We start from the raw sequence: 288,358 nt of genomic DNA on the forward strand, positions 1-288,358 counted from the left end.
TAATTTTGGTACATGGTGACAGATAGCAGTCCAGTTTCATTCTTTTGCACGTGGCTATCCAATTCTCCCAGCACCATTTATTGAAGAGGCTGTCTTTCCTCCATTGCATGTTTTCTGCTTCTTTGTCAAAAATTATCTGTCCATATTTATGTGGTTTTATTTAATAGAATCGGATTCTCAATTCTATTCCATTGGTCTATGCGTCTGTTATTCTGCAAATACCATGCTGTTTTGATTATTGTAGCCCTGTAGTACAAGCTAAAGTCAGGGAGTGTGATACTGCCAGTATAGTTCTTTTTTCTTAAGATTGCTTTGGCTATTTGGGGTCTTTTTTGGTTCCATACAAATCTGATGATTTTTTGTTCTATTTCTTTAAAAAATGCCATTGGGATTTTGATGGGGATTGCATTAAATTTGTATATTGCTTTGGGTAATATGGCTATTTTGACTGTTGATTCTTCCAATCCATGAGCACAGAATGTGTTTCCATTTCTTTATGTCTTCTTCAGTTTCTTTTAAAAATGTCTTATAGTTTTCAGCATATAGGTCCTTCACATCCTTGGTTAAGTTTATTCCTAGGTATTTTATTCTTTTTGCTGCAATTGCAAAAGGAATTGTTTTTTGCATTTCTTTTTCTGAGATTTCATTGTTAATATATAGGAATGCAATGGACTTTTGTACGTTGATTTTGTAGCCAGCAATTTTACTGTATTCGTTGATTACAATTTTTAATAGCTTTTTGGTGGAGTGTTTAGGGTTTTCTATCTGTAGCATCATGTCATCTACAAAGAGTGACAATTTAACTTCTTCATTCCCAATTTGGATGCCTTTTATTTCTTTCTTTTGCCTGATTGCTCTGGCGAGGACTTCCATCACTATGTTGAAAAGCAAAGGTGATGGGGGACAGCCCTGTCGTGTTCCTGAACGTAGAGCAAAGGGCTTCAGTTGTTCACCATTAATTATGAGATTAGCTGCGGGGTTGTCATATATGGCCCTTATTATGTTAAGGTATTTTCTTCTATACCTATTTTATTAAGTGTTTTAATCATAAATGGATGTGATATCTTGTCAAATGCTTTTTTTGCATCAATTGATATAATCATATGATTTTTGCCCTTTATTTTGTTTATGTGATGTATCACATTGATGAATTTGTGGATGTTGAACCATCCTTGTGCCCCAGGGATGAACCCCACTTGGTCGTGATGAATAATCTTTTTAATGCATTGTTGTATTCGATGTGTTAGAATATTTTTTAGGATTTTTGCTTCTGTATTCATCAGAGATATTGTTCTGTAGTTTTCTTTTTTTGTGTTGTCCTTACCAGGTTTTGGTATCAGGGTAATGTTGGCCTCATAAAATGAGTTAGGGAGTACTGTCTTTTCTTCAATTTTTTTGGAAGAGTTTGAGCAGGATTGGTATTAGATCCTCTTTGAAGGTTTTGTAGAATTCACTAGTGAAGACATCTGGTCCCGGACTTTTGTTTTTGGGAAGGTTTTGGATGACTGATTGAATATTATTACTGGTGATTGGTCTGTTTAGATTTTCCAGTTCTTCATGGTTCAGTCTAGGAATATATGTTTCTAAGGACTTGTCCATTTTTTCTAGGTTGTTGAATTCGGTGGCATATAGTCCTTCATAGTATTCTTGGATGATCCACTATATTTCTGTGGTATCCGTGATAACTTCCCCTTTTTCATTTCTGATTTTGTTAGTGTCTTCTGTCTTTTTATCTTAGTGAGTCTAGCCAAGGGTTTGTCAATTTTGTTAATCTTTTCAAAGAACCAGCTCTTTGTCACATTAATTTTTTCTATTGTCTTTTTGTTCTCTATTTCATTTAGTTCTGCTCTGATTTTTGTTATTTCCTGTCTTCTGCTGACCTTGGGTTTCATTTGTTCTTCTTTTTCTAGTTCTGTAACATGAAGTTATTTATTTGGGATTTTTCTTGTTTTTTGAGATAGGCCTGTAATGATATAAATTTCCCTCTTAAAACTGCTTTCGCTGCATCCCAAAAATTTTGGTAGGATGTATTTTCATTGTCATTTGTTTCTATGTATCTTTTGATCTCTCCTCTAATTTCTTCTTTGACCCAGTCGTTCTTTAAAAGTATGTTGTTTAATCTCCATGTATTTGTGTTTTTTCCTGCTTTCTTTTGGCAGGAAATTGATATCTAGTTTCAAAGCCTTGTGATCAGAGAATATGCTTGGTATGATTTCAATCTTCTTAAATTTGCTGAGGCTGATTTTATATCCCAATATATGGTTTATCCTTGAGAATGTTCTATGTACAGTAGAAAAAAATGTATAGTCTGATGTTTTAGGATGAAATGCTCTATATATGTCAGTTATGTCCGTTTCATCTAAAGTGTCATTTAGGGCTGCTATTTTGTTATTTATTTTCTGTTTGGATGATCTGTCCATAGCCGTCAATGATGTATTTAAGTCCCCTAGTATAATTGTGTTTTGGTCAATTTCTCCCTTTAGTTCTGTTAGTAGTTGCTTGGTATATTTCGGTGCTCCCTGAGTGGGGGCATACATATTGATCACTGTTATGTCTTCTTATTTTATAGTCCCCTTTACCATTATGAAATGTTCATTTTTGTCTCTTGTTACCTTTTTCACACTGATGTCTGTTTCATCTGATATCAGTGTGGCTATACCTGATTTTCTCTGGATACCATTTGCTTGGAGTGTCAATTTCCATCCTTTCACTTTGAGTCTATGCTTGTCCTTGTAGCTGAGATGTGTCTCTTGGAGACAGCATATGGTCAGGTTTAGTTTTTTGATCCAATCTGCTACTCTGTGACTTTTTATTGGTGAGTTCAGTCCATTTACATTTAGGGTGAGTATTGATATGTGAGGATTTCCTGTCATTCTATCTTTAGTTTTCTGGTAAGGCTGTGTCTACATTGTTTCTTTGCCTTTTTGTTGTTGTCTATTATTTCTGTGTGGTGGTATTCTATGATGTTTTCCTCTGTTTCTTCTTTTATTACAGTATATATTTCAGTTCTGGATGTTTTTTGAGTGGTTACCCTTAAGTTTATATGAAAGAAAGATTGATATTTAGAGTATTCTATTTTCTTCAGCACGCTTACTTTCTCCATTCTCATATTCCAGTTCAGGCCTTTACTCTCCCCCTTTTTATGTTTTGGTTGTCACAAATTGTCCCTGTTGATGGTGGTAGAGTAGCCTCCTTTAGTATTTCTTGTAGTGCAGGTCATGTGTTAGAAAATTCCGTCAGCTTCTGTATGTCTGGAAAGGTCTTTATTCCTCCTTCATATCAAAAGGATATCTTTGATAGATATATTATTCTTGGCTCATAATTTGTCTCTTTCAATAGTTTGAATATTTGGTTCCACTCCCCCTTGGCTTGTAGAGTTTCTGCTGAAAAATCTGATGATAATCTAATGGGCTTTCCTTGTAGGTTACCATCTTCTTTTCCCTGGCTGCCTTGAGGATTCTTTCTTTGTCGTTGACTTTTGACAGCTTCACTACAGTGTGCCTTGTAGAAGGCCTGTTGGGATTGAGGTATTCTATTTGCTTCTTGGATTCGAGGATCCAGTTCTGTCCACAAGTTTGGGAAGTTCTCATCGACAATTTGTTTGAATATATCCTCTGTTCCCTTCTCTCTTTCTTCTCCTTCTGGTATGCCCATTATTCTTATATTGCTCTTTCTGATGGAGTCAGAAAGCTCTTGTAGAGTTCTTTCATTTCTTTTAAGTCTTAAGTCTCTTTCTTCTTCCATCCGTGTCATTTCCAGGTTTCTATCTTCGATGTCACGGATTCTATCCTCCATCTAGTCAACTCTACTACCTAAACTGGCTATTTCATTCTTAATTTCTTCTATTGAGTTCTTAATCTCCAGAAATTCTATTTGGTTCTTTTTTAAAATTTCAATCTCTTTCGTAAAATGCTCATGTTGTTCTTTGATTATGTTTCTGAGTTCATTAAACTGCCTTTCTGTGTTTTCTTGCATCTCGTTGAGTTTTTTAAGAACTGCAATCTTGAATTCTCTGTCATTTAAGTCACATATTGCCATATCTTTAAGTTCCTTTTCTGGAGACTTTTCACTTTCTTTCTGAACTGTCTTGTTGCCTTGGTTATTCATGGCAATTACTGCTTTACTATTTCTTTTCCTAGACATCTACAGGAGTGGCTTCTGCAACAGGTTAATAGGAAGAGGTTTTTCTTTTGTTTTCCAGTAATTGTTGGTAGAATGTTTTATTTTCTCTCCGACTGCAGCTTCTTTTTCTCTCTCACACGGTAGTGCTATGTTTTCTCTGCACTATTCCAGCTTCTCACACAATGGGGGGATTCCCTGGGATACGGGTTTCTCCTCTGTTAATAGTTTGCCTGGGTCACAGGGTGCAGTGTCCGTGTGGGTATGCGGAGAGCTTTTGAAGTTCCAAAGCTCTTCCTGCACCATTCAGAGCCCATATGTTTCAGCAGTTCTGTTTGCTCCTGCAGGGATCTGACCAGATAGGTGGGGCCAGGGGCGGGGTGAGTTGTGAGAGGTGGCCCAGAGCAATGGCGGCGACCACCACCACAGCTCCCTCCCCTTTTCCAGAACTAGTTGGGCTGCAAATCTGTGTCTGTGGTCCACAGTTCTCAGAACAGCAAATACTCTGTTCTTTTGATCTAACACTGCTACTGTTCCGCTTCTAGCACTGGGCAGGTGGGGGCGGCCTGAACTCTGGGAGGGTAGGGAGGGGACGGCTAGTCTCAGTGCCTAAGGCTTCCGTTCTCTGCTCAGCAGTGAGGGCTTAAATCCCCGTTTTCAGCCTTCTTCCCTCAGTCTTTCCTCCGAGGTCTCTGCCATGAGCGTTGGGTTCAGCTGTGTTATATTCTGTCCCCTCAGCCCTGTGGGCCATAAACAAAGCCCTAGCAGTCTGAGTTCTTCCCTCTCCCGCAGCTGCAGTAGTTCCAGGATGCTGAGAGCTCGGAGCACTGAGCTAGGTCTGCATTCTGCGCCCACGTGCCTCTGTCTCCACACTTCTCCCTTCCCTCCTCCCCCGCTCACGTGATTCGCACAGCTTTAGGTGAATTCAGTAGTGGGCCTGTTCGTCTTGACTGTCTGCTGTGCAGCGAGTCCTTTGTGGAGTTATAGTTGTTCGATTAGTTGTAAATTCCAGAGGAGATTTACAGAGGCTCACCTCACGCCGCTATTTTGATCAATCATCTTGACCACACGATTTTTGTTTCATTTGTTTATGTGGTGTATCAAGTTAATTGACTCGTGGATATTGAACCAACCTTGCATACCAGGAATGAATCCCACTTTGTTGTGGTGTATGATTTTTTTAAATGTATTGCTGAATTTGGTTTGCTAATATTTTGTTGAGGATTTTTGTATCTATGTTCATTAGAGATATTGGCCTATCGTTTTCTTTGTTTGTAATGTCTTTGTCAGGTTTTGGAATCAGGGTAATAGTGGCCTTGTAAAGTGAGCTTTCCCTGCTCTTGAATTTTTTGGAATAGTTTGATGAGGATAGATGTTAATTCTTTTTTCAATGTTTGGGAAAATTCACCTGTGAAGCTATCTGGTCAAGGACTTTTGTTTGTTGGGAGCTTGTTGACTACTGATTCAATTTCATTGGTAGTAATCAGTCTGTTCAGATTTTCTGTTGTTCTTGATTCAGCCTTAGAAGATTGTATGCTTCTAGGAATTTATCCATTTCTTTTAGATTGTCTAGTTTATTGGCATATAGTTGCTCATAGTATTTACTTGTATTTCTGTGGTATCTTCTGTCACTTCTCTTTCATTTCAGTATTTTATTTATTTGACTCCTCTTCTTTTTTTCTTGATGAGTCTGTTTAAAGGTTTTTCAATTTTGTGTATTTAAAAAAAAACCACTAAAACAACAGATCTTGGTTTCATTGATCTTTTATATTGTTTTTTAGCCTCTATTTCATTTATTTCCACTCTGATCTTTATTATTTCCCTCTTTTTACTCACTTTAGGCTTTATTTCCATTATTTTTTCCAGTTCCTTTAGGTGTGAAGTTAAACTGTTTATTTGAAATTTTTCTTGTTTCTTGAGGAAGGCCTGCATTTCTATAAATATCCCTCTAAGGGCTGCTTTTGCTATGTCCCATAGATTTTGTCATTTTGTTTTCATATTCGTTTGTCTGAAGGTACCTTTTGATTTCTTCCTTGATCTCATTTTTGACCCCCTCATTGCTTAGTAACATGTTATTTAGCCTCCAAGTGTTTGTGTGTTTTTCACTTTTTTTCTTTCTTGCAGTTGATTTCTGGTTTCATACCATTGTGGTCAGAGAAGACATTTGATATGATTTCAATCTTCTTAAAATATATTGAGACTTGTTTTGTGGCCTAATATGTGGTCTATCTTGGAAAATGTTCTGTGTGCACTGGAATAGAATGTATATTCTGCTACATTGAGGTGAAATGCTCTAAAAATATCAATTAAATACATCAGATGTTGTGTGTCATTTAAGACCACTGTTTCCTTGTTGATTTTCTGTCTGGAAGATGTGGCCATTGGTTTCCATGGGGTGTTAAAATCCCCTATTTTGATTGTGTTATTGTTGATCTCTGCCTTTATGTCACTCAATATTTATTTTTTATATATATGTTCTTCTATGTTGGGTACATATATGTTTAGTAGGGTTGTGTTCTTTTGTTGGATTGGCTCCTTTATCGTTATGTAATGTCCTTTTTTTGTCTCTTTGTTTTAGTCTATTTCCTCTGGTATAAGTATTGCTACCCCAGATTTTTTCTCATTTCCATTTGTATGAAATATGTTTTTCATTCCTTTACTTTCAGCCTATGGGTGTCTTTCAATTTGAGGTGGGTCTTTTGTAGACAGCATATGCATGGGTCTTGTTTTCTTATCTATTCAGCTACCCTATGTCTTTTTTTTTTTTTTTAAAGATTTTATTAGGGAAGGGGAACAGGACTTTACTGGGGAATAGTGTGTACTTCCAGGGCTTTTTTCTAAGTCAAGTTGTTGTCCTTTCAATCTTAGTTGTGGAGGGTGCTGTTCAGCTTCAAGTTGTTGTCCTTTCAGTCTTAGTTGTGGAGGGCACAGCTCAGCTCTGGGTCTAGTTGCTGTTGCTAGATGCAGGGGGCATAGCCCACCATCCCTTGGTGGGAGTTGACCGTCAACCTTGTGGTTGAGAGGACATGCTCCAACCAACTGAGCCATCTGGAAGCTCAGTGGCAGCTCAGCTCAAGGTGCCATGTTCAATCTCTGTTGGAGGGGGTGCTGCCCACCATCCCTTGCGAGACTCGAGGAATCAAACTGGCAACCTTGTGGTTGAGATCCTGCGCTCCAGCCAACTGAGCCATCCGGGAGCTCAGCAGCAGCTCAGCTCAAGGTGCCATGTTCAATCTTAGTTGCAAGGGGCAGAGCCCACCATCCCTTGCGGGACCCGTGGAGTTGAATCGATAACCTTGTGGTTGAGAGCCCACTGGCCAATGTGGGAATTGAACCGGCAGCCTTCGGAGTTAGGAGCATGGAGCTCCAACCGCCTGAGCCACCGGGTCGGCCACCCTATGTCTTTTGATTGGAGCATTTAATCTACTTACATTTAAGTAATTATTGATAGGTACGTACTTATTGTCATTTTATTCATATTTTTTATCGTTTTTTTTTTTCTCTCCTCTTCTTAAAGAAGTCCTTTTAACATTTATTGTAATACTGGCTTGTTGGTAATGAATTCCTTTAGCTTTTTGCTGTCTGGGAGGCTCTATATCTCTCCTTCAATTTTAAATGATAGCTTTGCTGGGTAGTGTAATCTTGGTTGTAGGCCCCTGTGTTTCATTACTTTGAATATTTCCTACCACTCTCTTCTGGCTTGCAAAGTTTCTGTTGAGAAATCAGCTGATAGTCTCATGGGAGCTCCCTTGTAAGTAACTAGTTGTCTCTCTCTGGTTGCTTTTAGGATTCTCTCTTTGTCTTTAACCTTTGCCGTTTTAATTATAATGTGTCTTGGCATGGGTCTGTTTTGGTTCATTGTGTTTGGTGCTCTCTGTATTTCCTGGATTTTTATGTTTATTTCCTTCACCAGGCTAGGGAAGTTTTCAGTCATTATATTTTCAAATAGGTTTTTGATTTCAAATAGGTTTCCTCTCTTCTCCTTCTGGTACTCCTATGATGCAAATGTTGTTATACTTGATGTCGTCCCAAATGTTCCTTCAAGTATTGTCATTTTCGTCATTTTTTAAAAATTCTTTTGTTGTTGTTGTTGTTGTTCTGAGTGGGTGTTTTCTGCTATCTTGTCTTCTAAATCACTGATTTGATCCTCTGCTTTATCTAATCTGCTGTTGCTTCCTTCTACTGTATTCTTCATTTCAGTTATTGTATTCTTTAGTTCTGACTGGTTCTTTTTTATGACTTCTATGTCCTTCTTTATGCTTACTATCTCTTTGTTGAAGTTCTCACTAAGTTCCTTAAGCATCTGTATAATTAATGTTTTGAGCTCTGTTTCTGGTAGGTTGGTTGCATTCATTTCATTTAGTTCTTTTTCTGGAGGTTTCTCCTGTGCTTTTATTTAGGACCTTTTTTTTTGGTTTCCTGTCTGGCTGCCTCTGTGTGTTTGCTTCTATGTATTAGGTAGACCTCTGCCTTTACTGGGTGGCCTTATGTAGTATGTGTCCTGTGAGGTTTAGTGGCTTAGTCTTCCTAGTCACCTGTGTGTGTGTTCCAGGAGTGTCCCTTTTGTGTGTTATGTGTATTCTCCTGATGTAGTTGAGCCTTAATTGCTTTTGGCATGTCAGTGGGTGGGATTGATTTGCAGGCTGACTGGCTGTGCAGATTCACTACTCCTACAGAGCTGCTGTGTGGGGGGCTGAACCCTCAGAGGGAGATTCACTCCATCAGGCTCTTGTGCCTGTTGAGCCCATGCATTTGGCACTCTATAGGCATAAGAGCCTTGTACCTGTTCGTGGGGCTTCTTGTGGGACTAACCAGGTAGTGCTCTGGTGTGATCCTAAGCTGGCCTCTGTGTGTGTGTGTGTGTGTGTGTGTGTGTGTGTGTGTGTGTGCAATGCAGCAACTACCTGGGCAGGGCAGGGTTCCAGGGAATTATGGGCTGTGGTTTTTACAAATTTAATGCAGATTCGGTTCTTGTACCAGTGCTGTTCCTGTGACCACTCAGGCAAAATGCCCTGAGAACACTGCAGCCAGCCACGAATCACCTCAGGCCCTTAGATTCCTCAAGAGCTGCCCAAGAGAAGCTGTAACACTGGTCATGGTTGACTTCCTACCACCAAAATTTCTCTAGGCTGCCATGGGCCATCCACTGCTGTAAAAGACTTCTGTAGCTTATGGGGCAGTACTGGCCACATAGTTCCCTGGGAAGTGCAGTGCTAGCTGGGTGAGGTGGGACATAGGGTGTCACCAAGGTGGTAAACATGCACAGATTTTACCGGACCAATGCAGTCTTAGATTTGTCCCTTTGGGGAAGGTTCAATATAGAAAAGATGGCACCCTTCTGTAGACTACATGTGAAGCATGCTCCACGTAGGGACAATGGTGGTTGTCCCTTCAGCCCTCAGCCTGAATCCATATAACTCAGTCTTTCCCCTTATGTCTCTGGCACTGCTTGAGTTGCTGCTTCTCCACTGGAGCCCAGGTGAGTGTTTACAAGTGAATGAATCTATGCACGGGCCCTTTCAAAGGACGTCTACATTTCCAACTGCCCCCTGTGTCACTGTGTCACAGAGTCTTCACTGCTTTTCACTGCCAGAAATTGTGGTGACTCTTCTTCTTGGCCTCGGACCTCTGGGCTGGGGAGCCTGATGTGGAGCTGTGACCCCTCTCTCTTCAGAAGGGACCTATGCCACAAAGGTGTCCTTTCTGGTGTTCAACCACTACTGGTGGGTTTGGAGTCAGCCCATTTAATGTCTCCGCCCCTCCTACCAGTCTCAATGTGATCTTTTCTTTATATCCTTAGTTATATGGGTTCTGTTCAGCTAGTCTTCAGATGATTCTTGAGGTTGATTGTTCTGTAATTTAGTTGTAAGTTGGATATGATCCTGGCAGACAGCAGGCATAGCATTTACCTAATTCACCATCTTCCATTTATGATCTTGTGTTAGTGTTTTAAAACAAGCTGCAAGTTGTGTCTATGTGATTAATGTGAAAGGAAAAATTTAGCCAAATAGGCTTTTAACACACATATATTATTTACAGAAATTAGAACACATTTCATTTTTGTCTAATATTTTTTACCTTAAAGTAATTTTAAGAAAAACTGATCTTTGTTTCTCCTTTGCCATACTAAATCTACCTTATTAAAAAATTATGACTTTTAAAAGATGTGACACTCTTAGTCAAAATGAAATGAAATAAATGAAATAAGTAAAATAAAATTCAATAGCACCCAACCTTTCTTTTCCTATTAAACATCGTCTGTGGTGAAGGCCTCCTGGAATGAATCTGAACAGACCAGTTCTGTGGGATGGAGGCAATTGCACTTAACCATTTTTGGCCTCTGTTTCCTCTCTTACAAAACTAGCACAATAGAGAAATAATCTCTATGGTCTTTCTCCCATGTCTCCCTCCAGCTCTAAACCCTCTATTTTGCTTTTCTCTGCTATGCACACAAAACTACCTAACATTCTCTTGGGTACAATACTTTCTGTGTGCAGCTGCATTTTCAAATAGTATTCAAGAGAAAGTAAACTCTGAGGCAGCAGATCCAGCATTTTCAAATTTTAAGTCTCAACCAAGAAGAAAATAATTCATCCAGAGAAAGATATAAATTCCACTTGACTAAATCTGAGCACTTTCCACACACCTCCATTAGGGAAGGGGTTGACATTACAAAGATTTTCCACATCTCTAATGGTTGCGGTTAATTCTTGACTGAACAGCATTTTGACTTGCACTTCAGAGTTCCCTCAACATCTCCATCTATGTCCATGCATAGCTCTCTAAATACAGAAGCTATGCCATCTGTTTCAAATATAATTTCAGTCCTTGATGTTTTGGGATAAATTTCATGAAGTGTATTGTACACACACACATTTAATTGAACAAACAAGAAAGATTTCCAGTTTAAAAAAGCTTCCTAAATGACAAGAAATGTCCAATTTCCATTCAAATGGTTACTCCAGGGCTTTAATATGTGTGAATTCATTGAACAGAGGCTGCTGATATATTTTGAAGCAGATGGCTTGATTCTGTGAAGAAAAAAAAAAATTAAGTGGATTTACTATCTATCTTTTTTTTTTTTTTTTGGTTTTGGCAAAAGACTGACATAATAAAGATGTGTGTATTACTGAGAATGCTTTTTAATAATGATTCTACCTTATGTTTCCCCCCAAGAATATGGTTAACGGACTAGGAAAATCTATTTAGAGAGTTTATGTTTATCCATAATGACCAGCTTAGGAAAAACAAAACAAAACAAAAAAGAAACCCACTAACAAAATTGCTGAAATACAAAAGGAAAATAATACCCTGCAACTTTCCAAAAGGAATCCAATAGGGAAGGAATGTTGAAGTTTATTTATTTCTCCTGATAAAAAGTTGTGAAGTCAAGAAATTAAAGATTTTGCAGCAAGGAGAAGGAATTTCATGTCTCATGAGAATATCTTTAGAGGAATATGTTCAGTTGGTATTACAGATGTGGTACTTCTGAAGTCTAAGGCACTTCGTATATTTAATACCAGCAATTTTGAAGGCAAGTCATTGGAATGATTCTCAGTCACTATTGCTATGTACAAATTTATACTTATGTTAGCATGTGTCAAAATTATGTCAAAAATTCCATGATTTAAAGGTCTTTTCTAGTCTTGTCTATTATATGGTACATTATAGTTTACCCCCCAGATTTACTCTTCTTCCATTTGTAGTTTGCAGAATTGCCTGAGCTCTTGGTTAGTTCCTGATTAGTTAAAACCAAACATTTGTCTCATCCCTCTTGGAAAAGACGGTTCAGCAACCTAAGCCTAAGCCAACAAACCCATTGCTTCCTTTGGCATCAATTATTGGTTTTGGGATGAGCATATGACTTAAGTTGTCCCAATCAGTCAAAAAGAAAAAGCATTTCTTTGATAGCTTGGAAAAAGCATTTCTTTGATTGCTTTCTCTCTTCCGGTGGACATGGGCAGGGAAGCATGTAGCCTTTATTGCTACTGACAACTTCCTGGAAACATAAGGAGATCTGACTTTAGGATAAAGTGAATGATGTGATTAGCAGAGTGAAAAGTAGAAAGAATCTGCATCTCTGATGATATAATTGAGCCTTTGGGTTCACTGCCCTGAACTCTATTATGCCCCTGGACTTGTTAGCCAATGCTCATTCTTAGTCAGGTTTTTTGATACTTGCAGCTAAAAGCACCCCAAAATATACACCTGATGATGTAGCTAAAGGGGAGGCTGTATCACGTTCAATCATGTATGTCCATGAGACATTCTCCCAGTCATGGATGGTGGACACTATCTCCCTGCTCTGACACTACTCTGTTGGTTTTGATAGTCAAGACATTAGGTGGAGGACAACAATACTACAAAAATGACGTAATTAAGGTGGGTGTTGGAGTTACCATGTAGTAGAGTCTAAAACTTCCATGTATTCTGTGACTGACTGAAGGTAGTGATTTCTTCATTAAGCCAGTGGCTCAAAGTACAGTCCCCCCAAAATCCTGATTTCTGGTGTTCTCCCAAAATGCTTAGAAATTATCACTCCTTTCCTTACAAGAAAAACACTGAACAAATTGAAAATCAACTTTTTTCAGACCCATCAGAGAATTGAGGTGACAGGAAAACTGCCTCCTAAAAAACAAGAAAGACAGGCAAATGTAGGGAGTCATAGCTTAGGAAGAGCACAACGACTGGAGCCAGTAATGGGTAGAAACTTACATGGTAATTCACAAATTGATAGAGGTTGAGTGTGGACAAGTTTAAAAGTTAAAAACTCCTAGGGACCCAGTCTTAGGGGGAGCCCTCACGTTTTTATGAAATTTACCTTTAGGAACCCTACCAAGTTCTCACAGTGAAGATCAGAGAAAAATTCCATATGCTTTGGGCAGGGCAAAAGTAGTCATTTTGAAAGAAGTCCAGGTCTTCACCATAGCAAAGGCCTACCCTCAGAGACAACAACTTCACCAGGGCCTCCTCTAACATGGAAGAGGGCATTTAGACAACTGGGCGCCCTGTAGCCTTTCTGCCTCACCTAAGGGGAGAAAAGAAACACTTCTGAAAGTCACACCTCAGGGACTCAGGCCCATTAAAAGCAATGGAGATTTAATTTAAGATTATAGAATGCTTATCATATACCTTCACACCACATCAATAGGGCTCCTATATGCTAACAGTGAATTACAACTGAGAGCTCAAAAACACAGACTCTACCTATCAAGGAGTTTCTAGGGAAACTCAAAGAAAATGGGAGACAAAAACAATGTCACTCGAGGAAACTAAACCTCTGACACCTACAGCAACACAGCTTAATTCCCAGTCAGATAAACATAAAACCTCACACTAAAGGCCCATTTACCTCAGTTCACATTGTCCAATACATCACGTTCAGCTGTCAACAAAAAAATTACAAGGTGTTCCAAGAAAAAGTCTGAAGAGTCAAAGCAAGCATTGGCAATAGACTTAACAATGTTTTGATTTATCTGTCTGTCATCTCAGGGTCAGCAGCGTGGGTATCACTAGGGAAACTACTAGAAATGTAAATTCTTGGATTCTACCTCAAACCTATTGAATCAGAAACTCTGGGGCTGGGCGTGGTGGGGGCAACAGTCTGTACTTTAACAAACCCCCAGGTAATCATGTTTGAAGATTACTACATTAAGCACATCAAGCAGATGTGAAATATGTAAACTCTTGTGTTTCCTTAGGTGTCTCAAGACTAGAATACTTTAATTATAGTAACAAGGTGATTTAAAATGTGAAGAACCCACTAAGACATTGTTTATGATTTTGATTTTAGTTTTGTCAAGCTATATTATTGCTAATGAATTGTTTTGGATGATAGCATGTGGTCTAGAGTTACACCGGTTGTGTGTGTGTGTGTGTGTGTGTGAGTGTGTGTGTGTGTGTGTGTGTGTGAGAGAGAGAAAGAGAGAGAGAGAGAGAGAGAGAGAGAGAGAGAGAGAGAGAGAGAGAGAGAGATATTTATCACCTGATGTGAGAACCTTATCACCAGTGGAAAACCAGGCAGAGGGTGTTTAAGTCAGGATGGAGGGTGGGTGTAGGACTTTAGGGAATTTCTCAGAGCAGGATTGTCAGGCCCTGTGACCCCAGAGATTTTACCTATGGTAATTTTTATGAAGTGGGTTTCTAAAAGGGAGAGGGTGTTAACATGGATCCTTCTAAAGGCAGACTGTGTTTTCATCTCACTGTTGGCTAATTCAGTGCTCAGCTGCCCTTTGGCCTGGTTATAGTTCTGTAGTCCCCTGAGAGTCAGCTGTTCAGCCTAATTGTGATTGCTTTGAACTTCCCCGAGACTCTGATGTCAAAGGTTTCCTTTTAGGTTTTTGATCACAGATTTCTGTGTTAGGTTGTCCTTTATGTGCCTGCAGCATATCACTGCATCCCCGTGCACACACTGGGAGCCTCTCTCCTTCTGGTGCCACCTGTTAGGTGATAATAAATTTTTTTTTTTCTATCTAGCCTGAGAAGAATCATAGGCTGCTATTATTTGCAGAGTTCCTAATTTTACATTGGAGATAGCTGAAGCATGGGGAGGGATGGTACTTTCCTGCATGCATTCATTAGTTCAGAAATACCTATTGAACACCTACTATGTGCTGGCACTGTTTAATAATGGCAAAAACAAGATTAGAATAAAGGAATCATAACTCCTATGCCAGTGTTCTTGTCACTATCCTGTTTCTTAAGAGACATTTGAATAAAACAAAAGAAACTAAATAAAAAGTAATGAAATAAAATAAATAAGAAAAAGAAAAAAAATAACAGAGAAAAAATGTCATTTGGGAGCTAGGTGCCTTCTAGATGACTGACTAAGCACACACATTTTCTTTTCTGTCCCCAAAATTCTATAGGGATGACTGAATATGTATAAAAATAAGCAAAACAATGCAACAGCTCTAGGAAATATAAAGGGTGATACTAGTAGAAGCAACAGATTTCTGGAAGATGTAAAGCAGATGGGATTGGATCAATGGAGTAACTAAATAGTATTATAAATGCAGTTAATATAAATGAGAGAGACTAGTAATGGAGAAAGTGGGGTGTTTTTTTTTTGGGAACAGAACTACTTTGGAAAAACCGCAAGATCATCATCGTTAGGAGATGGGGCAGGAATCACCTGTTGAACACTTAATAGGAAGACCAATTAAACTAGGAAATTCCAAGTACCTGGAAAAAGCATACCCACCCAGCTCCAGCTGGGCTGGCATGAACAGTTTGAGAACTAATAAAGAGGTAGGTGGATTCTGCCATTGGGGATGAGCAGGGGAGGTTTTAAGTGAGTACTGGAGCTAAAGAGAAGTTGGGTGGTGCTCCCATGTAGTATCCAGATAGCAAGCTCTCACCTACCCTAACAGTGAGGTATCTCTGATGACAGATTGTAGCTCATTCACCATCGTCATGGCTTCTATCATTTGCAATCACACTCACTATCAAGGGAACTGTGACTTTCACATTGGACACTATTAATCATCCTAAACCCTCACTTGTAAGTGAGCAATCAAGAATCTACAGATATTTAAGGAAAAATTACAGCATAAAAATGAGTTACTGAACTGAACACATCAAAGTAATTCTTGAGAGAACTGAATTACTGGTGAAATATAGAAAAGATTATTAAAATAACTTAATTAGTATCTTCAGAGAGATTCAGAGGTGACATGCATATAGCTAGATAGAACAGTCTGCTAAGAAAAACATAAAAGAGAGAATTTATAGAAATTGGAAAATCCTTACATGATTGTTGAAATAAATATAACAGGGAAACTGATGAAGTAGAATGTAAAGTTCTTAATTCCCCAAAGCTTCTTCATATATGTGGATAAGGCCAGTCACTCTGGAGCTAAGTTTTATTCAGAAAAGGGCCACCCGAATGGACACAATTAAACCACTCTCCAGGTGAGACAGGATAATATGAACTTTGGCTGAAAAAAGCTGCCTTTCATCTGACTTTGGAATGCTGAATTGATTACTGGAGAAGAATGTTTGTGTAGCACAGGAGGGATTACCAAGAGGAAAGGTTAACTCTTTTCCTTTTGAAGTTCAATGTTGTTAGCACCTCTATGACTGACCAGGTCTTTTAAAAGTCCAGTGGCATAAAGGACACCAAGTTTCCCTGGCAGGAACTCATCATGGGAGAAGGTAGAATCTGGACAGGTAAGTAAGGGTCAACATTAAGGTGAAAATTAACTTGGAGAGGATTGGATATGGGATATGACGCAGCCAAGAGCAGAAATACCTGTGAACCGAACCATCTTGGCAAATTGGTTATGGTAGCAAACAATGATTAAGCTTGAGTGTGAGCTGAAAGCCCTACATTCTTTTAGTTTAAGTCTTGGGCATCAGTGAATCTTGCACAGGGACCTGTACCTATTCAGGCATAACTGAAATGATGGACAAGATACAAGAATAGTTTTCAAAAATGTCCCTGTGTGTCAGGGACAGAAGAATAGTATTAGCAGATTCATCATACTCAAGTTTTCTCTAGCAGCTTGTTGACAAAAGAACTAATACCTTAGACTGGAGCAAACTCTTTGGATTCTTGTGAGAGAGAAGGACTACCTCAAGAAAGGGTTAGTTAGGTGTCAGCTAAAGAGCAATTGAAAAATACTAATGATGTGACTAAATTCATACTCCCCGCCTGTTGAAGTAAATCACACTATCTAAAAATATCAATTGAAAAACTGAATAGTAGAATACCTGTGGTCAAAAACCAAATCAGTTCTATGGAATATCAAGCCAAAATTTTTCTTAGAAAAAAAGATGAAAACTGTGAGAGAAACTTGGAAGAAAGGATGTCATTCAGGATATGAGGTATACATATTCAGAAGGCATGTAAGATGTTCAGAAATCTCAATATCTACTTCATAAAAACACCTATAAGGAGAAACTGGAGAAAATGGAAGGAATGATATAATCAAAGTAAAAACAGAAGAATACTTTCTTCCAAGCCGAGAAAAGATAGTAGGCTTTTGATTGAAAAACAAACAAAAAATGTAAAGTAAAAAGTGTTAGCAAGGATGTGGAGAAATTGGAACACTTGTGCACTGCAGATGGGAATGTAAAATGATGGAATAGCTGTGAAAAATGGTATCACAACTCCTCAAAAAATTAAATATAGAATTACCATATGATTCAGCGATTTCACTTCTGGGTACATACCCCAAATCAAGGAAAGCAAGAAATTGAATGGATATTTGTACACCCATGTTCATAACATTATTCATAGTAACCAAAAGGTAGACAACCCAAATGCCCACTGATGAATAAATGGATAAACAAAATGTGGCACATATATACAATGGAATATTATTCAGCCTTAAAAAGAAGGACATTTTGACATATTCTATAACATGGATGAACCTTGAAGACGTTATACTAAGTGAAATAAGTCAGTCATAGAAGGACAATGCTGTATATTCCCCTTATAAGAGATATATAGAGTCGTCAAATTCATAGAGACAGAAATAAGAATGGTGGTTTTGGGGGCTGGGGAAAGAGAGTAGTGGGGAGTTAAATGTTAATGGGTACAGAGTTTCAGTTGGGGAAGATGAAAACGTTCTGGATATCGAAAATGGTGATGGCTGTACAAAGCAGCACAAAGGAGCATTATGATGATGGGATTAAAAATTTGGGTCTGCGTTTGAGTCTTAATGACACCACTTATCAGGTCAGTGCTTTGGGTAAGTCACTTAACCTCTCTGTACCTCAGTTTCCTCATCTGTAAAATATGGATAATAATAGTAACTACTTCATGGGATTGTTTTGAGAACTTTATTATTAATGAGAATAGCATGTAGAAATAATACAACTCTATGGTCTACTTTGGAGAACCTATCAAAATTTAAAATGCGCTTAATCTTTGATCTAGCAATTCCACTTTCCAACAGAGTCAACACTTAATAAAAACTAGTTGTCTAGTTAAAAAACAAAAACAAAAAGAACATAGAATACAGAACAACATTGCAAAAAGGAATCCAAGACTATCAGGGTGAAATTTATGGGCTACTAAGAGAAACACAAAATATTATAATTTTCTAGTGAGAAAAAAAGAGGTTTCCTACGAAGGTAGGAAAATTAGAATGATATTAGATTTTTTTTATGACACTTATTTCTGGAAAATATGAAGTGATACCTATAAAATCCTGACAGATTTAAATCTTGGATTCTCTATGAGGCAAGATATTTTTCAGATGTGAGGGCAAAATAAAGACAATTTTAAACATAGGATTTGTTCTTGAAAAAATAAATTACTATACAATATTCTCTAGTGAAATGAAAAAGGAAATGAAGAAAAAGAGGGATATGAAGGATGAGTAAAGTAACCAATATGACATCAGTAAGTCTGAATGGTCATGAACTATTCACTTAAACTAGATGTGAGTTTAATACAATTGTTAGGAAAGAGTCCCTAAAATAGAAGAAGCATAGAAGCATAAGGAGGGTTATTCTAAGCATTAATAAATCATTTGGGAGATTTCTGGTAATAAACAGTTACTATGTATAAGCACACATCTAAAAATTGATATATGTTAGGAATATAAGCCAAGGGAAGCTATTATAAATTAAACTGAAAAGGGAAAATGGGTTGTATAATAAAACAGGTAGTAATCAAAACCCCAAGAATATATAGTGAGACAATATACTATTATTAGTAGCTAATCTTATTTGAGGACTTATTACATGTCAGATATTGTGCCAGTTGGGTACTATTATTGTCTCCCTTTATAGACAAAGACAGAGAGATTAAGCAATTTACCCAAAGTTATCAGCTAGCAAGGGACAAAGCTGGGCAATCTCACTATAGCCATGCTCTTAATCACTACCCTAAATATTATGTCCTTATTGGAATATAAATTGTTCAAAAATGACTTCATAATAGAGAAAACCCTACACTGATTTATATAGTTTACAGTCACTTTTCCAACGTGCGTCAGATGTGTTTCTTATAGCCTGTATCCCCTGGAGTAACAGTAATCTATTGCCACACATTTCTGTGAAATAACCTGCCTCATATGTGGCAACATGGATGAACCTTGAGGACATTATGTTAAGTGAAGTAAGCCAGTCACAAAAAGAAAAATATTACATGATTCCATTTATATGAAGTCTCTAAAATAGTCAAATTAATAGAATCAAAGAATGAAATGGTGGTTGCCAGGGACTGGGAGGAGGTACAAATGGGGAGTTACTAATCAACAAGCATAAAGTTTTAATGAAACAAAATGATTACTATCTAGAGATCTACCACACAACATTGTAGCTTTGGTCAACAGTAATATACATTGCACACTTAAAAATTTGTTAAGAAGGTAGATCTCATGTTAAGTGTTTTTACCACAATTAAAAAAAACAAAACAAAAAACAAAGTAAAACAAAAAACAAACACGCCTAATGGCTTGAAACAATTATCATTTGTTCTCATGGATGTGTGGGCCACCGGAGGGCTTGTCCCAGCTGGGTGGGTTGGCTCAGTTCCTTGTGTCTTTTATCCTCTTCTTGGGACAACAGGCTAAGCTGAACATGTCCTTTTCACTTTAGGGCAGAGGCACTAGAGAGCAAGCCCAAACATTCAGGTGCTTTGGAAGCCTTTCGTCCCCTCACACCTGTAAACATTCCATTGACCAACCCACATGGCCATAAGAGCTACAAGAAAGTTGTATGGCAAAGGACGTGAATACAGGGCGGGGTAATGAATCAAGGCCATTAATGCTACAAAATATCACCAATCTACTTGCTACTTGGGGGGAAACAATCATAAAAATAAAACACACATGAGCATTTGCAAGATAATGGGCTTGTTGAGAACAGTGTAGATGTTATAACCACACTAGTATTCCTAAGGCCCCGGAAGAGTGTCTGTCACATACTGTGCACTTAAAAGTGTTGGATGAAATAATAAATAATTATTCATTCATTCAAAGACAGACTTCCTTAACCAGAGGATCCTTTCAGGTTGGGATGCTGGGGTCCTCCTTCCAGTTTAGTGCAGCATCTAAGGTCAGGCAGGGCAGGCAAAGAGTTAAAGTATCTAAGGCAAATACAGGTAAATCTGCATCTATATTTGCCTTAGATAGTATAAATATACATCGCCTATCCTCAATTAGTAAAAATTAAAATGATGAATGTGTAATTGTGAGTGGGATGTACTTTTTCTGATTCTAAGTGGGGGTTTGGGAAGAAGTTTTTCAAGTAGTGGAAAGACTGCTTGAAGGAAATTGGCTTTTTGCCCTACGTCTGTCATTAATGAAAGATAAAACCTTGAACAATTTCCTTAACTCCTCTGAGTGACAATTTTCTTATCATTAAAATTGGGCTGGAGGATCTCTAAGATCCTTTACAACCCTAAGGATTTAAGAAAGAACTTTTGAAAACTAGAAATATGACAACAGTATAGATAAGAATTCATTTGAAATGCATTTTGTAAAATTAGAAGCAGCAGCTGATTTATAAGAAGCAATACCATGTTCTCTAAAATGATTAATTATAATTGAGCAGTTACTATTGATATAAGGATGCATAGATCTCTTGAATAAAATTGCAAAGCTCATTCCAAATTGGTATTCTTTTTCAAACGAAAAGGAACAGCAAGGTGCTTTAGAGTTTTAAAAATCAGTACTAAAGAAATTATGAATAGAAAAAAATTGAAGATTGTAAAGCTTACACTAGGTTATAAGTCACTGACTAGTCTCTGATTCAAAGTGACATACTAAAGTAAGAAAGTAAGAAATATCATAGTTGCCCTGCACTAAGATGTATCCTTTCTAGTGGCCAATAATTCCTGTATAATATTATGGCAGAACACAGTTACCATTTGTTCTATCAACTCTAAATCTATGGCTGTGTTCCAAACATCTCCACTTTCCTCTAAGAAGCAGTTACAAATCCACAATCCACTAATATATATAAATATACATTATAGATTAGGTTTATATATACAAAATGACTCACTTCAACTAGGAGTAGTAATATATCACATCTTTATTATTTTGCCAATTAGTCATTGAAGCAAAAATATGTCCCTATTAGCTGGAATCCAGCATCTCCTACTTGAGTGCTTCTCCTTTGCTACTATCCCAAGTTGTTCAGTTGTTTTTTTCTCAGATCAGAGGCTGTCAATCACATTTCCAAGATAATTGCAAATTTACATTGGTCCTCTACTTATTCTCATTACCATTTGGAGTCACTATGGAAGATTGGTCTTGTGCAGATCCACAGATGTTCATCCCTTGGTGGTGATTCCTTTCTAAGTCCCTACATTGTCTTCCCTACATACTGGGGTTCAATGTGTAGATTGCCCGGTATTTCCTGGAGTCACATGAATTGGATTTAAATTTTGCATTTGCTTCTTTTTAGCTGTGTGACTTAAGCCAACTTATCTAACTTTCTGAGCTTCAGGGTCCTCGTCTATAAAATAGAGATAATAATAGAATTTATCACAGAGAGTTGTGAAAATTAAATGAGAGCACATAGCAAGAGGAGTACCTGGCATCTACAAGATTTGTAGAAGATGCTGCTGCTATCATTATGACTATGATTACTGCTATTCGTAACATAGTAATCATTTCCAAAAGTGTAGCAATACTGTGAGGGTGCTGTGATGCAGAGTTTAGTGTTTCCGTTATTTTCCTCTCGGAGGGAATCTGGGCTGTCAGTATGAATTAGTCTGCCTTTACCCCAAAGCTCTGCATGTGAAAGCAGTTGACCTTCTGGTTGAATGTGTCTCTCAGAAAAATGGGCGAAGCTTATGAACAGGCAATTCATGAAAGAGTATATTTGAATGGCCAACACACATAATCTCACTAGTCCTGAGGAAAACACAAATTAAGGTAAAAAAACGAGATAACATTCTATACCAAACAGATCTACAAAAATAAATTTCTGATAATATCAGTCTGTGGGGGCATGGAGCAAAGGTGAGCTTCATGTGTTTTGGGTGAGAGGGTAAATCTCTACAACCACTTTGGTTCATATGGTCTCTACGAAGTAGGGAATGGACAAAGAAACTGATTTATTTATAAAATAGAACACTGCACAGTATTAAAATGAACAAAATGTGTGTATGGGGTGTGTGTGTGTGTGTGTGTGTGAACATGGATACATCTGAAAAACATAATATAGAGTAAAAAAATGTTGCTAAAGAATAAATAATGTATCCCATTCATGTACATTTCATAAAACACAAATATACACAGTCATGTAATAAAATATTGAAACATTCAGGCTAAAAATATATTCCAACTTTAAGATGTTAGCTACTTATGGAGAATGAGGAGAGTGGACAAGATAGAGAGAGGGGTTATGGCTCTCTATATAACATTTTATTTTCTTCAAAACATTTTAGGACAACATGGTAACGTGCTAACATCTGTTGCCTATGTGTGATGGGTTTATATGTATCTATGAAATCATTTTTTCTTCCTTTCTATACCCAGAATATTTAATAATATGACAAAACACAGAGAAAATTAGAAAGAAAATAATAGCTCATTTAGCCTTTGGGATAATTAGAAAACATTTGGGAAAGAATAAACTTAGATTTCTACCTTATGTCTTATACAAAATAAAATTCCCTATGGGTTAAATTTTAAATGAAGAGAAAATAGACCAGAAGATAATGTAGGTGATTATTTGTCTGTTTTTAGGTAGAGAAAATTATCTGTAAGTATTTATACAAAATAAATATAGACAAAAGAAATTTAAACAAAAAGAAAAGATGAATAGATTTTTCTGCAAAATTTTTTAAATCTCCTTTATGCCCCCAAAGTCTAAACAAAATGTGATATATAATAAACTAAGTTAATATTTGTAACATGTAAAGGATTTGTAGGAACAAAGATATAAAATCCTCTCAGGAGAAAAATATGATAATGACACGGACAATTTGCAAAAGAATTAATACCGATGAACAACATGCAAAAATGATCCACAACACATTTATCAATTTATTGCCTCTTAGCTCTAAATTCACCTTTCAGTACCTGCTTTGTAATAACGGACCAGGTTATCAACACATTTCTCTTTTACGGTGAGCATAATGTTCAACTTTGTCAGTAGGACAAAATGTTGCTGGAGGGACAGTACTAGAGTAAGAGATTTTCTCTTATTGGGTCTGTTGTGTTGTGTTTGTTTTTCTTGCTAGTGCTGCATGATTGGTCATCTGTACAGTAGTGTGGGGACATCCAGTGGTACTGTGTCCCAGATGCATGTCCACATTGCACACTCCCTCAGCGATCTGGCTGTTTCAGCCTAGACTTGGTGACTACATTCCTGTGATCCTCCCTAATTAGACACTACAGAGGTCAAAGTTGAGCCTGCAGAAGTATTCAGACCCCCTCTGAATGCCGGGCCACCAGTCTTGGCTCACCAGTATCCTGGAGGGTTGTTTCTGATGGCTTTCCCAGAGCAGACACCACACACTCCTGACCTGTGCCCACAATGGTGCTTTGACACTCCCTCTCATAACTTCCTGCCCACCAGCCTTGGCTTACCTGTGTACTAGAGGACTGTTTCTTGCTTGGTAGGTGGCTAAGGACCAGCTCTGGCCTCAGTAACCCAATAAACTGCTCTGTGAATTTTTAATGGATACAAGAAATTTTACATTTCATGGCAAAGAATTTAACATGGTTTACTATTCTTTGACTTTTATAATCATTCCCAGATAGTGCGATCCATACCTGTCATATAACAGAAAGAAAGGACTTGATTCTACACGTTTTAGTAATTTTAACTTAGGACATTTTTAGAACCAAGATTTAATACATTATAATGAGAAAACATAAATGATACAGGTAATCTTCACTTGAAGTCCTCCTTACTCACTTGTAATCTAACTGTAATAAGCAGATATTGACTGCAGCTGATATCAACAATCAAGATTTATTGATCTGAGCTAAATATGACCTAAAATGATGTCAAGGTCAATACATGCTCAAGAAACATTGATCTTGCATGAAGGCTAAAAGGTCATCAATATCTCTATTATTGCGCTCTGTGTATTATAAAACTTTCATTTCTAAAATGTAGCTTTCAGGAAATATGTATTTCATTCTAAAAGGGACTAAAAAGACTATTCAGAACCTGTTATAATTATGGACATAAAGACGATAGTGCAGTTCAGTGGAACTTCACCTAGTCTTTCTTAAAACCACTTCTCCAGCTTATTTGTATTTCGGACTGAATTTTTGGGTGGGCTGTGATTGGAGCTAGGGTGGTGTTGTCATCAGTCATAAAAAGGCTGAAGGAAGAAGTGCAAAGGAAATCAATGGTTTCAAGAATAAAGATAGCAGAAGAACGAGGAAGAGAACAGAGTTGAGAGGCATTGGATTCTCACTTTTAATAACACTTCCCTATTCTGCATAACTCTGTTGTGTATGGTTCTACTGTAGTTAGCAGGATAATGTCACAAAGTGGAAATCAGAAGCAGAAACAACAGATGTCACCAAAACAAATTCCTATTTTTTATAACAGAGAGGAAATTAATGCACATGAACTAAAATAAGATTTTGGTAGCTAGTGCAAATTATCCTTTTTTAAAACCATAGGCTTACATTAAAACAGGACTGACTACTGGTTAGAGATGAGCAAGAACCATCAGCACAAAATCAGCAGAAAAAATTTATTGGAACTTTATTACTTCTACTGAACTCCTGTTGAACCTACTTAGAATTTCTAGTTTCAAATATTGGAAAATATGCTTTGTTTGATCAGCAGGCTGATCTTTCCAAAATGGGTTCCCTAAAGACATGCTAATGAGATACTTTACAGTGATCTAGTCTATGTGGCAGTAATTAGAAAATCATTAATTCTTTCAACAGGTTAATATTACAATAATTGTGGACATTAATGGGTAATCTATATCTATAGTGGTATCACTGAATAAGGAAGAAGCTTATGGGGATTGTTAAAAATATATCAATAACTTAAAATTCAATGAGAAAATATATAATCCCAGGAGAATAAAAAAGTACTTTTACATTTTTTTCATAAAAGAAATACAAATTCCAACACACGTATTGAAAATTTTACTTCAGCAATAATCAAAGAAATACTAATTAGCATCAACAATGTGATTTTAAAGGAATCTTCCAAATTTTAAGAATACAAAATTACCTAGTATTGGTAAAAATTTGTAGAAATGGGTTTTTTCATACAATAGTTAAGTGGAATATTTATCAAACCTAAGAACAAAACAAAACTACTGACCATGAAATTTTAGCTCCAGGAATGTGTCCTAAGTAAATAACAAGAGATATATAATAGAATTTTAAGTACAAGATGGTTTACTGAGGCATTATTTAAAAGAATAAAGTTAAGTGATCTAAATCTGCAACAATTGGGAGAGGCAGTCTGCCATGGGCCCTCCACGTTCTTGCAAGGTGTACAAGATTGCAAGCCTTATATATGTCTTGCAATATTGAGCAATTTTTGTAGCTAGTCACTTAGGCAATTAAGTAGGTCAAGGTGACGGTAGCTGACTACCATGTAACAGCACCTATCTCTAGAGGAGGGAAACTGGCTTATTTGCTGCTGGCTACAATGATTGCTGCTTGTCAAAAAGTCCTGGACCTTTGGCCCTGGATTCCTCTCCTGTAACACAAACTTCTCTGTGTGTGCAGGTGTCAGCTGGAACCATGACACACCTTTATGGGACGTAGGGGCAAGGGGAACCAGTGCAAATATGCTGATGCTCCTTTTGTGTGCTGTGCAGTGAGTGATAGTCTTTTTCTCTAACCTAGGAGTTCTGTGTCTTCTGCCAGCATCCATGAAACAGCAACAAGTTAATTTGTTAGCTTACAAGTGGGGTAAACTATCATGCCCTTCCTGGTTCTTGACACAATAGGGATTTCGTTAGCAAATTCTGATATGTGCATACGATAGCGTACTGTTTTAGTCAGCTCACGCTGCTGTGACACAATACCATAGATTGGAAAGTCCAAGATCAAGGTGCTAGAGATTCAGTGTCTTGTGAGGACCCTCTTCCTGGTAGGTAGACTGCTGTCTTCTTATTGTATGCTCATGTGGAGGAGAGAGAGAGAGGGCTCTGGTGTCTTCATCTTATAAGCATACTAATCCTATGGGATCTCCACCCTTCTGATGTCATCTAAAGCTAATTACTCCCAACAGTCCCACCATCAAGTATCATCACACTGGGATTTAGGTCTTCAACACATAAATTTGGGGAGGAAACATTCAGTCCATAGCAGAACTAAGCTGCCATTGAAAGTTAACTTCTCAAAAAAAAAATGATCGATATATGAAAATGCTTATGACATTGATTAGAGAAAAAAGTAAATTACAGAACAGTAAAGTTTAATATATATTTAAAAAAAGTGTATACATGCTCAAAAAATCCCAGAAGTTTATGTATGAAAAGATGAATCTCAGATCATCTTAAAAATGATTTAATCATTTCTTAGTTCAGTGGTTCTCAAACTGGAGCATCTATGAGAATCAGGAGAGGGCTGTTAAAATACAGCGGCTCAATGTTACCCCCACAGATTCTGATTCAACGGGTCTGACGGGGCCCAAATATCTGCATTTCTAGCAAGTTCCTAGGTGACGTTGCTGCTTTCGGTCAGGGAACCACACTTTGAAAACCACTATCTTAGTCCATGTGCCAGTTTAGTGCAGTAAGTATGAGCATGGATGCTGGAGCCACTTCCTTGGGTTTATATTGAATTGTGCCACTCCGAGTTGTGTGACTTTAAGCAACTTTTAAAATCCTCTGTGCCTCATTTTCTCATCTGGAAAATGGGAATAAAAATAGTAGTTAACACAGAGTATTAAACTATGAAAATCTTAGCACGATACCTACAATGCATAAGTATTCTTATTATGTTTTAGCTTGCTCAGAAATTTGACGTATGTTAACACCAAGAATTTTACAACTGGCTCTACCAAGTTCTTTGTGTTACAGTTGTATACCACTGTAGAGAAAAGAGGATGAGATTCTAGAAACATGCAAACTGTACATGCTGTCATGTACTAGCTTTAGTTTCCTCATCTATAAAATGGGGCAATAATTTCCCTCCTGCATTGTTTTTGGAAGGATTGAATGCAATCCCCTATTGCCTGGCAAGTAATCTCAGTCAATATTAATCCTCTTCTTTTGCACAGTACTTTTGACTAAGCATGACTCCTAATTAATAAAAATTAATGACTGCTTATTAAATTTCTCTTACTGTTTTAGGCTTCAGGAATGTATCATTTCACAGGACCTAAAAGGCCCTACTCTGTTGAGACTTATATTATATTGGGGGAAATTTTAGAGTTAGAGCTAGAAAGATGGAGTGTAGCAATGAAAAAGCAGTATGAGGGGTGAGAAAGTTTGATTTTTCCGGCTATTCTGCAACTAATTTAATGTTGAGCAAATCATTTATCTGTGCCTCATTAGTAAAATAAGAAGGTTGGGCAATATATTTCTAAGATCTTTTAAACTCTAACCTTCCTTCAATCTAAAACTTCTAATGCTTTATAAATTGGGTGTTGAAAACTGAAATGCCTTTGTGGAACAGCCTGGTAATTGAAATGTGTAAAACGCCTGGCCAGTTATAGAAAGTGGGGGAGACATGGCAATTTGGAGAGGTCATCATACCTAAAGACAATTACAATAAAATTGTTTTAAAAACATTTAGCTTGTCAAGTAAAATATATTGGTAGGCTGGATTCTGCAACACTCGGTCTAAGTATTGGTCCTGATATTAACCATTAAGGGCATTATATTTCTCCATGCTTCAGTTTTCCTATTTGCACAGTAGGTTCAACAGATGTTTTTTTTTTCTTTCTTTTTTTCCCTAGCTCTCAGAATAGTCTAAGTGAGAATTAGGAAAACTCAAGATTCACTTATTTAGGTCCCAACATCTTGTAGAGCATTTGGGTCATTTAAAAAGAAGACAGATATATTAAACAAAAGGGAAATTACTAATAAAGCTAGCATTGTACAGTAATAAGTGAAAAGATAAGGTTGGTATACAGATAAAATGTACATATCAAAAACTATCTGTAATATAATATAAGCAGGAAAACAAGAAATTGCATTTTACTCTTAAAATATATTGCCTAAAATGAAAGCAAATCACAGTTATTTATAATATTTTAAGTAGACAGTAGGCTAAAGAATACAATCATAATTTCTGCATGTCCATTATGTTAGAAGCTGGAGGATAAAGGGGTAAAAAGAAGGAGGGATAGGACCAAGGTAGCAGTGATGAGGAGGAAGTGAGATTTCTTTTCTTTTTTTTAACCATAACAAAAAATTAAAAATTTTAATTATAGCAAATTAAGAACTTTTTCCTTTAAAAAGTGAAAAGACAAACTATAAGCTGGAAAAAGATATTTGCAGCATATAAAACCTAGAAAGAGTTAATATCACATCAATACAGTATAAGGAGCTCCTATGAATTTATAAAAAATGACAACGCAATAGAAAATTGGCCAAAGACGTTAATAGAGATTTCACAGGAGAAAAAATATATGGCCAATAAACATAAAAATTTAGGTTCAACAAATGTTAATCTTAAAAAGAGCTTAAGGACTTTTAAGGTATTCGTCTTCTAAATGTTTTTCTGTTCGAATCAGAGGAAGGAATGATATTCTGCTTTTAAATATGAAAATGAGTTCGTTCTATAAAATTGAATATACTAGGACTGTTACAAACTACTCAATGGTTTGTACTACTCTTTTCAATGTAAACTGAAATCATAGAAAATGTTGAGCAACAACATATCATCTCTAGGCAAAGAATTTAAAAACTCTGACAACAAAGAGTCAGCTTATCCCCGGTGGGTTGAGATGTGAAGTGGAGTGTTTCCCACTTGCGCTGCAAGTCGCTGATAGTTGAGAAGCATATTAATCATGTTGTCTCTGGGAAATAATAAAGAATGGAAGTGTGTTACATGTATATAGAGATTATGATACTGAATTTATTAAAGAAAGAATACTCTTTGGAAGAATTACTGCAAATGGCAGGGTTCATAAAATAAAAATCTTCCCTCTTATTAAAAAAGAAGCATTGTTCTGACAATTTTATTTTCCTGGACTTATGATTTTGGAAAACGAAAACAGAGATAAAAAGATTTCCTTGCATACTTGCTGTGATTTAACTGAGAATGGTCAGGTTTTCACTAACCAAAGTGATTGGAGAGTGAGAATTTCAGATGCATTTTAGATGTACAAAATATAGGTTACTCAGGAGAAAAAATTCTCCTGGAAGATACTTACAGGGAAGAAGGTTTCAAACTTCCCAAAGCAATGCTATTTGGCATCATATTGTGGTTTATTAAGAATAATATTTTTCCCATTAAAATGTTAAAATTTTAGGAACATAATAAAAATCATTATTATTTTAAACAGTTGAATTTGACTCCGGTTAGGAAGTGGATTCATTCTTATTTTTTTATAATAATTTTTTAACTTTTCAATTACAGATGACATTCAATATAGTGTTAGTTTTAGGTGTATGACATAGTGATTAGACATTCATATAACTTTTGAAGTGATCGCCCTGATAAATCTAGTACTTATCTGATACCATATATAGTTGTTACAATATTATTGACTATATTCCTTATGCTATATTTTACATCCACATGACAACTTTGTAACTACCAATTTGTATTTCTTAATTCTTTCCCCCTTTTCACCCAGCTCCCCAGCCCCAATCCCATCTGGCAACCCTCAAAATGTTCTCTGCATCTATGAGTTTGTTTCTGTTTTGTTTGTTCTTTTATTTCGTTCTTTATATTCCACATATAGGTGAAATCATATGGCATTTGTTTTTCTCTGTCTGACTTACTTCACTCAGCAAAATACCCTTTAGTTCCATCCATGTTTTTGCAGTGGCAAGATTTCATTCCTTGTTATGGCTGAGTAATATTCCATTGTATTGATAAACCACCTCTTCTTTATCCACTTGCCCATTGATGAACACCCAGGTTACCTTATATCTTTGCTATTTTAAATAATGCTGTAATAAACATATGGATGCACATGTCCCTTCCAAGCAATGTTTGGAGTTTCTTTGGATAAATACCTAGAAGTGGTGTTACTGGGTCCTTCTCTGTCTCTTGTTTTAGCTTTTGCTGTAAAGTCTGTTTTATCTGGTGTAAGCATTGCTACCCCAGCTTTTTTTTGCCTTCCCCATTTTCATGCAGTATTGTTTTCTAACCCTTTACTTTCAGTCTCTATGTGTATTTTGATCTGAAATAAGTCTATTGTAGGTAGCATATGTAAAGGTCTTCTTTTCTTATCCATTCAGCCACCCTGTGTCTTCTGATTGGAGCATTTAATTTATTTACATGTAAAGTAATTGTTGATAGATGTGTAATTATTACCATTTTATTATTCGTATTTTTGATCTTTGTTTTTTCTTCTTTTTAAAGTTCCTTTAACATTTCTTGTAATACTGGTTTTGTGGTGATAAGCTCCTTTGCCTTTTTCTTGTTTGAGAAGCTTTTTATCTGTCCTTCGTTCTAAATGGTAGCCTTGCTGGGTAGAGTAATTTTGGTTGTAGGTTCTTGCTTTTCATCACTCCTGGCCTGCAAAGTTTCTGTTGAGAAATTAGCTGACAGTCTTATGGGAACTCCCTTGTGGGTAACTGCTTTTCTCTTGCTGCTTTTTTTTTTTTTAATGTAAGAGAACATAACAAGTTTATTGATATAGTTTCAAATTTGACATTGCAACTACTTTTTTTAAAAATTAGTTTCAGGTATACAAAACAATGTAATAGTTAGACATTTACACCCCTCACAAAGTGATAATCCCTCCCCCAATCTACTACCCCTCTGACATCGTATACAGCTGTTACAATTCCATCGACTCTATTCTTTATGCTGTACTCCACATCCCGTGACTAGATTATATATATATATATATATATTTGACATTAAATATTATTCAGCTTTAGCTTCAGGTGTGCAGCGCAGTGGTTAGGCATCTACACCATCCATGAAGTGGTCTCCCTAATAAGACAAGTGTTCATCTGACACCCTATAAAATCTCTACAACATTATAGATTATATTCCCCAAACTGTCTTTCATATCCCCGTGGCAATATTATGGCGACCAATTTGTGCTTTCTAATCCTCTCACCTTCTCCCTTATCCCCACCCCCCACCCATCTAGCAACCCTCAGTTTTTTCTCTATATCTCTGAGACTATTTCTCTTTAGTTTGTTCATTTATTGTAGTCTTTAGATTCCACTTATAAGTGACATCATATGGTATTTGTCTTCCCCCACCTGACTTATTTCACTTAGTTTTATGTTTTAGGTTTTAATTATGGTGTGTCTTGGTGTGGGCCTCTTTGGGTTCATCTTGTTTGGGACTCTCTGTGCTTCCTGAGCTTGCATGTCTATTTCCTTCCCCAGATTAGGGAAGTTTCTCATCATTATTTCTTCAAATAGCTTTTCAATTCCTTGCTCTCTCTCTTCTCTTTTTAGTAACCCTATCATGCGAATGTTGGCACATTTGATGTTTTTCCAGAGGCCCCTTAAACGTCCCTCATTTTTAGGATTCTTTTTTTTTTGCTGTTCTGGTTGAGTGTTTTCTGCTGCCTTATCTTCTAAATACTAATTCAATCCTCTGTTTCATCTAACCTAGTGTTGATTCCCTCTAATGTATTCTTGATTTCAGTTATTGTATTCTTTATTTCTGACTAGTTTTTTTTATATTTTCTATATTTTTATGTTTCCTATCTACTTGTTGAAGTTCTCTCTGAGATCATTGAGTATCCTTATAACCAGTGTTTTGAACCTGCATCTGGTAGATTTTTATTTTGTCTTTATTTTGTTTAGTTGTTTTTCTGGAGCTTTGTTCTGTTCTTTTATTTGGAATATGTATTTTTGTCTCCCTATTTTGGCTGCCTTCCTGTGTTTGTTTCTATATGTTAGGTAGGGCAGCTATGTCTCCCAGGGTTAATAGGGTGGCCTTATGTAGTAAGTATCCTGTGGGGCCCAGTCTCCCTGGTCACCTGGCTATTGCAAGCGTGCCCCTTGTGAGGGTTGTGTGTGCCATCCTTTTGTAACTGAGACTTGGTTGCTGTATGCATGTCAATGGAAATGATTGGACTCCAGGTTGACTGATTGTGAGAACTGGCTGTGATTACAGTGTAGGAGTTGTTGTGCAGCTGTTGTATTGTCCTGACCTGCAAAACAGGAGTTGTTTAGCATGGCTCTGATGCCTGCCCAGTGTGCCCTTTGGGTGTGCTGTCCCCGGAGGTGGCCAGGTGTTGCTGACCAAACCTGACCACTTGGCATGCCAGCCCCAGGGCCTCTGGGAGGGGCTCTGTAGCAGGCCAAGTTCAGCTGTAGCTCCTGCCTTACTAGAAGACACCTGGAATGAGCCACAAAGCAATCTGCAGATGGCCGCCACCTGTGCTGGGCTTGGAGGTACCTTGAGAGGCTAAACTTCAAATTGAGGTTGGTGGGCTCCTTATGAAGTGGTATGTGGCACACCGAGGCCAGCTGCTGCTTGTTTGGGGTTTGTGAACCTTTGAGAGATTTTAGGAAAGTCCAAAATATGAATAAAGACAGGCCATTTGTATGGAAAATCCACTGGTAGAGGGTTGGGCGATCCTACAATTTGGGTGGGGCAGGGTCTCAGGGAATCACAAAGGCGGGACCAATGGTGTTAGCCAGGTTGATGGAGCCAGGTTGATGGAGCCAGGCAGATATAGCTCCTGCCTGAGTCTGTATACTGGGGAAGAGGTAGGGGGACTCAACAAAGAACAATGGCTCTGCCATTGGCTCTGCCAGCAGGTCTGTCTGGGAGAAAGCTGCCCTTCCAGCAATCATTGCAAAGCCAGATGATTCAGTTCCTCCTGGTATGTCCCTGGTACCTTTCGGGCTGCTGCCCCAGTGCTGGAGCTCAGAGCCAGTAAGTCCATGAATAGGCCTTTTAAGAGGAATGCCTGGGACTCCAACTTACCTCTGTCTCACTCAGCCACAATCTCTGCTAGTTTTCACAGCCAGAAGTTGTGGGGACTTCTTTTCTTGGCACTGGAATCCTGGGGCCAGGAGCCTGGTGTGGGGCTGGGACCTCTCATTCCTTGGGGGGAAACCTCCACAGCCAAAACATCCTTACCAATTTTTGACCTCCCCATGTGGGTGTGGGATCAGCCTGTTTCGCATCTTTGCCTCTCCTACCAGTCCTGACATGGTTTCTTTTTTTTTTTTTTTTCTTTTTTTTTCTTTTTTTTCTTTTTTTTAAATTTATTTTTAATTTATTGGAGTGACAATTGTTAGTATAATTACATAGATTTCAGGTGTGCAATTCTGTATCACATCATCCATAAGTCACACTGTGTGTTCACCACCCAGAGTCAGCTCCCCTTCCATCACCATACATTTGATCCCCCTCACCCTCATCCCCCCCCCCAACCCCCTTACGCTCTGGTAACCACCAAATTACGTTCCCCAGATTAATTTTCAAACCCCGTGGCCATCCTGTGGTCACCGACTGCCCTCTAATCCCCTCACCCTCCCCCCCACCCCCCACCCCTCCCACCCATCTAGCAACCCTCAGTTTTTCCTCATTGTCTCCCAAACTGTTTCTGATTAGTTCATTCACTTATTCTTTTCTTTAGAATCCGCAAATAAGTGAGATCATATGGTACTTATCTTTCTCTGTCTGGTTTCTTTTGTATGGCCTTAGATTTAAGGGTTCGGTTCAGTCAGACTGTGGGGATAGAGACCCAAAAAGCAGTTTCCAGGCTCTCGGCCTCACATAGAAAGGTGCTGGCTCAGGTAGTAAATGGCCATCGACTGCGATCAAATGGCCATCAGCTGTGGTTAGTTGGCCGTCAGCTGTAACCAGTGAGCCATTGGGCACTAATATAACTGCCGTGGCTAGGTTAGCAAGAAACGGGGGAGCTAGCAAGAAGATGGTGGCTGAGCCTGCAAGCGGTGCAGTGAGGGTTGAGAATTGTGTTGCTCCTGTTTCCTGTTTCTCCAACCCAGCCGCCAGCGAGAGTATAGAGATATGACTCCCCTACTTATGGCTCCGTGGGTGTTCCTTTTTGGCCTAGCCATATCCTGCGTTTTTGTGTGGGGAGTGGGACCAGAGACCCTGCAGGCCGCCCTGTGTGACACAGACTTTAGGGGATTCTCAATCAAGTGAATTCATTCTTAATAAAAGTCTCTTAATTTTGAGGTTTTTTATTAAACATATATTTTTAAAGGTGCAAAAACAATTTTAATTCTGAGCATCGAATATTTTGGCTTAGTTTAGAGCATACTTCTGTTAATTAACAAAAATCCAGTTGAGTAAACTTAAAGATGAAGTTGGCTTTATTCAATGATTCATGAATCAGGCAACATCTCGTCTAGCAATAAAAAGTAGCTCCATTGAGCTGCCGAAAAGGAAAGATTTTTAAAGGTAGACAGGGTGTGGAATCAGGGAATTATTAGCAAAGAATGCATTACTTTAGGCAAGGTTGCCATCTTAAGGCGGCAGTTCCTATCGGTTACCTTGTAGTACTGAGCAGGAAGTTCAAGGTTAGCTGGTTAAAGGGGAAGGATATCCTGGGGAAGGATAAAACTGTAATTAGGTAGGTATTAAGGCTTGGTTTGCTAAAGTGGGGCCTAACACAAGTAACTCCACTTTGGGCGTGTTGTCTCCTTTTAAACAATTCCTCCCTTTTTATCAGACTCTCAGTTTAACTGAGAGATATTATCAAAATTTAAGGCATTAATGCCACTGTCAGCTACCATGCTGTAGTTCTCACAGTTTTTTTGAAATTTTGTTGATCCTTTGTGTAGTATTCACAGGTAATGACTTTTTTGTTTAATCTCTGTGGTTTTCACAGACCACAGTTTCTCAGTCTTTAAATTAGTTGTCTTTTTCATTCCTTTTCTGATGTTTCAGTCTTAGAGAAATCATTTGCTTCATGGTTAGAGGCTGTGAAGATTCATTTAAAGCCTTTGAGAAAACGCAATGCAACACGGAGATTATTATGGTTATTATAAGCAGGATTGGAGGGTAGTTTGGAGCCATGGTTCCTAAGACCAAAACCAATGAAAATTAAATAAGGCAACGATAGATTCTGTGGAAGGAGTCACTATTTTAAACCAAACCAGTGGCTTGTTCAGTGATGTTACGTAACTGAATTTTAACTTACCCAGCTGTGTTAATCCAGATACAGCCATACCATAGGTGTAGGCCATATAATAGACATTTCCTTGCTCAGCTAAAAGATAATCGAGAGCTTTTCTAATATTAAAAACAACTTTGGTCAGAGAGTATAAGGACTTTTGTTGGCCACTATTGTCTTAGCAATGAATTCTGCAATATCTTCAAGAGTTAGGACATGTTTCTGATCATATTCTCTTTTACATTTGCTCCTAACCAGATAAGTAAGGACCTGCCAAAGAAAGTGAATCCTGAGTCATGAATGCTTCTTGTTAGGTCCTTTTTAACCCAACGATGTAAATCCAGGGGTGTCGACCAATGAGATGTCTTAGTTTGTTTTTTGGAAAGTCAGGGGCACAGTTAGATAACCTAAAGGGCGTTGCCCGGCTGTATGATACTATCTAGGCATTTGTAGGTCCAAGAAGAATGATAAACACCACAAATAATGACAAACCCTGCCAGGGTACAAACTATTCTCCTTAAGGTGGTACCACTAATGGATTCATAAGGATTGCTGTGTTTACCCATTCAAACCAGGTGTCAGTTAAGGTTTTAATGCAGACAGGAAGAAAATCTCCTAGCCTGAAATAAAGAGTTGTTTTAAATACTTTGCAAAGATGGGTGCTGCTGGTGAGATCTCTTAGGGTTTAGGGTCAGGTCTGATTTAAATACTCATGATAACGTGGGATGTAGCACACTAAGATTCACATAAGCATGTGTGTCTAATTGGGTATGTATAGCTATAAGAAAAGACAGAGGAAAACAAGGCACAGGTTTTTCTGGTCATAAAAGTAGAACTCAGTAACAGTATTCCAAGGGGAGAGAGTTGATTGTGGTTTGCAGCGACATTGGAAATAGGAGAGAAATTGATAACAGGGAGGACTAGGAGTTTTTTAGCATCCTAGATAGATCGGAATCTTTAACCACAAATCCAGCAACTGAAAGTTTACACCTCTATCTTTCCAGGCCAATGCCAGAGTAAAGGAAAGAAAGAGAAGAAAGGGTTTCTTGTTTTGTTGAAGTAGGGAAGTCTTGATCTGTTGTCTTTGGTAGAGGCAATCTACCTTAATGTCAGCTGCTTCTCTTCCTTGTCAATTTTGCTTGGAGGACTCCAGCATCTGGACAGGACCAGATATTAGGTGGAGCTTTCTTTAGCTGTGAGAGGTTTATCCAAGGCTCAATGCTCTCTAGTTTTGCAGCAGTATCAGTAACACTAGGTAAGGTCCTTTCCAAGGGGGATTAAGAGCTGTTTTTCCCTGATGATGTTTCCAGAATATCCAATCACCAGGCTCCTGACCATGACCAACAGGATCCTTTGAATTTGGATCTGGAGAACTTCTTTAACATGTCGGTGATGGGCTTTAGCATAAGACATTAAAGACTTACAATAGCTGGTCATATTATCATGAGGTAACAAAGGATCAGCAAAAAGTTGTGTACAACTAGACATTGACTATCTCATATGGAGTGAGTTTGTTTCCCAAAGGGAGTACTGCAAAGAGTTAGCACGGTCAGAGGCAACACCTAGGCCAAGGGGGGCCAGTAGTTTCAGCAAGTTTAGAAATTTCAAGTTTGGAGATACCATTAGTTTTCTCATCCCTGCCTAATGGCTGAGGGTAGTAGGGACAGTAATATGTAATTCCAAGAGGTTTGCAAGGCATTCATTAAGACTTGTATAATTGACCAATTAAGTGGGTGCCTCAATCACTGGAAATTTTGGAAGGCATACCCTAAGTGGGAGACATGTTTTCTAACGGTCTTTGCCATTGTAAGGGCATCAGCCTTGCAGCAGGGGAAGGCTTTCACTCATCCGGAAAGCATACATACAATAACAAGAACTTACTGAGTATCCAATCTAGGTGGCAGTTGAATGAAGTCCAGTTATAGGTTTTCAAAGTGTCCAGAGAGTTTTTCCAGGATTTTGGATTTGACACATCAGATTTTGATGGTAAACTATTTTTGCAATTTTATAGAAGTCTCCCCACCAATGTTTATTTCTAATGTGAGTCATCTTAAATGCGCAATGGTGGGTAAAGGAATGTACCAACCAAAAAATGAGGTTTACCAGGCTGTGTAGGGTTTCCCATTGCTTTGACTGTTTATGAATTTGCAATCATTACTTTTCCATCTTAATTTCTCCGATTTGGGAGCAGACTGTTGCCAATGTTGCAAAGATATCAGGATGGCAAAAGTCTGGCAACAAAAGGTTATTTTTTTTTTGTAGACGCATAATGGACTCTACCATTGCGCCCAAACTCTAGAGTTTCTGTTGCTGCTGACTTTGCATGAAAGTCAGCTAGGGCATTTCCTTGATAATCAGGTTCAGAGATAGACCCACATAAATATATCCAACTGGTCTTTGACAAAGGAGCATAGGCAATACAATAGAACAAAGATAGTTTCTTCAACAAACGGTACTGGACATCCACATGCAAAAGTATGAATCTAGACACAGAATTTATGTCCTTCACAAAAATTAACTCAAAATGAATCACAGGTCTAAATGTAAAACAAAACTATAGGAAATAGCATAGGAGAAAACCTAGATGACCGTGGGTATTGCAATGATCTTTTAGATACAACACCAAGGCACAATCCATGAAAAGGGAGAAAAATGGATGAAAATAAAAAATAAACAATCATTATACACAGACTCTGTTTTATTTATCATACTTACAATATCTTATAATTCACAACAACCCCTAAATATAAGAGAAGACCGAAGTGTAAACAGGTGAAATGATTGCACAATTTCAACGGGTAGGAAGTAGAAGGGATTTTTACTCTTGTTGATCTGATGTCAAATCCCTTATTTTTTAAATTTTTTTAATTCAAAAAAATTTTTTTATTGGGGAATATTGGGGAACAGTGTGTTTTTCCAGGACCCATCAGCTCCATGTCAAGTTGTTTTCAATCTACTTGTGGAGGGTGCATCTCAGCTCCAGGTCAAGTTGTTGTTTTCAATCTAGTTGTGGAGGGCCCAGCTCACTGGCCCATATGGGAATCGAACCGGTGACCTTGGTGTTATGAGCACTGTGCTCTAACCACTGAGCAAACCGGCTGCCCATCGGTGGCTCAGCTCCAAACTCAAGTCGTTGTTTCTTATTGGCCCATGTGGGAATCGAATCAACGACCCTGGTGTCATGAGCACTGCGCTCCAACCACAGAACCAACTGGCCGCTCACAAATGCCTCCCTTTTAGCACTGTATCATTGTGCTCCTTTATGAAATGAAAACGGTGACTGTGGCTGGCTAAAGAGATTGGTTTTGGCAGAGCTAGGAGTTGTAAGTCAGGGGTCGTGTAGATATCTCTCCAGAACATACAAGCCACACTGAAAAAGAAAGCCAACCTTTGAAATCTGCAATGTCCAACTTGTGTCAAATGAGGACTTTCTGACCCTAATTTCCCTTGCCTTTCTGTGATCCAACATTAGAAGGGCGAGATTCAGTGCAGGGAAGCAGGATAAGGAAGTTGAGCAAAGTGGGAATATAGAGATGAAGTCTACAACTTAACTAAGCACCTGAAGTGGCCCTTAGTTGGAGGGAGTGAAAAGTTTGACTCAGATGATGGACAGCAAGTTATGTCATTATATTAGACAGGACTTTTTTGTTGCCTAAATGTTACTAAGAAACTGTAGGTTTTAGCAAAGCTATCATCTAGGGGTGGAGAAGATCAAGTTGAGAGGTCAGTGTGGGAACAATTAGGTTTATTGTATTATCTCTGAGTTTAGCTCACTCAATAAACTGATACAGTCCCATTATTTCTCCTTATGGAAATCTGAACATTAAAATATACCTTTCAGAGATTCAGAGATTTAATGTAGTGTAGATGATCATTTAAATTATTTCATAATGAAGGGGAAAAAAATCTAAGATTCCAGCCTCCTTAAGTTCTAGAAGTCCCTAATTCCTAAGCCATACTCTTTTGTGTATTCGTAACTATTCAGAATGTTTCACTTTGGTGGGATCTCCTTTGACTGGTTGCTCCCTCTGCCATACCCTTTATTTTGTGTTCCCTATTATCTGCTCCCTGACTTTCTGGGGGATTGAGTAAATCTACAAGTTGTAAGAGTAAATTTAGAGAGTTGAGGTCAAATATTTCTCTTTTCCTTAAATATCAGGAGTTTATAAAAATACGTTTGATGATATTTTCAACTTTTTTCTTTGTATTGCTTTCATAACTAAAGTCTGGATAAGACATTGATTGCTTTTCTCTAAAATGGCATTGACCAACAGAATTTGTGCTGTCATGGAAATGTTCTATATATTTGTGCTGTTTGATATGGTCACCATTTGCCATATGGCTTCGGAGCACTAAAATATGGCTTTTGTGGCTGAGGAACTAAGTGTTTAATTTCATTTTAAATTAAACTAAATTTAATTTAAGTGTAAATAGCTACATGTGGCTAAGTGGCTACCATATTGGATAGCACAGCTCTAGAAAATACATTTTTAAAATTGAATAAACCTCTGGCATTCACAGAACCCCTTGTGGACTTCTCATTTTATTGTACTTACTCATTTCATTTTAAAGAAATTACAGAGAGGAAACTTCTTTTATTCTTAAAGGTAAACAGATAAGCAAGCTTCAGCATAGGGAAGAACTGCTTTGGTAAAAGCTCAATATTTCAGGCCAAAGTGTCCATTTGTCTTCAGTAATGTCTGGCTTGGAAATGTTGCTGCTGTTAGCACTAAACGCAGCCTCCATTTCCATGCCTCAGAGATGGTATTGATGAACATTAGCAGGGTGTGTGGTTCACGGAGTGTCAGGAAAGCAGCCACATGCATTGTGGTTTGTGCTTACTGTCCTGCCTCAGACCCCTGCAGAATCTTTGAGTATCCTTATAAAGTCTCTTATCTGTTCTAAGAGAGGAACAGATGCATCTTTCCATATAGTGCAATCAGCAAAGTTCAGAAGATGTAAGGACAGACTATATTCATATTTCTTTCACAGCACCGAGTACATTGGTGGTACTTAAAAAAGCCTTCTCAACAGCTAGCATTGCTCTCTCTCTCTGTATTTTAATTGGTTTCTATTTTTGCTGTTTGAGATCAGGAACTATTAAGTTTCCATGTGAGTGAATTTCTTTCATTGTTTATAATTCTTTTTAATGCAGTGCCTTAAGGTATACTAGTATTTCTGTTTTAAAACCCGATTTTCAGAAATTTCCATCTTTATGAAGACAACAGTTTTTATTTTCTTCTTACTCCTTTGAAAACAAGACAATGATTTCAAATTAAAATAAAATTTTTGGCTCACAATATTGTCTTTCTTTCAGAAGTAATATGCATCTTGTCGAGTGGATAGGAGGAGCATGAGAAAAAAATGTCTGTATACACACATAACTTATTATATATATTGCGCATACACCCCCCCACACACACCCACGTAGAAATCAAATCTGCCCAGTAAATAAGAGCAGCAGCCCCATTAGAATGCACTTGTATGTTTATATGAATGTGTAAATATGTAATATAGACTTGTCGTTTTACTTCATAGATGACATAAAATTGGGCAAAACTCTTTAGATGACAGAGAACTGAACCTCACTAAATTTTATTGTCTTAGTATATATTTTCTTAGAGCTCATATATTTAAATTACCTATATAATACCCAAGTCTCCTTGACAATAGGTGTGATTGGTTGTTTTTAAACCACTGCTTGGATGTTTCCAGTAATAGGGAGCTTACTACTTCACCAGGTAGCCCATTCTATTGTCAGCTAGCTATTGTTTTTCAATATGAGTTGTGTCTACCCCCCTTTAGGCAATGGTTTTTTAGATCTGACACAAAAGCATAAGCAACAAAAGAAAAAATATATATAAACTGGACCTCATCAAAATTAAAATCTTTGTACTTAGAAGGACACCATCAAGAAAATGGACAACCCACAGACTGAGATAAATACATTAGGAAATCATATATCTGATAAGATACTTGTATTCTTAATGTGTGAAAAACTCAAGAAATAAAAAGACAATCTAATTAAAAAATGGCCAAAGGATTTGAAAAGTCATTTCTCCAAAGGTGTACAAATGGCCAATAATCATATAAAAATATATTCAGTATCATTAGTCATTAGAGACATGTAAATAAAAAACCACAGTGAGATAGTACTTCACACCTAATAGGATAGCTAAAATAAAAAAGACAGACAATAACAAATGGTATCTAGAATGTGGAGAAATTGGAACCCTTATTTACTGCTGGTGGTATGGTCAAATGGTGCAACCACTTTGGAAAACAGTTTGGCAGTTCCTTGAAATGTTAAACATAGAGTTAACATATTGCCCAGCAATTCCACTTCTAGGTATATATTCCAAATAAATTTAAACACATGTCCACACATAAACTCATACATGTATGTTCATAGCGGCATCATATATAATACCAAAAACAACCCAAACAGCTATCAGTCAACCAATGAATGGATAAATAAAATGTGGTATAGCCATACAATGGATATTATTTGACAGTGAAAATGAATGAAGTTCTGAAACATGTTATAACATGGATGAAAGTTGAAAATATTATGCTCAGTGAAAGATATCAGCCATAAAAGACCACATATTGTAATATTCCATTTATATGAAATATCTAGAATAGGCAACTCTATAGAGACAGAAAGTAGATTAGTGGTTGCCAGATGGGGAAGGGAAAAATGGGGAGTGGTTGCTGATGGGTACAGAATTTTGTTTGGGATAATGAAAATGTTTTAAAATTACATAGTGATGATGGCTGTACACCTCTGTGAATATAATATAAACCACTTTAGATTTCCACAGACTGGGAAAAAATATTTGCAACACATTTATGTGGCAAAAGACTTATATCCAAGCTATAATAAACACTTGTTACTTTAAAAGGAATACATAACAAACATAGCAAAACTTGGCAAAATATTTGAATATACACTTCACAAAATAGAGATACAAATGGCCAATAAACATATAAAGAGATTCTGGGCATAATTAGTCACTAGATAATGCAAATTAAAACTACAATGAGCTATAACTATGTACTTCAAACAATAAAAGGATTTTTTATGTGTTGGCAAAGATGTAGAGCAATTGGAAGTTGCATTCATTGCTTGTAGCAATATAAAAATGTATTATTTCAGAAAATATTTTGTCAGATTCTTATAAAATGAAACATATACTTAACATATGACCCAGAAATCCCACTCCTAGGTATTTAAGAGAGAAAAAAGAAAACATTTGTCTACACAAAGATCTGTACAAGAATGATCACATCAGCTTGAATCATAATAACACCAAACCAAAAACATCCAAATGTCAACAGGTAAATGGCTGAACAAATCATGGTATAGTCACACAACCGAATAGTACTCAGCAACAAAAGAACAGACTAATGATACGTGCGACAATATAAATGAATCTCAAAAAGTCATGCTGGGTAAAAGATACAAAAGAGTATATACTGTATAATTCCATTTATATTAAATTTTAAAACAGACAAAACTAATTTGTAATGCTGATAGCAGGTCAGTATTTTCCTGGGGCCCAGGTGTTGACTACAGAGGGTTAATCGCAAATAGTTTAGGATGATGAAAGTGTTCTGTATCTTCCTTGTTGCTGTGGTAGTTACCTGACTGTACACATATGTCAAAATTTATTATCAATACAATTAAAATGGGTGGATTTTATCATATTTAAATTATACTTCAGTAAAGTTTATTAAAAAGAAGATCAAATGTTTCATTTTTTACAGAAAGAACTTTGATTCCATGACTTGGATGAAATTATTAAACCATTATTGGAGTTAATTGATTTTCTGCTTGTAGCATATGATAACACTAATATATAACTGGCATCACTTAACTATTTACAAAGATTATAATTAATGGAGCCTACCCACTAAACAGCTATTATTTCACATTTCATAGGTTTACAAAAATAAGTGACATTAACTTATAAGCATAATCATTTGATCTTAATGAAAAGTTATGCTTGATAAAGTTGTGCATGTTAAATTATTGTCTTTGAGCAATTTTTCTTAAAATAGCTATTAACTTTTGAAGTGGATGCTGATAGTTCTTCAGCAGAGTCTGACATCTGGTTTTTAAGGAGCCCATGAAATCACCATGGCTCCAAATGTAGATAGTAAACACTGACATACACATTACAAATAATATGTGCATCATCAATTTTCTTGAGAAACAGAACTTAAAAACTCATTTTTAAAAAATAAACATGCACTTAGGCCTTTCAAGCTCATTATCAATGAAAGAGTTTATTGAAAAACAAACTAGAAAGCATAACCAAACAACAAAACAAATAGGTATGCAATAAACTTCCAAGCCATTGTGGTTGCAGTGTTCTGACTGCTCTTTATACAGAGGAACAGCCTCTGTTTCCCACACAAATTTCGTATACACCTAGCCTATAAATTCCCACATTTCCCATAAACCCTGCTATATGGCAATGTGACAGCTTCTCACATTTCTCCTGGTGAAATCCAGGGCCTGCTTTAGGGCTGTGTGACACATATATTTGCGTAGGGCCCTGCTCTCAGAAGGACCCCATGCTTGTTAAAATTTCCGTTGTTGTCCTTTTGAAATTCTTAATTAATTTTGTCTTTGAAATTGTATTTTGTAAGTGAGGTCTGAGGGGATAATGAAGCATGTGCTTGAGTACATTTCCATATGTGGCAGAAAATTCTGGTATAGTTTTCTTCCTAATTATGACTGCTGGTAGTTTTTATTTCCATAGATCGAGGCATAGTTCAGGGGGTATTTTAAAATGCTGGTATTGCTGGTTTTCCTAGATTCTTAAGGGTTCTCATTATTTTGGGGGTATAGCTGTTCTAAGGATTACAAAGCAGTTTTATATTTTGTATGCCACCTGTCATTCACTCTATGTTGGAAACAAACTGGCCACTTTTTCAGGGAATTATTTATCTGCTCCTAGACATTCATTTTTTATCAACATTGATATTTTAAATTATAAAAGCAGCACTCATTTTCTTTAAAAAAAAGGATACAGAAATATATGAAACATAAAAATTGAAGTCATACTTTTAACTTTCTTTACCTCTTAATATGCTTCCAAGAGGGATCCACAATTACTGGTCAGTATCTATCCTTTTGCAATTCCTCTCTGTGTGCATGTCTCATCTTGTCCCATAACTTGCTTTTTCACTCTCAACAACATATTGCAGCTGTCCTTCTATATATATATATATATACTGTATTTTTATAAATATATTATAATTTTTAAAACCAACCATAAATTACTTATTTCATAATTTTCAAAATTTAAATAAGCTGCAATGAACAAACTTTTTAAAAACATCTACCATTTATAATAAACTTTAAGGACATAAAATGACATGACATGAAATGGATACAGTTTATTATGAATTGGTAACGATTTTACAATAACCATCCACCCTACCTGTGCATCCTTCTAAGAATAACATCTACTAGCTGAAAATTACCGCTTTAGGCTAATCCACTAGTTCTGAAAACAGAGGTTCTGCTGCAATTGTTCTTAAAACTAAGAATGATAATGATAGTGACAATAATGAGCTTACTTTGATTGTTGCAAATGCACGTCATTAAAAGCTGGCTTCTGTGTTCCTCTTTCTTGAATTAGTGCCTCAGGACAAAAGATCAGAAACGCCCCTGCAGAGTTGCCCTAACAATGTTCAATGAGCAGTAGAAAAAGCTGTTTTCTGCACTGAAGGCTTCACCACTTTTACTGAGAAGTAAGATCATAAGGATTGCATCCTGAAAGGGATTTTTCATTATGACTCCTGTACAACCTCAGATTCTGCACACATTGAAACTCTCATTAAGGTTGCCATTGTGATGTATGCCTGTACGGAGAGGATTGACTGATATTTTGATCAACAAGAGTTGACTATTTGGATTTTGACTTTTGTGATGGTGTTGCTTTAACATTCAGTACAGTACAGTAGTCCCTCCTTGTCCACAGTTTCACTTTCCATGGTTTCAGTTACCCACAGTCAGTCATGGTCTGAAAATATTAAATGGAAAATTCCAGAAATAAACAATTCATAAGTTTTAAATTTCATGCCACTCTTGGTAGTGTGATGAAATATCACGTTGTCCCATTCTGTTGGGAAGTGAATCATCTCTTTGTCCAACATATCCACACTGTATATGCTACTCACCCATTAGTCACTTTGTAGCTGTCTAGGTTATCTGATATGTTATGGGAGAGAGGCAGAGAGAGAGAGAGAGAGAGAGAGAGAGAGCTAGAGAGACATGGGTGGGGGGGGATTGAGATCACATTCACATAACTTTTATCATAGTATATTGTTATGATTGTTCTATTTTATTATTAGTTGTTGCTAACCTCTTGCAGGAAATAATTTATAGATTAAACTTTATCATAGGAATGTATATATAGAAAAATATAGTACATATCTATATCTATCTTGACATGTATAGATATATATCAATATAGATAGACATACATACGATTCAGTACTACCTGTGATTTCAGGCATCCAATGCGGGTCTTGGAATGTATCCCCTGTGAATAAGGGGGGACTGCTACATCTTTCAGATGCAACCTACCATCACTCATTTGTAGATGGCAGGTCTATCTGGTAGACCTGGCTTAGTGCTTCCTTTCACCACTGCCCTGCCTTCCCTCTCCCCATTCTGGGTTGAGCCATGATCTCTAGCCCTACTTTGCATCAAGGGGTCCAAGAAGACTTTTGTTTCGTGTGGGCACTTGGTATGCTTTCTCTGTCATTAGTTTGAAATCTCAATAACTTTGCAGTGTTCTCTCCCTTCCCTACACATCAATCTGGTATTGCTTTCAATTCTGCTGAAAATTCTCTTCTGACTTTTTCCTTTTTTTTCTCTCGAGTCTACTCTTTGAACTGTTAATCAGTATCACGTTAAAAAAAAAGAAGACTTCAGTAAGGAGAGACTTTATTGCAAGAGGGAGGGAAGGGAGTACTGCAATAGGAGAAGGGAAAGCATTGCCGTAGGGAGAATGCTTGGGCTATTAGCTCTACAAGCATCTCAAGGATTAGTCAATCATGAAAGGGCTTTTGCTGTTAGAGGAAGGAGTAAACAAGGTTAGAAAGAACCAGGTTGGGAAAACAGAATGAGTGAGAGTGGCCATGAAAAGATAGTAGATCAGAGGATGTTTGACCCTGAGGTTAGTGTATTCTCAGGAGGGGCCATTAAGAAGGGGTTCTGTGCTGCTTCAGGCTAAGGGTGAATCAAAAGCCAGTGACCTGGAGGAAGGAAATTTAACCTATATTTGGTTAACAAGCATTTTTGTTCTGACTTACCAGTGGGGACGAAACAGTCAGCTAATCATTTATGAGGCAAATAATGGGAATTAGGAGGTCTGTCTCTAACCTTCTCGTAGGTAGACAAGAGGAGCATCGAGGAGTCTGATCTAAGTCATAAGGGGAAGGGTATTTCTTTGCAATAAGACATTTTCTGGAACACAAAATGTGGAAGAATTTCTTTAAATGTTGCTGTTTTCCAGGATCACAGGGTTCAGGTAAAACTCAGCATTGTCATAAGTTTCCTCATTTCTTTCTCCCTTGTCTGGTTTCTTTCCAGAAATGTGCTTTCTAACTCACTCATGCCTGTTATTTTAGATTCAATGGGTTTTTTTCTATCTCTCTCAGCTTTTGTCTTATGCAATTTTTTTTTACCTTTGACATTTTGTTGCTATTATTGAAAAAAATATTTTCCCTTATAAAAGTAAATAAAAATCTGAAAAAAATACAGAAAACTGTAGTAAAAATAAAAATACTACTTTACTTCATATCTCTAAATATGTTCCCTTCTCTAAATTAAACCACATTTGTCTAAGAACACGGAAGAATAAAACTAAACTATGAAAAATGATCTTATATTGTAATATCGTTCTGTAATGTTAAACATTTTCATTAAGCAAAACATGCATTGATTGGCTCTCTGAACTCCATTGGTAACTCTAAGTGAAGGTACAGCTGTACCCAGGTGCTCTATGAGGTTATCAGGACTTTGCCTCCTTCCATATTTAGGCTCTGCTTTCCTTTGCATTGGCTTCATTTTATCAAATGGTGAAAAAGATGGCTACCAGCAGTCCAAACCTGCATTCTTCTGGATGAAAACTTCTAGATATTTTTCCTCAGTTAAATTCTGGGCTTTGACCTCATTGTTCCCAACCGAGCAATGTTTTGATCCCTGAACTAGATGATATTAATCTGACTGTCCAGGTCTCTTCTCAAGAGCTGGGGAGTGAGCTGAGCTCCACTGGAGCCCTCTCAACCAAGAATTCGAGGTGGGGTGGGGGTGGTGGGGGAGGCTCTCCAAAGGAAATGGAGAGCAAACAAGTGGGAATAGGAAGGACAAGATGATAATCCTTTTTTGTATATGATTAAGTGAAAGCTTTAAGTACATACCTTTTTTTGGAAAATGAGTAATTGTTATATAAAAATGCAATACATGCAGATGATACAAGTGGTATTTAAGGAGTTGTAGTGAAAAATGACTGACCCTGCTCGTTTACTCCCTTACTTTAGATTCACTCTCTAGAGACAACATTTTTTACTCCTTTACTTATTTACTCTGTAATTTACTCCCATCTTTAATAATATGCTAACATAGCATTTCTTTATTTATCAATCCAGTGTCTATTAATTCCGTGGGAGAACCACACAGTCCTCTGTCCTGCTCATATGATGCACTGCTTTTTGTCAAATTGAAAAATAGTATTATAAAAATAGTATAATAAAAATATTATTACAATTATATAAATATTTTAATTGAAAAAAACAAAATTATAACATTTCTTTTCCTATGGGTATTTCCCAGCACTGGAGTTACCAATGACCTTTTAACCTTTCATTCTTTTCCTTTCTTCATAGACTCACTATGAAGCCTTTGTTTCTTTCCAATCCTCATTATATCTGATATTTCATCTCAACCACATTTTCCATGATCCTGGAGTCCTCTCCTACTCTTTTCCAAGCTGAATCGTTGAACTCTATACATGCTGCACAACTGCCAGCTAGGCAGTTCTAGTCTTTATCTTTTCTGGATTATATCCACCACATCCTGGTCTTTCTTGGTTTACTTTCTCCTTTTACAGAAGGAACATTTTAAGTAAATTCCTAAGGAAAGTTGGGTGGGAGGTACATGTTTTGAGTATGAAAATGTTTTCATTCTGCACTTTTATGTAATTAATACTTTGGATAGATGTAGAGGTCTAAGCTACAAATCATTTTTCCTTATAACTTTGAAGGCATTGCTTCAAAGCAAAGGCTTTCTAGAATTTCCTGTTACTGTTGAAAATACTGCTATAATTTTCTTGCTGATTCTTTGTTGATGTTCTGTTTTTCCTCTAAAATCTTCTTTTTATTTTTCGTATTCTAATATTTCACTTACATTTGCCTAGGTTTGAGTCCATTTTTTCATCTATTTGTAGGGCCCTTGATAGGTCCTTCAGTTCTAAAATACTGTTTCTGTAACAACTTCCTCTCTCTTTTTAAATCTCTCACTGAAAATCTTGTTGTTTGGATATTAAGTTTCTTGGATTTAACCTCTGTGTCTATAATCAGTAAATCTAGTATCTTTTTTTTTTTTTTAATTTATTTTTAATTTATTGGGGTGACAATTGTTAGTAGAATTACATAGATTTCAGTTGTGCAATTCTGTATCACATCATCCATAAATCACACTGTGTGTTCACCACCCAGAGTCAGCTCCCCTTCCATCACCATACATTTGATCCCCCTCACCCTCATCCCCCACCCCCCAACCCCCTTACGCTCTGGTAACCACCAAATTACGTTCCCCAGATTAATTTTCAAACCCCGTGGCCATCCTGTGGTCACCGACTGCCCTCCAATCCTCTCACCCTCCCCCCCCCCCCCCCCCCCCCCCCGCCCATCTAGCAACCCTCAGTTTTTCCTCATTGTCTCCCAAACTGTTTCTGATTAGTTCATTCACTTATTCTTTTCTTTAGAATCCGCAAATAAGTGAGATCATATGGTACTTATCTTTCTCTGTCTGATTTATTTCACTTAACATAATGTTCTCTAGATCCATCCAGTAAATCTAGTATCTTATATCTCCTTTTCTTTTTGTATGATTTTAGTGAGATTTCATAAATTTTATTGTCACCTGATTTATGAATTTATAATTTTGGGGATGTTAATTTTTATTTCCAATAAGTAATATAACTTTTTCTTTTTCTTTTTTTTTGTTTTTGTTTTTTATGAGTTTCAGGTGTACAAAACAATGTAATAGTTAGACATTTATCATTTATATCTCTCACGCAGTAATAGTCCCCCTCCCCCACTCTGCTACCCCTCTGACATTGCATACAGCCATTATATTTTCACTGTCTTTATTCTTAATGCTGTACTCCACTTCTTGTAACCATATATATATATATATATATATATATATAATTATAGTTGACATTCATTATTGTTCAGCTTTAGCTTCAGGTGTACAGTGCAGTGATCAGGCATCTACATCATCCCTGAGCTTGTCTCCCTAATGAGACAAGTATCCATCGGATACCCTACAAAATCTTTACAACATTATTGATTACATTCCAAATTGACTTTTGTATCCCTTTGGCAATTTCGTAGTCACCAATTGTGCTTTCTAATCCCCTCACCTTCTCCCTTATCCCCACCCCGCCTCCCATCTAGCAACCCTCAGTTTTTCCTCTATATCTCTGAGACTGTTTCTGATTAGTTCATTCATTTATTCTTTCCTTTAGATTCCACATATAAGTGAGATCATATCGTATTTGTCTTTCTCTGTCTGACTTATTTCACTTAGTATAATGTTTTCTAGGTCCATCCATATTGTTGCAAATAGTAAGATTTAATTCTTCTGTATGGCTGCGTAATACTCCATTGTATAAATGTACCACAGTTTCTTAATCTAGTCATCTACTGATGGGCATTTCGGTTGTTTCCATGTCTTGGCTATTGTGTATAGTGCTGCAATAAACATAGGAGTGCATAAAGTTTTTTGAATTAGAGTTTTGGATTTCTCTGGATAGATACTTAGGAGTGGAATTGCTGGATCATAAGGTAGTTCCATTTTCAGATTTTTGAGATACCTCCATACTGTTTTCCACAGTGGCTGCACCAATCTGCAATGCCACCAACAGTGCACAAGGGTTCCCTTTTCTCCACATCCACACCAACACTTGTTTGTTGATTTATTGATGATAGCCATTTTGACAGGAGTGAGGTGGTATCTCATTGTGGTTTTTATTTGCATTTCTCTAATGATTAGTGAGGTTGAGCATGTTTTCATATGTCTGTTTGCCATCTGTATATCCTCTTTAGAAAAATGTCTCTTCATGTCCTCTGCCCATTTTTTAATTAGGTTGTTTATTGTTTTGGAGTTGAGTTGAATGAGTTTTTTATAAATTTGTGATATTAACCCCTGATCGGATATATCATTGGCAAATACCTTCTCCCATTCAGTAGGATCCCTTTTTGTTTTATTGATGGTTTCCTTTGTTGTGAAGAAATTTTTAGTTTGATGTAATCCCACATGTTTATTTTTTCTCTTACTTCCCTTGCTCAAGGAGATATATCAGTAAAAATCTTACTCTGGGAATGTCTATAAAGTTTCTTCCTATATTTTCTTCTGGGAATTTTATGGTTTCAGATCTTACATTTAAGTCTTTAAGCCATTTTGAATTTATTCTTGTATATTGTATAAGGAGGTGGTCAAGCTTCATTTTTTTGCATGTGTCTGTCCAGGTTTCCCAGCACCATTTATTGAATAGACTGTCTTTACCCCACCGTAAATTCTTGCTTCCATTGTCATAGGTTACATGACCATATAGGCATGGATTTATTTCTGGGCTCTCTATTCTGTTCCATTGACCAATGTGTCTATTTTTATGCCAATACCAGGCTGTTTTGATTACTATAGCCTTGTAGTATAATTTGATGTCAGGTATCATTATACCTCCCACTATGTTCTTATTTCTCAAGATTGCCGAGGCTATCTGGGGTCTTTTATAGTTCGATATAAATTTTAGGATTATATGTTCTATTTTTGTGAAAAATGTACTTGGTAGTTTGATAGGAATTGCGTTGAATCTGTATATTCCTTAGGCAGTATGGACATTTTAACTATATTAATTCTTCCTTTCCGTGAGCATGTTATGTGTTTCCATTTATTTGTATCTTCTTTAATTTCTCTCTTCAGTATCTTGTAATTTTCTGAGTATAGATCTTTTACTTCTTTGGTTAAATTTATTCCCAGGTATTTTATGATCTTTGAAGCAATTGTAAATGGGATTGTTTTCTTAATTTCTCCTTCTGATTGATATATACAAATGCAACTGATTTCTGAATATTAATTTTGTATCCTGCTACTTTACTAAATTAATTTATCAGTTCTAATAGTTTTTTGGTTTAGTCTTTATGGTTCTATCTATATAGTATCATGTCATCTGCATATAATGACAATTTTACTTCCTCCTTACCAATTTGGATGCCTTTTGTTTCTTTTTATGGTAAAGAGGAAGTAAAATTGTCATTATATGCAGATGACATGATTGCTGTGGCTAGAACTTCCAGAACTATGTTGAATAGAAGTGGAGAAAGTGGGCAAACTTGCCTTGTTCCTGATCTTAAGGGGAATGGTTTTAGCTTTTCCCTTTTGAGTATGATGTTAGCTTTGGGTTTATCATATATGGCCTTTATTATGTTGAGATATGGTCCCTCTATTCCCACTTTCTTTTCTTTTTTTTTTTCTGATGAGTCTGGCTAAAGGTTTGTCGATTTTGTTTATCTTCTCTAAAAATCAGCTCTTGGATTCATTGATCTTTTGTATTGTTTTCTTGGTCTCGATTTTTCATTTATTTCTGCTCTGATCTTTTTTAGCTCCTTCCTTGTACTCCCTTTGGGCTTATTGTGCTGTTCTTTTTCCAGATCCCTTAAGTGTGAAGATAAACTGTTGATTAGTGATTTTTCTTGTTTCTTTAGGTAGGCCTGCAATGCTATGAATTTCCTTCTTAGGACTGCTTTCATGGCGTCCCATAGATTTTGGGTTGTCGTGTTCTCATTTTCGTTTGTCTCGGGATATCTTTTGGTTTCTTCCTTGATCTCATGGTTGACCCATTCATTATTTAGTAACATGTTACTCAACCTCCATGAATTGGTGTGTCTTCCAGTTTTTTTTCCTGTAGTTCATATCTAATTTCATAGCACTGTGGTCAGAGAAGACAATTGGTATGATTTCAATTTTCTTAAATTTATCAAGACGTGTTTTATGGCCTAACATATGGTCTATCTTGGAAAATGTTCCATGTGCACTTGAGAAGAGTGTGTTCTGCAGCTTTGGGGTAAAATGTTCTGAAAATATTGATTAAATCCAACTGGTCCAATGTGTCACTTAAGGCTGTTGTTTCCATATTGATTTTCTGTCTGGAAGACCTGTCCCTTGTTGTCAGAGGTGTGTTGAAGTCCCTTACTATATAGTGTTACTGTTGATCTCTTTCTTTATGTCAGTCAATATCTGTTTTATATATTTAGGTGCTCCTATGTTGGGTGCATAGATGTCGACTAGGGTTATGTCCTCTGTCAGATTGATCCCTTTATTATTATGTAGTGCCCATCTTTGTCTTTTAATATTTTCTTCATTTTAAAGTCTGTTTTGTCAGATATAAGTATTGTAACTCCAGCTTTTCTCTCATTTCCATTTGCATGAAATATCTTACTCCAGCCCTTCACTTTCAGCCTTTGTGTGTCTTTTGATCTGAGGTGAGTCTCTTGTATATAGCAAATGCAAGGGTCTTGCTTTCTTATCCACTCAGCTACCCTATGTCTTTTGATTGGAGTATTTAATCCATTTACATTTAAAGTGATTACTGATAGATAAATAGTTATTGCCATTTTTTTTTGTAGGTAGATTGTTTTCATTTTTCTTCTGCTTTCAGAAGCCCTTTTAATATTTCCTGCAGTGCTGGCTTGGTGGTAATGAATATTACCACCAAGAATATTAGAATATTAGCTTATTCTTTTCTGGGAAGCTCTTTATCTCTCCTTCAATTTTAAATGATAGTCTTGCTGGATAAAGCAATCTAGGTTGTAGGACTTTGTTTTTCATCACTTTGAATACCTCCTGCCACTCCCTTCTGGCTGCAAACTTTCTGTATAAAAGTCATTTGATAGTCTCATAGTAGTTCGCTTGTATGTCTGTCTCTTGCTGCTTTCAGGATTCTCTCTTTGTCTTTAACCTTTTCCATTTTAATTATAATGTGTCTTGGTGTGGACCTGTTTGGGTTTATCCTGGTTAGAACTCTCTGCATTTCCTGGGTTTGTATGTCGGTTTCCTTTACCAGGTTAGGGAAGTTGTCGGACATTATTACTTCAAATATGTTCTCGATCCCTTGTTCCCTCTCTTCACCTTCTGGTATTCCTATGATGCACATGTTGTTGTGCTTGATGTTATCCCAGAGGTCTCTTAAACCATTTTCATTGTTTTTTATTCTTTTTGTTGTTGTTCTTCCGTTTGGGTGATCTCTGCCAACTTGCTTTCTAAGTTGCCTATTCGATCCTCTGCTTAATCTAACCTGCTTGTAATTCCTGTAAGTTTGTTCTTTATTTCAGTTATTGTATTCTTTAGTTCTAACTGGTTTTTCATTATGATTTCTCTGTCGTTCTTTATGTTGTCACTAAGCTCCTTAAATATTCTTATCATTAGTGTTCTGAACTCTGTCTCTGATAGGTTGGTTACCTCTATTTCATTTTGTTCCAATTCTGGAGGTTTCTTCTGTTCTTTTATTTGGGACCTGTTTCTTTGTTTCCCCATTCTGGCTGACTCTCTGTGTTTGCTTCTATGTATTAGGTAGATCCCCTAGGTTTCTTGGTTTTTGCTGGGTTATCTCATGTAGTATGTGTCCTTTATATTTGACTTGCACCACTTCCCTATTCTCCTGTGCGTGTGCTCCAAAGGTGACCCTTGTGTTGTGTATATTGTCCTGTTAAAGTTGAGCTTTAATTGCTTTTGGCTTGTCAGTAGGTGGGATTGACTCCTAGGCTGACTAGTGGTGACACTTGGCTCTGCCCACAGTGGTTGATATGAGTGAGGGTTGACCGCATATATGAGGCTTGGCCCCTATAGGCTCTTGTTCCTGTAGAAAATTCCCTCTGTGTTTGTCACTTGTAGGTCAAACCCAATAATACTATGGTTTGGTCTGGAATTGGCCTCTGGGTTTGTTGAATCTTGTGCCTCTTGGGCTGGGCCCTTCAACTAATCCTCTTAGGAGTCTCAGCTCTTCTGTGTGATGAGCAGAGGGTCCTTTGATGAGTTATAGATTTTCAATTTGTGGTAAGTTCTGGGGGAAAACTTAAGAAGACTATCTCGCTGCTGCCATTCCCGGTATAACTTTTCCTTAACATTCATGTTTATGATTGCCTTATCTGTGTAAAGTTAACAATATTTTTTTAAAAATTATATATTTATTTATTTTGTTCTTCTTTGTTCCCTGAATTAACTCCTTTTCTGTTTTTGGAATCAATTTTCTCTGTTGGTTTATTTCTGTCTCTTTCTTTTACAAAGCAGGTTTTCCTCGAAAGCTGGGTAACTTATGACTGTCTGTTCAAATTTACAAATGAAACAATAAAAAGCTGATACTAGTCCACTGTAGGTTGATTTGATTTTCCACCGGTGTCTTCATTTCAGAGGACTGAATGGCAATCTGGCTGTTATTCTGTGGGACTCTGCACATGCTAGTATGTCTCTGGAGCTTTTCAATTTCTTTAGAGAGGAATCTTTAGGTTCATTACCTGGGAGAAATTTATTTAGCTGGTGAGGTTTGACCATTGGGTGTGAAGTAAATCTTTTATTTATACACACTTTCAATTTATCTCCAGTTTTCAGCCTCATTTCTTACCTTTGCCTTCCGAAGTACTTGACATTTCTGAGTAGCGAGCCTCTTGGGATTCTGTAGGGAAAGTGGTTTTCCCTCATCCATGTGTCCTCCTGCAAGCACCCCAAGCTATGCTCTCTGTCCCCCTTCCTCAGTTATACCCCTCCACCCACTCCTCATGTTCTAGAGGTTTCTTGGAATCTATTTTCTATTGAGGCTCCTTTCCTAACCACATTCTTTTAATAGATATGTATACCTTTTAAAACCCTATACCTTTATTTACTGTGGTCTTGGGATAGAAAGAAGATAATGGTGGTCAATCTTGAATTAGATATGTCCTGCTGTAATTCTAAACGTGAAAATTTATTTTTTCAAAGCTTTGTCCTTGGGCATAAACTATCTACCTGGTCTAGTTGAAAACCTGATCTTCACAATGCTCTTTAAATATATTTATTTAGGAACTCACAGCAAAAAATTACAAATGAAAGTTATCATTATTGATTCATTTTATTTAAAAATATGTAAATGTACACTTTATATTTAACATTGATATCATTTCACATTTTGTATGAATAATCCCTAAATTTACAACATTCTGGAGCCTGAGATATTTTACTGCTCATGTTCTCATTGTAATGTTCTCCTTATGTAAGGTGCAATGTACTCACAGTGAGATGTCTTCAACTGGGGCAAGTTCTTACTGTACTCTTTAAGTTATGGGATTTGAACATATTATTCAACATCATTTAGCTTCAGTTTCCTGGAGAGGTTGGGTTGAAAAAGTCATTTAAAAAGTCCTTTTATGACTAGAATTTCATATTTCTCTAACTCTAAATAAGACAGAAGATTTAGCCTGCATTTTGCAGACCAGTCAAATGCCAAGAATTGTGCTAATGTCTGGCACACAATGGGTGTTCACTAAATTTTTCTGAATGAAAACATGTGGAATTTATATTCACTCATGCAATCAATCAATGAACAAGCATTTACAGCAGTGACTGGACAGAGCCTGAGGATATGTCCTCATGAAGCATATACTCTACTGGGAGAAGACAGGTAATAAAAAAGTAAGAAAATGTGTATTCAAATAATTGTGATAGGTCCTGTAAGGGGACTATTTAGTAGAAAGAAAATCTTGGCAGATGGTTGTGCTAGTTGAGATTGAATGCTCGGAAAAAGCATCTCTTATGTAGTGATATCTGAGCTGTGATGTGAAGGAGAAAAGCTGAGAAACAATGATCCAAATAGAGGAAACAGTGGAAAGGCCTTGAGGCAGAAACATTTAGAGTGCTGAGAAATGGAATGGAGACTTTGGGAGTTTATGATGAAGGAGACGTTGGAAAGGTGTCCTCCTGCCCAGGAGACAGAGTATGAAAATCTAAGCCAAAGTAAGAGTTTTTAGATTTTGCTGCAGATTTTAATGTGACTCATTAAAAGAATTTTAAGGTGTGCAATGATATGAACTGATTATACTAAAAGAAATTATAACCTTCCATCTACTATATCAAGCATGGACCTGACCACTCTATTTACATTACAACTTACTCTCATATAGCATTTCCCAATGCCTTTGTTTGCTTAATTTTTCTCCTAGTACTCATCACCATCTTTCATTATATATATATATATATATATATATGTATGCTTTTTGTTTATTGTGTGCTGTTCCACCAGAATGAAGTTCTGTAATGATTGAGATTTTTGTCATTTTTGTACATATTCTCAGCAGATGGAAATGTCCCTAGCACACACTATACTTTTAATACATATTACTGAATTAAGTAATAGATTTTTTTTGGTGGGGAGGAATAGAGCTTAAGTAATGCAATCAGATCAGATAGGAAGCTACAATAATAACCTATGTGGGATATATATAGTGTTTTAGCCAAGAGTGGTGAGAATGGAGATGGAGAGAAGAGGAAAAATTCAAATTTTATTTTGAAGGTATAATTGATGGTATTTGCTTCTGGGTTGAATGGGGAGAAAGTGGGAAATTTGAGGATTCATGAATGGCTTCCTAGCTTTTTAACTAGCCAACTATATCGGATTATGTTATTTTCTGAAATGGGAAAGTTAATGGGAGAATTATGTTTTGGAGGAGAAGTGAGTTGGGATCAAGATGCTCATTCAAGAGCCAAGTGGAAATATCAAGTGCACAACTGGCTTGGTACTCAGATGAATACCAAGTACTCTGTCTGGTACTCAGATGGGAGGCCTTTGGGAGGTATAAATTTGTTAGTTATCAGCATAAAGATTGCATAACAAGCTATAGATGTTGATGAGATTACATAGAATAAGAGTATAGACTAAAAAAGATAGAAGGCTCAGGACCAACAAATGAGTCACTAATATTTAGTGGCAAGGCCATTAAAAGAAGTGGAGAAGGCTGCTTGCATATAGTGAGGCTGGACAGAACTATGTCATGGAAGGAGAGCAAGGAAGGTGAGTCAGAAAGGTATGAACAGCTTTGTTGAATGCACCCGAGAGGCAATAAGATGAGGACACAGAAGCTTCTGTGGGTTCTTTACAAGAGCAAGTGAATTGTAGTGCCTGAAATGAAAGACAGATTACAAATGGTTGAAAGTGAATCAGAAATGAGGAAGGATAAAACTTTCATTGTGAATAGAAGCAAGAAATACAGAAATAGGTAAAGGGGGATAGTATACTAATCCAGGAAAGAGGGATTGGCACGGGAGTACATTCTTCAGCTGATAGTGGAAGATGGGGAAGGTGCTATGGGGAAATAAAATAATTGTTTTGAAGAGGTGAAATTTTATATGTCCCAGTGATCAGGGCTATCTAAGTGCATTATTTTTTAAACATCTGCAACTTTAACGGTTCCAGTGTCAGAAGGGTGACTTGTTTCCACATGCCAAATTAACTTAGATAATTATCTGAATCTCAGGCATATGGTTTACTGTCACAATGGAGCTTTGCCTAGAATCTTGGCTCTTCTTGGCACTTGCCACATGACTCTCCTAGGCTGTATTATTCATCTACTGAATGGGAACCATAAAACTCTCTATGTGGGTTTGTTGTGCACATGAAGTGAAATAATGCCTGTATGGGCTGACTTACATTATTTGTGTCTGTATCAAAAGATAAAATGGACATATGCTGAAATACCTCTGAGAGTACCAGTTGGTCACAGTGCAGCTATCATATTGTGCCCTAAAACAGTGCTAGATAATAAATGCCTTGAAGGAAGAAATTACATTTTACCCATCTTTGTATTCTCAGTACCCAGCAGTGTACTTAGCTCAGAGCTGATGATTAGTCTGTTGAATTACATGTAAAAAACAAAACAGAAAAAAAAAGAAAGAAAAGAAACATAAACAAAATTCTTGCAAATTGTGAGCAAGATGGAATTAGGTATGACATTTATTCTGGCTTTGTAATTCTGCCCTTGACTCAATGGGATGTGAAATGGTTTCCTTACAAAGGATCCATTTGGTACTTGAATTAAAAGAGCTGTTTAGGAACACCAATGTATCTTTCATATCTGCCTGAAGTTACACGACTGTGTTTTAGCTTCCAATTTCCTTAACTGTTTCATTATTATTCATGTATGACTATACTGAATAATGTGTTGTAATTTTACCTATTATCATATTTTGATATCAGCATTTCATTTCAGTGCTGAAAGTTTGTTACAAAAGGCTTTCAGGTTTGGTCCCTACATGCTTCAGTCATTTATTACATGTTCTAAAGGAGTCTGCTGTTTTTATGAGGATTCCTTGATGCCCAGGCATTAAAACTATCATGGAGCTCTAGCGAACATGACCCAAAAAAGAACTTTCATTGACTCAAATTGTTGAAATTTGGTCTGAAAAATGTTGTAAGATTTTAGTCTAGGTGTGTGACTCTGACTCTCCTTTCTGTACCTGTTGTGTTATCTTCATAGTTTCTCCTATTTAAAGATATGGAGTAATTTAAGAATACAAAATGGAAGTTTCAACAGATATACTTTCCTCAGTCTGTAGGGACAGGTTTGTACTTTCATTGTATCCTGAACAAGGAGATAAATAGACCTCTATCAACAAATTAGACTTTAGATTAGATTACTTTAGAATTTAAGAGAAAGTGTGTTTCAATTGAAATTAATGAGATGAGATATTTAAGTTGACCATTTATCTTCTGCCCATTGAAATATTTCCGTTTCTAATAAAAGCAGGTTTAAAAATGCAATATTCTCCACTGTTGGTGGGATTGCAAATTGCAGCCACTATGGAAAACAGTATGGAGATTCTTCAAAAAATTGAAAATGGAACTACCTTATGAACCAGCAATTCCACTCCTGGGTATCTATCCAAAGAAATCCAAAACACTAATTTGAAATAAAAATGTATGCAACCCTGTTTATTGCAGCACTATTCACAATAGCCAAGATATGGAAACAAGCCAAATGCCCATTGATAGATGATTGGATAAAGGAACTGTAGTACATTTATACAATAGAGTATTACTCAGTCATAAAGAGAATGAAATCGTACCATTTGCAATGACATGGATAGACCTAGAGAATATTATGATAAGTGAAATAAATCAGATGAAAGACAAAAACCATATGATCTCACTTATATGTGGAATCTAAAGAACAGGATAAATGAACAAACAAAACAGAAATAAACTCGGAGATATAGGGCAAATCTGACGGTTGCTAGAAGGGAGGGGGGTGGAGATGGGGGGAAGGTGAGAAGATTAGAAAGTACCAATTAGTAGCCATAATATAGCCATGGGGATATGAAATACAGTTTGGGGAATATAATCAATAACGTAAGGATTATGTAGGGTGCCAGAGGGGCACTGGACTTATCAGCTGGATCACTTCATAGACTGTGTAGATGCCTGGCCACTGTGCTATACACTTGAAGCTGAAATTGAACAATATTGAATGCAATGTATATATGTATGTAATATATATATATACACACACACACACACACATATGTATACACATATACACATATATATATTTACATGGGATGTGGAGTACAACACAGAGAATATAGTCAATGGAATTGTAACAGCTATGTTTGATGTCAGATATTGGGGGAGTAGGTTATCACTTTGTGAGAGGTAGAAATGTCTAACTATTACATTGTTTTGTACCTGAAACTGAAAAAAAAAAAAAAAAGAAAATATTGCCAATTGACTAGAGTCATCCTCTTGTCTTTAGAGAAGCTTGCTTTTTCAATGTACAGTGGCAAAAGTGGGACAGGGAAGAAGTTTGATAGGAAAAAAAATTGATTAATTTGAATTATGGTGTTGGAGGAGATCTCCCTGGACACCCTGGACTGCCAGAAAGACAAACAAATGGGTCTTAGAGAAAATTAAATCTGAAACACCACTGGAGGCAAAAATGACAAAATGGAAGCTGTCCTACTTTGGGCACATCATGAGAAGGCAAAATCCTTTGGAAAAGACAATAATGCTGGAAAAAAAAAGAAGGCAGCAGGAAGAAGTGAAGACGGAGATGGATTGACTCCAAAAATAAGCCATAGGCATGAGTCTACTGTTGCTGAGCAGGGCTGCTGAGGACAGGACATCGTGAATGTCACTCATTCATAAATTCTCCAGGAGTCGGAGTCCACTCAACGGCATGTAACACACACTCTTTCTTATTAAATTTCAGTTATATCCTACTTGATGGTCTTTACTGTTAGACTATAAGCTCTTTCAGGTTGATGCCCATTAATCATATGGCTCATCATTCATTACGTCATAAAAATGGCTATATGAGATGAGTCTCTTGAAACTTCCCCTGAAATTTACAACAAATTGAACAGCTATAATTCCACAAAGGACTCCCTGCGCAGCAGACAGCCAAGACTAAAAGATGAACAATTGAAATCATCTAAAGGTGGGCAAATTGGGTGAGTGAGGAAGAAGGGGAGGGGGAAGTGTGGAGATACGGGCTGGATTGCAGGCTGGGTCGCCGGATGCAGAGCGCAGATGGAGCTCCCAGCTCCCCATATTCCAGAGTTACTGCAGTTCAGGGAGAGAGAAGAATTCAGACTGCTCGTGCTCTGCTTATGGCCCACAGTCCTGCCTGAGGGAATCAGCCATATAACACAGCTGAACCCAATGCTCATGGCAGAGACCTCGGAGCAAAGACTGAGGAAAGAAGGGTGAAAACCATGGTTTAAGCCCTCACTGCCAAGCAGAGGATGGAAGGCTTACGCGCGGAGTCTAGCTGCCTCCTTCTCACCCTCCCAGTGCCAGAAGTGGAAACATAGCAGTGTCCAATCAAAAGAACAGAATATTTGCAGTTCTGAGAACTGCGGACCACAGCCACGGACTCGCAGCCCAACTAGTTTTGGCAAAGGGGAGGGAGCCTAAGGTGGAGGTCTGGCTGTGCTGGTGGTTGCTACCTTTGCTCTGGGTGATCTCTCACAACCCACCCTGCCCATTTCCCCACCTATCTGGATGGATCCCTGCAAAAGTAAACAGAGCCGCTGAAACACACGCTCTGAAACTGGTGCAGGAAGAGCTTTGGAACTTCAGAAGCTCTCTACATCCCGCCACGGAGGTGGTGCCTTGTGACCCAGGTGGCCTGTTTACAGAGGAGAAGCCCACCTTCCCGGGAATCTCCCCATTGTTTGAGAAGCCAGAATAGTGCAGAGAAAATATAACACAACAGCATGAGAAAGAATAAAAGGCTGTAATCAGAGAGAAAAGAAAACATTCTACCAACACCTACTGGAAAACGAAACAAAGACCTCTTTCTATCAACCTGTTGCACAACTGACTCCTGTAGGTGAATAGGAAGAGAAATAATAATTCATTAATCTCCATGAATAATTAAGGTAACAAGGCAGCTCAGAAATAAAATGAAAAGTCTCCAGAAAATGAACTTACAGACATGGAAATATGTGACTTAAATGACAGAGAATTCAAGATTGCAATTCTTAAAACAATCAACGAGATGCAAGAAAACACAGACAGGCAGTTTAATGAAGTCAGAAACAAAATCAAAGAAAAACATGAACATTTTACCAAAGAGATTGAAATTTTGAAAAAGAACCAAATAGAATTTCTGGAGATTAAGAACTCAATAAAGGAAATGAAAAATGAAATAGCCAGCTTAGGTAATAGAGTTGACCACATGGAGGAAAGAATCAGTGACATCAAAGATAGAAATCTGGAAATGACACGGATGGAAGAAGAGAGAGAGAGAGACTTGAGAGTTAAAAGAAATGAAAGAACTCCACAAGAACTTTCTGACTCCATCAGAAAGAGCAATATAAGAATAATGGGCATACCAAAAGGAGAAGAAAGGGAGAAGGGAACAGAGAGTATATTCAAACAAATAGTCGATGAGAACTTTCCAAACTTGTGGAAAGAACTGGATCCTCGAATCCAAGAAGCAAATAGAACACCTAATTACCTCAGTCCCAACAGGCCTTCTCCAAGGCACATTGTATTGAAGCTGTCTAAAATTAATGACAAAGAAAGCATCCTCAAGGCAGCCAGGGAAAAGAGGACGGTAACCTATATAAAAAAAGCCCATAGATTATCATCTGATTTTTCAGCAGAAACCCTATAAGTCAGGAGGGAGTGGAATCAAATATTCAAACTATTGGAAGAGAGAAATTATGAGCCAAGAATAATATATCCAGCAAAGATATCCTTTAGATATGAAGGAGGAATAAAGACATTTCCAGACATACAGAAGCTGAGGGAATTTTCTAACACATGACCTGCACTACAAGAAATACTGAAGGAGGCTATTCGACTTGAAAAAAAAAAGCAAAAGAATACAAAACCATGAGTAGTATTATGAACAGACAGAAGCAGGAAATGGCAACTCCTACACCAAATAGGACACAATACAATTAAACGTAACATACAGGGGAATAAAATGGGTATAAAAGGGAAATACCTTAACATAGTAAAGGCCATATATGACAAACCCTCAGCTAATATCATAATTAATGGTGAGAAACTGAAGTCCTTTGCTCTATGTTCAGGAACATGACAGGGCTGTCCCCTATCACCTCTGCTTTTCAACATAGTATTGGAAGTTGTTGTCACACAGCAGCCTAGCTGTCTGTCCCTTCCATCCTTTCCTTAGGAAAGAGGGTTGTGGATAGTCTCCCTTTGGGGTTGAGTTTATAAGTCTCTTCTCTTGGTCCCAGTATGCTGGGTCTGCAGTCAAAGACGAGTAAGTTTCCTCAAGGGAGGGATGACTTAAGCCAGACGGGACCCCGGGGACCGCCATGAGTTTGCCTTAAGACTAAGAGGAATACCCCTCCTCCAATGCTTTCTGGGAAGCTGCTGATGCATGCTTCAAATGTCCAGCACCCTGTTGTGCAAGGAACGTTAATTGAGCAAAACCATCTCGCTCTCTGCTTAGCTCATGGGAAAATTGCATTGAGAGACCTTCTCCCCCAGGGGTTGTACTTACCACACCTTGGTCATACAGGAACAGCATGCACAGGTTGCTTTGGGACAAAATGATTGGGTATTGGCTATAATTATGTTAGTGGTGTTAGAGGTTTGCAAACCCTGCCCAGAATTACGTAATGCCTATTGTAAAAAATCAATAAATACCCACAACGACCCAATTCGGGGCTCCAGTCTCTTGTGGCTGTGAGTCCCTTGGTCCTCTGTGGTTTCCTTGCAAACTTGTGTCTGTGTCTTTATTTCTCTTAATAAAACTCAGCCCTCGCCGCCTCCCTTGCCTTTTTCCACTGCTTGTGTTGTGCAGGTCACAACAAGAAGTCCTAGCCAGAGCAATCAGGCAAGAAAAAGAAATAAAATGTATCCAAATTTGGAATGAAGAAGTTAAATTGTCACTCTTTGCAGATGATATGATGCTATATATAGAAAACACTAAAGACTTCACCAAAAAGTTATTAGAAACAATAAACGAATACAGTAAAGTTGTTGGCTACAAAAATCAATGAAGAAAAGTCCTTTGCATTCCTATATACTAACAATGAAATCACAGAAAAAGAAATTAAAAAAAAAATTCCATTTTTGATTGCAACAAAAACAATAAAATATCTAGGAATAAACTTAACCAAGGATGTGAAAGACATACTGAAAACTATAAGACATTTTTAGAAGAAATTGAAGAAGACACAACCAAATGAAAAGACATTCTGTGTTCATGGATTGGAAGAATCAACATAGTTTTAAAATGGCTATATTACCCAAAGCAATATGCAGATTTAATGAAATCCCCATCAAAATCCCAATGGCATTTTAAAAAGAAAATAGTACAAAAAATCATCAGATTTGTATGGAACCACAAAAAATCCTGAATAGCTAAAGCAATACTAAGAAAAAAGAACAATGCTGGAGGTATCACATTCCCTGATTTTAGCTTATACTACAGGGCAACAATAATCAAAACAGTATGGTATTGGCAGAAAAACAAACACGTAGACCAATGGAATAGAATTGAGAACCCAGAAATAAACCCACATAAATATGTACAGATAATTTTCGACAAAAAAGCCAAAAACATGTAATGGAGAAAAAAACACCTCTTCAATAAATCGTGCTGGGAGAATTGGAAAGCCATGTGCAAAAGAATAAAACTAGACTGCTATCTGTCACCGTGTACCAAAATTAACTCAAAGTGAATAAAAAACCTAAACATAAAGACCTGAAACAATAGGCATAGAAGAAAACATAGGTACTAAATTTATGGACTTTGGGTTCAAAGAGCATTTTATGAATTTGACCACAAAGGCAAGGGAAGTAAAAGCTAAAATAAATGAATGGGGCTATATCAAACTAAAAAGGTTCTGTGCAGCAAAAGAAACCATTGACAAAATAAAGAGGCAACCAACCGAATGGAAAAATATTTTTGCAAACAACACCTCCAATAAGGGGCTAATATCCAAAATATATAAGGGTCTCATACAACTCAACAACAATAAAAAAGAAACAGTCCAATTCAAAAATGGCAGAGGGCCTGAATAGACATTTCTCCAAAGAGGACATAAAAATGTCCAATCGACATATGAAAAAATGTTCAATATCACTAATCATCAGAGAAATGCAAATAAAAACCACAATGAGATAACATCTCACACCAGTCAGAATGGCCATCATCAACAAGATAAATAATAACACGTGTTGCAGAGGCTGTGGAGAAAAAGGAACCCTCATACACTGTTAGTGGGAATGCAGATGGGTGTAGCCACTATGGAAGGCAGTGTGGAGGTTCTTTTAAAAGTTAGGAATAGAATTATCGTATGACCCAGCAATCCCTCTCCTGGGTATCTATCCAAAAAATCTGAAAACATTTATCTGTAAAGATATATGCGCTCCAATGTTCATTGTAGCTTTATTTACAGTGGCCAAGACATGAAAACCACCATTGTCCTTCGATAGATGATTGGATAAAGAAGTTGTGGTATATATACATAATGGAATACTACTCTACCATAAGAAAAGTTGAAATAGTACCACTTGCGACAACATGGATTGATCTTGAGATTATAATGCTAAGCGAAATAAGTCAGACAGAAAAAGTGAGAACCTTATGATTTCACTGATATGTGGTATATAAAACTGAAAACAACAAAAGAACAAGACAAACAAATGAGGAAACAAAAACTCATAGACACAGACAATGGTTTAGTGGTTACCAGAGGGTAAGGGGAGAGGGAGGTGGTAGATAAGGGTAAAGGGGGTCAAATATATGGTGATGGAAAGAGAACTGACTCTGGGTGGTGAACACATAATGTGATATATACAGATGATGTATTACAGAATTGTACACCTGAAATCTATATAACTTTACTAACATTTGTCACCCCAATAAACTTAAAAAAAATCTTATGGCTCATGCATTCATTTACAAGTGAGTTGTCATCATTTATTAATATGATTAAGAATGTTTGAGTTAGAAAAAAATTGGGTTTCAGATTTGCGAAAAGGCATTTATTAGTTGCATGAATGTAAGCAAATTAGTTGATCTCTCTGAAAGCATATTCAATTTACCTTGCAGAGTTGTTGTGAGTGTTAGAGAATGTAAATAAAATGACTTGCATTGTGTTCAGTTCATTAAAAAAAAAGAAAAAAAAAAGCAATATTCTCTAAGAACCAGAAAAAGGACATTTACTGCCTTTTGGAGAATATTGACATATCTATAAAAATTATTACAGAATTCAGTAGGATTAAATTATGTTTAAAAGATGAAAATATGGATCCTGGATCTACGAATATATCAAATTTTGATATCAGATCACTGAGGTTCATCGGGTTGGATTTGGTTTTCAGAGAATATCATATACATGGGAAAGGGAGTAGCTACCTCTTTATGTATCAGATTTATGAGACTGTATAATAATTGGCAATATAAATTATTTACTTTCACTCCTCAGGATAAACCCTGAGTAAAAATCTGAATTCCCCCCAATCTCCAAAAACCAACACAACCAACAAATTCCTTAAATTTCAGAAACAGTTAATGTAGCATTAATTTGAAATAGTGAAAAAATTAAAACAATGTTAATAATCAAAATAGGAAAGAGGTGGAATACCATGTAGTCACCAAGAGAATGTATAATGAGATTTTTGTAATAAACTATGGAAAAGCTTATGTTTCAGTATTAGATATGAAAAGCAGTCAATAAACAGTTGATTTTTATATATAGAAGAGCTCAACTAATTAAAACAATAATTAAGCAGATAAAAGTAATTAAGCAGACAAGAGAGATCAGAAGGAAATTCACCAACATTTATCAGTGATTATGTCTGGTAATTTTAATTTTTTTCTTTATAACTTTATATGTTCAATTTTTCTACAGTGGATAAGTGTTAACTTTTATCATCAGAAAAAAGTGAAATAAAATTGTATATAAATAAAGAACAGAGTTTAGCGATGATGATTTATCCTCTGATAGTAGTCACTTGTGATAACCTCTTGATGTGGTGTCTTCCTGCTTGAATGTTATTTCTTAGGTTCTTTAAACCCTTTGATCCCATTCACTTTGAAAGCAGCATGACCTTGCAAGCAGGGGTTTGCAGCTTTCTTAGATGAATGATTTTCAGATGTGATTTTTTTTTTTTAATCAGGTGAATTTTGTAAAGTGCTATTTTCCCTTTGTATCTAGAAATACATTTGTGTTAAATGTTTAACCACAAGCCAAGTATAAAGTAATTTGGTTTGGCGGTCACTAAGCTGTTGATAAATGCCTGACATTATTAACTTGTTTTGCTTTTTGGTTTTATTCTGAAAATGGTCTAACTATTCTTAGAAAAGTAAACTTCATTTTTAGCTGAGATTGAGACCATGTACTATACGGCAAAATTGTATTATAGCCCAACTATTTTCAAAAAGGATTTGTTACAGGATTACTAAATATATTACTGAGCTGTCTCCTAGAAAGCCCTGATTTATATATACTCACCTAATGAATCTTTATTATATGATGACCCCTATTTTGTTGCTCAAACTTTGGGACACTTACTCATCCATGCATTCAACAAACATGTAATGAGCACTTAGTAGATGAGAGATGCTATGCAGGCACGAGACCCAGTACTCTAATATATCTAGGTATATTAAGATTTGAACAGAATGCAACTGAAATATATATTTGATCATACATATTCACATATGTTTAGCTCTATAAGGGAAGGGATTTTGTCTGTTTTGTTTTTCCTAGCTCCTAATGCAGTCCCTGGTCAATAGTAAATGTTCAAGAAGTATTTGTTAAATAGGTGAATAAGTGAGTGGACTGTTACAGAGCATATGGATGATATAGAGAATAAGGAGACATTTTGTCAAAAGGTCTAGAAATAGGAGATAGGCAAGATGAATTTGAAGGACATCCCCACTGACTTATGTCTAATTTCCAAGGAGAATCCAGAGCAGGTCCACTTCTGTCTATGGTGTCATAGTTTGTTCTCTCACTGCTTTCTCTAAGTACACTGCTCCCTCATAGCTCCCAGTCTTTGCATGGATAGGGAGCTTTGCAGGATAGAGGTACCTCTATCCTGGTGTGGCGAATTCATCCTACAACTTTATACACAGACCTTGTACAAAGGGATGCTGTCTATGTCTCTTAGTCTCTCCAAAAACTTAATATGGAAAACGAATCTTTCCATTTCTGCTTGCTCTCCATTCTCTTTGGGAATTAGATATAGCTGGTGTTTTTAAAAATCAGGTCTTAAATTCCTAAACAAACTGGAAGACAAGAAAGTCTTTTAATTAATTAACAACAATGGTATCTAGCAATCCCACTATCTGGTATTTACTGAGAAGAAATGGAATCATTTGTTTACAGAAAAAAAAAATTGTAAAAGAATATTCACAGCAGCTCTATTTATAATTGCCAAATGTGGAAACAATTCAAGTGTCCTGTAAAAGGAGAATGGATAAACAAATTGAGGCATATGCATAAATTAGAATATTATACACCAATAAAAAGAAATGAACTACTGATGTATGCAACAATAATACATTTCCCAAAAATATATAAGCAAAAAATGTCAAACATAGAATTATATAGTATTTGGCATAAAGTTATTCCATTTGTATGAAGGTAAAGAACAAGTAAAACTAATGTATGGTGAAAGCAGAAATCACTAAGTTATCTCCAGAGGGTGGAAGGGGCGTCAAAAAAATGGCTGTAAAGGGGCACCTTGGGATTTTCTGGGGTGATGGAAATATTCTGTCTTGTTTGAGGTGACATAGGTATATGTGATTGTCAAAACTTATCAAAATAAACACTAAAAGTCCTCATTTTTATTTTATGTAAATTTACTTGAATTTTAATAAATAAGAAAAATGTAAACTAGCTTGAGAATTAAAATATAAGACAATTCAGCACAAGTAATACGTATTTACTAAGCACCTCTATCTCAGCCACTGTTCGAGGAGCTAGAAACATAAACACGAACAAGAAAGAATACCTCCCGTAGTGAATTCAGTCTAGGAAGGAGAACAGATGTGGAAAAACAGACATTGACAAATACTTTATTTACACAAAACTTTCCAGAAGTATGCTTCTAGATTATACCTAGGTATAATTATATTGCATTTTAAAATTGTATACTACAATAATCATCTTAGGTAAAGACTGTTGTATGAAAAATATTACTCTGCCAAATCCTGTATTCGTATCCTTGTGGATACTCCCTCCACAAGTCCGAGGTTTGGTTTCTGTCACCAATAGCGTGTGGCAGAAATGAGGGTAAGTCATTTCAAGATTAGGGTATAAAAACTGTGGCTTTTATATAGGGTTTCTCTCTCTCTCTCTCTCTCTCTCTCTCTCTCTCTCTCTCTCTCTCTCTCTCCCTTTCTCCCTCACCTTCCTTTCCATCTTTCTCCCTCTCTCTCTCCCTCTCGGTCTCCCTCTCCATCCTCCTCTCTCTCCTCTCATTAGTCACTTTGGGAGAAGCCAGGTAAAATGTTGGGAGAATACTCAGGCAGCCATAGAGAGGTCCATGTGGAGAGAACTGGACACCTGTGGCTGAAAGTCAGCAAGTAAGTGGGGCCTTCCTACAACCACATGAGTTAGCTTGAAAGCACATCCTCCCCCAATCAGGTCTTTAGATGAAACTGCAGCCCTGGCTGAGCTCTTGACTAAACCTCCTTGGAGACCTTCAGCCAGACCACCTAGCTAAGACAATCTTAAATTCCTAACCTACAGAAGTTAGAAAATAATAAATACTTATTTTTTAAGCTGATAAATTTTGGAGTAATTTGTTACACAATAAATAACCAATATATGTGATCTTTTCAAAATGTATAAGACATGAGTTCATGGGTTAGTGTATCATTCCTAATAGTAAATTGATTACTGCAATTTTTCAGTTTCACTGAAATACTAATTTGTTAATGATTGTTTGAGAACCATAAGATTTCTGGAAACTTTGTAGTTTAATTTGCAGTTTATATCCAGAGAATGGTTTACTTTCTCAAAAAATCTAGCCTTCCCAATGAAAATTTAGGGTATATATCAATCTAGCTACCAAACTAAAATATGCAAAATCATAATTTAATAACATTTAATTTCTTCTCAAGTATGAAAGGTCAATTTTATTTATTGAATTTATTGATGAAAAGCAAATGAAAATTAAAATGAATTCAAGTTAACATTTGAAAGTAATCTTCACTTTGAACTTCAAAATATGTAATATAGTTCCAAGTCATTATGATTTAGAGACCACAACTTAATTTAAAAAATTGCAAGGATGATTTAGGCTGATTTTTAAATTGAGGCCATAAAATATGGAATTTTAGAGTAATTGAGATTATTGTGCGCCATTTTGAGATGAGCAGCCTTTATTCCTTCTGGAATCTTTAGATTCTAAAATTATTATTAATTTAGTCTAAACTCATTTTTACTTTAAGAAAAGAGATTTTGATGCTGTCTCTGCAAGAGTCTGATGTACCTCAAAGCATTAAAGAGACCCCCTTTTCCCTTCAGCTAAGCAGAAATGAAAGAGTGTGTGGATCTTTGCCTAAGAATTCCTCCCAGGAATTCCCCTAGAGTTACAGTAGCTAAGGAAAGTGTGTATAGACTTGACTGGGCAATAGGATCATTTCTTATTTCTGGGAGGCTGGAAGAGGGGTATGGAGAACTACAAAGATACTGTGAAGTTTGGTGTTACTCCTCATTTGGTTCCAGACCAGTAATTCATAAACACAGGAGTGCATCTGAATCACATGGAGGGCAATTAAAAAAAAAAAAGATTGCTGAGCCTCATCTCTAGAGATTCGTGACTGCAGCATGTGGCATAAGAATCAGTTCCTTGGTGGTGCTGCTGCTGCAGATCCAGGCATCACATTTTCAGAATGACTAATACATCTTGATTGTATTATTTCTGCCTGTCTTTGGAAGAGCTGTGCTTATGTTTGTGGGGTGGACGCAAGGGAGCTGAACTACATTTCTAACACACTCTAGTAGTTCAATCGGGCCTTGAAAGTGAGTTTTGGCCAATGGAATGTGGGTGGGTATAGTCTTAAATGGCATCTCCAGGTGTCACTCCTGAAACATCCCATGTGATTTTCCATATTCTCATCACTCTTTGGGCAGCTGAGTGCAAAGGATTAAGCGGAAGTCTTTGGGAATACCTGTCATGCTCTCTTCTGCTATTATTTTCCTTTGAAGAAGACTGTGGGACCTAAACTGCCCACTGTGAACTGTGTGCCATGAATTTGGCTTAGGCAACAGCACTGTCTTGTCATGCAGCATATGAGAGCAGGTTCAAGCATGTCCTGAAATCATATGTAAGTGGCATGAGCAGGTGGCTCAGATGCTCAAGCCTCTACTCTTGCTACATTGCTGCTTGTCCCTCAACCCACACCTATGGCCTCATGGGGCATTTCCTACGACTAGCTGATGAAGAGGAGAAATATATATATACATATATATGTGTACATATATATGTGTGTATATATATATATATATATATATATATATATATATATATAGCCTTGTTTGCACATACTTCTGCACACATACTTCTACACATACTTTGAACACTGTTTTACATACCTGAAAAGAGCGATAGCTAAAGGTATGTATCCAAAGTGAACACAGGGCAGTTAGTTACCAGTTTGGTTAGATGGTTGGGAACTTAAAAATCATAAGATTGGAGGATTGGTGACAAAAAGTCTGGGGAAAGAGTATGTAAATAGGACTCTTGAAATGGAACTGTTATTGTTTATTTGTTAATGGGGAAGGTTATGGTTAATTTCATGTGTCAAACTGGGCCATTCTGGGTGTGTCTGTGAGAGTGTTTCTAGAAGAGATTAATATTTGAACGGGTAGACTGAACAGATTCTCTTCCAGAATATTGGTGGGCCTCATCCAATACATTGAGGGCCTGAATAGAACAAAAAGTGGGGTGAGGGAGAAATTGGTCCTTCAGCCTGACTGTTTTCCAGCTGGGACATTGATCTTTTCCTGTACTTGGACTATGACTTATACCATTGTCTCTTCTGGTTCTCAGGCCTTCAGACTTGGACTGGAACTGCACCACCAGCTTTCCTGGGTCTCCAGCTTGCAGACAGTAGATAGTGGGGCTTCTCAGCTTCCGCGATCGTGTGAGTCAATTCCTTGTAATCTCTCTCTCTCTCTCTCTCTCTCTCTCTCTCTCTCTCTCTCTCTCTCTCTCTCTCTCTCTCCCTCTCTCATCTCTCCTGTTGGTTCTGTTTCTCTGAAGAACTCTGAATAAGACAGAGACATGGAGAATATTTATGTGACAGGTGAGTGCTCACCACTCACATGTGAAACTTACCCTGCAAGTAAGGCTCTTGATTATCAGGTAACAAGATGATCTATCCATGTCAATGAGCCTCTTTCTTTAGCCATCCTGTGCTCGCTCAGTGCACTAATGAACAAACTGGTTATGGCTGCAGGGATGGAAGTTATTCATGGGCTCAAAATTATAGGCTTATTTTTACCAAGACTAAACTGGCTATCATTACTGCTGAGTATCTAGTCTGCCAATAACAGGGTCCATTTTTGAGCCCCTGATAATACACTGTTGCTTGTGGGAACCAGCCAGCCACCAGGTAGCAAGTATATTGATTACATTGGGCCTCTTCCAGCATGGAGGCAGCAGCAGTTTGTCCTCACAGAAAAAGATACTTACTCTGCCTTTCTTGACCTCATTGCTTCTTCCAGTACCATCATTCAGGACTTACTAAATCTTAGTTTTTGCTAAGAAAGATATTGTACAAGAACAACAAAAATAGAGTCAATTGGCTTAAACCCACGGAAGGGCTTGTCATTAGTTTTATCGTGGATTCCTTCACCCAAAACACAGGTGGCTGAATAGAACAGTGGAATGGCTTATTAGATACACAGTTACAAAGCTGTCTGGTGATAGCACTTGTGGATTTGAGGAACTGTTATACATGATGAAATGTATGCTTTGAACCAATGACCATAAGCTCATATAATGTATTTCTTCCACAGCCAGAATACCAGAGTCCAGAAACCAAGAGATTTAAGTAGATTCACTCTTACCCTAAATAATCCTCTCCTAAAATTTATACTTCCTCTTCCTGCATCTTTTGATTGTGCTGGTATAAAAACTGTTATTTCCTAAAGAGAAAAAAAATGATCACACCAGGAGACTAAAAAACAAGTTTCATTTAACTGGAAGCTGAGATTGCCATTTGGTGCCTTTAGCCTCCTCTGGTCACTAAACCAACAAGCAAATAATGGATTTGCTCTCCTGATTGGGGTGACTGATTCAGGTTATCACGGGGAAGTAGGGTTGCTGCTACACAATTGTGGAAAAGAAGAGTGTAACCCAGGGGATTCTTTTAGGTATCTCTTGGTACTGATTGGTGGTAAAAGTTAATGGATGGATGTAATAACTTAATAGCAAAGGCCAAAAGATACCAGAGAAAGCCGATCTTTGAGAATATGGAGTTGGATACTTGGTTGTGTATATAAAATAAGAGGGATGGATTAGATACTTCCTAAATTCACATTCACTTTTAAGACTACATCTCTGTAACCTCCAAACAGAGGCTCCTTCATGCTTCTGATCCCATTTAATTGTCATTACTTAGGGCATTGGGGATGTATTTTTTCTCTTGAAATTCTGTCTTGTTTCCTTTACTTCTTTTGAATCTAACAGCAATCAACTAGTTCAAATGGGAATCTTGCATGTAAAAATATAAGGTAAATTATATGGCAAAGATATTGAAATAAATGTGGATCTTGAGTGTTAAGATTCAAAGTAGATTGCATGGTAAGTCATAGTAGTAGTAACTTATCATTTGAATTAACTTGAGTTTGTTTAGTAATTGGTCTCTTAACAGGCAGCTACTCTAATAGAGCCTTACCAAGTTGATTGGATCATACATACAACAATCATGTTTGGGCTACATAGTCTTTCCTTGCTGGTTCTCAGATTGACCCAATAGTTCAAAGTCACATCTGCTCTCTTATTACTTAAATTCTGACTTAGTTGTTTCTAAGAGATTTCCTCAATGTCCATGGAATAAAATCTCTTTGCAAGACTAATGTAATCTACCTGTACATAAAAATGTGTATTGCCCTCTTACAAGTCTTTCCAGTTTATTTGTCTTTGGACAGTAATATATTCTTTTTTGGCGGTTCTTGTATGGCCTGCCCCAAACATACTGACCCCCCCTTTATTTAGTTCCTTTTTTTCTCAGAGCATTTCTATTTCTCTTCATCCTTGATTCCAGTGTTTATGGAGCTGAGCTTCCCCCTGCACTTATTTTATGTCTGGTGACATAATCCAGGAAGTCCCAACATAGACCAGTGTAGTAATGAAAATCATTGTGTTTCTAAAATAAACTTTGTATTATGATTATTTGGGCTGAACCAAAGGTGAATTACATGGTAAAGGAATCACAGAATGTTGTAGCTGGGAAGGTTAACGGGCGTCCAATTTAGTCTGATCTTCTTATTTTATAAATTGAGACGTTCAGGATTGCTCAGTGCCCTATTAAGAACTGATGTCCAAAACATTTTTATTTTGGTTCAGTGCAAATTCTCTAACATCATGTTTTTGCTCTGCTATTATTTTTAGGATATAAACATAAAATTGATAATTTTCAGATCTCAAATGTTATTCAATAATCTTTTATATGTGCACAGAATTTTAAAGCTTTTAAATAATTTGATAAGGATTACCTATCCTTAAAAGGCAATTATATATTCTTTTCAACCCCCTCCCCCCTTTTTTAAAGAGAAGCTTTTACTATACGTATATCCCTTTCCCCTGAAAAACTGTTAAGATTGTTCCAAGAGATCAAAACATAGGATTTTTTTCTTTTAAAATTTCAGGTATGCAAAGTCATTTTTGCCTTTAGTTTCGAATAGATTTTATTTTCTTCCCTGCAATTCTTTTTTTTTTTTTAAGAATGCCCTAGAAAGTTATAGTTACTCGAAACAAAGGTATTTTCTAAAAATTGCCCATTGTTGTGTTACTCCCCATTCAGGCAAACTTCAAATTTACCTGTTTAAATTATATAAGGGATAATTATTGGAACTATATATATAGAATTAGCTTTCTTGGTTTCTGATGTCTGAGGCAGTAACCCTACTAATGAACGGAGCTCATCTTGTAGTCTATTGGCAGCTACGTATCAAGGTTGGTTAAACTTAATGCTGAGGGCTTTCAGTAATGGGCAAAGTTTCAAAAGTCTGCATTACTCTGGGGCTATTCACAAAAGCCGTCTCTGGACATGTAAATTGGAAAATTGAAACAATCTATGTATCTCGATAATTCAAATAAATGTTCTAACATTTACCTCAATTACCTTGAATCTACAAGAAAATGTGTTCTTATATTTGAATTAGTATGAAAATTGCCTTAGTGTTTTATTCCAATTTACATGTCCAGATATAGCTTTTGGGTAATAATAATAGTGATGGCTTCCATTATGTTCCAGGCACTATTAGGTGATTTTCATATATTATTTCTAACCCTCATACCAACCCTACAAACTAGGCATTGTTATTGCCATTTTACCTATGAAGAAACTAAGCTTCTAGAAGTTACAGAATTTATGAAGAACTTGAAGTAGTAATTTTCTTTGAAGAAAATTGGCAATGTGATAAAAGAAAGCAATATATGTTGGTAAGTCTCAGGAAATGAATAAATGCTGGCAACGTTATTTATCAGTTTGAAAAGAAAGAAGTCAAATCCAAAGTCTTTCCTCCTTCTGCATTGCCATAGTATGATGGTAATTTTGGTGTATGCCTTCTTTTCTTTGTGAGTGGAGATCATTATTTCCACGCTTTTTTTTTTATTTAAGTTTAATTTTATTTTCAAAATCTTCAAGTGGCTAAGAGGAAAACGAAAGGCTGTAAAACAAAAAGATACTGTGCTCTACATAAAACGGCGTATGTCAAAATACCAAGTTACATCTTCCTTTAAGGCAATTATTTGCACAACCAAGCTACACTTGAATGCATTAACTTGCTACAGTTTTGACAGAGGCAGTCTGTGTGCTCGAATCCCTCGAATACTGATGGAATTGTGATTACACCCTGAAAAAGAGAAGAGTCTGAATACAAATTTCAGAGGGCCAGAAAGTGTTTAATGTCTCATTGTTTGCATCGAGATTCTAAATCACATTCAAGTTGATGACTCTGATCTTCATATCAATGCACAAATGGAACAGAAGAAAAAAGCCAGGAAAGCTGTTTTCTGAGCGAAACACTGATTTTGTTCTCATATTACTAGCAAGAGACCATTTGGGATATTTAAGCCTGAGGTTGAGTGCTGTGCGTTTGTTAGAGCTCCTCAGTGTTTGAAACAGATTTTCCCTTTGGGGAGCCCATCCATTTGGACAAGTGCTACATCAGATCAAAAGACATGGGAAGAGATATTTTGCGCACAGATTGAATTTTTTTCTGGCAAAATAACATGGCTTTTTAGCACAACATTGTCTATTCTCTACTGAGTGTTCTTTTTTTGTTTTTTTTTTTTAATAGTTGGAGTCTGTTTTCCAGTAAGTGTCAGGCTTTTTTCATGTGGCAAATTGGCTAGCAGCCACCTGGAGCTCATTTGAAATGAAACCTGGCGTTATGGGATTTAGCTCCTCAGCTCCAGTTAGTATTGTTTTCCAGTTTATTAAATGTTGATCAAATTGCTCATAGTATTGAAATTTTCATCATTAGATTTTTGTGTTATTTACTATTTGAGAAACACAAATATTAGTGTAAACTTTTGGTTATAATTATATTCTGTTAAAAATGTCATGGATCTACTAAAAAGAAATCATGTCTATAGTTGTTTTTTTTAAATCTCTTTTAACTGAAAGAAAGGCAGTGTCACCAGCACCTTAAGTCTATCATTGCCTTAAGTGGTTTGAAGGGAGTTACCATAAAAGCAAAGTGCTATTTTAACTATCATGAAAGGTTAATCTAGTATTGGAAAGCAATAGCCACATTTTATTTCTGAACAGTGATACCGATCCATTTTTGGTGAACATTGTTTACAAGAGCCTTGCGCACAAATCCTGGTTCTTTGGCGAACAAGCATCAAGTAGTTAGACACAGCACTAGGAAGAGTGCTGCTGTGGGGGAAGCTTAGGGAACGGAGAAAAGGAGGGGAATCGTATTCTGCTTTTCTGCACTATGTATTTAGAATTCCTGGCATGACTGATCCAGTTTTCTCCTGTTGTCATTAGCAGTCGCTGCCAATCACGGCTAATCATCTACTTCCAAAGTGAAAAGAGAGTTGGCTAAAGTGCAGTTGGAACTACTGCTGCTGCATCTCTGGGGATGTTACTGGAAATTTCACAAATTCCTGTTTCCAAACTACTGTCTTCTGATACAACATAATGGAAAATGGGAGCAATTATTCAGATTATATGTACAAACAGTACATTTTCACTTTCGATTTATTGAAGAAAAATCTCCATCTCTTAGTGACCGTCTTTCCTGACTTTTAGCACTTCTTGCTAGAACCATTGCCTTTTCTGAATTTTTACTTAATTGATAATTGAACCCCTCTACAACTTGCCCTCCACCATGCCTGGACTCCATTAGTTGCTGGATAACTATTCATTCTTTTCAAAGCTAATTATTTTCTTTATAAATACGAGGCAGGATAGCATAGCAGTTAGGAGAACAGGAACTGGTGTCAGACTGCCTAAGTTCAAATATTACCTCTTCCACTCATTAGCTGTGTGACTTTTGATAAGTCACTCAACTCCCTGGGGCCTCATTTCTTCATCTATGAAATGGGGATAATAATATTACCAATCTCCGTAGCTGATATATACCTGTGTACCATTTGTTAAAACACTGAAATGCTTCCACATTAAGTTGGTACATAGCTGCAGCCTCAAGCTCCCTGAATGTCCACTCTTCTTCCTACTTCCTCAGTGTACCTTTGCTCTCCCAGTGATTCTGCAGGGCTTATTGGCTCAGTAGGGGGCCCTCCAGGATCTGCCCCCAGCACTATGTTCAGCATCTGCCTCACAGGTCAGTGCCCATGTTGTACCTGTTAATAAATGTTTTTCATATACCGTCTTCATAGAGTCATTGTGAGTTTCACGTAAGTTGATGTATGTTGATATATTTAGAATAGTATCTGGTGTCCATTAAGCACTGTCCAAATTGCTATTATAAATAGTTGGTAAGTCTCCTGTATATTTTGCATCTCCCTGAAGCACCATCCAAGTGAAAGGCAATCCATTCATTTCTTAAGGAAAAAATTACATTAAATTAAGTGAAATTTAGTTTAACTTAATTTTATTGTGTTAAGAACACTCAACATGAGATCTACCCTCAACAAATTTTTAAGTGTGTAATACAGCATTGTTAACTATAGGCACGTTGTTGTACAGCAGGTCTCTAGAACTTACTCATCTTGCATAAATGAAACTTTATACCTATGCAACAGCAACTCCCTATTTCCCCCTCTCCCAGCTCTTGGTAACCACCATTCTACTCTTTGATTCTATGAGTTTGACTATTTTAGATACCTCATACGAGTGGAATCATGCAGTATTTATCCTCTGTGACCTGCTTATTTCACTTAGCATAATATCCTCAAGGTTCATCCATGTTGTTGCATATTGTAAAACTTCCTTCTTTTTTAAGGCTGAGTAATTTTCAATTTTATGTCTATACCACGTTTTCTTTATCCATTTATCTTTTGATGGACATTTAGGTTGTTTCCACATCTTGACTATCGTGAATCGTACTGCAATGAACACAGGAGTGCTGATATTTCTTTGAGATCCTGATTTCAATCCTTTTTGATAAATACCTAGAACTGAGATTGCTGGACCTCATGGTAGTTCTATTTTTATTTTTTGGAGAAACCTCCATATTGTTTTCCATAATGGCTGCACCACTTTGCATTCCAACCAATAATACGTAAGGGTTCCAGCTTCGCCACATCCTTGCCAATACTTGTCTTGTTGATAATGGCCATATGCCAGGTGTAAAGTGCTATCTCTGTGGTTTTGATTTGTATCTCCCTGATGACTTTGAATGTCTTTTCATGTAACCTGTTTATCTTCTTTGAAGAAATGTTTATTCAATTTCTTTGCTCACTTAAAAAATCAGATGATGTGTTTTCTTGCTATCAAGTAGTATGAGTTATTTATATATTTTGGAAATTATCCCTTTTCAGGTATATGATTTGAAAATATTTCCCCCAATTTCATAGATTGCTTTTATATTCTCTTGGGCTTTTTTCTTTGTTTGTTTTGTTTGTTTTTTGCTGTGTAGCAGCTTTTTAGCCTCACTTGTCTGTTTTTTCTTTTGTTGCCTACATACTTTTGGTGTCATACCCATGAAATCATTACCAAGACCAATGTCATGAAGCCTTTTTCCTACATCCTATGAGTTTTACATTTTCACATCTTACTGATATTTAATGCATTTTGAGTTGTTTTTATGTATGGTGTAAGATAAGTGTCCAGTTTCATTCTTTTGTATGTCAATACCAAATTTTCCTTGCATCATTTGTTGAGTAGATTATCCTTTCCCATTGTGTATTTTTAGCACCCTGGTTCAAGATCAGTTGATTGCATGGATTTATTTCTCGGCTCTTTATTCCCTTGGTCTATATGCCTGTCTTTTCGCCAGTACCATGCTTTTTAAAAAAAATTTTTGCCCACATTATTTTTTTAAATATATTTTTTATTTTACTTTCCGGTGTACAAAACAACATAATGATTACACATTTACATACCTCACAAAGTGATAACCCCAACAAGTCTACTACCCATCTGACATTCTACATAGCTATTACAATTGACTATATTCCCTATGCGTACTTTATATCCTGTGACTATAACATATATATATACACATATATATATATACACACATATATATGTGTGTGTGTGTAGATACACACACACACACACACACACACACGTATACAATATTATTTTATATTAATTTCGGGTGTACAGCACAGTAGTTAGGCATTTATATAATTTAAGAAGTGATGCCCCTAATAAGTCTAGTACCCATTTGACACAGCACATAGTTTTTACATTATTGACTATATCCCCCATACTGTATTTCACAGTCTTGTGACTACCAATTTGTACTTCCTAATGCCTTTACCTTTCTCATGCATCCTCCCAACCCCTGCAACATCTAGTAACAATCAGTTTAGTCTCTGTATCTATGAGTCTATTTCTGTTCTGTTTATTCACTTATTCTGTTCTTTAGCTTCCACATATAAGTGAGGTAACATGGTATTTGTCTTTCTCAGTCTGACTTATTTCATTTACCATAATACTCTCTAGGTCCAGCCATATTGTTGCAAATGGTCAGATTTCATTCTTTTTTATGGCAGGGTAATACTCCATTGTATAGATGTACCACATTTTCTTTATCCAACTATCTATTGATAGGCATTTTCATTGTTTCCATAGCTTGGCTATTGTGAATAGCGCTGCAGTAAACATAGGGGTGCATATATTTTTTCAAATTAGTGTTTTGGATTTTTAAAAAATAAATAGCCAGGAGTGGAATTGCTGCTTTATAAGGTAGTTCTATTTTTAATTTTTTGAGGAATCTCCATACTGTTTTCCATTGTCGCTGCACCAATCTGCAATCCCGCCAACAGTACACGAGGGTTCCCATTTCTCCACATTTTCACCATCACTTGTTGTTTGTTGATTTACTGACGATAACCATTCTGACAAGAGTGAGATGATGTTTCACTGTGGTTTTTATTTGCATTTCTCTGATGACTAGTGACGTTGAGCATCTTTTTATATGTCTATTGACCATCTGTATGTCCTCTTTGGAGAAATGTCTATTCAGGTCCTCTGCCCATTTTTTAATTGGATTGTTGGTTTTTTGGGTTGAGTCGTATGAGTTTTTTTGTTTTTAATATGTTTTGGATATTAACCCCTTATCAGATGTATCACTGGCAAATATCTTCTCCCATTTAGTAGGGTGTATTTTTGTTTTGTTGATGTTTCCTTTGCTGTGCAAAATCTTTTTAGTTTGATGCAGTCCCATTTGTTTATTTTTTTTCTTTTGTTTCCCTTGTTTGAAATGATATATCAGTAAAAATATTATTAAAGTTAATGTCTGAGAATTATTGTCATATTTTTTTTCTAGGAGATTTATGGTTTCGAGTCTTACATATAAGTCTTTAATCCATTCTGAGTTTATTCTTGTATATAGCTTAAGAAGGCAGTCCAGCTTTCATTTTTTGAATGTATCTGTCCAGTTTTCCCAGCACCATTTATTAAATAAACTGTCTTTCCCCCAATGTATAATCTTGTTTCCTTTGTCAAAGATTAAATGACCATATAGGCATGGATTTATTTTTGGGCTCTCTATTCTGTTTCATTGATCTATGTGTCTGTTTTTATGCCAATACTATGCTCTTTTAATTGCCATAGCTTTGTAGTATAATTTGATGTCAAGTAGCATGAGACTTCCAGTTTTGTTCTTTTTTCTCAGGACTGCCATGGCTATTCAGGGGCTTTTATGATTCCATATAAATTTTAGGATTATTTGTTCTAGTTCTGTAAAAAGTGCCATTGGCATTTTGATAGGGATTGAACTGAATCTGTAGATTGCTTTGGGTAGTATGAACATTTTAACTATATTAAATCTTTCTATCCATGATCATGGTATATGCTTCAATTTATTTTTAACTTCTTTAATTTCTCTCTTCAATGTCTTATAATTTTCTGACTAAAGGTCTTTTATCTTTGGTTAAGTTTATTCCTAGGTATTTTTTTTCGTGGTTATAAATGGGATTGTTTTCTTAATTTCTCTTTCTGATATTTGTTATTGTTATATAAAAATGCAACTGAATCTGAATATTAATTTTGTATCCTGCTACTTTACTAAATTCATTTATCAGTTCTAATAGTGTTTCAGTGGGGTCTTTGGGGTTTTATATATAAAACATCATGTCATCAGCAAATAATGACAATTTTACTTCCTCCTTTCCTATTTTGAATTTTTCATTTTCTTGTCTGATTGCTGTGGCTAAATTTCCAGTACTCTGAATAAAAGTGGTTTAAATGGATATTCTTGTCTTGTTTCTGATCTAATAAGAATACGTTCAGATTTTCCCCCATTGAGTATGATATTAGCTGTAGGTTTGTCATACTGTGACAAACTGGGTTTGTCATATATGGACTTTATCATTTTCAGATATGTTTCCTCTATTCCTACTTTGCTGAGGGATTTATCATAAATGGATGCTGGGTTTATGTCAAATACTTTTCCTGTATCTATCAATATGACCATATGATTTTTATGTTTCATTTTGTTTATGTGGTGTATCACATTAATTGATTTGCAGATATTGAACCAACCTTGCATACCGGAATGAATTCCACTTGATCATGATGTATGATCTTTTTTTCCTCTTCTTCCACCTCCCCACTCCCCCACTCTGGTTCAAGCCATTGTTTCACAGTCTAGTTGTGTAGGACTCAGCTCCCTGGCCCATGCTGGTATTATGAGCCTTGCGCTTCCCCCCAGCTGAGGCAGTCGGTCGCTGGTCATCGGTCAGCTGCTCATAGCAGCTCATGGAAGCTCTTGCTGGCTGCCGGACACTCACACTGGCCACCAGCCGCTCATCGCAGCACACAGTAACCCACAGCAGCACAGCAGCCGATGGCAGCACACAGCAGCTCAGCCTGAACTCCAGCTGCTCATGGCAGCCTAGCTCCAGGGAGACTTGTTGTTCACAATCTTAGCTGTAGAGGGTGCAGCTTACTGGCCCATGTGGGAATTCAACGGGCCACCTCGGCATTAGGAGCCAGCAGGCCAGCTCAGTGTATGATCTTTGTAATATATTGATGAATTTGGTTTGATAATATTTTGTTGAGAATTTTTGCATCTATGTTCATTAGGGATATTGGCCTATAGGTTTTTTTTTTTTTTTTTTTTTTCATGTCTTTGGTTTGGGAATCAGGGTAATAGTGGCCTTATAGAATGAGCTTGGGAGCCTCCTCTCCTCTTAAAAGTTTTGGAATAATCTGAGAAGAACAGATGTTAATTCTTTTTTGAATATTTGGTAAAATTCACCTGTGAAGACATATGGTCCAGGACTTTTGTTCGTTGGGAGCTTGTTGATTAATGATTCAATTTTGTTAGTAGTAATTGGTCTGTTCAGATTTTCTGTTTCTTCTTGATTCAGTTTTGGAAGATTGAATGCTTCTAGGCACTTACCCATTTCTTCCAGATTGTCCAATTTATTGGTGTATATCGCTTATGGTATTTTCTTCTTCTTCTTCTTTTTTTTTTTTTTGTATTTCTGTGGTGTCTGTTGTCACTTCTCCTCTTTCATTTCTGATTATATTTATTTGGCTCATCTCCCTTTTTTTTCTTGATGAGTCAGGTTTAAGGTTTGTCAATTTTGTATATATTTTCCAGAAACCAACTCTTGGTTTCATTTTTTTTTTTACTGTTTTTTTTTTTTTTTTTTTTTAGCCTCTATTTCATTTATTTCTGCCCTGATCTTTATTATTTCTATCCTGTACTCACTTTGGGCTTCGTTTGCTATTCTTTTTCTAGTTCCCTTAGGTGTAGAGTTAGACTGTTTATCTGCGATATTTTTGTTTCTTTAGGTAGGTTTGCATTGCTGTAAATTTCCCTCACAGGAGTGTTTTCGCTGTGTCTCATACATTTTAGAGCATTGTGTTTTTATTTTCATTTGTCTCAAGTTATCTTTTGATTCCTTCCTTGATCTCATTGTTGATCCATTCATTATTTAGTAATATGTTATTTAGTCTCCATGTGTAAGTGTGTTTTTCAGTTTTTTCCTTGTAATGGATTTCTAGTTTCAGACCATTGTGGTTAGAGAAGACACTTGATATAATTTCAATCTTTTTAAATTTATTGAGACTTGTTTTGTGGCCAAACATGTGGTCTATCTTGTAAAATGTTTCATGTGCACTTGAAAAGGATGTATATTCTGCGGCTCTGGGGTGAAATGCTCTAAAAATATCAATTAAATCCACTTGGTCTACTGTGTCATTTAATGCCACTATTTCTGTGTTGATTTTCTGTCTGGAAGATCTGTCCAGGGGGATTTTAAAGTCCCATACTATGATTGTGTGTTTGTCAGTCTCTGTCTTTACGTCAGTCAATGTTTGTTTTATATATTTAGATACTCCTATGTTGGGTGCATAAATGTTTACTAGGGTTATGTTGTCCTGTTGGATTGATCCCTTTATCATTATGTAATGTCCTCTTTGTCTCTTATTATAATCTTCATTTTAAAGTCTATTTCATCTGGTATAAGTATTGCTACTCCAGATTTTTTCTCATTTCCATTTACGTGAAATATCTTTTTCCATTCCTTTACTTTCAGCCTATGTGTGTCTTTCCATTTGATGTGGGTCTCTTGTAGACAGCATAGGCATGGGTCTTGTTTTCTTATCCATTCAGCTACCCTATATCTTTTGATTAGAGCATTTAACCCATTTACATTTAAAGTGATTATTGATAGGTACGTAGTTATTGCCATTGTATTATTCATGTTTTTTTATTTTCTTTGTTTGTTTGTTTCCCCCTTTCTTCTTCTTGTAGAAGTTTTTTTAACATTTTTTGTAATACTGACTTAATGGTAATGAATTCCTTTAGCTTTGTCTTGTCTGGGAAGCTCTTTATCATTCCTTCAATTTTAAATGATAACCTTGCTGGGTAGAGTAGTCTTGGTTATAGGTCCTTACTTTGCATCACTTTGAATATTTGCTGCCACTGTCTTCTGGCCTGCCAAGTTTCTATTGAGAAAACAGCCGATAGTCTTATGGGAGCTCCCTTGTAAGTAATTAGTTGCCTTTCTCTTGCTGCTTTTAGGATTCTCTCATTTTCTTTAACTTTTGCCATTTTAAAAATAATGTGTCTTAGTGTGGGCCTTTTTGGGTTGATTTTGTTGATACTCTCTGTATTTCCTGGGCTTGTATGTCTATTTCCTTTACCAGGCTAGGGAAATTTTCACTCTTTATTTCTTCAAATAGATTCTCAATCCTTTGCACCCTCTCTTCTTCTCTGGTATTCTTATGATGTGAATGTTGTTAAGCTTGATGTCTCAAATGTCCTTTAAATATATTTTTCTTAATTCTTTTTGTCGTCCAATTGGGTGTTTTCTGCTACCTTGTCTTCTAAATCACTGATTCAGTCCTCTGCTTCATTTAATCTGCTGTATTCTTTATTTCAGTTATTGTATTCCTTATTTCTGACGTTTTTATGGTTTCTATGTCTTTCTTTATACTTACCATCTCATTGTTGAAGTGCTCACAAAATTCCTTAAGCATTCTTATAACTGGTGTTTTAAACTTTGCCTCTGGTAGGTTGATTGCTGCCATTTCTTTTAGTTCTATATCTGGAGATTTCTCCTGTTCTTTTATTTGGGACATTTTTCTTTATTTCGTCATTCTGACTATCTCTTTTTGTTTGCATCTATGTATTAGGTAGATTTCAGTGTCTGTTGGGTGGCCTTATGTAGTGGGTGTCCTGTGTTGTCCAGTGGTTCAGTCTCCCTAATCACCTGTGTGTGTGTTCCAGGGCAGTTCCTTGTGTGTTGTGTGTATCCTGTTGTAGTTGAGCCTTGATTGGTTTTGGCATGTCAATGGGTGGGATTGACTTCCCAGCTGACTGGCTCTGTGGAATGGCTACACCTAGAGTGTATGAGCTACTGTGTGAGGCCTGACCCCTTAGAGGAGGATTCATCCCAGTGGGTTCTCGTGCCTGCTGAGACCACCCTTTTGCTGTGCTGCTTGTGGGGCTAACCAGGTAGTGCTCTGATATGACCTGAAGCCAGCCTTTGGGTGTGTTTTTTTCTGGTGTCTCTTGGGAGGGGCTCCTCTGTAGGCCAATTTTTAGTTTTTCCCAAATATTTCTAAAGAAAAATGTGTTGTGGGTTTGAATTTTCTGTGAATTCCCCCAATATGGAATTTTATTCAATTAGAGAAAACTGGTTTAAATGTAGGTCAATAAGAAACTCAAGGAAGGCTGAGGTATTAAATTTAAACGTTCATCATGAGGGGTCACTTTTGAAACTCTTCTTTTCTCCTTTTATCTGCCTTTTCATTAGCTGAAATTAATCTGCAAAGGAAACATTTTTTCTTCTAACCTGCCTTTATTTCTCTCCATTAACAGTATCTTATTGGAAACATCCATTCAAACAATCACCTGATAATTTTTGCTTTTGTTTAACAAAACACTATATTCTCCTATTTTGCTTTGTCTTCAAAACATTCTTAGAAATTAGTTTTAACTTTTGCATTTTAAGAACCATGATTCTATGCTGTGGATAATTTTTCTTCTTTTGCATTCTTCCAATCGTGGTGATGACTTAGTAAGAAGATTTGCATTGTCTCTCACCAGTATCATGGGAAAATCTACTTTGAAATTGATCTATTTAATTTTATCAATAGCTAATGTAAGCCAAGTGGATATTTTTTGTTCTTTCCATAAGCCTCTATATTCATAAAGAAAATAACTGGAAATGAATCATTCTCATTTATTATTCACCAAGATAATGTTTTGAGTTTTTCTTTCCTTTTCACAATGAAGAGTAGTTATCATAGCAAAGATAAAAATGAACACACTGCAATCCAGTGTTAGATTTGTCTTTGAGCCATAAATGGACCTTTCTTTATTGAATAGATTACTGAAACATAGATGCACTCCTTCCACCAACCATATGTCATTAAGGCAGACTGTGTAATACTGATTCCAAATGAGATAACACATATGTGAAATCATGTCAGTTGTGGGCTGAAGAATAGAATCTGTGATTTCATTCTTCCTGTAGATATGACTATATAAATTAATTATATAACCATAACTATATAACTATATAAATTAATCCAAAGTCAACAGAAAAATCTTATTTATATCCCAATAGAATATCAATTAAAATTAGAGCAGTTACTGATCTGCTAATTTGCACTGCTGAACACATAGTGGGTACTCATTAAATATTTGTTGAATATTTGATTAATTGACCTCTGTTCTTACAGTTGGGGAAACAGATGAATGATACATCATCCTGATTTTATTCTTGGCTCTGCCACATGAATTTATGCCACTTAGTTTTCTATTACCATGTTCTTTTCATCCTGATGTATCCTGTGTGCCTGAGCTCGAGATCAGAAATAAAGAAAATTTCATTCTAACATGGAAACAAGCATTTTTGGACTTTTTCAGTTCTCTTTAACCATTAGTTTATATTTTATTGATATTAGACTCATACTTTTTATTGCATAGTAAATTTTTACCCAATACATATTTTTTTTTCCTTTTTGCCACTATCTGTTACATTTGTGTTGGTTCTCATGTATGCAACTGCCATAATTGGGATCTTTCTAAGCCTCACAATAATCCTATTATTATTTTCGTTTTCCAGATAAGACCCCTAGTGATCAAAGATGGGATGTAAATTGTCTAGTTTCATAAATAAAGTTATTATTTTTTCAAATATTCTTTATGTCAGAAAACTTTACCTGAGTTGACACTAATATGATTGTTCTTATTCATCTACTCACCAACAATATTGCCTCTAAGCTCCTCAGGAACAGTGGGGCATTTTATCTGAATGGAGACCTAGATATCATTGGAGGAACACTCTGTTTTATTACTCTTTGGTGGCTTAACATAATTTCTCCTTTTCAATCAAGAAGCACATCTTAAATTAGAAAACCAGAATCAGTAAGCTTGAGTAACAAGTCTCCTAATGTCTTCAGGATTTGTAGAACCCACACCTAGCAGAGAACTCAGAATCCTTAGTGCTTCTTAAGTGATTATCTGTTATGATTGAGTCTATATACAGTTAGGTTAGGTCACTGAGTTTGTAGTCAGAAATTAGAATCTTCTGAATCTCATACATGCTTGTCATGTGGTAACCTCTAAGAAGTTTTCTCTAAGGATACAGCAACCTGGGCATCATCCCAGTTAACACCCATTGGTAAAATGATTGGGTCAAATCTGTGACCTGTGGCTAGCTAATTCTGTGGAAGCTTTCTGCAGCAAAGAGGTTCAAGTCGAAAGTATTCTTCAGAATACAGAAAAAAATAAAGGCCCATATTTGATTGCTTATATATGCCAACAAAAAGGGAACTATTAAGAAGTTCCATATAATTTTAACTACTTGTTAGTTTAAAATAAAATCTATCTTCTTACAAATTCCTTTGCCAACATTCCAGCAAGTAAGGCAGTTGATATACATCTTGGAAAAGAAGGTGAATATTTTTATATGTTATATTTTCCATATTTACTTGCATTCTATTTTTCCACTGATTTCTTTGTTCAACCTAATTTACCCTTGTACCCATGGGGCAATTCTAATGTACATTGAGAAACCATCATAAACTTCTCTTGACATTAAAATCGCTTGCAAAAACATTATTGCTGTATATTCAAGTTCTGTACTGCTGCTAGTTCTAACCCAGTAATAACTTAAGCTAGACTTCCTAATAGGAACTTGACAGTGCAAGGTATTGACTAAAGAGTAAAGTAAACAAAATACATTTACATGTCAGAAATGGATTTTACACTTGTTCCTGGTTAAGTGACAATGAATAATAAATATGTGGGTAGAAATAACATTACTTATTTGTATTTAAGAAATTCAATTATTGCCAAATGTGTCCACCCTTATTGTAAATTGCTCCTTGAGGTCCCTAAGTTCCAGGTCATATGGTCCAGCCCAAAGCAAAATGATAAAGTAGGTGAAATTTGCCTTGACATAGAATTTCTCCTGTTATTCTTAGTAAGGCTTCTGTCCTAATTATTCCTTTAATAGCTACTCATTTATTTATTGTCTTTATACTTTAGTGTGAATTAAGTTCTTATAGACCTTTTCTGCTACATTTTCATTTTGATTCTTCTCACTGGAAGTATTAGAGATTTTGCCTCCAATTCCAGGAAATATAGGAATCCTGATGTAGCATGTTATGTAGTTCCATTGGACATATTTTAGTATTAATTTCAAACTTTTTTTCATTTCTTTAAAATAATGTATAGTAGTAGGTCCACTTTCTCTCCTAATGTCCTCTTCTCATTCCAGATTACACTATGACTAAAGGCATATTTATTTACCTCAAATTAAGGAATATAACAACTTCCTGTATATTATCACTGGGTTCATTATTTTTCTCCTCTTCCTTCACGTTTCACATTAAAATAAATAAGTTTTTCCTTTTCTAAACTTACTTGGTCCCCTCTTGGTTATATTTGTACAAATCAGTTATTTTTTAAAAAATACTTCTTGGTGAAACACTCTATATTCTAAAGAAAAAGTAGATGAACTTGAATAATCTCTTGATGGTTGATAATACAGTAATAATGATAAAACCCAAATACTTGTATTTTTCAGGAAGGACATAATATATCAAAGATAAATATCAGTCTACATAAGAATAAAGATACCATTGGACAAAGAGACACATTTTGTTTGAAAAAAAGCATTACATTTTTAATGCGTTTTCATCTTCTCAAATGATTAATATGGCACTATTGGTTTATTAGAGCTTAGCAATTTGGGAAAGAATTGCCCTTCTTTCTCAGTGCTTTAATTAGAAGCGGCAAATAAGATAAGCAGTCCATTGAAATACAATGAAGTTCTCTTCCTGCCGAAATGCTTCTGTGGCATGCCCACTTTGATTTCATCGCAGTCTCTCAGTCTCCACCCTCAGGCATGGTTTTGTTTCTTGATCATTAATATTGACATACAGCCATCAATACACAAGCTTGCTTCTATAAATAAATTAATGTATTATCAAAAATTATGGAAGACACAGTGCTACATATGGCAGTCTTCAGTTCACTCAGAATTTGTCTCTGCTTCTCTCTCCAGCTTTACACACATACACAGACACACACACACACACACACACACACACACACACACACACACACACAGAGTCATACCAAGGAGGCCCTCAAAATGTAGTAAAGCTTCAAGTTCACTCTAAGATGGGAGGTAATAACCTGAGTGTACCAAGAAGCAGGCTTTGGAAGGTTAGTGAGATGCTCCTAGAAGAGAAGGGGACAAGATCTGTATGCGACAGCTCTTAAGCAAACTTCTGTAAATGTATTCATGCCATATCCATACACTCATTTCAGAGGTCTGCCTTGACTAGTTTTAAGAACCACTTAAAAGATTTGTTTCTGAAGATCTGTTTCTCTTTCAGGGACTCAGCTTCCTTTGGGTTTTCTCCTCCCAACTTACATGCAGACACTGTTTTCTCCAGTGTTTTCAGCTGATGTAGCATGTTCCTCATTCTATCCGCACAGTGATGCTATGTAGTTGTCACACCATCGACACTGACTCACATCTCAATCCTCCTGCCTCTGCTTGCCCCAGCTTCTCCACAGGTGAACTCACTAGTCTTGCCACATACAGGACCTTGACATTTCAGATCTATTATTTACCCCCCATTTGCCTCAGATAGCTCAATCCCTAGATACCATGGCCTACCTTCCCAGATAGGCCATATCCTGGTTCCTTGATAAACACGTATAATTAAGAAAGAAATTAAGGTGCTCCAATGTACCCATTGCAGTTTTGCTGGGTCTTTACATTGGGTCACCCTCCATATTTTTCTGACTGAGGATACGGTTACTGAGCCATTCTTGCTGTGAAACTCATCTGGAACATCTGTCCTTTCTCTGATCACTGGAATTCTCACATGGCTCTTATATCACAGGTCCTTCTAACAGAGAATAAGTCTGTTGTACTTTATTTCCTGGGTCCAGGACCACTCTGTGTACTTCAATTTATAGCACTTGGCTACTTGACTTCTGTACTTAAATCCTACATCTTCCCCAAATACCTTTTAAAGCCTGGAGCCTTGCTTTCTTCCTGGAAATGGAGGCCAACTCCTAACATCTAGCTGTTGTTCCTGATGCCCATTACCAGTCTGTGTTTTAGAATATCACTATCCCCTGGATTCTCTCATCACCATTTTTCACCACCTCTTGGCATATTTCATACTCCTTGGAAATTCAGTTCTTATAGATTACCCCAATTGTGCTTAAGATTGCATGATCTCTTGGCCACCTTAATTTGCCTTCCCAGACTCTGCTATCCTCAAAGCTTGTTCCCATGTCTGCACAGATGTGTAGGTTTTCGGTCAGGTCTCATCACCATCATTTCTCATTTGAGTATTTTACTGTGAGAAAACAATTGTACCATGCCAATTAGGTCTGAAATATCAGAATACACATTTCAGTTCCTATGCTGAAACAATGGTCATATTTCATAACAATTTGAATGTATTACTGAGATAGAGACAAACTTCTTTTTATGAAACTCATCAAAGAATAGAATCATGTAGAAAATCTACCTTGCTCTTCCCTGCCACTATTGCCTAACCATGCAACCATGTTTTCCCCAAGTCCTCCATTTCTGATAGTGCCCAGTGTCTGAGTTTCAGCAGCTCCTGTTCTTCACCAAAGTTAAAGTTGCACAATTTTGGGTGGACAAGGCCTTGGGTTCTTCCTGGAATAAAATTTGATTCAGCAGGACCTTTATCTTTCATTCAGAGCAGAAGTATCTATCTTCTTGAATATCATCTCAGTCTGTCTTATTCCTAAACTGTCATCCTTGAAATTCAAGTCCATAGTCTTACATTTTTAGCTGCTTAAGTTCCTGCATAAGTTGGAGGAAAGCTATTCCAATAAAAGAAAACTTTTCCAAGAAGGATACAACAGTTTCCTGCTCAGGAAGCCCTGAGAATATGCTGGCAGAAGGAATTGGAATATCAACATACTGACTGCTTCCTTTTTTTTGTACAGGAATATTATTTTTCATAATTTTTAAAAATGCCTGAAAATTACCTGGTATGCATTTATTAGACTGACAAAGTCTACAATGTGCTCTGATTAGCCCAAATTATTATAATTATATGTCATAATTATATTTATTTATATTATTCATTTATAATATTATATATAAATCTCAACACTTTAGAAAGATTAAAAATTAGAAAGCCTGTAAAAACTTATGTCATCTGGTACCTGAAAATATAAAAGTATGTCTTAAGATGACATTGAAGAAATCCGTGTTCTAGAATTAGAAGTTTGATTTCCTGTTTACAATGGCTATGCATTTATTGCCACCATAATGGGTTCCAGGCCATGACTAGTTTTTATAAAACAGTATTTGTGGGATTCATATGTTGATAACACCTAGAGATATCTGTGAATTACTTTCTGTTCTGAATTATTTCTATCCTCTATGACATTATACCAACTACCAGCAATCTTCCAAAAGCACAATCAAGAAAATAAAATCTTAACTATTTTCATCTGAGTTGGGTGACTATTAAGGAAATACATAATGAATTCATATGTTATATACAGTATACTAAACTAAAGTGATAGAGTTCACTAATTTATCAATATATTAATAACTAAAATTATCGTATAGAATTTGTCAATTTGTTGACATTAGTAGTTATAAAGTTAAAAATATTTAATGGTGGCTACCATTTGTCAAGTCTTCACCATGTATTAGGTGTTTTCACTATATAGTACTTGGTTTATCCTCACAACCACACTATGAGGCAGATAATTAATTATTTTACAGATGAGGAAAACTGAAATTTAGAGAGATTAAAGATCTTGAGCAGATTACTTAGGTAATAAGGAGGAGACATGGGATTTTGCCTGACTCCCACTTTTTTTTTTTTTTTTACACGATTTACATCATTACCTCAAACACTTCAAACACGGAGCTAAGGAATAAGACTCAGTGACAACTTAACATTAAGTACATCTACACATCACCATTTCATGTTAGAAATATGCAAACAGGATCCAATCCTGGTTAAGTATTCATTGGAAGTGACTTATGTTCAATACTAGTATCAAGTAGGTGAAGTGACAATGTATGAAGCTATTAATACATAAAGGTATGAGGCAGAGTAGCCACTGACACTATATATTAGATCTCATAAAAGTGTCACTCCTGATCAATGTGTCAGCTGACGAACAGTACAATTCACATGGGGCTGCTGTGTGAAAAGCAGCAGAGACTACACCCCGAACAGCTATTGGAAGAGAACAGAGTGGGAAGCACAGGAATGGGTCTGTTTGTCAGATCACCACTCACCCTAACCCAGGGGAGTCTAAGAGAAAGTCCGTCAGATGGAGAAAACACAAAAGCTTCTAATGTCTTCACCATTATCAAGGCCATTAAAGAGATATAAAAAGCACTGCAGCTAACCACATTCATAAATAGTGAACTAGCCTTCGAGAAGGCAGTCAGAACTCAGTCTCATAAGTAACTAGGTGTACGTTAATTTAATTTTATTGAAAGGAGAAGTAGGAAAATATAAAACATTAATCACTATCTCAGGAATGATTTATTTTACATATGTGCCTGCAGAGAGAAGGGAAACTGCTTTTGGTAATCTTCCAGCTCCTGCTTCCTTCTTGATCACCAGGGGCTAAAGTCACAGATCTTCCATCTGTCTATAGTAGATTAGCCCTGATGTGGCCATCCCCAGCTTTCCAGTGTGTAGCCAGAATCCACTGACTTTCATAGGCAAGCAGTAGTGAGTGTGGTATTTGTGATAAAGCTATTTCGCATCACATTTCTGTGTCAAACAGTCTGATCCAAGGACTGTGACAGATGCCCAAGTTATTTTTTCTCCCCTATTATGTATCATGGATCCTGTTTTTCTTATATTTCCTTTATTGAGATATAATTGACATATAACATTGTGTAAGGTTAAGGTGTGCAGTGTGTTGATTTGATATACATATATGCAGCGAGACGACTACCAAAATAAGGTTAGTTAACACATCTAGCACCTAACATAGTTATATTTGTGTGTATTTTTAAGTATTTTTAAGATCTATGCTCAGCAACTTTCAAGTATACAACATGGTACTTTTAGCTATAGCCACCATTCTGTACCCTATATCTCGAAACTTACTTATTTTATACGTATAGCTGGAAGTTTGTACCCTTTGACCACTGTCATCCATACCCCTCAACCCCCAACCATCTGGCTGCTGGCAACCACCAATCTAATCTCTGTTTCTATGAGTTTTATTTTTTTTAGATTCCACATTAAGTGAGATCATAGGTATTTTTCTTTCTCTGTTTGACTTATTTTACTTAACATAATGCCCTCTAAGTTCATCCATTATGTCACAAATGCAGGAGTTTCCTCTTTTTCATGTTTGAATAACATTCCATTGTACACACATAGACCATATTTTCTTTGTCAATTCATCCACTGATGGACACTTAGGTTGTTTCCGTGTCTTGGCTATTGTGCACAATGCTGTAATGAACACGGGGGTACAAATATCTCTTTGAAATAGTAGTTTCATTTCCTGTGGAGATATACATAGAAGTGGGATTGCTGGATCAATGGACTTTCATTTTTATTCTTTGAAGAATCTCCATACTGTTTTTTTTTCTTTTCTTTTTTTTTAAATTAAAATTTATTGCTGTTACAATGGTTAATACAATTATATAGGTTTCAAGTGTACAATTCTGTAATATATCATATATATATCAATTGTGTATTTGTCCTTCCATCACCATATATTTGATCCTTTTTACCCTCATCTACCACCGCCCTACCCAATACCCTTGGGTAACCACTAAACTATTGTCTGTGTCTATGAGTTTTTGTTTCTTTATTTGTTTGTCTCATTCCTTTGTTGCTTTCAGTTTTATATCCCACGTATCAGTGAAATCATATGGTTCTCAACTTTTTCTCTCTGACTTATTTCCCTTAGCATAATTATATCAAGATCCATCCATGTTGTTGCAAATGGTACTATTTCGACTTTTCTTATGGTAGAGTAGTATTCCATTGTGTATATATACCACAAATTCTTTATTCAATCATCTATCTAACAGTACTTCGGTTGTTTCCATGTCTTGGCCACCATGAATAAAGCTGCAATGATCATCAGAGAACATATATCTTTCGAGGTAAATGTTTTCAGATTATTTGGGTAGATACCCAAGAAAGGGATTGCTGGGTTATATGGTAATTCTATTCTTAATTTTTTTTAAAGAATATTTGCTTGTTTTTAAATTTTTTATTGGGAAATATTGGGGAACAGTGTGTTTTTCCAGGGCCCATCAGCTCCAAGTTGTTGTCCTTTAATCTAGCTGTGGAGGGTGCAGCTCAGCTCCAAGTCCAGTCGCCGTTTTCAATCTTTAGTTTTAGGGGGCACAGCCCACCGTTCCATACGGAAATTGAACTGGCAACCTTGTTGTTGAGAGCTCGCACTCTAACCAGTTGAACCATCCGGCTGCCCCTCTGGCAGCTCAGTGTCAGCTCATTGTCTTCAATCTAGTTGTGGAGGGCGCAGCTCACTGGCCCATGGGGTATCAAACCAGCAACGCTGTTGTTAAGAGCTCGTGCTCTAACCAACTGAGCCATCTGGCCGCCCTATTCTTAATTTTTTGAGGAACCTTCACACTGCCCTCCATAGCGGCTGCACGAATCTGCATTCCCATCAAGAGTATATGAGGGTTCCTTTTTCTCCACAGCCTCTCCAACACTAGTTACTATTTGTCTTGATGATAGTCATTCTAACAGGTGTGAGATGATATCTCATTGTGGTTTTATTTGCATTTCTCTGATGATTAGTGATGTTGAGCATCTTTTCATATATCTATTAGCTATCAGTATGTCCTTTCTGGAGAAATGTCTATTCAGGTACTCTGTCCATTTTTTAATTGGAACTGAATGGAAGAAGATTTTTGCAAACAACACCGCTAATAAGAGACTAATATCCAAAATATATAAGAAACTCATATAACTCAACAACAAAAAAACAAACAATTCATACTGTTTTCCATAGTGGCTGTACCAATTTACATTCCCACCAACAGTACACAAGCTTTCCCTTTTTGCCACACCCTCGCCGACATTTATTATATTGTCTTTTTGATAATAGCCATTCTAATAGGTATATGGTGATATCACATTGTGGCTTTGATTTGTATTTCCCTGATGATTAGTGTTATTGAGTACTTTTTTGTGTACCTGTTGGCCATTTTTATAGCTTCTTTGGAAAACTGTCTATTCAGGTCCTTTGTGAATGGGCCCCTTTCTAAGAAAATGTGCTTTTCATTGGAAATATGGCTTTCTGAATTTTCTGACAGCACAGGTCAGTACATACATTGTATCCCAGTTGAGGGAATCACTTTCCCATTAAGAGTTAGGAGAAGTTCATCTAAGATATTTTTATTTATTTATTTATTTATTTTTTAATTAATGTGTATTGGGGTGACAATTGTTAGTAAAGTTTCATAGATTTCACGTGTACAATTCTGTATTACATCATCTATAAATACCATTGTTTGTTCACCACCCAGGGTTAGTCCTTCCATCACCATATATTTGATCCCCTTTACCCTCATCTACCATCCCTCTTACTCCCTTACCCTCTGGTAACCACTAAACTATTGTCTGTGTCTATGAGTTTTTGTTTCTCATTTGTTTGTCTTGTTCTTTTGTTGTTTTTGGCTTATATACCACATATCAATGAAATCATATGCTTGTCTGCTTTTCCTGTCTGACTTATTTCGCTTAGTATTATAATCTCAAGATCCATCCATATTGTCACAAATGGTCCTATTTCATCTTTTCTTACCGCCGAATAATATTCCATTGTGTCTATATACCACAATTTCTTTATCCATTCATCTATCGAAGGACATTTTGGTTGTTTCCATGTCTTGGCCACCGTAAATAAAACTGAATGAACATTTAAGATATTAAAGTATAACTTCCAGAGTCAGTTTGATTTTTAGCCTACTTGGGTCAATGTGTGCCAAGATTTTTAGATGTAAAAGAAAACTTTTAAACTTAAAACTAACTTACGCTGTCCACAAAATAACAATTGTATCCATACACAGACCACCGTGCATAAACAACCCACTGCAAAATTCAGCATACCAAACCTGAAGCTAAGAAGGGCTGTGAAGAGGAGGGTATAGATCAGTGGAATTCCACCGGTTTGACTTTTTCATTAAACAGAAAATACCCAACAATAAAACTTAATCACAGGAAAAGATTTTACAAAGGGCTAGTATAAGGTAATTGCCTACTTTTAGAATTGTTTGGTTATAATTCAAAATGACCAACTCTAAAATGCAATTTCTTGTTTAAGTCTTGCTGAAACTCATGTTTCTAATGGAAATACATAAACTACATGTATTCTGTAAGGCACATTTTTAAGCTTGTACAAATGAGATTTCTTTTGTTCTTGAAAGGCTTTTTTTTTTCCCTTAAAACTTATCAGGAGATTGTAAACATATTGTAACTATTTCATTATTGCTCAAGACTTGCAACTCTCATTAGGCACATATTTTAGGGAATTTCCCCCTGAAAAACTTCAGCAGAGGTTATTCTTTTTTCTTTTTTTCCCATTTTTTGGAGTGTTTTCTTTTAGCTTAATTGAGTTATAATTAACAAATAAAGTTGTAAGATATGTAAAGTGCAACACGATGATTTGATATTTGTATACACTGTGAAAGGATTTCCCCCATCATGTTAATTGACACATCTATCACCAGCAGAGGTTATTCTTACATAGGTGGGTTCTGTGCTTCTGAAGCAGATGGAAGGGATTCTGGACTAAATTTGACAGTGTAATTGAGGATCAGGATGGGGCTATATAGTTCATATTGATGTGTCTGGTGTTTTGTATAGTTTGTAAACTAGCTCTAGAAAAAAAAAGAAAATTCCAAAATGAATTCTAATCAAGGTTTGAATAACAATAATCTTCATCAGAATAAGTAGTTAGTTCTCAAATATATGAACTTTTTTGAAGAACAGTGCTCACTGGCAACCATATTTCAGCATATTTATTAAAAATTCACTGACTTAAAGTCATTCATTTTAGCAGGAGACCAAGAGCTAGGTACTGAGGACAGAGTATCTAATTTTAACTTTGAAATTTGCCCTGGCCTAAAAGTAGCCAACTTTTACTCAAGGATGGAGTCTATGGATTAATTTGTATTACCTGGGAGACAAGCATTAGAAAGCAATATCTTCTGTGCTTATAGTTACCAAATCATATCTCAAATTAAAAATAGTACTATCAGTGTGCCAAAAATGATGCAGGATGGGAATTGCTTCATGACAGTAAACCTTATCTTTTATAAAAACGACACTAAGCACTTTTTACTTCCCAGGAAAGGAAGTAAGGTTTATTTTCTGTTGAAAATAAACCAGAAAAATACCACTGCTTCCAAACTAGAGGTAGGACTTGAAACACTTTAACAATGCATTTTAAAAATGTTTACCCATTGAAAAGTTTTAAAGTGAGTTTAAGCAGCAGTAGACTTAGAATATCCTAAACCATGCAAATTGAGAGGTAACAACAGCATAAAAATGATAGACACAGATCAGTATTTGTGTGGATAAGCTAACGTCCGCTTTCCAGAAAGTCAAGAAATGTTCACATTCTTCATCCAAGTGTATTGGCTTTCCCAAGGATTCTGCTTCGTATGATTTCTGGGAACTGGTGCTCTTGGTCTCCCAGTGGTACTTGCTGTGGGTATCCTGTTCAGTTCTGGCAAGCTGTGGAGGAAGTCCTGTGGGCTCTAGAACAAAAGCCACATCTGGACCAGTTAAGTCTGCTAAGGGCCTGTCTACTGTCCACAGTGCCTACCCATGTCTTGGAAGGATTTACTGACACTGATACTGCTTGCACCTTGAACTTTCTCAGGGAGATCCAGGCGGGGACAGGAAATCTACTATTTACTCCTTGTAGTATCTCCCATTCTAAGACTGGAGCAGGAGCCTGAGGACCAGACAGAAGAGCAACTTGAGTGATATATTTGTGGTGCTCAGTATCCCCTTGCTCTGCTCATCCTGGCTCAGTAGGCTTGCACCACTTTTATGGGCCCAGCTCTCTCTTTTCAAATGGTGAGGTACTTTGTGCTACCTGTATGTACTTCTTAGTCCCCTAGGCAAGTACTCTTTGGCTGTTGTGTGCCACCAGTTATCCAGAGCGCTTACCCAATTCTATGATGGGTAATACTTCACTTGCATCTGCTAAGACCCCTTATACAGAATTTCTGTTAAAGAACTAGCTCTTCACTTAACAGGACTTTGTAACATTGAGATTATTATTGCAACATTGATATGGTCACTATCTCTTTTGAATAGTGACATAAGAATGTCTTGCTTTGACTACTGAAGGATACAAGTGAGAAAAATTATAATAAAAATCATAATAACTATTATAGCAGCAAGTTGCTAACCTTAATTAAATCCTACTACATGCCACACACTGTGTTTTACATTGATTAATTCATTTAGCCTTCACAATAACCCTTTAAGGTAGGGGCAATTATATCTTTCATTTTACTGTCAGGACACTGAGTACAGAGAAGTAACTTGCCTGAGGTCTTGGCTGCTGGATTCAAGCCTCGGCATCTGATGACTAGCAAGAAAGAGGAAGGAAGAGGAGTGAAATTTTGCCTTTGTTATATTTTGTTCTCTATTCTTAATTTCAAAAGCAATTCAGTGGAATTAAAGAATATTCTCTCACATTCAAATGGTAAGTCCCACCAAAGCAGAGGCCATGCCTGTTTTCTCTCTCTATGGTATCTCTGGCACCTAGTCTGTGTCTAGTACAAAATAGACACTCAACACGTATTCGTGAGACAAATGAATGAATGATCTAAAAAACTTTCAGTTTCTTTTTCTTATATGACCTTTATTTTTTTTCCTTGTCTTTCCAATTTCTGTGTTTGTTTTAATCTCCAAAGAATTGCTGAACAGTGTCTAGATTAAAGGCATTCAACAGTCTTTGTCAACAATTTACACAGGTTTCTGTTGGCTGTCTTTGCTAACAGAAGAATTGGGACTGGTTTGGAAGATGAGTCAATTAAGAGCATGTTTTCCTTACAGGATATCATCAATAAGGCTAATCTGACATGTATAATGAGGAGCGTACTGAAATATGGAGTACCTATCTAGATGGTGACCACAGCTTTCACTGAGATCCTTTACTGCATACTATTTTGAGGATTATTTCCAACAACAAGAATGATTTCTAAAAATAATCTCTGGTTGTATGTGCCAAAGCTAACAACAGCGATAAAGCTATGTAAGTTCTACTCGTATATAATGTGTTTTATAAGTTGACTTACAAAGCTACTTAATGAGTAATTCAGACAGAAGCCATCTGAGTGTGTGGCTTCTAAACCAAACCATGCCCATTCAGTGCGAACTGTATTTCAGTTCTGATCTTTGTAGTTGTTAAAAGTTTATTTGATTATTAGTTCTATAATTCCTCATGTTTTCATACCTTTTGGCCATCTTCAACTTCTTGGTTCTGAGACATCAGGCTAAACTTCTTCATTAAAGGAATAATAAAATAACTTCATTTCACAAAATGCTTTTTTTTTAAAAAAAAAAAAAAAACTCTTTGATAGCATCCTGGAATTTAAAAACATCCATTCATAAATTATTCTTATGATTAGACCTTGATCAATTCACTTAAACTTAGTGTATCCACTTCTTCATTTGCAAATGAAAGGCTAGCCTTGACCCACTTTTCAGAGGAGCCAATAAAAATGACTAATTGAGTTATCCCTATAGAGTACTTTAAAAATAAATAATTGCTCTAGATATAGGAAAAACTCATCACAAATTTAAAAAAAAGTATTTAAAAACAGCTAGATGAAAAATCCAGGATGCAAACAGGGACTTGCTAATGCTGAATAAGGCAGTTTTTGCCAGTCATTATTACTAGTATTAAGTAAAGCCTATTTAATTATAAAAAAATCTATTTAATTAGTGATGGAGTCATTTCATTTTAGTGAGTGTCTAATTATAGTGGAGCTCCATAGCACAGTCCTGACCAAGTTCTGTTGTGCTCAGCTCAAGACTTCCTTAATGAAATATGATGAAGCAGTTCCCTTGATTAAAGCACTTAAATAAATAAATAATTAGCTAGATGGATGTACCAGCTTGGTGGGGCGAGCGCGGTGTTCAAGTGTTCAAGGAACAAATGGAGCTTTAAATCCTATAAGAATAGTTTTATGGTTTTCAAAAAGTTTCATGAATTATTCAAATTATATTTCTCTAAATACAATAGTTTATAATGTTTCATTTTGTTCAATAGCATTTGCTTCGATTGTATCATGATCATAGTTAGCACGTTGCTATACTATCTACCTTACAGTATCTTTCCAGTAGATGAAGGATAGTTGAAGCTATGTGAATATGCTTTCCTTTTCTGTCCCTAGCAAGAGACCATAACAGTCAGAATCTGGAAAATTTCATTTGTAGAAAGTTTCTATTTCATAGTACCTTACCCACTTACAACATTTCAGGTTTATTTACTCTACGATTTAATTCTATACACTCACCATTCTAATCACCCCCTCCCAAATTTTAATAATTCTATTCAGTTTTGCAGTACAACAGCAGAGAGATGAATTTTCCCATTTTGGGTCTTTTTGGATAGATCCATAGCATGTAGAGAACATTAAAAAATATTTCAGTCATCTCATATGCCACAACTTTGGGGGAACCTCTGATCTTACCTCACGCCCTAATATCCCAGCTCTGATTTCAGAGGGAATCAGTGGGGTGAACCCTCACCCTCTCTTTTTCTTTGCACGGATCTCTGGACCTGATGTGCATTTGTACAACTTTCCTAGGTTGATTTGAGAGTGAACAAAAATGTCATCATAGCAGGAGTCAAGCAGGAGCTCGAACCAGTTTGCAAATACTTAGCTTTTTCTGTACCTTATCTTTGCTTCTGTATCTATCTTTGCTTATGCATGTGTGCATAAGAGAGAAACATGGAGATGAGAGAGAGACAGACAGAGGAGAGAAGAGAGAAAGAGAGAATGTTTATCTACTCCAATAATACCATAATCACAACTGGGTAAAACATCTTTCATCAATTCTCTGATAGTAACTGCAGTTCCTGTGGAAAGAAAAAGGATATTGTAGTAGAGAGAATTTCGTAGTACAAATTCTCTCTCTATTGTAGTACAGTAGAGAGAATTTTGGCTTTTTTGTAAGAAACATTTAGTTTGAATTCCACCTCTGGATTCATAGATAATTAGCTTTCCTTTGCAATTTCATTAACCCATCTGAATCTGTTTTCTTGTCTGTAAAATGGAAATAATAATACAAATATTGGGTAATTGTGAGTATTAAGTAAAGTATAGAAATTGTATGGAACAGTATATACTTTCAATAAATGTGTGTTTTCTTTTGCTCCTTAGTACTCCACTGAGGCGGCTTACCATCATACACAGAAATATAACATTTGAAGCAACACTATTAAAATATGAATAATAAAAAGGAGGATAAAATAATTAGGCTCAACAAATGCCTAATGTTTTTACTGCAGCTAATTGTGGTATTTAGCTCTCAGGTTCTCCTTGCCTTGATGTATAGGGTGACAAGATAAACACAGTAGATTATCCGATTAATTGTCAACATTTGAGAAAAAAAAACTCATCAGCTTTTTCTGTACTATCTTTCCTAATACTAAATATTAAGTACCTTTACTCTTATTTCATTAAGATTTTGATAAGTTTAATTACAAATTCAATAGAGAAGAGGAAGCATCATCAAAGAATGGGTGGCTATTTCTCTGATACAAATTTGGCCTCCTCTTTCTTAAATAAACGGAATCTTGTTAGAACAATCTTGTAAGGTTGGAACTGGAGGTTATTCTACTGTAGAAATTATAGAAAAAGAAAAGCTGACTAAGCGAAGGACTAGTGAGATAAATGGCTGATAATTTTTGTTGTTTAGTTCTGTGAATTCAGGAGGCTAAATTAGTATATCGTTGCCTCACTTTCTTCATTAGTGTCTGCACCCATGTAGACCATTCCCCTCCGTCCCCATAATTGTACAGTTGTTTCCTCCTTGGTCCAATGCCAATGCTACCCCCCATCACACATATGTAACTCTTCCCAAGGTCCATCACCGTCATCAGTCATGAAGTTCTCATTGAAAAGAAGTGTGAAAACTTTTGATTTTTAAAGCACTCACCCACAATTGGTTCTACAGTGACTTTCATTATAAAGGAAAGGTGTGATGTTTCCAAATTCCCAGCAGATTTAGAATCAGGAGAAAAGTCAGTTGAGAAATGGAGAAAATGGAAAAAAGTATGGTAATTCTTTTACAAGAATTAAAATGTTACAGTAACATAGAGACACCACTGGTTCAAAGAATTCTACTAGTCAAGTGGAAGTGGGAGCAGGAAACAGTGACAGGAGACTTACAAATTAAGGTCAACTTTTCTGGGAACTGAACAGGATCGGGCAGAGAAAAGTTTCCTGATCTAATGTTGATGTGGCTATTAATCTTTGAGATTTGCTAATGGGATGTTGAAATTCGTGGGAATTTTGGGAATTCTATGAATCATAAATGATCCTTAAAATATTTCCAACATTCTTTATCATTCTTATCGATGGCTAAACAAAGTATTATAAAAACAAATGAAATATTTAATTTCATAGTACTTACAAAGGACTGTAACTGATAGTGCATATTCAAACACTGGTAAACAAACCCCAGTATAGAACCCTGGGTTATAGTCAAGTAATGGAACATTTTGTATTCTAGCAAAGTTAATATCACTCACTACATGGGATCATGTACCAAAATTGCCAACATAAGGACTTATTTGGTTTCCTAAACTAGTTATCTCTTATGACATTTCTCAAGATTCGTTTAAATTTATATAGTAGCATATAAATTTATTAATATTTATTTGTAAACATGACTCACTGTTAGTAGAAAGCAGGGCCGTGAATACACACTTACAACATGGCAATAGCCACATCAACATTAGATCAGGAAACTTTTCTCTGCCCGATCCTGTTCAGTTCCCAGAAAAGTTGACCTTAATTTGTAAGTCTCCTGTCACTGTTTCCTGCTCCCACTTCCACTTGACTAGTAGAATTCTTTGAACCAGTGGTGTCTCTATGTTACTGTAACATTTTAATTCTTGTAAAAGAATTACCATACTTTTTTCCATTTTCTCCATTTCTCAACTGACTTTTCTCCTGATTCTAAAGAACCATATAAAATTACCCCAGAAATGCTAGGAAGGGATTCTTTATAGAAACACTCAAAAATAAGCCCCTCTTGTATAGGACAGTGGTTCTCAACATTGGTGTCCCTTTAAATTCACTTGATGCTATTTTTGAAATAGCAGTACCTGGGCAGGGGACCCCAGGGAGTTGATTTAATGGGGTTAATTTTTTCAAATACAGGCGATTCTCTTGTGTAGCCAGGTTTGAGAACTTCTCCTCCAGAGAAGGGTTATTTCCCATTCTGTAATTCTTTGAATACACTTATAAGTATTTTTCATTCTTTCGTTGTAGATGAATTTATTTTTGTAGTTTCTGAAATTGTTTGTAAAATTCTTGAGTGAATATATATTTACTATTGGAAATTACAAAGTACTTACAAAGTATATTTATATTTATATTTGATCAGCAGTTTCAGAACCTAAGAGGTTGTTTGTGTTTTCTTACATATTTTAGAAATACAGTCAATAAAATGATATCTAAAATATAGTGCGTAGGTTTCATCACCCCAAAGCTAGTCTTCAGAAGTAAATGGATGTACAAATATGAGAGACACATTGAACCATAATATTTAAGAGGTTAATACAATAAATGTTAAGCACCTTTATTACTACATTTTGGCAGATATAGGTATTTAATTGATCTTATATTTTTTAAGTTATCACAGAAATGTATATACTTGTTTAAAAATAAAGTCATGCAGAATTATTTATAATAAAAACAAGACTTACCTACCACAATCTCCCTAAAAGAAAGTTATTATTTCTTGGAGGGGGCTTTAGGTCCTATTACTTTCCACCAGAGTCTACCAAGCTCCCTTAAATGAACATAGGTTCTAGTTTAAACCATGCCCTTGCCATGCCCAAGCTACCTAGAGCCATGTCAAAAAGGAAACATTGCATTTCCAATTCAAAAAATTTCAATGTAGAAGGTCCTGAATAATCTAAAAGGCAGTGATTCTATCTTGATTGTTATAGTATCATGTATTTATAGTACCATGTATTGTACAAGTATTATAAATACCATGTATTTATAGTACCTTGTATATATAGTACCAGTATTATAGTGCCATGGCAGCATGCTTCATGTTTCTTTCTCCTTTGGAACCTAGGCTAGGTATCAATTTAGGGCTGAATATTGAGATGTAACTCAGGGAAAGTGATTCTGCATAGGTCTAGGTTAATGTGGCTCATTTATATAGTTTTCTGGTTTTATCACTTGATCCAAAGATAGGACTGAGTTTAATTTATAACCTGAGAATCAGATGGATGGCATATTCTTAGATGGTCACTTTTAATATCCTTTCTCTTGCCAGTTCTTTAGATAATGCAACAGAAAGTTAATGATTATATTTTTAGATGAGCTCTTTAGTGTCATGGTTTTCTGATGGTGATTGAAGAAAGAATTATTGAGAATTATTTGCATTATGTGATAATGGTAAGGTTGATGGCATACTGGATATTAAAAAAAAAAAAAAAAGTAAATGTATTTTGGGCTTGAGAAAGGCCTCTGAAGAGTTGCTTGTAAATGAAGCCAAAAGGGATATTTAATTTGTCACACCTGCCTTTTTATATTGACAAGTTTGTCAGTTTTCAGAGTTAATGCTGAAGGGTGGCAGAATATGCCAGCCCAAAATATGAATGTTGGAGTTCAGGACATGCCAGCCCAAAATATTATGCTTTGCCACTTTTTCTTGAGCTGAAGTCACTTGAAAAACAGTAAATGCAGAAAGAGTCTTTCTCTAAATTCCCCTTATGTACTTAAAGACAGGAACTCAGTTATCATCAAACCCCTCTAGGGGGAATTACTTTATTCACGGAGGTTTGACTCATCACAGGAGAAGGGACTAGAAGTTGACCCCACACCTAGACAAACTTTGTCACAAATGCATACCTCCCATCTGTTCTTCTACAGGCCCATTCATCTTTCCTAAAAACTATTTCCTAAAAATTAAATAGGTCCCTTCAGGGACCTATTTTCCCCCTTTCCTTCCTCTATTAAGATGGTATTTAAGACTGAATTCTAAGACACCTCAAGGAGTTACTCATTTTTTCCCCTGGGGATCGCCCATGTGTACTCATACATGAGTTACATGGGTTAATAAACTTCTGTTTGTTTTTCTCTTGTTAATCTCCTTTTGTTTTAGGGACCCCAGTGAGAATTTAGAAGGGTAATAGGACAATTCTTTTTCCTCCCCTACGATGCAAAGGCATGACTTGATGAAGGGGGACAGTAGGTCCCAATTATCTCCATAAGACTTCCCTCGGGCACCCCAAATAAATATACAGTCTATACGAAAGCCATATGCTTTTCCCACAAAGATAATTTTAAGCCCCAGCAACAAACACACAATATAAGGACTGTGAACTTTCTATTCTAAGTAGCTTTAAAGCAGATTCCCAACTTCTACCACAACCTGATTTGTACCCTCAAGTCTGTCCTATTTAGAAAATTTGCTAGCACTATCATATTATCAAAGGAAATATTAAACAGCATGTAACCAATAGTATAATCATATCTGTATTCACAATCTGCTGAGAAATAGGGCATATGTGTTTTAATATCCATAAAAAACATGTCTTGAAAATTTTAATTCAGCTAAGTCTGAATTAAATATCGCTCAGATATTGAGAATGAACAACAGGTTTTTAAGTTGTGTGCATTACCCTAACATTTCAACATGATGCACATGTCTCCATTAAGCCTGTCTGTCGTGAGCAGGAGAAAATCAAATCAAATCTTAACAAACACGAAGCGCATGGTTTGCTGCTATGTGTCTTCATGATGGATATAGATCTCTAAACAATTGATAAAGTTGTGGTGTTCTAAATTGATTGCTGAGATGGGCAGTGGTGCATACCACAGCCTGTCTTTTCCTTGCCACATACTGCTTAACTCGTCACTCATAGCCATGTGTCTAGATCAATACCCCAACCTGTAAGAGATGATTGCAATGTTGCAAAGTGAAGCAATCTAAAGATAGGTTTGAGCTGCCGAAATTGAAAAGCCTCTCAAGTAACAAATATGTAAGCCCAGTGATATCCTAGACTCTTAAGTAAAAATGTTAGAAACGGCCCATGTCCTTTTCAACTTACAGATTAAGTAAATTTTTTGTCTCCTTGGGAAATCATCCAGAAGGGGGAAAGATCCATCTACACATGCTTCTTTTTTGGTTTGCTGATATCTCGACTTCGGCAAACCAAGGTGAGACATCTCTGCTTAGTGGTCTTGGGACAGTCACTCTTAGAACAGAGGTTAGGTTTCCTTGGAGGAAACCTAACCAACTCCATGGACAAGTGCACTGGAAAGGAACCAAGAGCTTGAAACTTTCCACCAGTCCTGAGTGACCCATTGTGGAAATTGATCCTCCAGTCCCAGCTGAGGTCCTCAGCTCAGTCATGTGGTGGGTGCAACAGTGGCTGTCCCCACCGAGCTCCGTAGACGGCAGATGTGTGAGCAAAAATAAATGAGTGCTATTGTCCTTTTGGATTTGGGAGTGCTTCATTATGCAGCAAAGGATCATACTTAATCTTGTAGGCATTAAACTTGGTAATGTCTTCTTTTCCTCCATAATAGGAGTTGGCAAACTATGGTCTGCAGGCTAAATTACGGCCCATAGCCAGGAATGCTTTCTACTTTAAAAGTGTTATTAAAAAATAACACTTTAAAAGTGTTATTGAAACAAAAACAAAAACAGAAAAACCCAAATAAACAAGCAAATAAATTGAAACACAAAAATTTGTAACAGAGGTTATATGTAGTCTGCAAATCTAAAATATTTACTATCTGAACTTTCACAGAAAGTTTGCTGACCTCTCCTCTATAACAACCCATCTCTCTCAGGTACTTAGTGTGAATTAGTACTACAGGTTTTGTGCTGGAAGAAAACCTTGGCAACAAGAGGAACGCTCAGAAATCTTTCTCTAAGCAACCTACCGTAACTGTGGTCCCACAACTAACTTAAACTTCAAAAGCAATTGCATATTTTATTGAATACTCTCAGGTAAAAGTATTGATTTCCCCATTAAGATACAATAGACCATAGTTCAGGGAAATATATTTGGGGTGTTATAACCTCAGAATCATAAATTATTGAACAGGAAAAATTTGGAAGACATTTGCTTGAGATCTGGAAATAGACATCCTGTCCTCTTTTCTCTCCCTTCAAACACATCTGGTACATCTATAATTTCTTATCTGAGGCCAAAGTAATATGAATTTGAGGGGAAGGATATTTATATACATCTGTATTGTATATTATAATTATATCTTGGAACTAAACATTTCTAAGTTGAAAATTGAACTAGAAAACTGAACCAAAAATTTTAGCATTTCTTTCTTAGATGACTGAATTTATAAATTAAAACACCGTGTGAAAGTCAACTATCAGCCCAGGATTGTACTAAACAGCTGTGCTGTTCCATAGGCTCAATGTGCCAGTAAAATCATAGAATCTGAGGAAAAAGGCATTTTCTCATAGTTGCTCTTACATTGAACAGATATTTTCATCATATATATAATTTCAGATTCAACAATTGCTGGCATCCAAACTTTTCCTAGTGTACTATGAGGAATAAGAGCATTTTAGTCCAACTGGGATTTGAATCCTGTTTTCTCTTTGCTATTGAATTGTGGGGTATGGGGTGGGGAACTGTCTGAGGACAAGTAGATGTGGCAGAAATCTTTCTTACCTGACACGTGAGGAGATGGATTCATACTCATACATCATATCTGTTCTACAGAATCATCTTTTTTTTCTGCTTTGGATAAAACTACTTATTATATTACTATTTGAAAGCAAGAGTTTGAGTTGGTAAAAATTTTAATTAGAAATGTGTTTGGTATTTAAACCACTATCACTTTGCCATTTGCCAATGAAATGCGTCAATGGAAAATCATGAATATCAAAGAAATGATTTTCACAAGTAGCATATAGACTTTAAGTACTGACTCATTCTGACCTTTATCAAGGGTCTTGGTGATTTTCAGAGAAAACAACATAACACAGGCCTTATAAGGCTGTCTTTAAGGTTGGAAATTGCTATGGAGCTTTAATTTTTTGAAATATGTTTTCAGCTCAAGGTAAAATTGATGTGATAACATAAAGAGGCATAACAAGTAACAACCTTTCAAAGAGATTCAACATAATTGTTACAAAGTGAAAAACCTTTTAGAACCCCCATACATTTCAGCAAGAATTGTGTTGTTTTCCATTATGGTTTTTATAGAGCTTCTGTAATGTTGGTTCATAAAATGTGTGTCTGCAGAAATTATCTACGGAAGTTGGAGGTAGAAAGACCTGCTAGGGCATCTATTTCATTTACAAGCCATCAATAACTAATGTAAGACATGACAATAATGCAACATTAAGGTTATACACTTAAACACAAAAGTCAGGAAATGCAAAAATCAGGGATCTCATAATAACATCAAACACCCACAGTGCACAGATAAAATATTTTTGATTGCTAATTATACTGTTAAGTGTTATACCTAAAATGAAGCACATGAAATATGAACAAGGTAATGTTCTCTTGAGATACTTAACTTGCATTTCCTGGCTTTTATGTTTAAATTGGAAACTTTAAAAGTTTCATTGACATAGATTTTGTTTTTCATTTCCTTCCGTTATTTTTGAAGAAAATGAAAGAAAAAAAAAAGTCCGTTGATCACTGATGTTGTTAACAGTGTTAAGAGTTACCCTCAGTCTCCACAGAGATTTCTGAAGTGATTTTAAAATTTCGCAGGTGAAATTAAGCAGAATCAGGGCCACAATCCTCAGGATGTGGTCATCCTTGTGTCTCAGCGTGAACCTGGTGTTGTGGCCTGACCCTGTCATTTAAACATGGAGCTGCCTTCCCTAAGCTCATCGATTCTGTGCCACATTTGTGGATTTCTAAATTTTACAGAGTTCAACTTGAAAGGGAATAGGTGGTGGTGATAGGTCCATATCTGATAGGTTTTGATTTGGGAAAGGCTTTCGCAGAGGGTAGTGTCTCCCTTTCAAAAGACTGTGGTTAATAAGGACAGTACAAAGGGAGAGGAGAAGTAAAGATGCAGAGAATAGAAGTAGAAAAAAAAATCCCTGGGTTGTGAGTTTGGAAACTGAATAAAATTTAAATCAGAGAATAGATTGGTAAAGACTTCAATGGGGGAAGAGGAAAGAAGGACTCAGGAAGTAGATGACAGCCTTTATTGATACTCTACTGCTTATGGTCAAAAGTCCAGATGTCTGACATGATACACAAAGTACTCCCAATTTACCTCCAGCTTACATTTTGTTGTAAGTAGAATCATGGGCCCCAAAGATGTCCATGGCCTAATCCTCAGAATCTGTGACTATTGTTACTTCACGTAGCATAAAAAATATTTGTGTTATAGATATAATTAAGTTAAGGATCTTGAGATGGGAAGATTATCCTGGAATATCTCAGTGGACCTGGTATAATCACATGGGTCCTTACAAGGGACCGAGAGAGGCAGGAGAGTCAGAGAAGGGCACACAACTATGGAAGCAGAAGTCAGAGTTCTGCAATTGCTGGCTTTGAAGATGGAAAGTGGCCACATGCCAAGGAATGCAGATGGGCCTCCAGAAGCTAGAGGAGCAAGGAATTGATTGTCCCCTAGAGCCTCCAGAGGGAAGGCAGCCCTACCAACACCTTGATTTTAGCCCTGTAAGACCCATTTTGAACTTCTGACCTCCAAAACTCTAAGGTAATTCATTTGTGTTTTAAGCCCATAATTTTGTGGTAATTTGTTAAAACAGCAATTGGGAAGCTCTACACCTCTACACACCCATAATGACAGCATCACATTACTATATTATGAAGATGTCATCTATCGTAAGACACAAACTTAATTTCATAAGAGACTTGGAGGTGGGTACAAAACATGAACACTTGTTTTATGAGTTAAGGATAGCTTATCTTAATCAATGCAATTATACATTTTAATCTTTTTCAATATGACAATCAAACTTGGAGCCCAAGTTTTCCTTACAGTCGGAATGTAATGATTCTTTTGATTTTCTTTAGGTTATTGGAAATGGTATAGTTTGATCTTGACAGGCTACTTTTCATAACCCATGCTCACAATTTCCTTAGATATAGACATTGTCGTTTAGAGGTGTTTTGTTTGCATTCATAGTTCCGTTTTTTTCTTTTTAATTCATAGTTCCATTTTGTGTTTAATTGAATTACATGTTGTTGGAAGTTTAATAGCTTCTCTTGAAAGCCTAGTAGAAGCATTTGTCACCTAGATGTTAGTGCCCCGGTGATAGTCCTTCATGATGCACGAATCGGTCGTGTTATGCTTCACTACATTTAAGTCTTATGATTTATTCTGAAACAGTGGCAATGACTTCTGTCTCTAATTGTATTACCTGGATGTGACAGACAGTCTTCTACATACTCAAGCTACCTCATAGCCCCCATAGTGTAATCTTTTGTTGAAGATATTTAAGTGACAACTAAAGATCCATATTTCAGTGAAAATAAGTTGCATGTGATGCTACCAATAGAAAAAAGTCAAATGAGTTAATGACCAAATACCTTCAGGCAGATTTATTTCCTCTCCTCAGGACAAAAACAACTAGTTTGCATCTTACGCCTTTGCCTTTCAGCTGAAAAGATTATTTTATATTGATTACATGACAGATGGATTTTTAGAGACATTGAACTGAAAATGCTTGCCCTTTTTAGGATCCAGGAAATATGGTAATAATATGAATAACAGCTACTGCAGCACAGTCCAGATGAGGAAACTGAGGCTAGGAGAAGCAAAATAACTTCCTGAAGATCACAGGAGTAGCAGAGGCAGCATTCAGATGGGGTCGTGTTGGCCATCTCTCTAAAGCCCGGCTTCTAACCTCTGTACCCCCACGTCTTTCCTACACCCACAGCCTATACTAAACTTCTTGTGATTCCTGAGCATGCTGTTCTCCTTCTAACCTCTGTGTGTTTGGGCACATGGTTGCCACTTCTCCATCTGGCAACTTTTCTAAGCAGAGTGTCTGAGGGAATGTGCTCTAGATTCAAGTGACTAGAGTCCTGGGCCCCCCGATTGCTAACGAAGCTTCAGTGGCCTCATTTCTAAAATACAGATCATTTAGTTCATATCTCATCAGTTTGCAGCGAGGATTAAGTAGAATAACACAGGTAAAATATTTAGCAACAATTATAGGCACATAAGAAATTATACTTAATGAGAAGGAGAAGAAGAGGAAGAAAATAAACAGAATGTGTATTATTGTATTTCCAACCCCTTCTACTTTGCCTCACAGTATATTGTTCATAGTCTTCAAGTCTTCAATCCGATTTAGTCAGAAAACCTGTCTTGCCCACTGCCTTAGTGCATGCCCAGTGCTAGTTGTACTATTGCCAGAGAAAGTCATGGTGTTACAAGAAAGGTAAGGATGCTGTATAATAGGGAGAACGTCTATCTAGAGTTAAAGAAAAACAGAGCTGGACATTAGTTAAAAGAGGTAAAGACAGCGTTTACTTCGTATTATTGCAATAGGGGAAAATAGACTTCAGTATTGAACTGAGCTCAATTCCTAATAGAACAAAGGCAAGCGGGGATTTACAGCCAAGGAGCAGAGTGAGGGGAAGTCAGGGGATGGAAAATTAAGAGGCAACATCAAGGGTAGGGAGATCCTTGCTAAAGCAACTTAAGATTCTTGCTGAAGGCAACATGACCAGATGTCAAAGTGGGGGATGAAGAACTTGATCAGAGATCATGGGTGATCAGATATTGAAGCTGAGGGGTGATTTAGCAGAGTTTTTGAGAAAACTGTGTTTGGCAGGGATTGACATGGAAGGCCAAGTTTGAGGCCTAGTTGAAAAGAAGGCTCAGAGGAACTGAAGTTTGGTTGAAGAGAGAGTCTTAGTCAGCGGGAATCAATGATAGACTGTGAGGGAAGGTCCTCTTTTCCTCTCCATTATCTCTTTCCTCTTGCTGCTTTAGTTAATGTAATAGTTAATGTCAGACCTTCATTGGGTAGACTTAAGTAAGGCCTCTTTTTTGCAAGTGAAGGTTGCTTGAAGAAGGACGGGTGACAGGAGGCTCCAATCAACGAATCAATGAGTCTTGCTTTGAAACTCAAAAATAATCTAGGTACCTCCCTCAGTTATAACTTGGAAGTCACTTGGAGAACCTTGATGAAGTATTTTAAGGATTAAAGTCTCAAATTTTGAAAAGCAGAGGTATTTGGGCTTTGTTAATTAGGTCCCTTTGGTTCCGTCTTGAAAGATACATCTCTAGATTTGGGGCAGGGTAAATAAATGCAGGGATCTCATGTGAGTTACTACTCCTTACTGCTGGGCCAATCTACAAGATGACATTATCCACTACCTGTTCTGGATACTTCCTCACTCACATTTCCCTGATCTAACATGCACTGGAGCTCAATGAAATGTTAGCAATTTTCTTAGTAAAGAATCTTAAATGACTTTGCCTTTTGTTTTCATAGTGTAGGCTGTTCCCTTCACTAATCACTACAACTTTCAAATTCTCACATTTACTGATTAGAGTACTTCTTATCAGGTGCTTATAGAGTACTTATCGAGTACTTCTTATCAGAAACATTTACTTGTTCTAAAGATATAGTAAACTAAATGATAATTTCTGTTTAGAAGCATTTTCTGCACATTTGAGTTAATAGTGACTGATCACTTCTACCCTTGAGATAAATGTGTATATGAATGCACACGCACATACTACAGTATAGACACATAAAGACATAAATTTAGTAGTGCAAGGAGGAGTAGTTTGATGCCATTTAAATAAAAGCTTTGAATTTACAAACAAGTTGGAAATCTCAAGGAAGGCAAAACATTTTAGAACTTGGGAGAAACCACAATTTTCACTTTTCTCTGACCTTTGGTGTATTATTTATCTAATGGGTTGTAGCGAGCTTTAATATTTAACAAAGGTCATATGAATAGCCGGATTCATGTACAGTATTTGAATAATGTAGACAGCAGGGGTCTAGCGAATTCGCGTACTTAGACTAGGAAGCATGATTTTCCAGACTGGTCTCATTTCTGCCTCAATTTGTTGTTTGACCTGGAGTGAGTCATTGTTTTCTTTGTCTGTCAGTGGTGATACTGAGTTCTCTTCTTTCCCTTTCTAATATATGTTAAGAATGCAATAATCTCCTAACTTGCCTTTTCCCTTTATATTCTACCTGCTAGAACTACCTATATCTTACCTTTCTAAAACACTGCTTGGTAGCCCCCTGCTCACAAATCGCTAGATCTTCCCCCCATGGTATGATATCCAAAGTCCTCCCCATTTTAATCCCAAGCAATTACTGCACAACTTCTATGTGCTGGACACTGTACCATGCACTTTGATAGTAACTCAATATTTATACCACCATGAGCATTGCTATTAATGCTCACATCCTTTAAAATATATGTATATATAAAAATAGAAACTTTACAAGCACAAGTTTGAAGACAGCTCCGTTGGATTGTTGGCTTTTACTCCTCCATGCATATTCATGCTGTTGCTACTTAGCTCTTACCTTTACACAGACACAAGCATGTACACACACACACACACACACACGTGCTCTTTTACTTAAAACTTTATATTTATGCCCCACCTGCTTTCGGAAAGGATACAAGGTGGGACAATAAAATTCATGAGTATAAGGACATTGTATGAGAAATAAAGTAAACAAGAACTGTGTAAAGGAAGAGGAAACAAACATTTTATCTCTAGAATGTTTCCCAAACCATTTACTTTACTACATTTGCATTGCCACCACTTATCTTGTATCCCCACTTCACTGTCACCCTTACACAATCCAAGTTCTATACAGAGGGTAGAGTGACAATTTTAACACATAAACCACGGCGTCTGCCAAAAATGTTTTATTGGTTCCCATTATAATTAGATACAATGTGACTCTACCATGACCTTCAGAGCTGTATATGATCTGTTTTATGTATAGATCTCAATCTCCATCTCTTCCCCTTCCTCATCCACCTCACCTTAGTCATTGGTAGCCTTGATAGACTAGTACATCATGCCCAGGATGTTTTGTTTTTGTTGTCACCTAACCTGGCACGTTCTAACCACAAATCTTCATGTGAATATCTCCTTTTAATCATTCAGTTATCAGCTCCTAGTTTGCTAGTTCCAGGTCAGCATTAAATAGATATACACTATCCCTTTTTAATGGCTGCGTGGTATTTATCATTAAGGATGCAACTTAATTCAGTTAACCTATCTTCTGACAATAGGCATTTAGGTTCTTCCCAGTGTTTTGCAATTACAAAAATGAAAAAGAAAAGCTGCAATATGAAAGATCACATACACGTATCAATGCACTCAATGGAGATTATTTACAAGAATAATTGTCTAAATTGGAACAACTAGATCAGAGGGTATGAAAAAATTATTTTTGAAAGAGTTTTCCAAGCCAGAGAGTTTAATTTTATTTAATTTTATTTTTTCTGGCTTTATTGAGGTAAAATTAACAAATAAAAGTTGTATATATTTAAGGTATACTATGTGACGGTTCAATATAGGTACGAATACATATTGTGAAATAATTACCTCCATCAAGTTAATTAACACAAACATCACCCCATCGCTTCACACAGCTTCACATAGTCCTTGGTCTTTTCTTCCTTTCTTCCTTCCTTCCTTCCTTCCTTCCTTCCTTCCTTCCTTCCTTCCTTCCTTCCTTCCTTCCTTCCTTCCTTCCTTCCTTCCTTCCTTCTCTTTCTTTCTTTCTTTCTTTCTTTCTTTCTTTCTTTCCTTTCTTTCTCTCTTTCTTTTTCTTTTTTTTTAGTGTAAATGCTTAAGATCTATTCTCTTAACAAATTTCAAGTACATAGTATACTATTATATTGTATTAATTATAGTTACCATGTACCTTTGACTAACATCTCCACATTTCCCCTTCAGCTCTTGATAACCACTATTCTACTCAGAGGGATTAATTTTAAAGCATCATTTAGTGAAGGACATTTTAGAGGCTAAGCTCAGGTGTCACGAAATGTAGCTTTATAAAGGTCTAACTTGATCCAAAGATAGAGCTTCGAAAGTCTTCAGCAGTGGATTTCTTTAATAATTTTCCTTGATGTGCACTTTTCTCAGCAGGTTTTTTGATATGAAATTTTTTTTCTTGCAAAAGAAAAATGGTTCCTGCATTCCCTTGTGAACTAAAGGATGAGTCACCGGCTTAGTGGTACCAGAATAAAAACAAGAGTTGACCTCCTGCTATGCAGGCTGGAAAACCTAAGCTGTAGTTTTGCCTTGATGGAGGGTCCCAAGCCTCTGTATGGGGGTGAGCCTTTACCAAATATCCACTCTCTGCCTTCTCCATGGGCTAGCACTAATGTCACCTCCTCCAGAAGTTTCCCTTGATTACCCCCAAAAATGCTCTTTCCCTTGACTTCACGCCTTCCCCACTTACTAGCTGCACTATTTACTTGGTCTTAAAAATATGCTATACTTTAGCCTTTACTACTTATCTTTTTTACATGTCTTCCTTCCCTCACTTGGATTATGTGATTGCTCCACCCCCTTCTCTTATTTCCAAACCTAATTTAGCACTGACACATTCTGATATGAAAAAATAAAATAATCACGCCACTGACTGTCCATTACAACTAATAGGATCTGGACCTCTCACCACTCTTTGAACCAGTGTCCCTTTGGCCTATGATATTCCAGCAGGAGGCTACTGACCCCGAGCAGGAGCTGGTCTCAGGTGTGGACTATTTTTCTTTCATATGACTTTCAGACCAATGTGGGCCTCTGCTCTTGGCTTCATTAGCTGTTTTCTAACCAACTAAATTCATGACTAAACATTTTTAGGGCAAAATTTCTATAACAACTCATTGTTAAGCTGACGCTAAGAAGAAAACAAACTATAGCCCTGAAGGAAAAAGCATCAAAAAGTTGCCAGTGAGAGAAAATTGGGGTTATGTGGTCAGGCTGCCTGCCTTGTCAGCTACAGTACGCTTCCTCTGTAATGAGCTATGCAGTGATATATATATATATATATATATATATATATATATATATATATATATATATATATATATCAAAAGACTGCTGAAATCAAATTTCTAGATGCAGTCATTATTGATGTTTTCATGTCCTGGCCCAGTAACATTTGACAGGCTTGCACAATTTTGTGCTTTGGCTGCTGCAAAGCTAAATGTCTTAACAGTTGTGTATGAAGTGTGTACAATGCAAGGAAGTTTTTGTTCTGATCTCTTCTGAATATTTTGCATATTATGGGTACTCAATCCATTTGATTGACAGGTTGTCTTCATAAGATGCTTTAAAAGGCTAGCTACTTCTTTTGGCCTCTTGCTAGATTGTGTCTAGTGCCCTTTGAAATGAGAGGTTAGGCACTTAGGTACAATGAGTCATGACAGGATCCAAACCAACTAATTTTGCCTAAATTTTAATTTGTTAAATTGGGCCTTTGACCTGATAATTATTGGCTTAACTACTCTTTGTTATGGAAAGAAAAGCACTGAGTAAGAATGCTTAGTACTGATTTGGCACTGTCCTTCGTTTGTTTGTGTGTGTTTAGAATTATTTGAGTTCTCACACTGTTGCTACTCAAATATTTGACACATAAGCTGTGGTGAAGGGGAGACAAAATGTAATTATGCAGGTAATTTAGACTCCACAAACATTTTTGTCTCATTTTAGGTTTCAAAGTTTAGATTTTTTGAAACCAGTTTTAACCAAAGTCAAACTGAATAACTAAGGTTATCCCCATAATAAATGTTTTGTAGGCAAAGATAAACATTTCCTGTAGATTTGACTACTTCTCTTAACAGCTCTTAAGCCAATAGTCCTTTTTAGAAGTTAAAGGTATTATATGTTATTTTTTCAAGCCTCAATATGTTGTGGCATTTCTTTGCCTACAATATCTCCATAAATGCCTTCTAGAAACTTAATTTTGAAATCTTTGCAAATGCTCTTTTTTTGCTTAAGTATTTTATTGCTTTTCTTTATTTCTGTCTCTGAGGCTTATTATAAGATACTTTTATTCATTTGAATATGTCTCTTCTACCATTCATTCATTCATCCATTCATTCCATACACATTTATTGAGCACTAACCCCTTCTTGTATAATATAAAAAAGTGCCTGCTTATAAAGCAATCTTATCTTTTCTTGGGATGGTAACAATGTGTGACCATCAAAAAACATTTCTAGAAAAACTTTAGTATCTATATATTGGTACTTTAAATGGGATGCTGTGTGATTGTACAAAAACTGAGAATTCCTAATCTGGGGATGTTGGAAATAGTAGAATAAATAAAGGGTAAGTCATAGTGAAAGGACTTGGATAAGTCCAAATGTGCTCAGTCTGGTGTAAAGAGATACATATAGCACTGCAGACAAACAAAACCTAACTCTGCAGCGTTGTTCATTTGGTGTCCCTGACTTCTGAAGCAATAGAATAATATTTGATGATTATGAGCCAGCTTTTTAAGTGCCCCATTTTTATTCAAGCAAAGACCAAGAAATTAAAAAATGTCAAGCTATTTCCTTCAGGTTGGGTTGTGTGAAGGTGATGTCTTCAGCCTTCATTGTTAAATGTCAAATATATGAGTGGATTTTAATCATGATCCTAATACTGATAAAAGTTGTGGCTGTGGGTTGGTGATAAAACTGGAACAATTAGTATTTTTTTAACCTTTTATAGTGACAAATTTCAAACACACACAAAATAAATAGAATAGTATGATGAACCCCTATGTGCCATCACCCGGTTGAAAATATTATTATTATTCAGCTATTCTTGTCTTATCTTTGTTTCCACTGACTCCCCATGCCAACTCGATTATTATTATTAATTTTGCCTTTCTTTTTGTGAGATATAAATTAAAGACATTGAAATGCACAAATTTTAGCTGTACAGTTTTCACAAATAAGTACACCCTGTAATCCCACCTATATCATAATCAGCAGTGGGATTTATATTTATTATTGTGGATGCTGTAAATTCTGTAGTATTCTTATGGAAGAGTGGGAAATTCTTCCTCCGTCTACTCCTTGATGCTCAGGCCTGGTAGCTGGGTCTTAACTATAGGCTTAAATGACATTAGATAGATGAGCTTTTGCTTCCAAGCTAATAGCTTTTTAATATCCTTCTCAACTATTCACTCTAAAATATCCTCTTTGTGTGCCTCTTGAAGGAACAAGGAAGTGGAGATAGTTGTCATGAATCGGAGGAGGGAGAAGCAGAGGAAAAAACCTCCAAGTCCCAAGCTAATTTTCAGGGTTTTTCCTTTTCTAGAAAACTGGTGGGAATTAAAGTCAAATGAACTTTTACCTAAATGAGAAAATATTTGCTTTTTCTTTCTTTTCTTTTTGTTTTATTAAATTTATTGGAGTGACAATGGTTAGTAAAATTGCATAAGTTTCATGGATACATTTCTATAATACGTCATCTATATAATGCATTGTGTGTTCACCACCCAGAGTCAGATCTCCTTCCATCACCATATATTTGACCCCCGTTACCTCATCTGCCATCCCTCTTCCCCTCTTCCCCTCTGGTAACCACTAAACTGGTGTCTGTGTCTATAAATTTTTGTTTCTTTATTTGTTTGTCTTGTTCCTTTGTTGCTTTCAGTTTTATGTCTAACATATCAGTGCAATCATATGGTTCTTGACTTTTTCTGTCTAACTTAGTTCACTTAGCATGATAATCTCAAGGTCCATCCATGTTGTCGCAAATGGCATTATTTCATCTTTTCTTATGGCTGAGTAGCATTGGTTTTTCTTTGATCTCTAGTAACTCATGTTTGAGCTATAACATAGCAGCTTCATCATACTCTTAGATTTCTAAAACCTCTTAATAAATCTGGCAATTGATAGATTCTAGTTGATCCTGGTGTGTCTTAGTTGTGGTTGTTGAAGTTGCATCCGTGTGGTTGCGTACAGGGTGGGGCATAGACTCTCTGGTGCATATTAGGGGCTGTGAGCTACAAATAGTGTGGCTAACAGAGATTCTACTCTGCCTATTTTCTCCTTCTGGCTTTGCTCAGCCCAACCAGTTCAAAACACAGGTCACTTCTGATGAATAAGCCCTTAATTCTATATGTTAGAGATATTTTTAAAATGAACTCAGAATTCTTCACTTGTTAAGATATTGTTACTTACTCATAGTCAGTGGCTATTTTCAAGGCTGATCATCATAATTCTGTAGAAAACTTCCTGTATTCCTGTGTCACTCTTGAATAATCAAAATCCAGAGCTTCAGTAAGGGTGTCCCTCATTTACAAGGTTAATTCTTCCAATAATGATGTCTATACGTCCACACACATTTCAAAGCTGAGGATTTATTGCATAGGGCACAAACTCATTGAATATGCAGTGTAAATAACCTTATTAAATAAGAAGATATACATTACTGTTTTGTTGGGTCAGAAGGGTAAATGCAACTACAAAATGAGGTATTTACCACTAAGTAGTGCAACTGATTTATTTTCCTGCATCTTTTTCATTTTGAGCTTTTGCAGCACAGTCTGCCTGGGTACTCTGCCCTCACCTAGGTATTTATTTAGAAATTCTATCCAGTGTCATGGTGTGCAAATGGGTAGAACTCCTTCAGCCAAGTGGTCTTCTGAGACACAGGTTACATTTTATCTAATGGAAAATGCCATATCAATGCTGCAATATCCTCAGGGAGCCTTTACCAGCCAGTGGTGACGTTGGGTACTTAGTCTGTTGGGAGCCTCTGCTTTCTCTTTGTCAAATGAAAAGGTTGTGCTACATAATTTAAGATTCCTTCCATCTCTAAAATTCCCTACTCTACATCTCTTTTTTTTTTAAATTATTTTAATTCTCATTAATTATGTAATACTTATTAATGATGATCAACTGTACCCTCACTTTGAAAATACTAGAACAGAGTCTCAGAAATGTAAATCTGTGAGGGAATCTGAGAAAAACATGTGGTTTCTTAACATCCTTATGTTGCCTTCAAAATTAATGTGATCAGGTATGGTTGTCATGGAGTTGTATACCGTGCATCTCCTTTCAAGAAAGAACCTGCCTTTCAATTGCAAAGAATGCAGTTAATGACCACCTCCAGCTGCAGCACTTCAGGAACCATATCAAGTGTTTAATCTGGCCAGTCTTCCCACGCAGTCCTCTGCACCCTGTCTGCTCATTACTGCCCAATGTGGGACTTCTTCAATGGGCCATTTTTGCACTGGAACTCCCCATCAGATTACCTGAGACGTTTTCAGGCTTGCAGCACTCTGAGGCTTTCTTTGTCCATTTCTGTTTTCTCCTCCTTTCCTTTCATGAGTGTTGGATCTGTGTTGTGTCTGAAAGCTTTTCCTGCTCACCTGTGCTTCCTTCTCTTTTGTCTTTCACAGGCACAGTCTGCTTGTTATCCCCTCTCTGCCCCAGTGGACCTCTTATTCTCCTATACTCTCAGCATCTGCCTCATTGAGTAGCTGAACTGACACATCAGGGAATCCATGCCAGGCTAGCAGTAAACAACAAAAAAAGATACATTAAAAGATACTTTTTAGGTTTATTTGAAAAGGGACTTTTTGGTGACATTTCCTCTATTTTTCCTGTTTTCTCTCATGGGATTGAACGACTTTGAAACTGGGTAGGAGCTTAGGAGACCTTAATTTTAACAGTTTCATTTTTGACAGCTGTAGAATGAGGGATATATGAAGTGACTTGTCCAAGGTCATACTTGGATTCATTAGTAACATGGCATTTTAGATTCTCTGTTTCACTGACAAGGTGGTCAAGACAGAAGACTAACAACTCAGACCAGGCGTCTTACACTCACAATTCATTGAAACTCATGGAACTCTTCAAATGCACATCCCCAGCTTAATCCTTAAGTGGCAGATCGGTCCTTTGTGGTGGTGTCTCTTGTAGTCAGAGATAAGAGCCACTCATAATGGAGAGGATATTTGAGCATCTTTTCTAAGCCGCTCTCAGTCTGAACCTGACAAGTCAAAGAGGTCTCTCAAACACACCTGCTTTCACTGGGGTGACTAGAAAGGAACATTAGCATTTATAACGGGTTTTAGGGCAGTGCTGTACCTTCTACTGTTGATATACTACAGGAATTTGTGATACAGTACGTAGGAACATAAATTTCTGTAGCAAGAGCAATATGAGTGCAGGTGAGGGCAACGATGTACAGAATGGACAGATGGAAAATGACAATGACAGATGGAAAAGCTTAGGGTTCTCTGCACAGACCACATCCGCACAGAGACCCAGAAGCAACCAAACCAGTCCATAGATGATGGGAACAGATGAGGCGGGTTAAGTCAGAGCCAGGGCCTGGACAGAGAGACTGTAACTATTTCTGCCTTAGGAAGGGCCAGGTCCACGGTGTGTGACCAGGGCAATCACACAGGGCACGATGCTTAGGGCTTGAGACAATATGGTCACCTGGAAATTCTGGATAATTTTATCTTTAAATTTGTATTTTGTAGTTAAAGTCATCCCAGTAGGATGATGGAGACTGCACTAGGGTCTGAAGCCTCTAATCACATGTGGTCCTGCTTCATATCACCTTCTTACCTCCCCTGGTAGGGTGCTCAGCCAGCTGCTCCCCTGCCTCTATGCAGTGACTTCTGCTATCCTCTGCTCCCAGTGGTGGCTTAGGAATTGGTGTGAGAGGGCACTTGGGAGGGTCTGTACTTGCCCAGCAGGTATTCTCATTCCCAGGTGACCATGGATTTAAAAGCAAATAAAAATCACCCTGACATGTTAAGAGACTGCAGAAGAATGGAAAAAGTATTTTCCTTACCTTTTGAATGGAGGGGGGTGGTCCATATTTTCATTTCATACTGAGCCCTGAAAATTATGTATCCAGCATTCACCTCAGGCTTTCATAAACCTCTCTCTGCAAGGATTAAGAATTTGCAAAAGCATCACTCTCAACATTGCTTTGTATACTGTATACTATATAAAGTATATAATGAATAGTTTATATATAATGTATAACATAGTGCTAGTTATGGTGTGTATCATTCCCAATCTTATTTCTTAGTTCTGTAGATTTAGAAACTTGATTTTGTCTTTCTCTGTAGTTATTAGCCTCCAGAAGACTGAATCACGTCTACCAATCTACATGATCTTCATGAATTAATTTATTTTGACTTGATAAATGGAACAAAATACTGATGTTGGGAAATCAGCACTTTTTTTGTTTTGTTTTACAGAAGAGATGTCTATTTGGGAAATCAGATGATTTTAAGAAAACTCACATAAAAAGGATTTAGATGATCTTTAGAAACAATGCTAATATGTTGGTATGTGCCCTTCATTATTATAGAAATACATATAACTGCCGAGAGGGCTAGAAGCTCATACCTGCCAGTCTGTTCTATGGAGCATAGTAGAGACACAACTACACAATATTTAATTCTCAACTCTTATTTACCCAGATTTTACCCTTCTGAAAGACTTGAGTGTTACAACTGTACGGTGTCTAATCATAAAGCTTATCTTTTCTCAGCTATATTATCTTGGTATTCTCCCAATGGGATTTTAGCCTATACACTGTTATTGATTATTGCAACACATTTGTAAGTAATCTTTTAGGACAAACACCTTTCTATATCGTTGATTAAATATGTTGGTTATGGTTAGCTTTGCTTTCAGAAGTTTATATTTATTTAACTCCTCCTCAAATTCTAGGTAAATTTGACTAGCCTTTTATAATAGAACTTTAAAAACTCTGCTACATTCAGCAGTTCCTAAAGAATAAATGATTTTTACTATAAACCATAGTTTAAAATGTTTAAAGTTCAAAGAGAATAGATTTAATTCTAGCCCCTCTAATCTACCACCATAATTTAGAGCCTGTCTTTCTCTTTGAGTGAGATCTTTAAGAAGTACATTTTCCAAATATTTATGGTGTCGACGTATTCATTTTATTTCTACAATGAGGCCATCAGCCCAAACAAATTGTGCAAATATCATCAGAAGTGCTCAATATCAACTCCACCAAAATGAAAATTACCGTTTTATGAAGATATTTTTCAATATCTAAGTCGGTGATGCTTAACAAGTCTACTCTGCAGGTTCTGTGAAGTGAAATGCCATTAAGGTGTAGTCCTCCTCAAATTTAAATTGTTGTTGGTACTCATATAATAGAGATGGAGAATGACTAAAGTACAGTCCTTTAAAGTTTTCCAGTCAACATATGATGTGGAGCGCTGAGGATTTAATTGTGTTCTCGGTCAGAACTTTGGGAAGTACTAAAACTGCTTTTTGAGAAAAGTTTTGGTTCTGCCCAACTCAATTGCTATGCAGCTGGGCAGGAATACAGATAAATTATTCAATATTTGTATAAAAATATAAATCTCTTTAACTATACAACTAGTAGCTAAGACATAAAAAAATCAGGTCATTAAAAAAATAAAATGCCATTATTTCAGGCATTTACAAAAACTGTAATTTTCATATATATATACATTACATATACTATGTTTTCTGAGGCCACCTGAGAAAACAATAATTTTTCTAAAATTTATAATTCCTCCTCTGCTTTAAGCCAAATCAGTAGAAAACTATATAATCCAGTTCCCTCAAAAATTGTCTTTTCAGGTATTGATTCATTTATTCATTCATCACTAGAGCTCTGTTAGGCAGCCCTTATAAACAGAGCAAAGACTGAACTCATGTGTGATGTGGTACCCAGTATCAGATAATGATAGAACTATAAAAAATAACGGACGTGTTAGGTTTTTAGTACTATACTTATTAATGTTATCCTGAATGCCAACATGAGGTTTCTGGGACAGAGCAGATTTATTGTTTATTTATAGCAAATAAAGTGCTTGTTCCCTTGTACTACAATGTCCTCCTTCTGGGGCCATATGATGACAGCCAGATGTCACTCTACATGTACTGTGTCTTCATTGTAGGTGAGTAACCTACCCTCCCTGCACATAAAAACAATGAATCTGGACATATTTGCAGGATAGAAAGGCAGCTGTCTTCCCTCCCCTTTTGAGAGAGTTTCCTTGGAAATGTAATCGGAAGGATCCTGGGTCCTCATCTTTTAGAATGTTTCCATGGTCTTTGATCTCATCTTCCCTTAAAATGTAAACGCATACCTCTGGATAGAAAAATCTCTCTGGAGTTCACATTATTTATTTTGTCACGTATTACCTTCTAAGGATTGTGTTTTAGTCCAGGTTCTAAGTTTCAGTAAAAATTTCTCAGAAAGCCCTAACTTTGCAGAAACAAAAAAGTATTTCCTCTATAGGCCTTCAAGGGGGTTATGGGGCAGAGTGCTTGATAGGGTCTTTAGAGAGAGGCAAGAAGGGACCAGGCCTGTGAAAATCTGTAGAAATGGAACATCTGCCATAAAGACCTTACGGTGAGAATGAACTTGGAATATTTCAATAACCAAAATAAAGCCAATGTGCCTGGAATATAATGAAGAGAAGAGGAGAAGACATACTCAGAGGAGCAGAGGAGCCAGATTATGCCAGGCTTTACAGAGCATAGCAAGGGTTTGGATTTTATTCTAAGTGTGATGGGAAGGCATGGGAGGGTTTTTGAGCGAGGGGGAAACAGGGAGAACTGTGAGGAAGCGACTGCAATAGTCTCAGTTGAAAAAAAAAAAGAGGAGTTTTAGACTATGGTGTTAGTCGTAAATGTGGATAAAAGTATTGTACTCAATCAATAATTTCTTTATTATTTCCCCATTCACCAAATGTATTGAGTACCTACTATGTGCTATGCAGACATGGGCAAAGTTCCAGGGACATGATTGATGGAAAGATTGACACGATCTCTTGTCTTCCTGAAATTTAGGATGCAGTGAGGGACAGAAAATATTCAGTTTGGGATTGTAAGAGATGCCATAACAAGGAGAAGCACCGAAATCAGAGTGGAGCTGAGATACACAAAGGAAATCTCAGTTAAAGCTATATTCAGCTGTATGTCACAGGCACTCAGTTAAAGAGCTTTATTTTATTTTTATTTTGAATTGTATTTAATTTTATATTTTTCATGTAACATAGAGTTTGGAGAAAGTCAGGAGTCCAGAGTTATGGTGACACGATGACACTGAGGTCCCAGATTCCCAGAATACCAATAGATTCAGTGTTGTCTCCTTAGTGCTAGTTTGTTCGCCTCATATTTACAAAAAAAGCTATTACCCTCTTGACATCACTTTTCAATTCTAGGAAGGAAGAAAGAACAAGGTGAAGAGCACAAGATATATTGAGTAGGTTTGCCCAGTTTTTCAGGAAGACAATAACACTCTGAAAAGCCCAAACCCTACTGCTACTTACAGTTCTTTGCCCAGAACTGGGTCATGGCCCATCATCACATCTATGGCAGTATGGAAAGCTCAGTATTTTTAAACAGAAACATTACCCACTAAATTCATTTGTGTTTAATTAGAAAGAGAGATGGAGTGAATAGATATTAGGAGGGCAATTAAAAATGACTGGCACAGGGATGATTTCTGAAGAAAGTGAGAGCTAAGACGAAAGAAATAAAAATTCTCAGAAGACCATTGAGAGATTAACAAGAAATAAAAATTCCCATCACTTAACCTTTACTTCTCAAGTCTTTTTTTTTTCAGAGCAGTGATAAGAAACAATATAAAAAAGAATGTCTGTGTTCTTCATTTTCTGTGAAGTTGCTATTGAAGATATTGTTCATATTTTACTCAATGCTCCTTTATAGACTGTTAAACTGAATTCCTCTTTCACTGTCCTTTAAATTTTTTCTAATAGTTTTATTATATCAATTCCTATTACTTACAATATCCCTTGAATCAGTTTAGAAGTGGGTGGAAACCACTTACCTCAGCTACTTCAGCTGTGAAAATAAATAAACAAATATAATAATATAGCAAGCATTTGGTCTTTAAAAGGCTTTCTTTACCAAATATTTAGTACAATGGACCTTGGGTCAGTTCCTCAATAAACAGAATACATGGCTATTAACAGACCCTCACTTATTACTGGCCAGAATATTACCCTTATAACACAGGAATTATACAAAATAAAATGAATTTTAAAACATGCTAAACTATCAAAGATATTCATCTTATCCATTAATTTCAGACTGCATGGAGTATTTGCTTTTTGGCCCCTCTTAATCTTTCTAGTTTGCATTTCTTAAAACTGGAGGAGGGCTCCTTCCTTTGCAAAGAAGGGAAATAACTTAGGGTAAATATCTGTAAATAACCCTTGCCTATGGAATTTCCACATCTTGCTGAAGCAGTGATTATAAACTGACTCTACCAAAGTTGTTTGTTCCAGCAATTCCCCTTCTTGATTTCGAGGTGAGAGCTCAACGGTGGGTCCAGGTCCAATAATTTTTTATAAAGAACCTTGCATGATCATGTGGTTTAAATGTGGCTATTCAGCAGTCCCATGCCTCAGTGAGCACAGGAGATACTGGACGATACTTAGGACAAGAAATCACTACCAAGATAGCACTAGGCAAGGTTTACACAAGTTTAACACCATCTATTGGATTTTACACAAAATATTCTTGGGAATTCATTGTATCTGTATAAAACTCATTTTCCAGATGACTGATTATATTCATAAAAGTAATAGTTTTAGTGTTTTCTCTCCCATTTAATTTCATGTTTGATAATTTGGTGAGTCCCCCACTGAGTGTGAGTTATGTTTCCTTTTTCATTTTGACTGTATACAGATATGATTGGACATGAGTGTGTGGAACCATTCCCACAGTCTGGCTTTTGGCATTTATAGACTGGACATTTATTGGTGCATCCCCCACCCTGAGGACATTTTGCTTTGTATATTCAAATGATAAGTAAATATTTGCTTGAATTGGAGTTGAGAATCACTATTGAGCAAATGTGTGTATTTCTTTACTTTTGTCTTTATGTTACTTTACAGATTATTATTTAGATTATATTAATTTTCACTTCACGTTCTTCATTTAAACCTGAAGTTCAGAACAGCACAGAAGAGTAGTTTCCAAAAGATAAAGAGATGCTCAAATGTGTGTATGTGCCTTTTAACATAACAGATTGCTAGCCACTCCAATATTTCATCCACACACACACTCATTATATCACTCACTCCGTTTCTAAGGCCTGATGGTACAAATGAAGTGAACTTTCAGCAACCTAACACTGGACTTCAGAAATGGTGAAATCAGAAAGCCACTTAGAGTTTAATCCCCTCTCTATGAAGAGTTCTTTTTGGTGAAACATCAGAGTTGCTGTTTGGCATCTAGCAGTGCATAGGAAACTGTTGAGTGGAAATTGGCCCAGGTATCCAAGTCCTGAATGGATTCCTTGTTCATGAATGGCTTGCTACACATGCCTGTGCTCAGAAAGAGAGTAGAGGGGACGGGAAGGGTTGTCAGATAAGAATACCAATAGATTTCTGTGCCGTTTCAAAATGTAATAACGTTCACCTTCCAAAATATTTATTGGGCAAAATGGAAAGAATTCTTTAGCTTAATAATTGTTTGTAAAACATGGTTAACACATGTTTATATAAACTTTCAAAGGGCATCAGACCCTATGAAAGAATTGTATATGTTTGCACAATACTTTTTCAGAGTCCTTAATATATCCATCTGTGTTCATCGTGGGGAAGAAATGCATTGGGTTCAAATAACACAAGGTTTGCTTTACATAGACAAAGTAGTTCACTGTGGGATGAAAAGATGGGAGCTAGGGGAAAATTGGATTCTACTTCTCCAAAGCTACTAAGAGTATGTAAAAGTCTTTGCCCAGCAGAATTAGCAGATGGTCTAAATCCCCCTTGGGATACAAAGGCTCAATTCAATACTGATTTGGGATTATTAATTCAAAAGACCGTGTTTCCCCGAAAATAAGCCTAGCTGGACAATCAGCTCTAATGCATATTTTGGAGAAAAAATTAATATAAGATCCGGTCTTGTTTTACTATAATGTAATACTGGGTCTTATGATATGATATGATATGATATGATATGATATGATATGATATGATATGATATAATACTGGGTGTTATATTAATTTTTGCTCCAAAATACGCATTAGAGCTGATTGTCCAGATAGGTCTTATTTTCGGGGAAACAGGATTTGGACTCTTCTGAGAATTTAATAAGCTCAGGAAGAATAAACTGTCATTCAATTTGACTATCATAATTTGTTTAGTAGAATTCAAGAATTATTAAGGTAGCTTTTTATGCTTGGGAAAAATAGTAACAGCACTCCAACACTCACATTGGCTATGGCTGGTATAAACCATTTGCTTAGAAAGTCAAGTAAATCTGACTTCAAAACTCGGCTTGATAAAGCAAGTAGGATTCTAACCTCTGTATATGAGATACACCTGGGCAGACAGTGAATACTTGAGAGACCAGGATTAGACTCCAAAAGAATCATTCAGCCAAAAATAATGAGTTGACTTCAATAAGATAAAGTTTATTGTAAGTAAATATGAATTCCTTCTTTTCAAGTGCAGACAAATAAAAACTAAAAAGAAAACAATTTTGAAAGTTATAGGATAGGGCAGATGGAGTTTAACTGCAACATGTATAAAATAAGATTGCTGTTTTAGTTAGGGTTCTCCAAAGAAACATTGTTCTGTTCAATGTTGACTATATGAGTGTGGTTAGAAGATAGAAACATTTTTTTTTTTTTAATCATGATGGAGGAAAATTGATTAATATTATTCCATTTATGAAGAAAACTTGAGGGTATGAATACTTTTCCATATACATTGCATTTCATCCATAACTCATATGCGTCTGTAGCTCAAAGCTATAAGTTAAAAAAACACAAAAACTAGAAAACATTAATTTTGTTCTTTATCTCTTATCCTCTGTTTTGCTAGGGTAATGCCACCAAATACCTTCCTGAATGTGTCAAAAAGTCACTATGATATGATCAATGTACTTTTAAATAATTATATTAAAACTAATATCAAGATGGTACATTTGGGCTTGCTGTTTTTACCGTCAAGGTGTTGTACTTTTTAATCTGATAAAAATAAATACATGAAGCTGTGAAGTTGGGCCTCATGGACTTTCAGTATAATGGATGCGTAAATGGGCATAGGAAATTCACACTGATATTTGGAAAATACCACTGCTATCTAATTGGGTGGTACTGCCCCCGGAGAACAAGATCTTAGCAGGAAACGATCTCATTTTTCTCTAGTAAGAAAACACTACTTACTTTTCAGACTTCCATGCAAGGTAGCAAAACTGTTAGTTCAAAGGTTTCATCCAGTCTATTATGTACAAATGATTTAGAAACATAAAACAGTATATAAAATTTGGGTTGTTGCAAATAAAAACCTTAATCTGCCCTTTTCTTAAAAAACTGGAATTTCTGGCAATGTTGCATATTGTGTTCCTGCATGGCAATGATTTCCCAAAAGAATGTCGTCACTGCTGAATTTAGACAAGCTTGGTGCTTTCTAATTGGACATGGTTCCAGCTGTTCACTCATGAGCCCATGTGCCTATTCGCCACCCGGCTCATATTACTTTTTGATGTTACCTTTCAGCCCTTGGAGGCCTTGAAGTTTGTTTCATGTTCTAGAAAAGAAGTGATGCTCAATTTAAATAAGGAATTCAGGACCAAATCCCACCATTCTAGAAAGCGTATTTGAAACTACATTACAGTAGCCTAAGTTTCTGGCTTAGAAATTTCTTAGAATCCTTTGTTTTACAAGGAACAGGCCTGTCGTGCTATGACAATAGATATATCATTAGAACAATTTTTCCTACCATTATCCAGTTTGTGGCTTTCAACAAAGATTTGCTGGAAATACAAACCACAATTTCAATGCTTTTATTGGTAAAGGGCTGTACTGGTGAACTGATACAGTAATTGTACTTTTATAACCATCAGCACTCCAATTACAATTATTTTAAATTTAATGCGTTTGACTAGGGATTTCCAGAAATGAGTGTGCTTAAGTAATCCAAGAAACAAGAAAATGCCTATAAATCTAGGGATGATTTAAAAGGTTTCTTAAAATTATTCAATATCAGATACCTAGTAAAGCTAGTTCCTGGAATTGATCATCTGTAAATTAATAACTACAAGAAATTATAGTACTATAAATACTGTAATAACCATGAATTCTCATCAAAAGCAACTAGAATGTATCAATAAATCTTGAGTGAAAGGGGAAATCTCTAAAAATACCTGAAAAAAACAAAGGCCTAAAAATCATGTTATATATGAGCAACAACATATCAGTGTTTCCACTGATGGTCTTAAAGTAATAAATTCAACATTCCTTTAATAACATTTCCCCTTTTTGTGGTACAGTAATACCTTCAATACAATAAAAGGTTAGCGTTATATCTTCTTGCTAACTTCAACTAATGATTTATGCTGATCAAAAAGCAAGACTAATTTATTTATTTTTTAGGCTCTTGAGATTAGAAATATTTGGTTCAATTACTTGTTGAGCTAGGAAATCGATTGTACTTGTGTATAAAGCTTGTTTGGGCCCTCTTTCAAGTGTGGCTGAATCGGTTTCTATAATTTGTCTATAATGCTGTGTGGCCTGAAATCCCATTAGGACATAGAGCCAATTCATTTGTGTATAAGAGTACATGGGCTACAACTGATTTTATAAGTACCTGAAAAACCTATAGTTCTCCTACACTTCAGTTCTGCAGTAAGAAAGCTGTTAGGCTGTATCTATGATATAGCCACACGCTACTGAAAATGAAAAATAAAGAAAGTTGGTGAGGGAAGATATATGAGGCCAAAAACTATTTTCTGGCTGCTGGATTAATTAACTACATCAATCAAAAAAAAAAAAATATATATATATATATATATATATATATATATATAGAGAGAGAGAGAGAGAGAGAGAGAGAGAGAGAGTTTCTTTATTTCATTGAGTTCAGGTCCATTTTAAAACAAAAAAAGGAACTCAGGGAGGCTGAACATTTGGATGATGCAAACTTCATCAAGCATGGAGGTTTAGAGGTAGAAAAATTTTATATTTATTTTATAATACAATTTTTAGTGTGAAGCTAGAACTTCGTTTTAATAGAAAACTATACTAAAACTGGTCTTACCTACCTCTTCCTTTAACTTTGAGAGAAAACTATTTCCCTACTTCCAAACTGTAAGAAAAAGTTATATACATCTTCTGTAATCCCTTACTGTCTTCATTCATTTATTTATTCAAAATATTATTGTATGCCTCATTATGTCAGGCATTCTTCTGGGTACTAGCGCAGCATTAAGGAATAAGGAGAACCCACAGAGGGGATTACATTCAGGAGTGTGTCAGAAAGGAGAGACCTATAAATAAGTAAATTACGAAGTACGTTAGAAAATGATAAGCACTATAAAACTGGATGAGATGGAATCATCCAGGAAGTAATTCAGTATCAGATACCTAGTACATAGCAAGGTGAAGAGGGCAAAGACTGAGCTCTGGAAGCAGTTCCCTCACTGAAAGGCAACTACACGGGCTACAGTGGAAACCAAACTTTTTTCCTTACCACTTACACAAACTGCTGGTAAATGTCTATTTTATCATTCTAGGTTTGACTCTAAAAGCAAATAAATAAATAAATAAATACATAAACAAACAAACCAATTCTCCATGTTCCACATTGAAAAGATACTTATATCGAATGATAGAAAGGAATGTAACTCTCCAGTAAGTGAGATCCTAAAATACTGACTCATTAACTGTGCTTTATTATGCCCCTCCCCCTACCAGGAGGGCTTTTTACTTTCATTTTCTAGCTCGAACAATTAGGTCATTGAGGGTTTAGTTATACAGTTTTTAAAAAAAGTGGGGAGCGAACCATCTAGTTTGAAGAAGCAGTGACCAGTCAGGGTGTCTTCCTGCTCTAAATTCAGCCTTCTTTAGGAGCTGAGGGGCATGGGTCACCTCTCCTCCTATTATGAAGCATTAAGTCCTTTTCTGGACAGGATAACTGCTCAGATTTCCACTTCTGGTGCTATCAGATAGTGATGAATATTTTATATGGCTAAAATTATTCCCTGATACAAGCATCTGCTGCATGTACCACACTAATCAAATATTCAGCCGTCACATGGCCTGTAAAACAAGAAATCCCCTAATAAAGGGCTCAGCGTTTTCAGAAAACTTCTTAGTAAAATTTTCTCTTAGAAGTTTGTACAACATTACTGTTCACTACATTTTAAAAGTAAAATAGTAACAAATAATGTCAGTTACTTTATCTCAACTATTTTATCTTTTCCTTGCTAAAAGCCTCAAATGGAATGACTGTCTCTTTAGCTAACCAACTTGTAGAGTGTGTGGGTAGTGGTTTTCAATATTTATGAAATGCTCATTTTCGAGTAGGATAGAAGCTACTGATGTTTTCTATAAATGAAAGAATTTATTAATTGCTACTTGAATCTGTTACATTTTCATTTTAACTTTTAAAATTGTAGAGGACATGGCAGTCATGCTTCCAAAGTAAAACCTGAAACATTGCTTGGAAAACATCTAGCTCAAAAGCTTCATTATAGAGTAAAACAGCCTCCAGTGAATGGAAAATCTGCAGTTCCTGTCAACATAAGGTAGTTAGGAAGACCTAAAATAGGTTTCCTGGTATTGTTTTTATATTTTTTTTTAATAAGAGTTGTTAACCACAAAAATACAAGGAAATTTATATTAATGGTATTCAAAAGAATTGGTAGACTCATGTCTCTCATATTTACTCATGAGTAGAAAGGTATTATAAATATGCTTGTTTATGGAGCTGACATGTCTCTGAAAAACATGAACCTGGATTTGTTTGGTGTAGAAAGCACCAAAGTCCCTCAACACTAAACCGGAGATCAAAAGCAATGTGAATAGCCTCTGGCTATTATTTTTTTAGTAGTTACATTAGCTTTAAATTCATTTACCCTTTAGGAAAAGAGTTTGATTCAGGGGATTGACTAGAAATCTTAAAAGGCTGAACTCTTGTATTTTTATCTCTATTCACAATAGCCATAATCACAGAAGCAATTGAAAACGTAAATGTTGTTAAAGTATACTGAGCCAATTAAGTAAAATAAAATTTTATAAAGGTATATTCCAGTGGTATTACTAATAAAGGAATGTGCTTTTGCAGGACGACCACTATTATTAAACAGTCGATGGAGTAATATAAATCTACACAATGTGCTTCCATCTTCTACGTGGCAGTCCCTCAGCACCACACTACATAAAGTAAAGCTTTACTAGGGTCAGAGTATGTCGCAATTTTTTCCTGTGGTGCCTGACTCCCAGCTTCCCACTGTTCTTCCCAGTGAAAAATTATAATAGCTATTGGAGCAGAATTCTTGGATGTTGTCCAAATTGGCATGAAGGCTCCAAAGGCTAGTGGAGTGAGAGTTGTTTGGAGACCCCTGAACAAAAGCTAAGATTATGAAACAGATTCAATGTTTAGCTCATTCTTCACAATGGGTCCTGTCGGGTTTTTTGCAATGACAGCCTCTTAGTCATTATTATCCCAATCAAACCAGTTTTCACGATGATATTCCATATCCCATTTTCATCGCTACATGAAATGTCGTATTGAAAGGATCAAGTGTCTTTCATGAAGCACAACAGGACAATGATAACCATGCAGATTAACACCTGATCCACTCTCAGACCTTGTTTCTTACTTTACGATTTTTTTCGAGACCAGCAGGCTTTCCCTCATCAGGCTGACGATGACTCGCTTCACACATACCACTCAAGACTTCTGTACAGTATAAAATAGGAGATCAAAAGCAGGGAGGAAAAAAAGGAATAAGTGAATGAAATGAAAATTGAAAGAAATGTAGTTGGAAGGAAACAAAGGCCTGCAAAAGATGAGCTCAAGTTTCATGTTGGTGATGATTAGTCTTGCAAAACCTTCTGAGACCTGTGGAAGCATTTGCCTGTATAAATCCAGTTTTTTCTTTCCTTTTCTTTCTTTCTTGCTTTTATTTTCTTAAATTTTTTTATTTTTTTAAGACTTTTCATAATGAGCAATTATTCTCTCATTTGAAGGGTTGAGTCTTTTCTGAAAAAGTTTGGTAAGGCCAGCCATTTGAACACTCAGTCACATGCAGCAGAACCAGGCACATGGAGGACAGCTGACTCCACAGAACCAGATCCTTGGGTAAGTGCTCAGCACTGAAGCCACTCACAGTGACTGCAAATGCTCTTTTTAGTAAGCACAGAAAACTCATTTTAATTTAATCGTGTTTTTATAAGTACAAGGCAACCTCCAGTAAAACTCTTCCGGTGGTGTGGTTCCAGTGATGGGTAAAGGTTGAGCTGGGAAGTTTCTTAAATATAGCAAAAGGAAGAGAAAAACATCTTCCCATATTTGGGCATAGAAAGGCAGAAGCAGAATCTTGATTTGTGAATTGTAGTACGATTCCGAATATTTTGATTAGATTAGGAGAAAGGAGACACTCTTTTTTGGGCTGCCAATTTGAGGTTAGAGCTTGAGGTCAAAAGTTGTGCAGGAGTTGCCACACTGATGCATTTCTGACTTAAGTCCCGTTCACAGTCCACTGCCAGTTGACTACAGCCCCTACATGTTGCATTAATGGAGACAAACAGATAATTTGTATTTCAGATTTCTTATCAGGGTTCCATCATGCTGGAAAAGCTGGCTGAATATGGCAGGCATCATCTCTAATTACAAAGATGATATGACAATTGAAAATAATGGTCTGATCTTCTTTTAAATGAAAATTATTTTAATGATTAGATAGTTAGAATTAACATGGAACCTCACATAACCTGTGAGAAGTCATTCATGATTTAGTGGAAAGATTGTGATTTCCATTTCTTGGGTGATTTCTAAGGCTCCTTCCATTCCAAGACTGCCTTTGGTAAAGCCAGTTGATTTGGATGTTAAGGAAGAGACCTCACTTCTCAGGTTCATGTATTTGAGATAATAATCTTTTTGATTCTTAGGAGTATTATTTGTTTTGCTACTCTGAATTGGCCTCTCATAATTTATTTTAGGGGCAGAAAAAAAAAACAATTCTAAACTGTCGGTAGCAACAACAAAGCGATTGAATTTAGTTAAAACCTAGTATTTCTTTTAATAAATAATAGAAAATATCTCTTTATTATTTAATTTTGCAGTCACTGGCTTTATGTTATGAGACACATATCAGAACTATTATTTGAACCATTGCTCCTAGTGCTACATTTTTAATGTTTCTAAATGACTTTTGAGTTTTCTTCACTATTAAAACACCCCGCTAAATATAAAAATTTAGAAATATGCTGTATATACTTTCATTTTAAAGATTTTTAAAAACATCCTCAAATATAATATAGTCATCATTACTGTGAATAGCCACATAATATAGTAGCAAGATCATACTAGATATCAAAGCAAATTCTACATTCCTTTCAAGACACTTAAAGCTTCCCCACTACCTCTTTAAAGAAGGCAGAGATAATAAACAATGATGCAGAGGTAATAAACAATGGAATTTTCTGCTAGGAAATCTATTTTAAAGGTAACTTTTCAACCACGAGCAGATGCTCAGACTATAATCTATTTAGTTATGGCATTATACAGTAAATTACTGATTTACATTTTTGTAGCTTTTGCATTAGCTTGAATGGCAATAAGTTCATTAGTAGAGAATAATAATCCTTTGTATCATTTAAATACCTATTAGCAATGTTTGTTTGCAAGGAATTCAATTTTTTGGTTAATTTACCCAATTCACCCCTCCCTTTTTTCCCCTGTATTTAATCTGGACTATAAATTGGGTCAAGACTATGAATTAAACTTGATGTGGTTTGCTGTCTTTATTATAAAATGGTGTAGTTTGGAAGCCAGACATAACAGCTCTACCGAGACATGATAAAGTAAACATTAGGCTGAGTTTTACAGATTCAGAGTCATTGCTGATTGTTCTTAGATGTGTAAGTTGATTTCAAGTGGGGTGTTATAGGAATTCCAGACTCTCGAGGCTTCAATGATGAAGTGAAGAAAAGTACATCTTAAAAAAGTAACTGATTGATGTGGGCAGTTCAATAATACTTTTCAAATATTAAATGAACATCACGGCAAATATTTAACTGCTAATGACTAATGGCCTTTACTAAGGCTTACAGAAAAATATGTTAATGAGAAAATAATAAAATGATATTAGCTGAAAGAAATTCCCTTAGAAATATATTGGGTCCTTCCCCCAGATTTACGTGTTGCGTGTGTGTGTATAGCCATACACTAATTGTTTAAAGCAGGTTCAGCAAACTTATCTACAAAGAACCAGACAGTAAATATTTTAGTCCTCATGGGCCTCTGTCATGTAGCTCAACAGCAGCCATAGAAAATACATACACAAGTGAGCATAGCTGTGTTCCAATAAAATTTCATTTGTAGGCACTGAAATTTGAATTTCATATAATTTTTGCTTTTCATGAAATGTTATTCTTCTTTTGACTTTTTTCAACCATTTAAAAATGTGAAAACTGCTTTTGTTGATGCTCCATACAAAACTAGGTGATAGGTAGAATTCAGCCTCCAGGCCATGGTTTACTGACCTCTAATTTATAGCATCAATTTTCAAGAACTCACAAGAAGATATACTAACACCTCAAGAAATTAAAAAAAAAATTATATACATGGAATTTTTTAAGTGACAAAAATATTTAGAAAATATAGAGCTAAGCTTTGGAAAAAGTTACTAAGCTTCAAGAACAGCAAAGTTAAAGTCAGATTAATATGACCATTTTGTTGTTTCTATTGTTATATATGTAAGAAATCCAGATGCCAGGTATGAAAGATATTTTTAGTTTGGTTAAAAGATATTTGAGGCCAAATGAAAATGTCAATGGCTTTGTTTGTAAAGTTAAGGTACTCTACAAAATGAGATTAATTTGATACTCTGGATAACATTATAGTTATCTTTTTCCCAATTACTATGTATGGATGTGAATCTTGTACCATAAAGAAGGCTGACAGGAAAAAAAAAAAAAAAAAGGATTCATTTGAAATACAGGATTGGAGTAGAGCTCTGCAGATACCCTGGGCTGTGAGAAAGGTGAATGAGTGGGTTTTAGAGCAAATTAAGCATGAAACATCGCTGGAGGCAAAAATGACAAAACTGAAGCTGTCCTACTTTGGACACATCATGAGAAGGCAGGGTTCTTCGGAAAAGACAATAATGCTGGGAAAAATAGAAGACATAAGGAAAAGAGGAACACCAAATATGAGATGGATTGACTCCATGAAAGAAGCCATAGGCGTGAGTCTTCAAGAGCTGATCAGGGTTGTTGAGGACAGGACTTGGTGGACGTCACTCATTCATATGGTCGTCAGCAGTCAGAGCCAACTTGACAGCACATAAGACACAATATGAAATTGTATCATTAGCATAAGAAAGAAGACCACTTAGTATCATATGTTATAATTTATCGTATATTATAACTTTGTGTATTATGTGCATTTGTGCTTATGTATTTGAATTCTGGCACAGCAATTTTATTTAGAAACTTATTTGGAATACCTATTTAAAATTAAAGTAATATACTTCTGGTGTCTAAAATTCCTCGCACTATCAATTCTATCATGGAAATGTGTGCCATCAATGTTAATGGAGTAAAAAGGAGACTTAGCAAAAAGATGCATTATTTCAATTTGATGCTTTTAAGTTTATAAAACTTTAAAAAACTTAAAATGTTATTTTCAGAGCATAAAAAGTACTAACTGAACATTTTTTTAAAGAAAGGTAAGCAATTAATTAAAGCTCTTTAGAAAACATAAAAGTACTAGCTGAGCATTTTTAAAAATAACTGAATAAACTAAATTCAATTTTTAATCCAAGAGTTTTACATACATAGATGTACAGTAATTTCAAATCATGTTCTAGACCCCAAATCTCATTTTATTTTGTATAAACAACATATAAAATCAATGTAAATTATTTCTAGTGATGGGTGGGTTGATTTTAGGATTTTAATGTAATTGGTGTTCAGATGAAATTGGACGTTTTAATTTCATTAATGACGTAATCTCTAAGAAGTGGAGCATTATCCTGATCAGGACTAGCTGTTGATATACTTGATTTTCTACATTGTGTTAGTATGGTACTATCCCTTTTGTATCAAATAATCATGCATTTAACAAACATATCTTGAGAATCTATAGTGGACCTGGCACTCTGCTGGATCCTAAAAGCAAAGGTGAATGTAATATTGTTGCCCTCATGACACTTACTTGTTTATTAGGGGAGAACAGAGATGTAAATCTTAGTCAACTGGAGTGATTTTGACATGTGGCAGTGTTTGGATGTATTTTTGGGTGTCATGACTTGAAGGGAGAATGCTCCTGGCGTATAGTGAGTAGAAGCCAAGGGTGCTATTAAACATCCTACAATGCTGTTAAAACCTCCTACAACAAAGAATTGTGCAGTTTAAAATATCAATAGTGCTGAATTTGTTAAACCTTGATCTAAATATACCACATTTTAAAAAATGCTATTTTTAGAATGATTCCCAAACTCTATTGGGAACACAGAAAAGTAAGTGGTTGATTTGACAATTCAACAAAGCAAGAAGAGTTGTCCTGATAGAGGAATATTTTGAAAGAAGAGCCATGTGTGAGTTGACTCTTGAAAGGCTGAACAGAGAGATCCTCCTGTAGAGGGGTGGAGTTCGGAAGAGGAGATTTCCAGACTGAGGTAGCAAAGTGAGCTAAGGCATGGATGTGCACAATAACTTCTTACCTCTGGGAACTATAAGAAGTTGGAGTGGGTAGACTGGGCATCGGCGTAATAAGACCTGAGGTTGGGCAGGTAAGTAGGAATCTTATTTTGGAAGCTTTTTCTTGGTATATCATAGAGTTGGGTTTTCTCCTGAAATAATGAAGGGTTTTGAGCAGGGACATATGATCAGGCAGTCTATTTATAGGATTCATCAGCCATGGTGTGAAGTGTCATGATTATTTAAGGAAACACAAAATCCTCTATCATTTGATCAGAGAAGAGCGACAGGAGACAAAAGTCTCCAGTGAGAAACAAGGATTCCTACTTCTTCTTCCACAACTGTTTGGCTTCTGATTCAGTACTTTGACTTTGTTAGAACTATGTCAAAGCAATAAAAACTTAACCTTAATTCATGTTCTGTAGTTTCATAAATGCATTATGTTGCTGATTGGCTGACTCCCGTGGGCTTAAGCTGCCATGTTGTAGCACTGGGTAGCATTGCCTTTCCTTGTTTTTTTCTTGTTCTTGACTCTGTTTTCAGATTCTTGTTGTGGAGCCCTAGTGGAGGAAAAAAAAAAAAAAAAAAAAGAATCCCCTTACCAATAAAAAAGGCAACTAGAAATGGAATCTCAGTTATAGCAAAACCTTGTTCCTCTCAGTGGTTCTCAACCCTGGACGCTCATTAGAATCACAGGGGAGAGGGACAGATTTGGGAAGCTGTATTTCTTAAAACTCCTCAGGTTAACTCAGGGAACTCTGCTATGGATACAAAATGTTAACCTCACAATTTTATTTGGCTTTGCAATGTTTCTATTTTAGATTTTTCATCAGTGAACGTATCTTCTTATTTCTATTAAAAGTTAAACTGAGTTTTCATTTTTTTGAACATACACCAACTTTCAAAAGGTGGCTTTCTGACAGTGTTACAGAGCAAGAAGGAGTTAGTCTTTGATTTCTTATGTAAAATTCCCAAGGTGGATGAGTCTCACTCAGGTAGCAGAGACATAACGAGAGATTTGAACACGGAGTTTTGAACAGTGATGTTTATACTTTTAAAAGGTCCTATTTTGTGCTTCCCAGCTCTGTGATTGTGTTGATTTATGTGGCTTGTAAGCATGATGAAAGAATCCGAGAAGTCTGGTCTTCCTATAGTCCATTCTCTGTTCTGTAGCTGTAGATCGTACCTATAGTCCTAGATAGGTGCCTTGAAAATGTGGGGTTTTCTTGCCAACTTGCTGCAGGAGATTGTACTGTGTGGTACTGTGATTGTATCAACACGAATTTATCCCAGTAAAAAATAACTAAAAATGACAGCCCTAATCCTTTGTTTACTCAACAAATAGTTATGAATTGTCTGTTTTGTATAAGGAATGACTATTTTGTCGTTTATCAGGTAACAGAAAGGAAAAGAAGGTTCAGTCTTCATTCCTTATGGATTATTTTTAACATTGTAACAGTGAGCAAAAGAGAAAACTGTTATAAATTGTCTTCTCTCCAGACACTTGAAGGTTTTTCTTGCATTTCTCTTCTCCGCTATCAGTGTTCCCTTAGTGAAAAAATTTCCTCTAGGTACTAATTGCCTTCTATGTCCCTTCTTAATTTTCTCCTTCAATTTACAAACGTCCTTAAACAAATATCTATTGCTTCTAATAAATAATCAATTAGACTCTACAATTCAACTTTGAGTCCTTACTCAGAACATAGGAAATGGATTTTCTCTCACCATTGTTCTTGTGGCTAATTCAGTCTGGGAATGCTATTTTCCTTTCGCTTCCTTCTTCTGTGAGGCCAGTCAAAGCACATTTGTGGGTAAGGACATTCAGCTCATGAATGCCATGTTGCTACATTGTCGTAAACCAGTGAGTTTCAAACTTTTTGACTATGATTTATAGTCAGATATTTTATATTGTGATCTAGTACACACAAACCCATACATACATACACAGAACATATGCATTTTACAAAAATAGTACATTCCATTGCATTCCATTCCATCTTATATATAGCCCATCCGAGTCTATTTCATGAGATATACCTAACTAATATCTTAGCACAATAATTATTTCAAAAGATTCTTTTAATCTAAACACATGATTTTTGTCAGGGCCTGTTGCGTGTAGCATCGTCCGAAGGGGATCAATGAAACTCTCAGATAGTTTGTGCAGATAGTTTGAAAACAAAGCTGTTATTTGTTCTAGTGCTCTGATTTGTGTTTAGTAAAGAAAGTTAATTTAGTTAGATTTTCAAATATCATATATAGGAGATAATGAGATCGTTTTATGTTCTCATTATCATAAAAGGGATTAGGAAAGACCTAATCCCTACTCTTTTCGAAGTCCCATTTATATTTTATCTTTTTCATGGAGTTATCAAACCAAACTAAGCACCTGTTCAAATTCACTTAGTAATTAATTATGTATTGCTGGGTAACAGCTTTTGTGTAAATCTTTGGGTCAGAGACATTTTTGTCATGATAAGCCTTGGTTTTCATAATCTTTTTGATAGGCTACTTACCAAAATAGTGTGAGAGAAACTCTCCTAAAGAGATGGGATCTCCATGCCGGTAGGAACGTATGTTCCAGTTTGCCAAAGGCCCTGATTCACTAATTATAGCACAACATTATCTGCAGTCTCGTCTACAGTAATATGTCCTCTGCTCACCTCCTTCCCCCTCACTTGCCTTCGACTGAGAGCGATGGTAAACACAGTTTACTGGCCTACTCTAGAGCTTGCCTGGTGCTTCAGATCCCAGAGACCATTTGGTTAATGAGACAGGAGCTGAAAAGTTGTATCTACAGCTATGTCTTATATCCCTAATTCTGGCTATTGCAGGGCTATGATTTTGTTAGAATTATGTTCATCTTATTCAAGACACAAAAGCTCATAAGCTTTCTTCTAAGAAGTGGTAACTTTGCTACCTTTCAGAACTCTCATACTTTAATGTCTTGATACCACTGTCCTTGATCCTATAAATAAGTTAGGCTGACTTATGCCTCTTTTCCTTAACTCTGCTAGATAGAGGATGAAATGTCCTATGAAAAAGGTTCTATAACTAAGTTTTACCTAGTTACAGTTATTCAGTCACTTAGATTATGTACATCCTTATTTTATACACAGGAGAGACCAAGAGACGCAAAGTGAGTTACTCAAGTTACAACCGTTAGAATAAGTTACCTGTAGGTAACTTGATTTTGAGGTTTTTTTCCCCCCAAATATCCAAGATATTACAATAATAGCATAATCTTTAATATTTTGCCATCTTCTTGCCCCCCACACACTTTTTTAATGAGTCATTCTCAAATAGAAAAAATGCTGCTACTTGAAAGTCAGGATTAACGTTTAATTTTTAATTACTGATTCTCAGAGTAAGGATTTGATGTCATAATCATCTCTGGTTATTTATGAATGGTCTTTTAAATTCATAAAATAGAAATAATTAATATGGTGCTAATTGAAAAGTTTAAATACGAGAATTTAAATTTTAGGTTCTCCCTGATTTGAACATCAATTTTTAAGTTATACATTTGTATATGTGCTATTTGACCCAAATGACTAAAACTTTTGTGGATCTGATTTCATCATACCCCAAAGTATCATATTTTGTTGTTAGGAAAAAGTTAAGTGAGAGATATTAGAAATTATTATTTCAGGAGCTGCTTTTAGTTGTCTTTTTTTATATTATCTATAACAAGTATACATTACTTAGGAAAAACATTTAGCTGCTTAGCATCAATTTCCACATCTAAAAAAACAAAGGCCGCTTTGTTTGCTTCAATGTATTCCTCAGAGTGATGTCACAAAGGTTAATGTTACATTGCCCAAACAACTCAACAAATATAATAAAAATCATGAACATTAATGAAAACAGGGTTGAAAATGTATTTCAGGCAAAACAAAGTACTGTTATAAATTGCCAGCAGCCTATTTTATGTTGTGATTATTGCTTCCTAAAGGCCTCGGAGACCTTTGAGAAACTAACAAAAATGTAGACACAAGGGAAAAAAAAAAAGTACAAAACCAATAGTAACTTATTTGTACTTTTTTCATGTAATTTAAATATAACAATTTTTGTCTGTGGAAGGACAAAGCCGCCCGAAAGTGGACGGGTTACTGCCTTCCTTTAACAGCATTGAGATTCGGCTGTGAGACTGCTTTACTGGTTTTATGTCTTATAAAATGACAAGAGATGACTACGAGGGTGTTCTAGACATATCATTTGCCACCTCATCGATTGTCAAGGGTAGGGCAACAAAATGGCAGAAAATCTCTGAAGCCTTCTGATATATAGTAAAGCCTAAATTCTGATAAGGGAGGCGATTTTAGAAAGAAGGCCTCGGGGAATTTATCACTATTTTCTCCTGCAGTTATTTAAACGTCATGGTTTCATTGGCTCTTTATAGCTGGAAGTCATTTTAGTCATATTCTAGTCAAACACTTCATTTCACACCTGAAGTAACTGAGAGTAAGGCACGTTATGAGACTTCCACAAGATCACACAGATAACTTGTGATGGAATGAAAACTAGAACCCAAGCCTATGGTAATATTTATTCAAATGTGTGTTAGTATATGTTACATAAATGTCGTGTTATATAAATTAAACTTAAAAACAAAAAAATCTCAGTTAGACTCTAGAAAGAAATAGTTGGGAGGCCCAGCCTTCACTTTAGGATAGTAAAACAATATTTTTTCCTAAGAAATCTTTCGTTACCCCAAGGTCATAAAGATACTCTCCTAAATTAGCTTCTAGACGTTTTAATGTTGTTAGTATAATTATTATAAAGATAAAGTGTCTCCCTTTTGATTAAGAACTCTTTAAGAACAAAAACACATATTCAGAAATGCATATTCTGTGTATTTACTGGAGTCACACCAAACTGGCATTATCATTAACAAATTCGACTATATAATCTTGGGGAAAAAAGAGAAATGCAATTAATTAAATAGTATATGTAGTGTACCTATTATTCCACTCAGTGAATTTATTGATGACTGTATGTAAATGTGAGATAGCATCAAGCTGATACCCTTCAGTTGATCTTGGTTCCCTGATAACTCGGAGTGTAAACATCTCAACATATGGTATGTGATTTTAGTGTTTAAAGATGTGAGTTTTATGTCTAGCATGGCTTCTGAAATATAACAGTCACTTATTCTGTGTTTAGTGTGAGGTTTTTTTTTTTTGATCGTTGATATTGAAAAATATGTTCTAAAGTTTTTAAGGATTAATATTCAATTAAAGCCATAAATAATCAAATCTAGCTATTCTTGAAAACTTTAAGTTTAAATTGTGACTTTTTGTCTGTAAATCTAGTAGATGTTAACAATCACTTTTAATGGGCCTTTGAGTAATATTTGATTTTATATGCAAAAGTAGTTAATGTACTGAAAAGGAAATTAAACACACTAAGTTTGTATTAAAGGTACTTTAATATATTTAAAGAAGTTTAATTATCTGTTTTAACCATCTCAACTGCTTAACTAATGCTTAAAAATAAAAAAATAGATTTTTAAATTTGTTCAATCTATATTTTCATAAATATCTCATTTTATATAATGTCAATTTTACATAAAAAGTCTGAATTGTTTACTCAGTTACGTATCTTAAATCAGAATAAAAGGGCTAAGCTGTTAATCAAATTCTCTAACACATTTGAATTACTAAAAATACCAATACATGTAGATTCTTTAGCACAAAAAAATGATTCTCTAATTTTTGATTGTTTTAAACACTTCTATGTGTACATATTCCTGGGGTTAGAGACGCTAAACCACTTGGAAAACAACTATCTTCTAAGCTAACTATAATTTCTTATTATCCAAAGGTTTTGACTGGGACAATGGGTAGATTCTTATTTTTAACCATCATGCAACATAACTTTATTTATTGCCTATATAAACTCATGATGAATTAGAGAAGAGTTCGGTCTTATTGCTGTTACAGCCCACAAAACTCATCGAGCCCATATACCCCGTATTTCTAACATTCTTTAGATTCACATTATACATTACCCAGTTCTTCTTTCTGTGACCCCAACCATGCAGCTTTTAACATTTGATTACATTTTGCATTTTATTGTCTCTTAAGGTATTTGAATGAATCTCATTCAGCTTTAAGTATTTCTCATTTTGACAGAGTCTTTTATTTTCTCACATTCTTTTGGCCTGGTAAGACCATAGAATTCTTGCTGATGAAAAATGATATCAAACCAGTGGGATTTTCTATATTACAAAAGACTAAAGGGATACAACAGCCTAAATGCAGTACATAAACCTTTGCATTTAGTTGTATTATCTCTTTGGTCTCATTTTTTGGATCCTGGATTGGGGGGGAGACAAGTATAATATATATTTTTGGTGAATTGAGGGAGTCTGAATATGGAATATTAGATGCTATTATGAATTAATTGTAATTTTCTTGAATTTGGTAATGGTATTGTTGTTATGTAGAGAAGGTTCTTTTTTTCTTGTGAGATGTGTGCTAAAATATTAAGGATCAAAAAGTCTAAAACTTAATATCAAATGATTTAACAATCACCATCACCACAACAACAGATAGACGGATGGATAGAAAAAACAAGACAAAAATATGAGAAAAATAATATCTGATTGGAATCTCCATATCTCAGTGTTGTGTTAGATGCAGTGGTAGCCTCAGCTTCTGAGAGTGTAACTCAGATAATATAGATCTCACTCCGAAGATAGTAATCTATTCAATTGTGAGAAGAAAAACTAGCTGTGAAGAGCTCTTGGATAATGTGTGTCTCTGTATAGGGTTTTGTACATAAAATTCATTTGCATCATGGATACATCCAAATGAAGTTTTTTTTATTTCTCATTAAGTGAACTCAAATTACCCAAGAGATTGCTTTTTGTCCCTGGCAGGAAACATCTAATCTTGCCATTTCAAGATAATTTTGGTTTAAAAATTAGTTACTGCTGGTTTAAAATTTAGTTTCTCTGGGGTTAACTGTTCATTAATACTCAAAATTCACCTCTCCCTTCTCCTAACCTCCTTGTGTTTCATATGTGGTTAGGGTGGCGGGGAGATAGAATAGTGCACATAAGAGCACAGACTCTGGAGCCAGATTACCTGGTAATCTGATAGAGAGATGTTATCTCTATCACTTCGTAGGTGAGTCACTTAGAGTAAACTACCCAAACCAAACTCTCTCTGCTTCAGTCTTCTCACCTGGAAAATAAGGAAAATTATAGTACCTATCTCATAAGGTTTCAGTAAGAATTATTTAATCACTATTTAAATAGTGATTAAATAATATTTATCAATAATAGTTACATAAATAAATCATATATATGTATATGTAGTTAAAATAAATAGTAGTAATTATTATATACAATAGCTACTTAAAAAAAGTCGATTGTCCTGGCATTGGTGAGGGTATGTGTCCATTTACCAATTTGTGGTCCTAACTGGACATAATGTATAACTCTTACCTGTTTGGTCTTTAGGTATCACCACTGCCCTTGCTGTGTCCACCATAGCTGGCATAACTTATGATCTCTCTTCTCAAAATGGTGAAGGCACAGTGGTTTATACTATCTCCTACCTGAGATTATACCTCTCCCTTACGTATGTACTCTCTTATTGGTGCTATGGAATGCACAGCTTCTAACATTATTCTGCTGTCCCCTGGCTTTGAGCCATCCATCTTGCAGCTTTCCACCACCTACTGGCTTCCCAGCAAGATACAACATATCTTGATTTTTAATTATCTTCTGTATCTCCCTTGAGGGGTCCTGAAAGCTATTGAAGATATCTCCAGGACAGTTGGAAGACCATATGGGGAGCTACGTTAAGCCTTCTCTTTGTCTAAATCTGTCCTATTACTGTTGCCACTCAATCTGACTTCCTAATGTTGGCATGAGTACTCTGACATACACTCCCTACCAGATTTTGGACAAAAAGCCAGCATACGTTCCTTTTGCCTATAGATTCCATGTGTCTGCCTGAATATTTTTATCTCAAGTAGGGAGCAGAAAGAAAACCCCACATCAGAGTCTAAACACTCGCTTTTCCCACTTCTCTCCAAGCTCCTTCATGTGAGGCAGAGCATTTCATATATGACATATCCTCTCTCACATCTTCTCTGTGGACTTCAGTACAAACTCAGTGCTCAGTTCTCCAAGCCTGGTGCTTAAAGTTAAAGCCCAAATGTTGGAGAGCCAAAATCTCTTTTGTCTCTAACAGGTAAAACCATGGATTTTTTTATGGCTATTTTCTCTACTATGAGTTTAACGTAAGAATATTTAAAAGTCAGAATTAGGCAATATATTTCTTTTCATCTAGATTCTATTCTCACCTTCTTCAAAGGGCGGGACAATAGAAATGATCAGGAGGAAGCTTACAATATTATCTATTACTTATGAATTCCATATAACAATAGGAAATTTATGCAATTTCAGGGGTAATTTTGACTATATGAGGTAGCTATAGATTCTAACTGTTCAATAAGATGCTACCCCTCTGACGGTCAGAAACATTCTCCTGTCAGTACATATTATATTTATATAAGACCCTCTGTGATAAGCAGCAGAGGCTTGTCCTTGCAATTTAAAATGAGATTGCTATACTGTCTCTTATTATGTGTTCCATCTTTTATGATATGTCAGTTTCTGTACAGAAAAATTAGGTTCCCATGCATTTGGCCCTAATCCACTAATATCTCGGTCTCTTCTCCATCCCTGATCATATTCCAGTAAGTACCTCTTTCATTTTTTTTTTTTTTTTTTTTTTTACTATTTCCAATCTATTTTACTGTTTACAGATAAAGCCTTAAGATAGAGGCAACTTCTTTTTTCTCTTTAAGCCTCATTTTCTTAATTAATTAATTAATTAATTTTTATGAAAGTTTATTGGAGTGACAGTGGTTGGTAAAGTTACATTGGTTTCAATTGTACAGTTCTGTAATACATCATCTATATATCACATGGTGTGTTCACCACCCAGAGTCAGTTTTTTTTCCATTTCAATATATACGCCACTGTTTACCCGGTTGACCAAGACAAATTGAGAGGCACCTTTGACTCCTTTCTCTTACTCATTCTGCACATAGAATTCAACACCAGTCCTGTTGTTTTCTAGGTTTGTTTACTTCACCCCACTCATAGTATTACAATCCTAGTCCTCAACTTAAAGGCCTTCAATTGCTTGCCATTCCATTTAGGAAAAATGGTGCACCATGGTCTCCTTGCCTGTACATTCAGAACTTTCTCCTGGCACTTTCCTCCTTGCTTGGTGTCATTGACCTTCTTTCAAATTTCACACACACAAAATTAACTCTTTTTACTTTTTGCAACCTATGGTTATATAGTGAGCTCTACGTGGTGTGCCTTTCTCCAGATTCCATCTCACTAATTCAAATTGATCCTTCAATTCTTATTAACAATTGCACTTCTCAGAAAGCCTTTTCTTAACACCTCCCATTTAAATTAGGTTCTCTGGTATACTTTCTCGAAGCACCTTTTACTTTTCTTTCATATCACTTACCAAATATATTTTGCAAGTATATTTTTAAGTATGCAATTATAAGTTTAATGACCATTTCCCTCTCTGGTTTGTAAACTCTCGGAGAATAAGGATCATGTTTGTTTTGCTCAACACTGGATTCCCAGTGTCCTGAGTCTGACACTGAGAAATTGCTCAGTATGCACTGTTGGTGGGATTGCAAATTGGTGCAGCCATTATGGGACACAGTATAGAGGTTCGTCAAAAAGTTATAAACAGAAGTACCTTATGACCCAGAAATTCAATTTCTGGGTATTCATCCAAAGAAATCCAAAACACTAATTTGAAAAGATATATGCACCCCTATGTTTATTGCAGCATTATTCACAATTGCCAAGATATGAAAGCAACCTAAATGCCTATGGATAGATGACTATATAAAGAAGTGGTACATATATATACAATGGAAACTTACTCGACCATAAAAAAAAAAATGAAATCTTATCATTTGAGACAACATGGATGAATCAAGAGGGTTGTATGCTAAGTGAAATAAGTCTTTCTCTAAACAAATACCATATGATTTCACTTATATGTGGAATATAAAGAACAAAATAAATGAACAAACAAAACAGAAAGAGACTCATAGATACAGAGAAAAAACTGATGGTTGCCAGATGCTCAGAGGGTTAGGGGGCTGGGTGAAAAAGCTGAAGGGATTAAGTACACATGGGAAGTTACAAAATAGTCACAGGAATGTAAAGTATAGCATAGGGAATATAGTCAATAATATTGTAATAACTATGTATAGTCCCAGATGGGTACTAGACTTATTGGGGGGATCACTTCGTACATTAAATAAATGTCTAACCACTATGCTATACATTTGGAACTAATAATGGGGCAAAGAGGCACCAAACTTGTATAGGTAGGCAACTGTCTTGTTCATTTACATCTAATGGTGTTCCATGGTCTTGCCTCTAGAAAAATGACATATTAGCTCACTCTCCAAAATCATCAGTTTTAAAGTGCTGGAGACCATGACTATTTAATAAAGAAACATGTTTTATGATGTGGTGTCTAGACTAACATTCTAACATTCTAAATAACATTCTAAATAACATTCTAAATAACATTCTAAATAATACTGAATGTTACCTGTAATTGAAAAAAAAATTAGCAAATTAAATAAGGAACTACTCAGTAAAAATTTGTGGAATGAATGAATGGAGGAATGTCAAATAGTGGGGTATCAATAGATAGGTGTTCTTTTATTTTTAGCCAAGAGTCACCAAGATATGAGGTTATCTTTCCATTATCATTATTGTTACCCTTACAAATAACTGTGATTTTTTTGGAAGTGGGTTAATATTCATTCAGAATATATCAGCATTGTGTCCCTTCTGATTGGCTGATTCCTGTACTATGCCTGCTCAGAAATAATTTGTATATCATCTCTATTGAGAAAGAAATATATTCATTCTGAAATAATCATAATATAGTTGTTTAATTAATTAGAAAGAAATGGGCATTTAAGATAGTTAAATTATTACTTTATTATTAATTTATTATCATTGTACTTCATGAAAGGAGGAAGTCAATATACTAACATCTTTGAAGCTACTTCCGAAGAATAAAATGTACATGTATCTTGAAAATGAACCTGGTGAATTATTAAGAAAAAGCTTTTAGAGTGACTTAGTTGAATCTGTCAATATCCCAAAACCTAAGGTGCTAGAATAAATGTTCTAAACTAAACACTGCAGATCATTTAAATGCTATAGATTACTCAAGAAAACCCTGAACAGAAAGACAAATGAGAAAGGCGAGCAAAGGGAAATAAATAAACACTCACTTTGTGTCAGAGAAAATTGGAGTAGGTTTTTCTCTTAGGAACAGCTGTTAGCGTTCATATTTCCTTTATGGTATACATCAGCATCTTTAGAGTTATAAAATTTCTGAATCTCTTCTTCATGGCAAAAGGTATTTCTCTCTTTGTTTGAGGCATTATTCTGAAAAGTACAGGTGTGTTTTATTCTTTGTTTAGGAAGACAAGGACACTATGTTAAAGAATGTATATGTACGCAATAACGGATATTCCTGATGAAAGTTTTATGTTTTCATTTTCCTCTGAATATATATGTTGCCTCTAATGTTCAAGTGCAACATAGAAAGTAAAGAACATAGAGCTTCAGTCTAGACACCACATCATAAAACATGTTTCTTTATTAAATAGTCATGGTCTCCAGCACTTTAAAACTGATGATTTTGGAGAGTGAGCTAATATGTCATTTTTCTAGAGGCAAGACCATGGAACACCATTAGATGTAAATGAGCAAGACAGTTGCCTACCTATACAAGTTTGGTGCCTCTTTGCCCCAGAACTTACCTGGGTCCTGTTGGTTGCTTCTAAGGCTGGAGTAGGGCTTTATTCCTTTAACTTAAACTTTGATCTCTGTTAAAGTACACACATTTCTTTTCCTCCCCTTTCCTTGGAACTCTTTAAGTGATTTGCAGTCATTTAAAGCTTAATGCAGTGTTTCTGATCTTTTCTGAGGAGCAGGCTTGGGTGGGTGACGTGGAAGCACCGGGAATGAGGTTCTGACCTCTCAAAGGGCCAGCAAGCCTTTGCAGAGTATCGGATCAATAAATGAGGGCGAGGGCTGAGAATGGGAGGATTGGGGCCATCACTGATTGATGCCAAAGAGTGCATCTCATATTGTTGTGAATCTGTATGACAAAACAATCAGATTTACTTTAGTTTAAAAAAATGCCTAAATCTTAGATTGATTTTTAAACAAACATTTGAAGAACTGATGTTTGGTTTGAATTTTCTATTTTTCTTTCCCACTAGAATGGTATGATACATACTGGCCTACATGAAGGCAATAAAATCAAAGAAGTTTTAAACTTTGATAAGTTGTTGAACCCATTTGTTTTTGCAAGTTATTTTTTCAAGAGTAGATAAAGGCATTTTTGAAAATGTTCACTTTTTTTCTCAGGTCACAGGGGTGCTATTTAATAAATTACTTTTCTTGGGAACTAAGACCCACCTTTATTCATTTGAAAAGGTTAATGTAGCTGTTCAAAGTGTTCTAGTTATTCCCAGAGAGTAATTTATGCACTAAACATCTATTTTATTTGGGAAATGTCTAAATGAAAAAAAAAAAGGGTGAAGTACAAATTAAAGACAAGTAGAGCTGGTAGTTCATAACTGAAGTTGCTTTTTCCCCTGAGCTCCACTTACATAGATTGATTTATATCCCTGACCATCCCCATTTAAAATTTCAGTGCTCTCTCCCCTTTACCCTAAAACTTCCTATTTTTTTTTTACTTTATTTTTCTCCATACCACTTAACACAAATATACTATTTTACGTATAGAGTTTGTTTTCTTCTGACTTCCCTGACTGCAATGTAAGTTCTGTGCAGATAAAAATTTTCTAATGGCAGTGCCTCAGCTTCCCTGGACAGTACCAGGCACACGTAAGCAATTCAATAATATTTGGTAAATGAATGTAGGAATAAATCTCTATGTATTGATCAAATGTACCAAGTAATTTCCAATTTTCCATTTGACTTCTTGTTATAACAATCATTTTCTGGAAGGCAGTGCCATTTAATAGTTGAGGGTAGTTTCTGGAGTCACTGTGGATTGAATCTTGATTGTAACATTGGTTGTCTGTTTAACCTTGGACAAGTTACTTAGCATTTTTTGCCTTAGTTTTCTCATTTCCTACGAAAAGGAGAATAATTTACCTATCTCATGCTTAGAAAATATGTGTAAAGTGCTTAAAAAACAAAAGTGAAGTACATTCTGGTACATAGTCAGCCCTTAAACCTCGCTAGTATGGTCATTAAATCAATTTGTGAAAAGAATAATATTCTTTATGAACTCATTGGCCTAAGTGAAATAGAGCCATGGTAATTATGCAGAAATTAAAAATATCTTGCTTGGAATCACTTAGTTCAAAGCATATTTTAAATATACATTACTAATATAATTTACTTTCTGAAAATTAGGACATTAATTTTATTTATTTGACAAACTCCAATTAAGCCAAACAGAGCAGTATAATAATTCCAAAGGTCAAGCTTGTCTTTGAAGTCGGCCCTACCATTTACTGGGTCTGTGACCCTGAGTGAGCCAATGAGAAGGGGTAGGCTTTCATTTCTACATTTGTAATGGGTTAAAAATTAAATCTGTGTTAGTAGTTGAATATTAAACACAGCACAGTGCCTGGCACATAACAGATCTCAATAAAAGGAAGGTAAAAAAAATTATTAAATATATAAAATCTCGAGAACGGTGTTTGTGACAGAACTGTATCACTTTATGTAAAATTGGGTGAGAATTGAAAGTGAAATTATGTTTTTCTGACTTCAAGTTCAATTTTAAGGAAATAAATTAGAAATTTATATTTTGAAAGTTATTTTAGAAAGAAAATTTAATATGAAAAATATGGAGATAATTGCCAGCAAATTACTTAGTATTTCCTTTGTATTGCTAAGTATAAAACACAGAGCCTATTAGTACCAGTTTAAGAGATGTGCTTGACTCTTTTTAAAAATCAATACTTCTGAATGCCTTAAAATTCAATGTGGTACATACAATCCTCCTCTTCCCCTATCCTCATCGATATAAATTTATGAGAGTACTAAGTTAAGAAGCATGTACAAAACTTTGTGCATACATATCTTCAAGGTCATTATTATCTACAAATTCATTATTAGTATTTTGTAATATTTGCTGTGTTAGGCAGTGTTGTACACCATTGTTAGCACCAAAGTAGGGGTGTTGGTTCCTGTACTTGGTTATAGTGGAGAAGATGGGAAATGCTTCTGCTCAGGTTCTCTAACCAGAATTTGCTGGGCCCACAATGGGACAGCAAGCACCTCACGTCACCCTACAGTGGACCGCAGAAATCAGGTTCTACCTTGTGATATGAAGCTCAATTAAGTTCTTTAGCCAGATCAGGACTGGAGTATCCATGTCTCAAATTGTAGCCCTCCCACCGCGCCCCCAGGAGCTACGGAGCCTGAGCCAAAAAGATATTATGCTTTGAGTGTAAAGAGTCTCAATACAGTCCCTAAATCCCAAGCATCCCATTTTAGAAAAGAACTTTAGGAACTGTGGTAATGTAGCTTCCCCAAGCTTGCTACTGTGAGATGATACTCAGGTTTTCTCTGTGCAGGGCAAGTGTTGGAGATAGGATTGGGAACAGGAGATGTGCAAGTTAATAGCTCATCATTTGTTTTAATTTATAGGTAGAACATAAAGAGCCTCCAAAGTCTTGAAAATGCCGTAAGCACTGCCAATGTTATAGGGATAAAAATGTAGATTTTGCCTATACAAGAGATGTAGGTGTCCTTCTAAAATGCCCTGCTTAATGTATACTAATACTAAAATATAGACCAGTACAAATAACACTATAAATATAATAATGTGATTTAACAATTCAGTACTGTCACTAGTCCACAGGACACCTTTGTGTTGAGTAGTGTAGCTTCAGAACATGTGGCTTAGCCAAAGAAACACAGGCCCTGTAGCCATCTCTCTACTGGATGCCCTTGTGCAGGGTACAACTTGCACGTCAGTATGTGGTGGCCCTGAAACTAATATTTCAATGCCTTCTGTATGTCCAGACTATGTTATGTTCTTTATGCACTTATACTTTATAAAGTCTTATGATCATCATCTTGATTTTCAAGTGACAAAGAGAATGACTGATGGGAGGATTTGGGACCATATCTGCTGATATCAAAATCAATTGTTAAAGCAAGCTGCCTTCTACTGCTACCATCTTTTCTTTAAAAAAAATTGTTACCTCCATGTTACCATGATAGTGCTGGAGGTCCTGTTCAAAATGTGAAGGGGAGAGGCATATCTCTTTTGGACAAACTCAGATTGGATCTGAAGTTGTAAAGCCAAGACTTTACTACTGCTGTCAGTAGGCTGTTTTAAATAGTTGAGTTTCTCATCTAATTTTGGTAAATACAGAAATGTCCAGTTTAGGCTTTAGTAATAATACTCTTTTCACAATGAGGGCTTCCACTTCCTTTTTAAAAAACAATTTTCTCCCTCATGTGCCCATGTTATAAAATACATCTATTAAGCATACGAAATTTAAAAGACTCAGGAAACAACTTATAATAAATGACAACTTCCCCCCTCCCTCCCAAAAAAAAACCCACACTGAGTTTATTTAGTAACAGATATTTAGGTAATTTATGCAGTAATCTTTGTTATCAGAAAGACCTGAAGTTGAATTTTAGTTCATCTACTTGTTTTCCGTATCATTTAAACTTCCTGAGACTTATTTTTCTTTCTCTGTACCTGAGTAATAATTCAAATATAATCCAATCATTAGAAGGAATGTGAATGAGAGACTATAGGTAAATGGTCTGGCACACAGTTACTGCACATGTACAGTGTGCACTCATGAAATGTTTTTTTTTGTCCATTAGAGAATATAAAAGGTAGAAAGCATTTCAGAATAATAAAATCACTCACCATCAAAAATTCCTGACTCTGTGAATCCCTAGAGGTGGGAGACATCTCTAGATTGAAGACAACAGTGTGGGTCTAGAGTTCCCAATGCCTTCTGGGAATTCAGGGGACTAACCATAAGAAGGGAGTGGCAGGACATGAGACAGATATGTGTGACGTGGCATGTACCACTTAGAAACAAGCTGCTCTGTTTCCTAGTAGTCTTTCAAAGAGTCCAGAATAGCAGGGCTGGCTTAGTCTACTTGAAGTGTTTGGAGGATCTAGACAATGAAGGTGTAGGTATAACCAAGAGAGCCCAGGGTCTGGGTCAGCCACTTGTGTGAGATTTTCATTTAGGGACTCTCCTAAGGGATCAGAACTAACCAGGCTTGTGGCTGTTCTCCCAAAAGTCGTTAGGTTTGTGCCTGAGTATTATGTTACAATGCTGAAGGAAGGAAGCTCCTTAGAGTTAACATTTTTTTCAGTCTATTTTAGAGAGTAAACTCATACCTTACTTTCCCACATCCTCACCAAAGTGACTTCGTTCACCATAAACTTGTTATACTAAAATGATGATTCAAAAGCAAAATGTATTTCCTTCCTTTTGCTAAAGATGTGATTAATGATCTAAGGGTAGATTTTTAAGGCCATCTAAAATATCATTTTCCCCCAAAACCCCAAGCTTTTAAAATGCACTAAATTATTTGAACAAACCTTTATAATTTTATTTTATTTTTGCTTTTTATGCCTAGACCAAAACCACAAACCCAAAAGAGTTTTTTTTTTTTTTTTTTTTTTTTTCCCAGTGAAAAGACTGTACTCGAAGAATAAGTTGGGCTCTTCTGGAAAATGTTTTAACTTTGTCAGGCCAATAAGAAGGCATTGAGAAAAAAAAAAAAAAGTTAAACACCAGCCTGACAGGTGTTTAAGTATTTAAGTCAATTTATATTTGTTTGTTCAACCCATATTGACAACTTAAAAAAAAATCACCATCCAATACTTTTTGCTAAGAATTCAAAGTTTTCATGTGTCCATATCAGTTCTTATTACCCACCAATGACCAGTCATTGGAGGAACCATGGTGTCACACATAGTATTTTCCTGTTCTCCATTTTGCTTTATTCCTGTGTTTCCTGAGAAAATGATACACAGACCACTGATTTGGAAAAATAGCGGTACTCGGGAATTCTTTTGTTGAAGGGAAGTTTTTCCTGACATTATTTGGTCATCAAGGGTATTGAGAATTCTCTGAGAATCAAGTATTAAGTGTTAAATTCCTCTGCCTTTATGTATCTTGTTATTTCCAAGTGTAGAGTTGTCTCCAAATTGGTCCATCAGCCTAGCTATGCTGTTCTAATCTGCCAAATACTTGGTTTGAGTTCTTCCTATTTATCATAAAGAATTTTTCTTTTATGAAGTTTATGACTTATATGTTAGCTCTTCCATTACAAAAGCCTAGTTTTGTCACCCATAGTAAACTGAAGCCAAAGAATGAAAATAATTTTGAAATATTGTGACCAAAATCTCTGCCTCTTTGCTGATAATTATTTCTCATAATCCTTAGGCCTTTAACGATCTTTGACTGTGTGGAGGCAGGCTGCCTGCCTATCCAACAGTGAATTGAGATCAGCCGCAGTCTTTCCAGCAAGTAAGAGTGAAGGCTGCTGACGCGCATCTGATGACTAACTCTTTTCTAGGTTTTGCAATGGAACGGATACGGTTGCTGTTGCTTCTAACAATAAGAGTGCTTCCGGGATCTGCTCAGTTCAATGGCTACAACTGTGATGCCAACCTCCACAGTAGATTTCCTGGTAAGTTGGAGCCTAATCTTTTCTCTAATTGTATCTGGAAAAAGTGATTATGTTTGAAAAGTAAATCATTTAAATACATATGAAAAATAGGGGGTATCCCTCTATGTTAAGTGGATATTAACAAATGGCAAATGACAAAAGACATTTTTCTGGAGTTGTAATTTATATCCACATTAACATACAAAGTGTTCATCGTAGTTAATATTATTATAATGGCGGTTCACAGATGTGAAAAATATTGGCTAGTGGGTTGTAAAATTGGGAGAGACTAATTTCATTCAAAATTCTTCTAATTGAAGCCTTTTCCCCCTCATATGTTAATTCAGACTTTCAAAACTGGTTTTATATGCAAATACATTTATTTAGGAATAATACTTAAGAAAATGATTGTGAAATATGCAATAATAGTAAAATGTTTGTCACCACTAAAGCACAAGGCCAGCTTCAGCATGCATTTCACAGCAACCCAGCAATGTGGTGACAGACATGAGATTTTGACCATATTGATAGACAGGTCCCACAGATTCCTAAAATCTTTACTCAGTGAGAAGTAATTCAATGATTTATTTAAGTACTCGTCATTTCATATCCAATAAAGTTATAGAAGCATAGTTCAACATTTTCAAAATACAGTTTAGAAAATCTGGAACTATGTTTTCAAGTCTGCCATGTAAACCCAAATACCTTCTGCCATGTTTTACATTCTCCAAAAATGCCAGTACCCCTATGTTCAGAGCATGCCGGAGCAACAGCGTACCTATGCAGAGCCATCAGTAGGTCGTTATGTAGTTGTTATGAGCTTTCTAGTTTATCTGGAGAAGTAATCTGGCTTGCTCCAGGATAAAGATCAAAGACTGTAGAAATGTCTTCATGAGCACAGACCTGGAATGCAAGTACGTGGCAGGTTAAGTAAAATATAGAGGTCAGGTAAGTCTAGGAAGGTGTGCTAAGGCAGGGTTGTTAATGGTTTTGAATACCTGAAACGATGTGGTTTTTTAAAATTTGTTTACGTTTTTTATTTTGGAAAATTTCAGATATACTCATATAGAGAAGCAGACATTAGTAAAAGAGCACTCATACTGATTATCAGCTTCATCAATTATCAAAATTTATAAATTTTGTTTCATCTTTCTCTTCTTACCACCCCCATCTCTGGAATATTTTAAAATAAATTCATATGGAATATTTTAAAATAAATTCATATGCATATATAATGAAAAATAACTTAAAAATAATTATACTTCACATACACGTCTAATAAACTTAACAATAATTCCTTAATATCATCTAATACTCAGCCAATTTGCCTCTGAAACATCCACATTTGTTGATCTGAGTCTTAAAGTCGATTTTAATTTAAAACAGTTCCTCTCTGTCCTTTGCTTTTCTAAAATGCTATTTCTCTCTTGACATAATTTGGTCTTTTTTTCTTTTTCTTGTTTTTTCGTAGAACTCTGACACTCTGGATTTGGTTGACTGAAACTCTGATGTGTCTTTAACATGCTGCTCCTTTCTTGTATGTCCTGTAAACTAATTAGAGCTAGAGGTTTGAGTAAATTTAGGTTCAATGGGTTTGGCAATATTTTGTGTGTTATTTGTGTAATAAAAGTGTTTTGTTTTCATTTTATAGGCAGTGAAGAGCCGTTGAGTCTATTTAAACATATCTTTTTAAGGGTTTGACTAGGTCACATTTTACTTTAGAAAGCAGACATTGGGAAAAGCATGAAAGATAGAATCATGTTAGAAGAGACTAGAGGCAAAGAGAAATATCATGAAGGCAGTGGCAGTGGGAGCAGAAGAAGGAGACAGCTATAAAAGATAGTTTGTGTAGACTAACCAGCAATGGAGAATGAATGCAATTTGGGAAATGAAAGGGAATACTAGAGGATGTTTTGAACTTGGATAATTGGATGTTGATACTGTTAACTGACACCAAAAGTATGGGCACTTGCAGGTTTTAGAGAGAAAGTTTGGGTTTGAAAATAGTGAGTATGGGGTGCTTTTAGAACTTCAAGTGGCAGCCTCTGTCCAGTGGTAGGAAATATGGACCTGGGTGTGAGAAGAGATGTTGAAACTGAAAATAGCGAGATGAGAGTTGAATCCCTGTGCAGTAAGTGACCAAGAACTGGGGGATAGGAAAATGGAAGGTATGAAGAAGGACTGTTAGATCACTTTAGTGGTGAAGGAAAGAGAGGAGTGACCTGAGCCAGCTCTCTTGATGAAAAAGAGGATTTTTGGATTAGAGACACCTTAGAGTATACACGAGTGAAGGGAAAGTATTCAGAGATTGGGTGTATTAATAAAGAAATAACTGAGGTAATGAGGAAAGAAAATATGGAAGAGATCAAAGGAACAGGTGGAAGTGTTAACCTAGGAAAAATGGTTGCTGTTTCTCCGGTTTAGGAGAGAAGGAGAAATAAAAGACACAGGCAGAGAAGTTGAGAGATGCTGATGGTCTTCGTCTCCACGGTGAACTGGGAGGCAGGGGCCCTCATGAGAATGAGGGTTTAGAGGCCTGGCTGGGGCCTGGGAAGGGTAGTCAAGCCTTACTCTGTTATGGATGAAAAAGAAGGCCAAAATGTAAAAAGATGGTGGCAATCTCTGAATCTGCAGATGAGTCTAATATATGTATATATATATTAAGAACAACTGACATAGTATATTCTATTATTTTCTTGAGTTCATTATTCCCATTGAAAGCACAGTCATGTGTTAGAGAAGCATAATTAAAAACAGAATCTCCCAATCCAGAAATGCTCTCCACAAAGATAGTAGAGATGAAAACACCCTTGAGTAAGCATTAAAGCAGAATGTGATGGTCATCATGGCAATCCACTAAGAGGTTGCAAAGACAGAAAGAACTCATTCTTTTACATAGCCAAGCAGATGCCACCCATTACAGATATGTTTTCAAGATAAATGATAACTAGTCCTCAAGTATACGAGGACTTGACAGCATCTTTTGTCACATATAGTTTATCCTAAAATACCTGGTAATTGTGTTAGCATATTGGCTTTATCCAAGGGAAAAATAAAATTCTCGTATCTTTATGACAGGAGGTAGTTTTTCAATTTGGAGCAAAGCTCCCTCTGAAGTTAGGCTCCCACCCTCCCACCAAAACTCTGAAATTGGGGTGCTATCTTCCTTGACATTTACATTTCCAAGAGATGATTCCCAGGTTCTTGAGAAAAACATTTCTAGGTCATAAAGCAGACAAGAGACCTGTCTAGTTTTCCACAGGATTAACATACATTTCAAAGAGAAGAGAAAGTACTTACAATTATGAGTTTTCTGATGTAACTGATCTAAGAAATGGAAAGAAGGAGAAGTCTGTTCCTTTATTTTCAACAGGGAGAATCAAGCCTCTTATTTTCAATTTGTAATTGTCTTTGTATATGTTAGCACTTTTAGTACTGTCAGGCTTAGACAACAAATACCCAAACTTACACACACATACTCACTCATATACCACCACCCCCGCCCCCCACACACAATGTTGCGATTTAAAATTTATGATTGATTAAAAAAAACCCTGAAATCCACATAAATCAGAAGTTCCAGGAGAGACTAAGTTTACATGGGTATTATTTTCAAGTGAGCCCATTTTTGCAGGTTGCTTGCAAAAGAAGACGAGTGAGCAAATAAAGCCTAAAGGTTAATTGCTCACTCCCCTCTTGGCTTTCGACTTCGCTTCCCTATGAAGATCATCCTTGATGTCACAAGGAGCTCACATGCTGCTCAGACACTAAGCAACAGTGTAGAATGAGAATGAGTCTGGCATAGGAGAGGGACTATTTAAATGCAAAGTAATGTTAATAATGATGACAGTAATCATCTCACCCTATCTGACCTTTGCTGTTTCATGACATTAGAATTATTTTCTTTAATTTCCATGGCATTTATCCTTGAGCCAAAGGAAACATCACGGTCTAACTCATTTCAAATTTAAAGGGATACCATTTAACTTTAAGGTAGTTAACTCTTGGCTATCCAAGCGAATAGCAGGGAACAGACACATGTCCCACTGACATTATAGTTGTAATAAAATTCAAACCACGGTAGACCTTTAGAGTACCAAAGAATTATTTGGCCAGAGTGAAACACACCAAGAAATGCGTTTGACCTCTGTGACTGATGGATAGCTTCCGGAACTAGCTTCCTTTTGGGGGAAGATGATAGTATACGAGAGTAAGCCTAAACTCAGACCCCTAAAGAAGTCTTTAATGACAGAGGTACAATCAAGGAGAGATTAGATTTATATGACACGAGAAACTTTGGGGCCTGACACTGTTTTATGGTGACCTAACTGGTTGTGGGACACTGAATGTAAGTCAGTGTTACATAACTAGTTATTTTGTATGCTATTTAAAATAACACTGATAAGGAAGAAATCAATAGGGTCCACATATTGCATGCTAGGCACATTACATAATTTTCTCTTTTATTTCTTACAACAAACCTACAAACCATTTTTAATCCTCATTTTATGATGGGGAAATTGAGGATTAGAATTTGTTTAATGCTGCAAAGCTAGCAATTGACAGAGATTAAAAATTAGTACTCTTTCCATTAAATCACGATGCTTTAAAGTGAACTTTGAATACCAAGTTTAAAAAATGTTGTATACAAACAAAACAAAACAAAACAAAAAATCCAATTGAAAAGTGGGCAAAAAAACCTGAATAGACGTTTTATTTTTCCAAAGAAGGCATATAGATGGTGAACAGGTATGTGAAAATATGTTCAACATCATTAATCATCAGGGAAATGCAAATCAAAACCATAGTGAGATCTAATTTTGTACCTGTTAGAATGGATATCATCAAAAAGACAAGATGTAAAAAGTACTGGCAAAAATGTAGAGAAAAGGAAACACTTGTGCACTGTTAGTAGGAATACAAATTGGTGCAGCCACTATGGAAAACAATATGGAGTTTCCTCAAAAAGTTAAAAATAGAACCACTATATTACCTAGCAATTCTACTTCTGTGTATATATTTGAAGGAAATAAAATCACTATGTCAAAGAGATATCTGCACCCCCATGTTCATTGCAGCATTATTTAAAATAACTAAGACATGGAAACAACCTAAGTGTGCATCAACAGATGAATGGATAAAAAAGATGTGAGATATATATTATATATATATATATATATAACATATTATATATATATATTATATATATAATATATGCAATATATTATATATATTTTACATATGTTATATATTATATTATCATATATAAATTATCTGATATATATATATATATATATATATATATATATATATATATATATATAATGGAATACTATTCAGCTATAAAAAAGAAGGAAATCCTGCCATTTGTGAAAGCATAATGGACCTTGAGGGCAATTTGCTAAGTGAAATACATCAAACAAAGAAAGACAAATAGACAAATACTATATGATCTCATTTATATGTGGAATCTTAAAAACAAACAAACAAATCAAAAAACCTAAACTCATAGAAAAAGAGATCAGATTTGTGTTTACTAAGGTGGGAGTAGGGGGCAAGAGAATTGGATAAAAGTGATTAAAAGGTATAAATTCCAGTTGTACAATAAATAAGTACTGGAGATGTAATGTATATGATGATTTTAGCTAACATGGCTGTTTAGTATATTTGAAAATTACTGAGAGTAAATCCTAATAGTTCTAATCATAAGGAAAAAAACATTTTTTTGTATCTATATGAGACGCTGGATATTAACTAAATTTATTTTGGTAATCATTTATGTAAATCATATATGTAAGTCAAATTATATGTGTAAGTCAAGTTATTATGCTGTACACCTTAAATTTAAACAGTGTAGTATGTCAATTATATCTCAATAAAACTGAAAGAAAAAAAATGATATGTAAATGGAGAATCACAGTGAAAATAACCACATAAAGGAATCAGAAAAACCATAAGCTAGAGCAATTTGTTTAGCTTTTTTGACTAAGGAAATCTTTTTCTCCCAGTAGTATTTATTAATATTTCAATGAACACTAATGTTCCATAGGAAATAAAATAGAGAAGCATCTATTTAGTTGATAAAATTCATGGGTGGGTCAAGTAAAATGAATGGTCTAATCCTGTGTTAGGCTTTGCTTAACCATTGTGTTGTTCTGTGCCCACAGACAATGTCAGAGTGGGTAAGGGTGTAATTATCCCAGGGAATGAATGTTTTCTGGCCCTCTGTGGAGATGAGAAAGGCCAGTTCTCCTGCCTTCCTACCCAGTGTAGTGCTTTGGTCTGTGAAGTTGTGAAGAGGATGCCTGCTTTCTGCGTGGCCACTGTGACTGTGATTCCTAGTACCCCAGATGAGGCGGAAGAACTGATCCGAGCAGACAATGCGGATCACGTCCTGATTCATGCACAGGGATAAATTGCAGTAGCAAGAAGAGCAGTCAGTCAGCGAGCTCAGTGACTGAATAAGTCAGTCCCAACCCTTCTTTATTTTAATAACAAAGTTCTTCATTGCAGGAATATTTCACTTCCTGTGCTTATGTAAGTAAAATCCACAGGCATTTTTCTTCCTGAAAAAGATGACCACTCTTCTGATTTGGAGAAGCAAGTGTGAATATAAGTCTGCAAAGTTTGCCTCCAACTGTGTATGAATTTCCCACAGTATTGGAAACAACAGCTTCCATTTGCTAACAAGAAACAGATGTGAAAAACTAAGATGGCCAGAAACCTCTTCAATATAGACAGGAAACTTGAATTTCTAATCCACTTTAAATTCTTCATCAGCCGCTGGTATTTTGTGTTGATGAGATATCAATACTCCCTTAGGACTTCTTGCTCTTTTAGCAACAAAACCTCAATATTGTATAAAAACTGAAGAGGAAAATTAACTTTGAAAAATGAATTAAGGCAGCCCATACAGCATCATTTCTCTAAGCAATTCTGTTTTTGTAGTGCCAAATCTTACTTTCTCATTTTTCAGAGATAGAAATGGAAAAGATATATACATTGTTCTTGTAATCTGCTCAAATGGTATAAATTTGTTTGCAAATACCTACCAAAGTCCATCAGGTCAATTATTTCCAGGTGAGATTACTATGACACCACAAAGCATTGCATTCTTCAGCATGCAGAAAAGACTCCTCCGAATATATTGAAAACATTTTGGTTCATACTATTAATTTTAAACCAATGCTACTCTTAAGGTATAAACCAGCCCATGCATATAGGTGCAGTCATAGTCATAGGAATACCTACATCTGAACTGCTCAGAGCCTCCACCTGCTCACAAGACTTATCCATTCTCAACCCATGTCTCTTCCAGAGTGTCAGAAAGTGCCTGGGGCACGGTCACCATTTGAGGTGAACTGTCCTGCTTCAGTTATTAAACTGCTATGGTTTATGAAATGGGCTAGAAGTGGGGGTAGGAGAAGTTGAATCCTATTTCCAATTTTGTTTCACACATTGCAAGGGCACTAAACTAGATTTACTTGGGCTCAGTCTCACAAAACTTTTCATGAACCTTTTTCATTGAGATTCAAACCCAATTTGTTCCTCAGACAAGGGAGTCAGACACACATCCATCTCTTTCATAGTTCTCTCTCTCTCTCTCTCTCTCTCTCGTCCCTTTTTCATACAAACCTCTTGCCCAGCCAAAATATGTAGTTGTGACTAGAAGTTCAACTGGTTAGGAGACTGGCAACTTTAACATCACCTGGGAGCTTATGAGAAATGCACAAACCAGGCCCCACCCAGGTCTACTGAATCAAAATCTGCCTTTTAATAAGATTCTCTGGTAACGCATATGGTCTGACCATTAAGTTCGTGAACTTTGCTGCAACGATGTTGCTAACCTTTTTTGATATCAGAGGCATTATTCATTATGAATTTGTACCAACTGGACAAACAGTTAACCAAGTTTACTATTTGGAAGTGCTGTAAAGGCTGCATGAAAAAGTTAGACAACCTGAACTTTTTGCCAACAATTCATGGCTCTTGCATCACGACAATGCACCAGCTCACAGGGCACTGTCTGTGAGGGAGTTTTAAGCTAGTAAACAGATAACTATATTGGAACACCCTCTCTACTCACCTGATCTAGCCCCCAATGACTTCCTTCTTTACCCAAAGATAAAGGAAATACTGAAAAGAAGATATTTTGATGACATTCAGGACATTGAGGGTAATACGATGACAGCTCTGATGACCATTCCAGAAAAAGCATTCCACAATTGCTTTGAAGGGTGGACTAGGCGCTGGTGTCAGTGCATAGCTTCCCAAGGGAGTACTTCGAAGGTGACCATAGTGATATTCAGCAATGAGGTATGTATGTAGCACTTTTTCTAGGAGGAGTTCGTGAACTTAATTGTCAGACCTCATATATACAGTAAAGTATAATAAGTATTGGTTAGAGCAGGGTACTTACGACGTTTTGCTAGCTCTGTGTTAGTACACTGCTTATGCCAACACCAGGTGGCTGTCATTCACTTTCTTGCACTTAATGACAGCAGGGATCAGCAAATCTATCACTATTACGGGGAAATGTTTTTTTTTCCTTTTTAATTCATTATTAATAATGAGGCAGGACAATTAGTCTCCAAGACTAATGCATTTAAAAAGGTTAAATACCTAACCAAATAACAAAAATCCTTCCTATTCATATTATTTAATGGGTTGAATTTTTTCAGTTGGAAGTCAGAAAATATCTGACAGTAACGATTTTGATGTTTATCTAAACTCTGCCAACAGCAATCATCTCAGGCAGTTGGCAGAGTACAGATAGGAAATACGAGTTCTAGATGAACAGTCAGGATGAACCCCTATTAACTGTGCACATATTTTCTTTGTCTGTGAATCTTAGAACTTGATATTAAGAAGTTAGAAACCATGCATGCTGTTTGTGAGAGAATTGAATTAAGTATATTTTAATAAACATTCCCTGAGTATTTCTTAGGCACTCTGGGAAAATCCAGAGCTTCAGATGAGCTCATAATTTAGTGGGGAAGCAAATATACACTTCCAGATATAATGAAAGCAATATGGTAGACTCACCGCTAAAGTGATGTGGGACAGAGCACAAGAGAATGATTATATTCTACTGGGTAAACGAGAGAGTCTCATTAAAGGACAACTTAGCTATTATTGTTCTGTTTTCAGCCTATTTTTCTTCTTTCTTGAATACTATCATAGGTATTTCATCTATTATTATTGTTTGTTATAGATATGTTGAGTATTTGGTGATTCTCAAATTTATATTTTTTTACTTTTTTCTAGTCTCCTAATATTAGAATCATATTTCCAATTATGTTCTGTACATTTCTCCTTGAATGTCCCATATGTACTTCAGCCACTCAAAAGCTAAGCTCATCATCTTTTTCCTTCCTGTATTCCTATTTCAGGGAATAATCCCCTCAGTCACTAAAGCTAGAAACCAAAGTGTCAGTTTGACATCCTTTTCTCTTCATGCCAGGCATGTAATCGATTTCTTTTAATATTTAGTCATTTGGAACTGTTTCATTTCTTCCCAACAATCCCTTCCAAACACCTCTGCCCTACCAAGTCATGGTTGTATATAACACCGTATACAATTGCTTATAGGAAATGTAGGTCTCAAACTTAATTGCTTTCATTATATCTGGAAGTGTGTATTTGCTTCCCCACTAAATTATGAACTCATCTGAAGCTCTGGATTTTTCCAGAGTGCCTAAGAAATACTCAGTGAATGTTTATTAAAATACACTTAGTTCAATTCTCTCACAAACAGCACGCATGGTTTCTACGTTAGCATTATTAGGCTGCATTGTAATTGTCTGCTTTTCTTGTCTCTTCTATTCAACCATAAGTATCTTGAAGTAAAAGAGTCTTGCTAATGTTTTTATCTTCAGAGTCCAGTACAGAGACTGACCCATAATATGCATATACTAAATGCTTTCTTTTTAATACTTTGTTCACACGATGTGGCATGTAGTTTAGATCTTGAAAATAAACAGAACCAATAGCCTCTAGCTTGTATAAAACTGACTTTGTGTTTTCAATACCTGTTCCTATGAACTCCACCTATTGTTTTTCTTTACATTATACACTGACCCCGAGAATTGCTTTTGATAGAGATTTTTACTTATTTAGATCAATAGTGAAGGAACATTTTGGGCCACAGTACTACAGTCTGAGTATAGGTTAACAGCCCAATTTTGGGGTGTTGCCATGTTTGTTTGCAGAATATATGTATGCAAATCACTTGAATAATTGCATTGATCTGTGCCCTCATTATTACAGGTAATAATTTTTAAAATGTTAAAAGAAATATCTTGACACTAGTGAAAGGAAATGTAGGTCTCAAACTTAACAGTATTGACATAGGATGGAAATTATTCAGTCAATCAGAAGCTAAGAATCTGTAACCTCATTTGCATGCCATTGCATTTAAGCCAGGTGAGTATGAAATTTTTCAGAAAAATCAGTTTGATATACTTGTTAGATATGTGAATGATATGCTGCAAATATATTGCCAGTAATTATGTCTAAAAGCAAAAGTGTACTTAGGTGTTCTAGCAGTGGAAACTTATTATGGATGAAGAAGTAAAGTGATACGTTTATTCACATATATAGAATTGGATACATCCCCTCTTTACCCCCATTTGTACAGTTACCATATTCTACGAACCCCAAAACAGAACACATTTTTATACATAGTGAGATAAATGGTTGACAGGGTGAAAGGAAGTTTAAAATTTGCATAATTTTAGAAAACCTGAGACAAACTCATTGCCTGATTTCTAGGTAAGAAGAGTGCAGGACATTTCTTTATTTTAACCTGAATTCAATTAAATACTGTATTTTAAACATTTCTATGAAAAGCTTAGCTTGGTTAAAATATCAGGGGTAAAATTGCCATTTTGGCAATGTAACTCTACATAAACTCGGTGAGCAGGCCTGCCATTTTAAACATTAGTAGTATGTTTAAACATAAAACATTAATAGACATCTAAAGGTATTTATTCATTGATTTTTTTGTTGTTGTTGTCAGCTTGTACTCATTGGGTTGTTTAATACTTGAGTATTGTTCAAAGGGATGTCACAATTCAGGCCAGTGGTTGGACAATCAAGAGGCTCAAAAAATTTAGTTGTTGAGAGCAACTGTTATTGAGTATCTCTGAAAATATTTTTTCTACTTTTGGCAGAAATTGCCCATTGGCAACTTGAAGTAACTTTTTTTTTTTTCCCTTCAGAGCTTCACAAATGGAAAAATTGTGCTGAATGAATGTCTTTAGTATCTACAACCAGGAAAAAAATGTGTTCTATGGAAGGGACTGTGAAAAATCTTTAGAAACTGGGTTAGGATGGATTTGAACAGATCTCTTTTGTTACACTGCAAAAAGCCTTCAGTTTGTTGTCATATCTCCAAGTGGGATCAACTTGTAGCAAATTCAGTTCCATTGCAGGTGTTACAAGTCTTCAGTTATAAAGCAGAAAAGAAAAGAATGCTCTCTCTATGTTTGGACAAAGTAAACATTGCCATTTGTTAAGCTATTTTAAGCCATCAATTAATTCCTCTCAGAGGTGAAGAAGCTAAAGTCTTCAGTTAGTTTAAGTTAATAAGAATGCTATTTCTCTTTTATAACATATTTCATGATATGTATCACTTCAATACACTGATGATATGCCAAGTAATGCAGTGATACTTGTTCTCTATTTCATTTGATTTGACATTTAGGGAGACCTTTTGTTTCTTTACAGAGAGCATTTTGTAGGTAAAGGTTTCCTGTGTACTTGCCACTTGCTTTCATTCCCTGCCATTTCCTTTTTTGCATTTTAAATTCTAATGAAAACCAAATTGTCCAGCTTCCAACCAGCCTTCCCATCTGCCATATTCACCCTGTCCCCTCTGTGTTATAAATTCTCCACTCCATGTAGCTAACTCCTGCTGATACTTCAAACTTCAGCTCAATGGCATCGTCTCCCGGAAGTTCTTCCTAACTAGCTGCTCTGGGTACGGTTCACTTCCTATGCCACCCCGTAGCTGTCTGCACAGTCCTTCTGATAATGTGGGTCATGTCTGCCTTTCCTTATGGACTGGGGTCTACTTGAGAACGAGGACCACTGCTTTGTAAACCCTCAGTGCAGTCTGTTGCTCCAGTACTTTATGTGATTAAACACTCACGAGATTACGTTAATGAATAGCATAGCTTCCTGCTTTCGAGGGCTTTCAGTTTCATGAGAGGACAAATACACAAATACATACGATTCTAAGGCAATATGGCCTCATATAATTTAGGTTGGAAATTTGGGAATAGGGCAATGAAATCTGAGACCTGAAGGAAGAGTAGGAGTTACTCAAAGACTTGGGGTAGGAGGAGAATCCCAAGCAGAGGAAAGAGCACTGACTGAAGGCTTTGTGTGTAAAACATGTATCAGGCTTTTTAAAATGCTCACTGTAGTTTATTGGGAAATAATTTACATACAATAGGATGCAACAATTATCAGGATGCATCTTGAAATTTTAACACACACATACACTAATGTAACCACCACCCAGATCAAGATAAAGAACATTTTCAGTATCTCTTAAATTGTGTTTGGTTCCTCTATTCTAGACAATTCCATTCCAGGATTTTGGCTTCTATCATTCAGTGTGATGCTTTTAAAGAACTGAAAGAATTCAGTGAAACAAATGTAGGGAGATAGTAGAGAGATAAAAATGCCGAGGCAGGCAGGTGGCAGATCACAGAAGGGCTTGAGGACTTGGTTCAAGATTTGGACTTTTGGCCCTAGTGAACTGAATAGCAAAGAAACGACATGGTTGGATTTGTGTGTTAACCTCTGTACTCATTAGAGGGGGTAAGTGGTAATAAAGGAACCATTTAGGGAGTTAATGGAATATTCCAAGGGGAAAAGATAATGGTGGCATAGGCCAAGAAATAGCATGAAGATGGAGAAAACTCAATAGATTTGAGATGCATTTTGAAGTTAATAGACATTCAGTAAACACTTGTTAAAATAAACTCAGTTATTTTAGTAAAGAGCATCATTTAAAAGTCACGATTGCGTTTAAACAGTTAAGGTTGCTGAAGGCTAATAGAGATATTCTCCCAACTGTAAGTGGTATTTATTTTTTCTATGTTGGTAAAGAGTACTTCATAATGAATTAAGTTTATTTTTTTACCTATAAAGGGAATATTGCTTGGAATTTTCTATAATAACTAACCTAATATTGCCTTTTGGCCATGAAAAAGATTTTCTTTCTATTTTGTAATGAGTTTAAAATCATAACCAAATGTGGAAATTTCCATATTGACTTATTCACATCTGCAAAATATGATTCACTTTGCCAGCAAAAAAAAAAAAAATAGTAAAGATTGAGTACTCCAAAGAAATATGCTATAGAACACTTCTATCCCTATATTAGAACTGAGGTATTTAAGCAAATTAATTCAATGTCAGAAAATCCTGAATGATATTTGCTTAAGTAAACGTCTTATCATTTACCAAAAATATATTTTATTTTGCTTGTTTTTCTTTTTTTGAATAATCAAGTGTATTTCTTCAAATAGCCTACTCTGATTTTGTTTGTAAAACATGTGTCCACAGTTTGAGAACATGATATATGTTTTAGATTCTTTATCTGGTAAAACAGAGTGTTATAGCTTAATTCCCTAGGGCTGCCATAGCAAAGTGCCTCAAGCACGGTAATTTTGAAACAACAGAAATTTATTGTCCTACAATTTTGGAAGCCAAAACCAACGTGTCAGCAGAACTATGCTTCCCCTGAGACTGGGTCTAATCCTTCCTTGCCTCTTCCTAGCTTGTGGTGGTAATTTGGTGACAATCTTTGGTATTTCTTGTCTTATAGATGTATCATTCCATTTCTCTGTCTTCACGTGGCATTCTCTCTATGTTTCTGTCCCTTCATATGGCATTTCTTTTAAAAGGACACCAGTCATATTGGATTAGAGACCTACCCTGCTCCAGTATGACCTCATCTAAACTAATTACATCTGCAATAATTCTATTTCCAAATGAAGTCACATTCTGAGGGTTTAGGACTTAAGTGTATCTTTTTTTCCTTGGGGTTGTGGGGAGGGACACAATTCAACTTATAGCAGTTACCAAAACCAATAAAAGTAATAGCTTCTGCCACTGGGGAATTACCTAACAGCCAACTTCTTCATTTTCTACATATATCTTCTTCATTACATGTGGAAAAATTATTCAATAGAGATATGAAAGTATCCTGTATGTAGGTGTGTATGTGTGTGTCCTCATCTCTACAAACCTAGCGTAGATCTCATCAGTGATAACCTATAGAGTCATAAAAAGCTGTGCAAATTGTGCTTCACATTTCTATGCCTAGTTCATTTTTTTTGTTGAGGCATAGTAACTGGCAACATTTTCTTAGAGTAGGCTATGCATTTTGGTTTGTTGTATCAGCAAACAATTTTTTTTTTCTCTTTCTCTCTAGTGTGATTTAATATAGGTAAAATAGAATTGAATTCTATTAATAATGGATAGTTTTTGTTTCTACATCCTGGATAAGATAGGTTGCAAAATACCAAAGTGCTCAACAATTTTGACTTAGGATGGATTTTAACTTTTTCTTCCTTACACTTGGGAAAATGCACCATTTGTAGTGAGCCTCACTACTCTAGAAAGGAGAGCTGAATAATTCAGTTACTTCTGAATTTCCTCAATGATCTGATTTCTTCATTCAATTTTCCAATCATTTGGCAATACTCAACTGACATTTAATGCACATCTACTGTAGACCAGGCACAAAGGAACAGAGCTGAACTATATAATCTCTACACTCAAAGACCCAAAAACCTTTCCCTAGATAGCTAAATCAAAGACTATTTTTCGTGGCTACTTTTCTTAATACCTTTTACATTGGATTATGGTGTATTCAAATACAGGAATGAATTAAACAGACCAAGGGGGTGAACAAATACCTCAGGGATGTTAAAGTTATTTTTATGTCCCCTACTTTGCTTTTGTGACTTATGTTTGTTTGTTTTTATATATTTTTATTTCAGCTGAAAGAGACATCAGTGTCTACTGTGGGGTGCAGACCATTACAATGAAGATTAATTTTTGCACAGTACTTTTCTCCGGTTATTCTGAAACAGATCTGGCCCTGAATGGAAGGCATGGGGATTCCCACTGCAGGGGGTTCATTAATAACAACACCTTTCCTGCCGTGGTCATTTTTATCATCAATCTCAGCACCTTGGAGGGCTGTGGCAACAATTTAGTGGTAAGATTCCTGTGAAATAGTGAGCTAGGTTTGGGGTTGTAAGTAAAAAGAAAAATCTTCCCATTTCATGAAATAATCAGAAGCCCAATCTATCTTTCAAGAAGAAATTCCAGTAAAACTGAACAAATCACTTTTTTTTGCCTGCTTGAGGCTTCTGCTCCCAAACATACAATTTTATTTTCTAAAAATGGTTCTCTTTATTGTAGCTGGGCAGGTGGGGGGCCTGAGATGGGCTGTGCTACTCTGAGCAACATTATTTTGTGTGAGTGACATTGATAAATATGTCTCTACAGTTTGTCATTAGATATGTTCCTCATGCTTTTTATGAGAGTATCTTATCATACAAAAATTGTTTGTTCTAGTGAGTTTGGCAATAAATCACTTGGCCTATTGCTTCTTAGTGACCTAATTCAGAAAGAAAGATGAAATATAGAATGGGAAACTTAGAATCGTCTAGGTTTCATGCTTACCATTGAATAATTCACAGTGTTTTGTAAAAGAGGGCTGTCAGCATTTCCGGTGTGAAATTCTTCATTGTGTGGGACGGTCCTTTGAATTTCAAAATATTTATCATTCCCAATCTTACCCATGAAATCCCAGTAGTACACTCTCTCTAGTCATTGCAAATTTCAAAACACCGCTTCAACTATTTCCACCCTGAACGAGAGCTCCTATTCTGTGCTGTTCATTTATTTAATCGTGCATTGAACACTAAAAATAGAATCGAATAAGGAAGCAACTCTCCTGGGAATTAAAATTAATTGAAGTAAGTATTTGGGAGGTGTTACACTGAAATTCATTTAATATTATTTTTTGTTTTGCTTATTTAAATATATTCTTATTAGTAAATCTTAGCAAAGACAAAAAGGAGAGACAATGATCATGACCATTTAGCCCAATGAAGAGAGAGAAATTGGTTTTCCCTCTTCACAAATTATTATTTGGGAATAAGGGGCAAGGCTTGATTATTCGAAGAGCAGAGTTTTTAAGAGTTTTTGGTGGGAGACGGAGCACAGGAAAAAGAGATTTCTTTCACTCCTTCTTTATCTTTTCCCAGAGGACAGTTAGAATGTTGTGCCTGTGACCATTTCCAAGCCTGCAGCTTGAGTATTGTTGACTGTTAAAAACCTTTATTCGTCTCTCTGAGTTCTGTGCAGAGAGATTATAAAGTGGGCCAAAGGGGGAGTGAGGTAGGTTGATTATTACATGTTTGTGTTTCCTTGTGGAGAGAGGAAGCCAGGGTGGACAGCAGCATTATTTTCTTTCCTCCCACCATACCCCAAAGCCTTTCTTTCATGGCACTTCTTTGGATTTAAGTCTTGCCCTGCTGCCTGGAAAACAGTTCAGGGGAAATGCCAGGCAAAGCACGTGCACACGTGCGTGCACTTGTGTGTGTGTGTGTGTTACAGACAGAATTGCCCTTTTTAGCTAGCCTGTCAGGCAAGTGGTGAGAAGAAGGGAATTAGTTTTCAATTTTGCCTTAGATATCACCAGCTTTGGAGTCTGTTCCAAGGACATTCCTACAAGGGAAAAATTAAGTAGACTACTAAATCACTGAATTAGAATTGAGATGTTTTCATTCATAATGATTCTGGCTCTATTCAAGAATCAGCCAAATAATTGCCTCAGTTTTGCCCATGTGCCCCGTAAGTTCATGCATAAAGGTTATTCTATTATTGAAAATTAAGTATTACAGGTCTCTATAAGATCTGCTAAAAATATTTATTGAGTGTTATACGGTGATTGACACGGTGAGAGAAGCTGTATTCCTCTATGGTATTATGAAGGTCAAGCACAATATTGATTATTCCTGAAAGGCTAGTTCTTAAATTTTAGTGGGATTGGAGAATCCAGTGAGAGCTCATCACCCCCAGGAATAAAACACACGTGGTCAATACTTTTTTATAACTTCTGGGAGTTTATGATCCCCCTGAAACCCACCTATGGCCTGGAAGGCATGAGAATCTCCATGTACTACAGAGGAAAACCCCGAGAAAATCAACTCTTAGGAAATTTGTGACCTTAACTAATTTATTTAAAAGTGATCTTGGGGGCCCCAAGATGCTGACTTCACTGTGCTGTACTGAAGATGAAATGGCAGACGAGGGGGCCTGATCATGGCTGAGGGGACTGCCGAGTCAGGGGCTGCTCAGACACTGTGACCACTGCTCTGATGGAGGGAGACACTGTGGGGGCAGGGCTGGGGAGGAGACCAGAGAAGCTTCCTAGGGAAGGTAAGATCCAGGGGAGGAGTAGGAGATGTTTTGGGGGAGTGGGGAACAGAGGGGACAGAGAAGTATGCCGAAAGGGGCTGGGGTATTTTTAACCAGGAGTGTGAACCTGGCGATATGAAGCTGAAGTGGAAAACACGATCAGATTAATAGGGGTCTTTTAAACCATGCCACAGAATTCGGATTTATCGTGAACATTTTCAAATTATTTGCTATAGCACTCTGAACTTATAATCGCTCTAATTTTTTATTTATGAAATATAAGTAAAGTGTCCTTGGTAAATACAAAATTTCATTTAGTTGAGACATGTATAATCACTTAAAGATAGCACTATGTAGGTATAATCTCAAAATCATGACATGTTATAGTTGAAACAGATCCTAGAAAGGACCTGCTCTAACACCTTGCATATGAAATGCCTTGACTTGTATATAGCTTTTTAATCATTGAACTTAATCTACCATTCTAACAGGTATCCACAGTTCCTGGAGTCAGTGCTTATGGAAATACCACTTCAGTACAAATAGGAAATATTTCAGGATATATTGACACTCCAGATCCACCAACAATCATCAGCTATCTACCTGGGCTTCTTTACAAATTTAGTTGTAGTTATCCATTGGAATATCTGGTTAATAATACCCAGCTTGCTTCGTAAGTTGGCATTTTATTCTGCTGTGTCATATTGTCTATATATTTGAGTCGTTTCTTATCCTGAAGAGACTTACAAAGATTTATTTAGCAGGATTTATTGAGCGTAGCCAAACTCAATGTAAAGACAACCTTATTACAAGTATCTATCTATCATCTATCTAAAATGTTATGACCCATATCAACAGCTGAAGAGATATGGTATATATTATATATATTTAATATGTATTACTTATTGCATACTTTATATACATTTTATATATATATATATATATATATATATATATATATATATATATATATTTATTTATTTATTATATTTTCCCCCAAAATTAAAACTGGCCCAAACTAATCAGGTGTCTGCCTTGGGTTCTCCTCACTCCCTTCAGAATTGCCCAAGAACCCAAGAATTCTGGGTGTCTATGCAGTCCAGAAGGCCTGTCTTTTTTCCAGTGTATAGACCATTCAGTCACTACATTGTTGGGTCCTGCTTGGCTTCAGTCTCTGCCATGTGCTCTCATGGTTGAATTCTACAGCCCCTGAGTCTGGGATCTCAAGGCCTCCTGCTGAGGTCTCACCTGCACAGGTGCTGATCATTTCCAAAGAAAGGTGGCATCACCCAACGCCAGAGAACTCCAGACAGACATGGACTGAGGTCGTAGCCTTAGTTTACAGTCATGTTTTCATTCATTATTCTCAAAGAACATACTCCAACACAGACATACATCTGCATTACATCATAATCATCTGGATTTGTCAAATATTTTTGACAAAATCGGGTGATGGAGAGAAAACTTTCCCTCTCCAATTCTAGGGTTTGCTATCTATCACAGAAGTATAGTTTTTGTTTAACCATAGTCACAAGGAAACATGAAGACCACATTTTGCTTTAGAAGAAAAACATTTGTAGCTGTTTTAATGACACAATGATGATAAACACCTAGTCAAAAGCAAGATTTGAATCTGCAGAACAAGAAAAGAAAGACCTTGAGTCTAAAGGATACAGGTGTAGAGGAAAGCAGGTCATTAGGGTGTCACAGTTTCTCACTCTAATCATCTGCCCCATCCACCTCCCCACTAAACATGTACTTGTACCTGAGCTTCACTGTACGTGGAAATTCACTCATTCAATAAATAATTGCTTATACACATATATGTACCATGTAATGTTCTAGCAGTGAACAAAGTAAAACAAAATCCCTGATCTCATGAAACTTCTGTTCTAATGCAATCGATGAAAATGTGTTTGCATCCAATTCAAAATCTTTTGGAATGATGCGCAAAACATTTCATATAGGTACCGCAAAATGGAAAAAAAATGCCTTTATAAATAAAAAGTTAATAATAAACACTTTGTTTTAACTTGGCCCCTCATACTTTTTGATTATTTATCTGTTTAAACCATACATCTACTCCAGGTCTAGTTAAAAGTATATCAGGCTTACTCAAGAATTTCAATGCCTTAAATCTGACATTATTTATAACTGAAGCTTTTAATTTACGATCTCGTCAGTGCTTTCCTTTTTCTAACTCTGTTTTAGGTCCTCAGCTGCGATTTCTGTGAGAGAGAACAATGGTACATTTGTCAGCACTTTGAACCTGCTCCTTTATAACGTAAGTTGATTGGTGAAGGATGTTATTTTCTCTCTCACTGTTTTGAGGAGCCATTTATGTGAGTGACTTTTATATAAAAATTTACCCCAAACCACATTAACCCTGTTATACTTTGGTAAGATTTATTCTTCTTTCCTACCATTTTCATATATCTTAGTGATAAAGGTATAGAACCTCCATTGTTTTCTACAAGTTGATAAATGATTTAAATTTTATTTCATAAATATGATTCTGCAAAGTTACTCCAAGTGTCTGCCTGCCTATAAATATATGTATGTATGTATGTATGTACGTACATGTGTATGCATGTGTAGCCATAGTCAGAGTCAAGATTTGGGGAATATTTTTATGGTTAAAAAGAGAGCAAAAGCCTAAATGATACTTCTCTTGAAGTCATCCTTGGTCATGAATGTGTCAATACTTTTAACACTGTTTTGGCTGATGTCAGTTCTGTCACATCTGAAATAATTTGGGTTGACTACATAGTATTGTCTAAACTTTTGTCATGTAAATACCAGCAGTGGCAGCAAAACATGAAAAATACATGCATTTTTATTTATAACTCTAACATTAATACTCCAAATGATATTTTCATGTTGATTAAAAATTTTTATTCATACATTTTAAATGCCTGATTTAAATGTCATATTTTTCAATCTATCAACCAACATGTTTATAAATTATGAATCTGATTTTTACATTATTATTCATGTCATCACCACACTGAGTTATAATTCATGCAACTGATTTAAAAGTCAGTGCTTTATACTTTGAATATAATGAACTATAAATATTGTAGTAGGATATTTTCCAAAGGCATTTAAGAAAAAATCATGTTTGTAAGTTTGTAGTCTGACATCACAGAGCTTTAAACAACAAATTAAAATATGTTGGAGAGAAGATCTCTTTTGTTGGTATGATTTTCTGCTACTTCTAAACAACTTTCTTTTGTAAGAAGCTGCCAAGTTACTTGGTTCTACAATCTAAGCAAACATGTGCCAATATTCATTCCCAATATGGCCAGATATTTATTATTGCTGTGAGGACTATTTTTAAATTAAAAGTTTCTATTTGTTGATTTATATGTGTAAGCTCCCTGAGATAGAATTGAGGTGATTGGTTTGGGTTCATTGTAATTGGTGTTAACTGAGTGAAACAAAAATGACAGTTCCTGATCTTAAAAAAGAGAAAAATATACGCACGTGGCATTTAATGATATAATTCCTTTCTGTGACATTAAACTATTCTCTCACTGGAAAGCAGAAAATCAAAATTTAGAAGTGTGGATTTGAGGAGAGCTTTGCTATTAAGGTCTTTCCTTTATCATTACAAATAATATTATAGTCCTGTTGCTAACGAGACATAATCCTTCAAAGAGTTTCTAGAATCCTAATGCTAAATAAAAGCCTATAATTTGATGATAACCGTAAGATTTTAATTCTGTGCTCAACAGGTAACCAATTGTTTGTTATTAGACTATAAATGAAATAGGTAGTACCAGACTGCTTCTCAGTTTTAATTATTTTCCAATAAAAGTATTTTTAATGGTTAAATAAAAAATTAATTAAATTTTAGAAGTTATTTACTAACCAGTTATTTAATAGAATTCAACCATTTCCCCACAAACCAGTTTTGTTTTTTTTTAATTAAAAGATTGTTTTTTAGAGCAGTTTAGGTTTACAGAAAAATTGATCTTAAGGTACAGAATTTCCAATACCTCCTCTGCCTGCATACAATTTATCCTATTATTTATACCTTGTATTATGGGGTATTTTATTACAATTGATAAACCAATATTGATATTTTATTAACTGAAGTCCATCATTTACATTTAGGTTCACTCTTCATGTTGTATATTCTATGGGTTTTGACAGATGTCTATGACGTGTCCTTCATTACTGAATCCTACAGAAGAGTTTTGTACGTGTCCCAAACTACTTTTTAAAATATGGTACCATCATAATACTTTGCCATGTTACAAGGCATTAAAAAACTAGTAATTTATAAGAGAAAAAATTTGAGGGTATCCTTTCATTAATTGATCCAAAATCATATTTGCTATTTGTTTGGGACATGAACACTTAGCTACCGAAATGCAATTTTATTGTAGCGTTTCAAATTAAATTTTATTTTAATTTAACCATGAAGGGCCACGTCTTCCTATTTCACATGCAGAGTTTTTAATTTCTAACCTTTAGGAATGTTGAAAAATTGTATTACGTACCTATATTACATGCTGTTATTCTCTGATTAGTTATTTGGAAGGAAGGTTGTGCCCAATTTGAATCAGTGCAATTGTTTATTTCTCTGTGATCTAGGATTCAATATGTGTACTTAGGAAAATTTCATGAGAAGCAATGACTTTATTGACTATGCTATTTCCATACATGCAGGTTATTTCAAGTTGAACTGTGGCCTTTTTTCTGTGAAATATATTTGTTTTCTCCTCTGTGAAAATGGAAAGTGAGGATGACTTTGTGAATTTGAATTGTACCTAACTATTACTGTCTTCTCAGCAGATACAGAAACAGTAAATCTGAAATAAGGTTATGGTAAATAGGAATGTTTTTAAAAATCTAAAACAAAGATAATTGATTTTAGGGACAATATTGTACTAACAAGAGTAAAGGCAACAATCCAAAATAAAGTCAGAGAATTACCTTTTAGAAGCAATTTTAGGAAGAAAAATTTGGTTATTCATGATTAAACCACAGCTGAGTCATATCATTCAGTATAACACTTGTGAAGGAGTAAGTTTCTTTTGGGCAATATTGATGCAAGTATAAGAGGAAAATGCTGTATAGTTAATTGTGGATTTCTTGGAGAAGTCAGAAAAAGGAGCCAGAAAGATAACTAAATACAAATACTACCTATAAAAAATGGCTAGAGGAGCTATTATTATTTATCACAAAAATATAGAAAATAGGTACAGCATATACCGTGTTTCCCTGAAAACGAGACCTAGCTGGACAATCAGCTCTTATGCGTCTTTGGGAGCAAAAATTAACATAAGACTGGGTCTTATATTACATTATAAGACCCGGTATTACATTATGTTATATTATATTATATTATACTATATCATATTATATTATAAAGACCTGGTCTTACATTATAGTAAAATAAGACCGGGTCTTATATTAATTTTTGCTCCAAAAGACTCATTAGAACTCATTGTCCGGCTAGATCTTATTTTTGGGGAAATACAGTAATCCCTCATTTATCTGGTTTATTTGGGAATGAAATATTTCACATGAATGCAACTTTTTCAAAAGTGAAGCATATAAATTATTATTGTTTTAATTTCAAAAATTCAAAATCTGTTGCTTTCCTTCTAGCCTTCTTAGAATATGTTTTGTAGTTTGCTTTTGCTTGGTGACTTTGAGATTTCAAAATGAACATTAAAGATGTCTCTTTGCTGCAAAATAGCACTATCTTCAGAGTTACTACATTTTGAGGAAACAATTTGCCTCCATGCTAAATGACTTGTCAGCTTACATTTTTAGGAGATTTATTTATTTATCTAGCTATTTATTTATTTATTTATTTATTTATTTATTGCATTCTGAAACTTTTTGTCTCTTTTTCTTTATTATCATATTGAAGTTGTCACTTCTCAATGTCTAACCTGCTGCTTTAATCTACTATAGATTGGAGAGTGATATAGTAAATAAGCTCTCTAGACTAAATCTCAAATAAGGGCAAAAATGGTAGAAATGAAGTTCTGAGATACCTTTTTACAAGTAACCATCAAGGAATTTGGTGCAGGAATTCTATGGCATGTATTTTGGCAATTCAGAGAACATGTGGTCTCTTTTTTGGTTTTCTATTAAATTTGATAATTTCATATCACCAGATAAGTGATTTGGGTGAGATATTATCAAGCATATAAAGACCTATAAATCCATTTAAACTAAAGCAATATAATTTAAACAAACTTTTTAAATAAATGGAATATTAGTTTAAGTAAGCCGAGTATTGACAATTGAACATTAAACAAATGAAATATTAACCATTGTCTGATTATTAACAATTGAGTAACATTTAAATGCACTGAACACTGATCATCATATATTGTAAACTATGGAAACAAAAAGATTTATGCATGAAAATGAATTTGTTACTTGGATATGGTTTAAGGACAGTTCTGCCAAGGAGCTAGAGGATGAATTAGGTCACTTTTGGAGTTGGTTCAGTAGGTTTATGTTAATTTGCCCCTTTCTCTATATGACATTTTTTTTTTTAAGTTGTAAATGTGCTGTTGTTGGGAAGGCAATAATGGATTAATTGTTTATTTTTTCATTATTAGGATTCAACCTACAGTCAGCAGTTAATTATCCCAAGTATAGGATTACCTTTAAAAACCAAAGTATTTGCAGCTGTACAAGCCACTAATCTGGATGGCAGGTATTTTCAAACTCTTATCGTTTGTTGGTTAAAACATTTTGGCTGCCTAAACCCTCATGAATAGAAAAGTTAGCTCATTTATTTTTAATTTCAAAAACACAGTCATTGCCACACCACTTAGGCTCAAAATAATAAATTACAAAGATAAAGAGATGACACTCATTTTATGTCATTAATTGGAAAATAACAAATCTTCCCATAGAGAAGGAGGAGTAATGACTGGAAGTGGGCATGGGAGATCTTCTGGGATACCAGAATCTTCTAGTTTTTCATCTGAAAGATGATTCATGAGACGCAGTCATTTTTGTGAACTTTTATGATTTGTGTACTTTTCTATCTGTATGCTACTACTAAATAAAAATTTATTAATCCAAAGAACTCTCTCTCCAGAAGGATCTGGGGCAAAATTATATAAAATTATCCCCAGGAACATTTCTGCAAAAAAAAAAACAAAAAAAAAAAAAACAAAAACCGAAATCTATCAATTTTCCTATGGTATTTAGAAAATTCAGAATGATTGAAATTGAAAGGGAATTCAAAAGCTGAATATCCAATCCTGCTCTATAAAAAACTAACAAGTAAATGCTTTATTTGGGGTTTCTTATATATTATTATTTATATGTTGTCCTGAAGAGATTATTATACTCTAGAAATTTGGTTCTACTTTATCTTCCCCCATTCTGTCTTGGTATTTCTATTCTTGGATATACGTGATTCTTTAAAATTTTCTTACTAAATGCACGTTTTTATATTTTACTTTATTGGCACTCAGTTCCCACAGACCAGTGAATTTAATTACACCAGAGCTGGAATGAAATAATGTATAAATGTAGGCACAATCTGGCCTTGTGGATGAAGGCTGTGTGTTTGCCTCATGGCTTTCTTCTCCCTAACACAGTGTCTATGTGGATGCCAGCCCCACCCTCCACTGATTCTGGCATAATTTAGAGTGTATAATTTATGCACCAAACTCCTTTGCTGTATGTGGTATTATAATGTCCTTTGTCATCTATTAGAGACAGTAACTTCTGTAAACAAAAGGCCATTGTTCATAGTGAATATAAAAGCACCTACGCAGCTCAGGGATTTTTTCTATAGGTGTTGGCTATTCAGTTGCCTTGTACACAATTTTTGTGTGTGTGGTATTAGCCTTAACCCCACTGGATGTAGGGTGGCAATTTATTGCAGATTGTAAAACATCTTTGAATTTAGGAGAATGTTTTAATAATTAGGAATCCTCTGCAAATAACTAATAGGAAACTATATTTCATGGGATATTTGTCAATATTTACTTGCCTCAGATTAGTAACTAATACCCAGTAGGACACTCTGACTCTAGATTCTGCTTACCTCTTTCTTCAGATGGAATGTCTTAATGGATTATTGCTACACAACCCCGTCAGGGAACCCGAATGATGATATTCGGTATAATCTCTTCCTTAGGTAAGTGTCTAAGTATTGCATTGATAGCAAAGACCCAGTTGTAGATAATTAAAATGGAAACATCTAAGTCAGAGAAACAAATTATAGGGCACTTTTATAGCTTTTAAATGTAAAGTTTTACATTTTGAACTTTTAGTTCTTATAAAGCTGGAAGTACAAAAGTTGAGAACAGTTTTTAACACGAAATGCTGATAAGGCTATGGTTGAATGAAAGTTGCAAGTAAGTTAGGCCCATCAAAGATGTTTTATTCATGTCTACGACACATGGGAATATTTCACTGTCTTAGGAAAGCCATGACTAGGATATTATTGACAACATGAGGAAGGCAGTGGGAGGGTACTATTTATCCCCAGCTAGACTGTCTCATCATATGTCAAAAAAAAAGAGTAAAGCTAAAGTAATGGTCTAGATGATTTAGACCCCAAAATGCTTTTCTTCATTTATCAGTATTTCATATAAAATATAAAATAGCCTACCACTCCTTTTTTATCAGAGCCAATAATTTCAACTTCATTCCCCAATAGACAGTGATAGAGTGGAAGTAATCTACATTTGGGGAAAGGGGACATTGATCATAAAAGCATTCAATCATCTCGGTTCTCTTTAGCATTTTTATCTGACAGCGGAACAGACTTGAGAGTTAAGCCATGACTTCTAATCATGCTTATAAATGCAGTTGGCTCAGATCACTGCTATTTATTGACACAGGGTGGGAGCGATATGATGGGAAACCAAAAGAATACATTTTATTGGCTAGTCAAGGTTAAGATGAGGTTCAGAGGGTATGGTCAAACTGACACTCTTATATCTTATTTCTGGAAGTGTTAATTTGGATAACATTTTTTGGGGGAAAAAATGTCAGTATGTATCAAAAGCCTTAAAAGATTTCATATTCTTTAATTCTATGTTTTCAAACTGGGAAACATATTCTAAAATATTTATGATTTTTCTAGTCTATCAGTGCTATTTAAAATAGTAAAACATGGGAACAAACCAGATATTTAGCACTAAGGAAATGGCGAGGTGAACTGTAGAGAACCAGTAAGTTGAGAGCTCATACAGGCACTGCAGTCATATAAACTTATAAAACAGAAAAAAATGGTTAATTCTACATTATCCCTACCCTTTCTGTCTTCTCGATATTCCTATCCTTGGAAATATGTAGCTCTTAAAATTTAAATGCATTAAACATGAAGTGAAAGAATCAGCATAAAAAATTGCATGTAAATTGACCTCATTTATATTATATACAATAGAAAAGACTGTAAGGAAATACATCAAAAGGTTCACAGTGATTATTTATGCATGGTGGAATTGTGGATCATTTTGTTTTGACATTTTTCTCATTTTCCAAAATATCTATAATGATCACAAATTGATAATCTGGAATGCGATCATCACACTTCTATCTGGTACTATGACTATGGCTTCAATCTTTTTAATTTTCTTGTTGAAAACTATAGAAGAGTGAAATGCATAACTACAAAAAGTCCCCCAAATGCCATTTTCAGTAATACTAGAAAGGAAAAAAAGCTGTAGAAATTCCAAAATACATATTTGGTGTCAATAAAATCAGTTAAGATCAAGGGAAAATGGTGCAGGGAGAGGTTTGTAGGAAGCAGTCCCAGGAGAGGTGGCGGAGAAGCAGGAAAGAAAAGTGAATGCTTTGGGGTCCCAGGGGCGTAGTTTCAAGAAACAGCCAGGAGAAATGCAGACCTAGAAGGAGAGGACATCACTGTGGTTGGAAGTTGGTAGGATCAGGGCTCAGGTCCAACAAGACACTAGGGCTGGGGAATATGGAGAATGAAGGAGTAGAGGGTGTCCAGAGCATCCAAAGTGGCAGATCTCATTAAATGCCAGTATGCCTTCTAAAGGTGAAGGAATCACCTGGGAAGGAAGGCAAAGGCCCTACCCTGGTGGAACAGGCTCGTGAATAGACCTGAGGAACATAGGGCTGATACCCTCATAAATATCTTTAACTTCAGAGAGGCAGAGAAAACTCTGCTACACAATTATGCTGTATTAAAAACAACAACAAACAAAACAAAACAAAACAAAACAAAACAAAAAAAACTTTTCTGTGATTGTAAAAGAAGACGGAGCCCTGGAATTGAGGAAATCCTTAAGGAAGGTCATTAACATTCCACATTGTCATCGGAGTCCCCTAAAAATAGCAGGTCTGGGAAATCCAATTCTTTCAAATAGGAAAGACATTTCTGGCAGTGTTCCTATATTCTATAAGAAAAATGTGGAAAAATCACAGAAAAACAATATTTTAATGAATTAAACTCACTGGAACAATGTTCCCATGGAACAGATAAGATTTGTAATCAAGCATTCCAACATTAATTTTATTTTACAAATTAAAAAGTAATCATAGTTATGAACATAGACTTATAAGAAGTCAGGTAAGAAAGGATAGGTAAAAGGTAAGGCCATGAGAATGTGAAAAGGGAATTAGGAGAATTTAAGATGGATATGAAAAAATAAATGTATTACGGAAGGAAAGTCATAGTTAGAAGGTATTCAAGGGAGAATACACACAGCAGAAAGTACAGTATAGGACAGGGAAGATAAAAATAAGAAACACAAATAAAAAGAAACAAATATAAAGGAAAAGATAAAAAGGATTAGTATAGGAAAGATAGACATAAAAGGTAGACAAAGGGAAGGCAATACATGTGTAATAGGAGTATGCATAATTGGAACCCCCTAAAAGAAACCAAAATAATAGAACAAATATTTAAAAATATAATCCAGGAATACTTTTCTAAATTAAAAGAAATTTATATCAACATAGTGAAAGGATGCCTTAGATAAAATCAAAGCATTTATAAAGTGGAAACTAAAGGAGCTATAAAAAGGCATAGTCAGAAACATAATAAAAATGGGAGATTTTAATTACACTGTCTCAGGAAACTTAGTTCTGGTGACCAACGATTAAGTGAGGATGTAGAAGATCTAAATGACACAGTAAATAAGCTATATATTGATAGCTAGCAATTTATAACAATATCGGAAAACAGAAAGTCACCACAACTTGGAAGATTAAAACTCCTAAATAACAGGTGGATAGAAATGGAAATATGAGTCAACATTTTGCAATAAATAGAGAACAGGTATTTTCTGTGAAAAACATAAAATAGAGAAACTACAAGCTAATCTAATCAATAAAAAGGGAATTAAAGGACAAATCCATGAAACAACAAAAACATAGAAATGAGGAGGGTACTACCCTTCCAGAGATTATAGTTAATAAAAGCTCTAAAATTATTAAAGGAATGTGATACTATGCAAGACTAAACACAGACAAAAAAAGTTTAGAATAGTAAGCTGAGAAATAGATCCAAAACATATGGGATTTTACTATATGGTAGACTGTGATATCAAGAATCAGTGGGAGAAACAAATATTTTAAAAATAGTGCTGGACAATGGATAACCATGAGAAAAATACAGCATTGGATCTGTATTTCACTTAACATACCATAATAAACTTTACATATATTATTAAGAACTACAGCTTTAAAAGTGATAGAAGAAAACATATTAACATAAGAAAGATTTTTATAATTTTGGAGTAAGCAAAATCTGTCTTCAGCCCAAATACTAGAAGCCATAAAATAAGATATTGAAATTTAACATACAAATAAACCTGTGAGCATGTGTGCAAGTGTGCACGTACACACACACACACACAGACACAGTGAGAAATGTCCAAAGCCAAACAACAAAGTAAAACAATTTATATAATAAGCAAGGCGCCCCTCTTCCTAGCATATAAAGAACTTGTAGGAATCTGGAAGAAAAGGCCAACACAACAGAAATTTGGGCAAAAGAAATAAACAGTTTTCAGATCAAGAAACACAAATGGCTCTCATGTATATGAAAAGATACACATACTCATTTCCACTAAGAAAAATGCATACATAACTGAGGAACTACAAAATATAGTAATATTTATGGACGGCAACGTGGCACAATATATTAAATGATCTCACAGCTACATTGTACTAATAGTCCTGCACACATTCAAAAAGATGTATTATAAGGCTATTTATTTTTTGTAAAAAGCAAAATATTCAAAGCAATGCAAGGGTACAGAAATAGCAATGCAAGGGTACTGGCTAAGTAAACTCTGGCACATGTGCACGATGGAATGCTATTTAGCTGTGGAAAAAGAATGAGGAAGCTGACTAAGTACTGATACGGAAAGATCTCTATGACGAATTGCTAAGTTTTAAAAAGGCAAGGAACAAAATAATATAGGCTCTGCTATAGTTTGTTTAAGAAGGAAGCAACAATGAGAATATATTACTTCTGCTTCTATTTACATATACCCTGAGAGGATGCAATACAAGTTTATTCAAGTTTATACAAGCAACTTTATTCTAAATTGTCAAATTTATCTAAGCTGAAAAGTGTTAGGAACTAATTTCTATAGGGAGAGTGGATATGCATCAGGTTAAACTATTTGAAATAGGATTTATTAATTCATTCAGTAAAGATCTATTGAATGCCTGCTTTGTGCCAAGCGTTATACTAGGAATGAATGAATTCTGAATTCAATTAGCTTATTTTTAGGAGCATGAGATAGTTATAGAATAAAACAAAACAAAAACGTAATGGCACAAAGGCAGACATAGACAGATGTGGATATAGAATGGTGTGGAAAAGGACAAAGACAGGAGGGAGACTTTTTACCATATATGAGATCAGACAGTTAAGTTTGCGAACTCATCCTAGAAAAAGTGCTGCATGCCTCATTGCTGAATATCACTATGGTCACCTTCAAAGTACTCCCCTTGGGAAGTTATGCACTGATGCCAGTGCCTTGTCCACCCTTCAAAGCAATTTTAGAACTCTTTTTCTGGAATGGCCATCAGAGCTCTCATTGTGTTACCCTTGATGTCCTGAATGTCATCAAAATGGCTTCCTTTCAATATTTCCTTTAAGTCCAAGTAAAGAAAGAAGTAATTGGGGGCCAGATCAGGTGAGTAGGGAGGGTATTCCAATACAATTATTTGTTTACTGGCTAAAAACTCCTTCATAGACAGTGCCCTGTGAGCTGGTGCATTGTCGTGATGCAAGAGCCATGAATTGTTGGCAAAAATTTCAGGTTGTCTAACTTTTTCATGCAGCCTTTTCAGTACTTCCAAATAGTAAACTTGGTTAACTGTTTGTACAGTTGGTACAAATTCTTAATGAATAATCCCTCTGATACCCAAAAGGGTTAGCAACATGTTGCAACAAGTTCACAAACTTAATTGTCTGACCTCGTATACATATACTGTTTGGATTTTTGAACCATGTGAATTTACCTCTAAAATTTGATGGTATTATATCCAGAAACTGATCTATTTATGTTTTATGATCTAGGTCATTCTTACCATATCTGTTGAGTGAGCTTATTCTCTTGTTAAATGTCTCTGACATGACATGATTTTGTTAGTTCTTAATGTAGCGGGGTACCCTTAACAGTGCAGAAACTTATTTACAAGCCCCAGTGGGCTGGTACTTTCCATTAATTTCCTGTTTTCCCCTTCCTAAAATGTAGCTGTGACAAGGACCCTCAGACCACCGTCATTGAAAATGGCAGAAGCCAGCAGGGCCGGTTTTCCTTTGAAGTGTTCCGATTTGTGAAACACAAGAATCAGAAAATGTCCACTGTCTTCCTGCACTGTGTTACCAAGCTTTGCAGAGCTGATGACTGTCCCTTCCTTATGCCAGTATGTTTTTTAGCAACTTTATTCTAAATTGTCAAATTTATCTAAACTGAAAGGTTATCAAGTGTTAGGAACTAATTTCTATAGGGAGAGTGGATATGCATCAGGTTAAACTATTTGAAACAGGATTTATTAATTCATTCAGTAAAGATCTATTGAATGCCTGCTTTGTGCCAAGCGTTATACTAGGAATGAATGAATTCTGAATTCAATTAGCTTATTTTTAGGAGCATGAGATAGTCATGGAATAAAACAACACAAAAATGTTATGGCACAAAGGCAAACATAGACAGATGTGGGCTGTAGTAAGAGGTAGTACTCATCATTGTGAGAGAGATAAAGCAAGAGACAGTGGGAGGATTGGTGGAAGAGATGAACCTTGAGCTGTGACTTTGAAGACAGATCTAGAGCATGAGAGACACTTCATGACAAAGGATGATTAAAGTCACAGACACTTAAAACAGAGTAACCAGGTGACTTCTAATCCTTCAGTGAGGCTATGGAGCAGAGGGGAAGATGATGGGAAAAACCCAAAGAGGGGGCAGAGCTGGCACTAAAAAGAAAGACTGGGAACAGATGGCCTGGGAAGCCATTGGATTAAAAGTTAAAAGCTATAAAAGGTGTGGATCTGAATTGCTTACAGCCATCATATAAAATATAGATCCGTTTACTAGTGAATAAAAGGATTATATTTCTGACAGGCTCCCCAGAGTCACATCAGTATTAACCTGTGAAAAATGAAGGCATATTTTTAAATCTGAAATGGCTTTAGTATGTTTATAATTATGTTCAAATTCATGCATTTCTTTGTAGTCATTGGTTAATTTAGTCCTAACTACGTAGCAATATCAGATGGGGTTAAATGGAGAGTTCACATTACTTTGGCTCTGTGCTGACCAACATTTCAGGGAAAGATTTAGTAAAGCCTTGAGAAAAATAAAAGTGGAAAAGTTTGATAAACACAGCTCTTTTTCAGGAGAGCCACTGAGCTATGTAAATTAATGAGGCAATGCACAATTACAGCGGTAGGAAATAAGAAATGGGGCCCGAGCCAGGATAAGAAACACTGTAGCAGTTATATGCAAAGTAATTAAATAAATGCACAGAAGTAAATGAATAAAATTAAACATGTGGTATCTCTTCCAAAAGAATCTGCTTTCCAAATGGCCATAAAGAAACAATTTTGTGCCGGTGTGGATTTTCATTTGTTTTCATTAACTCCTCAGATTTGCAGCCACAGAGAAAGGAGAGACGCCGGGAGTAGGACCACTTGGAGCCCCCAGAGCACTTCTGGGAACGCCATCCTCTCTGCGGGTCCCATCATCACTAGGAGCGGTAAGAGTGTCCCCCCCCTTCTGTGTGTAGTAATAGATAGTTCCAAAATGGCTTGTTACTTGACTTCTGAGGAGAACTCAAAGTGGTTCCTAAAGAGCACTAATTAACTGTGAGGCAAGATAAACTGCTAAACAACTTTAATTTCACAGTAGTTTCCTGTTTACTCAACTTATACACAAAGGGATGTTGTCTTTACCACATTTCCCTTTATACATACACACACACACACACACACAAACTCACACACACACACAAAGTGGACTGTTTCATTTGTCTCCTGGATGCTCTCTACCTTTCTCTGCCCTGCTCTCTCTGCCCCTGAAAACTGGCCTGTGTGAAATGTGTCTATCGGCTGCCTTGCCATCTAGTTTCCATTTAGGCTTGGCCAATAGGTGGCGCTGTCAGAGAATCAGGCCAGAGGACTGTGTCCATAGAGCTACTTCTCAGTTCTGGATACCCTGCCCTTATCCCATAGCCCAGGTAACTTGATTTTTCTCTTGTGAATTCCGTATATCTTTATTAATCATCCTATTAAACTCTCATTAAATTGCCCAGTTTGAGTACCATTTGTTTCCTTCCAGGATCCTGAATATTACATACTCCTATCCAGTACACTCATTCATGCTCATGAATCTAATGGACACAAATGTTTATACAGATATATGCTCATGTATACAAATATTTATGCATGCATTCTCTCTCTCTCTCTCGCTCTCGCTCTCCTCTCTCTCCAAATGGATATTGCTTTACATCAGCATGAAATAAGAGACATCAGAATCAATTGTATAAAACAGATATGTGTAATAAACAATGCAAATCAAAGTAAAAAACAACAACAGCAACAAACTGGGTCTATTTCTAGCTTTTGTACTAACAAGCTCTATGACTTGGGATTTCACTTCACTTCTTTGGGCAAATGCTTCTTTACTTTTAAAATAAAGGATTTGAAAAAGTAGCCTTTAAGATTCTTTGTAACTCTATAGTTCTAAATTTATTTTAAAAAAGCAGAATTCTGATTTGGATTATATTCTAATACTTTTTCTCTATTTTGGATTAGCCATAAAGCTATTATTATGTTTCAATTAGATTATCTTTACCTTTTCTCCCACACCTCCCATCCTACAGTGAAAAGAAAGTTTTGCCTGAAATAGGTAACTAAGCAAAAAGTGATTTGGGCCTGAAAAATCCAGACAATTGCTTTTATTATTCACTGCTCTGTGCTTTTGTAGACATAGCATAATTTAAAAACAATCTAATAGGTCTTTTAAATAATGCAGAAATATATTAAATATAAAATTTCAAACTTATGTCATACTCCCTTGAGGGCTTAGTATGTGTTTTGAATGCTTTGAAAATAACTGGTTCATGGTTTGTAAAAGGCCTAAAGCTTACCTCTATCTACCTGTCTGAAATAGCTTATAGAATTCAACTGCATGGAAACTCAGCTCTTGTTGCCAATAATTAGGAATGCTTTGGGGTAGGCACAGTAAGAATTATTTTTATTTCTGTGGAGCATTATCTAGAGTCAGTTTGCTGTAAGAAAAGAACTTTGAAAGAGACATCTCTCTGTTTATGTAGATGGCTTTTCCTCCATATTAACTTCCTGTCTCCTTCTTACTTGGACCAAATGGAATTTATTATTATTGAATTTAAATATTACACATTTTAAAAAATTTTCTAGTATAAGATAATTTTTAAAAAGACCAAATTTACTAAGACCCCCAAACCTCAGTAAAGATTACTAAGTAGAAGTTTCTAATTCTATCAAAGCTGACTAGCTGTCCAGATTTGTAGGTTTCACCCACACCATACTTAGCCACCCAAAATATCTATGTTAAAACTTCAAAGAGCTATGCCTTTAATCACCATGCTACTGATGCCATGCCTGGATTTCTTCCTTTTTAATTTCAACTTGACATTTATTCCCCAATGCTCTAGGGTTGCCTCTTAGTCGCCTCAGTCTCTCCCCGGGTAAAGCCCTGAAAAGAGCGTGTTCAAACATTCCAGACCCCTTTCATTCTTCTCTCACTCTTTGTGGATTTATTTTTCATAATTTTGATAAATAGCAATAAGGTGTTCCTCTTGGTGATCATGGTGGCCTCACTGTGTAAAGGACCATATATAACAATGTTTACACTATCATACTATGCTATCCATGCAAAAAATATATTTTAAATTCCACATAAACACAGAACTCAGAAATCAAGCCATATCCATCCAAAGGCAAATCTAATATAAACTTAATGTCCTGCGTAATGACCAAGGCTACCTTCTTTCCTTAGTTTCACTTTATTTTTACCTTAGGTCAGCCAGAATTTATCTTTCCAGGTCCTATGGCCAATTTTATATAGAAAAGTCTAATTTCAGGCTTGATTTGCTCTCTTCAAAGCTCTCTGATACTTGAAATTTTTGCTCTGTTTACTCATTGAACCTCTCCTTTCCTGTAGACATCTGACTTAGGTGAAGTTTAATAAGTTGTTAAACCTCAGAACTTCTGCTTTGTTTTGTGTTTTAATGAAATCAAACCCATTTTGGTTAGTTTTACCCAACATTGATAAACAATTTTGTTAATTGATTTAGGAAAGTATTCACATCCTCAAAATTCAAAATCCACAAAATTCCTGAGCTGTTCTTCTTTTAAGCTCCCAAATGCTAAAGTGGTTTGGTAGGAAAATGCTTGTCATGGGTACAGTTCTAGAAATTCAGATACAATCATTGAAAAACAATGGTACCTAACCATTTGTTTACATACATTCTGATGGAGAAGTCCAAGCCAAATTGGTATCACCAAGTTTCATGGATACTTAATAATTCATTCGAGCGTATTTATTTAGCCCCTACATGGGACAGACACTCTGGTAGGAACTTGGAGTACAATAGAGAATAGGCCACAGTCTTTGCCCACAGGGATCTCAGAGTCCGAAAGTAGAGACAGACTATTAACGAACATAACAAGGTAGAAAGGAAAAAGTTTGGAGGTTCTGAACGGGAAACATATGGTCCATTTTACCACATAGATAATTGAAGATTAAATAAAATAATTTGCTTATACTAAGAAAGGAAAAAAAAATTCATTCTTCATATATCTTTGTACTGATGTTCATTTTTTCCATTTATTTCAACTACATATATAAGAGAAAAAACAGAGAATGACAACTTATCTGCTACTGCCGGCTTTCTAACAGCTGTGATATTGCTGCTACCCCTTTTATCTCTATAGGTCCTCAGCTAACTTTATGTTTTTTGAAGAGCCCTCCAAGTTTAGTATTGCAACCTCTTCTAATTCCAGAAGGTTTCTTCTGACATATATGTGTATATTAAGACCAAGTGGATGGGAGAGTAAAACAGAAGAGTGTGGTTACAAAAAGCTCCTGGGAAATGTCCACCTTCCCTTTCTGGGTTAGACAGTGCTTTGATTTTTAAATTTTTTTTTATTTTTCATTTTTGATTGCAGTGGTACTAAAATTGCAGGATGCCAGAAATAGCAGCCAGATAAAGTTATTCTCTCTACCTCTGTTCACTATCAAATGCAATTCCAAACAATATTCAAATATTACATGCTTTGATTTTAGCCATCTGTCAAAGGTAGGGTGCTTTCGCTTTTTCAGAGTCCTGGAACTTGGAGCTGGAATGGGTCATTTGGTATTTTGTCCTCATGCAGGGATTTTGTTCAGAGCCAAGTCCTCATGGGTGACACCTAGGATATTTTTCTTACAAAAGTGTTGGTGATAATGTGGAACAGGAGGGGGTATTCTGACTTCTTTCATTCACCTCAGGATGCAGAAAATAGTGGGGGCTTCCTGTCAAAGCACTTTTGCCTAATTTGGGACAAAGAGGAGAAACATGTTTTCTATTCTTTAATAGAACCATTTTTTTAAAAAAGCAAATGGTGTGATTTCTAAATAAATTATAATTGTTAAAAAAGGAATTTTAGAGCATTATATAGTCTTTCCATGTTTCAGTGAGGCAGTTTGTCTTGGGAAAGGGGTACATGGATCTTTTGGATGAATTAATCACAGATCATTCATTTATCCCATTTATTTCCATGAGAAGAAAGTGTATATAAAATGATGTTGGAGGTTAGGATTTTCCTAAGGGTACCCTATAAGGAAAATTGGTGCTGTTTTTCTTTTTGTCCTATAGCAGTGCACTGCACCATTCTAAAGAATTCTGTCAATGTGTGCTCTGTTAATTTGGGGCATTATCCTGTAGCGATCAAAGAGCAGCAGCATCATTTCTGCCAAGATTCATGTCTGAAAAGAAATGGCATTAGATGTTTTATAAATATCTCATCAGGTTCTCCCATCAGTGATTTTAAATACTAATACTGGAGTTTTGTAGCTTGAGATATTTCATCTCATAGAGTAAAAATATTTTCCATACTTAGCTAGTTTATATTATTTTAGAAAAAGGATCCTGAAACTGAGCTTTTATTTAAACATATGTTTACTTTATCATGGAGGCTGTGACAGATGAAAGTTTCTTCATCTGTAAAATGGGGTTAGTAATCCTATATAAACCATACGACTATTATGAGGATTAAATGCGATAACATATGGAACAGTACTTTATAGCCTGTATGGCACTACACACATATTAATTGTAATAATATTTATACTCCAAAATCAGTCAACTGCACACATTTTATGTTCAAATAACAAACCCTCAGACGCATACACACTCACATATTTAAATACAAATATGAAATCCACTCACTGTAAAGCTCAAGAGTTAATTGCTATATGACTACAAAATGGGTAACAAAAATTGGGAAGCCTAGTAAAAGTGTTCATTGCATCTATTATTACATTTTCCAGGGAAAAGTGAAAAATCAACAGTTTCAATCTTTTACTTCATAAATGCAAATAAAACTACAACTCAGGCTCAGACGTCCTGTTTTCCTTTCATTTAGTTATTCGTGTGAATTTATCTTCTTGGAACTTAAAATGATGTTTTTGCAGATTATGCTCCACAAATTGGCAACTCTTAAAATAGAGCGGCACTAAATAATGAATATTTCTCTATAATAGAATAAAAAATGGCATGCTATAGGGCTATAAAAAATGTAATAGCTGTTAACAATTACTGGCCCCACTAACATGATTGAAAAGATAATGATGAAGCAAAGTTGGCAGGAAAGAATATAGTACAATATATATTGCGATTATATTTGTATACCCAGGGCAGCGGCAGGGTGTGGGCTTGGGAAACAGACAGATGATGAAATCTTGGCCATGTGGAATAGGAAATGGGAAAACAGAATGTTTTAAAAGCATTTTTATTATTGCCTTCCCTGTGGAGCTTGTGGGTGAAGGTGAGGGAACATATCTGTAAAAAGTAATTATAGAATTATAATAAATAAAATAAATATATAGAATATAAAAAATATTGTGGATTCACATGTTGTTTTTCTTTTTTTTCCCCTCCAGATGAGACTCCAACCAACAATTCACAGCTTGGTAAGATAATTAACAGATATTGAAAATTAAAGTATTTAAAAAATTTTTAGGTATTTTTGGTGATTAGTTACAAAACTGTAATCAACTAAATATAATGACATTTGCTTTTATAAGTTTGTTATATTTTAAATAATAGTTCACTGAGGATTTCTGAAGTCATATGTGACCTGTTGGTCAATTTTTATAGCATTTTATAGATGGCTTTTTCTCCTTTTTTGGTTGCCCAGGGGATACCAAGCCTCTAAACCATATTATCCTTTGGTTATTGGATTGAATTACAGTCAAACAGATTGTTTCATGATCCAGTGTCATGATGTTATTCTATAAGATAGTGATGACAGATGTTTTGCAGATATAAAAATGGGATAAGGCGAGATGAATCTGATATTGGACCATTCCACTGTGTGTGTTTTATTACTTGCAGGTTCTCCAAATCAACCTCCTTTCCAGCTGAATGCCGTCACCGGCGCACTGATATCAGGAACGGTCATTCTGGGAGTCGTGAGCTTTTCCCTTCTCCTCTGCTCACTGGCCCTTCTACACAGGAAGGCACCCGCCAGTTTGGTGTTGAATGGCGTAAGAAACCCAGTCTTTGACTGACTGTAACAGGTTCTGCTCTGCGGAGAAGGCTCACTGACTATAACATGGGTGACTGCAGTCGGTGTTGCATTTGAATTGAATGCCAAGCAGCATTTGATGTTTGTAGGTTTGGTAGATTTCACAGTGTAGTTCATGATGATAGTGAAAGAATTTTGATACTATTGCTCTTGTCACTTGTGTATGTCAGCCATATTTGTATGGCTTTACTGGGTATATTGGCGATAAGCAAACAATATTCAGGACTTAGGTCTTACAGGATCAGTCATATTTTATTTTATTTCAATTTTCTTTTGAGGATTGGTTATAGAGATAAAAGATAGGTATAGAGAAAAATTAAGTTTGTTACGTTTCTCCCCTTAGCATTAAAACCCAAGGCTATGACATTTAGATTTGCATATGTGGTCCTAAAATGAAAGTAGTTTTGTTTGTTTTTGTTTTTTTCCTCCAGATAAGTCCAATTTGGGGATATGTTTTAATTGGACTGGCCAATTTGGACATCTGAGATTTAACTACTAATTCTATGACTTCCTGTGTTTTGGGCTGATTTCTATGTCTGACGACATTCATGTTTTAGAAAAACTTTTGGGAAATGTACCTTAATGTGGAGCATCCGTTTGTGTAGCAAACAGTAAAAATATACCTGGGAAAGATACTAAGTGACCCTCGATCATTATTCATTTGGCTGTGATCAGTTTCTCTTTTCAGTTCAAGTGAGAACATCAGCAGATGTTGTTGACTCTTCTCCCAGGTAACCGGCTCAGCTATGACAGCAGCTGTACTTCCAACAGTGAGGCAACTGCAAAGATTATTCTCAAATCAACAACTATGACGTGGGAAAGCAAACCACAGTTGTGGGAAGTGGACATGGTCCCCAAATATAAGCATAGTGTTCATATGTGGGTTTTTAACAACCTAGGCTCCTATCTTTTTCTAGAACGAAGAGAAAACAAGTTAGGGGTGTTGAACAGAACTTTGTTGGAGTTTCCATGAAAATAAGTTCCTTTTCCTACAAATTTCTGATGCCGGCAAAACAAATAGTCTAGAGGAGGCTTTCTTTTTAAGGTGTCTTCTTGAAGGTGTCATAATTGCCATAGAAGAAACAGTATTTTCCTCTAATAATAAGCTGCAAGAAGCGTTTGATCCTTTATCAGTTTTGCAAAAAGGTTTTAAAAAGCCACATTTTATGCAGCCTCTGTTACTACAAAAATAAAGAAATAATCAACCTTCCCTTTGTTCAAGCTATTCACACTATCAAACAAGTAATACAATTCAATGACAAATAGCAAAACCTAGAAGTGATGTGCTAACTATAAAAACTGCTGTAGAAACTAATTGCTATTCAACATTTGTGACCAATTATTCAGTTCTTAATTTGCTATACTACATGGAAATCACTATGCAATTTTAGATTGTTTCAAATGAAGTATGTACACTCTGACGTTAATAATTAAGCCAATCATCATATCAAAAAGCACCTTTTCTCCAATTTGTCTGAATAGTTCGCAAGAGAGCATTTATGTTACAATAATTAGCTATATAATTGCCTCAACTTTCTCTTTCAAGGTGTAGACACAGTCAGAGTGACATGGAATCAGGAACATGACTGGATAATTTCTTCAATATAAAGAAAGCTACCACGTAAAAAGCAAATCTCCTCTGTGTTACCTCAAAATAACTTTGACATGACCATTCTGAACTTTATCTGCATTAACAAATGTATTTTTTAATTTAAAGGGAAAAATCCTACAAAAAGAAAAATATGGACCATACTACTTATGTGACCCTAATCATCTGTGGATAGTATTGAAATATTCTGGAAAATCTATGTCAGATACTCTAAGTGAATTGCCATTGATCCAAGGATTGAATCCTATGAATAGGACATTATATCATTGAAGCTGTTTATCAGTTTGATTTTTGTGCTTTGGGATGGCTATTGTTTCAGTTGTTGACCTTTTAAATTATACCTACCATTTTCTAAAACTGAATAACAGACATATCATTTTATAAGCAGCTTAAATCTCATATTATTTTTTGCCATTCTTTCATCATAAATGGGAGAATTAGAGCTATAATGAGACAAACCAGATTTGTTTTACATAGTTTTGTTTTTATAAACCTGCTGTTATATGTAGTATTTAGTTATACTGAATATTCTAGTTACTATAGTGTGAAACCTTACAGTATGTGTGCAAATGTTTTTTCAGTTTTAATACCTCAGACTTTTTGTTTTTGTTTTTGCACTTCAGGGGTAAGGTCTGATGGCATGTAAAAGATGATTGTTTAATAAAATAATTGTAAATGGATATCACTAAAATAGTGACTTTTTAAAAAAGTATTTCTCCTTCCTACTCTCAACATTCCATTTCTATGTTCACAAACAGTGAGAAAGATTAAATTTAAAATAAGCTGCCTAATGCAATAAGGAAGGTCAGTGATCTCTGAAACTAGATGAAGCTCATCCTCTCCATACTGAGCTTCCTGGTTATGTCCCTGTGTTGGGAAACATATCCATGAGATCAACTGAGGGTAAAGAAAAAAAAAGTGCACTTTACCTTGAGTTTCAGCTCTGACTAAAAGAGCCTACAATTTTTAAAACATTAAGGGGAAAGTAAAAACTGGAAAGATAGGGCGTCAGCTTCTGCCCAGTGTTACATTGTCTCTCATGACAGTTCCATCAGGGTCTCGTTGTCATCCCTTGTTTTGGAATAAGACATAGAATTGAGGAGAAAACCTTTTCCTGACTCAGGGAGATTCCAGTCTTACCAAAGTACTACTCTGGGTCCTCAAGAATCGGCAATTATAATAGCTTTGGGAGCATCATAGACACGATTGTTCCAGAAAGGGCATTGTTAGCTGTAGAAGATATAAGGCAGTAGACTTCTAGAAGTAAGAAATAAGCAGGGGAAGAAGTCCATGGGTGACACCTGTTTGTGGACACATATGAGGCATAGTTAGAGAGATTCCCAGAGCACTTGGCAGGAGACAATTATAACAAGATGGAGAACCTTCTATCATGATGGTGGGGGCTATTAAGCCAGCACACATTTGCTTTCATTCCATATTTATCCGAAAAAAAGCAAGCTGATCATAGATCAATTGCTTTTGAGAATGATATTCCTCAATTACTTGCAAATAGGGAGACATTTCATGTAAAACAATCCAAATTTGTAATTAGAAAAAAATGTAATTGGTTAGTAAACAAAACAAATCCTAGAGTTAGCTGGTGTATTAGTCAGGATTTTTTAGAGAAAAAGAACTAATAGGATGTATATAAAGAGACTTAGTTTCAGGAATTGGCTTACATGATTGTAGAGGCTGGCAAGCCTCATGTTGTGTAGCCAGCAAAACCAGGAGAGCTGGGGGTGTAGTTCCAGTGAGAAAGCCAGCAGGCTCAAAACACTAAAAGAGCCGTTGTTTCCATTGGATTCTAAAGGCAGAAATAAACCAGTGTCCCAGCTTAAAAGGGTCAGGCAGGAGGAATTCCTTCTTAGTCATGGAAAGGTCAGCCTTTTGGTTCTATTAAATGGGGTCCACTCACATTAAGGAGAGCAATCTGCTTTGCTCATTTATTCAAATGTTAGTCTCATTCAGCAAAACCCTATAGGCACACCCAGAATAAGGTTTGACCAAATGTCTGGGCACCCAACCCATGGCCTGGTCAAATTTACATAAAATGAACTATCACAGCTGATAAACTTGTAAACATACCACCAACGTATACCACACGGTTGAAAACCAAGTCCTAATCAATCCAATGACAATTAGTGAATGAATAAATAAAAGTGTTATAAAATTTGACAGTCTACAATTGAAAGGATTTTGAAATATCTAATGTCTGGAGGTAGGGGCTTATGAACAGAGGGTCCTCTTTTATCAGCTAGCAATATAGATCTAATAGAGAAAAGACAGGGCCATATGGGTGAGGGTGCAGTGATGAGCTCCAAACTCATACCAAATTATCACACATCATCAGGAGAAGGAGGCCTGATATCGAAGTACTGAAGGCCCCACATCCTGAACGGTTGTCACTGGAGCAGAGTGAGTGATAAAATCGGCAGTGACAACAGGGCAGAAGCAGTAAAGAACATAAAAGAGCTGAGCTAAAATAATAGAGGGCAAATGAAAAAAAGAGAAGTGATGGACACCAGGAGGAGAGGTACCTTCTTAGTGGGCACAAGTTTACTGGTAGGAGACGAAAGCAGAATCAGTGGTCACTGTTCCCCATATTTCTCATCATGGCCTGTCTCCTCCAGAGGCTCAAAGGGGAATGTAAACTGGATAAACATAAGTTATATTTTCATGTTGGTGAGAAAATCTTGCCTGATGAATTATTGGTAAATAGAATCAATCTCTGTAAATTTGAATAATGTGGGAGAAATAAAATAGCCTTGATTGATGCCCCTTTTACTGAGAGAGCAAGGAGAGAATTGGTTTGGGAGCCTTCTCCTCATGAGTACTAGTCATAAAATTGGGAAATCTCTGCTCAGTAAACTTCATTTATGAAATGCTTTGTATTCTTGGCAAAGTGAAATTGAGAGCTCAGATTGTGATCTGCATCGTTCAAATCTCCAATTACTTTTCACCTCAAGTATCGGGATATTTTGTTTTACTTAAAGTACCAACATAATTACCTCTATTTTCCCTTTCATTTTCTGTATTGAAAAGAGAAGTGCCATCATTATATGGAGGTTTAGTCAAAGGCAATGTGGCCCATATTTTGAGGTTAGTTTTCATCAGGAGCATAGCTATATTAGCGTTGCTCAAAGTGGGATAGTAATCCTGCTGGTTTGACTAATCCACTAGCACTGTAAGAGCCTGGCAGATTTGTGGTTTGACAATTTCATACAACTCTACCTCAAAGTTATACAGATCCGGAAGCTATTTCTCCTCTTACATGTAGTTTGTAAACTTTTTTTACCCCCTGTAGTGAACAATAGACTAAAATGAAAAATTACCCTAGAGGAAATCGAGCACTTTTAAGAAATTATTTACTAGTTGAAATTGGGAACTGATTTGTCCTTTAAACACTATTGTTTTGCTAACATATATTTTGTTGTTGAGAAATGAAATGGCAGAGAATGATGCAGAGTGCTCACTGAGAAATTAAACCCAATAATCTTCCTTAAATCCTATAGAGAGATAAACCATGAGGTGTGTTTGTTTGTTTGTTTGTTTTCGCATCACCGTCACTCTCAAAATACAAATTGCACAAAGGTGATTCACTATCTCTCATTAAAAGATTTATTAAAACTTTAATGCTTTCTTTCCAGTTTGTCAATAGATATATAATGAGAATTTCTCTTATTTCATACTCCACCATCCATGGTCTATAGCCCTTCTCCTATGTTCCAAACTGGAGAAAGGTCCACAAATCGAAGCAAATGGCATATACCATCAATAATTTAAAGAAGTTTCCTGGAGGCTGCCACAGGACACTTATCCTCACACGTCACTGGAAAGAACTTAGTCACACAACCATCACGGATGTCTGGGAAATATTGTCTTTACTGTGGAGGTCCTTGTGGCCAGCTATTATCAGAGGATTTGACTTACACCCAAGTTACTCAAGTAGTGCCATTTACTCATAGCTTTAAAATGTTAGATACATTGATTTATGTATAAGGATGTTTACCACTGTATTATTTTCTAATAAAAAAAGAGATATCACTTCAATGTTCCCAAATGCATAATTCTTAGATGTATTGGGGTATTTTTCTGTGATATAATAATACATAGACACTGAAAATCAGTTATAAAAAAAACCTTTACCAAGTGAGAAAATACATAGGCTATAATATAAAAAGAAAAAAACATAACTGTATATATATAATATGAGCTCAAACAGAAAAAGACAATAGAGAAACTGAGAGAAATGATAGCTGTGTTCAGTTAGGAAAAATAATTGATTTTAGTGTTAGTGTTTCGATACTACTGACTAGCATGTTTTCTCTTTTTTTTTTTTTTTGATAAAATATCCAGATAATTTAAACTAGAAAGCAGTATTAGTTGTCTGGTAATTTAGAAGTTGAGGAAAGTGTTTATTCTATATTATTGAGATAATTGCATCAATCCTCAACTTTATGTAATTTCATCTACTGAAAAAATTTTTTTGTACCTAATCTAATAAGCATATACACGAAGTAAACATAAAATCCAAACCTTTCTGAGAGATAGTGAAAAATGCAACTGCTTTGTTTATTCCTAGACAATTCTAACATTTTACTTCACATGCAAATAGTTTGCAATGCATTTCAGATTATACAATGGCAGAGTTTTGAGAACTCTGACTTCTACTGGCGGCAATGAATGAGCTATCTGACAATGTATTTCATTTGTGCATTTGTTATGGTCATGTAGCCAGACTGACACTGAAAACGAGTTTATGCTCTGGGAAATGGTTAGAAAGCATCATCATCTTCATTACATCAACAATGAAAATTGTGTTTGTCCGTGCTCTGTGGAGTTGCTGGCCGGAGTGTTTGAAAACAATATCCAGGCATTTTCCTTCTCACCCTGAGGAAAAAAAAAAATCTATGCCAGGATTATTTTTTTATTTTACAAATAGTCTGTTTTTTCCTCGCCCTTTAGAGCTGAGAAAAGCTGCATGTAATGAATGCTATTTGTACATAAAGGCAATTTCCAGAATGAGTATAACGTCACTGCCTGTCGAGTCTTGAGAGAAATGGAATGTAAAGAAGATATAGAAATTCTCCAGATTACCCATATTTTGAAGTAAACAATATCTTTTCTCTGCATTTTCATGTTACGCCTTCTCCTGTCAGAACAGTGATGATTGCTTTGTTGGCTCTTCATATTCCCACCATTACGTATTAAGTATTCCTTAGAAGAGGTGGCCAGTACTCCATTGTAAATCAAACTACAATGTCTGAATTCCTGCAGGTCTGAGGAAAAAGGCTTCAGCAGCTTTCTTCCATTAACTCATTAACTTTTTGAGTTAAAATTTTCCTCTAAGATGGATCTTTCCTCAAAATGGCAGCCCGTGAAAGTAACTTTACACATACCCAGAAGGTTTGAAATAATGCCTCGAAAAGTGTGTGTGTGGTTTTTCCTAAATTGTCAACTGGATAGTTCAAAAGGGATCACATTTTGCCCCAGAAAAATGTTCTTAAAATCAACATTTTTCTTTCTTCAATGGGATTAAAGGAATAACAGAGCCAAGGATACCATATGAATTGTGTATCTTTTGCTCTTCAGTTTAAATTACTTCCCCCAGTTATCTAAGCCCTGAGCTAACTCTAAATGGAAGACAAGAAGCAAAGAATAATGTGCTGTTTTAAATGTAGATGGAAAATAAGATGTTGAGACTAAATTTTAGAAAACTATATCAAGATATACTCATTCTACTCTCACATTTAAATAATGCTCACATTAAATAATTGTTCCAAAGGAACTGTCAAAATGAAACAGTCAGTCATAGCTTTCCCCAGCTGAGTTCTGACAACTATGCAAGTGTAAGGCTTACAGTGAAACTCTGAGAATTATTTTCTAAAAAAAAATTTGCAAAACATGAGCAAAATCTTATTTCTATCTGATTATTGGCAGAAAAATGAACAAGTCCCACATTATTGACTAACTTTCTATACGATATTGATTATGCAGGGCTACCCCAAGGACTGTAAACCATGCAGGACAAAACTGAGTTCTGAGGACCTATGCATGATCACAAAGTATAGCATAGGCATGATTGTTCTTAACATTTATCTTACTTTTCATCTACGTCTGTGCTTTCTATGCTCAGGGGAAATGTGGAACTCACCATGAAATGCATGAACTCTGCAAATCAGTACTTAGAGCTTCCTGGGGCCTTATTAGAAGTCAAAGAATTTAGCACTTTGTTTGTAAAGTCGATTGCTCATTCCTGAGAGCTGGTATCATGTTAAAGCCAACAATGGTCTGGAGTAAAGAGAAAGGAATCAAAAACTTGCAATAATCATAGAACCATCATCGTCAAAGTATGGTCCCCTGACCAGCACCACCAGTCTTATGTGGGATTTTGTCAGAAAGGCAATTTCTCAAACCCAGTCCACACCAACTCGATCAGAAACTCTAAGGTGGAGCCCCATATTTTCTTTCTAGCAAGCTCTCTGGTTGATTCTGCTGCATGTTAAAGTTTGAGAACTACTGCTCTGGAATAAGACTGAAGAAATCTCATTCCAGAAAGCTGAAAAGAGAACACGGTGGATATGTGGCATCATCTATATATCCCCAAATAGGAAGAAAGAGCCAGACTATCTAGTGTCTGGAACTGGACGTGCACTTTCATCCTGAAATCAATCTGTTTTAATCTGATTGAATATACTTTCACTTATTGATCACCAGAGCTGATTCGGCTGACCTGACTGGGCAGGTGTGTACTTTCTCCTTTATTTATTCTCTGCAGGCAGTCATTTATATGCTTAAAGGGAATGAACTTATCAGATAGAGAAAGACCATTCTTTGGTCAAGACATACACATGCCAGATTTCCTCTGCGATTCTGTACCACATTCCTTAGGGACAGAGACCTGCTCCTGCACGTGGAAAAGTTCTGTTGTCTAGGTCGTATAGATTTGGTCTCCAGCAATATTGTATAATAGAAAAAAACATGTGCTTGGGAATCAGACAGACCTGATTTGAATCACAATTCTGTTATTTGTTAGCTGAAAACCTGGGGGAAGTCGTTTAGCTTCTTTAAATTTCAGTTTACGTATGAAGTGAAGACTCATTCCAACTTTTCAGGTTCATTTGAGGACTAGGGGCAACCTGTGTAAAGGCCTGGCACTCAGAAGCCATTAGATCTTCCGCCTTGTCTGATTTCCCTTTACTATTGTACCTGCTTCTTGCCATTATTATGACTTCTGACTTCTTAATTTGTTTCTATATAAGGCGGTGGGAGGTTAAGAGCATGGGCTGTGCTGTCAGCCTATCTGGGTTGGAATCCCAGCTCTGAAATGCATCCTATGGTTTCCTCATGTGTACAATGTGAAAAGGAATACAACCTACCTTGACACGTTGTTCTAAGAAGTAAATGAGTATAACATACTTACCTAGTGACTGACACACAGTACGCATGTAATTAATGTTAGCTATTAGTATTATCCTCATTCCTCAACTCTGTTGTGACTTCACTTTTGTTGCTTCTGCCTTACACATAGCACTTTGGTGGGGGAAAAAAAATCATCTCTTCATTCAGCAAGTACTTCTGAGGATCTACTACGTGAAAGGATCTGAGCATGGATAGATCCCTGCCTGAAGTTTCCGAGGCACAGATTGGTGTTGACCACTTACTACTCCAAGATTCGTAATCTCTGAAATGAGGATAATATTTCCCTCTGTATCTATGTTAGAGTGTTTTTAAATAAAATGATGTAATAAATGTGATTCCAAAAACTGAAATGAAAAGCTTCAAGGCCATGCACATATAATCAAACCATAAACACCTCCCCAGGTAGCACACCCTCAAAGGAGAGGAGTACAGCTACTGCTCCTCCTTTGCAAACACATCCCCCAGCTCTCTATTTGGCTGCCTTAGTGCTCTTAGTAGAGTGAGATGAGGGAGAAAAACAAATGATGTTTTTCGAGTATGAAATAAACCAGGAAGACCAAATCCACAAGATTTTACTCTTTTTCAAAAACTTTAACTAAAGCTCTAGATACTACTTTAAATATGTTATATATTACCAAGGTTATTTGTTGGAAAGAATGTTTATCTACCATCAAGATTAAACTCTGGAAACAGAACTTGGTTTTTGAGTACTGAATGCCATATGAGCGCCTGTATGCTGGGGTCAGTAAATGACATTTGTGTGTTGTGGTCACTGAGTGACATTTGAGTATCTGTGTGTTGGGGTCACTGAATGACATTCAAGTGGCCGTGTATTGGGGAAAGTGTGGGTCCCTGCCTGCTTCAGGCTGCAGGACTGCAGGTTACTGAAGATTCAGTTTAGAGGCACAGAAGAGAAACCTGGCAGTGTTAGAGGCCCCTTCTCCCTCAGGGGTGATGATAGAGTCTTAAGTTTGTCTTGCTACTTTTAAGACCCATTGCCATTGGGTCATTGGGAATTCTCTGGACATCTGTGTGTCCATCAGGCTACACTTTTTTCCTGTTATTTGTCATCTTTCATGACTGGACTTCTGATTCCTGACTTGTTCTCTCCTATTCTGACAGCCTGCATAGTCCTCTTCTCTGTCTCTGTTCCTAGCAGTTGCTACCCAGGTCCTGTTCGGTTATAAACTAGACTCATGAGCTGCTGTTGGAAGATTCCTCTTTTGGGTCACTTTTATCACTTTTCCCCAGTGGAATTTTACACCAGCCCAGAGCATGTCTAAGTCTGTCTGAGTTTTCATTTTGAATTTTAGGTGGTTGGCCACCCCCAGGGGATCTGTGCATGTGGGTTTTTACCCGTGCTTATTCTCAGCTTACTTCTACTATGCTGTATTCTGCTGAGCAGTCTTAGAATCTCTCAGCCTAGATCATGTAGGTCAAAATGGAATCTTTCAAAGAGAAAAGGAGTCATTTCTAACTTCCCAAGGCAGAAATTTAAGAAACCCAGGCCATTCAAATCATTAAACTTCTAAAAAGGCAAGCAAAAATGTTAATTAAATGTTTAATTTTTATTATAGCTTTCATATTAATTTTAAGCAGTTTCAATTTATGCTATAGCACAATTTTATTTATGTGCATAGAATGCCCTCTTGTATAATCAATTTATACAGAATATTTATACTCATTTTATTGGACTCCAAGCATAATTTTACTATTAAATATATGAAAAAATATTTTGCTTGTTTTTATGACACCATTGGCCTAAGCTAGGTTTACTTTTATGCCAAGTCTCTTGTCAAGAACCCAACTTTCACTTTCAACATTGTTTCTATGGGAAAATACATAAATATACTATCTCTTATGAACATCTGCTTGTTTACAATTTCAATAAAGCTAATGGACAGAGACCCAGGTTTTCTTATTTCTGTTGGAACTTCTTTTCCTACCCGTGTTTCCATTTGGGGATAATAATTGAGATTACGTGGTTATGTTATATGGTGGTCAAGTCTTTTATTATGAATGAAGCACTAATTTCCTTGAAATTCAAAATTCTCAAGAAACTGAAGTTCTTAAAAAGTGCATGTATGAGTGTGGGGGTGGAGAAGTTTGTATGTATAAATGTATTACAACCAAAAAAAAAAAATCTTTAATTAGAAAATGATTTCAATTTAAAACTATGGAAATAGAAAACAAAATTGATCTTACCCATATGTGTCTTTTATAATTAATACTTTATTCTTTCAGTGTATTATAATTCATAGCCGTGTTCAGAGATTTAGATTTTATTTGGCCAATGAAGCCTGAAAATCTTCTTCCTGGTCATCTGGAACAAGATGGAGTCTGACAGATGTAAGTGTGGTACATCACATCCTCAACAGCACAGGATACCTGGTGGCTGATAATGAAAGTAAGCTCTACCAGGGGCTGTAGGTAACATGCGAAGTAGTAGGAATTAGTGATAACGCTAGAAAGAATGTTGAGCAAAAAGTTGGGAGACCATCATTAACTTTGGAGAATCATAATGTCTCTGAACTTCCATTAGCTTCCTTATTGTTGAGCTTTATTAATTTCCTATAAGAAATGCAAACAGCGTTTCTTCTACTTTGTGTGTCAAACTACTTTAATATATTAACATATTAACAAAAATGGTATAATTACAAGTGGAAAAGTATAATTACATGCATTGCAACTTTAAGTTTTCTACACTCGGAGAGAGAATAAGTGTTAAGCCTAACCATGCAGCCTTAGGTTAAGTCAGAAATCAATGTAACTTGCTAATTTAAAATGCCCATTTTCTGACTTTATATAATAAACTATATACATGATAGAATAACAAGATCTCATAAACAGCAAATACCTAACCATCTTTTGTTTGTTACTGAAAGCTTTTATTTTATGCCAGTTGTTCTTTGTCATTTTATATTATAAGATGCAAATTCTCATAACCATCTTTTTATACTAATGAAAACTCATATAAATTTAGAAACTATTTCATTTCATCCATGCAATGTTCATTTCAATTTAGGGTAAGCAAATGTTTTACATGCACAGTGAATCTCCTATAGTCCCATTTTAAGGTTGTCAAGTATTCTGATTTCAATCCTATTTGACCAATTTAAATTGCAATTTAAATGGTTAGATTCTACGATTAGATTTTAATTACCTTCAATTCTATCAGAGTGGGTTCCAACCCTTTGTAGCAAATTCATTTCCTGCTTAACCAAAGAGACAATACTCTTTAAATAGGCTTATCCCCCTGCTAGTACTTTTTCTGGAGAAACATAGTTTTAACACAGACTGTTGTTTATTTCCTCTCTTACTCCATGAGAAATTAATGAATAAAATGAGTAACACACAAATACAAGGGAAAAACAAGCTGAGAAACATAATATTTACTTTCTGAAAGAATATGCTCCTTATTTATTTAATATTTGTGACTGAGTGACTTTATCATTTCAGCTAGAAACCCTAAATGTTCATAACAGTATGACTGCACGTTTAAACCTTTCTTTGCATAGGTCATTTCAAATACAACCTTTCTCTAGAGAATATAATTCTATAATTAGTGAAGTACGTAGAGAAAAAGAAATTCTCACTAGGTGGCCTGTGTTTTCAAGCACAGTCCTATTTTAAAAAGAATCATAAAGAATCATCAGAAGTGTACACATTTACACATATAGAAATACATTGTACAAGATTTAGCAATAGAAAGCCTCATTCTTTTTCTTGATTTAAGCTATTACGAAGCATTTCTGGTCAAGTCATTAATTGCTTCATGCCACCAAGGGCCCACTTAGTGCATTGAAGCAATAATCTTTTAAGTGGTCCCACTGGCCAGAATTTCAGTTAGGCTCCAGAAGAAACTCATGATAACTTATGTAGGCATGCAGAAAGTCAGGCTTGTTGGAAATGACTTTGTGACTGCATATGATAACGTTGGGAATGCAAATATTGTCATATGTGACTAGGTGGTAAATGGAAAACATTTTACTTTTTCCTTTGAGGCTTGAGGCTTTTTTGCTGTAACCAGCGTCTAAGAGTGAAGGTGACTCTATCATGATGTTATAGTATCTTGGCAGAAGAGCTTCCCATTATTTGTACACCATTTTAATCAAATTCTAGTGAGGCAAGAGATTGCCAAGTTTCTTTAAATTGGATCTGTTGCCATTATAATGAAATCAGACAGACTCCTGGCTCATACTTTAAAAGAAAGTACTGTTTATCCTTGAATCAAATAATGAATAACCTAAAAAAAGTCAAATTGAATTTTTTTGTAAGATTTGCAAATCTTACATAAAACATGCAGATATAAACAAAGAGTTGGCTTCTATGCCTGTCCCTGACCCGTATTAGGGAAGGTACTGCATGCTAAAGTGGTTGACAGCTTCCGATTCAAACAAGTCTTGGTTATGTCATTTACTAGCCGTCTGACCTTGGACAAATTTCTTAATGTCCACATAGACTCAGTAAACACATCTATAAAATGGGGTGACTACATATAGTTGTAGAGAGGATTTAATATGATCATCTAACATACAAGGTTGGACAATTAAGTACATGAACACATCCTAGAAAAAGTGCTACAAACCACATCACTGAATATCACTACAGTCACCTTCGAATACTCCCTTTGGGAAGCTATGCACTGATGCCAGTGCCTAGTCCATCCTTCAAAGCAATTTTGAAACTTTTTCTGGAATGGCCATCAGAGCTGTTGCTGTATTACCCTTGATGTCCTGAAAGTCATCAAAATGTCTTCCCTTCAATATTTCCTTTATCTTCGGTTAAAGAAAGAAGTCACTTTCAGATCAGGTGAGTAGGGAGGGTGTTCCAATACAGTTATTTGTTTACTGGCTAAAAACTCCCTCACAGACAGTGTCGTGTGAGCTGGTGCATTGTCGTGATGCAAGAGCCATGAATTGTTGGCAAAAAGTTCAGGTTGTCTAACTTTTTCATGCAGCCTTTTCAGCACTTCCAAATAGTAAACTTGGTCAACTCTTTGTCCAGTTGGTACAAATTCATAGTGAATAGTCCCTCTGGTATCAAAAAAAAGTTAGCAACATTGTTGCAACAAGTTCACGAACTTAATTGTCATATCTTCGTAAATTCTCAGCATAGGACCTAACACTTAGCATGTCCTCTGTATATTGGTACTGGTGAAGATGGTGTGTAGCTCTCAATTCAGACTGAAGTCCTTTGATAGCTTTCTCATTGTGCATGTTCAAGCAGCAGTCCAATCCTTCAATATCTGAACTATCTCACATCTGTGCTTCATTTTTAGTGCTGCCTTTCTGTAATTACATCAGACTGTATTCAAATGAGAAAAGATGTGTGAGAGAACATTGTAAATTCTAACACACTATAGAATTATCAGTTATTTTTAACATTTTATTGAAACTTCCCAGAACTATAGTAATTAATTAACTGGTATCTGCCATTAGTCACTAAACATTCCAATGTATTCTTAACAGAGCTGCCAGAGGTACATTTTCTAGCATGTCTTTTCGGATTACTCCCTTCCTGAAATATGGTCTATGGCCCTTCAGCATGATGGACAACACTCTCCCAAAGTGAGCTATCGTCTCTCTTTATAACCTTAATTTCCAATATTTCCACTCACATCCCACCAACATTCTGCTTGCTCTCCAACACTTCAGAAAGATGTCCTCCTTTAAATTTGTTTTAGGTTTGCCTTATAGAAGTAGTTAACTTTTTAAATATTGATTTAAATTTTTTTCATATGCTTTTTCTCTGTACCAAATGGTCAATTTCTCTTTCCATTCTTCAAATTCTGTCTTCCAAGGCCCTACTTAATTTATTTTTTCTGTTTAGCCTTCTTGAGTGTCTCATGTGAGAATCAAACTCTCCCTCACCTGTTCATTTTTCAAACCATATCACCTTGGTTTGTCATTTTCAACACAATCTGAAACGTCTGGAAGGCAAGGACTGGGTTGCCATTCTCCCTCTAGCCTCCACAATGCCTAGTGGAACATCTTTCACAAGGAAGCTGCTAAATCAGGAGAAGAAATATTAAGTCCTTTCTCTATAGGTGCATTTGCTAATAATACTGAGCTGTAGTAAAGAAATAGAAGAACAAAAGAAAGAACAGCGGCTGGATAAAAAATAAAAAAAAATTCCCAAGCCTAGAGGGGACAGAGTTTGGCTTTGATACTCCCTTCTCTTTTTTCATGTACTCCTCTTAGGCTGTACATTCTTTTGATACTTACTTTAACCAGAATTCACTAAAATAAAAATGTTAAGTGAAAGTCATGAATAAAAGACAGAGAGAGAAACAAAATTTCTCCCCAAACCAAGTGCCACTGCAGACGTGGACCCAAGTCTTTGTTCTGCTTTTTTGTTCTGCTTTATTAAGACCTGTGAGAAATCCCCTATCTATAGCAAGAACAAAAAAGCACATCCATAGCTCTCTGATTTCACCTTTTTTTTTTTTTTTTTTGCCATTTTATAACAACTTGTATTAGCCTGACCTGGTCAGTTTGGTATTCAGAATAAGGTGAAAATTCATCACAGAGAAAAATGGCATTTTATCAATGGCCATTCTCTTTATTTTCTGCGTCCTATCTCTACCCCAATATTTTATGGTTCTCTTTAGCCCTAAATTGTCTTTCTGGGTGAGATGCTGAAGATTAAAAGGCAGAGGTAGAAAATACTTTCTTGGCCTTCAACACAACCAAGGTGCAGGATTATCAATGTTCACACATCTATCAGTCAGGTAACATTGTGAGGACGGCTTCGGGCTTCTCAAATCTGCTTTTATCCTTCATTTAAATCACAGGACACTCCTATGAACTGTGTGGAAGAGGTAATGGAAAGGGTCTTTGGGGGACAGAGTGCTGATGGCTGTGGGCAGAATGCTGTTATAAGATTTTGCCATACCTTTGGTGGAGTAACTAACTAGATAAATAACACTGGCCCTTTATGGATTTTAAAATCCAGCCAGAGCCATTCATCTTTCTAAATAAATGAATGAAACTGGTCAGCAGCTACAGTTGCATTTTGCCCAGACTTATAGACAATGAAAAGTAGTTATCTTTTACTCTGAGGAATGCAATTATTTTGAATCCCAATTTAAACATAAGAATAAATGGACTGAAGGAAAAACGAAAAAAATATGCATCCTCAAATTAGCAATTGTGTTAAGCAAAACAAATAAATTTGTTCTTGGCCGATTGCCTGACTGACAAACTAAATCAGAGTGGAGAAAGAGTGGCCTTTTTTACCACGTGTCAAAGTATTCTGGGCTCCTTGTTTCCTGAAACAGCCCTTCAATAATTGCTGTCAATCTCCTGACATCCCGTGAGTTTTACTTTGCATCAGATCAGGGTGAGGGATATATTGAGTGCTTTTGTTTCTGTGATCAACTCTTCTTCTTTCATTTAAAGGTGCATTAAACCCAGTTTACAAGGATATTCAAATCACACAGGTTTTCCTTTTAAAGTTTTCCACTTGACAGAACAGAGCAACGATATCATAGCTACGTTGCTATTTGTACTGAATCCACTGTTTCAGAAAGATATTGCCTGCAAAACTGCTGCTAGCTATAAAATGAATAATATATCAATGCTGAGCTGCAAGATACACACCAGATGTAGCCATGCTTTTCTGGAATCTATGCCCACTGTGAGAAATTGGCTCTGAGCTCTTTTAGCCTCATAAATAGGACTCTAATTAGCATGCTGATAAATACTTCAACAACCAGCAGACAGAGTAAGCATTCTGTGGTCTAATTTATACAATTCTTCCGACATTCTCTGGTAAGGAATGATAAACCATACTGCTGATACCAGGGATTCATGAAAGCAATGATAACATTAACCAAACTCTATTTACAAAATAATCTCATTACGCCTCAATCTTGACTATCTCTGCGATGATGAACAAGGATAGAAGGCATGAATGCAATTTGTAGATACTCATCTCCTATAAACTTTCAGATTTTAGTTTCTGTTCCAGCTTCCTTGTCCTCTTGTCCCTTTATTAAAACTCTTTACTAAAACCTGGACTATAGACTGATGTAAACTTTACTATAAGTCCTCTCTGCCCACCCTTGCTGAGATATACGAGGCTTTTGCATATTCATGAATAAGCCCTGTTTGAACCCGATACAACAAGTCTATTTTATTAAAGCGTATGTCAGGCTCTTTCAGGTTGCAAAAAATCAGAAGGGTATGCAGGTTTCTCTCCATAACATGAGTTTTCGGTCAGGATTGACACATTGGAGTCAGCAAGCGTTGAAAAAAGTCCCAGCAGATACACTATCAGGACTTGTGGAGAACTGAAACTCAGTAGGAATTCAAGCTGCTCTTGTGGTCTCATAACTCTAGTAATGAATTACACGCCCCCCCAAGTCAGTTTCACACTCTGTAATTCTTTCTCTACTTCTTCTTTTTTAATTAATTAATTAATTTGTTATTAAGGTAACATGGGTTAATAACATTCTATAAATTTCAGGTGTACAACATCATAATTTGATAGTTGTATATTATTGCGTGCTCACCACCAAAAGTCTAGTTTCTGTCCATTACTGTATATTTGACCCTCTTTACCCATTTCACCCTCTTCTGAGCCTCCTTTCCCTCTGGTATCTGCTTTCTCTACTTCTGTTTCTGCTGTTGATTGGAATCAGGCCACCTCCTGGCTTTTATTTATTCATGGTTACTCCTGTTTCATGGCTCCTATTTATTGCAAACTCTTCATGTGTCTTTTCTTCTGTGCTACTATATCTTCTAAGTCTCTGTATTCTCTGTATTAGAGTTTCTCAGACAACAGGATCTAATCAGGACAGATAATCATAGTCTTGCATAGAACACCCATAATGAACACATGTTTAACTCTAGGCCACATATCACAGGCTGTGTAAGTCATTGTAGGGTCAAGTGTCTTTGGTTTAGGGGTTCTTCAACTATAACAAAGGTGGTGGTGTGACATGGTCCAAAGCATGGTGAGATATGCATTGGAATCAAGAATCTTTGGTTGTAGAGAAGTCACTTATTTCCATTTATAAGCACTGAATTCTGAGTAGGCAATTCTAAGAAATTGATGAAAAGTGATACAAAAGAAATAGAACAAGAGGAGAAGGGGGAGAAAATGTCTTGGGAAAAGGATATTAAATTAACAACTTTCTCTCTGTTTATGTTTCATTGGAAACTGACAATAAGAAATATAACTTTCTAAGAAGAGCTCTTTTTATCTCTTGAAGAAACATAGGTATTAAATAAATTATCAACCAAATTGTCCACCAAAACTATAGCATATAATTGTTAAAATTAGAAATGTGCTTGCATGAGATTGACAATAAACTTTAGCTCATTTGGTTGTCCTGCCATCCTAGAGGTGGTCAGGTATAAATACCCCAAAATCCCCTAATTTAATAGTTGTAAGGGAATATAAAATCATCTTACCCAAATCTCTTATTCTCCAGTTGGAGAATTAGGCTAAATGAATGGTCAAGATCTCACAGCTAATTAGAGTCTAGGTGCTGTACAACAGTATGAGGGACAAGTTTAATGGTGTAGGAAAACATTTTTCCCCTAGATTCTGTGTTCCGCTAAAACTCTGTGAGCAGCACTTTGCATACATCTGGGGGAATCCTACCAATGTTGAGTGATTACTCCGTCACCTAAAACTCCCAATCAACAGATCAAAGAATGGCTATAGAATTCATTTGAGTTACTGACAAATGGCTGACATACCTATTTTCCTCCATATTTAAATATTCAAATTCATTTATTCCTCCATGTTGTTTAACACTTAAAAAAAATGCCATTTTACATTTTTTCAAAGGATGGTGATCTTACTATTAATCACAGCATCAATATAATTCATAATTATTTTTTGTTTCTCTTATTTGTTTTATTTTTGTTTTTCATGGGCCACATTTGAAACTTTCCAAAGATACATGCAAGGCTTAGGCCAAGAGTTAGCAGCATTGGTTGAGGATTTCACATCTTCTGATTACTCTTTATTACAGACATTATTATTTGTATAGTTTCAATTACAATTTTATAATTTTTACCATCCATAGGGAATATGTCACACTAAGTGTGGGGACAAAGCCAGGAGTGCAGTTTCTAGGCTCTTGGCCTCACATGGAAAGGTGCTGGCTCAGGTAGTAAATGGCTATCAACTGTGATTGGATGGCCGTCAGCTGTGGCTAGTTGGCTGTCAGATGTAACCAGTGACCCACTGGCAACTAATCTAACTGCTGTGGCTACGCTAGCAGAAAATGGGGGCTAGCAAGAAGATGGTGGCTGAGCTAGCAAGCGTGAAGTGTGGATTGCGGATTCTGTGGCTCCTGTCTCCTGTGTCTCCAACCCAGCCGCCAGCAAGAATATAGTGGTATGACTTCCCTACCTATGGCTCCGTGGGTGTTCCTTTTTGGCCTCACCATGTTCTGTGTTCTTATGTGGGGTGTGGGAGCTGAGACCCCACATGAGTCCGTGTATAACATGGCGCAGAGAGCAGGGTGTGGTGTGGTGTCTCCCAGGTCTGCCTGGAAGACTCAAACCTCCGGATGGCACGCCACCCTGTTGGCCAGAGCAAGTGTCATCTTCCTTTTGGTGGTCTGCTGCTGCCATGGGCTCCTGGAGTTGTGGACATCTTACACGGAGGCCTTCACACACTCAGACATCTGGCACGGCAAGCAGGATTCCGGCCAGGTAGGAATGGAGTCTGACTCTGGGCAGGAGGACATGTGGCCCCCAGACACTGTGTGTTCTCAGGAGTTGGATCCCCAAGGAGGGGTGGGAGGACATGGATGGCCCTCCGGCCAGCGTGGAGAGAGCCCTACAGGTTTTGGCTGAGCAGTTGCTGGAGTAGACAAAGGCTACTGCCGCCGGCCATGTGGGCTGGATGTTCTTCACGGCCTGGAGTCTTAACACAGAAAGTGCGCTTAATGAAATGGCCCAGGTGCCGGACCAGGTGTCCCGGTTGGAAGCGCTAGAAGCTCGGGTCCGCCTGTTAGAAGAGGGGCCCCGCAGTGGAGACTCTGAGGCAGAGGCGGAGGAAGCGAGTGGAGACAATGTAGCTCCCAACGCCCAAGCCAGGACAATACTGAAGCAAAGGGTAAACCATGAGCAACCTTTGGGCCCCGGGGGCGTTGCTGCCGGCAACCCAGCTGTGACTGAGTTCACAACTGACACCCCTTACACTCCCACTGAGTTGCAGGAGCTGGGGAGGCGGTACAGACAGAGCCCTGGAGAGCCAGTCTCGGCTTGGCTACTACGTTTATGGGATGAGGGAGCAGACAACATTCACTGCTCCCCAGGCGAGATGGAAAAGCTAGCCTTCGTGACAGTGCATCCATCCCTGCGACAAAGGTTACAGAACTGCCATAGGTTGACCCATGATGAGGACAACCATTCTCTAATGGAGTGGCTCACTGCTGCGGTATGCACAGTATGGGGACAGGCTGGCGAGCTGCCAGACACTGTGAGTCAATGGCAGTCATATACGGAACTTACTCAAATCATCCGTGAAATGGGTATGGCATGCTATTTTCAACCCTAATAGGCAGTGGCCGGATAACCAGCTTTTTACAGCCAGCATGAGAGATCTGGTTTTAGATACTACACCTGCGAGTGCTTTTGGATCCTTGGTTGCCGTTCTTACGCCCTGTGGGGACGGCGGATCCATGAAGTTACCATTGCCATGGTTACCCTAGGGGATGTTGAAAACCGGAGGCAAAGGAAGTTAAGACAGGAGGGCCCAGCAGTTGAGACCTAGAAGCCCAAATCAAAAGTAAAGGGGCGAGGTTGCGGGACTCAGAGAGTAATACATGCACAGATGTGGTGTGATCTCGTGGCAGCAGGGGTTGACCGGGAAAAAATAGACTGACAATCCAATGCACTCTTGTTGGAACTTTGGAAACAGTTGCATCTGGAACAGCAATTCTGGAGAAGCCTAAAGGAGAAGTCTGGGAAAGCGCGACCCGTGTCCCTCCAGGACTTCATGCGGCCGCTTGAGGCCGACTCCTTTCAGCTTGATTAGGGGTGGGGCCAAGGTACCCGATCAGAGGGGACCAGCAGGGACCCAGGGCCCCACGTGGAACTTTCCGTACATTGGTTCCCTTCTAATGTGCAGAGGGTTTTGGCCCTAGTGGACACTGGCGCAGACTGCAGTCTTGTTTATGGGAACCCAGAACTGTTCCCTGTACCAGCAATCTGTATTGATGGCTATGGGGGAAAGACTGTGACTGTAAAATCTGTTTCCTTACCACTGGATATAGGAAGGCTTCCCCCTCGTACCTACAAGGTTTATGTCTCCCCCATTCTGGAGTATATTCTAGGGGTGGACGTGCTGCATGGCCTCAGCTTACAAATGTCGGTAGGAGAGTTCCGTCTCTGGATCCGGGTGGTGAAAGCAGTGACACGCGGGCATGCTCACCACCCTCCTCAAGTGTTGCCACAGCCCTGGCACGTGGTTACAGTGCGACAGTACTGCCTGCCAGGAGGGCAGGAGGAGACTGGTGGTGCCCTGAGAAACCCTGGCTTTGTCCAGAGAACCTGACTGTGTCCAGGATACTGCATTCACCTTCAGTCCTCACACAAGGACCATTGCGGAAGATGCTTGTCATGTAGATTGTGAGGCGAGACCCTGTAGAGGTAGAGTGTGGGGACAGAGTCCCAGAGAGCAGTTTCCAGGCTCTCGGCCTCACGTGGAAAGGTGCCGGCTCGGGTAGTAGATGGCCGTCAGCTGTGGCTAGTCGGCTGTCAGTTGTAACCATTTAGCCAATTAGTCACTAATACAACTGCTGTGGCTGCGTTGGTTGGTCAGTTGGTTGGTTGGCAGGCAGAGAAGCGGACAGCAGGTTGCAGGTCGTGTGGATCCAGCCTCTAGTGAGACTATAGTGGTATGACTCCCCTACCTATGGCTCCTTGGGTGTTCCTTTTTGGCCTAGCAACATCCTGCGTTCTTATGTGGGGAGCAGGACTAGAGACCCCGCAGGCCGCCTTGCCTGACAAATGGTGCAGTGTACAGGGCACTAAGCCAGCCATTTAGAGCACAAGAAATCAAATCAAGCTGAGAAATCCTGGGGTACAAATTACATTGATTTAGGTACTTTACCGGTACCCAGCTTAAGTGATAGATGTCTTACTTTCTCAAGTTCACCCTTTTCTCATCCCTATAGCAGCTCAGTTTTCTATTAGACTCTGGGTCCTTGAAAAATCAAAGCCAGCCTTTCTACCTATTTTGGGGGCATGATCGTAGAACGAAGATAAAATCATTCTCAATATCACTTCCTCATGCCCAAGGTGGGCAGAGGAGAACAGGGCTTTAAGGATAGAAAAGCAATAGTTGAATCTTGTTGCCAAGAAAATAAAAGAATATAAACCTGTTGGAAAATAAAACAAAAATCCCTCGTCCATCAAATGACTACTCCAGCCAGCAACAGAGTTTAAAGTGCTTCTTAGAGCTATATTAAGTTGGCAACAGTAAATTCCTAGATTCAAATACACTGTTGGTATTCAAAGTCTCAGAATAATCCTCAAGTCTCAGCTTTGCTCCACTTATGTTCATATTTTCAGTAAGTTATGGTCAACAAACACCTAATATGTTTTGACCATCAAACTTTATGCAATTGGTAATGATCCTTTCAGAATGGTTTCTGTGGCCAATGAAGCTTTCGCCCATAAACCGTAGACTCAGGAAGAAAACAGGGAATGACCAAGGTACTTTGTGTTTGCATTTGTATTCATTTGTATACAGATCCATAATTCCTAATGGTGCATCCTTTCATTTTCTAAATGTCACTCTTAAATGCTACAGTAATGTATATGGTTCTGAATAACCCCAAGGATTTAAAAATACAACTCTTATCCTTGTCATATCTAGGAAGATGATTATATCAACTTTAGCCAGTTAAGAACAAAGACATGGGGTTTAGAGAGTCCCAAAGCTAGAAATCCCCCTACCCCTACACTTAAACGAGAAGACTGACATTCAGCAGGTGTAGCACTGCTCATCAGTGGGTAGTTCAGTAAAACAGTCCTTATCAGGGAAGTCAAAGATGTGATAATGGTCAGTGGAGCCTAACCAGGGGAACCTGGAAGGCAAGAAGGTATTGCTTACAAACCAGGGTTCATGAACAGCCTCAGGAAGATGGAGCTTAGCTGGAAGGATCGTTCAAAGTGAGTGGGGGCAGAAGAGTGGATTGGCGTAAATGTTGCAATAATAACACCAGTAACAATGATAGCTGGCATGGTTAAAGCTCTTACTGTTTACCAGGTGCTTGGTTAAACACTCTTCCATAAACTTGCTCAGTTAATTATTAAAGTAATTCTGTAGTTATTGTTATTCCCATTCTAAAAAATAAGGACGTGGAGGTCTGGAAAAGAACTTGCCCAAATTCCCACTGCATGTTTGCATTTTTATCTACTGTCTAAGATATCCCTATTTGCCCCTTGGATCCTTCTCTACTTTGCTCTTTGCCCTAAGGGGATACAAGGAGGAGGTTAGAAAGAGGTTAGAGAAAGGGAGGGAGGAAAGTGAGGTCAAAGTATTTATTCCTGCAGGGCCCTCATGTCAGGCTGCCTGTGTCCCTTTTCTCACTGAGTACCTAATACTGGAGCACATGATGGGACGCAGTCTCTAGGCAATGTGAGATGCCCCGTTGTCATACTCTTGTAAGAGTTCAGAGAGAGCTGAACGACAAGGGGTGCAGAAACCCAGAATGTGGGGCAAGAGCTTAGATCTCCTTTGCCGGTGATCACAGACCTGGGTAGGCTGGGTTGGCCTGCACCTGGCTTCATCTGCGAGGCCAGGACAGCACCATGGACTCAGGCAAGGGTCATTCACAATTATGCTTCTCCTGACATTGTGAGAGTTGGACTTGCTACTCAGTAAAGTCTACTCAAAGTCACATTTTCTCTTATTATTTTTATTTTTATCTAATTGTTGTTATGATATCACGATACAGTGGGACTTCCCACTGAAATAAGGTAAATCTAGTTGCCCTCCCTGCTCTAAGAATAAAATTTTAATGTCAATAGAGGTAAGAAAGCACAAAACTGCCAAAGAGACAGGCTAGCTCCCAGGCCTGTAAAATTTGAGAGTAGGCCAGTGAAATATATTAGCACAGATTTTAAAAAAATGAACGAATCTATCAAAAGAGAGAACTACCAGCCTTCAGGACAAAAAAGGAGAGTAAGGTATGGAATGGGGACTAGACCGATGCTGGCAATGTGGTGAGTAAAAAAGACATTTGGCCAATTAATCTGACTATTCCTACCTCTTTTGTCAAGATCTTCCTTACTATAATATGGTGGTTTTATATGAATAGCCAATTTTTCCATTGTATTCTCATCCAGGAACTTTTTAATTATAATTGGATATCCCATATATTTTGTCTTCAGGGAGATAATGTGCCAGCTAGAATTGAGAAACTGAATCAAGCTGATCTTATACTAAAATAAATCAGTTGTCACTCTGGTTTTATCAGTTTTGTGCGTTAAGTTAGTGCGGGTCTGCGTCTGAGGGACAAATCACTCTATACATGCTGACAAGTAAGGCTTCACCCTCTTCAGAATGAATGGCTAGATGCTGTCCCGTGGGAAAATGGTGAAGCTAATCTCATCCTGCAAAGCATTTTGAGGGAACAAGCTGGCCTACCACAGGGGACCCCTCCCCCTACAGTCATCTAGATTTTTAGTTGATTATTTATTTTTTACGAAGGTATTAAGTATCCCTACCGTGTCAGGCACTTTGCTTGTGCTGGTGACATGAGGATCAAGACACAGTCCTGGCTCTCAAAGACTGTAGTCTAGTGAGGTCCCAGCAAGTAAGGTCTCGTCTGGCCTAACTTCCATCTAACAGATGGCAAACACTGAGGGCAATTTAGATAGATGAGATGGTCTGGGAGCCTGTCTGAATACATTGCAAAGACAAGAGGAATAGTTCTCAGTTCAAAAAAAAAACAGAGTAGATCCACATGTATGCTTTTTCAGGGAGGTGAGGCCAGATAATATTCTAAACTTATTGTCCACTATTGTCTTATGAGTGTTATGGAAAAATTTTTAAAAATTTCTTTTCCTTAATGATTGCATTCATTAATTCATCCATTTGCTCAATCTATATTCTCTGAACAAGTGCTATATGCAAGGCCCACAAGTCCTTTCCCTTGATTGCTTTATTCTACAAAAAGAAATAAGCCACATATTATAATCGTATGTAAGACATTCATACAGATTCTTTGTAGGAATATTGGGGCATTCATGACTCTGTGGAGCCGGTGGTATTGAGACAGATATTGAAAAATAAAATATGCTTTTACTGGCAGAAACAGTAAGGACTCAGGAAAAGGCAATTGTAGTAACAGGAAGGATTAAAGAATGCTGTTTATGAAGTCCAATTGAACTCTGATCCTAGCTCTGCCAATTATCATATATGTGGTCTTGGAAAAGTCAATTTATCTCTTTCAAGCTTCCATTTTCCTCATGAGCAAAATGGGATAAAAATACCCACCTTCACATGGTTGTGGGATTATGTGTAATAATATATGGTTAAAGTTTCCTGTAACCTTTAAGTGCTGTCTATGTACTGGTGGGATTTTGTTCACACACAGCTAGTGAAAGTAAAACTCACAGGAGTTATGAGATGTATTCTAGAAATTGCAGGTGTTTTGGTCATGAATGCTGTTTAGATATTTATGCCATTTCTCATCTGAGTGACCTTGGAAAGTGACTTACAAGTTCTCTCTCTCTCTCTCTTTTTTTTTTTTTTTTCAATTACTCAGCTGGAAAACGGGAATGCAATTTTCTACTTACCTGTGTTACAGAGACACTGTGATTACTAAAATTAGATGATATTATAAAATGCAATGAGCATTTGGAAGTGAAGAGCTAATGTAAGTAAGTTCACTAAGTACATTTTTCAGCAAGGAAATAACATTGTAAAGAGGTATCTTTTAATGTGCTACTTTTCTACTTTTACTGGGAAAATGTGAAATGTTTGACGAAGCTCTTGCAATGGTGACAGACTATGTAAATGCATCAAAATTGGATATATATTAGGTGACTCTCTCCTTTTGAAAATTAATTGTGAGCTTGGTTTTATATAATTGCAGTATTCCAGTAGTTGATTTTGGTTAATTACCATCAGAGCCATTTGGGGGTTTGGGTATGAATTTCATTTTAGTAAACAACATCAGCCTAATTTGTGAATGACTTTCATTTCAAAACTGAATTCCTAATGTAAATGTCTGAAAGAAGCCTCTATAAAACCTAACAGCATGCACAGATTTTATGTCTTCATAATGTAAACACAGCCTAAAATTGCAATAAATACATAAACACAAGAGTTTTGGAACAATCATTTGTAAATGATCACGCAATTCCTAATGCTTCATCCCTTTGTTTTCCAAATGCTGCCTTTATACTCTGCTTATCTATTTCTCTGACAGTTGGGGTATTGTGTGACACCTACACAAGTATTTTCTTCAATATTGCCATTATGAGCAACATCGGAATATATACAAAATGCTAGGAGCAATGCTAATTTGAATGGCTTCTGAGCCAACATCAACATAGCTGACAACATGACATTATGTGTACCAAACCTAATCACTTTAGTAATAGGATGCCTCAGTAAATCTGTGAACATTAACATACAGTTGAATCAACTTAGCACTGCCTCATGCTGCAATATATTGACACAGAAACACGCTGGTTTAGGAGCAGAACAGTTCAGGCATAAATACGTAGACTGTATTGATTATTTATAATTTGTAATGTGGCTATCTATCAGTCATAAATTCTGCTACTATAATGGCCCTCTTTTTCACTCTTACTACATCAAAGGTTTTGTAAATGCTATTTCAAAATCACATGTGTCCATTTTGAAAAAGATGGTTTGCCTTCTTTATGACATGGAGACATATACCCTCACCTTAGAAAATATCAATCCAATTTCAAATTTATAAAACAAATTAACTAGATGATAATCATTTCCTTTCTAGAATGATTATTTTTATGGAAAAGAAAATACCTGTCAGACTCAAAGTTCCTTTGGAGATATATATATATATATATATATATATATATATATATATCCATGGAGATAAATATATACATGGAAATAAATATATACATATACATATATATATGTGTGTATATATACACATATATATGTGTGTATATATATATGATAAGATGATACACATATACATATATATGTATGTGTATATGTGTGTATATATATATATATATATATATATGATAAGATTTATGCATGAATGTTCAGAAAAATAAAACCGTTTACACCAGCAATCTTCCAATCCATCTGGTGTCACTAAATGGCATACAATATACCCACCTAGAATTCCTGCATATCTAAAATAATTTGTCTTTCCTACTTTGCTCAAGCTGTCAATGGATGAAGAGACACACATGTATTAGTACAGAAATAGATAATTATAATAAAATGCAAGATGGTAAGTCACAACTGTGCTACTGGCAAAGGATTTGCTGGTAATATTCTGGTTCTTGGATCAAAAGAGCAACCAAATAAAAACCAAATGAGTACGTGTTTCTCTAATGTAGTAAACATTTCTTTTAAAACTGTAATAAGATAGATTTCATTAAATGTATTTGGGGGACAAAGTTATTTCTTAAATAATTTTTCTGCTGTTTTGATAATTGTCAGCAGATAGTAGTAAGTAAGTATTACTTTGATGGTAAACATTGGGAGAAAAAAACCGTACAATTAGCAACATAAAATTAGGTAGTGTTATATTCAGGCAAGTAATAGGTTGCTCTCAAATGAGGAAGAAGACTAGAGATGGGAGGGCTTTCTCGTATGCAGTCACAAACCACGCACGATTCTAGTTTTCTAGATGGCAGGCAGACCAGGGACAGATAATAAGAAAGAAGACATTTATTTATAAAGATTGGCAGATTGGCAATAGAAGGGATTGGCTCCACCATTGAGAACCTTCAGTATCTCAGTGTGGTGGGTTTTATTGTTATGGCAAAGGGTGAATTTCAGATTCTGGTAGTTTGTCATTTTAGAAAGCAAGCTCTGGGACAGAATTTTCTTCTGAAGCACATGCATAATTTCCACTGCCATTCGCTTACAATATGTCCCCTCTAGTTAGGAAATTCATATGAAGTAATGGCCAGTGTAATCTTTTAGAGAGGTATGAGGTGTGATCAAAAGATACACACCTCATCAAAAGAATGTTTAAATTAAAATATATATATATATATATATATTTATATATATTACAGTAAAAGACATATTGCTTTTAATCCCTCTCAAAATAGCCCCCCCCCCGCCGCACTTTGAACACATTTATCCCATCGTTCTTGCCACTTTCTGAAGCATTTCTGGCAATCCTCTTTTGTGAGTTTCTTTACTTCATACTCCATCATAACAACGCTTTGTGTCACACATTGCTTCTGGTACAACAGTTTCTGTCATAAAAACATTACATAATAAAAATATTACAACGTGTCCTCATCCACCTTATTCACCAGATCTGGCACCGTGCGACTTCTGGCTCTTCCTCAAAGTCAAAATGAACATGAAAGATAAATGTTTTGAATCAATTCAGGGCATCAAGGCAGCCACGACAGCACAGCTAAAGACACTCATGAAAGAGGATTTTCAGAACTGCTTCGGAAAGTGGCAAGAATGATGGAATAAGTGTGTTCAAAGCAAGGGGGAGTATTTTGAGGGAGATTAATGGCAATGTGTCTTTAACTGTAATACATTTTTTAATTTATACATTCATTGTATATTTTGATTATGCCTCCTAAAAACCATTATGTGATATACCCTTTAATATGCCACTGCATATTTTATTATTTGGAACTTGGAATTCAATGACTCTTGGAGTTGAGTCCTTTTCTGCCACTCTTAGTGTTTGAATGCTTATATTAATGATGATTCATCCGCTTTACATGATGATGTTAATAGCAGAGCAAGCCAGGAAACACAGTTCAAGATGTCTCTATTTCAACAGTATGCAAATAATTTTATATATAATGAACTCTCTATATATTACACTTTTTTTCCCCTCCCTTCATGATTTTCTGCCCATTCATAAAGAAAAAGTAAAATATTGGAAAGTATGAATGTTGAATCCAATTTGATCCTTAAAAAATTAAATTGCTCAAAGTGGAGAATAAAGATGAAAATGTTCAAGGCCTTTGCTTACATATTTGGTGAAATAGTGTAAATAGAGCAGGGAATTCCAGCCTGATTAAAAAAGTATGAATTATATTGGAGGATTTACAATTGTTTCTTGAAATTTCTTTGTAGTGAGTTAACATAGTTCATACTAAAGCATCCACTTTTATCTCTCATGGACAATAAATGTTAAATGGTTCAAGATCCAAATGGCTTTTTTCACAGTGCAAATTCACTGAAATATTCAATTACCAATGCTTAATTTTATATTGACTGGAGAAAGGAGAGGAAGATGAAGCTCTTTAGAACAAAATTCCATTGGCCACTATTAACGACCTTTGTATTTGAAAAACAGTCAGTGATAACATGACTTTCTTCCTCTGTCCTATTTTTGTATTTTCATTCTTTAGGAGGAAAGGGCATTAAAAAATTGACACACTATCAAAAAATGATGCAATGAAAATTAAATTGCATGAACTTTGTGAGGAGATAAGGGAAAACTGTAATATGGTCCATGGAGCGCCTCCCAAACTTGATTTGTGTGTCAAATAGGAATGAATGGATTTTGGTGATATTTAGCTTTGTAGTAGTAATCACTAGAAATGTTAACATCATGACTTATTACTTCATAAACTACATTTGGAAAAACAATCTGTGACAATATTTCTTTGGCTGTTATTCAAATGAACAGGAACAAATGAGGCTTTTAGGTAGTTATTTTTTTTTCTTACTCAAATCAAGCAAAATCTCATTAAGAAATGATTCCACCAAAATGAGCTTCTTCAATTAAAAATAACTTAGATTGGAGATAATCTATTTGACAAAAAGGGTATGTTCTATTTGCACTTATTTATCCTATAAAACAAAAGTCAATTTTCTGTGAAGGTCCTTCACTCATAACATAGACAGATTAAATCTAATGAAGGAAACACTTTGTACTGACAAGAGGCTCTATCATCAAACAAGGAAGTAGGTTAGTAAAACCTAAATCTATGTGATTAAAAAAAAAAAGAATTTTCTGCTCATCCCATAAATGTATTTTTTAAAAATATAACTACAATTTTTCTTTCAATTATCTACAAGTCAATTAGAAAAACTAATATACTACATTAAATCAAATACAGTTATAGAGCATCTCAGTGGATTAAATCAAGTACAGGAAGCTGGGGAATTATATAATCTCAGTTTTGGCCAATTATCTGTGGCCTCTTGGCAGTTACATTGGTCCTTGTGGCAGAATCTTTATCTGTGAGAGGAGTTTCTCTACCTCCCATCTCCAGCTGCTGCTACTTGGAAAATGATAAATATCCTTTTCTCAATAAGAATATCTTAGTTTTATTATAATAAATTATGCTGGTACCTGTGCTGAGGGATATTGGGAGTAGTTTTCTTGTAATATGTTAGGCTTTGGTATCAAGATTATGCTGGCTTCATAAAATGAGTTGGGATTTTTTTTTCTCTGCTTCTCTTTTTAACAAACATTTGAATAAATCAGTACAGCCATGTGCTGTGTAACGATGTTTCAATCAATGACAAACCGTATACACAATGGTGATCTCATAAGAATATAATGGAGCTGAAAAATTCCTATTGCATAGTGATGTCATAGCTGTGGTAATGTCATAGTGCAACAGATTACTCACATGTTTGTAGTGATGCTGGTGTAAACAAACCTATTGCACTGCCAGTCGTGCAAAAGTATAACACATATAATTATGTACAGTACATAATACTTGATAATGATAATAAATGACTATGTTACTGATTTATATATTTACTATACTTTTTATTATTATTTTAGAGTGTAGTCTTTCTATTTATAAAAAAATTTCTGTAAAACAGTATGCAGTGTTATGCCGGCAGTAGTCTCATAATCTCATGTTTACTTCATCCTTGGATTGCATCATTTTTCTCTTGCGCTTGATACTATATATAGCCTAAGTGTGTAGTAGGCTATAGCATCTGGGTTTGTGTAAGTACAATCTATGATATATGCCTAAGATGCATTTCTCACAACATATCCCTATAGTTAAGGGCCACATTATCTTTTTCCTTAAATGTCTGATAAAATTCAACAGTGAAACCAACCTGGTTTGAAGTTTTCTTTTGGGAAAGGTTTATCTTGTTATAAATTCAATTTTTAAAGAAAATTTTAAAGGAATATAGGGTTATTCAGACACTATTTCTTCTTATTTCAATTTTGTTAAGTGTGTTTATCAAGTAATTTTCTATTTAATCTAAGTTATCAAAGTTATTGTCATAATTGATCATAATCTCTTATCTGTTTACTGCCTATAATACCTAAAGTGATATCCTGTTTTTGTTTTTGATAGTGGTAATTTTGTTTTATTTTTTCCTTGTTAATGTTGTGAAGAGTTTATCTGTAATATACAGCAGTGACTGTAATTGATAATACTGTGTTGCTAAGAAAGTAGTTCTTAAAGGTTTTCATCACAAAAAAGTTTTATAACTATGTATGGTGATGGGTAAAAATGATTATCAATTTTATAACTATTTGCTAAGAACCAACTTTTTACTTTTTACATTTTCTGTATTTTTCTTTTCTATTTATTTGAGTTCTGTTCTCATCTTTACTTCTTTCCTCTCATGTAATTTGGTTTCAATTTGTTATTTTTATAGCTTCTTAAGGTGAAATATTAGACAATTTAAAATCTTTCTTTTCTAATACAGACATTTAAAACTACAAATTTCCTTCTAAATTCTTTTTAGTTGATATGTTTTTATTATCTTTCAACGTGAAATTTTCTCTAATTTTCCTTGTAATTTCTGCTTTGGTGTATGGGATATTTAGAAGTGTACTAATTAAGTTTCAAATAATTTGGGGATAGTTTTCTACATAACTCAGTGATTTCGATTAAGTATCTCATTTTAATGGTCAAATAACATACTCTGTGACTTAAGTCTTGAAATGTATTGAGACTAATTTTATTGCCCAGCATAGGGACTATCTTGGTAAATGTTCAGTGAGCACTTATATATTCTGGAGATTTTGGGTGTAGTACCCCTTAAATGTCAGTTAAGACAGAATGATAGTTAGTGTTCAAGCAGTCTATATACTTAGTGATTTAATATTGCTTTTTTTTTTTTTTTTTACTTTTTCTATCCATCACTGAGAAGATGTGTGAAAATTTCCAACTACGTTGCGTATTTCTTTACTTCTCTCTTTTGTTTTGTTTGTTTCTGCTTCATTGACTTAAAAATTATTTTGCTAGGTGCATATATTTTTAGGGTTTCTGTCTTCTTCATAAATTGTCTCTTTTATCATTATCAAATATCCCTCTTTATCCATTGTAATACTCATTGACTATTGTTAATATAGCCATTCCAGCTTTCTTAAACTCAGTGTTTTCATAATCTACTTTCTTCCCCTCTTCCTTTAACTTTCAGTCTATATGTCTTTTTATATAAAGTGTATCATTTGAAGACACTATTCAGTTGAGTTTTGCTTTTTATCCAGATTGACATCTCTGCCTATTAATTGTAGTGCTTAGTCAATTTACAGTTAATGTAATACTTATTAATGTGGTTGGGCTTATGTCTGTGATTTTGCTATTTCTTTCCCATTTGTCCTTTTTGCTTTTAAATTTTTCTTTTTATTCCTTTCCTGCCTTCTTTGAGATTAATTCAATATTTTTAGCATTAAATTTTGTTTTATCAACCACATAAATATGGACAGATAATTTTTGACAAAGAAGCAAAAAACATACAATGGAGAAAAGACAACCTCTTCAATAAATGGTGCTGGGAGAATTAAATAGCCACGTGCAAAAGAATGAAACTGGACTGCTATCTGTCACCATGTACCAAAATTAATTCAAAATGGATCAAAGACTTAAGCATAAGACCTAACACAATAAACTGCATAGAAGAAAACATAGGTACTAAACTTATGTACCTTGGGTTCAAAGAGCATTTTATGAATTTGACTCCAAAGGCAAGGGAAGTAAAAGCCAAAATAAATGAATGGGACTATATCAAACTTAAAAGCTTCTGCACAGCAAAAGAAACCATCGACAAAATAAAGAGTCAACCAACTGAATGGGAGAAGATTTTTGCAAACAGTGCCTCCGATAAGGGGCTAATGTCCAAAATATACAAGGAACTCATGAAATTCAACAACAACAACAAAAAAAACCCAATTGAAAAATGGGCAGATGACCTGAAGAGACATTTCTCCAAAGAGGACATACAAATGGCAAATAGACATATGAAAAAATGCTCAACATCACTAATCATCAGAGAAATGTAAATAAAAACCACAATGAGGTATCACCTTACCTCAGTCAGAATGGCTATCATCAACAAGACAAATAGTAACAAGTGCTGGAGAGGCTGTGGAGAAAAAGGAACCCTCATACACTGTTGGTGGGAATGCAGACTGCTGCAGCCGTTATGGAAGGCAGTGTGGAGGTTCCTCAAAAAGTTACGAATAGAATTACCATATGACCCAGTAATCCCTCTCCTGGGTATCTACCCAAAATATTTGAAAACATTTATACATAAAGACACATGTGCTCCAATGTTCATTGCAGCTTTGTTTACGGTGGCCAAGACATGGAAACAACCAAAATGTCCTTCGATAGATGAAAGGATAAAGAAGTTGTGATATATATACACAATGGAATACTATTCAGTGGTAAGAAAATATGAAATAGGACCATTTGTGACAACATGGATGGATCTTGAGATTATAATGCTAAGCAAAATAAGTCAGATACGAAAAAGCAGAGAACCATATGATTTCACTGGTAGGTGGTATATAAACCAAAAACAACAAAAGAGCAAGACAAACAAATGAGAAACAAAAACTCATAGACACAGACAATAGTTTAGTGGTTATCAGAGGGTAAGGGAGTAAGGCGGGTGGTAGATGAGGGTAAATTGGATCAAATATATGGTGATGGAAGGAGAACTGACTCTGGGTGGTGAACACACAATGTGATTTATAGATGATGTAATACAGAATTGTACACCTGAAATCTATGTAACTTTACTAACAATTGTCACCCAATAAACTTTAATTAAAAAAAATTTATTTATTTTCAGTCTTTTTTTAGCTATACATCTTTTTTGTAGTCGTTGTTGTTGTTGCTCAAAGTCTAACAATACGCAACTTAACTAATCAAAGTCTATGTAAATTTGCGTGACTTTCCACTTCCCATTTTTCACTTCATATATGACACTTCCTAATTCCTATAACCTATTTGATAAATGTAATAAACTTGTAATAATAGTATTATTCCATTTACCCACCTCTCCATTTTTTGTACTATTATTTTTACATCGTTTTCTTTAACAAATGTTAAAAATGCTATCTTACAATGTTATTATTTTTGCCTTAGAGTCAGTTATCTTTTAAGGAATTTATGATTAGAAAAAAAAGTAGTATATTATATTTACCTCTTTACCATGTCCAGTGTTCTTTACTTCTTCCAATAGATCTGTTTCCACCTGGCATTATTTGCCTTCATTCTGAAGAACATCCTTTCACATTTCTTGTAGTGAAATTGTGCTGGCAATAAATGCTATCAGATTTAATTTATTTGAACATGTCTTTATTTCATTCTTGTTTCTGAAGGATAGTTGTACTGAATACAGAATTCTGGGTAGACATTTATTTTCTTTTAGCAGTTTTAAAATGTTCTTCCATTATCTGTGCTTTCCATTATTTTTCATGAAAAATCAGATATAATTTGTATCATTGTCAGCTACAGTCATTGTTTTCCCTTGAAAGTGATGTATTTTTTCTCTATTTTTAATAATTTTTGTTTATATTTACTTTTTAGTAGTTTTACTATGATGTATTTAGGTGTTTTCTTTGTATTTATCCTATTTGGAGTTTCCTGATCTTATGAGCCCATCAGTCAATGTTTTCCATCAAAATTGGGAAGAAATTGGTCAGTAGTTTCTCAAATACTTCCTTGCTACACTTACAATCTCTTCTACTTCTAGTACTCAAATTATATACATGTTAAGGCCATTTTTCTGTCATCCAACAGGTGACAGTTTTCCTGTCACCTCTGGTCAGTTTTCTTCTATATTTTGCTGTTCTTCATATATCATAGTTTCTTTTGATCTATCATTAAATTTGCTGAGACCATTTTCAATAATTTCCCATCTCCTGATATGCTCTTTCAGTGATTTTATTTTTCTTTCACTTACTTTATGGATCTAGAATTTTTATTTGGTATTTTTATTTTATTATTTTAAATTTCCATTTTTCTCCTCAGGGTCCTCTTCAGTTAACGCCTTATTACAATATTTTCCCTTTAATTCTTTGCATATCTTTTCTTTGAATTCTCAGAACGTGTTTATAATAGTTCCTTTGACATCTTTTTTAAGACTATTACAAGGCTGGCTTCTATTGACTGCTTTCTTGTGTGACTATCACATTTTCCTATTTCTTTACATTTATAATTTATTATTTTATAATAGATATTTTGGATAATACATTATAGAGAATATGGATTCTGTGATCTTATTCTGTCTTGATTTTTGTTCTAGTAAGATATTTAATTATTCATTATATTCCTTGAACTTCTGTAAGCATGGTTTTCACTTGGTTAATGCAGATGTGACAAAGAATAAAGTGTTTCTGAAGACACTCCAACTTGCCAGGATTCAAATTCTTCCAAACTGTATATTCCCTGAGACTTTTGTCAGGGCTTCGTTTTGGATTTGATTGGACAGTTGTAGAATAGTCTGTACTAAACTTCACAATATCTCAACTGGATACTCAGGATACTTCCACTGTTTAAAAGGTCTATACTATGTCTGCACAGGATTCCAACTTCCAGCACGGTTAAACCTCTAAATATTGAGCTCTGACCGCTATACAGCTGTTTTCTGGTAAATCTGATAAAGTCTCACCTTACACATGTGCGGCCCAGCTCTTAATGAAGGACTTATCTCCAAACTGCCAAACAGACTTCTGCTCTCCACCTCTACAGCTTCTTCCTGGGTAATGCCCTGGCCCTCAGATTACAACTGCTGCAGCTACCCTACGCCATGATTTCTACTTCCTCATCTCAGTAGAACTACCATATTCTCTGTGAAGTACAGCTTACTGTGCCAAGGTTAGGAAATTGCCTCCAGGCTAAAAACTTGGGTAATCATAGGGCTCATCTCGCGAGCTTTTCCTTTCTTCAATGTTTGTAGTATTGCACTGTTTGTCGTCTAATGCCTAAAAGTAGCAGCCTCATAAATTTAGTCCAGTTTTATAATTATTCATGTCAGAAGGAATTGATTAGTATTAGTCACCTGGAAGCAAAAGTCTCCTCTACTTAATTTTTAAAAGGATTGCAATATTCTTGCACAAGTCTCCAAGAATACTTTTAAAAATCTTGTTTTCCTTGCTCTATTAACTGTGCTTACCTCAGGTACAAGTTATTCTCTTTGTTGAATTTGTTTTTTTCTTACATGGCATTGCTGTTTCTGAAATGTATGGTAATGTTTTGATTGCATGCTTACCTAAGTCAAGGTTGCGCAGTCAAATTAGGGTAATCAGAAGAGAGTTAACTTACCCAAGGTCTGGGCATAGGGCAACGTTAGGATTTTTCAGTCCTAAAGAGAACAAGTCGGTCTCTACAATGGTACTAGCAAGGTATTTAAACATCAAAATTGTTGGTACCTATAGTTTCTGTCATGTGTAGTGAGAGAGAATCATTGAACCAGTTATTCATAGACAAGGAGAGAAGGAGAAAAGAGAGAGAGAGAGACCTTATTGTAATCAACAATCTGTTTTAACTGTTCTAGCATCTGTTTATTTCTGTGGATTGATGGTTCAGTACCATTGCTGGTGTTGACCAATAAATTCTTTTATTTTCCCTTGAGTTAGTTTAACCTGGATCCTTCACTTGCCACAAGATGAGTTCTAATACTGACGATAAAGGGTTGAGGGAAATGAAGTCTGATTTAAGATAATGTATTCAATGTGAATGGGACAACCTAAATTTTGCTAGTTAGATTGATTTTTTCTTTTTAAGGAATTTAGGTCCTGGTTTGCTTTGTAAGTTTTTTTTTTTTTCCGTTCCTTTCCACACCCACGGAAAAGAAAATAATATTTGAGAGTTTGTATGATACAGACCCCACTTTTTCATTTCAGCTTACTTTGAATTTCTCAGACTTCATTTAATCAACTAGATAGGCATAGAATGTATCATCAAGTGTGCTGGTTCAGCATCTAAGATTTCATTGGATATTTCATATTCTATGCACTTGGTCCTAAGCTTTGCTTGATTAAAATCTTTAACCATTCCACATATTTTAAATGCTTCTCCGAAAAATAATTTCACTCATAGTTTTAGGCAAAATGTCTATGTCTCAGCTCTTTAAAGAATACCACTTTTATCACTACTTATGGAACAAGGAGTTAAGATGGTTAATGATTGCCAAATGCATCACTACTAATGAAACAAAGGACTTGTTATTTCCTGTTCAGGAGTTAAGGTGGTTAATTATTACTTTACCTTTCTTCATTTAGAATATAACTTGAGATAGAATCTACCACATAAACTATTTAACTGCTTGCACAGAGTTATAAATGGAATTATGTTTGTTAACATAACAAGGGATAGCATATTCAAGTTTAATACTTATTAATTAGCTATGTTTAAATACAAAGTGACACAAGTTGAAGCCATAAATGTAATGCTCCTTTATTTTTAAATTTTAATTTGTATTGTTTATATGAACAAGATATGGTAATGAGATGAGGGGATGCATTAAACAAGACAGAACCAAATTTTATAGCTTGGTTAGGGGGAGGAAAACACTAGAGCTTTTTAAAATAGGACTTACAATGAATGTTTATGGAACTAGATTCAAGAAAGGCTGTTAAGTAACTGAATGCCTTTAACTCACCAAAGGGAAATAAATAATTTTATACGTGGTGAAAAACTAGTAGATCCAAATGTATATTCAAATCATTTATTACTCATGACTTTAAGCAGAAAATTAGTATATATTGTGGATTCTGGCATCTAATTTATGTCTTAGTCTGGCGGGGATGCAGGGAATTGGCAACCATGTGAGGTGGAAAACAAGTATGGTTTCTATTAAGGGTTGGGGGTTATGCACACTGTGCAACTGATCCACCCACATTTCCCAGCACTATGGCCTCACTCTATAAGCCATTTTTATCTCTTCCTATTTTCCCCCGCATTGCTGAACAATGACAACAAAAACATCTGTCTGAAAAATATACATTTCAGAAAAGTCTACATAAGGCAAGTTCATTCAAGCATAGTGTGTTATTTGCTCCCAAGACATTTTTTTTCCACTTTGTTTTGATTATCTGTCTTGGCTTGCTGTCAGCCTCAGTGCTAGATTTTTGGTTGCCTTATGCAAACCTTGGTGTGTGAGTGTATGTGTGTGTGTGTGTGTTTGTGTGTGTGTGTAAGCATACGCGCTGGGGTATGGAGTAGCATCAAGTTGAAGAGAAGAGTGATTCCATGATAAAAATTACTTTTTATTGAAGAGGTACATAACACAGACCCTAGAGTAGTTCTAGTTGCCAGAACCCACTCCAATAGTATCATATTTAACCAAAGCCTGAAAATTTTCCTAAGAGCACCCTGTCTCACACTCACATGACCCTCAACCCTCCCACCATTCATGAATGCAGTCATTGGTGCCTGCATCCCACCAGCCCTTGCCTGGGTGTGGGTAGACGAGGGCTGCAAATCCTCCTTTTACAGTTGCCCTATCTGGGGACCACTTTTGAGGTGAGGCTTCAATGTAAACCTAGGCTCTGCACAGTGTGAATCAGATACACGCACATTCTTCATCTCCTGCCTCCCTCTGTTATCAGAATTTTGCTTCCATATTTTTCTCTGATAAACTTCAGAGGTTTACCAGGGAGTTTGACAAGCACTTTGAGATCTACCACTCTTTGGAACATTGGAACTTTGGCTTTTTATAAAGTATTCCATCCCTATCAGAAGTTGGCGAAATGACCAACTCATTCATTAAATGCTCAAAGAGCCACTGGCTATGAGCTCAAATGGTTAGACTGTGACTTTTGCAAGAAAGAGGGGGTGGACACCAGGGTTAGGCCAATAGTTAAAACTTTAAATGATAATGCCACGGCAAGGAAGGAAGGGGCCTGAAACAAAGGACAATGCTCCAAAGCTTTAAACCACATTAGATTTGAATCATATTACTGGTGGTCTTCAGAAAGAGGCCTCTGCAATCTTTGTAATTCTTTACCATGACTCTATTAAGGGACATCTTCTTAGTAAAACATAAGTATCCATTTTTCTCCCTTTGGTTTGCTTTCTCTCTGCCTTCCAACAATCAAGCCATGGCCACTCATCTCTGATTATGTTCATGTTGTGTATAGAGAGTTATCTACAACAGCACTCCACTATGTAATTCTCCATACAAGGACGGGTAGAGCCATTTTTCCTGGGCTCTGCAGTCCTCGCCTAAAGAGGGTTTTGATTACACCTCAGTTTAACAGGTTGGCACTCCCTGAAGCAGATGTTATTTAGAGTTGCACAATAACACCTTTGAGCTTCTCCTATGTGCCTGGCTCTAGGCTATGATATAGAGACATACCAGTAAAGAAGATTCAGGGACGCTTCACCCCTTTTCTGACCACTTAAACCACTTAAACTGCTCCCCTACCAGTAAAGTCAACAAAGGACCATTCTTTCATTCATTCTATCTTCACAGCTCTCAGATCCTCTGACTCACTAATGCCCTGATTCTTTGTCTGGCTTTCCATATCCATGGCTGGCATCCTCATTTTGTTTGCCTATATTTCCCAACTGCCTCTTTTGCATTATCCACCTTGCTCTGAAAACTCCCTTGATTGTGGCATTACTGGTAATTTCTAATTAAAGTAATCCACAGCCATCTTCCCTGCTGGGAAGAGAAAATGAAGAGTGACTATTTGTAGCTCAGGAGAAAAAGAAGGAACTAATTTTTGCAATTATTATGTGTCAAACATATTATTTCATTTAATATTCACAAAAATACATAAAACATACTATGCCAAGTAAAAGAAGTATAACTAGCATAAAGGGGTAATATGACAGAGGGAGTGATTTACTACCTGAGCTTTGGTGGCTAGGTGTTCTTCATACATGAAGTGTTGACTTAGTGACACATGAAGATGGTGCTGGCCAACTGCTGGGTAGTCATAGAATGCTGGCTTGTCTACACACGACACCTGGAGTATATACCCTCAGTGATTTCCCATTAGACTGGGACTCTCAGATCATTTCTGTGGTAGACAGGAAGGTAGATCTAGCCTATCCTTCCAAATTGGGTTCTGGTCCATTTTCATTCACTCACTTCACTCCAGCCACATTGGCCTTCTGGGTTCTCAAAATACCAAGTGTTTTCCAGCTGGGAAGACTTTTGATATACTTCTGTCCAGCATGTTCTCCCCAACCCTCCCTTAAGGAATCAATGCACTCTTGGAGTAGAGTTTGTGTATTAGGCTGATTACCAGATTACAGGCATTTCAAACAAATGCTGTTCATCAAGTACAAGAAATTCTCATCTTACAATCTGACTTGGTAAGCAATTTTATTTCCTAAAGGCTTACTTGTTCAACTGAGACCCTCTGTTTCCCTCAGATACATTAGCAAGGGCAAAGTTGGAGTGTACCTAGGGATTGGGTTTGCTTGTGGTTATGGATATCGATTTTGGTCTTTAGCTTATCTTTGATTATTTAGATCTGAAAATTTCTTTGCAAGACATCATAAAACAAGACACCGGTTATTAGAATACTGTGCAGTGTAATAAGATCAGGAATGGTCACTGTCTGATTATCAGGGAAGACATATTTGGGCCCATTATACAGCATTTTCAATAAGATTGCGTTGCATTTAAAAGAAAGACTGAGAACAACAGTCTTCAATGGGTGATTGTTGATAGGGAAGATGGAATAATGGGAAATGCAAGTTCTGTGACATGTGTTATGAAGTAGACTAGGAAATGCATTGAAGGAGCAAAGAAAAATCACTCTCACATAGACCAAAAATTAGCTCAAGTAGAAAGTAATATACTAAAAATATCGTTGTCCAGTAAGAGTAGGTATGAGGAAAATACAGTCATATGACTTGAATTCATTTCATAGAATGTCCAGCTCTTCCCTCATATTTCTTATGTGCCAAAAATTCTCTTCCACAACGGTGCACCTGGTAGTAAAAGTGAACCATTCAGAATAAACTTGTACAAGTTTGTACTCAGTAGAAACCAGTAGTACTGATTTGTCAGATACCTTGGAAGCATACAAATAGAGCTGAGAGTAGGCCATTTAAGCACATTTGTCAGAAATCAACAGTTTGAATTTTCTGTTTCAGCTGAAGCTGTGAATGGCAGACCCATATCTAAGAAGGAAATACTAGCTGAGAAAGGATTTACTGTGGATATTTGATAATTACCAATGATATGAGCCTCTTCTTTTTCAGTTGACCACAATAAAATGAACTACTGTCTACATCATTGTTTACTACCCTCATGTGATAATAAAAATTATCAGGGAAATGTGTTTAAAAATGCATATTTTTGGAAGGAACCATTCTTCTGAATCAGACTCTTCATGGCAAATGTCTAGTGTACATTCTTTATAAGAGTCACCATATTGACTAAGGGATCAGCATACAACTTGATGATGACTACTTGCTTTACATTTCACTGGAAGACATATACTTTGTATGTAAGTTTTCCAAATAACTTTATTCATTTAAAAAAACACATCAGGTAGCTTTATACAAGTGTTAAATTTAATGCCCCTCTATCTTATTTCAGGTTTGTTTTTTTTAAAGGAGTTATTTTTCTTTTTCTTTTTTTTTTTTTGGTAATTCTGGCTTTGTACTATGAAATCATGGTTTCCAGAATCTTAAAATATAAGCTTGTAAAGAAATCTTAGAAATTATTGTCTGATAGTTCTTAAATTTGGCTTGTTAAAAATCATATATGCCAAATCAACTGAACTAGACTCTGAGGATGGAACAATGCTAGATATTTCAACCAATTCCCAAAGTGATTTTGATGCAAACAGTGAAAAGTACTGACCATGCTACAAGGATTCCTCAGTTCTAGAGAAGTTGGCAACCTAGCCAAGGTCACAGAGTTGGTTTGGACAAGCAAGAACTAAAGCTCAGAACTTTGAATTCTCAGTGAGTGTTCCTTCTAAAATATCAAGTTCAACAAGTTAAAAATAAAGTAACTTTACTAACAATTGTCACCCCAATAAACTTTAATTAAAATAAATAAGTAAATAAATAAATAAATTTGTCCTCCTTGTGAATGTACTAAATACCACTGACTTTTATACTTTATAGTGGTTAGTTTTATATTATGTGGATTTCATCTAATAAAAACAATATAAAAGGTACTAGTTTTGTTTTATTTTATCAGCATGTAGGCCAGTTAATTAATTTTCTAAATATCACCTAGAATGGGAACCATGTTATGTCAGGCTAGTGCTACAGCTAATGGAGAAACTGCTGATTTGGACCATTCAAGCTACTAAATCAGCTTTGTGGTCTGTAGGATTGGGGAATGGAGATGACAATGTCTTTGTTGTTGGATTAATGTAACTCTTTGAAATAGCCATATAGTAGGTAGTCACTGATAGATTTGCTTGAAAATGTGTATGTAGCATGTCGTGTGCTTTTTTGCTCTTCTCGTCTTGCCTCCCACAGTGTCTTTTGCATAGTAGGTGATTAATAATTTATTTATTGACTCATTAGTTAATAGACACATAGATATCTCCGTGGCCTTTTACTGGGTAGAAAGAAATTTCCCTGAAATCTCACTTTGAGAGAGAGCTCAGCAAATTCCATTCACTCCTTATGTGAATGTTCTGCTTTCCTGAGTCTGATTAGGTTACAAGTTGTAAGGGCAGGGCTCATTTTGGGATAATTACAGCATTAAATGCACCCAGAAGGCTATTATACATTGGCCATAGCCAATGCATATAATAAATAATTAATTGGATAAATAAATGAATAAATAAATAAAAATTACAGCTCATAAAAGCTCCTCATTAACTTGCCCAGTACTAGTCTGGCTCTTGCAATTAATTTTAAACTCCCTTGTTTCTCCTTTATTAAGTAAGCTGAAAAAAATTGGAATGATATAATTGTTTTTGCTTTCTCACTTGGAGAAATACTCATGTAGGCTCAGTTCTCTCACCACACAGAAAATGAGACTAGATAAGCCCTATTTGATACATAAACAACATGGAATTCTGAACAATTATGGAATCACATTTAGTCTAGTGTGTGTGAGGAAGAAATCTACTGGGGGTGCCAAAAAAATGTATACAAGTAGAAACTTTGGTCAGCGTTGCTGAAGCAGTAGTTTGCCATAATCAGAAGTGTCTGGACACTGATGGTAACCACTTTGAGCACCTCTTGTGATTGCAGAAGCCAAATATGACTTGTATTCATCTTTTATTATCGGTATATATTGAGTATTACAATTTTAATACAGTTTTCCTTTTCTTAAAATGTGTATGCGTTTTTTTTTTGTTTTTTTTTTGGCACCCTCTGTATATATCCTTTTGGTTCTGTTTCTCTGGAGAATACTGACTAATAATACACTGTATGACCTTGAGAAAATCTACACAGCATTATGAACCCCAGTTTTCCTGATTTGTGAAGTGAAAGAATGGGACAATATAATATAAGGTCCACTGTAACTCCAAGTTCCAATTCTGCACTTAAATTTATCATTTCTTTGACACTTATAGGCTTCTTCAGAAGAGATATTTTTGTTTCATTATCCGTGGGAAGAAAACACGATACCGTTTTTTTCCTTTCATCTTTTATCTCTCCATTTTTCAGAGTCCTTTGAAATATTTCCTGTCTCCTCCTTCTTAATATTTGGTTCTAATCTAAGCAAGTATGGAGAAAACAATATTATCAGTCGGGAAATCGTGATTGGCTGCACTCAGCCTCTCTCTAAGCTGGTTTGCTGAAGGAGAGGCTTACTCTCAAATGAGATGACTAGCAATATATTAGGTATGTTGGAAACAAAACAGGAAATTCATACAAATATCATGATACTCAGTGAAGGAAGCAGTGAGCGTACCATCGTGCTGCGGCTAGGTGAATTTTCCGGTATTACTTGTCTGGCTGTGAACATAACAAGCTCTCCCTGGTAGAGGCTGTGTGAGCCATCCTGACGTCGTTTCCCCTCATGGTTGGCAGCCGTAGATTGCAGTGGACAATCAGTTCCTTGGTTATCCTCCAAGGTGAGCAAGGTCAGTTTTAAACAGCTTTGCTGTCAGGCAGCCTCATATTTAACTCTTGTCTCCTGACCTCACAAATCTTGAGCCTGTCACTGAAGTCAATGAGTCCTCTGCAGCCTGATTCCCCACAGCGACTTCTGTCCTCTCGCAAACAATGCCTCCTCCCGGCTCTGCCAACACACACAGGTTTTTAGGGAGTAGGACTATAATTAGTCAGTGCCGCCAAAAGTCAACTGTACTACAGTATTTGCTTTCACCAAATGTCCTTTTCTGGCCGTCCCAAATTAAGGACCCACAAAAGGTACACTGCCCTTGAATGTTTGGTCCTTCATATCAAATTACAGAGCTGACTTTGAGCTTTGTCAAATGATTGTCATAGGAGAGGGTGAGATTACACAGTCATTTGCTTATTAGCATTTCATTTAAATCATTACCATATCAAATTGACTTAATTCTCTTCAGGGTATAAATATTTAAATTTTCTCAAACTCCCATTATATTCCTTGCCCCCATTTTATTCTTGATGCAAGAAAAAAATGATCTACAGAAATGTCTGTTAATTTTAATGCCAGAAGGAGCCTGAAGAGGAAAGGTTCATGAGATGACAGATGTCCTAAGAAACAAAATAGTTCCCAAATAAGACAATTTCAGCTCTTACTATATTTCCTGAAAATAAGACCTAGCCGGACAATCAGCTCTAATGCGTCTTTTGGAGCAAAAATTAATATAAGACCTGGTATTACATTATATTATATTATATTATATTATATTATATTATATTATATTATAGACCCGGCCTTATATTATAGTAAAATAAGACCGGGTCTTATATTAAATTTTGCTCCAAAAGACACGTTAGAACTGATTGTCTGGCTAGGTCTTATTTTCGGGGAAACACAGTATTTCCTAAGTTACAGGGATGTTCCCCCCCAAAATTGCTTCAGGTACCATCCTATCTAGGAGCAGGTTACATTCCGAACTCAAAGGCTTAATACAACAATTATTATCTCTCACATTTCCATGGGTTTACTGTGTTCCACTAGCCAATATTCTGCGGGTCTTCCTTGAGGTTCTATGTGGTGGCAGTCAGGTGATGGCCATATCACCATCTGCATCAGGAGACTTCCCTGAGGTGATGGAATGGCTGGAACTTCCTCTTTTTCAGGGTTTCTCCTCCATGCATGGCCTCTTTTTGTGGTAACTGACTTCTTATGTGGCAGCTCAGAGCTCCCAAAAGCAAGCAAGGGGAAGCAGAAGCTTCCAGTCCTCTTCAAGTCTAGGTACAGAATGGTCACAATGTCACTTCTGCTGCATACTATTGATTAACAGAAGTCACAAGGCAGCTCAGATTTAATGAGGGGGAGACTGCACAGGTCATGAATATCAGGAGGCACGGGTCCTCAGAGACATCTTTTAGGAACAGCTAATTAGCTGCTATAGGATGCTAGCATTTTAATAAGCACAGGTTTAAAAAATAATTTTAAGCACCGAGACTATTGTATGTTTCTTCCTCGCGTCTAAAACTCTCTTCCTTCCAGCTTCCAGTTCTAATTCTCTCTTTATTACTTTCACTCAGCACTCTCTCCATCACTGCTACTTTATTACTTTACTTGTCTCCCTCACTTTCATTGGTTCTGCTTCCTTTTCTTCTCCCCCAAATAATGAGCAAGATCCAACCCCCAGGCCTCATCACTCTCTCGTTAATCTTCCACTGTCTCTTCCCCCATAGACGTCAACTTAAACTCCATTCAGGATTTCTCCTTGATTTTCTCCCACCAATCCTGTGCGTCCTACACTTTAGGCATTTTGAACCTTAACACATTGCATATTGCCTCCTGGAATTTATATTGTAGTCACCTCAAAAGTGGCATTCCTACAATCACACTTGTTCTCTTTCCCTCCCAAATTACCTCATATCTTCCAGTAAAACCACCATTATCCCAGTTACTAAGACTAACCTTTGTCCGTTTCATCTGTCCTTATAAATCAGTCTTAGATTTCGGTCATTTTTTTCCTTTTAATATTGCTCTCTGTATTTTATTTTATCTTATTTTATTTTTTTATGTCCACCCTGTCACCCTTTTAGACATGTGACCCTTGGAAACTCAATTTTTCCAGGCCTAGTTTCCTTAGCGAGGAGGTGGGAATTATAATAACTAGATTATAAGGTACTTTTTTGTTTTGTTTTGTTTTGTTAATACATTCTTACTGCCATTTTCCTAACTCAGACCTTTCTCTTCTCCTACCCGAATTATCACCTTGCTCTTCTATCTGGTTTCCTGGGTTTATCTATTTCCCTTTCTAATCCCTCCTAATCTCATTGCCAGGCTAATCTTCCCAAAACCATTCTTTCACAGCTTTGCTCTGGTACTTCCAGAATTGTGATCTGTTTGCTCTCAAATCAAATCTACTCTTCTGCCTTGTTCTCTCTGCCTTCCCCATTCCAACCCCACTTGACTGATCTTACTTTGCTCTCCATTACTAAGCACCACCCACCCTCATCTCTAATTATCTCCTGCTCTCATTGATTCTGGCTCAAATGAATACTTGTTCAATCCCAACTGTAAGATCCATCTCCTGGAAGCTTCTTTTTGCTCCTCTCCCCTTCTCACATGTCAATATCTTCCCTATTCTTCCAGGGTGTGTCCAAGTTTTAATCCTCTATCATTTTCCTTTCAACTCACTCCCATTCACTGTCTCCTTTCTCTGAACTCTAATTGAAAGTGTATTGTGTCAGAACCATTTTTCACTAATCGTTTTGTGCTTTACCAACATATGTGCTTCTTGAGGTTAGAAACTATGGCTTATTGTCCTTGGTAGTTCTCACTGTGTCACAATGTCAAGCACAATGCTGACCATGGAGCAGGTGCTTTAATATTGGTGGGTAAATTATGTTAACTTGTATTGGTGGCATTTTCTGAGTCATTGTCTGTAGGACAGTGGCATGGAATTTTCTTAGGATAACTAAAGGAGCAAGGAGAAAGGGAGGCTTCTTAAATTTCCAGTTCCCAAGTGAGGTATTTCTTACTTTGGCCTGGATATTAGAAATAGATATTAAAAAATAGTAGTGACTTGTGTTCTTATGCTTTTTAACTGCTTACAAGCACTAGTATCACTATTTACTTATTCATAATTTTGTAAGTTCTTCAAAATTTCTATGTACTTTGGGGCTGAATGTATGAGGTATGAAGATAGAATAAGTGGAGGAGGTAGGAGTGAGGAATTTGGATTTACAAAAATATTTGATAGTGGATTGCTTTTTTTTATTGGCCAACATGCTATCTCTTACAGTGTTGAAAAAAAAAACCCACATATATATATATATATATATATATGGCCAAAAAAAAATGTATTCACATTTTAAGAAAGTAAAGAACTCTATTAAAATTGTAATACTGATAACAAAAGATACCATACAAGTCACGTTTGACTTCTGCAATTACAAAAGGTGCTCAAAGTGGTTATCATCCATGTAATTTTAATACAAGTTTATCTATGTAGCAGTAGTTTGCCGTAATCAGAAGTGTATGGATGCTGATGGTAACCACTTTGAGCACCTCTTGTAATGGCAGAAGTCAAACATGACTATATATTGAGTATTACAATTTTAATATAGTTTTTTCTTTTCTTAAATTGTGTATACAGTTTTTGGCCATATATATATATATATATATATATATATATATATGTATATATTTTTTTTTCTTCTCTAATTTTTCAGCAAGAAAAGAGAGTTCCAGATATACAGATATATACAGAGTAAATATGAACATTAGTCAGCCCTCAGGAATCAGTGATAGCAAAAGACAGAAGGTCCTACATTCAGGTCACACTATAGAGAGATTTTGACTTTGACCTTCTCTTCCTCAAGCCAGCTTGTATGCTTTAATAGTTTTTCTGTTAGAAGAATGAATCAGATGACACAAACTTGCACTGAAACACAGCAAAAACGAAAGCAAGAAAAAAGTAAGATTGGAAATGAACAATGCATCAGTGAAAAAATGTAGAGCTGAAACTTTTGCACCAGAAATGAGAGTGCTTATTTTTAAGATTATATCGCCACCTAGTAAATCGACATAGAACTACATTCATGGCCAAAGGAGAAGTGCTGAGATCTGCTCCTCTGGGTAGCAATTCCCACGGACGCCTTTCTCTCTCAGCATCTGCACACACAAGGAGACAAATGTGTGACCTACATCAACCTCTCAAGTTCTTAATGCTCAGTCAAGGCTCACATTCTCCTGTTCCTCAAGGGTTATATAATGAAGAAGTCAACAGCACACATTTTAGATACGGAAATGTGTTGAGAATTTCTTTCAATCACTGTTACCTACCCTTTGAAAATAGTTAAAACTATGCATATTATCATTTGTCTGTTTGAAACAACTTAACTTTAGGATGGTCATTGGTGAAAATATTTTGCATTTTTGACTTTCATTCCTGCTTAGTAAAAAAAATTGATGTGGTCATGGTCATTGTGAGGAAGCATTGGAATCAGGCAATTAAAAACATTGAACAAATAACTTTATTTTTTTTTTAAGCCACATTTTTAGTTTTCCTGTTATTTTAACAATTATTAAACAATTTCTTGTTTCTTCTGCAGTGGTTGTTTGTTCTGAATGCTTGACCACTCACTCTGGTTTTATTTTTATAAAGAAATTATTAGCTTGATAAAATATTGCATAGGGTGTTAAGGTTTGGTGTCTACAGACAATTTATTACCAGGGGCTGCTATCCTGGCTATATATACTCCTTGCCAGTCCCAAAATTTTCATGTGTGAGATGGGGAAAATAATAGTGTATATATCACTGGACTTTTAAGAGGGATAAATTAAGCAGAAGTGATCAAAATATTCACTATTATTAACAACAAAAATACACTGATTAAGAAATGGTAGAAAGAAAGAATAGAAACTGATTCTATCTTGCCATTCACAATAGATCAAAATGCCTTAACCAAAAAAACAGTTTGTTTGAGAGGAGGCATATATTCTGAGACCAAAAAACCACCCATTTTAAAAACTTCATGTGATTAAATTTCAAATATTAGATTTAATAATTGTAAAATTTGTTAAAGTACTTACAAAACCTTGAAAATGTACCTCCATTCTTTTTTTTTTTCCTATATTCTTTTCCTTCCTTTTAGAAACCTATCTTCACTTCAGCCTTCCAAATGATGTCTCCATTTTATTTTAGGGACTGTTTAGAATATTTTGACTGGAGGAATAAACCAAGAGTTTAGGGTAGAAAGTAGGGAAGGGGAGATTTTTGTTGTGGGAACCTTTTCCAAGGGCTGTCAGTCATAGAACTATCAACTTATTTCATGCAGATGTGGTAGAGTCTGCCTTTTGTTCTCTAGTAACTATTTTTTTTCCTTAAGGTATCAAACTTTTGGCTAGCACATAACCATACAGTTAAATATGTCCTAGTTACCTTCTGAAAAATGTGGCATTCAGACTTGTGATGTATGTATAATGCCTGTTATGCCTTTATGGAAAACACTCATGCTTTCTTCCCCTTACTTTTTTCTCTGTTTCTGCTGGCTGGGATACATGTAGATATGATGGGGGGATTAGAGCAGCCATTGTGGGCCAACAGTTGGAAGCTAAGTTTTAAAGAGGAACAGAGCAACAACATAAAAGCAGCCTGGCTTCCCTAGCACTGCTAATGTGTCCTAACAGCCCTGAAATACCTATGCAGACCTGCAGTTGAGAAGGAACCCAATTTCTATCTTATGCTCATATATTTTTGAGTCTCTTTTTTACAGCAGTCTAAACGTATTACAACAAATTCCAACAGTCTCAAAGAGTAACAAGTAATTTCACTTCTATCTATGGATGTAAAATACGGATGTAAAATTGCAGATTTTAAGTGTGAAGAATGCACTCAGCAAGGCACTACGTCCCTAAGACTCATCCTTTAAGGATGTTGAAACAGAAAAGACTTTGCATGTATGCCAAATAAAACATTCTCTTCTTGAGAATTCTATTGTGGGATTAGGGAGGGGCGATACCGCTTTCTTAAAAAGAAGCTCTGAAGAAATTAACTAGAGTAGGAAGGTGGTTTGGCTGGCACCCACGTTTCATGCACAACAAAGAAACAATGACATAAAAAGGAGAAAAGAAAGGAGGGGCTGTATCTGAGCACTGTGTAGAGAGAATCATGGAAAAGGCCATGGTGCACAGATCAAAGAAGGCTTTTGGGAGAAGATAAAAAAATATATTAATTGGGGTTTATTAAGATATTTGCTGCCTGGATTACCATGTAATCCTCAATCTCCTCTAATAATACGTAACCATTATCGGACACTTCCTATGTGCCATTGTTCTAAGAGCTTTACATCGATAACACATGTAATCTTTACAGAAACTCTCTGAGGTAGGAATTATTATTATTATTTTGGTTTTTCAGGTAGATAAACTGAAGCACAGAGAAGTGAAATTACTTGGCAAAACTCGGATCTGATAGTAATTTTGGCATTTGAACGCAAACATTTTGTACTAACAAATGTGCCTACTATCTCTATAAAGGGCTTACTGGATTCTCCATTGCTAACTACTATTTTCAGACAAGAAGAATGTGGTTACATAGAAGCTTGAGAAAGAATACATAACTGAACATGTTGTTATGCTTAGTTAATCAATATACATTAGCATACTGAACTCTTCCCAGTAAATAAATCTGCTTAACTCTGTTTAATTCAGAATTTCCTAAGTGTACTTGATCACAGAACTAATAATGGTAATAAGCACTGACTATTAACACCCCAAGAAGCTAGTGTTTCACTGAGCATACTTTTGGAAATTCTAGGGGAGAAAAAATATTGATCTGGGAGTCAGGAGGCCCAAGATGTGGTCCTGATTTTGGTACTTATTTGTTCATGTGGCTTTGGACCAGTCACTATAGATTTCTGGGCTTAATTTCTTAATCTAGTAAAATAGTAGTCTTGGATTTGATGAAGAGATGACAATGACATCTTGTACTTAAAAACCAGTCTTGTACTTGGAAAAAACAAAAGCAGAGAAGCAGATATGAAAAAGATGAGTAATTAAGTCCAGTTTTAGGTGGAAAGGGCAGAAGTAGAACCAGGGAGATTCTGCAATGAGAGACGTTTCCTGAAGCATTTGAGCACTGGCATCAAAGAATGTAAGGCAGATGCCCCATAAATCTTTGGGCTCTGCATTGAGACTTCATAAACACAGAAATATCACTGTTTTCTCTGTTACCTCGATCCCACTATGTTTCCTATCAATCTCTTTCTCTAACTTGTGACCCAGGGCATCTGACCAGCTATTCTACACTTACCTTTTCATGTGGTACCTTGTCAAAACTGGAAAGGAACAAATCAAACAGAATTAACAGTTGGTCCTTGGCCAGGCCTAATAGGTAAAAGAAGAGAGTCCAGGCTGAGGAATCAGCACGTGCAAAGGCTTGGAAGTAAGAAAGGTAAGGTAGGTTCAATGATCTCTGGGTAGCACCACGTGTGAGTTCATGGGATTGCATGTGTGGGGTTGGTGAAGAAGGAAGATCAGATCACGTGGAGAAGCGGCTAGAAATAGAAGCTGGACCTGGGTGGTGGAACTTGTTCAATGTGTTGTATTAGGCTGCCTCTCCCTGCATAGATTCAAGTTTTAGATCCATCTCAGTAGGAATTTCCAATAATTAAACCCAAGATAAAACTCCCTTCTGTTTAGATTCCATGCCTTTTTACTTCATCTTTCTCAGAAAAATTAAGATAGAAGTTAGGGTACATGTACTTTCCTGATTTTGTTCTAATAGAATGATTGTTCTGTGCTGGATATATTATGAATATTCAGATGTATGTTTACTTACATAGAAACTATTTCCTCTCTTTTCATAGTATAATAACTTCTACAACAATTCCTTATGATGTGGGCTGTCTCATAGGTAAGTTCTTTTAGAACTTTTATAACTAAATTCATCTCTGAGTGAGACCAGAATACAAGGGAGATTTGCGTGTTAAACATAACGGATGTTATTGTTGGGTTAAGACAGCTCTAGTTAATACAGAAGAAACCTTGACTTATAAGACAAAACACAAAACGCACTCCTCTACCTTGTTTCAGCCTACCGGTTGAGTTCATTCATCTGCACACACTCCTTCCTCAACTCATACTTCCATTCATCTGCTCTCTCCCCACCCTGGATCTCTCATTGTTCCCTGAACATTCCTAGCCTTTTATACTAAATGTTTGAACATATTCTTTTTTATCTACCTGGTCCAGGTAAAGACTTGCCTTTGACTATTATGAGGTATGAGGTAATATTTTGATACAACCTAACGTTTTGATATAATTTAAGTAAGTCTTGGCATCAGTTCCTTACTGTTGGTAAGGTTAACTATTATTTGCTGGTTAATTTGTGAAGAAAAAAAATTGAACAAAGGAAATAGAATTAGAAGGAGAAATAGAGAAAGGAGATTCTTCCCTTAACTTCTCTTTTCAGAGATAAATTCCATAATCCATATTCATAGCCAGCAATTTAGAGGAGAAATATCCCTCCTTGAGTTCTACCTGGAGGAAAGGGAGGAAGGGAGAGAGAGAGGAGGAGGGAAGGAGCGAAGAGGAAGGAATCTACTTTATTTCTGGTATTCCTTTTCCTGAATCAGCATGTGTGATCTCATTTAATCCTTGCAACAATCCTATGAGGATAGAATCACTATTTCCATTTTACTTTGAAGCATAGAAGCCTCAAAAAGTAAATAACATTCCCAAAGTTATACAGCTAATAAGATAATGGAATTAGAATTTGAATTCAAGGTTTTAAGACTTGAAGTTTTAAAACCTGCTTTTCCAATTCAACAACTACCAACAGTTCTGACTAATGCCTTATTAAGGATAAGGTAGGAAGTAAATGGAATCAAGATGTTATTGAAATGGAAACTTTCCTCTCTAGATTTATAGCCCAGTCTTCTAGTTCTATTCCATTTGATCTACTCTTTTGGATGGGAAGGTACTGTCCTACACATTTTGGTTGTGACCATTAACACTAACCATCCACTGGATTAATTTGGCACACGTCACTACTCAATTTTTTTTTCCTTGCAAATAGCATACTATTTTTGACTACCAGGTACAGACCAAACAGAGTGCATTGTATGTACATCACTGGGTAATTCCGGATCTTAAAATTTATTTGTGGTTAAATGCTGTACTCTTAGACTATATTGAACTAAACAAAGCAGAATGGGCTAATCTATCTATTAGGCCAGGAATTTAATTAGCCATATTTTACAAGCCTCGAGACTCTGGGTTCTTTGGTTATAATGTTTAAAATTACTGTGGTAATGTGTTATAAAATGAGGGTGATGGGGATAAAAGTGAAAGGAGGAGACTTCCATAATGTTGAAAAATGGTTGCAAGTACAGTGAAGTAAGAATAAGTTTGGATGTACTATAGAATCAGACAATGATAGTACAAAAAGAAAGACTGTAATAGCAACATTTTATATGAGAAAATAGCTTTGCTTTATCCCACTCTGGTCTATACAAGATGTTTTGTATTTCTACTTGACTGGATACCTAAGTACTTGACAGAATCCTCAATAACAAAAAATCAATGGAAATAGGAATAAGATATAAATGCTTTCAAATCCACTGAAATTCAAGTGAACATGTGAAATATAAGGGTCAACTTCTTGCTTTTAAATATTCTAGTATACTTGGTAACAGGCTGTTAAAAATTGATTAGCTTGATGTTGGTTAATCATCCTGATTGTTTCTATTCTGGACCATAGTTAAAGCACACAAACCAAATTAACCAGCACAGGAGCCCTACATAAGCATCTCTTAAAAATAATTAATTTAGCTAATTCACTCCTACATTTTTAAGTTATCTGAATTATAGAATTCTCCAAATGAACCCTTACCCCAACTTGTTTGCCAAAATATAAAGATGAAAAGAAAAATGAGCTCTCTTATAATACCCTGTGGGATTAATTACCTTCATCCAACTAGACTGGTTGTTAGATCTGAATTATAGTCATGAATAAATTAGATCTTAATTAAAGTCATGTATGGGGTCCAAGAGGCAATGTCATACAGGCAAAAAAGCTGTTTTGTAATAAGTGGAAATTAGTACTATAATACTTTATGAGAAATTGGGCTCCCAGTTAGAAACCTATCTGCTGAAATGTATATGAAATTTCGGGCTAAAAAAATTGACCGAGCTTATTTCACCAGTTATAGGTCCCTTCTAAAACCTCAGTTTAGAGCCATGTTAGTTCGAGTAACAGAAGTGAAATATTGTATTTTCAAAATTGACTTATTTTTGTTTATTTTCTTTTACCTGAAATTTTTTTGCAGCTTTTATTTAAGATTTTAATATTTCCTATTAGTTCCCAACATCTTATATGGATGGGAGACATTGAAGCAAGAACGAATTTGATTAGGTTACATAATATAGGAAGAATTTTCTGGAAGTATAAGATATTTAACCTGAGAAAATAGCTCTGGAGTAGATAATGGAATTTTCTTCTCTAGACGCTTTTAAATTTAAAGTTTTGTTGGGAAGGCAAGGGGATGAACTACATCTATGTTTGTGGACCTATTCCTTTCACTGAAAAATTAAAATGTTCCAAATTTGTCACCAGTAATCGGAAGAAAGTGATGTTTTGAACACAGACACACAAACCCAATATTAATGGCAAGTCTCTTGTTTGGTTTAAGCTGAGAAGTTACAGGTACATAGTATTCTACAATGAAGCCCAAGCTGAGGGCTAGTTTCAATATGAGTTAATAGACGTACAGAAATGATGAGGAGGAATTCCAGGCCACGGTGTAGGAGTAACCATATGACAAGCCACACATGGAAGAAGTTTCTGGAGAGAAACTCATTTTTCTGAAATTTTTATCAGGGTTCCTAATATTTCCAGAGGGAAATAATTTCCTGGGGTAGGGTGCACAGTAGTTTTAATTTTTCCTCCCACTTGAATAGGACTTACAAGTTTACAAAATGCTCTCACATCTGCAGTAGGTTGGTGAATGAATAGAGGTGATTATTCCTATTTTATAATTGCAGAAAATTGAGACTTAGAGAAATTCATTGACTTGTCCAAGGACATAGAGCTAGAAAATGGCAGGGATAGATCTAGATCTCAGGTGAAAGTCTTCTGACTCTAACATTAGCTATATATATATATATATATATATATATATATATATATATATATATGTATATATACACACACACACACATATATATGTATATATATACACACACACACATATATATACACACATATATGTACATATATATATATTCAAAACATTTTCACATATATATATATATATACATATATATATATATATATATATATATATATATATATATATCTTTTTTTAATGGGTTCAGAGTCCTACTTCAACAAAGAAAGCTCAATAATTTTCTTCAGAAGAAGAATTCTCAAAAATGGCAGAGTAGGGCTTGTGGCTGTTAATTTGGAGAGTTAAGGCCTGAATTTCAACAATCAGATCTACCAAGCTCAGTATATAATCTTATACTGATAAGTAGCTTGAATGTATTATATTTATGTAGAATAGGTCACAGGCTCTTAAATTCTCTTTTTCCATTGGCTCATAGGTTCATATACATTAGGGTATAGGATCAGATAGGATCATTTAACCCACTACTTTGTTTTACATATAAGAAAACTTGCCTAAAGGGGTTGATCCTGTGCTAGTTAGACATAGATTACAAATGGGAAACTCAGTGAAAATGTTTTGATTATAAAGACAAATTCCAAAGGAGACTAGGAGCCTCAAAGGGTCTGACGTATGTTCTTGAAGAAGAGTTGAGAAGGAAATTAGTAGTTTATTAACTGAATTTTAATATTAAGTTTGTATAAAGGAATATTAGTATCATCATCACACCCATGAAATGTTACACAATGAAATAAGAGATGATGGTACAGACGATCTGTGATCTGAGAATGATTAATCCATAAATCATTAAATAAACAAATTCAGCAATTGTCTAGTTAGATTTCTTACTTTTCATAGTTTTTTCTTCAGGACTTAGAGCTTTAAAGAGTACAGTAATTTGGAGATGGATCTGACTTTCTATATGAATCATTAGGATGTGTGCAAAGGGAGGAAGTGAATTTAAAAAAAAAAAAATGTCGGTGAATGTCTTCTGCTGTCTTTTTTTGAATCATCCATATATTCAAGTTTGACCTATAACATACTTGTTTCTTATCCCAATCCATCCTTAAACAAAATCATCTGCTAATAATAGGATGCTCGTTAATGCCCTGAATGACTTACATATGCAGCATAATTGCACCTTTCTCAGAGATTAGATTGTAAACTAAGAGTATAAAGTGAAAATCTCATACACTCAGAATTGCTCTTGCAATGTCCCATAAAGTATAATACCAGAGCAACCCGAATTAGTTTTATACAGCTAATTTTCCTTCTTGTTTCTTGGAGTGAGCATCAGATGAAACATATGGCTTATTTTTAAGGGCCATATGATACAAAACAAACAAACAAAAAGCTAAAAACACATAGCGACTTTAAACACTAGAATTAGAATAAGCACAGAGCACTCGTGCAAGATGTGGGCCCATGGAGCCCAGACCAAGTGGGGAAGAGCAGGGTTCGCCTCTCACCTCATGATCATGCTAAGCTAGTCACTTAAGTAAAATGGTGACAGGAGTCACCTGTCTTATTTAAATCATTATTTCTTTTTTCCTTTCTTTCCCAAAGTCCATAGAGTTGAATTAGCCAAGTTAAATACCTAAATATCATCAATCTTCAGTATGTGTTTTTCTGGAACACATACGATATTTGATGGCAACTATTAAGTTCAATGTTTGTGTCCCCTCCAAATTCACATACTAAAATCGTAACCCTCAAAGATGATGGTATTAGGAAGTGGGGCCTTTCGGAGGTGCTTAAGTCATGGGGATGGGATACTCATGAATGGGATTGGTGCCTTGTAAAAGAGGCTCCAGAGAGCTGTCTAGTCTCTTCCCCTATGTGACAATACAATGAGACTTCTGTGTGACCAGGAGGAGAGTCGTCAGCTGACCATGCTGACATGCTGGTATCAGACTTCCAGGCCCTACAACTGTGAGAAATAGTTTTTTCTCTTGTTTATAAGTCACTCAGCTTATGGTATTACCGTAGCAGCCTGAACGGACTAAGGCAGAAATAGCTGAGTTTCGTCTATAGCATGCCTGTTTCTTATCCCAATCCATCCTTAAGCAAAATCATCTGAGTAATTGGGTGAATTGACTGTGACTGCCTTAAATATCACAATTGATTTAAAAAAATATTTTAGCATCCTGGATGTTCAACAGCTTTATCACAAAACATATTTACTCTTGTAGGTGGTAGGTGGTTCTTTGAATGGAATTAACCCAAAAGTGGTAGAGAGGTTTAACAGGAGTGGTAACAGACATGCTTTGTGTATTTAAGCACTTAACAACTCCTTCCCCCACAAGCCCTTAGATAAAGGACGCTCAGGTTGAGCCTGGGCTGTGTCCATTGCTGGAATTCAGGCAGGTCTGGGAAGAGCCCACCAATGAAGGGGGTGGAAAAGCACTGAGAACAGGTCTGTGCAGAGGAAGAAGCCAGGTAGGAGAAGCTGAACGATATTCCATTTTTTGCCTCCCAAATTGAAATAGCTCTGAAAACAATTTTCCTGTTTACTGCAAAAACATTTGGTGGGAAAATCTGAAGTGAATTGATGCATGTATTCCAAGCCTTTATTTGACCCTCTTAGAGTATTCCTGAGTTTCACTGTGGGTTGTTGGAGTATTTAATTACAGGGGTTGCACCACAACCTGCTGGGGGTTTTATACATGCGGTAGTCACCATATTATTTTTTTAAAATTGGAAAAATCTGAATTCTGAAACACATTTGGCTTTCCGAGGAGGGGTTGTGGACTTGTAATATTTTGCCTTGCAAGGTTTCCACATTTTTCTACTATCTTAATTTATTTTAGGCTCTAGGTTTGTAATTTTGAAACTGCTACTGTCTTATCTCTGATGTGACCTCTTCGTTTGTGCTAAAACCTATGATTAGTGAAAAGGCTAAATGAGGGAATTTTCCTTCTGACTTCTCTGTATATAAAACTCTAAATAGAAAGTTTAAAAGATTTTTAAAAAATTGTTTGGTTGTTGTTTTAGCTTCCTTTGGTGCATTGAGTTTGAAAAAGCGGTAAAAATAATCCAGTCAGTCAGAAAGGCAAAACAAGAGTGATGGGTACGTCTGGGGAACTCGGTGGCACTTGAGGTGTGGATTCACCATACAGCACACGAGGCTAATGGCCTCTCTATCACTGAGATGGTCGTCACGGGTGTAACTCACCGAGAAGCACTTTGCTGTCCAGTATTTCAACGCCCTTTACTGCTTTGTTTGTTCAGAGGTGTATCAGGTAAATGGACTGCTTATAATTGTAAGTGTAGTACCAGCCATTAAAGCAAATATATTTACAGCCCTTGTAATTATATTTTGGTAAAAGTTGTTCTGGATGGCTTGGCAGGACTCCTCCCTGGGTAATATGTTTACTTCAATATTTTCTCCAATGAGGCAGAACGGCTTATAGTCTAAACATTTTCTCCTAATGATACTTTTATTTCTGGCATGACCTTCTTCTCTTTCAAGTCTGAAATTAAAATATATATATGAGAACATACAGAGTGACAGATAAATGTAATGTGCTCCAGGAACTTACTGATTTATTGACCAATGGTCACATTAAAAAAAAAAAATCTATAATCCAAAGGCTAATGAAAGAAGGAAGGCACAGTAAGAATGATGTTAAATTAAGTATGTGTTTAGGCATGATGTTTGAATTTTTACCCTGATGTCCTTGTTCTTAGATATTCTTGCACAAATTTTTCTATTGATGAAGACTTTGTATACAACAGGCAATAAATGTTACTCAACAGAAATATTGTGTTATAGCTTTCTAGTTAGCAACATGAGCCTTCTCTTGGGAGTGTTTTAAAGCTTACTTAATTAGGTCACCTTTGGGCAAATTGAATTTTGGGCAAATCAAAAGGTACCTAAATTCTTTCAGATCACCTCAGTACCATTTAGTCTCCTAGTGTGTTAATTTGCCAAATGAAACCCTAAGGAATAAAAACAATGAAGTCAACAAATAAATAAAAATAAGTAAATGCTTACTTATAAATGAGAATATCTTATATTTGTATAAGATCTTTGACTTGTGGAATATGATGTAAAATATTTGATGAAACAAGTTTCCGTTGTAAGTTTATAATGTTTGGATTTTGAAAAAATTTTTTAAACGCGTTTCCATGTTTTTCTCCACAGCAACTGCGTAAGTTATAAGATCATTGGAAGAATTATTTTCTCTTTCTTGATAACTGTTTATAATGCTTACCATGGCACTTTGAATAAATGGTGGCTAGCTGCACGATGTTAGAACGTGTGTTAGTAGACATCTAGTCCTATGAAACCCAGGACTCTGGAGTCAAGTGAGAAACAGGAACGTAAATTAATACAGATGTCTCATGGAACTTTTTTGTCACTGAAAGCAGTGGAAATCTATGGTTTGGGCCTTTCCAATACCCTTTTTTCCCAGTGGGAGATGGTCCCTTTTTGTAAACATGCAGTAAATCATGTCTATTAATCATGTGTCACCCAGTTCCTGATAACAGGAATTATGTCCTAGGCGTCTCTAAATACACATTTCTTTTCCCATTACCAGTAGAATAGACATCTGACTATAACAAGGTCGATTAAAACCTTTCTATATTTTATATGTGGATATTAAGAGACAGAAACTCTTTCTGTTAGGTTGTAAGCTGTAAAAACATAAGCTTGGACTAGTCAGCATCCATCTTTCCATACAGAGTCAACTTGTTGAAGTAGAGAATGAGGCCAATGTACAAAGAACAGCAAGAAACAAAACCAAAATTTGGAAAGAGGGCCATTGAACGCCTTGAATTAGTCATCCCTGAATTTCACTTTTGGACTTCCTAGTTATACGGCTCAGTTCCACTTTACTTAAGATGGTTTCAGCTGGGTTTCACTCACATGTAACTTAAAGTATTCCAACTAATAAACTTTGTATGTTTAGAAATGAAAACTGACTCAATATAAATTGATTTTCTTTTTCTAGAAATCTTGTCTGCTGTTTCAGAAGCTGACATTAGGTAAAGGTTAATACTTTGGATTTAGATATATAGATTACTCACTACCATGTTTCCCCGAAAATAAGACCAGGTCTTATATTAAGTTGTGCTCCAAAAGACACATTAGGGCTTATGTTCAGGAGATGTCCTCCTGAAAAATCATACAAGCTAGGGCTTGTTTTCTGGTTAGTTCTTATTTTTGGGGAAACACAGTACAACTGAGGAATGTGAAGTCAGGTGTTTTTGTTATATTCATTAAAAGCATAACTAGCAAAATAGCAGTAGAAAATTTCAGTAAGGGATAAAAGGATTCAGTGTAAAGTATATTTTAAAGAACAATATATAAATACAATGATGGCATATTTACTCACTGAATCAATTGTTATTAATAATTGCTTAGCTAAATATCAACTTTTACTCCTACCCATGAGAGTAATTTTTACTGTCCTACATTTAATTTTATGTCTGTGCAAAACACCACTTGACTCTTCCTTTTGCTACTCATTCTTTGCAATGATAAGTCTTGCTGTAGATGCTACAGTTACTTCAGATTTCAGAGTAGAATCAAAACTTTTAAACTCTCTGTTTAGCATCTGTGGGATAATTTTGATTTGCCTTCTGCTCCTAGATGTACTGTGAGAGGAAAACCAGGCTCTCTCTCTCTTATTACCATGGTCAGCGAAATAAAAAATAAGCCTTCATTGTCGATGGACTGTCTTGTTTGTTTCAAACCCTGTGACTATTTTCTCTGCTAGACAAAAATTATTTCTCCAATCATCCCACAATCACTCTATTTCCTTCTTTGAAGCTGAAACATGATCACGCCCTTTTCCAATTGATATTATTTTGACACACATTTTAAATAAACATGTCTGCACAATTTTTAAAAATCAGATACACGTTGCTTTCTCATATATAGCAAGTGCAGTAAAGATCTGTAAACCAAATGTTTGCAAAATGCAAAGTTACTTTTAGGACCCTAATTATTGTCAATCACCATATTGTCATAACTACTTTCCTGAAATTCCCCCAAATAGAATTGGTTTTGATGAATGCAGGTGATTCAGAGTACTCTCCATACACAGTCATTTGATAGTTGTTTGTTTTTTAACACTGGCAAGCCTGCAGCAAATTTTAGGATATATTAAAATGTGTTTATCATAGCCAGTATCTAATAGATGTAATCACAGAAAGGTTTTGAAGCCAATTCAAAAGATTCATTTTACAGAAATAAAATTATGGTAATTCATCATTACTATTATCTTCTGGATGCTGTAGTTTTGGTAGAGGTAAGGATTTGCAGTTTCCCATCTCCCTGTGCATGGTCAGTGTTCATCTTACAGCTAGCACCCTACCTAAGATTAGATTTATGCATTTGTTTTTGGTTCAAGGTTTCTTGCTCCCGCTGGCAAACACAGATGCTCCTTAACTCCTCTCTACCTGAATGTGCACAGAATATAATTATGACAGGAACTAACATTATCTGAAATACATTTCTGTTTATGCTTGTACAGCAAGGTCAGAACAATTAATCTGAAAGATGGTAGTATCGAGGATTATGCCAAACAATATTTCCCCCAGGAATGTAATACCATATATCACAAATAGGCAAAATATTCATGTACATTCTCTGCTGGGCTCTCTGTGAAGCTAGGTTTCCTGTCACTAAATATGAAGTTTACAAAATAGACTCTCGGGGATGCAGATGTTTCTAGTTGTGTGTGTTTCATGCATATGTTGAAATATGATGATTAATTTTCCCAGTTTTATGAAATATTTTATATATATATATATAAAACATGGTATAAGTTTAAAGTGTACAATGTGGTGATTTTGTGTATGTATATACTGTGAAATGATTGCCACAGTAAGATTAGTTAATAAGTTGTGATAGTTAATTTTGCCTGTTGTCTTGACTGGGCGATGGGGTGCCCAAATATTTGGTCAAACATCATTCTGGGTGTGTCTGTGAGGGTGTGTGTGGATGAGATTAACTTTGAAATCGGTAGACAGGGTGAAGCAGACTGACCTCCCCTATGTGGTTGGGCCACAGCCAATTAGTTGAAGGCCTGAATAGAACAAAAAGGCCAACCAACTTCCCTTCCCACTCGAGAGTGAACAAGGATTCCTGATACCTGACTGCCTTTAAACTGGGACATCATCTTCTTTCTTGTCTTTGGACTTGAATTGAAACATCAGTTCTTCCTGGGTCTCAAGTTTATCAGCCTCTGGACTGGAACTACACCATTGGCTCTCCTGAATCTCCTTAATCTCTCAATCTCAGATAGACAGATAGATTAGACAGATAGATAGATAGATAGATAGATAGATAGATAGATAGATAAGAGCTAGATAGCTAGATAGATCTCACCAATAAAAATATTGTATTGATAATCTCTAAAGTGGAGGTAGGAATCTTTACTCTGGCTATCTGACAGTCTGGGGAAGTCCCAAGTTTGTTGTAAACATCCAGACTGGCAGGTATGATGATGTTAAATCATATCATGTTTGATGCTCCCTCCCCCCAGTTTCTCAGAGCATTTTGTGACATTGAGCTAACACATAGATAGACAATTAAGCTTCTCTAAGTAAAGTCTGGCCCTTTGTATTGGTGAAGACAAAGACTCAGGTAGCTAGAGTCCTGACACTGAATCATTTCTAAAGGAAACCTTGTGACTGTAATATCAGACACTAACTAGCTTCTTCTTAAGAAAACAGAAAAATTGTGTTCCATTTTACTTATTTTGAAACATGAAACTAAAATTTTTACAATGAAAGCAATAACTGAATAACAACAATTTTCCTTTAACCTCGAGCTTTCTTGGAACCAGGTAGAATAATACCAACAATAACCACAACAAAAATATCGTAGCTGATGATTAACTGGCACATTTCAGGGATCCTCTTGTTGTAAAGTCGTGGTTGCTCTGGTGGCAGAAGGGGCCAGTTTGGGAATCTCTGCCACACTCCTACCCCAGTCGTCTCTTCCTTACTAAGAAACACGTCCGCTGTTTGCCCTGCTCTGGATATGGGAGGCACAGAGTTTGCCTTAGAGTCCTCCAAAACCTTTCAGTTGGCTGTAATTTGGGGTTAAACCCAATTGATAAATCAAGTTAGCGAGGTAATGATTATTTGACAGAATGGCAAGCTACTACTTTAAACTGTCTTTGATTTGACAAAATCATAGACTCACTCAGCGCTAGAAAAAGGCCAGTCTTGGGTACACAATAAAACTTTCATTATTGCCATTCCCTGTCACGCCTACTGTCATCAATTACTTCATCCTAGGGGCATGGGAGTCGGTGCTGTTGAGAGATAGACAGCATAGTCTGGTGACCTGGTGACTCTCCTTTGACAGCAGACTGCTGCTGTCTTTTTTTTTTTTTCTTTGTAACTAATCAGCCCTATATAAATTTTTCTGTTGTGTAGACATGATCTAAGACACATAAAATATTCTAGGGCTTGAAAATACTTATATCAATCTAAAGACCATGTATTTTGAGAATTGATTTTAAAAGCTATGGCCTTATGTAGGCTGCCTTCTGGGATTTCAGTTTTATTTTCAACATTAAAATCTTTATTTAAAAAGCAGGTGTATCATCAGAAAATAAATGTTTTGTATCAAATTGCAGAAGAATTTGATCCTGTGAGTGATTGTTGCTATGGGACCATTTCACGCAAATTAATCTGTAAACATGTAGCAGCTAGATACTTGATGGGAGGAGGGAAGAGTAGAGAAAATCAGTGAGATGGAGAGCAAGAAAATTACTCCCATCTGATTAGAAAAAGATAATCATGGTGTTTTCATGCAGACCAGCAGCATCATAACGTTTTTCTAATTTCTCTTTTATTTTACTTGTCTTGGAGTGAGAGAAGGCAATCCTGAGGAATATGGAAGGGGCACCTGGTGTTCAAAATGTTGCCTGGAAAAGTAAGGCCACTAAATACACTTCTGGATAAGACATAACTACTCAGTTATCTCATTAAAGAAAAAAATCAACTGGGAATACACTTGTCAGATTTCCCCCTAATGTTCATTAGAGTTTTCACAGTTGTCAACAAATCCTGGTTGTGTTAGAAATATGTATTTTACCAACATTTGAGGGAAACCAAGAGCTACTTACCACCATGTTTGGGATTGGTCAGATATTGTAAAAGATGCGTCAGGAAAATTCAAATTTTTTTCTTTTAAATCTCAGTGGTAAATATTTACCTTTCAATAAGTATAGTGTTAGAGATTAGTAATTAGTTATATTTAGAGTGGTTCTTATTTATGCAGTTATTTAGGGTTTAAAAAATTTACGTAAGTTGAAACTGAAAAAAATAACTGTATTTTGCTTAATTGTGCCTGTGTTGGGAACATGGAACCATAATTAAAATGTGACTAGAAGGTACATATGAGCAAATCTAAATTTAAAAAACAATTTCAATTGTGATGGCATTGATCTATATCTTGCGTATGATGATGGTCACATGAATCTGCACATGTGATAAATTACACACACACACATACACACACACACACACACACACTCAAAGGCATTAATAAAATCAGAACAAGGTCAGGGGATTGTACCAATGTCAGTTTCCCAATTGTGATATTGTACTGTAGTTATGGAGATGTAACCGTTGAGGGAAACTGGGCAAAGGGCTTACCAGAGCTCCCTGTATATTACTTCTCACAATGTGTGAGAATCTACAGTTATCTCAAAATTAAAAGTTAAAACAATTCTGAATATCATAAAATGCATTCCTTTTTATTCTCTTACTTCCCTGATAATTGTTATTTAAACATTGTAAAAGCCAGCACATCAAAATTACTCTGAAAAATTATGAAAGGATTCAGAACCTGCCATTTTTCTGCAGAGCAGAAAGCAATAAGCCTTCACTTATATGCCATCTACCCATGGCTACAAAAGAAAAATTCTGAATTATTGTTATGCTCATGCACTGTGCTCATAAAATTACCAACATGTTATGAGCCTAACTTCTTTTAAATTAATCCAACAGAACAGAGCCGCAGAATACAATATAGTCTACAGAAAGACCTTATTATAAGTGCACAGAAACTATTTCTTTTTATCATGTTGCCTGTGAGTGAGTCAGTTTGAGCAAACACATTAAAAATTTTAGAGAACGTTGAAATATACTTTTTCAAATGATTATCAAAAAATACAGATACATTTTAAAAATAAAAAGAGCATGTATTTACATTTTTTTACTATAACAAATGAGCCTGCTGATTATGTGCAATGTTAAATATTGAGACAACTAAACAACTTTTTTTAGTTCTTAAAGATCATTATAAAATATGCATCAATTACTTACTCAGAAACTATTTTTGAATAGCTATATTTGGGTACTGTGCCAGAGGACAAAGATATAACAGTAAACAAGACAGATGTGATCTAAGTTAATGGTGCTTTCTGTCCATCCGATAACTTATAACAATAATGCTGTAGTGATATTTATTGTTAACTAGTAGTGCCAGATCTAGTGCTAATCACTCTATATTCATGTTTTCATTAATACTAAAAACCTTCAAGGAGGCTCTGGAAGGCAAGTGTCTGGGATCAAAGGAGCTTTGATATAATGATAGAATGAGTTGGAGTTTGGAAGAACTCAAGGTTCTAATAAATACGTTGAAACTTGAAAAGAAAAATCCATTGAAACTTGAAGCAAAAGCAATACAATTCTTATTGGAACTGTACAGGAGAGACCTGGGAACTCAAGATATTGACTTATACAGAAGGAAATATAATGCTAATAGTATACTGCTTGATGCTTTAGGAAGAAAATAATAGCTACAGAGTCGTACTAATGGAAAGAGTTTCCTGGTACTCAACTTTTAAATAGACTAACAGATAAGTTATTTAGAAGTTAACTGATTATAGGAGAAAATGTAATTGCCAGTGTAAAGTTACAGTTGATGGAGGCTGAGAGGTGGAAGGCAGTGAGGGAAGGTATTAGACTGCACAGAGAAAGGCATCAAGAGAGACTTTCTATTGTTGATAGAACAAGAGATAGAATGTAAGGATGTTGTTTGAGGACTATTAAGCTGGAGAGAGGAAGATGGAAGAAGAGGGTTAAAACATCTCTACTATAGCAAGCAGTTAGTAGACAGCATCCAAAGTTAATAAGCCAAAAGTTAATATATTAATAATAGTACATTGGGGGTGGGGAACACACCCAGAAGCGGCTAAACATGCTTGTTTCTGAAATTTGGAAAGGACTAAGGATGAATAGAAAAGTTTTTTTTTTTTCATTGTAGAACCAAATGTACTAATTGATTACTTTTTTTGTTTAAAAATAAAGCAGCCTTCTGTTTTATGTAAGAGAATAAGTTTCCCCATTAGGAACTACTTGAATTTTGATTTTTCAGTCACTTGAAAACCAATCATTGAGCATATACTTCATGCAATAGTGGATTCTATCTAAAAGAATATAAGATTTTTGAGGATGATGGTTCATATTGAGTATATTATATGCACAAGTAATTGTGGTTCTTGCAATTATTTTTAACCTTTTAAACCTCAATTACTTTTGCAACAACCTAATAAGTAAAATGAGTTTCTGGTCCAATAATTAAGGCATGGATATTTGTGAATGCATATCTATATATACATGTGCCTGAGAATGTGGAAATGACATGAGTAGAATCATAATCAAGGTATATATCTAAGGTTTGATAGTCATGAATATCATTTTTGAATATATCATGAATAATATTTTTATACATCCAAACTTCATTCTTGATTTTTGTGCTTAGAAATCATGATAATGCTTGCCAGCCAACATCCAGCCCTTCCCAACCCTGTCTTATCACCTTGACCTAGAGTCAAATAAATCTGACTCCTGGAACTCTCAATCTGACCTCTGTTAAGAAAACACACCTCCTTACGGTGTATGATGCACATGGCCCTGACTAAGAGATTATAGTTTATGAGCATTTTACTTACTGCAGAAATATCTGTTGAAGCATTCTGGTGAGCTAGCACTGCAATGTCTGTAAAGAGAATGTTTCCCCATTTAAAAACTACTGTTGTAAATAATTATTGATCTGAGATAAATTGTTTTAAAACATTTGAGTTGCAACATAAAACACATTATTTTTGCATCTGTTTATTGACATTATATATATATATATTTCAGGCAATAAGAAGTCTTGCTACATACACATAGATACCTAAAAGGCAAAATTTAGAAGATGGTAATGGCAATAATTTTATTGTAACAGCTGCCTCTGATAGGAAGTCTTAACCTCCAGAGTCTGCTTTTCTGTGATGTTTAAGGGAAAGTGCATGAGCTTAGCTGTTAGTGGGCAAAAATGGAACAGGCACCCGGGGACATAACTCAAATAGTTTCAGCTATTCATCTGCAAAATGAAGAAGTGCTATTGTCATTCACTGAATCACTAACAACATTGCTGAACACCCAATAATAACTGTTAACAAGTACTGGGCACTTACTGTCTGGCAGCTTTCTGTGTTAAGTGCTTGTACGTGAATCTCATTTGATCCTCCCAACTACTATTAGAATCCACATTTTAAATAGGAGGATATTGAGGGTCACAGAGGCTCTAGTTCTTAGTAGGATTAAGTAGTAGAAAAGAAACTGAAATGCATATCTTTCTGATTCCAAGGCCCTTGCACTTAAAACACTACTCTAAATTGCTCACTTTATGTGAACTTCAGGATTTTCACAGTTCAAATACTCTGTGAGTAGCTCTAATTACTATGGCCTGGACTCTGGGGGTGGGGCTCACCGCTAGTGTAGGACATTCACAGTCCCCATGTGTCCACAGCAAAATCTGTAGACTGAGTCATGTTATACACATACGTGCACTGTGGTATTTCAAGAGTAAGTAGATGTCATGGGATTAATAAAAACAAATGCAGTTAAATAATGATAGACACATTGGCAATTTTTTTCTAAAGAACAATTTCTAAAAGTACAATTTCTGTCATTATGGGATGTGAAAGTTGTATTGATGTTAAATAGGGAACATCAGACTCAGGGTCACTGCACAACTTCAGGGCTTCCATAACAAAGGACTCCAGACTGGGTGGCTTAAATAACAGGAAGTTATTTTCTGACAAGTCCAGAAGCTAGAAGTCTGAGATCAAAATGTTGGCCGGGTGGGTTTCTCCTGAGGTCTCTCTCCTTGACTTGCAGATGCCTGTCTTCTCCCTTTGTCCTCCCGTTGTCTTCCATCTGTGCGAGCCTGTGTCCTGCTCTTCTCATAGGACACCAGTCATATTGGATGAGGGCCCATTTTAACTTAATTTCCTAATGACGTCATTTTAACTTAATTTCCTCTTTAAAGACCCTATTTCCAAATATAGTCACATTTTGAGGTAAAGGGGTTAGGACGTCAACATACGGTTTTGGGGGGACACAATTCAGCCCCTAACCCCGCCCCTCATTCTCCCATAGAGAATTGCATGTGTGTAATTTGGCTTTTCTAAACTTCACCATCTGTGAGGGAGTTTTTAGCCAGTAAACAAATAACTTTATTGAAACACCCTCCCTACTCACCTGATCGGGCCCCCAATGACTTCTTTCTTTACCTGAAGATAAAGGAAATAGTGAAAGGAAGACATTTTGATGACATTCAGGACATCAGGGTAATATGACAACAGCTCTGATGGCCATTCCAGAAAAAGAGTTCCACAATTGCTTTGAAGGGTAGACTAGGTCCTGGTGTTAGTGCATAGCTTCCCAAAGGGGAGTACTTCGAAGGTGACCATAGTGATATTCAGCAATAAGGTATGCAGCACTTTTTCTAGGATGAGTTCACGAACTTAATTGTCAAACCTTGTATAACCATTTCTCCCTAACTTGTCCTCATGCTCTTTTTGTGCTTTAATACCCCCCATACCCCCTACCGTGGCTGGAAGCATAATTCTGAGTGGTGTGATGGTATATACATGTATAAAAAATAATCGATCTATATATATATAGGTTTTTCTCAGTTTGCTTTATATAAGTTTTTAATTCAATTTCAAAGAATTTGGAGAAAACAAACATGGTTCAGTTCATTTCTTGCCCCTACTCAGAGCTCCTCAGTGGCTAAATCTCTCACCCAAATGCTCTACAAGTTCTCTGTTATATACCCAGTAGAGCCCATCAAATTCATTTGTCTCTTTCTGTCACTTACTCCACTTTGTTCACACTGGCCTTCTTAACATTTTCTGAATGCACCAAGGTAATTTTATCTCAGGTCTTTACCCTCTGCCTCAAACATTCTTCTTTTTAAATCACTGTGTCTGCATCTGCACTTCTCAAATATCACTTCTTTAGCAAAAGCCCTACCTGATTTGTGCTATACCAAATAGCATCCCTTTCCATTATTCTTTATGTTCTTTCACTGCTCTTTTTTTTCCTTCACCAAAATGATCATTTCTGGATATTATATCATACATTCATTTGTCCCTTTGATTTCTGTCTGTTTTTTTCCTATAATATATTACCTGGCATAGCCCAATTACCTGGCATAGTGCATTGTTAGAATATATATAAAACCAAAAAAGAATTTTAAATTCCTTTCATTACAATTTGGAGACCATTTCAAATAATGTTTAGAGTTAGAAATGTCCTCTTTTTTGCTCCAGTTCTCTTTGTATGCGGAGCTACAGTTTTAATGGAAACTACTTTTAATTCTTTGCTATTTAGACAGTTAAACTTTACTAAATTTGGTCAAAAATTACTCTTGTAATATGCAATCAGGCAGATAAAGCTCATATGGCATATCCACGCTTCTTTCCTAAATATTTGTAGTTAAATAGAGTCCCATTACTTAAAAGACATTTTTCCAATGGAAAGAAATATGCAAGTACAAGTGTCTTTATGTAAACATGTATCCCAAAATGTGGCCTGTAATAAGTTTTTGGCAATTTTAAGATATTAGGAGAAGGCTCCCTATTTGTGAAAATAACACTCTGAAAGCTTTTGTAAAACAAAGGAAAATTTTATGATGTAAATAGTTGGTCTCTAAGTATCAGTACTTCAATAGTCTTGGGACAATCTAAATTTCTTTGACCCTTTTTATATGTAAAAATGCTTCTAATAATTATAATAACAATGAAATGATTGCAGAATAATTATATCACAGGGTAATTATAAGATGAAATGAAATAATTATGAAAGAACACATTGTAAAGTGCAATACTTTAAAATGCTGGAAATCATCCTTTCAATCAAAACAAGAAATACTTGAGGGCCTATGATTTGAAGCACAGTGACCAAAGAAGGGAAAAAAAGTTACTTTAGCTCTAAAATAAGGAAACAGTATTGGAATTAAAAATTACAGAAACATTTTCAACCAAAAGTTAATAAGTATCCCAAGAAATATAATTGGTAAATTTAGACAATAAAAGTCAATTTTATAATCACTTTTATTTTTTCCTTAGTTGTAACTTTGGTTCAATTGATTTTCTAGAAACTTCAATTTGTCATCATGTTCTTAAGTTTTCTTTCTCCATGGGGAAACTAAAATTGAGTTGCTTGTCTTTTCATTCTTAAGAAATATTTTTCAAAGTATTAACTGAGTCTGTAGAAAAACTAAGAAGATCCCAAATAGAAATACCTTATTTGTTTATCTGTATATTACACCTATTTTTGTTCTTCTCAGTCTATGACTACAGACAAAATTATACTTTATTTATTCACATCACAATGGTACAAGACCCCAAGCCCTTTCTTACCAGAAATTACTACTACAGAGAAGGTCCTTCATGCATTTCTGAGAATTTTCACAATGTACTGCTTCACATGACACCAGAACAAAATTCTCAGATTCTTTGACTGGGACCTCTCTCTTGCCACCAGTCTGTTATGTCTGTTGCTGAATGCACTTGTAAATTATGAGTTCTGTTGGGCAAAGTTATCTGTAGTACTGATGCCACTTCTGCCCCATTCCCATCTCAGGTGGGGACCAAAGGTCAGTCTTGACTATTCTTACCTGCTGCCTGTTGGCAGCTCTGGAAGCCAGCCTGCACTGCCCTATCGTGACTGCCAAGGGCAACATCTCTGTTGTCCTGATACTGGCAAAGAGTAAAATTTCCACACTGCCTCCACCTGGCCGGTAGAATGTCACCATTCCAGGAATCACTTCAGGCCTTTCTACTCTTTAGAGTCCATGATGGTTAATTTTATATGACAGCTTGATGGGCTAAATGATGCTCAGATAGCTGGTACAACTTTATTTATGGATGTCTCTGGGAGAAAATTTCTGGAAAATATTTGTATTGGAATCACTGGACTGAGTAAAGATCTGCCCTCAGCAATGTGGGTGGAGCATCATCTAATATGTTGAGGGCGGAACAGAACAAAAAGGCAGAGGGAGGGTAAAACTTCTCACTGTCTTACTGAGCTGGGACATCCATCTTCTGCTCTTGGACATCAGAGCTTCTGTTCTCAGGCATTAGGACTCAGGACTTCCACTAGGGGTTCCCGCCCTCCCCGTCCCCTTCTCTGGCCTTTGGCCTCAGACTGGGATATATATCATTCGCTGTCCTGGTTCTCAGGCCTTTGGACTCAGACTAAGTTATACTATCAGTTTTCCTCTTTCTCCAGCTTGCAGGAGGCAAATCATGGCACTTCTCAGCCTCCATAACTGCATGAGCCAACTCTTGTGATAAATCTCCTTATCTATCATCTATCTATCTATCTGTCTGTCTATCATCTATCAATCATTTATCTATATCCTTTTGGTTCTGTTTCTCTGGAGAACCCTGCCTAATAAAGGGTCCATGCCCCTTTGGCTTCAAACCCAAGGAAAAAGTCCCCTCTCCATTGTCAGTTCAAATTCTTGCCCCATAATCTATTCCAGGATGAGCCACTACCTACATGGTGTGATTGACAGGGTTATATCCTTACACTTCAGAGGATAATTCCATCTTAACTCACTGGGTGATGGACTTCACCCTTGGCTCTGATTAGACCATGAAAAATTAACCTGAGATTGATAAATGTCCTTAAACCCAACTATTCACTCTTTCATATGATCACTTTGTTACTTATATTTAAACCAGACTGGTACTAGATATTTTGAAAACTTTTAAAGATTGAGCTGAATATAGAGTTAATAAATCTTAGCAATAAAGCTTATTTTATTAAAGGCTACCACTAAGTACATTACATTTTATAGTGTACCTAACACTCTTTATAATTTAACTATAGGTAATAACTCAGATCTCTTAATTTCCATATATATATTTTTCTTTTTTGCCGATCTTCAGAACAGACTGGTTATAACTTAGTGATCACATCAAACATGTCTTCAATAGCAATGCACTTTAATTTGCAGATTTCTTAAGTAAAAGATACATTATAAGTATACATGTTCAGAAATATTGGGGTTTATTTAATACACAAGTGTATGTGTAATATAAAATCATTGTCTTTATAGGATACTACTTTTACAGGAAATAATAGTCTCACCTGGAGGCAAATCTTATATTCAAATGCTCTTTGTTCTTATCAGTCTGCTGTGAAATAATTGTCTAAGACTTGGGAAGTGTCTAAATAAGAATATCATGTAATAAGAATTACTGGACTTACTTTTTTCTCAGATGTTCAAATTCATATTGACTTTAACTCTTTTACTCAGAACATCTATTATATTATTATATGTGACCATTCATATACTAATGAGTCTACATAATTATGCAGAGTATTAGCATATTTGTGCACAGTGATGTAAATTCTGGATAACCCTCTGAGCTTTCACAAGAAAATGGAAAGAAATTGATATCTATTCAGATGTCATGGGATGTTCTTTCATGTCACTGAGAGACATTTCTTCCAGCTAACTTTAGGATCATAAAGTTCAGGTGCAAATACAAGAATACAAGGGAACTCACAAATCCCCATACTGCACAATGCCCTCTGTATCTAAGAGTCTATCCAGTTCAGAGCAGAAACTCAATTAAAATTTATATTTTGGAATTAGGCAACACGTCCGGGTATGTAGTTCTAGTTTTATGCTTTTATTTACAAAAGACATTGAGTCTGCTAGGAAATAAATTATCCACACTCAAGAGTCAAAAATACATTCGAATATCTGGTGATCTTGGGATAAGACCCAAATAAATCTAAACTACAGAGAATGCAATGAGATTTTGAGAGAACTTGCTAAAGAGACAAAGAGTCTCATTACACCAACCACATTTGGTGACATAACCTGAATTGTAGGATTTAGTGATTCCACGTACAGTGAGAGGCTGCATTTGAACTCTACCATTTTTAGTAAGATAATATTAGCACAGTTTTACTATCTCACATCTTAGGTAATTTAGTATGCTCTCCGAGACTTGGGTAAGTTTTAGATAGTTATAATCTACATTAGATTCTGGGTTCTGCTTTTGCTGGAGTAGGTCTCACTCACTTTGACAACATAAAGGCCACTGGTGACATTAATTTGGAGTTGATTCAGTGGGGTCATGCAAATTGGCGGAGTTGCTTGGAAGAGTGGGAAGTGAGGAAGTGGAGATATGAGGAAAGACTATTTTGAAGAGATCGCTAGAAAGATCAGTGAAATGGGGCTAAAGATGAAAGGTGACCTAGGATCTATAGAGGAATTTTTAAATATGGAAAATATTGAAGTATATTTCTATGTGAATAATAAAAACAGCTTACACTTATACTCATATAGTTTACCATGTGGCCAAACAAAGTGTTCTATAAGTATCAATATATTTAATTCTAAATTTTGTTAGGAACCTTTCATCTTACAGATGAAGTGGACTCACAAAAGGGGTTAGTAATGGGCTCAAGGTCATGCAGCTACTGCAGGGTGGGGCCAGGATTCCAATCCCTGCGCTGTATTGCCAGAGCCCACACTCTAGAGCACAGGGCACTGCCTCTCATAAAAATAGGCGTGATCCTCTTGGGAGAGAGCGGGAGGAATATTGCAGAGGCAAAAAACTGAAGGATGATAAGAGGGTTGGGATCAATGTGCAAGTGGAAGTATTCAATCCTTAGAAATGAGAACAGTCTATGTGATAGACTGAGGGCGAAGGAAGGTTGTTAGTCTTTGTGGTGGCTCTCTTCGTATTTATTTATTTATTTTTCTTATTTCCTGATTGTAGTAAGAGTTAGGAGTGAAGTAAAGAGGGCTAGTGTTGAACATTGAGAAGAGAAGAGAGGTGTGAAATATATGCAAAATAATGACCTCATTTCTTTCATTTCCCACCACAGTTCATGAAAAGGATAGCAACCAAATCAGGTGCCTTTTCAACTTAGGACTTTGGCTACTTCTTACCACAGGGCGTAGCTGACAACCATCTGTGCTATGGTTACTTTTCTTAGTGATCCAGGAATTCTCTTTTTCATGAGGTTTGAGTTCCTTTACACGGCCAAATATCATGAAAATGGAGGAATGTCTCTTTTCTAAGAATCTTATTAAGGACTTGTGGGAATTAATACAAGGTTTTAAGGTGGCCAAGGGGTAAATTGAAACATTTCATGTGCCTCGTTAAAACAAAATGCCACAATTAAAAAGAGTGAAACTTTAAAACCAATTGTCTGAGACCTCACCCCAGGAAGTTTTATTTTCCTACAGATTAAGCGGTGTCTTTTCATTTTCTTGGAAAGAAATCTGCTTATAAAAGTGTTTTATGTATAGTTTAAGTACCATTATTTTGGTGTCACAGGAAAATGTGCATGTCTTTATGAGTGTTCTCAGTATCTTTCCTTCTTACTCCCTTTCAAGACATGTCTTCAGCTCCTGGTCCATTAATGCCCAAAACGTTCAAATATATAAACATGCACTATGAATTTGTTGAAAATTTTGCAAATGATAGAGTCATCCCTTCTGCTTCTCATATTTTCAGTTGTAGGTAAGCATCCTTGATCTAAGCAGGCTCTTCTACATATTAGTCTGAATGTCAGGACATTTTTGATGCTATTTCTAAACAAAGACACACAACCATTTTGAGAAAGAAATACAAGCTACAAAAGATTTTGCCTTTTTCGAAATGACCCACTATATTTAACCAGTGACTAGTTTTCTCCAAGGTGTCTGGAAAGCCATTTGATTCTTTTTGTGTCTAATGGGAATTTTCAGCAAAACCAGTTAATAAGTGTATGCTTGTGAACCTAGTCATAAGAGTGATATATCCGTCCTTTGTATCTACTTCTAGAGTCACCATATCTTGCTTGATTGTTGGGGGCCAATCATTGACCTCAACTTCCTTCTGTCATATTTCTTGCTAATTTTCTGTCAGTGGCATTCTCATACCTCCACTTTCTTCTTCACCTCATATCTCTACTTTTGAGAATAACTAAGTTTTCACATTTCTATGCTGATCTATTGGAATGTACACATAGGTGATACTGACACCACCCATTTAAATACAATTTTATTGTGTATTTAAAAAATGATGAAGATTCACATCTACTCATGTGGAAAGATGTATGCATACAACATGTTAAGAGATGAAAGAAAATTATTACAGACTGTAGAGTGTATGATCCCATTTTGTATAAAAGTGTCTCTAAGTAGCTTGGAAGGATTGGTATTAGAATATAAACTGGTTATATCTAGTACATGGTGATAATCCAAATACCTTTTAATTTTATTCATTAATAAAGGTATTTTACTTGTTTAATAGAAAACACAGTCTGTAGGAGCAAGGCATAGTTTTCTTTTCCGCATGGCCCTTCATCTCATAGAATTTTAAGTCACCCACAGATCTCTGTGTGAGATGTCTTTCAGTTCTCATTATTCTGTTTATTCAGTTTAGTATGATGGTTATGTACCGGAACTACTTACTCTCTCTGTAAACTGTGCAACTCACCTAAACTTGTCTGTGCCTCAATTTCCTCATCTATAAAATGCAATAATGATAATAGTACCTACATAAAAGGATTAATTTGTGAATTTAATAAATGTCAAAAGCTTAGAACAATAACCTAAATACAGTAACTATTTTTCTTTTTCTTCATTCTTATGTATTTAATCCCAACGACATGTTAAACAATATGCTAGACACTGAAACTAGCACAGAGGAGAGTGTAGAATCAACACCTGTGCACAGTTTAGAAGGAGAGACAAATAAATAGATGATTACAATGAATATGCTGATTACCGCAAAGGAGATATATAAAGTTTTATGGGACTGTTTAGAGGCACGTGTGGCCTAAAATAGAAGGCTTTCTCAAAGACGTGATGTCTTGAAGAAGGATGAATCATTTTGGGGAGGAGGTATTCCAATTATATGGGCCAGGATCCACAGTCAGAGGGTTTCAAACTTTTCTATCTGCAATCCAATATGCTGTGAACTTGAACTTCTAATTCTGCTTTAAACATCTCAGTTCTTCCATCCACTTCTTATATTCTGTGAGATGGAGACAGTAATTGTTCCCTGTCTTCCAGGAGCTATGGAGAAATTATAATAATTTTTGATAAAGAACACTGAAAACTCATTTGTAAAATCTCTTTTGGGAATGGAATGATTAATCCTTGAATAAATAACTTTATAAGCCAAACAAAAAAAAAAAAAGGCAATTCACAAGAAATGTTAATCTATAAATCCCAGACTCTGGCTTTTATTGTTCACTTATTAGACTTCTTGAAAAGGGGAATTTTTTTTCAAATTTCAGATTGAAACCTTTAAATGAAAAGGAGAAAAGACACAACTAATTTCTGTATGCAGTGAGATAAAATTTAATGGTTTAATTAAGATGCAGATTAAATGGTAGATATAAAACCTTACTATTCTGGAGTTTAAGCAGTGAGTTAAGAGGATTGCATTTTCATTTTGAGCAAACAGATGTATACAAAGGAAACCCTAGTTGATCAAAAGTGGTTTGACAGATTGGTAAATTATCTGCAATATGATGTACAATAACCCTTTTTGGTCAGATTTTTTTTTTTTTTGGTAGCTATATCTAGTATACTTTTGGTGTCTCTTATAGTTTCAGATATAGTAAAATAAAGCACTTTAGGGATTTTCCTTTGACTCTAATTAGGTACAAATTGTTTTAGTCATAGAAATACGATAAAACAGCCCCTGACTTAAAAAAAGTATTATAACAAAAGCACATAATATAAAATTTATCATCTTAACCATTTTTAAGTGTACACTTCATGATAAGTTTATATTGTCGTGCAGCCATCAGCACCATCCATGTCCAGAACTCTTTACATCCGGCAAAATTAAAACTCTATACTCAAACAATAACTCTCCAATCCTTCCTCTTCCTAGTCCCTTGATTTTTAAATAAAATGTGTTCTAAATGTTTTTTTAATCTGAACTGCAATTTATTATATGAGCAACATAGTACATGATGATTAATTCTCAAACTAGTCCACGAAAGCCTATTTATCAATTAACTAGCAAGAGCTACTAAATGGATGAAATAGACCAATTAATAGACAGGATTAGAAATCTTAATAGGCAGGAGACTGAAATTTGTGGCCAATGAAAGATATGCATACAACAACATCACTTTATTGGTACAAGATGATCCTTAAGCAAAACCTGGCAGTGGACAATATTTGTGTTTGGCATCTCTAACTCCTAAGCTCTTACTTCCGGATACTATCCTAAACTGAATGTTATGCCCCACACAGGTCTATAGCATTCCCTGAGAGACCCTCACTTTCAAAGTACTTTCTTCCTTTTGCTCATTTTGGTTGGAGATTTTCAAAAGTAAATACAGGGATGTTTCCTATTTAAACAGGCTTGAAGAATACCTGGGAACAACATTCTACAAGTCATTTTTCACAGTGTAGAACCCATGAGATTTCAGTGGTAGTATTATGTCGCCGGATAAAAGTACAAGAAATAGACTCCATCACATCATACAAAATATTAAATGAAGAGCGTTTACAAGTCCTACTGATGAGATTCACTACAGCCTGTGCTCATTATCAAAGCCGGTTTTCAGGTGCCAACTTTTGGTGTACATAGAAACTGTTCTGTTAATAAAACTGGAGACATTAAATTACATTTGCTACCATTGAAATGCAGATAGTGAACTTTATAAATTCCCTCTCATCAGAATCTCAATTTGTTTGTAGGTACCTCTATCTAATGGTCTTCATCTTACTGGTAACCATTAGCTTGTCAGATATTCTGTCAGAAAAAGAAGACAAATAATTTTGTAGGCCAATAGTCACCCAAATGATATTTTATTTCCTACCTTAAGGTATAGTCATCATTTCCTGGGAGAATTTCAACCTTTCTAGTATGTGGCCTCACCTAGTTCTGATTAGACAATCTCTAACTCATGAAGTTTGGTTTTCTGGAACACTGATAGCTATTTACTTTTGTGATGTAAATTCTTGCTTTTTGGCAAAGATTGGATCCTGATAGTTTGCCCTGGGATCTCTGTCCATATGTAAACTTTTGAGGGGGAATGACAAAAAAAGGGAAAGTTTCCCTTTGATCTTTAAATGTTGAAGATTTGTGTAATGCTCAGTGTTTCCTAAAAGTATTCCTGGTGATAGTGGTTAGGATAGACTCATAAGAAAAGAATCTTTTCTGATTAAGTTATTCCACCCATTCCATTCAGTTCAGTTTGCCTGTTTTGTGCTCTTCTGTAGCAGAAGAACCATTGCTTACCTCTGACTGGTGCCCTTGTTTGAAGGTCGACTCTCAGCTGAATGTTACCATTTCTTGCTGGCTAGGACATTTCAGCAAATGCCTTTGTCCTAGAAGGAAATCATGCAACTGATTTTACAGCATACTTTGTCTGGTAATTAAAATAACCACAAGTATTGTGGTCACAAACCTGTCCCATTTATTATAGTATACTATTTTAATAATATTTCAATTCTCAAAAGTTATTCCTATACTGACTATTATGCAGAAGCAAAAAATTTACTCTCATACATGGTGAATAGTATTCATTGAAGATTAGATGTTTGAAAGACATATTTTTCAGTAACACTAATTCTTTCCTTCTTACTCTTTTAGTTTAATCATTGCTGCACTTGGTTTAAAACTGTGATATCTTCACGTCAGTAATTCTTACAGGTATAATGTCAAGTAAAGTTACCCTTTTCAGCTCAAAACATTGCCATGGGATAAAACTAAATAGAGGTTAAAGAAACAATATAAAAGTAAATCAGAGCAGACATTTATAGGGAGAAAATAATATTTTTATTGAATGGCCTACAGCAGCAGTAATGTTCAGAAATGGGAAAATGCCATCCTAAGGAAAATAGACAAATAATATAAGGCATTTTGAAGGACCAAATACTTGTAATTCATAAATTTTCTCAATGTTGCAAAGCTTTTTTTTATCAAAAAGAGAGGCTATTATTTCTTTATTAAAAAGTCTGGTCTATACAAACAAACAAACAAAAATTGGAATTATGTAATGAAGCTGATCAGGTTAAATCTTATAAATGTTTACTCTCTATATATTTGGTTTCTCTATATATTTAGTTATAGATAATTCTATGTAGAATTACCCATTATTTAATCTCAATTAATGATGAATATGGGCAATCTTTGTTCTTAGATTATGACTGTATCTAACTAAGCCTAGTAATAGAAGTTGATCTTTTCTGACCACTCAATTATAATGTTATAATAGTCACTCAGTGGATTTACATCTAGGGAGGAATAAAAACCATTAAATAAAAATATTCTGTTGCTACTATGCCCTATTTCAGTAACAGGAAATACTGGTTTCAGAGTTATCTAATACAGTTAACGGTGACCCATTCTATGAATGGTCTGGAGTATTCAGGCAAAGCCTATAAATCCTTTGGCCAATAAGTTCTACATGTAAGCCTGATTCTGGCTGTACATATTGGTTGCATTCACCTGACAAGTCACCAGTTATTAATGTTATAAACTTTGGTTTATACCCTGTCATGACTGGAAGGGTTTATGGGCTCAACTTATCACCAGAAATAAGCCAATAATTACTCACAGTCAGTTGCAGACTCACTCAGTCTCTCGAGTTCAACACATAAGGAAAAGCATTTGTTTGCCAAAGGGTACCTGCAAGTTTCCTCCTCTCTTTAGTCCCTTTCCTCCCTTTAGGTTACTAGTTCTGTTTGGCCTCACCTATTTGTGCCCCAAGCCAGCAAGTTCCATTTATTCTTTGAGACCAGAGCTCCAAAACCCTATTTGTTCTAAAACTCACAATTTTATTTACTACAACACAAATAAACCTCTCTCTCTCTATAATATAATATCATATCACACAATATTTATATTGCCTTCCAAAGAGCAACCTTATGTTTTACCATGCCATTATACCCATTCCCCACTAAGGGTTAGGGTGGGCAGGGCAAAATAAGTGGAGGATCCAGAGATCTTTGGTCCACATATCTTCCATGGGTGGTGTAGACATAACCTTAGAAATCAGCCTGCAGTTTTCAAATTGTTTTATTAATTACTCCAGTCAGAAAAAAGATGATATTGTGGCTAAAGGGAGAACACTGTGGCCACAGTCTGTATGATAACATCAATTTGATTTTAGTTTTACTATGTTACCCTTTACTTATAAGGTACATTTTTAAAGACGGCACTGTTAATAGATATCATTTTACTCTAACTTTGTTATCTAATCTTATGTGCTATATTGCATACAAAACTGAATTTATCCAATATCAACTTTACTAAGAGAAGTACCTTACTTTTTTATACTTTAGATATGGAAAAAACAATCTTCTTTTCACTTCTGATTTTTCAATTTAAATGTGTATAGGCAAGAATATCCTCTCATAAACATCTCGCCAACAAGATTTTCTACTTGCAAATAGAATTTTTAAAACTTGCTAATGTGATATTCAGCTAGAACACTAGTTCTTAGCAAATATGGACCCTTGCCTACTGTTTTGAGAATACACAGTAACCTTTGCAGATGGGAGTCACAAAGCAGCACTGAAAAAAATAAGTTTAAACTCAGAAGAAGACTGAAAGGTTTGAAGTTGAGTTTGGGAGGCCATATAATTAGCTGGACTCTAAGATTTTGGTTCTTGCAGTGTGGGTAGAAGATTGCATTGTCTCAAAAAGTGTTTCACTGACTTTCAAAGAGAAAAAAAATCTAAGCAAGGAGAAATAAACTGTAGGCATCAGACCTTCACCTGATGGAAAAATGTGTGATTAAAGAAGGGAGGCTGCAGAGAGTAACTCAGCAGTGCTGCTGTGGCAGTTCTAAGATTCTGGTTATTAGCAAATTGTTACTGAATGCAAATCTGTATTTATTATTAGAAAACCACTGGCTTTTGAAAATGTCCTCCAGGCATTTCTTAAAGCACAGAGAAGCATCCCTAATACCATATAGGAGGCCAAAGCGATAAAATTTGCCATATGCATTCAGAAAAGTAAGAATAGGATATCTTGTAATTCATATGGAATTTTGTTGAAAATACTATTATGTCTCTTGCTATATTAAATATTTTAAAAATTGTTTAAATATTGTCTAGGTCAAGGAAAGCATGTGAATGTATTTCTTCTATATGCCCTCTGACTACACAGCTATTGTTAAAATGATCAGAGTAAAAATAGCTACCATTTATTAAGTGTCAGGTATTATACTAAGAATTTTATATGCTTTCTTATTTTTATCCTGGACATAACCCCTTTAATCAGGAAGGTGATAGTATTACCTCTATTTAACAGAGAAGGAAACTGAAATAATTAACTTAAGCATTTTAAGGAAGTTAAATAACTAGTATAAGATTACACAGTCAGCAAAGGACCACACTGTCAGGATCAAAGTTTGGTCTTTTTTAACTTTTAACGTCTCTCTAAAATTATAAACTGACTCATGGTGCTGAATTTTAAGCTAAACTGAAATATATATATATATACACACACACACACACACACATATATATACCTCACGTCTCTTTTATAGAAAAATTGTCAATAAAATGCCCAAAACTTATTAGCTGTCTATACAAAGGAACAATGAAATACAGACTTCAAGACTTCAGACATCTACCAGGCCTACAAGAATGTATAGTTTTTATTTTTTGACATTTATATTTCTGAGCTATAGCGTTCATTTGGTCCATAGTTATTGAGCATATAGTTTATGCCAGATACTCTGCTAAATCCTGAGGATATAAAAATACCTGACCTCAATGATTTCACTCTCTACAAAAGGAAACAGAAATAAGGAAGCAAACAAAAAGTTACAGATTGCAGTAGGAACTATAAAGAAAACAAATATGTGATAGAGAATAACAGGTGAAAAGAACTAATTCAGATAGTGTGATCAGAGAAACCCACCCCTAAGAGTACATTTAGGTGGACCTGAAGGTTGAGAAGAAATCATTCAAGTGAACAAACAAATTCTAAAAACGCTTTATGTGCAGGAGGATGCTTGAAGTACTAGAAGAATCCACAGAAGACCACTGAGGCTAGAGAATGGTGAACAGATAAGTTATTTCTCACAGTAGCTGGTTAAGGGTGTAGTTAAGCATTTTCACTTATACTAGAGGAGTTCAGGAGAGAAGACTTAATTTATTTGGTTGTCAAAGGAGGTGTACTTTTATAGACTCACATTTCTCTATGGACAAAAATGATCTCTATAGGGCAAGAATCAGAGCTTAGAAGGAAAGAAACTTGTAGCTCCTTTCCTTTTGCTCTTGCAAAAGTAAAGCTTATTTATCTTTATTACAGATAATTGCTTATTGACTGGTGGGCTCCTCCAATGGCTCTGTCCAGGTCACAGCTTCGAGACATCTCTAGGATATATGAATAGATAATTTAGACTTGGGATACTCAGCAGTTCCAATGGCCAGGAGATTTGTTAAGTCTAGGATTTCTGAGAATTTGAAATCCTATGCTTTTTTTTTTTCCTATCTGAGATTTGTGCTATGAATTTGAGGCTCTCTTATTCTATTACACTCTCTCTGATATACACACTTAAGATTTGTGATTTTGGTTCCAAATCTATGTATTCAGCAAAATGTCAGCATTACCGCAAATCTTTAATACAACTTCAGGCTTTATAACTTGCACCATTTCCCTTTTAACTTTTTACAAAATTTCTCTCACCAAATATTAGCTTGCCCTGTTAATACTTCTAAAAGTGTTGCCTAACTTGGGAATTTAAAAGCCTAAGAGATAGATATTTATATCAACTCTCTTAAAACCACTTGTTGGGGAATATTCACAACTTTGGGGGTCTTCCTAGGTTCTTTGGGGGAAGTTGTACATGTTCTATACAAGCATTGTGTATACTGGAAGGGTTTAAGCAAGATTTCTAACTCAAGTAAATAACTTAATGGTTGGATAGGTTAAGAGAGGGTTTTTATATGTATTTGCTTGTTGTCTTTAATCAAGAGAAGACTGATATCATCGCTGAGCTGTTTTTGTTGGGGACTGCATTGGTCCTGGGTTGGGGTGGTTTGGGAGGATGAGGGGAAAGGATTAGCAACTAACTTTTCCCCACTCCCTGACAGAGACCAACCATGATATTTGGTTAGTTGGTGCAGGGATAGTTTGATGGTGCAAAGGGCCTATGAAGCTATAGATTTTAGGAGCAGAAACATGAAATCTATGATATCCCCACCTACTAGTCAAGAAAGCTGACTTCTGGTCCTACTGTGCCATTAACTTTATGTGTTCTGTGGAATAAGTCACTTAGCCTGTTTTGGCCTCAGTTTTCTCATGTGTTAAGTACATGATTTGCATCAGATTCTCTTTAGAGCACCTGTATTACTTCATTCACCAAGTAATTAATGAGCACTACAAGGTACTAAGTACTGTGATGAGTGCTAGGTAGTCAACATAAAATTAAAGACACTTTGGGTAATCATTTCTCCATATGTTACATGAAAACAAGTGTTACAAATAACTCCTATCTTACGGAGTTTTGAGAATAACCTATATACTTGGGATACTCTATGTAGAGCCATGGCACATAGGAGGTGTTCAAGATATGGGAGTTATTACTATGACTGTTATGAGTGGAGATTTTAGTCCTTGCCCTCATGGAGCCTCTGAGGGAATACAGACAATTGCAGTGCCATGATAAGTGCTAGGGTAAGGAAGAGGGGCTTTGGTTCTGAAGGCAGCTTGTATAATCCCCAGCCCAGCAGCTGGCTGAAAGCAGCCTGTGATTTTTGAACTCAAAGCTTCAGGTCCTTGCTCTTCTTCACATTTTACAGTCATCGTCTTGCATATGGTCTGCTCTACTACAGAGTTGGTGAAATTTAATCTCCAAACTTAGTGGTCATCTCACATTTTCCAGATTTTCCCAGTATGGAAGCCCTTGATTAATGTCAAAATATTTGCAGACCTCACTGGGTATTAGTTTTATTTTAGTATTTATTGATCAATTGTAAAAATATATAATGACACATATTATTGCATAGGAATATGATTATAATCAATGTATGTATTTAAACCCCAGTAGTATCTACCAACATTGAAAATTAGTACTATATTGTTTAGAGCTCTCCAGGAACACAGAACCAGTATTTATGCTACATATAGCTGACATGATTGTGCGGCTAGTAAATTCAAAATTTGTGGGGCAGACAGGCAAGCTGGAAAGTCTAGAGGAATAGCTGATGTTGTAATCTTGAGGCAGAATTTCTTTTTCAGGTAAACTTACTTTTGCTCTTAAGGCTTTTCATCTAATTGGGTGAGGTATACCCACATTATGTAGGGTAATCTCTTTTACTTAAAGTCAGCTTCTTGTATTTACTTATTATTACTTATGTATTTACTTAAAGTCAACTTATTATTCTTCAGATAAATTCCTTGAAGTGAAATTACTGGGTCATTAGGTAGTTCCAGCACTAACTTGAAAAGATACATGCACACCTATGTTCATTGCAGCACTATTTACAGTAGCCAAGGTATGGAAACAACCGAAGGGCTCATTAATAGATGATTAGATAAGAAATTGTGGTACATATTCAATGGCATATTACTCATCCATAAAAAAGAATGAAATCTTACTATTTGTGACAACACGGATAGACCTACAGGGTATTATGCTATGTGAAATAAATCAGACAGAGAAAGACAAAAACCATAGGATCTCACTTATATGTAGAATCTAAAGAACAAAATAAATGAACAAGCAAAACATAAACAGACTTATAGATACAGAAAACAAACTGATGTTGCCAGAGGGGAGGGGAATTGGGCAGCTGGGCGAGAAAGGTGAAGGGATTAAGAAGTACAAATTGATGTTTACTAAATAGTCCCAGGGATGTAAAATAAAGCAGAGAATATAGTTAATAATGTTGCAACGACTCTGTATAGTGCCAGGTGGGTACTAGACTAATTGGGGGGATCACTGAATAAATTATATAAATGTCTAACCACTATGCTGTACCCCTGAAACTAATATAATATTGAATGTCAACTGTAGCTGGAAAAAAAAATCAGTTTTTAAAAAAGTCAGCTCATTTCTGCACAGCAAAAGAAACCATCGACAAAATAAAGAGGCAACCAACTGAATGGGAGAAGATTTTTGCAAACAGTGCCTCTGATAAGGGGCTAATATCCAAAATATACAAGGTACTCAAGAAACTCAACAGCAAAAAAAACAAACAACCCAATTGAAAAATGGGCAGACGACCTGAAAAGACATTTCTCCAAAGAGGACATACAAATGGCAAATAGACATATGAAAAAATGCTCAACATCACTGATCATCAGAGAAATGCAAATAAAAACCACAATGAGATATCACCTCACCCCAGTCAGAATGGCTATCATCAACAAGACAAATAGTAACAAGTGTTGGAGAGGCTGTGGAGAAAAAGGAACCCTTATACACTATTGGTGGGAATGCAGACTGGTGCAGCCACTGTAGAAGGCAGTGGGGAGGTTCTTCAAAAAATTATGAATAGAATTACCATATGACCCAGCAATCCCTCTCCTGGGTATCTATGCAAAAAATCTGAAAACATATATACATAAAGAAACGTGTTCTCCAATGTTCATTGCAGCTTTGTTTACGGTGGCCAAGACATGGAAACAACCAAAATGTCCTTCGATAGATGAATGGATAAAGAAGTTGTGGTATATATACACAATGGAATACTATTCGGTGGTAAGAAAAGATGATATAGGAACATTTGAGACAACACGGATGGATCTTGAGAGTATGATACTAAGCAAAATAACTCAGATAGAAAAAGCAGAGAACCATATGATTTTACTGGTATGTAGTATATAAACCAAAAACAACAAAAGAACAAGACAAACAAATGAGAAACAAAATCTCATAGACACAGACAATAGTTTAGTGGTTACCAGAGGGTAAAGGGGTGGGGGGTGTGAGATGAGGGTAAGGGAGATCAAATATATGGTGATGGAAGGAGAACTGTCTCTGGGTGGTGAACACAATGGGATTTATAGATGATGTAATACAGAATTGTACACCTGAAATCTATGTAATTTCACTAAAAATTGTCACCCCAATAAATAAATAAAAAGAAAAGTCAGCTTATTGTAGATGTTAACCATAGGTACAAAATAGCTTCATTAAAGCACCTAGATTAGTGTTTGATTAAATAATGATACTACAGCCTAGCCAAGATGACAGAGAAAACAACACATGTACACATTTCTAAAAGGTATTATATTTATTCATGCTACAAAAAGCACTTTGGCCTGCATTTGAATTGAAGAGGTTCTTTGGCATTCTAGGGGTCAGGGACCATAGATTGTACTCCACTGACTTAGATCAATGAAGATGGCGTAATTCTTTAGGACCCGTGACCTTTCTATACCAGGGGCACCAGAACGTTAGGTAAGTGTCCAGTTGCTTTTTCCAGGGAAGACTCTGATTTTGCTTATGGCTCACACTGTGACAACAACCCAGCAGAACAAGGAGGCTTCTGAGAAGTCTGCACTTGTGATTTGTGATTGCTGTTTGGTTGTTGAGTGCTTTTCCTAAAATCCCAACTAACAAGATACGAGTGTTCCAACCGGTAACAAAGGCAACATAGAGAGGATTATGAATTATTACTAAAGCATATTGATTTTTTGAAATGCTGGCTGAGATTTGAAAGGAAGTAGAAAAGCCAAATCTTTGATTGGAAAAGACAGACCCTTATCCAGGTAGAGGAACATCTTTATAACAATTTCTAGAAAAGATATATACTTTTATAAAAATATCTTTTCATTCCAAATGTAATTTTTCATCTCCTCTCTCTGCTGTCTATCTCTCTCCTTTTCAATTCTTCTGGTCCAAGATTTTACAAAACAATGTGAATTTTTATCAGCATTGGTCCAAATAGATTGAAAGCAGCTAGGAAGAATTATGGCTGAACAAATATTTACCTAATTTGCGAAATTTCATGTAACATACGTATTACAGTTGTCGAAGTCACATGGTTTTGTCATTACGAAAGGTTTGAGAATAAGGAATCTTTTTTATAACTCTAGCCTAACCTTTGCCCTGACCAAATATATTGACACTTATTTAATCATTTATAAAGGAATCCAAATAAGGGAAATAAAAATAATTATAGAAATCAAAAAAGTCATTTGAGGAAAAGTTAAGTTCTGGTGAGAAGAACTCTAAGGGAAAACTTAATTACTTTCTGAGAATTTGTAAGACATTTAGTAGGGGGAGGTCGACTAGTTATGCTCTATGTCCACAAGGAAATGGTCAAGAAAAAATAGTCTTAAATAAATGGCAAGAGAGAGTTTAGTTGGAAATGGGAGGTACTTCTTGATCATATGGCTGATAAAACATTGAAATTAGCCTGCTAAGGAAAACAATGCTCTTTATCTCTGAACAGGTGATACACTTGATAACAAATATCCCACTTGAATGAGAAATTTCCCTGCCTTAAGATAGAAGGCTGTGCCACATTATGCTTTCAAACTCCCATGCAACTCACCAGGATGAGTTGAATCTTTTATGTATAAAAGCAGGTATTTATTGAATGTGTACCCTATTGGTATTTTCTATGCTGCCATAATAAATTATCACAAGATTGGTGGCTTAAAACAACACAAATTTATTATCTTACAGTTCTGTTGGTCAGAAATCCAGGAGGGATCTCACTTGTTGGCAGGCTGTGTTCTTTTCTGAAGGATCCAGGAGAGAATTGGTTTTCTGTCTCAGTTGGGGTTTTAGTAGATTTTGATGCCTTGTGGCTATCACCTCCTAGAGGCCACCTGCTTCCTATACTTGCATTTCTTCCAAGACAAATGGTATCATGTCATATTTGAGTGAAGACCAAGGTTCATACCAAGGAAGTCACTATGCTAACTGCTGACATTCAGAGGCATAGAGCAGGGTTCCTGTGATCTAGGAGTTTCTAGATGTTCCTGGAGTAAATGAGTCATGCATATGAACAGTTACCTAACAATAACCAGCTCCATATGCTAAACCACATGGGGCAACATGCTCAATGAGTGTTTGGGGAATTATCACGAGGTGGTGACAGATTAGGGATACAGACTTTGACTTTAGCAGATCTGGGTTTGAGCTTTGACTTTGTCTAGCTATGATGTAACCTTGGCAAACTATTTAATTTCTCTGTGACTTAATTTTCTTATCTTTGAATTAAGAAAATTATAACACTGTGTATGTTGTAGGATATTTGAAGATTAAATAAGATTGCATATAAATTTATCTAAGATTCTCTTCTCTCTTTTCTTTCTATTTACCTAGTTAAAATGCACAGCATTTTGCACATAGCAAAATGTTATAACATATAAAATTTTGTTTTTATTTGTGTATAAATAAGATTGTCAAGGCTTCCTGGAGAAGACAGGATTGGGTTGAATTACAAAGGATAGGGAAGACTTTTGTGGCAGGCGAAAGGCATGGAGAGGCAGGTTAGGGGGACTGAATTAGAAAAGTGGAAAGTCAGCCTTTAATGGTCCTCATTCTTTATTTCTGATACACCTCCTAAAAGTAAAGTGCTTTTAGTTCAGGAAGGTTAAGGAAATGTAAGAGAATGCCTGAAATTATTCTTCTAATATGACTGGTAAAGTACTTAAAGATGGCTTTAGCTGTGTCATAGGACTTTTAACAAGAGCAATAGCCATCAGAAAATGGATATCAATAGAATTAGAAGGTCTTTTTTTAGAAAAAATCCATAGTGTATAAAGAGCATTCAGATGTTGTATATTGACTTGATCTGAAATAAAGTGCTGAGGTTGAGTCACAGTGTCACAGACAGGTGACTTAGCTAACCTGTCACTTCTGTCTCTTCACTCAGAGACTTTAGTGAGTCCTAAGTCTTACATCAGTACAGGACAGCCCTTATTCTCTGGAACTTTCTGGGCAAATGAAGACCTCCTGCTTTAAGAAGTGGTTCTAACAATGGGTTGCGGGTGGGAGGATCCTGCTGGCACATTCCTTAGGAGGCAAACAAAATAAAAAAATAAAAAACAGTAAAGTGTACCTTCTATTCTTTGGACGCAAAGTGAAGCTTCTGTCAAATACCTGGGACTATGGGTTCAGGGATACGGTGTGCTACAGGATAACCAAGCACAGGCTTTGGACCAGTGATGGGTGATGTAAATCATTTCATGCCTCAATACCCAAATGACAGTGAATGAAATGGAAGGTATAGGCTGCAGTAGTTTAAGAACATATCCGTGCATCAGATTGCCTGGGTTCAAATTTCTGTATAGGGTGATCAACCATCCAGATTTCTTTGGGATGAAAAGATTTGCTGAAATACAGGACTTTCAGTGTTAAAACTGGGACAGTTTTGAGTAAACTGGCATAGCTGGTAACCCTAACTCACTAGCTGCGTGACCTGGGAAAGTTACTCAATCTTTTGTGCCTCAATTTCCCCTCCTGTAAAATGTGAATTATAATACTACCCACTTCTTAGGTTTGTTGCATAATATTTTTTTAACAGAGCCTATACATAGTAAAGCACAAATAATTATTGGCTAGATGTATGTGTTAGTTTTCCATGGCTGCTGTAACAAATTACCACAAACTTGGTGGCTTAAAACAATAGAAATGTATTGACAGAAATCCAAACTCAGTTTTATTGGGCTGAAATCAAGGTGTTAGCAGGAATGCACCTCCTCTAGAGACTCTAAGAGAGAATATGGTCCTTGCTTCTTCCAGTTTCTGGTGGCTTCTGGAATTTGTTTGCAGTTGCATCATGCCTATCTCTGCCTCCACCTTTATATCATCGTCTACTCTTCTGCTGGTGGTATACTGTTTCTTTGTCTTTCTCTTATGAGGACACTAGTAATCGCATTTGGGATCCACCTGGATGATCCATGATGATCTCAAGATTTTTAACGTATTTACATATGCTAAAAAGCTTTTTCCAGATAAGGTAAAACTTACAGGTTCCTGGGACTAGAACCTGATCATCGTGTGGGCCAATATTCAACCTACAACAGTGTATTATTAACCTTTCTTAACTTTCTAATCTGTATCCTTTCTTTCTTTCTTTTCTTCTTTCTTTCTTCCTTCCTTCCTTCCTTCCATCCTTCCTTCCTTCCTTCCTTCCTTCCTTCCTTCCTTCCTTCCTTCCTTCCTTCCTTCCTTCCTTCCTTCCTTTCTTTCTTTCTTTCCTTCTTTTTTGTAAAATAGGAACAAATATCTGCTTCACAGTTTTGTTGCAGTGATCAAATGAAATAAGAGCTGGACACATAGTAGGTGCTCATTGTAGATCGAGTGGTTTTTCCTTATTCATTTTTCTTTATCCAGTACAGGAACACACATGCTCACATGGTTTGTGTTGAGAGAGAGCAGACGAGGGATTTATATGCATGAGCTACTTCAAGTTAAGGTTTCTCTGTGATATCGGTGGTTTATATTGCTTTCTGAGACCATAGGAATATGTATAATCGTTTCCAAAATAAATTCTTTGAAGGCCCTGTGATCACTTAACCAGTGCTTAGGAGTTATTTCTCACTGTACTTCATACACCTGCATATTTCTTTCTTTGGAATCTTTTATTTTCTTGAAAGTCTCTTAGAGAAGGAGGGAAGCCAAATTGTTTACTGGGTTTCCAGTAGACCTGAGTTTAAGAAGTGTTACAGGGGTCGGCCCGGTGGCTCAGGCGGTTGGAGCTCCGTGCTCCTAACTCCGAAGGCTGCCAGTTAGATTCCCACATGGGCCAGTGGGCTCTCAACCACAAGGTTGCTGGTTCAACTCCTCGAGTCCCGCAAGGGATGGTGGGCTCCGCCCCTGCAACTAAGATTGAACACAGCACCTTGAGCCAAGGCCCTCAGCTCTTAGAAGCCACCGACTGTTCCTTGCCATATAAGCATCTTCACAACATGCCTACCTGCTTCTTCAAGTCCAACAGGGGTGACTATCCCATCACTTTTGCCATATAACACAGCTTATTCAAGGGAGAAGCTATCCCATCATATTCACAGTTCTCACTCACACTCAAGTGGAAATATTTTACAGGGCATGTATATATTGGGGTGGAAATCTTGGATGCCTTCTTAGATTTCTGGCTTCCACATCCCATTCCTGCACCCATGATGGGAATGGGCTTCATCGTAAGAAGCATGGCATGGCAGCACCACCTGTGCTTCCTGCCTTAGGTTGCCTGTGGCCTTCCTAAGAAAACAGAACACGAATCGGCTATTCCTTATTGAGATGCTCTGGGAAAACATAGCCACCCATATAGAGCATTATGAGATTGAAAGATCTGGAATTTGTTGAGTGTTTCTAAAATAAAAGAAGACTTG

At 36.1% G+C, this 288,358-nt stretch overlaps 1 protein-coding gene across 2 annotated transcripts; it reads left to right on the top strand.

Annotated features, from left to right (window-relative positions):
- Positions 1-72,083: 72,083 nt before the first annotated feature.
- On the top strand, positions 72,084-196,639 carry ZPLD1 (zona pellucida like domain containing 1). 2 transcript variants are annotated; one of them, XM_033133985.1, is made up of 12 exons: positions 72,084-72,156; positions 135,064-135,175; positions 157,394-157,507; positions 172,510-172,730; positions 175,435-175,616; positions 177,155-177,227; positions 181,537-181,634; positions 182,997-183,077; positions 188,635-188,806; positions 190,030-190,138; positions 195,568-195,597; positions 196,022-196,639. In XM_033133985.1, exons 3-12 carry the CDS (start codon positions 157,402-157,404, stop codon positions 196,195-196,197), a joined length of 1,248 nt encoding a protein of 415 aa, XP_032989876.1. In that variant the 5' UTR covers positions 72,084-72,156; positions 135,064-135,175; positions 157,394-157,401; the 3' UTR covers positions 196,198-196,639. The 2 variants fall into 2 exon arrangements, with proteins under 2 accessions (XP_032989876.1, XP_032989867.1); XM_033133976.1 differs by lacking the exons at positions 72,084-72,156; positions 135,064-135,175 and adding an exon at positions 139,738-139,832.
- Positions 196,640-288,358: the final 91,719 nt, after the last annotated feature.

The sequence above is a fragment of the Rhinolophus ferrumequinum genome, chromosome 2 (assembly GCF_004115265.2).
Source record: "Rhinolophus ferrumequinum isolate MPI-CBG mRhiFer1 chromosome 2, mRhiFer1_v1.p, whole genome shotgun sequence".
NCBI lineage: Eukaryota > Metazoa > Chordata > Mammalia > Chiroptera > Rhinolophidae > Rhinolophus > Rhinolophus ferrumequinum.

What these genes read in the sequence shown, in the direction of transcription:
- ZPLD1 (XM_033133985.1), top strand. Translation starts at nt 157,402, where the DNA reads ATGGAACGGATACGGTTGCTGTTGCTTCTAACAATAAGAGTGCTTCCG. An exon ending in TGAACCTGCTCCTTTATAAC is followed by an intron (nt 177,228 to 181,536) that starts GTAAGTTGATTG and finishes TTTCATTATTAG; the next exon opens with GATTCAACCTACAGTCAGCA. An exon ending in CGGTATAATCTCTTCCTTAG is followed by an intron (nt 183,078 to 188,634) that starts GTAAGTGTCTAA and finishes CCTAAAATGTAG; the next exon opens with CTGTGACAAGGACCCTCAGA.